General features: G+C 43.6%; 2 protein-coding genes and 1 long non-coding RNA gene across 5 annotated transcripts; 2 read left to right on the top strand and 1 right to left on the bottom strand.

Moving 5' to 3' along the window:
- Positions 1-58,316: 58,316 nt before the first annotated feature.
- Positions 58,317-192,038, bottom strand: LOC121288495 (transmembrane protein 114). Its single transcript, XM_041207034.1, has 4 exons — positions 191,855-192,038; positions 191,555-191,635; positions 171,725-171,862; positions 58,317-59,954 (listed from the first exon to the last, which is right to left on the bottom strand). The coding sequence occupies exons 1-4, from the start codon at positions 192,036-192,038 to the stop codon at positions 59,725-59,727; spliced, it is 633 nt and encodes a 210-aa protein (XP_041062968.1). The 3' UTR covers positions 58,317-59,724.
- Positions 89,201-187,888, top strand: LOC121288496. Its single transcript, XR_005945367.1, has 3 exons — positions 89,201-89,286; positions 186,274-186,408; positions 187,762-187,888. It is a non-coding gene; the product is annotated as an uncharacterized LOC121288496 (long non-coding RNA).
- Positions 192,039-238,933: 46,895 nt separating the features above from the next.
- On the top strand, positions 238,934-288,009 carry mettl22 (methyltransferase like 22). Of its 3 annotated transcripts, none has more exons than XM_041205752.1 (12): positions 238,934-238,971; positions 239,658-239,764; positions 241,230-241,377; positions 243,000-243,368; positions 251,440-251,480; positions 251,590-251,734; positions 254,405-254,476; positions 266,163-266,216; positions 268,295-268,375; positions 272,130-272,232; positions 278,008-278,176; positions 286,713-288,009. In XM_041205752.1, the coding sequence occupies exons 3-12, from the start codon at positions 241,272-241,274 to the stop codon at positions 286,761-286,763; spliced, it is 1,191 nt and encodes a 396-aa protein (XP_041061686.1). In that variant the 5' UTR covers positions 238,934-238,971; positions 239,658-239,764; positions 241,230-241,271; the 3' UTR covers positions 286,764-288,009. The 3 variants fall into 3 exon arrangements, with proteins under 3 accessions (XP_041061686.1, XP_041061684.1, XP_041061685.1); XM_041205750.1 differs by lacking the exon at positions 238,934-238,971 and adding an exon at positions 239,063-239,094; XM_041205751.1 differs by lacking the exon at positions 238,934-238,971 and adding an exon at positions 239,105-239,283.
- The last annotated feature ends 349 nt before the right edge of the window (positions 288,010-288,358 follow it).

The raw sequence follows: 288,358 nt of genomic DNA, 5'->3' as shown, positions 1-288,358 counted from the left end.
GTGACCACTAATGAGATCTTGATGCTGCCGGGATTGCTGGAGCTACCGGCCGTCAGGTTGTCCGGCCTCTCCCGAGGACGGGACTCCTTCCCCAGTGAGGGTCAGAAGTCCCACCATCCAACAGTTTAGCCAGCCCACAGCATGTTATGACTGCAGGGCCAGTTTGCATGGAGTGAAGCAGACTTTCCTTTTGGGGGGACCACCTGCTCCCTCCCACCCCCACCCCCACCCCCATAATATAAAAACAATTTACCTGCTCATATAACATTGTCAATGTGGTCTCCTGAGATGGTTGGAGAGGAATTTTCCAGGTTGACTTCTTGACCATTTCTTTTTAGCCAGGAGATCACACGGCTGCTGGAGGTTGTGTCTAGTTACCATGCTCCAAGTTTCATGATTGTGGAACAGGATGGACAGCTGGACTTTACCTAAGCAGCATTTTTTTGCATGAAAGAAATAAATACTTGCATAATAAAGTGCCTTTCATCACCAATATATTTGAATTTAATCACTGTTTTAATATAGGAAATGTGACAGGTGACAGCTAGTTTGTGCAAGGTGTTTTTGATGATGTTGATTTATGGATTGACGTTTGCCAGGAGGCCAGGTTTCCATGCTATGCTTCAAAATAGTGTCATGGGACCTTTCATATTCACCTGAGACAGAGTTTCAGTTTAACTCCTCACCTGAAAGACTGCACCTCCAACAGTGCAGAACTCCCCCAGTGCTGCACTGAAGCACCAAATATTTGGAGTGTTGTGAAGAGGTTTCACTTATTCTATGAATGACTTGAGATAGTCAGCATATAGTTTTTCTAGAAACTATTTATTTACACTATTTACAAGGTTCGCAGTAAGTATGCAATTCTATGTCACAACCTATTCTATGTCATGCTCTCTGTGAGCCTCTTAGTCATCTGGCTCTTGATGTCATGCTTACTTCATCATTACTATCATGGTCTCATTTACATAATCATTAACCCATTATTCTACAGAAGTGTGGCTTAAACCCACAACCTTTTAACAAGGAGGTGAGAAGGCTATCATTGAGCAATGGGTCACTATGTCTGTATGATTATATTTAAGACAATGCCTTTCTAGTATTGTTCAATCTTGACACAATGCATACTTATTATATAATTAATAACTTCAGCAATGCTAGAATTGGAAAACTGAATTGCACACACATCTCAAATGATGTCACATTTTTAACTATGGCAGGTTCCTACACTCAGCTGGATCATTGGGAATGGAGACAGTGATTACTGCTGAGGGAGAAGAGGTCAGCAGGTGAATACATCTGGCTTGGACTTGCACATCTATTTGCATTGTAGCCAGTTGTTGTAATATACCTTTAAGGGATAGCAGCATGCCATCGCTTTAAGGGAAGTGTGTCATGTGATCCAACCTCAGTTTCACTTCAGCCTGGAGCAGGACACAGCAAATGCAAAATCTGCAGCTCCGATGTCCTCATGCGTTCTATCCATGTATATCTGTTCACATGTGCCTGCTCTTAATAAATGAACCCGCAAAGTGTCTGCACAATCCCATATGAGTAATTGATGGCTTTATATCATTATAACATACACCAGTCACTTAGCAATCTCTTATTCAACAGATGGTGGTGCAAAATTAATTTTTCTTTCTTTTTTTATATTGCTTTTCTTTATATCTAACAACTTCCAGCACTTCAAATTGACTGGAAATGCACAGATTACTCAGAAAATCACATCAATAAGAATCCTACAGCAAAAATTGCAGTTGCTTTTATTAATTCTTGGAAAAACCAGGCTCATTTACCAAACACACAACTCTCAGTAATTCTCAGATTGTAACTGTAACTCGGGAAGGCTTCTGACTAAGGTAAACTTTAAATCATTCAACAGCCTAAAGATGTGTTGGTTATTCACATGAAAATACACATCAATCATTCACAGGCCTACAACAGAAGAGGACTTGTCCAATTACAGTGTATTTTCTGAGTGAGACTTCATTTCACCAATAATGCGAGCCATGTTAGATTTGATGATTAGTGAAACTTACAGAAAAAGGTGTCACACTTCAAAGAGATTCAGAGCAGGCCAACGTGATGTCCCTTTACATGGCACCTAATTTAAATTAACAATTTTAGGAATTTCAGTTTGGTGGCACAATACTGAATGGGGAATATAGGTGGATCAAATTGCTGTTATTATATCCACATTCTAATGAAGTTATCTGGCCAGGATTTTCATTGGGTGGGCGGGTGTGGTGTGTGGGCCTGGGAGAGGCTGGGAAATGGACCGCTGCCTGCGATCGGCCCCCGACCTTGATTTCATGCTGGCTGGCCAATTAGCAGCCAGCCAGTGTGAAAGGCGTGCTGAGGAGATCTGACACAGATCTCAAGTTGCTTGCACTAATTATGGAACAAAGGTCAGCTTATCCAAAAGATACATCGGGTTGAATTTTTCGCTGATCGGCCAGGCACACGTCCGACCCTATCAGGAGTAAAATGGTGTGCAATGACGTCAGCCAAGGCTTCCAACGGTGATATATTTAAAAAAATTTTAAACATCACTTTTAATATGTCCCTGTTTATGTAACTGAGTCACATGTGGGGACATGTTTCTCTCATTTTTAAAATCTTAATTTTTGAATCCAAAAGTCTTCAGCTCCCTGAGGCAGCTCTGTGCCTTCAGGGAGCTTTCAGTGCGCACAACCCCACGCATGCGCTGACTTTAGCTCTCGCACTCCTCCCGTCCCCACCCCGGCAGTGCTGTGCTCCTCAAAGACAAATACAAAATTTCCCTGACATGTCCGCTCATGTGACAGTCACATGAGTTGGGACATGTCCATCACTTTCAGTGAAACCTTTATTAAAAATTTAAAAACCCTCATGAACCCTCATCCCGCCCGTGGATGAGGTTTCATGCTTTTTCTGAAGCCCACCAGGGCTCCCGGCCTGCTCACCAACCTTAAGGTTGGACGGGCAGGCCCATTAATTACGTTAAGTGTTTTGTCAATGGCCTCAATAGCGCACAGCTGATTCGGCTGCGCCCCCACTGACCTGAAAATTGAAATGACGCGGACTGACGTCGGGAGTTCCGCCTGATATCATTTTACGTGTCGGCGAGTGGGCCCCACCCCCGCTCACCGACCTAAAGATCCTGCCCTGGGTGGCTGCTTCCAATTCACAACTTTCGCACCTCCTCAGCACACAGATCTGGTCTCAGGACATTTTGCCCACACAGCCACCCCAACTCAGTTAAGCATCTTTCCTTAAATATATATCTTCCCCCTTCATCTCAGATTCCCTAAACACTCTTTGAACTCAACTTATCAAAATATAAAAATCTTTCATGTTTTCCTATTCTGCCTCCACTTTCGGGCCAAAAAAATTTAATATACTTTCCCTTTTGAAATTCAGCTGCTGAAAAACCAAGTATCCACTCAGCTCATAATGCAAATTTTAAATCCAACCTGTTTACTTGTAAATCCAACCTCATGCATTACACACGCACGAACCTAACACCTTTACCCTTTTATCTCTCAGTTCTCATAGGCAAGCTGCCTTTAATAATCTCCCCCAGGTTAATTAATCATGGACACACACACAGCCTTCTTTACAGAATACCACCAGATTCCCAAAAGTATTAAAAAACTAACAACCATCATCATACTGTGGACATGTTAATGGTAGTGACATAGTTGGAGCATGTATAAATACAGAGATCAGGGAAGCATGTGCCAAAACATATTTAGTTATATTTTCACACAGATGAGGGGAAGCAGAACAGCTCAATTAGTAAAATACTGAATTTCTGGAATGTATTCAGGACAGTTTTACAAGGCAATAAAGCAATACATTTATCTATGTAGTGTGCATTTTTTAGGCTCTATGCAGCCACCTGTGAAATGGGATCTAAGATGCACAAGCATTTCTGATGGGAACTCAAGAACATAAGAAATGGGATCTGGTTCAGCCATTCAGCCCCTCGAGCCTGATTCAACATTCCATCAGGTCATAGACAATCTAATTGTGCTTTAACTCCACTTTCCAGCCTGCCCACCCATAACCCTTGACTACTTTTAGATCGAGAATCTGGCTGACTCAGCCTTGAATTTATTCAATAACTCAACTTCTACTATTCTCTGGGGTATTGAATTCCTCCTCATCTCTGCCTTAATTGGATGGCCCCTTATTTTAAAACCATGGCCCTTAGTTCTAGATTCCTCCACGAGGGGAAACAACCTCTCAGCATCTGCCCTGTCAAGACCCCTCAGAATCTTATATGTCTGAATAAGTTAATGTCTCATTCTTCTAAACGCCAATGAGTATAAGCCCTAACTGCCCAACCTTACCTCATAAAACAGCTCCTTTGTCCCACAATTCAACCTGATGAACTTTCTCTGAATTGACTCCAATGTAAATATATCCCTCCTTAAACAACTTTATGCTGTCCTCCAGGTGTGGTCTCACCAATGTCCTGTTATGACAATCAGGTGAGGAAGGGTGGAATGGTTCCCCTCTTTACCCACTCCTCGTTTGACCGCAACAGGTTTTTTCAAGCATATGTTTGCCAATTCTTTGAGTGTTTAACAGTTTATGAGCCTTGGCTATAAAAGACACTGACAAACAGGTTTTCCTGAGCTGCTTAAAAAGAAAAGAGAGTATAATTTGTACTTAACCCAATCTAAAAAAATAATTAAAATGCTGCAACTTTTAGATGCAGAAAGATACACACACAAACACGCACACATATATGTACACACTCAATGTTCGCACACACACAAATAAATTATAGGGAGGATAGCTTAAGCAATTTAGAGTCCATTAAAGTTGAAGGGTACATAGTTGTTGGAAGCTGATGACTTGGCTGATTTCAGCAGTACTTCTGGGTTCAGCATCAAAATAGTTTAAAGATGTAGACAGGTGATTTATCTATTCTTCTGGAAGCAGTGGCTATTGGGTTGAGTTCTTTTTCTGTCTGCAGCACCCAGAAGGTCAAAATCAGCAGACAGGATTCAAAATTTACAAGTTGGATAGTGAGAGAGACAGAGAGGGATCCCAGTCAGGGTTTTGCTCCTTCAGGATCTCAGTTGTTTGCCCCAGTCTGTGGAGAAAACAGTTGCTTAAACACACAATGGGTTGACTTGTCACATGATCTCCTTACTCCAACAACCCAGTGACCCAAATATGGTCAAGCTGATGTATTCTAGTTGTAACTTGATTAGGTCATGACTGGGAATTCTTCTTCAGCCAGAGTCCCATTGTCCAAGCGATTATGCCTAATGGATTGTCCCCGCCCAGTTGTCTGGATGCTTTGCTAATGGGATAAGAAATGGCCCCTGTTCATGCTCCTTCAAGTCAGTTGTTCCTGGTGAGGCTTTGCAGACAGGCTTATTCCACTAAATGGTCTTGGAATGTAGAAGGTTCAGTGTTGCAAATGTGTAGCCATATTCGACTGTGATTTTAAGTCATTGTAATGTAGCTTTAGTCTTTCTGAACATTAAATTAGTGGTTTCCAGCCAATAAATTCAAAAAATCAGTTTTTGATATAAAGCATGGTTTCACAACACCTATACAGTTTAAACTTAAATCAAACAAGTCAACTCTGATTGGTCATAGTATAAAAAAGCACATCCCTTCGGCTATTCACAACAGGCAAAGTACTGACCGGACTCAACTAGCCTATGCTTGCAAAACTCAGAACATAGCATCCAACATTTGATGTGATTCTGCAATTGGACAACACTTACTAAACAATCCCCATTGTGCTAAGAATTACACCAACAACCAATTTTAAAAAATCATGGTGTTAGGGATTGGCTAACTGACAGGAAACAGAAAGTTGGGATTAATGGAATTAAGATTATCAGTTGGGCTCACAGTGTAGCTTAATTACGCATGCTGGAAGCTACATATATTCACACACAGGGCCCTTTCCTTTGCAAGCAAAAAGAACATGTCCCTGCATTGCGTTTTTTTTCAACTAAACAAAAGTTTAGGGGACAGAAATTCTCTTGTTCATCCCCAATGTCTCTACAAAACAGAGTCTAGTTGCCAATCAGCACCCTCTTATCATGTAGTATAAATTATTGTTCCCTTTGAGATTCAGTATTCATGCAATTCTATCGTGATGATTGTAAGATGAAAAGCTTTGACAGCATGCCTCTTTTTCAGCAATACTCAAGTATTGTACTACCAAGTGAATATTTGCATAACTATACAGTTATAATAAGACTTCCCTTCATTTATGCTCCACCCCCCTTGCAATGAGGGCCAACATTCCATTTGCCTTCCCAATTATTTGATGTATCTGCAAGCTAACATTTTTTTGATTCATGTACGAGAACACCCCAATCCCTCTGTACCATTGCATTGTGCAATCTCTCTCCATTTAAATAATATTCTCCTTTTATATTCTTCCTACCAAAGTGGACAACCTCACAGTTTCCCAACATTGTACTTCATCTGTCAATTTTTTGCCCATTCATTTAACCTAGATATATCTCTTTGCAGACTCTTTGAGTCCTCCTCACAACTTGCCTACCTATTTATCTTTGCATCGTCAGCAAATTTGGCGATAATACTTAGTTCCTTCATTCAAGTCGGTCATATAGATCATAAATAGTTAAGGCCCTAGCACTAATTCCTGTGGCACCCCTCTAGTTACAGTTTGCTAACCTGAAAATGACCCATTAATCCTAACTTTCTGTTTCCTGTCACTTAGCCAATTCCCAACACCATTACTTTTTTTTTAATTTGTTCACAGGATGTGGAAGTCATTGGCAAGGCCAGCATTTATTGCCCATGCCTAACTGCCTCTGGGAAGGTGGTAGTTAACCACCATCTTGAACCATTGCAGTCCATGTGGATTCACCCACAGTGCTGTTAGGAAGGGAGACCCAGGATTTAGATCCAGTTACAGTAAAGGAACAGCAATATAGTTCCAAGTCAGGATGGTGTGTGACATGGAGGAAACTTGCAGGCAGTGGTGTTCTCTTACACCTGCTGCCCTTCTCCTTCTAGCTGGTTGAAGTCACAAGTTTGGAAGATGCATTGAAGAAGTCTTGATGAGTTGCTGCAGTGCACCCTGTAGATGGTACACACTGCTGCCACTGTGCATCAGTAGTGGAGGGAGTGAATGTTTAGGGTGGTGGATAGCCTGACAATCAAGCAGGTTATTTTGTTCTGGATGGTGTCAATCTTCTTGAGTGTTGTTGGAGCTGCACTCATGCAGCAAGTGGAGAATATTCCATTACATTCCTGACTTGCACCTTGTAGATGGTGGGCAGGCTTTGGGGAGTCCGGAGGTAAGCTACTCTCTGCAGAATTCCCAGCCTCTGGCCTGCTCTTGTGGCCACAGTATTTATTTGCTGGTCCAATTCATTTTCTGGAAGCCCCAGGATGTTGATAGTGGAGGGTTCAGCAATGGTAATACCATCCATATCTACTCTGTCCAGCACCCTCATGATTTTGAACACCTCTAAAAGGTCTCCTCCTAGCCTTCTCCTCTCCAAGGAGATCAGTCCCAACTTCTCCAATCTATTTTCATTTCTGAAGCTTCTCATCCCTGGAACCATTTTTGCAAACCTTTCCTGCACTTTCTCCAATGTGTTCATACCCCTCCTAAAGTGTGGTGCCTAGAACTATACACAATACTCCAGCTGAGGTCTAAATAGTGCCTTATACAAGTTCATAATGGGATTCATAGCCTCCTTGCTCTTGTACTCTATGTCCCTATTCATAAAGCCTAGCATACTGTATGCTTTATTAACTGCTCTCTCTATCTGTCCTGCCACCTTTAATGACCTATGCAAGTCACAATATAGATCATAAATAGTTAAGGCCCTAGCACTAATTTCTGTGGCACCCCTCTAGTTACAGTTTGCTAACCTGAAAATGACTCATTAATCCCAAACCTTTAGAGTTCTACCCCTTATTTTATATTGTTTCTCCATGTTCTTCCTACCAAAATTAATCATCTCACACTTCTCTGCATTGAACTTCATCTGCCATCTATCTGCCAGTCTTGTTTCTTTTTTAATCATGTACACAGGCCATCGACATTGTAGCTGAGCTAACTTTATTGATATCACATTTTCCTAATATTAACACATATCTGCAGTATCTGCACTCTCTCAACGCAGGCTCCAACATGTGCTTTCTGACCTTCATGCCCAGGTCAGGTGACTCTATACATAGTACAGGGTACCGTATAGTATCTAAGACTGGCGTCCACAACCACAATCATCTATTATCATGATACTACCCACTTCAACAACTTATCTCTGTCCTTTTGAAGTTCAACACTGCCCTCCTCAGTTTACAATTTCCAAGTTTCATATCATCCGCAACTTTGAAATTGTCCCCAGCACACCAAGGTCTAGATCATTAATATATATCAGGATAAGCAAAGGTCCTAATACTATACTCCACTACAAACTTAAGATAAAAGCAAAATCCCGCAGATGCTAGAAATATGAAACAAAAATAGAAAATGTTGGGAAAAAATCAGCAGGTCTGACAGCATCTGTGGAGAGAGAAAAACAGAGCAGATGCTTTGAGTCCGTATGACTCATCTTCAGAGCACAACAAACTTTCCTCCATCCCGAAAAATTTCTATTAACCTTTACTCGCTGTTTCCTATTACTCAGCCAATTTTGTATCCAAATTGTTACTGTCCCTTTTATTCTATGAGATTTAGCTTTTGTCACAAGTCTGTTGTGTGGCACCTTTTGAGGGAATATACCTTGACTGTGCCCAAACCATTTCTTCTTTGAAGGTAGCCCATTGTTCAGCTACAGTTTTTCCCACCAACGTTTGATTCCTGTCTGTCCAGCCCAGCTCTGTTCTTGCCCCATTGAAGTCAGCTCTCCCCTAGTTAATTATTCTTACTCTGGATTACCCATTGTCCTTTTCTACCCATGATCCTAAATCTTACGATATAATGATCACTGTTTCCTAAATGTTCACCCACTGAAACCTGATCTACTTGGCCCACCTCATTTGCAAGAGCCAGGTCTAGCAGTGTCTCTTTTCTTATTGGACTGAACACAAACTGCTAGAAAATTCTCCTGAACACAATCTAGGAATTCTTGCCCCTCTCTGCCCTTTATATTACCATTATCCCAGTCTATATTCAGGGAATTAAAGTTCCCCATTATAACTACTGTATAATGTTTGCATGTCTCTGTAATTTCCCTACAGGTTTGTTCCTCTACTTCCTTCCCATTAGTTAGTGGTCGATAGATTACACCGAGCAATGTAATGGCACACCTTTTGTTCCTTAGCTCTAGCCAAATTGATTCTGTGCTTGAACCCTCTGGGGCATCTTTTTCCTCCAGCACTGCAATGCTCTCTTAATCAATGCAACCACCCATCCTCTTTTACTTCCTTTCCTATCTTTCCTGAACACCTTGTATCCAGGAATATTTAACACTAAGCCTACCCTTCCTTGAGCCAAGTCTCTGTTATTGCCACATCATATTCCCACATGCCACTCTGCGCCTGTAACTCCCCAATCTTATTTACAATACTCCATGCATTCACATACATGCACAGTAGCCTTGATTCAGACTTCATTACTTTTCCCCTTACTCCGATTCAATCTATATACTTACTATTCTCTATACTAGTGCTATCTGTCCCTCCCAGTATTTTGTGCGCTGTGGTATTACTCTCTAATATTCTCTCCTGGTTCCCACACCTCTGCAGAGTTAGTTTAAAGCCCCCCTAACAGCACTAGTAAAACCCCCCTAAGGAAATCAGCCCTGGCTCTGTACAGGCGCAACCTGCCCAGCTTGTAGAGGTGCCATCTTCCCCAGAGCAATTCCCAGTGTCTCAGGAATCTAAAACCCTTCCTCCTGCACCATCTTTCCAGCCATGCATTAATCTGCCTTATCCTCCTATTTCTGTACTCACTTGCATCTGGTACTGAGATTAATACTTTTGAGGCCCTGCTTGCTAATTTTCTACCTAGTTCCCTGAATTCTGTCTGTAGGACCATGTCTCCCTTCCTGCCTAAGTCGTTGGTACCAACGTGGACCATGACCTCAGGCTGTTCACCCTCCCCCAGAAGAATGTCCTGAAGCCACTTGGTGACATCCTTGACCCTGGCACCAGGGAGGCAACAAACCATTATGGAGTCATGTCTACGGCCACAGAAATACCTGTCCGTTCCCCTAACGAATCCCCTATCACTACTGTTCTTCCTTTCTTCTCCCTCCCCTCCTGTACAGCTGAGCCGCTCGTAGTGCCACAAACTTGACTCTGAGTGCCCTCCTCCAAGGAACTAACTAACCCTCACCAGTATCCAAAACGGATAACTGATTAGTGAGTGGGACCCTAGGGGACTTCTGCACTATCTGCCTGGTTCTCTTGGAAACATAGAAACATAGAAACATAGATGCTAGGAGCAGGAGCAGGCCATTCAGCCCTTTGAGCGTGCTCCGCCATTCATTATGATCATGGCTGATCATCCAACTCAATAGCTTGCTCCAGCTTTCTCCCCATACCCTTTGATCCCTTTCGCACCAAGAGCTATATCCAACTCCTTCTTGAAAGCATACAATGTTTTGGTCTCAACTACTTTCTGTGGTAACGAATTCCACAGGCTCACCACTCTCTGGGTGAAGAAATTTCTCCTCATCTCAGTCCTAAATGGTCTACCCCATATCATCAGACTGTGACCCCTGGTTCTGATTCCCCCACCATCGGGAACATCCTTCCTGCATCTACCCTGTTTAGTCCTATTAGAATTTTATAGGTTTGTATAAGATCCCCCCTCATTCTTCTGAACTCCAGCGAATATAATCCTAATCGACTCAATCTCTCCTAATATGTCAGTCCCGCCATCCCAGGAATCAGTCGGGTAAACCTTCGCTGCACTCCCTCTATAACAAGTACATCCTTCCTCAGATGAGGAGACCAAAACTGCACACAATATTCCAGGTGTGGTCTCACCAAGGCCCTGTACTATTGCAGCAAGACATCCCTGTTCCTGTACTCGAATCCTCTGGCTATGAAGGCCAACATTTGCCTTCTTTACCACCTGCAGCACCTGCATGCTTACCTTCAGCGACTGGTGTACAAGGACACCCAGGTCTCGTTGCACGTTCACCTCTTTCAATTTATAGCCGTTCAGATAATAATCTGCCTTCCTGTTTTTGCTGCCAAAGTGGATAACTTAACATTTATCCACATTATATTGCATCTGTCATACATTTGCCCACTCACTCAGCTTGTCCAAATCACACTGAAGCATCTCTGCATCCTCCTCACAGCTCACTCTCCCACTCAGCTTTGTGTCATCTGTAAATTTGGAGACATTACATTTAATTCTCTCATCTAAATCAATAATATATATTACAAATAACTGGGGACCCAGCACCGATTTATAATGGACTACCTAGCGGTTACCCATTCCTTTCTTGCCTCCATGTTCCTAACTTGCAGTGTGATGGGCTCTCTGAACATGCTGTCCACGTAGCTCTGGATGAGCCACAGTAACTCCAGCCACCACTCGAGCTCCGAAGTCCAGAGCTCAAGTTTCTGCAGAAGGCAGCACTTCCTGCACCTACAGTCGTCTAGGTCACCTGCAGGGTCCATGACTTCCCACATTCCACACAACCAGGCTCCCCTGCCATGTCTTAATTTTACTTCCCTTATGTTAACATTATTTTACTTTGGTTTATTTATAGTACTTTACATTACTGGCCCTGACTTCCCCTTATTGCTAATGTTTCTCATTGAAATCCAAGTAGCTACTTCTTTAAAAATAACATGCTTTTCTAATTTGCAGCTATTTAAAGACACTTCCTAACAGCAGTTTCTTACCAACCAATGAACTTAGAGTTTTCCTGTGATGTAACTGTTCGATTTTCTTCTTCAAACTTCAAAGCTCTAAAGTTGAGGTGGACACCCTGATCTGCTTCATTTCAGATGCTCCTGTTCCCAATTTAGAATAATTCCGATGTATACCACACCTCTTTCCCACATGAGCTTAATTTGCTACTCACTCAGTCTCTGTCTCACTCTGGCATAGTTGCCTGTCCCCTTATTGACCATGCCGTTTGAAAAGCCTCTCTCTTTTATAGATGAGTCACCAGTTAGTTTAGCTTCCTACTATGGTAATTAACACCACTTGAACCAACTGCTTTCAGGCAATTGACAGATAACTGCCACGGTTCTCTACTTAACAAGCTAGCCTAACTTACTTATGTCAGATCTAGATTCTTAATCTATTATTAAACCTGAAAAGGACCTACCAGAACTTAACAGGTGAGCCTAATTCGCTACTCACTTGGTCTCCATCTCAGTCCCGCATAGTTGCCTGTCTCCTCGTGCACCCCTTTCTGACAAGGGCTTGTTGGAGATGGTCATTGCCTGACACTTGTGTGACGTGAATGTTACTTGCCACTTCCCAGCCCAAGCCTAAATATTGTCCAGGTTTTGCTACATATGGGCATGGACTGCTTTAGTATCGGAGATATCGCAAATGGTGCTGAACATTGCGCAATCATCAATGAACATCCCTACTTCTGCCCTTATTATGGAGGGAAAGTCATTGATGAAATGGTTGGGCCTAGAACATGACCTTGCGACTGAGATGATTGACCCTCAACACCCACAATTATTTTCCTTTGTGCTAGGTATGACTTCTTATCGTGTGTACTAACCTTTTATGTTGCACCTTAGCAAGTGCCTTTTGGACATCCAGATACACTACATCATTTGACTTTTGGCCTCTCTCCAAATTTTCCTGTCCTGCCTGCCACGATGCCCGCCGCTGGTGGGACTGGAAAATCCCACCCTAAGTCCTATGAGCCCTGGACCAGGTAAGCTTTGGGGAGGGGGGTCTCGGAGTGGAGAGGGGAGGTGATGCCTGGGAAGGTGGGTAGAATGGCATAGGAGTATTGGTGGGGGGGCCAGGTTGAGAGGAAGCACCTGCAGGGGCCAGATCTTTTGGGGGTGGGGGAGCTTCCGATGTTGAAAGGAGACTGCTGTTGGAGGCAAACCCCCCCCCAACCCATCCCCCCACCCCCCAACCCCCCCAACCCCCCACCCACCCTGGCCCCCCACCATCCTCCCCCACACCCCCATCCCCCCCCACCACCCCACCAACCTCCCCCCACCCCCCATACCATCAGCCAAGGCCTGGCCAGAATCAATTTTCAGGCTCCTTCTCTGCTGCTGAACCCCTCCCAGCAGCATTAAAATTGATGCTGAGTGGGAAACAGTTCTTAAATGGTCATTACTTGGCTGCTTAAGGGCCTCAACTGGGGAAAGGGCAGGGGGCCAACCTAGGCCTCACCTGTCCCACTGTAAAATTGTGGCAAGGTTGTGGCAGATGGGAGCCCATTGAGAAAGCCATCCAAAGAATTTTAAAGCCTCATGCTGCCTACAAAGCTGCCAGTGGGGGGAATGTAAAATTCTGCCTCGGGAATTATGGAAGATTACAACCAATGCGTCCACTATTTCTGCAGCCCATCTTTTATGACCTTAAGATAAAGACCATCGGGTCCAGGGGACTTGTCAGCCCTTAATCCCATTAGTTTACCTAGTACTTTTTCTCTAGTGATTGTTTTAAGTTTCCCTTCCCTTTTTTCCCTTGATTTTATACTAATCTTGGAATGCTTTATGGCAGAGGGAGGTGATGCTGTAGTGGGATTGTCAATGGACTAGTAATCCAGAGACCCAGGGTAATGTTCTGGGGACCCAGGTTTGAATCCCACTGCATCAGATGGTGGATTTTGAATTCAATTAAAAAATAAAATCTGGAATTTAAGTCTAATGATGACCATTGAAAGCATTGTCAATTATTGTAAAAACCCATCTGGTTCACTAATTCCTTTTAGGGAAGGAAATCTGCCATCCTTACTTGGCTGGCCGACATGTGACTCCAGACCCACAGCCATGTGGTTGACTCTTAAATGCCCTCTGAACAAGAGCAATTAGGGATGGGCAATGCCAGCGATGCTTACATCCCATGAATGAATTTTTTAAAAATCTCTTACTGTGAAGTTAGATACAAAATACTTCCCAGAACGAAAAAGCAGTAAAAACTGGGAACTAGGAATGCTGTTCTGAATTGGTCTTATATACCTTAAAATGGAACACCAGTAAAACCTCGGAAATAAAAGCACGGGTTGTGCAGAACACCATCTTGCTAAAGTGGTTTGCACATGGAGAAGCCCTCCCACCTCACCTGGCCCACAAGAAAACATAAAGAAAAATTTGAAACTCACATTCGCAGCTATTTTTGGTCCAGTATCTGGCTCCCTGCAGGATTTTCCTGACGGAGGAGCCAACACTGTTCCCAACACTGATTTCCCCCTTTTAGGCCTCTGGTTGATATTGTAGAAAGGATTCTGATAATGCCCTCGAACTGGATCTCCATATTTATAACAGGACCCTGAATCCTTCCTGCAGGTACTCTGCTGGCCTGCTCAAAAGAATTAACATGGGGACATGGCAGGAAGGAAGGAAGATCGATGAGGGGAATTGACATCCTGTTTATTTTGACTGCCCCTCCGCCACCCAGTTTCCACCAGCTGGGGCCAGCAAAAATCAGGGCCTGTGCCTTTAGACTGGAGAATTACATAAGTCACACCATTATCTAAGAAGAGAGGGAAAGAGGAACTACAACCAGTCTATAATCAATTTAACATCAATAATGCTGTCCACTGGACTTCCTGGCCAGCTTTTAAATACAACTTTACAGCTGACTGCATCTCTGCTGCACTCAGTGCAAACTCAAATTGGTGTGAGGCAGCCTCCTGGAAAGGTGTTCATACTAATTAGCTTTTGCTTGCTTAGGTATCAGATCATGATCTGGCTCCTGAGTCCTTCTGTCATTTTCACAACATTTCACATAAACCACATTGCCTTGATGCAGAAGTGTCAGTAAAATTGTGCATCTGAAATGATAATGATGTTGCAAATTCACTGCAACCTATAACTTGGAAAGAGCAATGAATTAGCATAGCAGAGCAAAACTGCAATGAAGGAGAGACCAACAGACTAGCTACAATTTACTTGGAGCGAGTTAGGTTACGAGCAGCAGGGCTTTGGATGCATTCAGTTTTAAGAGGGTGAAAGCTGGGACTCTGGCCAAGAAACCATTGGTTGAGGCTGGAGATGCCAAAGGCATGGATGAGGATTTCAGCAGTTGACAGGCTGAGATAGGGTGGAGAAGGGAAATGTTACAGAGGTGGAAATCGATATTCTGGGTGATAGAGAAAGTATAGGGACAAAGGTTCAACTCAAGGTCAATTAGAATACCAAGGTTGTGAGCAGTCCAGTTCAGCCTTAGAGATTTGCCAGAGAGAGAGTTCGTGGCTAGAGAATGGAGTTAATGACTGGGTCCGAAGACAATGGCAACGATCTTCTCAATATTAAGTTGGAGGAAATTTCTGTTCATCAAACACTAGGTCTGGACAAACAGCATGACAAATCAGAGACAGTGGGAGGGGTCTAGAGAGTTGGAGGTGTGGCATCCTGATTGACCCTGAGCTCATTATTTTGCCCCAATATTTTGCAACCTTAATTTATTACTGAAATCCTAGTTCATACTAATGTGTCCTCCAGACTTGACTCTTCCAATGTTCTCCATCCCGACCATCATTCCACTAACTTCCTTTAAATCTAACTTGTAAAAACCTGCCATGTGTATCCTGCCCTGAGAAGCCAGGCGGATCTCTTTGGGAGATTGAATTTGGGCCAAAACATTGTATGTTTTCAAGAAGGAGTTGGATACAGCTCTTGGGGCAAAAGGAATCAAAGGATATGGGGAGAAAGCAGGTGCAGGCTATTGAGTTGGAAGATCAGCCATGGTCATAATGAATGGCAGAGCAGGCTCGAAGGGCCGAATGGCCTACTCCTGCTCCTATTTTCTATGTATGTTTCTATGTATGAATTGGCTTTAATCTAGCCGCCAGGGGTGAAGGCCTCAAGTGCTGGCCTAACCATCATATTAAGATGATGCATTCTGCAAAATGGATGTGAATCTGGTGATTAGGGCATTACTCTGATTTTAACCTGTGACAACCCTGTTCTCTACAGGTACTGGAAATTCTAAATTTCATTTAGGTAAATATTTCAGTTTTTAAATGATGGGGTGACACAAGAGATCATCCAAGAGCTTGAAATATAGGCAGAGGGGTGACTTTAACTGCCAAAGATTTCTGGCAGGAAATTGCTGCTTTCAGTTAGATACCTGCCTACCCACATTGACATGAGGTCATGGCAATTTTAATCACTGGACCTCATTAACAGCCCATTCCCTACTTGGAATGGTGAGTAAATGCACAAGAAACAACTGCTAACCTCCAGAAAACTGAATGGCCCTTGACTTCCATGACACTCAGGTAAGTGTGGCAAAGGCCAGATTCTGGGAGGAGGGGGGCATAGATAGTTTTGTCTTCCTTTTATTATACCTGCATGCAGTGACTATAGCAATGGTGAAATTGGAGGCCCAATGCTGAGTCTCTAAGGATAATTAATCACAGTGCAATCAACTGGTGTTACGAATGTGGCTACAAATAAATTACTAACTTACAAAACAATTCAACTCTGTAGCTAATACAACCTTGCCATTCTGACTTCTATGGTGCCAATCCACTGTCATACAGTTGTGTTGTACACTGATGAAACTACAGCCTATCCATAGGTTCCATATGATGTTGCATTATGTTTGAACTAAATAAATGTGCAAATAGTATTTTTTAAAATTCTAATTATTGTTTGAGGTGTGAGAGAAACAGGCAGCTTAAGTGGGAAAATGTAACTAATAAATAAGAAACTCCAACAGTAAAAAAAAAAAGTGTAACAGCAAAATCCTGAGATAGATCATTTCTAGAAGCACTTGGATTGGGTTTCTATAAAGACCCTTTATGGTAAGGGTAGGGGTGTGGGGCCTGGCCCACTGTCTTAAATGGAGTTCTCCAATTGTCCACACTGAAGAGCCAGAGATTCAGACCTGAAAGAGCAGCTTAAAAGAAATCGAAACTATCAGGCTGACTGTTCCATTTTTTTTTTAAGCTGGTCCTTCAGGTCAGGTTCACTTGTTGCTGCGCTGCTGCTTCACAACTTCAGGCAGTTTTGTGGTTCTGATTTTTTTTTTGAAAAGCCTGCCAGCCAACCACAAAGCTACCCAAAGTTGATAAACCGCGGCACAGCAACTGTCATGACAGTGCTCTCAGTTAAAAAATGGCAAGTGAAATCCCTATAATTTTAGAACCAATTGGATGCTGTGTGCATGGGTTGTGGGGTGTGGATGCTGTCGGTTCAGGTTGGGGGGTAGTTTGGGTGTTGAGGGGAGGTTGGAGGGGGTGGGGAGAGTGGTGTTGCGGGGGTGGAGTTGAGGGTGGAGAGGTCACTTTTAAGGTTTACTACCACAAAGTTAAATACTGTACACTTCTTAAAATTCTCTTTTGAATTTAAACCAGCATATAAATAGCCTTCTACATTTTTTATTATGCCCTAAAGTAGACACAATTCTGATGATATTCGATGGTTGACTTACCAGTGGTTTAGGAGTCTTGGGCCTCATCAAAATAAACATAAGAAACTAGAAACCGGGATTGATGCAAAACAGTGTTGACTCACTATTGCCTGTTTTATTACTCTTACAAAGTCTGGGAATGAAATCCCCATTTTTCTCAAGGAGATTGTTTAAAGAAAGGTTTAGCAAATCTCTGCTCTAACCTAGGTTCATCCCACCCTGCACTATCCTGTTTAAAATCTAGCTGAAGGTGGTCACACTGTGGGACTAAAATGTCTCTGGGGATGAGGATTCCCAATCATCCATTGTAACTTTGGCAAAAAAAATCCATTGAAATCTCAGAGAAACAGTCTAAAGGGCTTTTACCAAAAAGGATCTTTATAGAAACTCAGTCCAATCCTACGACTTAAGTGCTTCTAGAAATGATTTCTCTTGGGATTTTTCTTTCACACTTTTTTTTAATGTTGGAGTTTCTTATTTATTAGTTACATTCTTCCACTTAGTTTGCCTGTTTCTCTCACACCTCAAACAACAATTAGATTTTTAAAAACACTATTTGTATGTTTATTTAGCTTAACCGTAATGCAACATCATATGGAACCTATGGATAGGCTGTAATTTCACCAACATACAACACAACTGTATGACAGTGGATTGGCACCATATAAGTCAGAATGGCAAGGTTGTATTCATTACAGAGTTGAATTGTTTTGTAAGTTTGTAATTTATTTATAGCCACACTCCTAACACCAGTTGATTGCCCTGTGATTAATTATCCTCAGAGACTCAGCTTTAGGCTTCCAACTTCACCATTGCTACAGTCACTGTGCCTACTGCATGCAGGTGTAATGAAAGGAAGACAAAACCTACATTTATACAATGTTCCAAATCACTTTACAGCCAATTAAGTACTTTTGAGTTGTAGTCACTGGTATAATGTAGGCAATGTTATCAAATGGCAGAGCAGGCCAAAGGCATACACCTGCTCCTAATACATATGTTCATGTATCATTCTGGCTGAGATAGGGATGAGCTGGGCAAGATAGCCTTTGTCATCAATAATTATCTTGTGAACAGAGGGTGGACTCATGAATGGAGTTCTATTTATCTTGTTGCTAATGTAAGTTTACGATGAGAAGGCTTTGTGGGGCAAAATTGCCAGGACAAGAGTGTATAATTGGCTCATAGTGAATTAGTAACCTGTTTTACACTGCACATGAGTCTTTTCCATTGACTTCAGTTGTGTTCCTTTGTCTATTTATCTATTATCCCACTCTATCTTGGTGCTTTTTATTCGTTTTTTGAGATATTGAAATATTGTGATAAAGTTGTATTGCATAGTAGATATTGAAAATATATTGTAATGCGAAGTAGCAATCAGCAGAGTCTCCAGGCTTTCTGATCAAGAAAACACAGGTACAATTGTGAACCATTCAGCCTTTGTCCTCTGGCCTCTTAAAAGTTGTGTCACACAGACACACCCAAGGGCTCCAATGTTCCTCACTGACAGTGAAAACCTATGTGATTAAATCTTTCCACTTTGTTGCTCATTTGATCTTTCCACCCTGTGAGATTACTGATAAAATAGAATCCAATTACACCTTTCTATGAAATAATTATATTGAATAATATCATGCAACCAGGCAGAAGAAGGTTGTCTTCTCCTTCTACAGAATAGAAAAGATCTTGTGCAGTTTACCTGGGTTGCAAGTATTGAATCTTTCCTCAAATACCCCAATTTACTGTCACCATCTCTATATGGTACAATGCGCAGAACGTGTTAATGAGGGCTGAGGCAGTCACCGAAATCATTGTTATCATTTGCAGTGTGATAAATATCTAATGGGATATTTTCCTGTCAAATTAACAACATTGCGTGACGATGTTAAAGTAAAATTATTCTCTGGTTTGTTTAATGGTCACAGTGGGATCACCTATAGGGTGCACATAAACTAATACTGCATTATATCATTGCTGCTTTAATATTGATGACCCACGCTGCATATAGATCAGATGATATTTGTAACCAGATGCTGACAATGGCCTTTATCATCTTACTAGGACCTTTCTGTGATTGTTTGGTGAATTGACTTGTGCATCATGAAAGGGGAAAAGATATCATGCATGATTGAGGGGAAGGATTAATGTGGGTGGGGGGTAATAAGGGGCCCAGAAACAGGAAAAGCACCAGGGCCCTACATTTCTCTCCCTGGCCCTGGGGAAGGTGGTCTGGGGTGTGTTGTGGTAGTGAAAGAGGAGACTCCAATCAGGGAGGCTTGGAAAACCCATGGGGCCCAGGGAATACCTAAGCTCCTCCTGCCCAACAAAAGGAATGTAAGATGCTTACCTGGAGAACCTCTTCACTTCCCAGTTTTCTTCACAGCTTCACTGGAGAGAAATCTCATGTGAAGTTAAAATCATTTGTCAAGGCCTGATGATGTCTTTGGACCCAATTAATATATTTGAATTAGGAACCAGCCAACCAGCCAACTTTAGCTATTTGCCTAAAAACATTATATAACCTGGGCAATGTGGACGCTTGCGTCAATAAAGTGGGTCTCTTTAACTGTCTACCCTCACTGCTGATCAAAACAGTTGACTCTATTCTAAGAGGTGTCACTGTCTTCTGGAACAAAGTGTCTAGGTATTTCTCCCCCTCCTTTCTGTTGTGCAGTGTCTGCAGTTTGGCTTCCAGATCAATAATCCTGATCCGGAATTCCTCTAGCTGCTTACACTTCCTGCAGATGTGTTTGTCCTGGATCGCCTTGGCATCCAAAATCTCCCCCAATCCACAGCTGCAAAATAACACCTGTCCTGCCAGTCTCTGAGGAGTGGGTGGAGAGGAAGTGCTGCAAAAAAGGAGGAAGTTATACCAAGGAAATGTTGGAAGTTAGGGACTAAATTAATAAATAGGACGACAGAGTGGTAGTCTCAAGAGCCATGTGGTAATTGGTACAGAGATAGACAGGTCAGGAAGGTCAATGTGCGGCTAAAAGGTGTTGAACACCTTGAACAGCTGTATGTTGGAAATTTTGGAGAATTACGGGTGAACAATCAAACCTCTTTGGATCTTGAAATGACAGGTTTTCCGAGATAAACAAGAGAACTTTGAAGTACCATGAAAAGGATTTATGGCTTTCTTCTGCTTTTAATGTTTGAGTGTTATATATGAGGAATACTTCTGCAAGGGAATAAGTAACCAGGATGACAACAACCATGAGTGAAAACATATAAGCTTGGTGGTGAATGCAATAAACATGGATAGCGAGATTTATTAAAGACAAAGATTAATACATCTACTCTTCAAAGGAATTAAGAATAGCTTAATAGCTTTTGTCAAGGCCTGATGATGTCTTTGGACCCAATTAATATATTTGAATTAGGAACCAGCCAACTTTAGCTATCTGCCTAAAAACATTACATAACATGTGGACACTTGCATCAGAAGATTTTTTTGAGGAAAGTATCTTTGTAATAAACAACAATGACTGTTTATGTAAGCTTCTTTTCAAAGGATTTAAGAACAAATATGTCATTAAGTCTTATTTGTAAGTGTACCTTTGATGTAGCCAAAATAAGGTGTAAAAGGTAGTATGGTATTCAACAGTCCTTCTGAGGTATCAAAAGATATAATGGTAGAAACAGTAAAGCTACTCTCTGTGCATGGTTTAATCATCTATGCCGTATAGGCGAATGAAATCTTTTTACTGCACCATCAAATGTCCCTTGTTTACTCTAAGTGTATCATTGTGAACCATAGAAGGAAGGAAACCAAGTTGATAGATGAGAAGGGAGATTCCCTTTTCATGGGATACTGGCACAGTTACTGCGAATGGAAGGAGCTGGGAAAGCCTCCACCCGAACTGGAATAGAACCTGGTCCAAGTGGAAAAGATAAACAGGGCTACGGATGGAACTTTGAACTCATAAGACTCAGGAAAGATCTGGTGAAAATAGCATAAACCTGAAGATAACCAAGAGACAAGAAGGAACAGTAGCATAGTGGCTATGTTACTGAACTGGTAATCAGAAGCCTGCGCTGATGACCCAGAAGCACATAGTTCATAATCCTACCCTGGGAAATTTGAAGGCCCAAAGTTAATAAATAAATCTGGAGTAAAAAGCTAGCATCAGTAATGGTGACCGTTTAACTGCCAGATTGTTATCAAAACCCCTCTAGTTCACTTATGTCCTTTATGGAAGGAAATCTGCCACCCTTACCTGATCTGGCCAATGTATAACTCCAGACCTACATCTCTGTATAATTGCCTCTTAACTGCCTGCTGAAATGCCAAGTAAGTAGTTCAGCTGAGAGTATTTAGGGAGGCCAATAAGCGTATAACATTTAGTTTTATTTGTGGGTGGTACTAGCAACTAGTAAGCACAGTAAATTGCAGTATATATAGGAATTATTCTAAATTAATTAAGAAAGTAACTAAATAACATACACATCAATGGCGGGACAGGTGTTATGTTGCAGCTGTGGATTGTGGGAGCTTTTGGACGCCAAGGCGATCCAGGACAAACACACCTGCAGGAAGTGTAAGCAGCTAGAGGAATTCCAGATCAGGATTATTGATCTGGAAGCCAAACTGCAGACACTGTGCAACATATGGGAGAGGGAGAAATACCTGGACACTTTGTTCCAGAAGACAGTTACACCTTTTAGAATAGAGTCGTCTGTTTTGATCAGCAATGAGGGACAGGAGAATGTGACCGTGACTGAGACAGGTAAAGGGACCAAGCAGACAAGAGTGATGGAGCCTCAGTCTTTGAAATTGTCAAACAGGTTTGAGGTGCTCAAAACTGGTGTGGATGAAAGCAAGGTCTGCAAGGTGGATGAGCAGGCTGGCCATGGCACCATGTTACAGGAAGCCGTTCAAGTGGGGGGAGCAAACACAAATGTAGTAGTAGTAAGGGACAATGTAGTGAGGGGGATTGACACTGTTCTCTGCAATAAAGAACGAGAGTCCAGACGGCTGTGTTGCCTGTTCGGTGCGAGGATCTGGGACATCTGCTGAGGGCAGGAGAAGAGCTTGGAGTTGGAGGGGGAGGATCCAGTTGTCGTAGTCCATGTGGGTACCAATGACATAGGCAGGACAAGAAAAATGTTCTGCATATTAAGTATGAGGAACTAGGTATCAAACTAAGAAGCAGAGCCTCAAAAGGAATAATCTTTGGATTATTATCTGAGCCACGTGCAAATTGGCATAGGGCAAATAAGATTACAGAGACCGATGCACGGTTCAAAGACTGGTGTGGGAGAAGTGGATTCTGGTTCGTGGGGCATCAGTATTGGGGAAAGTGGGGGCCATACCACTGGGACGGCCTACACCTGAACCATGCGGGGACCAGTGTTCTAGCAAGCCACATAACTAGGGAGGTAGAGAGGGCTTTAACCTAAACAAGGAGGGTGAGGGATCAAGTTTTGGTAGATGCTGCAAATCATGGGGAAGAGTCAAAACAGGAGAGCATAATAGTAATATGGGAAATGAGGGTCAGAGAATTGCAGGAAGGGAAAGAGAGAGAAAACCTAAGAATATCCCAACAGTCAAGACCAGATGTTACAAAGATAACAAAAAGGCAAAACTAAAGGCTCTGTATCTGAATGCACATAGCGTTCATAACAAAGTAAATGTATCAATCGATAGTACACATTGAAGTAAATAAATATGCTCTGATGGACATCACAGGGATGTGGTTGCAGGATGACAAGGATTGGGTCCTGAATATTGACGGCTATTTGACATTCAAGAAGAATAGGAAGCCAGGTAAAGGTGGAGGGGTAGCACTGTTAATCAAAGATGGCATTTGTGCAATAGTTAAATATGACCTTGGTTCAGAAGATCAGGATGTAGAATGAATTTAGGCAGGGAAAAGAAGTCCCCCTAATAGTAACCACAATGTAGGAACAAGTATACAAGAAGAAATATTTGGTGCTTGTGATAAGCGGACAGCAATAATCACGGGTGATTTGAATCTCCTTATAAACGGGAAACATCACATTGGCAGTAGTAGCCTGGATGAGGAGTTCATAGAATGTTTTCAAGGCAATTTCTTAGAGCAGGACCTTCTGGAACCAACCAGAGAGCAGGTTATATTAGACTTGGTATTATGTTATGTGACAGGATTAATTAATGACCTCAGGGTAAAGGCACCCCTAGGTAGCAGCAATCGTAATATGATTGAATTTTACATCCAGTTTGAAAAAGAAAAGAGTGGGTCTAAGACTAGTATTTTAAACTGAAATAAGAGCAACTATGTGGGCATGAAAACTGAGCTAGCTGAAGTGAACTGTGATACCAGGCAAGAGGATAGATCAATAGAGGGGCAGTGGGAGACATTTAAGGGGATATTTCAGAATATTCAGAATAAGTATATACTTTCTATAAAGAGATATTCTAAGGGGAGGATCCACCATCCTTGATTAACTAAAGAAGTTAAGAAAAGCATCAAACTTAAGGAAAAAGCATATAATTGTGCAAAGATGAGTGGCAGGTCAGACGATTGGTCAGAATATAAAGAACAGCAGGGAATGACTAAAAGATTAATCAGAAGAAAACTTAGAGTATGAGAGGAAGTTAGCTAGAAATGTAAAAACGGATAGCAAGCGTTTCTTCAAGTATTTAAAAAGGAGAAGAGGAAGTAAAGTGAATGTTGGTCCTCTAGAGAGTGACAGTGCAGAGTTAATAATAGATAATAAGGAAATGGCAGATGAAATGAAGAAATATTTTGCTTCTGGCTTCGTGACAGAGGATAAAAAAAACATTCCAGTACTAGCCATAAGCCAATAGGTGGAAGGGAGAGGAGAATTTGGTGAAATTACAATCACTTGGGAAGCGTTACTGAGTAAACTGATGGAGCTGTGGCTGACAAACCTCCAGGTCCTGATGGACTTCATCCTAGGGCGGAATTTTTCCAAATTTGCACCAAGTGCAGTAGCAGGTGGGCAAAGTGACGTCCTACCCACCGACGGTGATGGTGATTTTTCACACCATATCTTCCCAGACTGGCCTCATTATTTATGCACTCCCAAGAAACATGCCATTTCTATGGCAGGCAGGCTCTCATTCACCCTCCCACCTTTGCATCACGCCAGCCGCCATGTTTAAAAGGCAGCCGCCAGCACACCGCTCATCACTACCAGCTCACCACTACTGCACAGGAGACATGGCCAGCAAAGGAAAAAGGACCACAGCCACCCAGTCTAATGACAGATCCCTCAAGAACAGCTGGATGTCGTGGAGGCCCGCCAGGATGTCCTGTACCCCCACTCTGGCTGCAGCAATGTGACTAATCCAGCTTGGGAGGCAGTGGCAGCGGTGGTCAGCGCCAATGCCTTTCAGAAGAGGACAGCCACCTAGTGCCGCAAGAGGATGAATGATCTCCTCCATTCCACCAAGGTAAGTCACTCTTTTCATCACTCTCAACTCACACGTTCACAAAGCCAGCTCACATCCACAGGGCCCACACTCACTGCCGTTTCAAGGGACTTCACCATTCACTCTCTCACACTCACCGTCATTGTCCTCATCCCATCCATGGGACCGCTCAACACCCACACATGCTAGGCGTACTTATCATCTGGCCTGGCAGGCATCCTGCTTACACTTTCTCCATCTCTATCCTTGCAGGACAAGCTGGCACACAACAAGAGAGTGAGGTCACAGACTGATGGAGGAATGCCAGAAATCAAGGTGCTCATGGACTTTGAAAACAGAGCCATCCAGCTGGTTGGCCACAATCTGGACCAGCCCTGTGTTGATGATGTGATCGGCGCTGCTGTACCAAGCGAGCAATGCAATATCCATCAGACAACCATGATGTAAGTGATGCGTCCTCTTTCACATGCATTAATTATCTCTCCTTGCTTTCGGAGGCACATCTGCCAAACAGCTGTAAGATTCCATGACCCAGGGCCTCCAATCAAGCCCCAAAGAAACTTCCCAAGGGGAATCTGAAGGCATCCTCCTCGAAGTCTCGACACAGCACTCACCCACACCCTCCACCAGTGCAGAGACACACACCTCAGTGTGACCTAGTTTAGAATAGACATGGGATCACAATCTGGTGAGCACATCACACTGTTTGATCCACAGCAGGCGACAGCAGGGACTTCCCAGGTGTCCAACACTCGGAGGATTGCTGGAGGCCAGGAATTTGCTGAGACTGAGTCAGATGACGAGCCTCTGGACTCAGTCATGTCTCAGTTGCTGGAGCTGCAAAGGCAGGCTCAGGAACATCAGGAAGGGATGTCTGCTGCACTCCTCAGATTGTAAAGCACAATGGAGGAGTCCGTCCGCCTTCAGGCTGAGGTGATAGCGTCGGCATGGCAACGCACCCAGGCCAACACTGGTAGGATGGTGGCCGCCATGGAGACCTTGGTCCAAGACATCACTCCTGCATTGCTGTGCGGGCTCAACTCCGTCACTGATGCGATAGTTGGTCTCCAACAGTGTGTACGCAAGAGTGGTGCGGGGCAACTTGGTCTCACTGCAGCTACCCCTTCCCCTCAAGGAGTCAGCCAGGGGCCCACAGGCACCCAAATGGAGGAGGATCACCTGATGCACACTCCGGGCCCATCCACCCAGGTGACTCCGGGAGTGACTGGCCCATCCAAATCCCATCTTCCTGTGACTTCAACAGCTCCAGCTTTACAGGCCGAGGAGGGTGCCACTGCCACACAGCAGGACCCCGAATGCAGGCCAGGGCCCTCCAAGTCTTGGCCCTCCAGAGGACACCCGCCAAGATCATCACAGTCAGGGCGTCACAGTCAGCAGGCTGCCTCCACCTCTGCTGTGGATATCTGGGGAGCACTCAGACATAGAGGCAGGGTTAGGAAAGTTAAGGAGAGTTAGTTGTACAGCCTGGGCACGGGTGTTAATCACTTGTGCATTCTGTTCACTATTGTCAATAAACTCTCAAGAATGTCTCCCTGCCTGTGGCTCCTTGTTCTGATGTGCAATGTTCTTGTCACTCAGATGTGAAACCTTTCTGCACAAGATAAAAGGCAGGTATCTCAGTCCAGGGTCTCTTCCCTGTGCTTTGTGCAGCCTTCAGGCCACAGTGATGGTCCAGCCTCACACTCCCTGGAAACATTACTGATGCCTGCATCACGGCAGTCCTGGTCATTGCTGCCAGAATGTAGTGGGCAGGCACCACAGAGTTCTCTCATTCTCTCGGTGTGCTCTCAGCACCTTTAAGAAGGTGTTGGCTTCCATCTCTTCAGCATCTGTGAGAATTGATGCTGTGCTCCAGCTCCTGAAGGGCTCAGGTGCTGAAGGTGGACAGAGCATCAGATGCTTCTAAAGTTTCATGGCTGCATCTCTATGATATGACCCTGATCAAGGAGCACAAACAAGCTGCCCTCAGCCAGACAGGAGTCAGACATTCTCAGGGGCTATTGGAAGATTTATGGAGTGTCCTCACTGCATGTTGTCGTCATCCTCCTGCGATCAAGCAACTATTAGGGCCTCCATTGCAGCTCCATGACAGGAGCATTCTCACAGAGAGTATTCGCGTTGTAATAAGCCAGACTGGAGTCAAATGTTCACAAATGCGCTGTGAGGATCTATGGGGTCACTTCACTGCATGTCATCATCATCCTCCACAAATGAGGGCCTCCCAAGCATGCCTGCCTCATCCAGCCAGTGTGAGGGCCTCATCCCATCATTATCGCCTCCGAGGACCTCCTAACCCTCATCCCCATCAGTGTCCTCCTCATCGGAGGAGATGTGCAGCTCTCCACCTTCTCCTCAGCCAGCTCCTCTTCCTGTTTGAGCATCAGATTGTAAAGGGCACAGCAGACAATGCATGACACACTCTGCAAACTGTATTGCAGGACTCCACCAGACCAGTCCAGGCACTGGAACCTAATCTTCAACATCCTAATGGTCTGTTCCACCAAGTTGCGAGTTGCAGCATGAGCCTCATTATAGTGTCACTCTGCTGCCATCTGAGGTCACTGCATAGGTGTCATCAGCCACGGCCTCTGCGGGTAGCCCTTGTCCCCAAGGAGCCATCCCTGCAACTTCTGTGGACCCAGGAAGACTCCAGGGATCAATGACCGACTGAGAATGTAGGCATCACGCACACCGCTGGAAACTGTGCGCACACCTGCAGGATGTGTTTCTGGTGGTCGCATATCAGCTACACATTCAGTGAGTAGAATCCCTTGCGGTTAATGAAGTCCACTGAGTGCAGCAATGGAGAACTGAGCACCACATGAGTTTAGTCAATCGCACCCTGCACCTGTGGGAATCCTAAGATCCAGGAGAATCCAATGGCCTTTGCATCCTGGCTGTCCCAGTCCTGGGCGAAATGCACAAAGTTGTGTGCCATGGAGAAGATGGCATCCGTGACGTCATGGATACATTTGTGGTGGTGGATTGTGAAAACCCACAGAGGTCGCCTGCGGAGCCCTGAAAGGAGCCACTGGCATAGAAATTGAGCACCACGGTCACTTTCACAGCCACTGGCAGTGGATGCCCTCCATGTCCCCTTGGCACCAAGTCCTGCTGTAAGTGGCAGATTCAAGAGATCAGGTCCCTTGACATGAGCAGTCATCAGAAACACTGGTTCTCAGTCATCTGCAGGAATGACAGGCAGTGTCTATAGACCCTGGGTGTCGCTAGGCGCTGACCAACCATGGCTCACTGTCACTTCTGGGCAGCATGTGCAGGAGCTCCAGCAGCCCCTTCTTCCTGAGGTTGCTGCTCCTGCCTTTGCACGCCCAGGAGCCTCAGTCACTCTCTCCTCCATCTTCTTCACTCTCTGTCTGCCATCAGGCATATTGCTAGGTCACCAGGGTCCATGCTGCTGATGTGGCCCTCCTGCAGCATGAAAGAAAGAGAGAGAGAGACGTGGTTATCATGGCTGTACTTAGCACCTTTCCTGGCCCTGTGTGACTGCCCCTAATGCTTCCTGGAGAGTGCTGGCCACCCCTTGGATGGCCACAGATGAATGCGCTGCATGGCTGCCCTGTCAGCCTGCGATATGGGAGATACTGGTCCAAAGTCGGGTGCTGAGATTGCAAGGGGCTGTGAGTGCCTCCAGCAGTGACTGCTACATGGCCAGTGTTGTCGAGGTGATTGTACAATGGCTGCGGTCCAACTGCCCCGTGGTCCGGTAAAGTGGTCACGGACTTGCAGTCTGTGCCGGGGGACCGTGGGTAGGGAGGCAGGGGCGGGGGGTGTGGGTGGGTAAAGTCTGGACCACTTTGTGGCACTTTTGTGCCTCCGCTTTGCTTGCGTGAGTGGTCAGCCCAGGAGCCCGACCCCAATCATATCACTGTGGCCATGTCTGAACTGTCTGAGTTGCAGAGGAATGGTCAGTTTATTCAGGTGTCCCGACTGTGTGGCCACTTCCCTCGCCTACCCTGCGCGCCCCCCCCAACCCCCCTCCACCCACCCGCCACTTCAATTGCTTGTGCAGTGGATCCAATGCCAGGGCACCAGTTGCCCCCACATGCCCCTGACAACAACAACAGACAGCCACGAGGCTGGGCAGCAGGTGCCCCCAGACACACAGCCTGCCCCCAACAACAGTCACCTCCGTGGCAGGACAGCAGTTGCCCCAGACATAACCCCCCAGAAAACAGTTAACGTTTCATGTCCATATGACCCTTCATCAGATGAAGAGTCATACAGACTCGAAACATTAACTGTGTTCCTCTCCGCAGATGCTGTCAGACCTGTTGAGTTCTTCCAAGTATTTTTGTTTTTGTTCTAGATTTCCAGCGTCCACAGTATTTTGCTTTTATTACCCCTAAAAAACAGTTGCCTCCAAGGCTGAGCAGCAGTTGCCCCTGGGCAGCCCCCTGAAAGCAGACGCCTCCGAGGCAGGGCGGCACTTCACCCAGGCTCCCTGGCACCCCTGAAACCTGCAAAGCAACAGGCAACCCTGGCGAGCTGTGGAAAACGATGCTGCTCACTCACCTCAGTTCCCCCAAAGTGAAGCCACCAAGTCCATGACGCTGTGTGCTGTTGTGAAACACGTTGACGTGCTTTCCCGCCGATGTGGACGGATGATCTGGCGGGGGTCCTAGGGCCTTGCCGGATGGCCTTTTAACGAGATGCTGATGTATTACAATGTGCTCCCCGACGACTGTTGGCGAGAAATGCGGCCCGTCACCGGCAGGCTGAGCGGACGATTGCGACCCACCTTCCCATCGTCGTGAGACCGATCACCCCATATTATCAGTGCACAGCAGCCAGCGGGAACAGAAAATTCCACCCCTAGGGTCTTAAAACAGGTGGCTAATGAAGTTGTTGGTGTTAATTTTCTAAAATTCACTAGGTTCTGGAAAGGTTCCATCAGACTGGAAAGTAGCAAATATAACCCTTCTGTTCAAGAAGGGAGGGAGGCAGAAAACAAGAAACTTTCAGCCAGTTAGCCGGATGTCTTTTGTGGGGAAGGTGCTAGAATCAAGTATTAAGAAGGTTATAGCTGGGCACTTGGAGAAACTCAATCTCATTGGGAAGAGTCAGTGTGGTTTTGTGAAAGGGAAATAATGTTTAACCAATTTATTTGGATCTCTTTGAAGGGGTAACTTGTGCTATGGATAAAAGGGAGCCTGTAGATGTACTGTACTTGGATTTCCAGAGGCATTAGATAAGGAGCCACACCAAAGGTCATTGTGGAAAATAAAAGCTCATGGTGTCAGGGAAAACATATTAGCATGGATAGAAGTTTGGCTGGCTGGCAGGAAACAAAGAGTATGCATAAATGGATCATTCTCTGATTGGCAGGATGTAACGAACAGAGTCCCGCAGGGATCTAAGCTGGGGCCTCAACTTTTTGCAATTTATATCAATGACATAGAAGGGGGTAACAAAGGTACTGTAACTAAATTTGCAGATGACACAAAGATAAGTAGAAAGAAAGTAGGTTGTGCAGAGGAAATAAGGAGGTTGCAGACGGATATTGATAGATTGAGTGAGTGGGCAAAAATCTGGCAGATGAAGCATAATGTGGGGAAATGTGACGTTGTTCACTTTGGCAGGAAGAATAAAAAAACTGTATTACTTAAATGGAGAATGACTGCAGAATTCCGAGGTGCAGAGTAATGTAAATGTTCTAGTGCATGAGTCACAGGAGTTAGTATGCAGGTACAACAAGTAATTAAGAAGGCTAATGGAATGCTATCCTTTATTATGAGAGGAATTAAACATAAAAGTAAGGAGTTATGCTTCAGTTATACAGGGCATTGGTGAGACTGCACCTCGAATACTGTGTGCAGTTTTGGCCTCCTTATTTATCAAAGGACATTAATGTATTAGTTGAGAGGAGGTTTATTAGATTGACACCTGGAATGAGTGGGTTCTCTTATGAGGATAGGATAGACAGGCTGGGCTTCCTTCCGCTGGAGTTTAGAAAAATGAGGTTTGACTTGATGGAAGTATATAAGATCATGAACGGTCTTGACAAGGTGGAAGTGGAAATGACGTTTCCTCTTGTGGGTGGGTCTAGAACTAGGGGGCACTGTTTTAAAATTAGGGGACGCCCTTTTAGGACAGAGATGAGGAGAAATTGTTTCTCTCAGAGGGTTGTGCAACTTTGGAATCCTTTGCCTCAGAAGGTGGTGGAGGCAGGGTCATTGAATATCTTTAAGATGGAAGCAGATAGATTCTTGTTAGGCAAGGGAATCAAAGATTATAGGGAGTAGATGGGAATGTGGAACTGGTAATATGAACAGTTCAGCCATGATCTTATTGAATGGCGGAGCAGGCTGAACGGGCCTTCTGCTCCTATTTTGAATGTTTGTATGTTCGCTGGCAATTCCCACATCCTTTAATGAATAAATAAAAGTAAAAGTCAGAACAGGGTAAAGAATAGAGTAGCATAAATGGGTGGGGTACAGGTTCAGTTTTAAACATAAGCAAAAATGATTGTTAAAAATAAAGTGAGTGGAACAATTAATGAAAACAGTGTTAATTGCCTGTACAGCAATGTGCAAAGCATCCAAAACAAAATTGGCAATTAGAGACAATAATTCACAATGAGGTGTGAGGAGCATGTTGCAGTCAGAATAATCGAGATGTGGTTTAATAAGGAATAGTACAGGCAATTAAATATTGTAGAATATAATGCATTTAGAAAGATTAGGTGGGATAGCTTCACTAATTAGACAAAGCATAATGGTAATAGGAATAGAGACACAAGTAACATTGAGAAAGAAACAGAATACATTAGGATTAAGAAAAATGATATGAAGGGATCAATTATGATAATAGGGGTAATCTACAGAACTCTGAATCATGGACAGGAAGTGCAGAAACAATATGTAGGCAGATCTATGAAATGAGTTAAAAAAAACATTAGAATAACAATCATGGGAGATTTCAATTATTCCCAAATAAATCGGCAAGAAGAGGTGAATCAGCAGGAGATGGGAATGGAGTTTTTATAATGTGTCCATACTCCATTCTTACCCAATATGTAAAAACCCAACAAGAGTGGAATTACTGCTGTATCTAGCAATGGGAAATGAAGCAGGGCAGATGAACCAAGTACACATTGTGAAAAATCTAAGCAATAGGCATCAAACTATCATCAAGTTTAGGATAACAATTGAGGAAGACGTAAGTAAGACAAATACCAAATAGATTGGAAAAATATGTTTGGGGGAATGAGAATGAAGCTAGGGAAGGTAAAGAGGAAGAAAAGATAGACAAATAAATAGGATAGCAGTTCTAAAAAAAATGATCAGTGGAGTTCAGGAGAAATATAATCCTCTGAAAAAACAAGAACAATCGAGTCAACAATCATATACTATTGCTGAATAAAGTTGTGTACAATTGAAACTAAAGAAAATGCTAAGTATTATGTTCATAGACAATAAAGGTAAGGACAACAAAAGGGAATATGGAGAGGTTAGGAAAGAAGTTACAAGGGCAATTAAGAAATCAAGATTAAGTTACCAAAGAATACAAAAAACATAAACTGTTCTACAGACACATGAATAACAAAATAGAAACCAGGATAGTAATAGGTTCCATAAAGGATGTACAAGATAAACACATAGCTAAAGACAACAAAATGGCAGAGTTATTGAATACTTACATTGCCTCAGTATTTACCAGGAAAACTAAGAAGGTGGGGATGACATTAGAAGGAAAGATCAAAAAAGATATTTAAAAGATCATTTAAGATAGAAAGAGGGAGATACTTGATAAACTAATCAAATTTAGAGAGGATAAAACCCCTGCTCCAGATGGATTGTATTTCCACATTTTAAAGCAATTAGGGAAGAGATGGCGGGGCCATTATTACATAAATATAAAACAAGATACCAGAAGGAAATAGGATCAAACAGCAAACAGCAAATGTGATTTCTACATTTAAAAAAGGAAATCAAACAAGTCCAGGAACAATAGGCCAGTTAGATTATTGTGATGGGAAGAAAAACAATGGAAATTTTACTCAAAGATTCAGAGAAAAATATTTAGAAACCAATAAGATAACAAAAAATTAGTTAGAATGAATTTCAATTGGAAAGGTCGTGTTTGGCTAAGCTTATGGAATACTGTGGAGAAGCAACTGAAACAATAGGGTAATGTAATAGATGTAATATATCTGGATTTTCAAAAGGACTTCAATAAGGAACAGTTGAACACTAACAATACAACAGTGAATGTTACTAAGGCCAGGAGCCATGTAGCAGAATGGATAGTTAGCTGGTTACCAAACAGAATGCAGACAGTAGAGGTTAAGGGCAGCTGCTCAGATTGACGGAAAGAGGGGCTTTGTGCTCCCAGGAGGGATCGGTGTTAGGACAACCATTGTCCACAATTTGCATTAATGGTTTGGACTTGAAAATACATGGATGCCACCAAATTGGGAAGTGGAGTTTATACAAAAGAGCAATGTGATGCAATACAGGAAGACGTGGGCCCAATCTTCCAGCATCAGATTGCCATTGTGCTCAAAAATTCCCCTGACTTGACACTGCTAAGCATTTCTCCTAGGGTCTTCCTAAACTGGCTTTCACAGAAATGCGCAGCGTAGCATCCCTTGGGGAATTTGGTCAGAGCAGAGTGGAGTCGGAGGAAGACAGGATCCATCCCCTTTTTACAGCACTAGCTGCACATGGTAAGTTTAAGGGCACAGTCTGAATGTTAGTGAATGGTTGAGTGAATGGATGAATGAATAGGTGAAAGGTTGAGTGTTTGAGTGAATGAATGATTAGGTGAATAGGGTAGATAGGTGGGTAAGGTGAGGAAGTGGGCAGGTGAATAATTGGATAGGTGGGTGAGGTGGTTGAGGTGTATAAGTGGGTGAAGTGAATAGAAGGATAGGTGGGTAGGGTGGGTAGGTGGGTGAGGTGGCAGGTGGGTGAGGTGGGTGAGTGGGTAAGTGGGTAGGTGGGTGAGGTAGATGAGGTGGTAGGTGGATAAGTGGTTGAGGTTTTAATTGGGTAAGGTGGTAGTTAGGTAGGTGGGTGAAGTGGGAGGGGGCTATCGGATCTGGTCAGAGGTTAGTTGTGTTGGGTTGGGAGGGCAATTGGGTCAGCGGAGTAGGCAGGTTGGGTCAGAAGGTCTGCAAGGTGGTTGGGAGATAGTTGGATAGGATCAAGTGAGTAGTAAGGTCAAGAGAGGGGGCAGTCATGTAGTTGGGGGGATGTAAGGTTGGGGGTGTATTTGGGTTGGATTGGGGGTTAGTCGGGTGGTCGAGGAGTGATCAGCTCAGGTTAGTCAGGTAGTCGGAGGGGGTAGTCGGATCCGGGAGTTGTCAGATGGTCTGGAAGGTAGTCGGGTTAGGGCTTAGGAGGGTGGTCAGTGGAGGTAGTCAGGTCAGTTGAGTTTGTCAGGTGTTCAGAGGGGGTAGTCAGGTTGGGGATTAGCCAGGTGGTCAGTGGAGGTATTCGGGTCGGGAGGGATTGTCTGGAGGTCAGAAGGGGTCGTCGGGTTCATGGGTTGTCGGGTGGTTGGGAGGGTAGTGGGGTCCAGGGCGCTAGTGGGATGGTCGAGGGCTGGTGGGGGTAGTCAATTAGTCAGGGGTTAGGGGGTCCACTATGCTTTCCAACTTCAACAATAGCCAATAGATAAGGGAATTTAGAATGTATTGAGATGTCAGGTCATGAGTGCTAAAGGAATGATGCAGTTAACAGAAAATTCACTTTTTGACCTGCCCACGAGTTCCAGGTCTTCCACTGCATTTGAGGTGATGGATTAACAGTTGAGAGGTCCCCTTTTACTGCCTTTTTAAGAAGAAAGTAGACAAAGTTAAGGCCCTTTGCTATCATATAGAATCCATGTCAGGTATCTTAACAAAATCTATGAGTCTGGTCTGGGATTAATTTGTTACAATGCCAGAGCAGACCCCAATTTTCATGCGATCCCAGACGAGACCCCCAAATTTCATTACGATCCGGTTAAGGACCAGTAAGTTTTTTTGTTAAAGTAGGCAAAATTTGAAATCCCAGTTACTCACTAAGAGAATAAAGTCACAAGGATTTTAAACAAACGGCAGAAATTTTATTATACAAAATTCAGCAAAGCAAACAGGAAGCAATATTTATCTTACACTCTAACATCCAGAATTAACAGAAAAATTAAGGTCGGATAGACCACAGACTGCTCATTAAGGGCAGGATTTTCCCTTCATTGGGCGGGCACGGCAGGCGGGTACAGGAGCAGCCACGAAATGGACCACCACCCGCGATCGGGCCCTGACCACGATTTCATGCTGGCGGGCCAGTTAAGCCTCGCCCAGTGTGAAACACAGCTCCACGCTGGACGGGAAGGGCTATGCAGGGGCGGGGGCCGGTCAAACCCTGTGCCCAATGGCGACCCAGCAGCCGGTTTAAAAGCGGAACAGGCAGCCACTGGAAGGCTGCCACATAAGACGTTCCCTGAGCCAACACGATAGACCCAGGTACAACTGGACATGGCAGGCGGGAGGGCAGGTCAAGTGGGCACTCGGTGCCCCCGCTTCTATGATAGATGCCCCCGCTGCCCTTCTGGAGGAAGTGTCTGCCAGGAGGGACACACTTGCCCCCAGGGATGGGGACAAGAGGCTACCGCACCTCACCAAGAGGGCATGGGAAGAGGTGGTACCGCTGGTCAGCGGCTGTGACATGGTGTGGCACACCTGGATGCAGTGCTGGAAGCGCTTAAATGACCTGCTGCGTTCAGGAAGGGTGAGCACCAAGTTGGCATGGGTCAGTGTGCAGATGTGTTAAGGTGTGGCCAGGGTGCCTGGTATGCACAATGACAGTGTGATGACTTTAACTAATGACATGTCCTTCTTGTCCACTTTAGATTCGCCAGCAGGCGTACACCCTCCGGACCACGAAGGGCCCCCCTGACACCAGAAGATCACCAGCTGCTATTTGCACCTGATGACACCCACTCTCTGAAGCAGGCACCAGCACAGATTCCAGCACCTTGGTGGGCATTAGAGTGGCGGCTAGTATCTCGATGCACATTGGCAAGGGCACTTCACACTCCTTTGAGGTGCAGGCGGAGGCAAATAGTGCCCAGGGTGACGACAGTCCTGGACTGCCGAGGACGAGGACAGTGCTCAGTCAAAGGCTGGTGATAAGCCTCTGGAGTTGTCCATTAGGCAGCAGATGCTGGTTGTCCAGGGAGATGTGTGGGCGGTCTGACGGAGATCCATGAGGGTCTGCGTGCCATGGTCTCCATGGTGGAGGGGTCCATGTGGAGCATGAGCACTGCATTGACCGTCATGGCCTAGCACACTGCCACATCCATTGAGAGAGTGGCGACTTTCAGGGAGAGGCAGCCTCAGGGACCGAATCAAGGGTTCCTGGCGTTGTGCTTGGACCTGCAAATCCTCACATAGGCACTGACCTCAGGCGGTCAGTGTCAGTGTGGGAGATGGGTGAGGCACCTAGTGTCCCAGCTAAGTGCCTGCCTATCAATGGTGAGTAAGGTGGTCCACAGCGACCTCACATTGGCACACAAGCTGCCTGTTGTCTCTGCAGGCTCCTCTCAGGGCACTCTGGATGACAGCAGCAGCTCCTCTGCCACTCTGCCAGTGACTGTGGCATCTGATGAGGTTGCGATGACTGGGGAGATGCCAGCAGTGGCATTGTCCGTTCCCCCCCAGGCGGGGCCAGCATAGGCTCCAAAGGCCAGAGGGCAACCGCCAAGGTCATCAAGGCCAACAAGACAGCAGAGTCAGCAGACTGTCTCCAATGCCGGTGCCAGCGAAGAGGGAGCACCAAGACGCAGCACTCACAAACATAAGTTAAAGGCAACATGAACACAAGAGGGACAGGTCACGGGTGATTTCATGTTCATTTTTGTTAACTTATACGAGTCAGATGTTGAATACCAGTGTTGGATTGTCTAATCTTTAATCTGTCTAGCAAATATTGGTGATGAGTCGAGGAAGTTCAATAACAAAATTAATTCTTGAGGAATTGGCACATTCTCATCTTTTACTTGCAAGGGTAAATGATTGAATGCGTCTGCATTTACAATTTGACTTCCAAGCCTATGGATGAAAATATATTCATACGCTGCCAAGATCAATACCCATCTTTGCACTCCTGCTGAGGCTATAGGGTATAGCCTTGGCTTCACTGAATAATCCTAATAATGGCTAGTGGTCCAATATGACAGTAAAGTGATGACCATGTACATGTTGGTGAAACTTCTAAACACCAAAATGATTGCAAGGCCTTCTTTATCTATTTAAAAGTACCCTTTTTCTGCTGTATTGAGTGTTTTTGATACATATCCTATAGGTTGTTCTGATTCATCATTCATTCGATGGGAAAGCACTGCTCCCACTCCATAGGGAGATGCATCACAAGTGAATACCAACTCTTTTTTGGGGTCAAAATGTATTAAAAGTGTAGATGATTGTAACAACAGTTTCACTTTTGCGAAAGCTTCTTCCTGTGGTGTTTGCCAAGACCATTACTGCTTTTTCTAGAGCAAGTACCACAGTGGTGCCAAGTCTGACCACAAATTAGGCAAGAAGTGTCCATAGTAATTGAATATTCCTAAGTATGATTTCAGTTTGGATGTATTCTTTGGCACTGGGACTTCTCTAATGGCTTTCACTTTTTCTTCAGCTGGATGTAGGCCTTGTGAATCTATCTTGTGACCTTGGTAAGTTCCTCTTTCGCTCGGAATATGCACCTTTCTTTTTTCAACCTCATTCTAACCTGCGAAAACGTTTCAAAACTTCTTTCAAGTTCATCAAATGTTCCTTTTCAGTGAGTCCAGTCACAAGAATGTCATCTAAATAAACTACAACGTGGGGCAGTCCCTTTAGTAAACTTTCCATGGTTCTTTGGAATATGGTGCAAGCTGAAGATATGCCAAAAGGTAAACAGGTGTATTGGTACAATCCCTTGTGCGTATTAAAGGTGACAAGCTTCCAGGAGGTCTTCTATAATTCCAATTGTTGATAAGCATGACTCATACCAAGCTTGGTGCAGGCAGTTCCACCTGCCTGTTTGGCGTACAAGTCTTCAATTTTTGGTATGGGGTGGCTGTCCAACTTAGCCACTTTATTGACTGTAAATTTATAGTCCCCACAAATATGGATGCTTTGGTCAGGTTTGAGAACTGATACAGTTGAAGCTGCTCACTCTGAAAATTGTACTGGTTGTATCACTCACAGTTTTTCCAATCTGTCCAGTTTGGCGCCTACATTATCCCACATTGCATAAGGTACTGGTCTTGCCTGCATGAATCTTGGTGTTACCTCTGCATCTACATAAATTTTTGCTTGTAGCCCCTCAATCTTTCCAAATTTGTCTTTGAAACTGATGCATATTTTTGTAGTAGCTCCTTTAGCCCATTTGTTTTCAGTTGGAAGATTTCAGTCCATTCCAATTTAATTTCTTTCAGCCAGTTTCATCCAAGGAGACCAGGTCCCTCGCCTACCACCATCAAGGATAATCTCACTGTTTTATCTCCGTAGTGTTCTGTGACTTTACATATGCCCTTGACTTTATGTCTTCTCCCATGTAAGTTTTCAAATTGGCACCAGTTTCTTCCAAGTTTAGTTTATGTTCCCCTTGATTAAGGTATTTAAAAGTATTCTCACTTATCACTGTAGTGGCTGCTCCAGTATCCACTTCCATTTTGATAGGCCTCTCGTTCACTCTCATGGTTACATAGATAGGTTCTGTTCTACCTTTACATGATATAATGAATAAATATCTGAATCTTTTTCTTCAGGCTTTTCAACGCTGTTGGTCTCATTGGGCTTTTGCTTTTGTCTGAAAGTTTGATTCTATATTTACAATGTCTCATGAGGTATCCATTTTGATTACAGAAAAAAATTCAATCTTTTTAAACTGTGATTCATTAAGAGGTTGTCTGCATCCATGTCTGTTACCATTATGCCATGTTTTTGCTGCTAAATTATCTCTTTTAATTTGTCTGCTGGCGATGGCTGCTTCCTGCTTCTGAGTAGAGCTTTACACTTTCACGCTCTTTTTGGCTGAGGCTCCCCGCCCAAAGTGGAGGACGGCGCCATTTTGTGCTCCCTGTACGGCTGTCAAGCCTCGCACTGCACCTTCTATTGCCAGAATGATTTCCAATGCCTTCTGAAAATCTAAATTTGTTTCAGACAGTAATCTCTTCTGAATTGCATCTTCATTTATACCGCACACCAAACAATCCCTAAGCATATCATTGATAAATGTACCTAACTCGCAATATTCAGTTAATTGTTTCAGACTTGCCGCATAATAAGCAACTGTCTCCCCAGAGGCTCTATTCCTTGAGTTAAATTTGAACCGTTGCTTCATCACTGACGGCTTGGGCTGGTAATGATTCTTTACAAGGTTCACTAAGTCATCAAAACTGTTTGAGTCTGGGGCACTGGACGCCAACAACTTTTGAATTAATCCAGCTGTCTTCCCCCCACATGCTGATAAAAGGATTGCGCGCTTCTTCTCCTCCCCTGCGAGAAGAACGCGAGGCTCTCAACATAGTCAGGCCACTCGTCCAAGATTGGATCAAAAGGCTCAGTTCTTGCAAATTGCAGCGTGCTCTAAGGGGATTGCTTTGACATTCAGGAAGGAAATTTTTTCTTTACTTACAACTACCATGAGATTTTGGTTCTTTTGGTTTCCTTCATTCTTTCTTGCTTTTTATATCATCCTTTCAGGTCTTTTCTTGCTTTTTACTCTCGTCACCAGTTTGGTAATCCAGTGCCCTGGTTTGTTGGAGCTAAAGGATCCAGGTTGCACGCTAGTTTTGGGGTGGCCAAGTTGGTACCAAAGACAGAGAAGAACAGTAGATCATTCTTAGAAGAAACACATTCTGTTTATTTACAAAAAGAACTCAGCAGCTACACTTGTGTGCTTACAACTCAAAACTCTGTCTTTACTCTTCAGGCTCTAACTCAAGGCTCTCTACAGAGGTAGCCCACGCTACTCTGCTATTGGGTACCAAGATCATGTGATCTTACATTACAACATTTGTCTTCAAGGTATATTACACATCAGATTACTACAACCAGAAATGTTTCTGTTAAGATTATTGAATTGTCAGAATGACATAAATGGTGTTTTTGTCCTCATGGCCTGATTATGCTTCACCTTTTTATTTCATTGGTGTGGGGAACACCAGTATGTAAGGCTGGACTTAGGTGGCTCTGAACTTTATTGCACATACACGGAATGTTCTTTGTGTTCAATTGAAAGGGTCTTTTCAGACATCCAGGATGGAGGCGGCAGCCCTGGCTTGCCTTTGAAGCTGATCTTTGGTAACCTAGCTGAAGGAGTTTTGGATTAAGGCATCCCTGGTGTCCCTGCCTCTCTGGGGGTTATCGAGGTCTGCCTCCATGGCCTCAGTGTTCTCCTCACCGTGCTCATCTTCGGACTCACTACTGGACTCATCATCTGTGGCCTGTGCAGCTGCGTCAAGATCCTCTTCCTCCACCTTTCCAGTGCCAGATTGTGGAGAGCACAGCATGCACCCATGATCAGTGACACCCGGTCTGCGGATTATTGTAGTGCTCCCCCAAACGGTCCAGGCATCTGAAGCGCATCTTCAGAAGATCTATGGTCCTCTTTACCAGCGCCCTTGTGCAGGTTTGACTCATATTGTAAACTTCTCTGCTTCTGTTCTTAGGTGGTGGAGAGCCATCATGAGCCACCTCTTCGATGGATAGCTCTTGTTAACCAGCAGCCATCCATCCAGTCGGGCTGAAGCACTGAAGAGCCTCAGCACCTGGGAGTGTCTGAGGATGTACACATCATGGGAGCTGCCAGGGTACCTTGCAAAGACTTGCAAAATCAGCATCCTGTGATCACACACTCTCTGGACGTTCATGGAGTGGAAGCCCTTCCTGTTGACGAAGGCACCCAGCTCATCCGCTGGTGCCATGATGGCCACATGTGTGCAGTTGATGGCATCCAGGATGCGGGGGAACACTGCAATCACTGCAAAGCCTCTGGCTCACTTAGCCTGACTTGCCTCATCCATACAGTAAAGAATGAAGGTCAATACGTCTTCTGTCACCAGCTTGATGCAACTGTGAACAGCTGATTGGGAGACTCCACACAGATCCCCCACTGAGCCCTGGAAAGAGCCGGAAGCATAGAATTTGAGGGCTACTGTGACCTTCAGAGCCACTGGTATGGGGTGTCCACCCACACAGTCAGAGCTGGTCTCAGGCCCAATCATCTGGCAAATGGAAGCCTTGCTCTCCCTTGAGAGGTGGAGCCTCCTTCAGTATTGCACTTCAGACACATTGAGGTAGCCGTTGCCTGTAAACCCTGGCAGCAAGATAGTGGCATCTTCTGTGGCCCCTTCCTCCTTGGACTACCTACTAGCCCTGTGCCCCTTGTGCCTGCACCTCTCCGCCCACAGGTCCCTCCCCTGGAAGCTGCATAGGGACACCCGGACTCCTCTCCCTTCTCCCCCTTTCTTTGTCCTCAGAGGAGGTGCCTCCAGTGGAGATGACAATGCCCATTTCCAGGGTGAGGGAAGGCTGTCTGATACCTGCAAGGGTCCACACTGTCTGAACCCTGAGGGGGCCTGGCAGACAGCGCTGAGTCCTGAAATGAGGCCTGGAAATGCTAAGAATGAAGCCCCAAACAGAAATGAAGCTGTCAAATACCAATAAGAAACCAGCTGCAAACTATCTCCAAAGCTCCTCACTATTCACACTGACAATGCTGCTGACCCTCTTTATCCCGCCCTTGGATGAGGTTTGTGAAAATGTCAGCTGGCCACCTGCCTGTTTTGTCCGTGCGACGAGCAGAAAATCACATGGGAAGGAAAATTCACAGTCCGTTGAACTGTTAAGGGCCTTAAGTGGTGCTTAATTAATGGTGGGCGCCGCTCCAGCACCCACGCATGCCTGACGAGTGAAATATCACATGAACGCGCGTTGATGTCGGGACACTCACCCGATGTCACCGCACACTATTTTATTCCCCATCAGGTCGGGTGCGTGCCTGACCATGGACCAAAAAATTCTGCCCTAAATGTTAGACACAACCAAGACAGATTCCATGAATTTCCTTAGCAACCCATCCAGACATCAGCAAGTCACAAACTTTCTTCAAAATCTTCCTCATGAGGAATTTCAGCACCGCTCTTTTGAGGATCTGGCCTCTAATTTCCCTCAACAGCAGTTCCTACTCAGATGTCCCCAATATCTCAGTTGCTCAATCTCTTCTCCCAAGATGGCATCCCACTGGATTCATAAGACTGCACCGCAGTTTCTAGTTACTAACCAGCCAGGCCTGTGGATTAACAAATCTCCTGCTTGTGGTACTGATGCTGGATAAATGGAGCCCCATGCTATGCTACCACAGTCACTCAGAGAAAAGGCAAAAAACACTGAAGAATTTCATTTATATGAAGCTGGGACATCCAAAAGTGCTTTGTAGACAATGAATTACTTCTGAAGTGTAGTTATTGTTGTAATAGAGGAAACAGGGCAGCCAATTTGCACACAGCAAGAGCCAACAAATTGACTAGATAATCTGATATATAAATGCTGGTTGAGAGATAAATATTGGCCAGTACACCAGTGAGAATTCTCCTGCTTTTCTTTGAAATAATACCTTGGGATCCTTTACATCCACCTGAGAGGACAGATAGGGCTTCAGGCCTCATCCAAAAGACAGCATCCCTGAATGTGCAACACTTCTTAGCACTCTGCACTGGAATGTCAGCTTAAGTTTTGTGCTCATGTTTCTAGAGTGAGAACTGAACCCAGAACCCTTTGACTCAGGAAGTGAGAGCACTACGTGGTCAGATCATCACATGATTAAACCTCCAAGAATGCCTCCAGCCAGAGTTGGCAACTCTAATGTGCAGCTTGTTTGAGAGTCATGAACTGCAAATCTGTTTCTTGGCTCTCCAACATTCTTGGCTGTTGAAGGTCTGTACAGGTAATACAAAATTCCAAATCTTTTAACAATAAATTACCTCATGTTAAAATGAAAATACCACAGTATCAGTACTGTGTGTGCAGTTCTTTTAACAAAGTTATCAATTGAAAGAATAACTTGATTCAAACTGTTCATACTCCTTTCCATAAAACCATAGACTCTGCTCACAAAGGCAATTAACTTCAATCACCATGGTAACAGTGAGACTTGGAAAATCTGATCAAACCCTCCTTCATATTTATATATATCAACTCGGTATATAGGCCAGGCCCACCTGAAGTTATTCCATTTGCTAAAGCTAATCAGATCTGCCAATCTGTACGCAGCCATCCGACTGTCTCGGGAGGTGGTGGACTGTGCCCAGGGTGTATGTCACTTCTGCATTGAACATCATCAGTTGTGGCTATTGAGATAGATTCGTCAGTGGCAGTCCCTTCCGCAGCTATCACAGATGAATAGCATTGGCCTGAGGTCGGCTGATGTATTTCCTTCCGACGGGCTCTCTTTTCCACCATCCGGTCACTTCTTTTATCCTCTGCTTTTTCCATGCTCTTCCTGACTGCTTGTCTCCAGGCACGCCAGTCAGCAGCAATAACATCTCATATGTCAATTTCAATCCTGGTCAACTTAGAGTCTCGCCTGCAGATATCGTTGTATCGCAGACATGAGTGACTTGTTGGTCTCATGCCTATAGCAAGCTCACCGTAGATCATGTCTTTGGGGATGCGGCCATCATCCATTCGGCTCACATGACTCAGCCAACAGAATTGCCGCTGACTCAAGACAGCAAACATGCTGGGATCCCAGCGCACTGGTGTACTTCCACATTCGGCACTTTGTCTTGCCAGGAGATGCCTAATATTCATCTGAGGCAGCGGAGGTGGAAGCTGTTCAACTGCTTTTCTTGGCTTGCATAAGTTGTTTATGCTTCGCTACTGTAAAGGAGGGTGCTGAGAACACAAAACAAAAACAGAATTACCTGGAAAAACTCAGCAGGTCTGGCAGCATCGCCAAAGAAGAAAAGAGTTGACGTTTCGAGTCCTTATGACCCTTCAACAGAACTGAGTGAATATTAGGAGAAGGGTGAAATATAAGCTGGTTTAAGGTGGGGGAGGGGTGGGGGGAGAGAAGTGGGGGGTGGGGTGTGGTTGTAGGGACAAGCAAGCAGTGATAGGAGCAGATAATCAAAATATGTCACAGACAGAAAAACAAAAAGGTGTTGAAGGTGGTGATATTATCTAAACGAATGTGCTAATTAAGAATGGATGGCAGGACACTCAAGGTACAGCTCTAGTGGGGGTGGGGCGGAAAGACTAACAGGGCATAAAAGATATAGATTTAAAAATAATGGAAATAGGTGGGGAAAGAAAAATCTATATAAATTATTGGAAAAACAAAAGGAAGGGGGAAGAAACAGAAAGGGGGTGGGGATGGAGGAGGGATCGCGAGCAGTAGCACTGAGCACTACCTGTGCGGGCGGGGGGAGGAGGGAGAGCCGGGCCTCATGCGCATGAGCGAAGAGTGCTTCAATCTCCCTGAGGCAGCTCCGTGCCTCAGAGAGATTGAAATGCTTTTGAAAAAAATTAATAGTGGCATTAGAAATTTAATGAAACATGTCCCCTCATGTGACTGTGTCACACGAGATGGGACATATTTTTAATGGCAAAAGAAAGTTTTTACTTAATTTGTATTAGTTTTAGGACACCTCATCTCCGCTCATGGATGAGGTTTACTAAAAAATGTAAAGGCAGCTTGGCCTTTTCGCCTGCCTGCCAACCGTAAGGTTGGACACACAGAGTAAAATTCAACTTAATTACTTTGTTAATGGTCTTAATAGGCCTTTCAGTTATCGGCAGGCACGCAGCCGACTCCGGTGCGCACCCACCGAACAGAATATCGCAATGGTGCACAGTGACATCAGGACACACGCCCGACATCACCATGTGTCATTTTACTTTCTGGTGTGTCTGTCATGCACCTGTATGCCGAATGAAAAATTCTGGCCATAGGAATTTTGGCTGGTATTTGAAGCTTCATCTTTTGCTTTTCACCACATCAAATCTGATTCTTTTTTAGCATTCTCTCATCACACCCTGTCAATAACAATGAGAATTAAGATTCAAATGTTCCAAATGACAACTGATGCTATAAATTCTTTGATGCTCATCGTCTGAAGTAGGAATCATTGCGACTGGGGTGTGTAAATTTCCTGGGTTCCTCTGTCATATATTCAGCAGGACAGCTGAATCTCTGTTTACATATGTTGACAGGGTTCACCTTACTTGCACCAAAATTGGACAGCAGCATAGTGGTAATGTTACTGGATCAATAACCCAGAAGCCCAGGCGAATGCATGAATTCAAACCCCGTCATGGTAACTGGAGGAATTTAAGTTCACTTAATAAATCTAAAATAAAATGTTAGTCTCATTAATAATGATCATGAAACTACTGAGTTGCTGTAAAAACCCTAACTAATGACTCACTAATGCCCATCAGGGGAGGAAATCTGGCATCTTTACCCAACCTGGCCTAGATATGACTCCAGATCCACAACAATATAATTGACTTGGAACTTCCCTCTGAACTGGTCTAGCAAGCCTCTCAGTTGTATCAAAGCACTACAGGAAAAAAAGAGCACTCCTGGTGTAATTACACTATATGGACAATGTGATTCACCCCCTTCTTCTCAAGGCCAGTTAGGGATGGGCAATAAGTGCTGGCCTTGCCAGCAACAATCACAAGTTACAAACAATTGGGGGGACAAAGTTACCTTGGTGGAGCAGGAGGAGCTGTGGGAAATTAATTTTCCTTGTAAATGTGCCAAGAAACAGCTACTAGGCTAATGGAGTAACATTATCAATCTCTGCTAACTCATGAAAGCATTCTCCAGCCTGTCAGGCTTTCCTGTGGAAACAAGGTAATTTTATGCTTTTGGTAATTTTCAAACTATAATGATGAAACCACAAGGGTGAACCACTCTGCAGTCATAGCATGTGGTTAATATGCTATTAAAACATGAACAAATTGCACATCAGCAATAGCACAAAGCAACACACCTGCAATTGTTTCTACCAATTTGTGGACTTTCTGGATTTCAATGATTTCAAAGATTGTCGTTGGCTTTTTGGACATGCCCATCAATTCTGTAGCATACATAAATCAAATGACTTCTCATTCCCTCAAAATGTGAAAATGGAATGTTACCTATCAAAGTTGCTTTCTTGTGCTTTCCTAATGCACTCACTGGGACTTGGTCATTCCAGAAAGGTGCTCCCTGTACCTGGTTTAAAGTCAGCAGGTGACATATGTCAGTTAAAGCACTTGGCAAGTCCGAAACCGGCATTAGCAGATGCAAATCAAAGTGAGCCAGTGTCAAAATTAGCTCCAAAGTGTTGAAAGATTTCTCCCAATACAAGCACAGTGACAGTACAAATGTCAGCATTAATAAACTAAAAATAGTAGATTCACAAAACAAAATGTTCCAAACATGAAAATATTAAAATACGCCCAATTTTTTTAAGAATAACAACAAATAAACATTGTGCCAAAATCAAATGTGGTCTTCAAGTGAAATGGATTTAGAGGATTGAGCATACTGAACAGAAGCGGCAAGATGTGATTCAGCTACCATTTTAAAGTCACTAGAAATTTCTATGACCATCATCTCGCACAAATTGTTCACAAACTCAATATTCTATACTATCCCAGCCAAAGCTGATAACCCCATATGCTATCCATCACAAAGACCATCTACTTCCACCTTGGTAATATTGTTCATCTCTGCCCTAGCCTTAGCCCATCTGCACCGAAATCATTATTCAGGCCTTTGTCACAGTTGGACTTGACTATTCCAATGCTGTCCTGGCAAGTTTCCCCTTCTCCTGATCCACAACAATGTGTTGACCCTTAACTGCTCCCTGAAATGATTTAGTAAGTCACTTCTTTGTGTGTGGAGGTGGACAATAAATGCTGGCCTTTCCAACAATCCTCATATCCTATGAATTAAAAAAATCCTCCTTTTTAATATCTCTTTGTTCTACTTATTTTCCTCTCTTCCCTTTACCCACCACACACTCCCCACCCTACATTGCATTGACACCCTCTTAACTGGAGTCCAAGCTATAGACATAGACCCCTGACATGACAGTTAGATAGTAATGACCATGATACATGCTAAAGAGGTACTTCTTTACAATTCGTCTGAGGTTGGCAAAGTTGACCAATGAAAGCCTTGCGTGTAAAATTGAAAGTGCACATTCGCCTTGAAGCTGGGGATCTAATGATTTGTCTATTGTGGCTGCTGGACCCCCAGAATACCCCTGTGTGATCTAACAAGCTGTTTGACATATTTGGCTTGCTTTTAAGGGGAAAAAATGGTCTCTTTCCCAAACCAGTGTCTGACATTGTGTTTATTACCAGAAAGTGTATAGTTGTTCATTGGTGATACCATTATGTTTACTTTCGTCTGTCTTCTTGCTTCCAAATACAAAAAAAGCATTTATTCCTCTATTTTGACTTCAATTTGACTCAGGCATTGACATTTTTTTTGAAAGAAAGGTCATCATATACATTTAATCATACCGCTGCTGAGCTGGTGATTGATTTTCTAGACTCACACAGATGAAATCAGATTTATAATCCATCAACTCCAAACCATACATAGGGCTGAATAATACAGTCATTTGCCAATGGCGGGTTCTGTACCTGGAAGTCGGAGGTGTTCTGACTTCCAGGCCCACTGTTGTTGTGAGCTCAATAATACAGTAATTGCCGACAGTTAGTGGCAAGGGCAGGTTACACACCATCATCCAGCCCAATGAGTGCTGGAGGGCAAGATGTCCAGTCTCTGGGGCTGCAAACTGTGACCCAGAACAAGGCAGCAGCCAGCACTTTAAAGGGCCCCCTGGCACGGGACAGTGTCAGGTGACCTATCAGATGATCAATTGAGTGCATCTACTATACTTGGTGAAGATTTGTGCATTTTCCAGTCTGAACAGGTAAGTCAATTTAAATTTTAGCTAAAATAAAAGCAAAATACCGTGGAGCTGGAAATCTGAAACAAAAGCAGAAAATGATGGAAAAGCTCAGCAGATCTGGCAGCTTCTGTGGAGAGAAGAACAGGGTTAACGTTTCGAGTCCATATTGCCCTTCTTCAGAGTTGAAGAGAGGTAGGAATGTGATGATTTTATTGTGTTGAAGAGAGGGGGTGAAGCAGGTAGAACAAAATAGGTCAGGGACAGGTGGGAACTCAGGAAAGATTTGACAAAGACGTCATGGACACAAGGCAAAGGGAGTGCTAATGATAGTGTAAAGACTAAGGAAGGTGCTAATAGTGGCATAAAAGTCAGATAGCGGAAAGTGTTAATAGCAGAACAAGGAGCAGCACTCTCTGGAAGTGAAACATAAGAACATAACAACTTCATCTTCCAATTAGGCACTTTACAGCCTTCTCGCCTTAACATTGTGTTCAATGTTCTCAAACCTGAACTCTGCCCCTTCATTTTGAAATTTCTTTTCCCAAACACCTCCCTCCACAAGGCTAATCTGTAACCTGTTCTTATGTTTTGCTTTCAGAGAGTGCTGTCCCTTGTTCTGCTGTTAAAATGTTTGGCTCTCTGACCTTTATGCCATTATTAGCACCTGTCTTAGTCTTTAACATGATCATTACCACTCCAATTGTCTTGTGTCTATGATGTCTTTGTCAAATTGCTCCTGGGCTCCCGTCTCTCCCTGACCTATTTTACTGCTCCAACCCCCTCTCTTCCACAGTATAAAACCCATTCCAACCCCCTCTCTTCCACAGTATAAAACCCATTCCAACCCCCTCTCTTCCACAGTATAAAACCCATTCCAACCCCCTCTCTTCCACAGTATAAAACCCATTCCAACCCCCTCTCTTCCACAGTATAAAACCCATTACATTTCTACCTCTCTTCAGCTCTGAAAAAGAGTCATACAGCCTCGAAACATTAACTCCGTTTCTCTCTCCACAGGTGCTGCCAGACTTGCTGACATTTTCCAGCATTCTCTGTTTTTATTTTAAATTTTAGCTAATCTCTGCCAACCGTATCAATCTTTATAGGTAGCAGAAGTTTTAAAAATCAGCAAGCCTCCCACCTTTTGTCATCAAGAGTTGTACATTTATTACATATTTCCATGTCTGCATCATCGGAGCAAAGGCAGAGGCATTCTAGAAGGGGCAAAGCTGCCCCAAGATTCAGTCCCTTGCCCCTTGGTGCCCAACGGGGGCAGTACATGATAGACGTGACCAGATCATGCCAAGCGCTGAAAAGAGGAGGAAGCCCAGGCAGACCTATGCTGCATGGGATGAGGTGGCCAACCAGGTCAACAGGGTTAACGTGGTGAGGAGGACTCAGTCCCAGTGCCACAAAAGGCTCAATGGCCTCATGAGGTCAGTTGCAGGTAGTGTAGGGGTGGTGGTGTGCGTCAGTTTCACCTCTGACTTCTGAGCAGTTCGAATCACTTCCACTCCCTGGGTTCTAGACCTTGGACTTATTTGGGTGTTGTGACAAAGTGCATCAGACAATTGGTTTTGGTGCAAAAAAATTCATTGAAGTCACAAATGAATTTATAACATTAGGATTACACTGAGATTATACAGACTAACAAAGTACACTTAGTTAAGAATGGGGAACACACGGCATAACAAGGGAAAATCATGCTACTAATCCCCTTACCCTTGTCCCACCCTCAAAACCTAACTAAGTTGAACTAGGAGAGGTCAGGGATCATGCTCACCAACCAGGGTTCCTTGACAGTTCGAAATCTAGCCAGGTAAGCCGGTTGCAGTTTTGGGGTACGCTCTTTGTGTCCTTTGGGGCCTGCCGTCCCCATGTGGTCCTGGTCTGTGGAATCTGTGAAGGTTCTTCAGTTGGGTGGAGGGCGCGGTTGTGGGTTGTCGATCTTCGTGGAGGGCTGTGGTTGCGGCCTTGTTGTCTTCAGTTGAGCCTGCCACCCCATGCCCCTTGCCATGATGTTGCCCTGCGGGCCTGCAAATCTCCAGGTCTTCTTGCTTAAATTTTGTTTCAACCATTTCAAAACTGCCCACCCGCCTGCTAGCTGGTTTCTCTCTCTCTCCTTCATAACTGTCTGGGCCAGTTATACGGTCTTTCGAATTTCTTATCAGAATCCAAATCAAAGTTAGTTCTTTGTCTGAATTTAGTGGGCTTCCCCAGGTGATTGTTGTCTCGTTGTTTTTAATGGGCTCGCATGATGTTTATCATTGTCCTCCTGCCCCCGTAACTAGTCTTGAACTGAAAGCCATTGTATGTGTGGGGTATTGATGGGTTCGCATAATTGCATTGATTGTTGTCTTCCTGCCTTAGTAGTTAGTAGCAATTATTTATGCAAGATTTTGATGGGCTTTAGTTTTGTGTAACATGAAGTCTTTCTCTGGTTTGATTGTTTTAAAGGGAAGAATGCGTATTCTGTCTCCTCCCGTTGTCTGGTTTCAGGCAAAAAAAAACACACTGTGTTCAACAAGCCTGGGCATGTCCAGTTCCAGGCCTTCATGGGCCTAGCCTCCTGTCTGCAGGGTTTTACACTTAACTCAGCAGTTTAAAAGTCCAAAAGTCATATCCTTGTTGATGATATGAAAAATGTGGGAATTTTGAGAACACTTCAGTAGCTAAACCTCTGGCTTGGAGCTGCATACATTTGTCTGTACCTCCACTGAGGTTTCCTGGGTTCCTCCTGACCCTCAGCGTCTGGTGCTGTTTTGTCCCTTTCCTGGGGATCCACAACATCCTGAGCCTCACTGTGTTCCCTTCTTCCTCTCACCCTTCTCCTCCTCCTCCTAATCCTCTCCTCCTCCAACTGAGACAACAATCCCTATCTGTCTTTGACACTTTTCATCCCTCACTCCTTGGTAATGGACAGGAAGATATTCCATCGAAAGAGCCCTCTGAATCAGAGGAGACCTCTGCTCATGAAAAAGTATCCAAAAGGTTCTTCTGCTCACTCAAGTGAGCACTTCCTGCAGTCAATAGACTTGGAACTGCAAAGCTGAGACTCTGGTCACAGCTGCAGTTTTGAAAGCCACCCAAACAAGCTTGCCCTTAAAAAAGCCGATTCCCCACCTGTCGTAAATCTCACCTTGAAGGCTTACTATTGCCTCCTGACTGTATTATTGTGGTGAGATGGGTAGTTAATCAGCTAATTGCCTTTTAACTTGATATTTAAATAACATAGGTGGGTTCCTGACTTTTTGACCCGCCCGCTTGTCGCGTTATCAGAAACCGGCACGATGAAACAGTAAACGGTACGTGACACCATCACGCCCCATAATACATAATGCGAGGCAGGGATCACTCCCAATGGCAGAGCATATTATTCAGCCCATAGTGTGGTTAGCTGACAATTAGAATAAGAAGCTGAAAATAATAAATAAGCCTAGTTTTAGAAGGGCACACTTCTAAACTTCTGCACAGTTAATATTAGCTTCAATTTTTGAAGAAGCATTTTGTAAATTTCATGAATGGATAACTGATGTTCTTTCCTTTGTGAAATTATCATAGCACATTATACTTTGACTGTTGAATCTACGTCAGCCTTTATAATTTCAGTCATGAGCGGAATTTTCCCATCCCACCCACAGCAGCTTTTATGGTGGGCGGGAGCGGAGAATTCAGCGGCAGGCAAAAGGTTGGAAATTCGTCGGTTTAAAAACAGCTTGCAACTCTCACGATGGTTGGTTAATGGTGGGTCCGTTATCCCATTGACTGGTGGCGTGAATGCCATTTGCATTCATTAACATCTCATGAATGCTCATTAAAACAGCTGCTCACCGGAATCTTGCCAGGCCTTCCGATCTTGGCCAGCGGGAAATTACGCTGGCCTCAAATCCGTTTGAAAAGGGGGCATGCACAGGTCGGACCTCAGCTCGCTGGTAATCTCAAGGTGAGTGGAACATAGATCGCCTGCCTGCCATAACACTGCGCTGGTCTTGTTGTAATGAACACCACACTGCTAGCACTGTAGAGATGGTCTGCCCCTGCTCTTTGTCTACATTGTCCCGAGCAACACCACTGTGGTGTGGCACCCTTGCAGACCTCCACTTTCAGAAACTAGCCCTTCAGCCAGGGGTGGGCTGTGAGGCCTGGGTGGAGTTGATGAACACAATGCGGGGGGGAGGCGGCAAAGGGGAAGGAAGGCTGTGGAATGGCAGTGAGGGGGAAGGACGAACATGAGGGGGCCTTCCTGGGGTCACCCTCTAACTTATTGCTGCAGGAGTGACCATGAGTCTGCTTAGAAAGAAAGGAGGAAGACCTCCTTGTGATGAAAGACACTGAAAGCCAATAGCTTAATCAGCACTATTAAGGGGCTACTCAGAACTCAGTGGCTTCACGTCACAGTTGCTGCATCTCTTGGGAATGTAGAAATTGGGAATGCAGGCAATAGTGAAGGAGGTACAGCTGTAACATATATGGCATTCCATCAATGAAGGCCTGTCACCAGTTCACCAAATTTGACACTCCTAATGAGCAAAAGGGCAACCACTTCCAGCAGACACAAGGGAACATCACCACCTGGAAGTTCCCCTCCAAGACACTCACCATCCTGACTTAGAACTATATCGCCGTTCCTTCACTGTCACTGGGTCAAAATCCTGGAACTCCCTCCCTAACAGCACTGTGGACTGCAGTGGCTCAAGAACAGAGCTCACCACCAGCTTCTCAAGGGCAATTAGGGATGGGCAATAAATGCCGGCCTAGCCAGTGACGCCCTCATCCCATAAATGAACATTTTAAAACTGATTGGTCATTAATATGCCACATCAGAGATTGGAATACAGAGCTAGGTTGGGTCACTCAACTCAATTTAACTTTAGCATCCCACACAGGGCTCAAGCTGTTACATATCTGCAATTCCACCTTGCTCACCTTGATGTGTGTGCTAGTGTCTCAGGGACAAGGCAGAATCAGCCACCATGCAAGTAGGGCAGGAAAAACCATGGACCCTTACAGTTTACATATGTTTCATCTCCTGAGCTTCACTTTCTTGCCCCTTGAATCATTAATGTCTTCAATGTTTCTTTTTGAGAGAGAAGACAAAAACACATATGGATCCAGGCTCAATGTTGCCTTTCTCAGGGTCCTAACGCAATGGAAGAGGCAAAGGAGGGAGAGGCGACTCTGCACGCAGCTTCAGCAGGAGGGACATGGTCAAGTGGAGCCACAGCATGAACAGAGGGTCAGGAGGAGAGACCCAGACAATGGGGGTAACTCGTCAAACCTAGAAGAGTCACCTATTTACAAATGAGTGAGAGGCAATGCTGTGCACGTCTGTGCTTGTCCTGAGCTCTGGTACATCACATATGCCACATTCTTCGTGAAGACCTGACGCCACGTGGAGTTGGAGGGTTACCCCTGCCAGTGGCTTTGAAGGTGACTGTAGCACTCAATTTCTTTGCCTCTGGTTCTTCCCAATGATCAACAGGGGACCTGTGTGGCATATCTCAGTCCGCAACACGTCGATGCATAAAGGAGGTCACAGATGCCCTTTACAAGAAGGCCCATCATTATGTCAGGCTTGCTCTGGACGAAGGTAGCCAAGCTACGAGATTCATCTGCTTCACCGCCATCTAATGATGCAAACACTGCTGCGACTGACACGTGGAAATGCCAAGGGATTCCCTCCTCCCGTGCATGTCTTGTCTTCTGCCACTACCACTGAGGAGACACGAATGCCGCTAGAATGTCAATGCTGATGAGCTGCCCTCACTCAGTGGTGTTCCTTGAGGAAGAAGGGTTAGAAATGCTTACATCACACATTCCAATAAAGATTTAAACACATCTCCCTGACATCACGCAAGAGTTGCAGAGACTAGTTCAACTGAGGTAGACATCACAGGAATGTGAATCTCACAGTGAGACACTATCACTGAGTGGGAGCATGGGTAAACCTCGCAATAAGAGGATTCCAAAGTACAAAATCACAACACCTTCTGTTGCCCATGACATTCACATAACCAACAAATGTATCACCAAAGTGCAATTTCTTTACATGTATAGCACACCCATGACCCAAAAGTGACGTCAGTTTTTCTTAGTTATCCTAACTCTACCGCTACGCTTGGGTGCGGCCCCAACATCCACAGCAGAGGTGGAGGCAGCCTGCTGACTTCTACGTCCTGATGTCTGTGATGACCTTGCTGGACATCCTCTGCTGACCCGAGGCCTGAAGGGCCCCGGCCTGATAAGGGTCACCTGCTCAGGGGCAAGAATGCCCTCAGTGGCCTGAGAAGCTGGAGAGGATGGAGTCACAGGCAGAGGGAGCTGTGAGTGGCTGCACACCCTTGAACTGACCTGAGAGGAGGCCCCCCAGGGTGTCCGGCTGATGCTCATCCTCCCTGTGGGTGCCTGAGGGCCCCACCCTGAGCCCTACAAGAGATGGTGCACCTGGAGGGCGGTCAAGGTGCCTCATCTCCATGTTGCCTACACCCTGATGCTGCCCACCAGGGTCTGTGTCCATGGAGTGCAGGGCCGAGTACAAATCCAGCAAAACCTGCTGGACAAGGTCTCCATGGTGGACACCAGCTTTCCCATAGTGACTTCGAGGCACTTGCATGTAGGATCCACGTCATCAGAGTAGAACATGGACGGACTCTGGTCCGCTGAGTGACTGTCGAATCTCTGCCTGATGTTCCACCACCTGTCGATGCATTTCCAGCATTGAGTTGGCGGTCACTTCCAGAGGCTCAGCATCTGACTTGGATTGAGTGGGTGGCTGGTCTCCAGCAGCCCTCCGAGTGCTGATGATCTGGACTGCCCCTGCCTCCAACTGCTGCGGGGCGGTGTCAATGAGGTGTACCCCAGAAACTGAGCCTGAGCCTAAAACATAGCTGTGCCCCATGGGGTGTGAGTCCCTTTGAGCTGGTGGAGAGTGCATGTGAGTGCCGGTACGGTTCTCCCGGAGATTCCTCTTCGGACGTGGCCGGGGGGCTCGGACTGGTGCTGGATGGGCTTGGGAACCTCAATCTGCTGGTGCCCAGAAAATAGAAAATATCGTTTCAGTTGATGAGCATGAGCTATGTAAGACTGCATGTGACTCGCTGTGATTGTTAGGATTTGATGAAGTGATAGAGCTGTGATCCACACTGGGGGTTGGTGGGAGAGGCCGATCTCCCCTTCTCCACAGGAATGATCCCTGTCCTCCCTAGCCAGCTCGGCTGCAGCCTCCTCAAACTCAGATGATATCGGCCATCCCTCCACCGGTCTGCAATCTCTCACGCCTGTTGTGTGTCAGCTTGGCCTGTACGAAGAAGAAAGAAAGGCGTGTGATGAGAAGGGATGGAGCAGAGGTTGGGTGAGATGCACGTCCCTGTGTGTGGTGATCCCACCCCAGAAGGGCCAGAGGATGGAGTGTGAGCAACATGATAGATGGGATGGTGGTGATGTGAAAGCCTCAGTGAGAGAATGAGTGTTGATATGTATCCCCCACTAATGGTTGTGTGAGGTGGCTGAAGAGAGTGGCTGTTTGAGTGCATGATGCCATGATGAGAGTTTGATATTGGAGGGAGCTGAAGGATGACTTACCCTGGCAGAGTGGATGAGATCATTCTTCCTCCTCCTGCACTGGATGGCGTTTCAGGTGCAGGTTCCAGCAGCGCTGAACAGCTCTGCGATGGCCTCCCAGGCAGGAGAGGTGAGGCTGCTGAGCTTCCTGCAGTCATCCCTGGGATACAGGACTTGCCTGTGTGCCTGTACTCCTCTGATCAAGACCTAGGGGGCCTGGTGGGCGAAGCAAGGTGCTGCTTTCTTTTTGAGGCTCTCGGCCTTCTTCTTCTGGCTGCAAGACATGTTCGCAAGACAGGTGGGCTGGAGAGAGTGAGATTATGTGTTGGGCTGACTTTTAAATGTGACGCCCGGACCTTTGACCCCCGCCGCTGACAGCGGGCAGACGAATCAGCTCCCAACCCGCCAGGTGATTCAGCCCAATACTCACTGTACGTAATTAATGACCCTCCAAGCGCAGAATTGGGCCCAAGTTCCCGTTATTCCGGCCAGCGGGGTGGGCACCACCAAAACTACCCATCACCGCATTTAGCCTGATAAATGAAAAATTCCACACATAAAGTGTGGGTGCAGTAAAGATTCACCTACTTCTATACTATTGGTCTCTGGTTGATGAGTAAAAGAGATTTGTAACCTCCTGCTTCTTCCTGATATATCCATCATTTTGATCCCCAGCCTCAGAGCCATGTGTATGAATTGGTGTCATGATCTTAACTTTCTACTGACTGGTATTTCCGTAAAATAAATATTTAATCCTTCAGATGAAACCAAAAGCCAAACACCAAGAGAGTTGAATCTGCATGTTTTGAACCTTGCCTTGATTTCTCTGTCACCATTTTCTTCAATGGATATTGAACAGAAAATTGTGCAAATTTAGCTTCTTGGAGTGGAGCATCGCTTGACAGGTAGCATGCTTTGTAGTCATGGCGATCTCAATTTGCAAATGATTAATTTTAATGTCTGTAAGCTAGTGAGTGCAATGAATTGGACACACTGCCTTCTGCCAGTAATTCTGATATTATGCATAACATTTTATTTTCATTATTTGATTTGCTTCTAAAAGAACTTGAGTGCTGAAACTTTTTAAATATTTAAATTTTTACTTGGTAATACAAAAGTGGCTTATTTAAATCTGTGCTTTTGCCCTGCACCTATTATTTTGCTGAAATGCCAAGATAAATGGTAGCACGTTGTACCATTTGAACTTAAGGAAAGTTTTGAGAGAAAATAATTGCATCAAGTGAAATTGGCATAACCTGACTAACATCAATAATGTTAATTGTGCCTCCCTATTGCTCATGTCAACATCTTGCTATATCATTGATAAGGGATTAAATGCTTTGCTCTGATATATTTTTAGTAATGTCTGAATAGAGTATGTGCACAGTCTGGCTCACAAGATTAAAAACCAACAAGCTGCAGTTCAGTGATAACACCCCACACAGTTACCCACCTCCTGTGTAATTCCATCTTTGCAACTTGCAGGGATATGTGTGAATTGATTTCAGTGGAGCTTCTTTTACTTTTTAATTGTGTCATACCATGAGCAGCATGTTTTTCTTTTGTCTCTCACTCAACCTCAGCAAAATTACTATTCCTATATTTTTAACAATATTGCTATTTATTTTGTATTGATGGTGAGCATTAATTGTAGCCTAACAAACATGACGTAAAGTAGAAATAATTAGGCTATTGCTGGCTAATTTATTGGACATCATCGGACATATCAAAATATCACTCTACCACCACTAGCAATACCATGAATGACAAAGATTGTTTTGATTCCAATAATCAAAAGCTCACTCAATAAATATACCAAGGGACAAGAGAACATTCCTGCCGTATAACTCCCTTTGTGAAGAAAATTGTGTTAATTATTTAGAGTTTTAATTAACAAAAGGTTTTCAAAAAATGGTAATTGTTTAATGTTTTTGCTGAAATTGCGGCCAAAGGAATTTCATACCTGGAGCTTCCACCTAATGTTAGCCCATCTGCAAATTTGCAATGATCTTACAACATGGTTAATATCACTACTTTAGGAATTGAGTTGTGAAGGCCACGCTGTAAACGGGCACCACAATTGCTCCAGCCTGTAGGTTAATATTTCTGAAGGTTTTGACATCCCGAGGGCTGGCTCGCACCCAACCGGATTGGGCATAAAATAGAGCACGATGACCTCGAGCGAGCATCCCGACGTCAGCGCACACTTGCGCAATATTTTGGTTAGCAGGCACGCACAAGAGTCGGCACCATGCCCACCAACAGTTAAGAGGCCTATTAAGGCCACTAATTTATTAATTAAGAGAGATTTTTTGCTACCCGCCCAACGTTAAAGTTGGTGGGTGGATGAATCAGCCAGGCACCCTTTGCATTTTCGAGGAAACCTCATCCATGGGCGGGATGAGGTTGCCAGCATTAATTGTTAAAAAAATGTTCTGACATAATTTTTATTATGTTCATGTTAGTGAGTGCTATGTAGGAAAGATTTTTCAGAATTTCCAAATCTTTATTTTTGATTTAAAAATTCTTCAGCTCCCTGAGGCAGCTCTCTGCCTTCAGGGAGCTTCCATTGCGCGCTCCCCCTTGTTGGTGGGTGTGGTGCCAACTCTTGTGCGCACGCGCCGACCGAAATATCGCGCAAGTGTGCAATGACGTCAGGATGCTCGCTCGAGGTCATCCTGCTCTATTTTACACCCAAATGGGTTGGGTGCGCGCCAGCCCTCACCTCCACAGACTTAATTGGCCAGGCAGCATGAAATCACGGTCGGGGGTTGATCGCGGGTGGAGGACCATTTCCCGGCCATTCCCAGGCCCGCTCACTGCGCCCGCCCGACGCAACGACCCAAAAATCCTGCCCAATAAATTCATAGAAGCTTTTGTTCTTTTGAACTCTGAAACATTAATAACAATTGGAAAAGTATTTATCATCAGCAAGGCAATAGGTGATCACAAAATATTTTTTCTTTAATATTTTGTACATTAGGTGCATTTGTACCAGTTTTAATTACAGTGCTTTAAAGATCAAGTGACAAGGTGGTAACTTCTATGTTCCTGGAAACGTTCAACCAGATAATAGTTATTCTTTTTCTTGCTATTCCCAATCTACCTGCTGTATTTTAAAGGTCAAGTGTTTTAACTTTTTCTTTTGTGGGCTTATTAAAATTTATTTGGGAATTGGCTCATCCAAAGGTTCACCCCGTTAATCCAGTTAGTTGATGAAGCACCCAGGTTAGGTGACCAGCATTTGCTAAGTTTGCCAAGCTCAGCTAGGGCAGAGATGGGGAACTACAGTTGGCCTCAGCTGTATGAGTAAGAGAGCACAAAATCAGCTCAAACTGCCAGTCCTTTTGTTCTTCAGCAAATCCTGCTGCGAATGTAAACGTGCAGACATGCATGCAGTTCAGGGTAGCGGGCTGTTCTTTTGTGGGTGAATAGTCGGGCAATGTTGTCATGGCTCACAAATAAATAATAAATACTTGGGCAAGGTGTTGGACAGTAACAGGTGTGCATGGAACCACCTCTGTGCAAAGCATTAATGCCGTCAGGAAGGGAGAGGAAAAACAATTGCATAATTAAAATATATAAAGTATTAAACCCCTGGCATTTTTACACCACATTATTGCTCATTTTGTGGTACCTTTTAGAATTAATTAGTTGTTTGCCACTAAGGTTCCTGACAGTTTATTCTGCAGTGCTACCACTCATCTGCTTTAAGTCTGTACTCAAAAGGAATGAGCATTCAAAATGGTGGTGCTATAATTGGAACCTACTTTACCAATCTATGTTCTCAATGTGCACAGCTCCCTATAGGACATGTAGCATCATGTGATTAGCCCACTAATCTTTTTGGAAACTGATGTAGTTTATTTAACATTAATCTGTGACATTTGCTGTAACTCTAGATAATAGAAATAAAGTAACACACAAGAAATACATTTGCTCTGCAAAAACGGAAACACTTGCCATTTGACCTGTAATTCTGGGAGCTCTCCCTTCACTGCTATAGTATATTCATACAGTCAACACACACAAATCACCAACAACATTTCTTTGTTACATTTTTCTCTGAAAGTTACATTAGTAAAGATATTTTGATCCTACAAACAATTAAACAACATAAACTAAACAGTGACAAAGAACACTGTTTTCATTAAGTATTTCAGCTACTAATATTTAGTTTCACATTTTCAGCATTGATAGCATCTTAAATAATATTAACTTTATGAGAAATACATATTTGAGCAGTTCCCCAGATTATTGAAATCATTCTATGCTTCTATATCAATGTAATTTACAGAAACCTAACACATCACAGCTCTTGTTGCAATTAAGCTAAGTACATGTTAGCTCTTCATGTTACTTCTTCCTGCCTCCTTTTCATACCTGTCAATTTTGCAGCTAATATGAACGCGACACCTGTAAAGACCTCAGCAATGAAGGAGATCCATGCCAATGCCAAGGACCATCCAAATCTGATGTTAATATCTTCCAGAATCTTCTTTCCAGACAGACAAACAGCTTCTTTAAACGCTGCTGCAGAATATCCGATATATACACTGACCCCGCCAAGTGTTACCAGCGCTGAGTTAAACAGAAGATGGGACTTTAGTTAGTAGATACTGGTATACAGGTCATGTTCTTTCAGACTATTTCATTTCATAGCCATGCTTTTTTTTTCCAATATTAGACATCTAACAGCTAGGAATTTAATGTACTGCTGAATAAGTTAAATAATGTAGCAAGACAAATTATTCTTGTGAATCAATTGCCTGAGAAAGAGAATTCTGTTTGTTGCTAACACAATCACAATATATGTGTTTTTATACACACTGGGGCCCATTTTCATCTTTGGCTTCCATCAGGATGGAAGTGGGCAACATGATTTAGGAGCTCACCCAATGTAACTGGCAAGAAGCCTGAACCCGTCTTCCTAGTTGGCCTCATTACAATATCGGTGAGATGCCTGTTCCGGACAGGTCAGAGGGGGCATTAAAATGGAGGTAGGGGGAGAAAATCCCAGAGAGGCAGGAAAAACGCTTTGTGGTCAGAAGTATTCACACTCCACCTGGCCCGCAAAAATGATTAGCAAAATTATTTATTGAGATGCACCTATTCAAACAGGTAACGTATTGAGCCCTTTTACCATTGGACACACATAGGAAGACAATTTTACAATTGTTAGAAACAGGAGTGGAAAGTAGCTAGCATAACATCAATCTTTAAAAAGGTGCATAGCAACAACCCAGGGAACAACAGCGATGTGAGGATAAAGCATTACAAGGAAGAGGATATAAAACATGTTATGGAAAGAGGGAGTTGGTATGAGATGTAAGGAAAGGAAGTCTCACCTGATAAAGAGATCTTTGAGGAAACATTAGACTTTATTACAAACATATATACATGTGAACATACAAATTAGGAGCAGGAGTAGGCCCCATGAGCCAGCTCCACCATCAATATGATCATGACTGATCTGTTTGTAACCTCAATGCCACATTCCCAGCTATCCCTGACAACCTTTCACCCCCTCATCAAGAATCTATCTAGTTCTGCCTTAAAAATATTTAAAGCTCTGCTTCCACTGCCTTTGTGGAAGAGAGTTCCAAAGACTCACTGCCCTCTGAGAGAAAAAAATTCTCCTCATCTCTGTCTTGATAGGCAGCCCCTTATTTTTAAACAGTGACCCCTAGTCCTAGAGTCTCCCACAAGAGCAGATTCTCTCACAAGATTTGTAAATCAAAATCTGTGGATGTGCTATTTGATACCATGCCAACAAGGTACTATTCATAGTGACTTCTTGCCATTTTGGATATGATGTCAATCACAATCACATTTTGCTTTCTTTGCTTTGTCCCATTTTTAAGCTTGCCTTTTATTCCAACCCTTCCTACTTCGCAGTGTTTTACCTTGTTGGCATGGTATCTGTGCTGGGATCCCTTCAGTTCATAGTAAATGACTTGGAGCTGGAGATAGGAGCTGTCTATAGCAACAGATTAAGCTGGGGACCGTGCAAACAGAGAGGAGCAAATTAATGTAAAGAGGCATGGAGAATTTGAATGTTGAACTGATGAGTCTCAAATGCATTTAACGTGGATAAATTCAAGGTAATGAGATGAGGGTGTTATAGACTTGGGGCAGAATATTACGCTTGGCGGAATATTACGCTCGGCATGTGGGCATGCGCCTGACACGCCTGAGGGTAAAATGATGCATGATGACACCGGGCGTGTGTCCTGATGTCATCGCACATTTACGCGATATTTCAGTCGGCGGGCACGCACCAGAGTTGTCTGCGTACCCACCAATAATTAAGAGGCCTATTAAGGCCATTAACAAGCTAATTAAATTCAAATTTACAATGCCCACACAGGCGAAAAGGCCAAGCGGCCTTTACAATTTTTAGGAAACCTCATCCAAGAGCAAATAAGCATTAAACAAAAACTTTATTATGGAATTAAAAACATGTCACATCTCATGGAACAGAGTCTTTACTAATTTTTTTAAAAAGAGCTTCAATTTCCCTGAAGCAGCTCCGTGCCTCAGGGAGATTGAAGCGCTCTTTCTCGCGCATACACCAACTGCAAGTTAGGCCCGGCTCTCCCTCCTCCCCCTGCCTGCCCAGGCAGTGCTCAGCGCTGCCTCTCGCGATCCACGCAGGGCGGGCCTTAATTGGCTCCCCCGTGTGATATCGCAGTGCGGAGCCGACCGCGGGCAGTAGTCGGCTGCCCGACCAGCCCCACCTGCCCCCACTAAGCACCCCCGCCAAGGGCAAAATCCTGTCCTTGATTTTCTAGACAGGTTTGTTATAAGAAACGGTGAACGTTATTTACAGGGCTTCAGCAGCAGTGATATGCTTCCATCAACGTTGCATTGTTACCGAGGGTTTTGGCCAAAAAGTGGCTTTTCACAAGACTTACCAACTAATCAAAGGTCTTGGACTCTGGGGCGTTGGGTGCCATTAGACTAGGAATTAGGCCATATGTTTTACTGTCACACGTCAATAAGCGGATTGCTTGACTCTTCTCCTCCCCCGAAAAGTCATTGGCCAAAAAGAAGACGCAAGGGGTTCCATGTAATGTGACCAGTCATTGATCAAATGGTTTGCTACGGCCAAACTTTGGCATACTGGAGAGAGATAACTTCGACCAATATGATGAAGGCTGTACTTAGAATGACATGCAACGTACGATTATTTACATCTGCTAATTTCTGCAGCTTTCCTTGGTGTCATCGACTAGTCGTGTTTTGCCTCATCGCCAGTTGTTACGTTCCTTCTATTAGGTTGCTTTGCTCAGCGAACACGATTGCACGCCTGCCTAATGATGAGTGAGTTAGTAATCAAGATGATGCAGGCGAAGAGACCATTTTAAGATGAAGCACATGCTGTTTATTAACATAAGTAATGGAGCATTAACACTAGTGTCTTCTCAAATCAAAATCAAACCCTACTCTAAAACTACTGATTAACAATGTAGCCCGCGCTACACAGCAATCGGGTAATACAATCACGTGGTCAATCTGCTTACATTCTCTTAAAGGTGTATTGCACCTCAGACGACCACAGTCTACCACAGAGTTTAGTCTCATCCTTCATTTTGACTTCACAGTTGGCCAGACCTCTCTCAGGCGAAATCTCAACTTGGTTCAGTTCAGGGGTTGAGCTACTCGTGGCTTCATCACCCACTTGCATTTTGGAAAGTTCCATGACATTTCCTTCTAATGCCTCTTTTGCTTCACTCAGCTGACTCTTCAGCTCTTCTGTCTTCTTCTTGTATCTTTTGGTTTCCTCCTGGAACCTTAAACATTGCTGCGTCTTCTCTGCCAACTCAGTTTGTTCAGAGCGATGTTAAATTCATCCTGCTTCTCTTCATCATTTTCCAGAGGTACAAACTTTGACCTGAGGGATTCTTGAAGTGTGTGAAGGTCTTTCACAGAATCACAGAATCACACAGTGCTTAAGATGCCCTTCGGCCCATCGAGTCTGCACTGACACGTGAGAAACACCTGACCTACCTACCTAATCCCATTTACCAACACTTGGCCCATAGCCTTGAACGTTATGACATGCCAAGTGCTCATCCAGGTACTTTTTAAAGGATGTGAGGCAACCCGCCTCCACCACCCTCCCAGGCAGTGCATTCCAGACCGTCACCACCCTCTGGGTAAAAAGGTTTTTCCTCACATTCCCCCTAAATCTCCTGCCCCTCACCTTGAACTTATGTCCCCTCGTGACTGACCCTTCAACTAAGGGGAACAGCTGCTTCCTATCCACCCTGTCTATGCCCCTCATAATCTTGTACACCTCAATCAGGTCACCCCTCAGTCTTCTCTGCTCCAACGAAAACAACCCAAGTCTATCCAACCTCTCTCTTTCCACAGGATTTCCTTTTCTTTGCGAAGCTTACTTGTTTCATCTTGAATTCTGTAATTCAGCAGAGTCTCCTTGAGCTTCTTCTGCTGTTCTTCCATGCTGCCCTAAGACAGTCTTCATTTCCTCAGGTTGCTGAATGACTACACACTCCTTTTGCATCCTGTTACAGTCCTTTGACTCTCCACACTCTTTCTGAAGTACCTTGCCTTGTTCCTTTTCCAACTCAGGAACTCTTCTATCTTCCTTTTGAAATCTCACTGGCCAATAAAGGGTAATTTCCCTCAATCAATTTTGACCTAGAAGGCTTTGTCCTTTAACTTTCACTACAATCACAGGGAGCTGAGCAGTTTGGTGCTTATAATAAACAGGTACAGTGGTAATAACTTTTAATTGTATGACTTCACCTGTATACGTTTTCAATTCGGCTGAAGTCTGCTCCATATTCAATCGTTGAGTACCCCTGTTTAAATATTTGAATGTGTGCTCCCCCACTACTGTGGTTGATGCACCGGTATCCACATCCATAATTAAAGACTTTCCATTGACCTGAACAGTAACAGTGATTGGCTCTGTTTTCACATTAAATAGGGAATAAACATCAGAATTAGTGGTTTCTGGTTCTTCCACATTATGTATTTCGATCAGTTTACTTTACTGTCTGGGAGTTTGTTTCGATTTTGCTTTATATTGTTTCAGTATGTGCCCTCTTTTATGATAGTAGTGGCACTCCACCTCTTTAAGACGGCAAGTTTCAGAGATATGGGGCAGAATTTTCCAGTCGGCGTGCGGGGCCGGGCCTGACACACTGACGTGTAATATGATGCGTGATGACATCAGGCATGCATCCTGATGTCATCGCGCTCAGTGGCGATGTTTCATTTGGCGGGCGCATGCCAGAGTCAGCTGCACGCCCGCCAATATGTAAACAGCCTATTAAGGCCATTAAGGAACTGATTAAGGTAATTGCGAATGCTGACCGACCAACCTTAAGATTGGCAGGCAGGCGAAAAGGCCAAGCAGCCTTCGCGGGATGAGGTTTCCCAAACCATTTATCAAATAAATAAATAACATTTTCATAAATTTAAAAACATGTCCCAACTCATGTGGCACAGTCACATCAGGGGTCATGTTCAAATAAGTTTTAACACCTTTTATTTAATTATTTTATTATCAATTCAATCTCCCTGAGGCAGCTCCGTGCCTCAGGGAGATTGAAGTGCTCTTTCGTGTGCATGTGCACAAGAGCGCTGGCCCTGACTCTCCCTCCTGCACCCACCCACTCAGCCCACCCACCAGATGAAAAATCGTGCCCATGGTTACTTCCACCTTGATAACAATTCATTTTCAGATTTGCTACTGAGCTGTCTCCTGTATATTTTTTAAATGATCAGGTAGCAAGGACTGTCTCCCGCTTTGCAACTGATTCCCTGGTTTTTGTGCCACGCCCAGAAGTCTGTTCCCACCCCAACTGGAAAACGGCACATTTTGTACACCCTGTAAGGCTTGGGAATCCTGCTCGGCGCTTTCCATTGTAAGCATTATTTCCAATGGTCCTTTAAAATCAATATTTACTTCATCTAATAACCGTTGTTGAATGGCATCATTGTGCACATCGCAGACCAACCAATCCCTTAACATCACTTAGGGTCTCCTCAAAGTCACAATGTTCAGTTAGCTGTTTCAACTTTGCTACGTATGTTGCTGTGGTTCCCTCCGGGGCTCTTACTCTCAAATTAAATTTGAACCTCTGCATGATTACTGAGGGTTTGGGTTGAAAGTGACCCTTTACGAGGCCTACCAATTCACTGAAGGTCTTCGAATCGGGAGCGTTCGAGGCCACCAAGCTCTGGATTATAAATTTTACTCTCACAGACGCTTGGGAGAAATGCTTCCCTTTTTACCTCCACCATTATTTTGTTTGCTTGGAAAAAGAAACCAAGGCATTCAATACATTGACTCCAATTCTCTGTGGATGAGTTGAAGGGTACGATTCTGCCAAAAGGTTGCATACCTGGTGAGTATAGTTTCCCTTTCTTCTGTTTAAAACAAGATAGTTACATTCACTAGATGAGAAACAGCACCGGAACCAATCTATCCTTGTCACCAGTTGTTACAGATTTGATTTTCCAGACAGGTTTCTCATAAGAAACAGTGAACTTTATTTACAGGGCTTCAGCAGCAGTTACATGCTTCCATCAAGTACCACAACTCCATAGACACAAACTCCACCCGTAAGGCTCCCCGCACTTAGGGCTGATTCGCTCACACTGTCACATGATCCTACATAGAATAATAAGTCCTAAAGCTACAGTTATTACATAGGGAATGGAAATATAAATTAAATGGCTCCAGGCTACAGTAAACTGCACAGGACGGGGGACACTGAAGGATGGTACACAGTTCAATGAATCCTAACATCAGTAAGGAGGGCTAAGATCTTGGGAACATGTACTGCGAATGCTGGAAATCTGAAATAGAAACATAGGGCAGAATATTGAGCTCGGAGGGGGGTGGGGGAGTGCACATGCCTGACTCAGTTGAGAGTAAAATGACATGCGATGACCTCAGGCGAGCGTCCTAATGTCATCATGTAGTCCCACGATATTTTGTGCAGTGGGCGCGGGCCGGAGTCAGCAGCACACCCTCCAACAATTAACAGGCCTGTTAAGGCTACTAAAAAGTCATTAAATTCAAATTTACGCTGCCCGTCCAACCTTATGTTTGGTAGGCAGGTGAAAACACCAAGCGGTCTTTGCACTTTTTAGGAAACATCATCCATGGGCATGATGAGGTTTCCTAAAGCAAATAAAAATCGGATAAAAGTTATACATTTGAATTAATAACATGTTCCTGCTCATGTGACAGAGTCACATAAGGTGACATGTTTTATGACATTTTTATTTTCTTCATTAGTTTTTTAAACAGCACTTCATCTCCCTGAGGCAGCTTCGTGTTGCCGCTCGCATTCCACGCTTGGCGGGCTTTAATTGGCCTGCCTGCGTAAAATCGCGATGCGGTGCTGATCGCAGGTGGCGGTCGGCTTCCTGACTGCCCCCACTGATCACCCCCACCAAGGGCAAAATTCTGCCCATAAAATGCTGAAAATACTCAGCAGGTCAGGCAGCAGCTGTGGAGAGAGAAACAGAGTTAACATTTCAGGGTCTGTCAGAACTAGAGAAAGTTGGAGATGTAGCAAGTTTAAGTAATTACAAAGACAATGGAAAAGGGGAGGGAAGGAAAGCCTGTGATAGGATGAAAGGCAGGAGTGATTAAATGACAAAAGGGGGCGGTAATGGGACAAGTAAAGAAACAAAAGCTTGGTCCAGCGGAGGTGTAAATGGCAATAGCAGAAATCATTACCAATAGGTGCTGCCTGAAAAAATGGAAGCAGTGATCTGAAAATGTTAAAATCAGTGTTTAATCTGGGGGCAGGATTTTCGGTACCCCCATCCTGATAGGTGGGCTGGGCAGGAGTGCCAGGAAAATAGCAGCGACCCATGACAGGATGGATCCCCAGTGCATTCCAGCCCCCAAGTAAGTTTCTCAGCAGTGGGACCAGATGCAGATCAGCTGCCCACCTCTGGTTGGAGGAGAGCCAATTTAAATAATGAAGGCCCCTATTCGGAGTGGATTTAGAGGACTTACGAGCATCCAGCTTCATGGAGACAGCCTCCCAGCAACATTCCAACGGGCCATCAGAGCTGGAGGTTCCTTGACCCATTTAGGGGACCACTTGAAAGAAAGGCCACCCCATTAGCCAAACACTCCCCCAAGGGCTTTCCCCTCCATTCCCCAGGTGCTTCCACTCTCATCCATATTTTTAAATTATGCTGACCCTTCCAAGGGTACCTCCATTTTGATGCGCCTTTGTATTCTCCAAGCAGCGTCAGCAGTGCCCATCTCTGCCAATGGAGCTGCCAAGGCTTCAGAGCTGCTCTGATTGGGCCAGCAGCATCTGCATCCCACCTGTTGCCCTTGCAGCTAGCTCAGATATGGCCAGTTAGGAGGCCACCTCTGGGAATATCACTATCAGTCTGGCTCCCAGCAAGTGCAAGCTCGAGTCTCCCATTTGATCCTGACATCAGGGTCCTGAAGCACATGGGAAATCCTGCGCTGGGAGGCTGTAGAGTATCTCATCTAAAGATGAGTTGCTGTTCCTCGAGCTTCCATTGAGCTTTTACAGAATGATATAGGAGGTCAAGGACAGAGTGGGGGCTGGACAGAGAATTGAAATGACAAGATTGGAACATATAGCCAGGGCACAAATCTCAGAACGTGTTAACTGAGTCTGCACCTTACCTTGTTGAAAAGGTTAGCCAGATAGTATTATTCCCATTTGCAGCCGAATTTGCTCCAATTTACTAAGTCCTTATCATACTAATTAATCTCAATTTTGCTCTTAACAATTGATTCTGTTGGTAAGGAATACTAATAGTTCTGTAGTTTCTAGGGGAAATTTGTTATTTTATTGAAAATGAGTATTATTATCTTCACTTGTTTGATATCTAATGGGATCTCTTCAGCTTTCAGCCACGTTCTCAGAATGACTGTTGGCATCTCATGAATCTTGGCCCTAATATTTCTCAGTATACTGGGATAAGTACTATCTGTTCCTAAGGATTGGTTAGTTTTGAGTCCCTTAAGCTGCTCTATATTCTTCTCTATATTCTTGTTGATGAAAAAGAACAAAATTAGTCCAACATGATTGAGGAATATTGCACAATTTTTATAGTAAAATATCTATAATACAATTAGCAATGAGTTAAGATAAAAAATCTTACATATAGGCAGACTTAATGGAACACTTTACAATCATGCCTTTTCCACTATGTCTATCATCATACCAATTGTTTACATTTCGAGGTCTTTATTATACAAATCCCTGATTGACTCCTCCTAGCTTTGTCTCCGGGATAAGTAGCATTGTCTTCCAAGAGCTATCCAGCTGCGATCTGTAAATATTGAACTGGTTGCCTGGTACTTCCTCCAGCTTTCTCTCCCATTCGAAACAACTGGAGTCCAGAGATGGCCTTTCCCCTCTTCTCATTTGTCATCACCTAGTGTTAATGTTGGAATTGTGCCACAATAGAGTACATGCTTTAAGTTGGGCATTAAGACCAGTTGTCCCTAGCTGGGGAAGTATTAAGGCTTCATTACAAGAGTATAAAAAGGTGTTCACACACAGGGTTGGGAGGAATTGGACAAGTCGGCAAATTTTCTCTGCAAGCCTGAAATGAAACCCATCTTCAGGTGCAGGCTGGCTTCAGACTCATTCTTTCCTCAGCATACGATTATTAAAATAAGCGTGGTAGCAGAGGATGAACATTAAACCCTGGTGATTGGTTGCTGAAGAAGAAGTTTTTTGTCTCTATCCTCTGAGGAGGGAGAAAAAAAGAAGCAGACCACTCTTGACGACCTCCATTACAGAATAGCTGAAGGATGATGAAAAATCTCAGGCTTTGACTATCCAAATGTTTTTTTGTTTCAGAGGCAGAGCCACTTCAGCGATGGGAAAATGAAGTCAGGGTATGGACCCAGCCACATTATAAGAAGGATGTGATTACATTGGAGAGGGTGCAGAGGAGATTCACCAGGATGTTGCCTGGGATGAAACATTTAAGTTATGAAGAGAGGTTGGATAGACTTGGGTTGTTTTCATTGGAGCAGTGTAGGCTGAGGGCCATGATTATGAAGATTTTTATCAAGATTATGAGGGGTATGGGCAGGGTGGATAGGGAGCAGCTGTCCCCTTGGTTGAAGGGTCAGTCACAAGGGGACATAAGTTCAAGGTGAGGGTCAGGAGGTTTAGGGGGGATGTGAGGAAAAACTTTTTTACCCAGAGGGTGGTGATGGTCTGGAATGCTCTGCCTGGGAGGGTGATGCAGGAGGGTTGCCTCACATCCTTTAAAAAGTACCTGGATGAACACTTGGCACGTCATAACATTCAAGGCTATAGGCCAAGTGCTGGTAAATGGGATTAGGTAGATAGGTCAGGTGTTTCTCACGTGTTGATGCAGACTCGATGGGCTGAAGAGCCTCTTCTGCACTGTGATTCTGTGATTCTGATTCTGTGATTACCCTGGAGGGAGCAAAGTGAGGCCTTAGTGTTGTCATTTCCAGCAAAAGGTAAGATTAGAAATAAAGTATTTTCAGAATTGGACACAGATGACTTGGATACCAAAGAGGGAGTAACTCTTCTATTACAGTTTTTAGATGAATTTTACAAAAAGGATCATTTGTTGGAAGTATATGAAGTATGCTCAAATTTTGATAGAATTAAGAAAAACAGATGATCAGTCCATTGAGGAGTATGTTATGGACTTTTAGTGGTATAAGAGACTGAAAAAGTTTAACCTTGAAATCTTAGAGTCAATGTTGCCTTTCTAATTGCTGGACAGTGCACGTATTTCTCATATCAATGGAGTAACTCACCATCTGACTCCCCTAAGCCTGTCCACCATCTACAAGGCACGTCGGGAGTGTGATGGAATACTCCCCACTTGCTTGGGTGAGTGTAGTTTCAACAACATTCAAGAAGCTTGACATCATACAGGACAAAGCAGCCTGTTTGATTGGCACCCCATACACAAACATTCACTCCCTCAGAATCACAGAATCACACAGTGCAGAAGAGGCCCTTCGGCCCATCGAGTCTGCGCTGACATGTGAGAAACACCTGACCTACCTACCTAATCCCATTTACCAGCACTTGGCCCATAGCCCTTGAATGTTATGACGCGCTAAGTGCTCATCCAGGTACTTTTTAAAGGATGTGAGGCAACCCGCCTCCACCACCCTCCCAGGCAGCGCATTCCAGACCGTCACCACCCTCTGGGTAAAAAGGTTTTCCTCACATCCCCCCTAAACCTTCTGCACTTCACCTTGAACTTGTGTCCCCTCATGACTGACCATTCAACTAAGAGGAACAGCTGCTCCCTATCCATCCTGTCCATGCCCCTCATAATCTTGTACACCTCGTTCAGGTCACCCTTCAGTCTTCTCTGCTCCAACGAAAACAACCCAAGTCTATCCAACCTCTCTTCATAACTTAAATGTTTCATCCCAGGCAACATTCTGGTGAATCTCCTCTGCACCCCCTCCAGTGCAATCACATCCTTCCTATAATGTGGCGACCAGAACTGCACACAGTACTCCAGCTGTGGCCTCACCAAAGTTCTACACAACTCCAACATGATCTCCCTACTTTTGTAATCTATGCCTCGATTGATAAAGGCAAGTGTCCCATATGCCTTTTTCACCACCCCACTAACATGCCCCTCCACCTTCAGAGATCTATGGACACACACGCCAAGGTCCCTTTGTTCCTCAGAACTTCCTGGTGTCATGCTATTCATTGAATACTTCCTTGTCAAATTACTCCTTCCAAAGTGTATCACCTCACACTTTTTAGGGTTTAAATTCCATCTGTCACTTATCTGCCCATTTGATCATCCCTCTATATCTTCCTGTAGCCCAAGACACTCAACCTCACTGTTATTTATCATCTGCAAACTTACTAATCCTACCCCCCATATAGTCATCTATGTCATTTATATAAATGATGAATAATAGGGGACCCAGCACAGATCCCTGTGGTATACCATTCGACACTGGATTCCAGTCACTTAAGCATCCTTCTGTCATCACTCTCTGTCTCCTACAACTAAGCCAATTTTCAATCCACCTTATCAAATTACCCTGTATCCTATGTGCATTTGCCTTCTTTATAAGTCTCCCATGTGGGACTTTGTCAAAGGCTTTGCTGAAATCCATATAAACTATATCAACTGCACTACCCTCATCTACACACCTGGTCACCTCCTCAAAAAATTTAATCAAATTTGTTAGGTATGACCTCTCTCTGACCAAGCCATGCTGACTATCCCTGATCAAATCTTGCCTCTCCAAGTGGAGATAGATTCTCTCCTTCAGAATTTTCTCCAATAGTTTCCCTACCACAGACACAAGACTCCACCCTCCAGCACCCATGCACAGTGGCAGCAGTGTGTACCATCTACAAGATAGACTGCAGGAACTCATCAAGGCTCCTTGGACAGCAACTTCCAAATCCATGACCATTGCCATCTAGAAGGACAAGGGCAGCAGACACAGTGGGAACACCACCACCTGGAAGTTTCCCTCCAAGCCACTCTCACCATCCTGACTTGAAAATATATCAACATACCTCCACTGTCGCTAGTTCAAAATCCTGGAACTCCCTTCCTAACAGCACTGTGGGTGTATCTACACCACAGGTACTGCAGTGGTTCATCACCTTCTCAAGGGCAATTAGGGATGGGGAAAAATGCTGGCCCAGCCAGCAATGCCCACATCCTGTCAATTAATTTTTAAAAAGACTTTAGGTTTTGACAGGGGTTCAATTTCATGGAAAGGACTTGCACCTAGACCAAATGGCTGCTGCCCTGAAAAAGATTTTGGGAAAGCTGTCATTTCCAGCTGCTTTCCTGTCAAAAACAGACATCTCTGCTGTAAAGCAAAGGTTGGAAGACTCCATGGTTATCGAAGTTCAAGATCACCAAAATATTAGACACAGAATTCAGTACAACAATAGGGTTGTTGTCGGGCAGCCTGAAGGTCACACTTTTAGCCGATTTGAGAATCGAGAAAAAGTGGGTCCAGAGGGGCAATCATAGATGCTTCAACCAAGAAATGCATAGGGAATAATTCATCTGTGTTGTCGGTGTGATTGTAAATATCATTACGCAATGAATTGTTTTCAGCCAAAGAATCATTTTTGAAGTAATGTATAAAACAGATAATTCTGATGCTGAGAATGATGACAGCAACTGCCATGAAAGAATTATGTTGTGTTGGTCACTGGGAATTTGAATCCGGTGAAGAGTGTTTTGGTGGCTGATTCATTCAACTGCGCTGTACTGAATAGTGGTTGCACTTCCACGGTGTTGTGGAGTGGATTGGCTTAATTGCTACATGGAATGTCTCGATGAAGCAGACTGATAGAAGATTAAGGAGTATTGAAGCACTACCTGCTTTAGGTAGGGGATGATAACGCGTTAATGTCTTTCAGAAAAGTAGTCCTCCTGTACAAGATATCAGGGGTCAGTATCTTCATCAGCACTGAAATAATCTCTAGTGAGAGACCTCTATTGTTGAGCAAATCTTTGATTGAAAAAATGGACAGATGAAATTAGACATGGAGAATGACAAAGTAATTGGCCAGTATTTTCCCATCGGCGATTTGGAGGCGGGGCCCGCTCGCCGACGGGAAAATGACATGGGATGACATCAGGAGCAACCCCAACCTGGTCCTTTTAAATTTTTAGGAAGGTGATAGGACAGCGAAATCAGCTGTCCACCCGCCGACCTGTCAATGGCCAACTGAGGCCATTGACAGGATAATTAAGATTGTTAAAGACCCTGCCCATCCAACCTTAAGGCTGGCGGGCAGGCCAGGAGCCCCAGTGGGCTTCTGATAAAACATGAAAACTCATTCACTGGCGGGATGAGGTTTCATGTTTCTTTTTAAAAGCTTTAATAAACTTTATGTGATATTTATTAACAAGTCCCATCTCGTGTGACATTGTCACATGAGGGGGACATGTTAATAATATTTTTATTTTTCTATTTTTTAGGTTTCGTACACTGTCACTAATCTCCCTGAGACAGCAATTAGTCTCAGGGAGCAGTGCGCTCTTTTGTGCGCATGGGTGAAAGAGCGCACTTTGACAGCTGGGGATTCTCCCCCCCCCCCCGCCGCACAGAAAGCGTATAGTGCTTCCTGTCGGGCAGGCCGCTGGGAGGGCCTTAATTGGCCCGCCCACTTAAAATGGCGGTGGGCCCCGTTTCGGCCTGCCTGCCAGCCAAGGGCAAAATTCTGCCCATTGTGTTTTGGGAAAACCATAGATCTGTGTTTTATGCAATCAGGCCATTACTGCCTGCCATTGAGAAGCCAGATATTTCTCGTTGGGGAGTCCAGGCAGTATTGTTAATTTCTGGGGATGAAAGTTTGGTGGACAATGAAAAGATTATCTGGAAGTTGCACAAATTATTTGTACATCCAAAATTCTGGAACAGTCCTGGCAGATTGGAGGGTGGCAAATGTAACCCCACTATTTAAAAAAGGAGGGAGGGAGAAAACAGTGAATTACAGACTGGTTAGCCTAACGCCAGTAGTAGGGAAATTGCTAGAGTCTATTATAAAGGATATGATAATAGGGCACTTAGAAAATATCAACAAGATTAGATGAAGTCAACATGGATTTATGAAAGGGGATTTATGTTTGATAAACCTACTGGGAGTTTTTTGAGAACACAACTAGCAGAGTAGAAAGGAAAGAACTAGTGGACGTTGTGTATTTGGATTTTCAGAAAGCTTTTGATAAAGTCCCACATAAGAGGTTAGTGCGTAAAATTAAAGTACACAGGATTAGGGTTAATGAATTGGCATGGATTGAGAATTGGTTTTCAGACAGGAAACAGAGTAGGAATCAATGGATCTTTTTCAGAGTGGCAGGTGGTGACTAGTGGGGTCCCGCAGGGATCAGTGCTTGAGACCCAGCCATTCACAATATATATCAATGATTTGGGTGAGGGAACCAAATATAATATTCCCAAGTTTGCTGACAATGTGAGGAGGGTATTAAAAGGCTTCAAGGCGATTTAGACAAGTTGAGTGAGTGGGCAAATATATGGCAAATGCAGTATAATGCGAATAACTGTGAAATTATCCACTTCAGTTGGAAAAATGGATTGGCAGAGTATACCCAAGTGTCCTTGTAAACAAATTACTGAAAGCAAGCATGCAGGTACAACAAGCAATTAAGAAGGCAAATGGCATGTTGGCCTTCATTGTGAGAGGACTTGAATACAGGAGAAGAATGTCTAGCTGCAGCTGTACGGCGCCTTGGTGAGACCACACCTGGAGTACTGTGTGCAGTTTTGGTCTCCTTACCGAAGAAAGGGTATACTTGCCATTGAGGGAGTGCAGCAATGGTTCACCATAGAGTCCTGAGATGGCAGGATTGTCGTATGAGGAGAGATTGGGTCGACAAGGCCTGTATTCACTGGTGCTTAGGAGAATGAGAGAAGATCTCATTGAAATGTATAAAATTCTGACAGGGATATACAGATTGGATGCAGGGATGATATTTCAGGGGTCACAGTCTCAGGATACAGGCTAGACCATTTAAGACTGAGATAAGGAGCAACTTCTTCAGTCAGAGGGTGGTGAACCTATGGAATTCTCTACCACAGAAGGCTGTGGAGGCCAAGTCACTGAATATATTTAAGAAGGAAATAGATAAATTTCTGAGCTCCAAAGGCATCAATGGGTATGGGGAGAGCACAGGAGTACGGTGTTGAGATGGACCATCAGCCATGATCATATTCAATGACAGAGCAGGCTCAAAGAGCCGAAAGACCGGCTTCTACTTCTATTTTCTATGTTTCTATCCAGCGTCACAGAAATTGAAAGCTGAGTGATGCTGGAGTAGCTGATAAAGAATATGACACCCTTTTGAGTGAGTTACGGCTCAATGTGACATTTGTTAAATACTGAAGGACACCACCATGTCCTGTTGTAAATCTGCCACCAACTAAGGAATTTAATGTCATGGAAATGGACTTAAAAGTATGGGACAAGGATCGGGGTGTGGTTTTTTTTGCTATATTTTCTAGATATGGCAACTCGATTTGGCCTGTCTATAGTAATAAATGGCAAGAACAAATTGACCATCGTAGACAAAATGATGGAGAAATGGGTGGGTACTGAATTAGGAACACTGATGAAATTCCTGATAGATAATGGTGGAGAATTTGCAAATGATAAATTTCAGGACATGTGTAAAAATCTGAATATCATGAACACTGCGGCTGAGAACCCGTTCAGCAATGGTTTGTGTGAAAGGTGTGATGAAATGCTGTATAAGATACCGGTTGACCAACTGGATTGCAAGTTGCAAACGGCACTGGAATAGGCAGTACATGCAAAAAATTATTCACAAATGGTCAAGGGGTATAGTCCATGCCAGTTGATGTATGGCAGGAATCTGAAGTTGCCTTCAGTGCTATCAGATACTCCCCCTGTTCTTGAACTACCATTAGCTCTTTTTAGCTGTTCACTTGAATGCCTTGCATGCAGGCAGCAAAGCTTTTATCCAGAGGACTGGAAAATCGCTAATGTAACACCCCTGTTTAAGAAGGGAACGAGGCAAAAGACGGGAAATTACAGGCCGATTAGCCTGACCTTGGTTGTTGGTAAGATTTTAGTTTCCATTATTAAGGATGAGATTTCAGAATACTTGGAAGTACATGGTAAAATAGGGCAAAGTCAGCATGGTTTCGTCAAGGGGAGGTCATGCCTGACAAATCTGTTAGAATTCTTTGAGGATGTAACAAGTAAGTTAGACAAAGGAGAGCCAATGGATGTTATCTACTTGGACTTCCAGAAGGCCTTTGACAAGGTGCCGCACAGGAGGCTGCTCAGTAAGCTAAGAGCCCATGGTGTTAGAGGCAAGGTACTAGCATGGAAAGAAGATTGGCTGTCTGGCAGGAGGCAGAGAGGATAAGGGGGTCCTTCTCAGGATGGCGGCCGGTGACTAGTGGAGTCCCGCATGGGTCAGTGTTGGGACCACAACTTTTCACTTTATACATTAGTGATCTAGATGAAGGAACTGAGGGCATCCTGGCTAAGTTTGCAGATGATACAAAGATAGGTGGAGGGACAGGTAGTATTGAGGAGGCGGGGAGGCTGCAGAAGGATTTGGACAGGTTAGGAGAATGGGTAAAGAAGTGGCAGATGGAATACAACATGGGGAAGTGTGAGGTCATGCACTTTGATAGGAAGAATAGAGGCATAGACTATTTTCTAAATGGGGAGAGAATTCAGAAGTCTGGAATGCAAAGGGATTTGGGAGGATCCAGGATTCTCTTAAGGTTAACTTGCAGGTTGAGTCGGTAGTTAGGAAGGCAAATGCAATGTTGGCATTTATTTTCAGAGGACTAGAATATAAAAGCAGGGATGTGCTGCGGAGGTTTTATAAGGCTCTGGTCAGACCACATTTAGAATATTGTGAGCAATTTTGTGCCCCGTATCTCAGGAAGGATGTGCTAGCCCTGGAGAGGGTCCAGAGGAGGTTCACGAGAATGATCCGAGGAGTGAAAGGCTTAACATATGAGGAACGTTTGAGGACTCTGAGTCTATACTCGATGGAGTTTAGAAGGATGAGGGGGGATCTGATTGAAACTTACAGAATACTGAAAGGCCTGGATAGAGTGGACGTGGGGAAGATGTTTCCATTAGTATGAGAGACTAGGACCCACGGGCACAGCCTCAGAGTAAAGACATGAGGAGAAACTTCTTTAGCCAGAGAATGGTGAATCTATGGAATTCATTGCCACAGAAGACTATGGAGGCCAGGTCATTGAATGTATTTAAGACCGAGATAGATAGGTTCTTGATTGGTAAGGGGATCAAAGGTTACGGGGAGAAGGCAGCAGAATGGGGTTGAGAAACTTATCAGCCATGATTGAATGGCGGAGCAGACTTGATGGGCCGATTGGCCTAATTTCTTCTCCTATGTCTTATGATCTTAAGGCTGAGATTTCAGAAAGAATTAGGAGAGCACTGCAACACCAAAGGACCATCTCAAGTAGAATTTACTTCATGCGATCTTGTTTATTATAAGAGAGAGGCAAAGGAAATGGAAAGGTTCAGGGAAAATTCAGATGTGAATGGAAAACTGATTATTATTCAACACAGGAATCAAACAATAAAACACCATTCCTCACAGGACATCAGAACGTATTATGAATTTGCGAATACTGACAATATGATAGACAATGAAGCACCATGTGTATTGTTGGACAGAGCCAGAGGAACAAGATATAATGGAGTTCGATATCAGTAAAAAATCTGGTTGTGATTAACAGGAAGGGTCTATTTTGTCCAGAGATCAGCTGTCCTCAGTGGGCTCCCAGGCATTGTATTGTCCAGAAGAATCAGATAACTGGAAGAATGCAACAGTATGGCAGGAAACTCTACTGGAAAATATAAGAATTTGTTGAATGTCCAGGATGATGGACAAGCAGTAAAGGCCATAGACTGAGAGCACAAAATACAAGAATCTAAAATAAGGAAGTGTAGCCCAAGTTACTGTAATGGGTCAGGTGATGAATCCCAGGTGAGGAAATGTTCACGTGCGGTGGGCAGGCTTGGAAAGATTTTGACAGGCAAATAGGGGTCATAGCTTGACTAGAGAACGTGGTGGACTGGAGAATGCTGAATCATTGACAACAAAGCAGAAGCAGGAGTCCCCATGACTGAGGCTTTTGTAACGGCTGACAAGTAGGGGGATGAAGTTAAACAGAGGGATTTGGACAGTTGGACGGAGTTTGGTGTATATTCAAAAGTCCCAAATAGGGGTCAGCCAGCATTTTCATATAAAGTGGATCTGTGCAGAAAAGCTCCCATCAGATAGAATTTATAAGACCAAGGCTAGGTAGTGGCCCGGGGATTTGAAAAATGCTTAGCAAATTCAAGAAGTCAGTGTACAGCAGGAAAGGGAATTGTGAATTTTTTTTTTGGCCGCTTTGGCAATGCTTTCGTGAGAATATAAGTCCACAGATATAAGAGCTGCATTTCTGCTGGGGATCACCTCCAGGGGGAAGTGTTTCTCAATCCATCTAAGGAGGTGCCAGAAATAGAGGGAAAACTTTGGAAGTTGAATACGTGGGTATATGGTTTAAACGATTCTTCCAATGTTGTTAAAGTTGGATTGTCTCCAACTGATGGCAGATCCTGCCATGTTTTATTGGTACCACGGTGGGAAACTTGCAGGCATCTTCATGATGCATGTTGATGACTTCCTATGGGGTGGCACAAGTTAGGATTAGAACAGGCTTTAAGGTCGGAAGGCAGGCTAATGGGGCCTTTAAATATATTAGATTAGAAATAAAACATCATAGGTTTAAGGTTACTTTACACCAGCAATCGTATTTAGAAAGTGTTAGCCCTATCGTAGCCAGTCGAGCTAGGTCTTCACAAAGATGCAGATACTTCCAAAGATGAGACTTGATTGGTCAATTAAATTGGCTGGCCGCACAGATGAGGCTGAATGCAAGCTTTGAAGTTCTTGAACTGAGTACTATAATGAAACATTCCATGGTCCAGGACATCTTCCAGGCAAACAAAACACTTAAAGAAGTTAAAGACAGAGAAATGTTTACTGAAGTTTCCATCTTTTGGTGACCACAAGAACATAAAATTGATTTTGTTCAGTGATGCCTCTTATGCAAACTTTGTTGATGGGTTTTCAAGTGCAGTGGATTTCATAATATTTCTTGTGGAGGGAAATGGGAAATGTTGCCCGTTGACTTGGGAAGCCAAGGACATAAGGTAAGTAGTAAAGAGCACCCTGGCTGCAGAGACTCCCTCATTAGCAGAGGTAGTTGACATGGCAATCTTTTTATCTAAAACATTAGGGGAAATACTACATGGGGAAATGACAAAGAAAGTGTCCCAATAGAATGTTACATTGACAATCAATCCCTTTGGGATAACATATACTCCAAAAAGAATGAGAGTGAAAAAAGATCACGAATTGATATCACAAATCTAAAATGGTGGTGAGAAAGGTTTGAAACAAGCCATCACTTAACATTCCTTGAATAGTTAACAGACAGTTCCACCAAAAGGAACACTTGTAGTGAAAACTATTGGGAGTATTAGAAGAGGGAAGACTCAGAATTGAAGTTTTGAAAATGTGTGACTTATGTCCCGGTCTTCAGTTTTACCTTTGTCCTGAAAAGAAAATGCATTTTCTTTTCCTCAAAAGGAAGGGAATCTGTTAATGTCTGAATTGTGATGCAATAGAGTACATGCTTTAAATTGATAACTGTTGTCCTCAACTGGGGAAGTATTAAGGCTTCATTACAAGAGTCTAATAAGGTATTCGTACTGGGGATTGGGGAGAATTGGAAGCTAGAGTCTGTGACTTTCCTCTGCAGGCTTGGAAATAAACCTGTCTTAAGGTACAGACTGGCTTCAAACCCATTCGTTCTTCAGCAAACGATTATTAAAATTAACACCTAGCACTGCCTTTTGCTGCTTGTGCCCCAACCCAGCCATTGATACAGCCAACCAACGCCCCCCTCCCCTCCCTACACTGGCCCCACCCCAAAAAAAGCTCATAGCTCTATCCTCCATCCTTAAAAACAGCTCCCAGTTTGAGGCTTTGCTCATAGTGCAAATGCAGGAACAGAAATCCACAAAGGGCATTCCACTGCTGAGTTAGGAATCCTCCTTTTCTTTTTGAGGATAGCTCCTTCCTGTTGCCTCATATTGCTCCTGCCCCCGAGGACTCTGGTAGTTCCTGTGTTCTATGCTGCCAACATCTTCCCCAAGTAAAGCCTGATAGTTATATTCCCAGCTGTGCCTTGGGGACCAGCTTTATGTTATTACAGTTGCCAACCATCAGCGTTCAGAGCAGGCAACCTACTTTTTGATCCTCATTAAATATGAGTGACTCCTAAAAACAGTGGGCAGAATTTTGCCCTTGATGGGCGGGCGGGCCCCACCGGCTCAGCGGCAGGCGGGCAGCCGAACACCACCACCAAAACGGGCCCTGCCACCATCTTGAGTGGGTGGGCCAATTAAGGCCCGCCCAGCGATCTGCCCTAAGGGAAGCGCTATGCACTTCCTGTGCGGGGGGAGAGATTCCCCAACTGTCAAAGTGCGCTGTTTCGCACATGCGGATGAAAGACCACACATCACCCTGAGACTAAGTGCTGTCTCAGGGAGAGCGCTGAAAGTTTTATAAACTTAAAAAATAGAAAGATAAAAAAATTATTAACATGTCCTCCTCATGTGACAATGTCACACAAGATGGAACATGTTAATAAATATCACATAAAGTTTATTAAAGTTTTTTAAAACAGACCACCGGGGGATGAGGTTTCATGTTTTTTCAGAAGCCCGCTGGGGCTCCTGGCCTGCCCGCCAGCCTTAAGGGTGGACGGGCAGGGCCTTTAATTGGCTTATTATCCTGTCAATGGCCTCAATTGGCCATTGACAGGTCAGCAGGCGGACAGCTGATTTCGCTGTCCAGCCGCCTTCCCGAATATTTAAATAGGGCAGGATGATGTCGGGGGGCATCCCGTGTCAGCGAGCAGGCTCCGCCCCCAAATCACCAACAGAAATATTCTGGCCAGTGTTTTTGGCTCTGGCTGACCAATAAGGAATCAAAACGTGTTTCTTCACGGAAAAGGTAAATTCCTTTATTTTATGGAATGAAAGCCACTATATTACCCACCATAATATAGGTACAGTGAATGGTGGGGTTTGCAAGTATATACAGACTGCTAAAGGAAAATCTGCACCGAAACCAATTCGCCCATCATTCCTGTGTTTGTGGATTCACATTGGCTCCCAATCTGACAGCATCTTGATTTTTAAATTCTCATCCATGATTTCAAATTCCTCCATGGCCTCACCCTTCCCTATCTCCATAACTTCCTCCAACCTTCCAAGGTCTCTTGGTTCCTCTAATTCTGACTTCTTACGCATTCCCAATTTTTCCATCAATCCATCAATGCTAGACAAACCTTTTGGATGCCTCAACACTAATCCCTGAAATTCCTATCCTAAACCTCAACCAATATTTTTCTTAGTCTTAGGTTGAACGAGACTATTTCCACATGCACTGTCATAGCCCAAGGTGAGCTTTCAACCATCAATCCACACAGTCCGTAACACTGCCTATTTCCTTTGTAACATTGCCCAACTCAACTCTTCTGCTGCTGAACCAACATCCATGCCTATTGCTACCTCCAGAATTGTCCCAGATTTGCACTGTGTGGTAGCGGGCAGGTAAAATGACATTTTACCTGCTGGTCGCAATGGTGGATTTTCACACCGTATCATTCCAAACCTGCCACATTAATTATGCATTCCCGGGATAAGCACCATTTCCTTTAATTATGCATTCCCAGGAAACATGCCATTTCCATGGCAGGTGGGCTCTCATTCGCTCACCACGCCATCACCTTGCTGCTTCATCATACCAGGAACTACATTTAAAGTACAGTTGCGCTTGCTGCTTCCTGCCCAGGACTGCAGCAAAGAAGACATGGCCCCGAAAGACAAGAAGACTCCAACCATAGAGCACCCTTGGATTCTGTGGAGGCCGCTGTGATGTCCTCTACCCCTGCTCTGGCCGGAGGAGGGGCAGCTACATTACCACTCCAGCTTGGTAGGCGATAGCACTAATCATCACTGTCAATGTTGCACAGAAGAGGCTGGCCATAGAATGCAGATAGAGGATGAATAATCTCATCCATGCAGCCAGGGTATAGATCTTTTATGTTTTTGATTATCAGGTTTGTTTTGTCCGGCTACCACTAGCTGTGTTCGTGATATTAACATATTACTTAGTGCTTGAAACAATACAGGAAGAGAGACCATTTGACTGAACAAACACAGGTAGTTTATTAGTACAAAGAACAGAGCACTAACACCATGGCCAGGATTTTGTCCTCATCGGGCGGGGGTGAGTGGGAGCTGTTGGGAAGCCAACCGCCGCCCATGATTGGGGCCCAACCATGATTTCATGCTGGGAAGGGCAATTAAGGCCCGGATAACGTGAAACGCTTGCTGCAACGCTCAGTGCTGCCTATGTGGTGGGGGAGGGGGGGCCGGTGGTGGGGAGTGGGCATGTTGGTGGGGGGGGGGAGGGGAAGGAGGGCAAGCGCACAAGCTCACGGGTATTCACAGAAAAAGTTCCCTGAGACAGGACTGAAGCAGGGAGATGAAGATTTTGAAAAATTAAAAGTAAAGAATTTTAAAATATTAAAACACATGTTCCATCTTGTGATTCTGTAATGAGCAGGGACATGTTATTAGTGAAATTTAAACATTTTTATTTAATTTTTAATTGCTGTTGGAAACCTCGTCCTGCCCGTGGATGAGGCTTCCTTAAAAAATCCAAAGGCCGCTTGGCTTTTTCACCTGCCTGCCAAATGTAAGGTTGGATGGGCAGTGAAAAATTGAACTTAATTATTACTTTACTGGCCTCAATAGGCCTTTTAATTATCAGCAGGCACACTGCCGACATCTACATGTGCCCACCAACCGAAATATGGTGCGAGTGCGCAATAACATTGGGACACTCGCCCGACATCATCACACATTATTTTACGTTTATTTGGGTCGGGCATGCACCCGCTCAACGAGGGAAAAATTCTGGCCCAAGTGCACTTCTTCAATCAACTCCAACTTCAGACTTCCAGTTACCCAAGAAGCCCCTGCTGTGAAGCAATTCATCAATACAGTCACATTTTCAACTAACTACATTTTCTTAAAGGTACATAGTACTCCACTTTACCACAGCAACCATCTTAGCACTCTAAATTCACGCGATCAAGCCCATCACACATTCACTGGCATCTCACTCACTGCCAGCTCAAGAGACATCACCATCCATTCTCTCACACATACCTTCACATCTTCAACTGGCCTCATCTCCTCTGGAGACTGCCTCCTCAGCCCTCAGCAACTTGAGGCACTTTCACAGATCAACATGTGCCCCATGGGATACCCTCTTTCCCCAGTACAGCTCTCATTCTGCAGCCTCTTCCCTTACTTGAGGCCACTTCTCCCCCTTCCCCAAGCATGACTTTTCCCTGCATTCATTGAAAAGCCACCCACATATGATTAGCCTGGTAGGTAGAGACCGACCCTTGAGCCCCACTAAAGTCACGTGGTGCTGTCTGTGAAGCCTGGTGCTGATGACTGCAACTGAAGCAAGGTAGGGAAACAAACCTTCAAGTCCTGGGCGAAGTGCAGCCCGCCAAGTGCATGCTGTTGTGAAACACGTCGGTGTGTTTTCCTGCAACATGGGTGGACTAGCTAGTGGGGAGGATGAGTCCGGTGGGCTGGCCTTATGCTGATTTATTACAATGAGGTTCCCGACGTCTGATGGTGGGAAACATGGTCTGCCATCAGCAGGCGGAGCAGACAATTGCAAACTGGCTTCACAACATTGTGAAACCGATTTTTGGCCTTTTTTTAAATTCATTCACGGGATATGGGCTTCACTGGCTGGGCCTAGTTGCCCTTGAGAAGGTGGTGGTGAGCTACCTTCTTGAACCGCTGCAGTCCATGTGGTATAGGTACACCCACGGTGCTGTTAGGAAGGGAGTTCCAGGATTTTGACCCGGTGACAGTGAAGGAATAGCGATATATTTCCAAAGTCAGGATGGTGAGTGACTTGGTGGTAGTGGTCGTGGGTTTGGAAGGTGCTGTCTAAGGAGCCTTGGTGACTTCCTGCAGTGCATCTTGTAGATGTTACACGCTGCTGCTACTGTGCATCAGTGGTGGAGAGAGTGAATGTTTGTTGATATGGTGCCAATTAAGCTTTGCCATGGAAGATGTCCAGTTTCTTCAGTATTGTAGGAGCTACACTCATCCAGGAAAGTGTGGAGTATTCCATCACATTCCTGACTTGTGCCTTGTAGATGATGAAAAGGCTTTGGGGAGTCAGGAGGCAAGTTACTCATTGCATGATTCCTAGCCTCTGACCTGCTCTTGTAGCCACAGTATTTATGTGGCTAGTCCAGTTCCATTTCTGGTCAATGGTAACCATCAGGATGTTGATAGTGGGGGATTCAGCGATGGTAATGCCATTGAACATCAAGGGGTGATGGTTGGATTCTCTCTTGTTGGAGATGGTCATTGCCTGACATTTGTGTGGTGTGAATGTTACTTGCCACTTGTCAGCCCAAGTCTGGATATTGTCCAGGTCTTGCTGCATTTGGACATGGACTGCTTCAGTATCTGAGGAGTTGTGAATGGTGCTGAACATTGTGCGGTCATTAGAAAACATCCCCACTTCTGACTTTATGGTGGAGTGAAGGACAGCTGAAGATGGCTGGGCCTAGGATACTACCCTGAGGAATTCCTGTAGTGATGTCCTGGAGCTGAGATGACTGACCTCCAACAACATTTGTGCTAGGTATGAGTCCAAGGTATGACTTCTCTCCATATTGCCTCCTCACAGCAAAAAACACGCCTCATGCCAACGGCATGGAAAATCCCAGCCTTGATTATTCTAGCACTTTCCTGTACTCTAACCTCTGTAAACTTTGGGCGGGATTTTACGCAGGCACTTTTGATATTGATTCAGAGTGAAATAAATTCCATTGAACTTATTGAGCAATATGAACCAAACTTCATTCCAATTATGGTACATGAGTAGCAAGGTAATGGAAGTCAAAAGAGAACTGAACACTTCAGTTCAAAGGTAATGTGAACTATCAGGCCTAACATTACACAGACAAAATGGGCTTGTTTTTAACGCTCAAGTCCACAAGCAGCGAATCAAGCTTTCTCGCTGACTTCTCAACTAAATGGCTAGGATGTCAGCAGGAAGCAGCCGTCCAGCTATTTTGATTGGGCAGCATGAGGTCTCAATGGTCCCCAGCACAAAGTAAATGCTCTCCGAAGGCAGGACAGGCCCAAAGTTTCCTTGTGTGCCCAGAGGAACACTTCTGGCCCATAAAGAAAGTAAAAAGAATCTGCCATTATTTAATTGAATGGTAGAGCAGGCTTGAAGGGTTGAATGACCTACTCCAGTTCCTAACAGATGGAAGATAGGCATGAAAGCCCTAAGGAAATGAACATTTTTATTCAGGTCCAGAACGTTGATGTGAATAATGAGATATAGTCGACAGCTTTTTCCTCATTCCTAGATACTTTCAAACTTTATAATGAAATAACTTAATTATCAGAATTATAATAGTGATGTTTTATTTTATTGCACGCAATAGATAAATAGAATTAAGATGTAATATGTATATTATTCCTAGTAATTTTACTTTTGTTAAGAATGGAGAGATGTTACATAGAGTGAAGAATCTCATTTTCTCTCAATGTTTTGATCAGAATCATTGTTTGCAGCAATTGACATTCTTGGTTCTTTTTTATTAACTTGCATTTGCCTGGAGAAGGCTGCTTGAATATTAATTCCCTGAGTGCTTGAGAGGTTTGGAAGGAAATATCACACAAAGAAGCCTGAGGCAAATGGGAAACAGTTCAGTCTCTGTGTGTACTCTTTTAGGACTTTTTTTAAAGAATGAATTCAGATTATTTTAGGTTATGTTCAACATTAGTTTACTCCAAAATTAGTCCAAAAAATTAGTCCAAATCCAAACTTCTCCTCCATTGAAACTGCAGTACAATAAGGTGACAATAGCATTAAACCAGGTCTTTTTCCAACTGAACCCATTGTACAAAACTGCTGGCCAGTCACGATGTGGTTTCTGCATCAAAGCCATGCAGTTTTCACATTGTCTTGATACAGAAATTGGAGTTTCTTGTTCCCAATTTCAAAGCGATTCAATTTTTCTAACCATTGCGAGACTGCTTTGACACTGCTTGATCGCACACATGTTATAGAAAGTTGCAATCAGTGGGGAGCTATGTTGTAAAATGGCTTTTATATTTTGGTTCAATGCAAAAACGTAACATACCTACTGAACTCTCATCCTGATATTTGTAACTCTCTTTTTGTTAATCTGTAAAATAAGTTTACTACAGAGAGCAAAAATGACAGTTTCTGAGATAAATGCCAGCACCAATTATGTGAGGCACGACCAGCAATGCAGGACTTGCAGACAGTGGGTGCAAGTTGAAAATCAACCAGGTCCTCCTGCAACAGGGCATCCAAGTTTCCATCAACTGATTTGTGGCCGAAATGTAATATTGCACCATCAGCGTTCAAAGCCTCATTTCAACGTGGCATTATAGCTTTTTTTAAAAATCTGCGTGAGTCCTGTGACTGTAGCTGGGTCCCCCACCACATAGTTTACGTGCTTTTTTTGGGTTTATGTGGCTTTTCGCCAAAATTGCTTTGACTTGAGTGAACCCAATGGCCAGTTGGACATGAAACACAGCTTTCTCTAGGTGTGCTAGGGTGTACAGCAAGTGGGCTACAGAGCTGTTTGTACCGGACACAAAGCATCCATGAACAGAGAGTTTGCATTCAGTCACTGTGGCCAGGCTTTTACTAGGTCTTGGGTGACGGGCAGGGAGGCAGGAAAAATTGTCTAGGAAGGCATTGGGGGCATGCCCACATCTTCTAGCCAGCAGTGAGAAAGGTGGCAGATTGGCTGCCCATCTGGAGCTCAATCCAGCCAATTAAGGGCCACCTCCTGTCAGCATTTTATCTGCCAAAGGGAAAATTGCACAGTGAAACCTGGTGGCCTCCAAGTGAGTTCTGAGGGGGTGGGCGTTTTCCTTTTTTGGGCACTTAATGACTCACAGGGGTCTAGCTCACCCCACTCCCTCCCCTTCCCACCATCCCAAAAGATAATGGTCAGCCCCGAATACTGAGAATAACCACCCCGCCCCCACCCCCCACACCATGATCACAGGGCCTGCTGCCTGACCCTGGCATCCTCCAGCCTCATTTAACGCTCTTTAGTCATTGAGATTCCCCCTTCCCAGCTGCAGCCTCACTGCTGGCCACCTCTAGCTGCCAGGCCTCTGATTGGGCTGGGAATGTGCTTCCCTGGGCCCCACCACCAGCTTAAATGGGGTTGCCTCCTGCTTTCCGCCCCAGCAGCAGGACGCCAGCCAAGCCTGTAAAATTTCAGTCTGTGCCTGAATACTGTACATATGTCAATGGCCATTATCTAACAAGCAGTCATGATGCCTTCATTGTGCAGCTGGCCACAGTGTACTCTTTATTTGAAGGAGAAAGAAGCTGATGCATGCCTGTTAGGGAAACAGAACTGCCATTTGTACCAACAGCTGCTGATCCCACAGGGAAACCATCTAACAGTCTGGATGTTTGCTGTATCTTTGGGTGGTGTCTTCACCTCCGAAACAACTATACCATACAGCTTAGACACAATTAAAAAGTAGGTGCAAAAGGATAATGGCTTTGCACAATGCTTCAATTGATAGCTCTCAGAAGATTCTGGAATATTTGGCTTCTGTTTTTAATCACAGTTGATGGGCCCATCAGAAATGGGTACAAAAATTACTATTGACTTACTATTAGTATTAGTATTAACTTACCTTATATTACTTCACCTGAGAGATCACCATAAGAGATTTATGAGAGTGCATCAACTCTTGTTGACAGTCTTCCTTTGGGCTCTTGTGCTTTCACTTGTGAGTGACCTTCTTAATCTGTGTTAGTGGCCTATTAATATTAGAGGAAGGAACAACTATTGCAACATTCAAGTAGCCTACCCTAAGTTTTCAACGCAGGGAGCTCCTGCCATGCATGGGTCAACAAAATCCCCTTTTTATCCAACTAGTAATCAAGGCTCTCAGCCAAGTCTCTGGCACTTACACTATATCAGTTATTTCCCACCAAAACAAATGTTGTTGTAAAAGTAGACTTGTTTTCCTAGAACTAGTCCAAAATACCCACTTGGGGGCTATCATCTCCATGTGGTTTTATAGGCAGATAAACCCCCTACAGTCTGAGGTGAACACTCTATTTCATCTTGGACTAATTAAAGCAAAGCTCTAGAGACAATGAGTGAATCACTTTAAATTAATTGTCTTCATGACTTCAATTATCTTAGAACTTCAGGATAATTTCTCTTCAGTATTTCCTGTTGCTCCATTTGCTGATTGACATGACTTCTATTTTCATTGTTTGAAGTGGCTCAAGGCTGGTTTGAATAGCAAGATAATTTTGAATATCAGACCAAGAAATGGAGCATGTTCCTGTGATAGATGACTCAACAGCCTCACTTTATCTGAGCTGCATTATTACATTGTTTAGCCAATGTTGTTGGAAACAGCACCTGTATTAAAACTATTTCCTTAACTGTAACTGATGCAAGGGCAAAACCAGTAACATAGGGCAGGATTTCTCGCTGAGTGGGCAGGCACGTGCCAGAACCACTCGAGCATAAAATGACGCGCGATGATGTCAGGCGAGCATTCTGACGTCATCCCGCACTCGCATGATATTTCGGTCAGTGGGCAGGCGTGGGAGTCGGCAGTGCGCCCGCTGACAATTAATAGGCCTATTAAGGCCATTAAAGTAATAATTAAATGCACTTTTTCGTGGCCCATCCAACTTTACAGTTGACGGGCAGGCAAATCGGTCAGGTGGCCTTTGGATTTTTTTATGAAACCTCATCCACAGGAGGGATGAGGTTTCTAACAGGAATTAAAAATAAAATGATGTTTGAATCTCATTTATAGCATGTCCCTGCTCATGTGACAGAGTCACATGAAGGGCATGTTTTTTTTCACATTTTTCAACTCATTATTTTTGTTTTTAAAAATCTTCAGTTCCCTGAGGCAGCTCTATGCTTTCAGGGAGCTTTCAGTGTGCGCATCCGCACACGCGCAAACTTCCGCACTCGCTCTCCTCCCGCCCCCGCCCCAGCCCCAGCGGTGCTCCGCGATGCAGCATGTGATTCGGGCGGGCGGGCCGTTAATTGTCCAGCCCGCGTGAATGTGCGATCAGGGTTTGAACGCGGGGCGGTGATTGGTTCTGCGACCGCTCTGGGGCCTGCCCGCCGCGACTGACCAAGGTAGAAACTCCCGTCCCTAAGTTGCATTGCAATGAAGGGGATATTTTTTTTAAAACTTAGCTTAAGCAAAATAAATGGCTTGTACACCAAATAATGGGCATTGATTGATTTTTCTACAGAAGTTTCTTCAGATGCCACGTAATACAAATCCTGTGGGAAGATGTCTTGTTGAACGAGTTATTAACCCGCAGATAGCACAAATGCATTGGATTGGGATGTAATTACAAACCTTTACCTGAGCAAATAATAAAACTAAAAGCTTCAGGCTTGGTCTCTCAAGGCTTTGAAATAACAAGTGCTGGATATATTCATACAAAGCTGTTTTGCCCTCTATTTTAAGCAGTGTTAACCTATTTTAAAATAAACATGATTGCATTTGTTTTGATGTAGCAGGAAAGGGAATTTTTTTTGCTTGCTCTAACACTTGCACACTGTAATCTCAAGTCAAAATTGAGATAGATGAAAGGTTAGGAAAGATAATGTTTTGAATATTTTTCCACCCAACTACTACCAATGGGACACGGTGGTCTGGTGGTTAAAGGTAATTTCAGCAGTTTAAAACAAGGCTTTACATCCCAACAGAGGGATGTAACAATTGTGAGACATTGGGCTAGAATGTGCATTCAACATAATAGTGAAGTTAATGTCGCTCACCAGTGTTTAGATCCAAATTGTACAGCAAGTTCAAGCAAAGGGCAGATTCATGCATATCTTAATTTGCTATTCCAGTTGTGCTGCTCCACTATTATCTATGCAGAAAGAGTTTCTCACTGTCTGTCTCACTATTGAAATTCATTGAGTGGCGTGAAGTTCCTGTACTTGCACAATAGATACTAGCTAAACTCCCCACAGAAAATTAAGTCATCATTTCAACTCCAAGTATCCTTTTTCTTATTCTTTCACGGGATGTGGGCGTCACTGGCAACGTCAGCATTTATTGCCCATCCCTAATTGCCCTTGAGAGGGTGGTGGTGAGCTGCCTTCTTGAACCTCTGCAATCCATGTGATGTAGGTACACCCACAGTGCTGTTAGGAAGGGACCTCCAGGATTTTGACCCAACAACAGTGACTGAACAGAGATATCATTTCAAGTCATGATGGCGTGTGGCCTGGAGGGGAAGTTGCAGGTGGTGATGTTCCCATGTGTCTGCTCCTTTGTCCTTCTAGGTGGTAGAGGTCACTGTTTGGAAGGTGCTGACGAAGGAGCATTGGTGAAAAGCTGCAGCGCATCTTGTAGATGGTATACACTGTTGCCACCGTGTATCCATGGTGGAGAGAGTGAATGTTGAAGGTGGTGGATGGGATGCCAATCAAGCAGGCTGCTTTGTCCTGGATGGAGTCAAGCTTCTTTAGTGTTATTGCAGCTGCACTCAGGCAAGAGGAGAGTGTTCCATCCTGACTTGTGCCTTGTAAGTGGTGGACAGGCTTTGTAGAGTCAGGAGGTGAGTTACTCACTGCAGAATTCCAAGCTGCTGACCTGGCCTTCAGCCATTTCTTTATCACATAGAGTGAATTAAATTGGCTGAAGACTGGCATCTGTGTTGCTGGGGACCTCAGAAGGAAGCCAAGTTCAAGTCCACTTGGCATTTCTGGCTGAAGATTGTTGCAAATGCTTCAGCCTTGTCTTTTGTACTGATTTGTAGGGCTCCCCCACTTTTTGAGGATGGGGATATTTGTGATAAGTATTAATGACTGTCAATCAGCCTCTCTTCTGAAAATTAACTATTACAAATGTGAAGTCTCATACCTTCAGGTTTTAATTGTCATTGGAGATTTTAAAGATGTATTAAAAAATTTGCAGAATAAAAGCAAAATACTGCGGATGCTGGAGATCTGGGGCAGAATTTTGCTCTTGGTGGCCGACCGCTGCCTGCATTCGGGCCCCAACCGCGATTTCACATTACAGGCGCTCAGTGCTGCTGGGGTGGGGACAGGTGGAGGGCAAGCTTGGAAGTTCGTGGGTGTGCACAGTGAAAGCCCCCTGAGGCACAGAACTGTCTCAGGGGGCTGAAGATTTTTAACCATAAAAGTAAAGATATTTGAAATCATGAAAACGTCCCTTCATGCAACTGCCACATGAGCAGGGACATGTTAAATAGGAGTGTAAAAAGTTATAATTTTTTTAATCGCTGGTTGAAACTTCATCCTGCTCATGGATGAGGTTTTGCCAAAAATGCCAAGGTCGCTTGGCCTTTTTGCCCACTCACCAAAGAACAGTTGGACAGGCAGTGAAAAATTCCACTCAATTAATTGATTAAGGGCCTTAACAGGCCATTTAATTGTCAGCAAGTGCGCTGCCGACTCCCGCACACGCCTGCCGACCGAAATATTGATCATTTGGGTCGGACGCCGCAGGCCCAATGAGAGAAATATTCTGCCCCTCAAATAAAAGCAGGATGTTGGAAAAACTCAAGTCTGACAGCATCTGTGGAGAGAAACAGAGTTAACGTTTTGAGAGTTTCTTCTTTGAGCTCCAAAGAAGTCCTATTGGACTCAAAATATCACTCTGTTCCTCCCTGCACAGATGCTGCCAGACCTACTGAGAATTTCCAGCACCTCTTTTTTAATTTTGCATGTTTACTTTTTTTAACGTTTGTCTTTTCTTTCTTTCTCTTAATCCAATTTTTCATTTCTTCTTCCTGTACCTGATTTGACATTGTTATCACCCACTCTACACTTACAAACTGACTGGTTAAGGAGATATACAGTTGCTTGCCCTGTTTCCTTTGCTATAGTATTATCAGATTGCACTATCAACGTCCTGGGGGTTACCCTTAACCATAAACTGAACTGGACTACCCATATAAATACTGTGGCTACAAGAGCAGGTCAGAAGCTAGGAATCCTGTGGTGAGTAACTCACCTCCTGACTCCCCAGTGCTGTCCACCCATCTGCAAGGCACAAGTCAGGAGTGTGATGAAATACTCACCACTTGCCTGAGTGAGTGCAGCTCCATTAACACTCAAGAAGCTTGACAACATCCAGGCCAAAGCCGCCTGCTTGATTGGCACCCCTTCCTCAAACATTCACTCCCTCCACCACCTAACAAAGGTATCAGTGTGTACGATCTCCAAGATGCACTGCAGAAACTCTCCAAGGGTCCTTCAGCAGCACCTCCCAAACCCATGACCACTAAACCCATTACCATCTAAAAGGGCAAGGGCAGCAGGCACATGGGAACACCACCTCCTGGGAGTTTTCCTCCAAGCCATTCACCATCCTGATTTGGAAATAAATCGGTGTTCCTTCACTGTCGCTGGGTCAAAATCCTGAAGCTCCCTTCCTAACAGCACTGTGGGTGTACCTACACCACAGGAACTGCAGCTGTTCAAGAAGTCAGCTCAGCACCACCTTCTCAAGGGCATTTAGGGATGGGCAATAAATACTGGCCCAGCCAACAACGCCCACATCCCACAAATGAATAATAAATCTGTCAGCAACTGCCACATGAAATTTTAAAAACTCAACATGCATGGTCAACTTTAGCTAAAAGTAGAAACCTGCTATAGCAATATGTTAAATATTAATTCAAACCTGTTCATATGACAAACTGCCATTTTCTTTTGGCAAATATGAGGTATCCACAAAAAGAGACCCCACAATTCATCAGTATGCTATCCCAGCAGTTAGTTGGAACTTTGCCTGCTGATGTTCTGCAGTTTTAACTGCTGTAGAGCTTGTGGGATTAGCAGGCAAGTACAAACACCACTTCAGGCACATCTCTTAGTCTCACTTGCACCATGATGAGAGTAGGTTGTGGTTGTCCAGGCCTAAACATTCGCCCTTGCTCTGACCCCTGCAAAAGCTCCAATCTAATTAGACAAAATAGTTCTTTCAAGGATCCATGCTAGTCATCAATCGGGTCCACACATATCCTTGTGGAAGCAGGTAGATCTCCACTCAGTGGCATTCTGGCTGCCAATCAAACACCAGGTCCTATTTGAGGAATAAGAGCAAGAAATCCCAGCTTTGAGTGTTCCCATCCACATCATGTGCATCAGTTGCCTTGTAAGAGGCAGAAGTTGCATCTGAAGTCAATACAGTAACTCTCAGATCACCACCATTTCACAGGTTATGCCAATGATCTCTCCCTGGAGCTATGGGCATTATTTCAGGTCCATAATAATCATTGGTTAGGCAAGATTACATCAATTGTAAACAAAATGTAGGTTCTATTATTATTTGTTAGCTTGCAACCTTCAAGTCATTTTCATCTTAATTCGAGGAAAGATTGTTTGAAGATTGCTCTTCCTCTTCAGTCCTTGAATCTGAACCCAATCTAGTCATGTAAGAGAACAAAGTTCTTTAGTTGCAGTTTAGTGGGGAGAGTGAGTCATATTTCAATTCAGTGTGTGCATGGCCATGACACACAAAACAAAATGAATTCATGATTATCACAAAAAAGTCAAAATTGTGAACTGAAGGGAACATTGTCAAATCAAACCAATAGTTTTAAAATTAGGTTGACAAGAGTTGATCCTTTTACTTTTCAAAAATAATTGCCAAGGACTTTTTTGAAATCTCCCACTCAAATCTACTTTCTCCCTGCTACCACAGGCAGCTGAACTTTCATCTCTCAAACTTCAGAGGACCTCCAGTATTTTTTAAATATTAATTTTATTATCCTATTAATAGGGGTTTGACTGCTCGGTTTATTTAATTTGCATGACTGAGCTATCAGTTTATTTTTCAACTTGCACTAAAGAGATTTGATTTTTTTTTTTGCAATCTTCTCGCTTATTTTTGCGAAGGTGTTGACTCATGGGGCAGGATTTTCCGCACCCGCCCGCTGCTGGGATTTTTCGGTCCCCCCGCAAGTCAATGGACTTCTAGCTGGGGCGCGGCCTTGCCCGCAGCGGGTCCCACCCGCAATGGGGCCGGGAAATCCCAGGCATGATGTTTGTCCTTTTTATCAGGTGATACCAGCACACTCGTACAATGCCCAAATGCACATTTATGTCAATAAAAACAAAGTGTCAGCAGATGAGTTGGCAACAAGCAACATCACAACTGAACCTAACTTGGGGATGGAATTTCATCTTCACTGTTTGGACAGTAATCTGCCAGGCCTATTGCTTGTTCTTTGTAGGACCTTCCTGATATCTGTGGTATTCAATGGTCGAAATATGACATCACACCCCTCCCCTGCTAAATAGCCTAGGTTTAATTTTAAGATTATGCCACTTTGTTCTGGAGGAAATAGTTTCGCTGTACCTCCCCTATCAGATCCCACTTTCATTCAGAACCTCAATTAGATCAGCTTTTCAGCTTCCATATTGAAGGGAGTACAAGCCATGTTTAGGCAGCCTCTCCCAGTAATTTAGGCTGGGATTTTCCACTCCGGGCTTCAGTCCCATGGCAGGGGCTGGAAACGGGAGTATTTCCTTCCACTGAGCCCAGCAGGAAATCAAGCCAAATCTCATAACGCTGGGCTCATTAATTATGCAGTGGGGGGTGGGGAGGGGGTGGTCTTCCCAACCTTATTGGTGGCGGGACAAGCCTGCATCCCGCCATCATATCCGGGCACTATATTTAAAAGGAACCCAGACAGCTGCAGCTCTATCTCACTCTAAACTACGGTCCAGGAAATGGCTCAGGGAAAACCCTGGCAGCATTGGCACAAAGAGTCAGTGATGCATCCATGGGAGTCCTGCTGAATACAATGGAAGGTGGAGGCCCACCCGACTCTTACCATGGGAGGCAGTTGCCAGAGTGGTGAAAGCGAACAATACACCAGAGGACAGCCCTGCAATGCAGGAAAAGGATGAACAACCTCCTCTGCAGCACCAGGATAAGTGAACCCTCTACTGCTCAAATTTCCCTCGCAGTGGTAACTGGGACGAGGGGAGTGGGTGTTGGTCTGATGTAGAGGGAACCAACAAACACAGCTGATGCCATGCCTCCTCGTGCCTTATCCTTCTATCTGAATGAGCTCACCACTCTGGAGGGTGCTGCCAAAGAACCCCAGTGGACTAACTGCCGTGCATCTTTCACATGACATGACATAGAGGAGCCAGTGGGTTACTGCTGTCGACTGGCAGCGTATATACGCTACCTGCATCCCAAGTGCTCTCAAACCATCTTCTCTCCTTGTTGTGCACCAACTTGACCTGCACAAGTGCAAGAGAGGGGAGACGGGAGGGGGCATGGCTAACTCAGGCAGTTCACGCCATACGAAGATAGGGCTGCCGAGCTGGCAGGGAAGGATCAGGACCAGGTATGTGGAGACAGTGAGTTAAGTGTCCGGCCTCCATCTAGTAAGGAACAATGTTTAATGACTACCTAGAAACCCAAGGGTCATGCGTGGTGCCTTGTTGGAGGCAGCCCATGCAGTCACTCACTCTCTCCTCGCAATTGCAGGTGCCAGCAGGGACAGGGTGAAGCCAGTCCCTGAACCTGACTCCACCAGCAGCTCCAGCCGCAGAGGAGCGAGAATGATGAGATTGCAATGGCGAGATTGCACCTGTAGAGCTGACACAGCAGCCATCTGCACCCTCCACCAGCCCAGAGACACACCTCGGTGGGTACAAGAACTAGTTCAGGCAGGGTCTCGGAATCTGGCAGTCACCACAGACACATTTCTGCAGCAGGAGGAGGCAGGGGTAGCCAAGCTGACTGGCACTTGGGATTGCTGGGGAAGAAGCCCCTGCAAAGTCCTAGTCCGATGATTGATAGCCTCTCGGAATGGTCCTGGACAAGATACTTGAGATGCAGCAGGAGGTGGGGGAACATCAGGCAGAGGTGTTGGAGGCATTCAACAGAGTGGCACGTGAGGCACAGGTGTCTGTCCGCCTGCTGTCTGAAGTTATATCGACATGCGTGCGCTTTGAGGTCTATATGGGGAGGGTAGCAGATGCCGTGGAGACCCCTGTCCAATAGAATGCCCAGTTTCTGATGGAGATGTGTGCAGAGCGACACTCCACTGCAGTATCCATGGGTGGAGTTTCGCTGGGGCTACGTAAGAGGGTAATAGGGCACCTCAACCTCCATTCAGGTGCCCCTCATCCTCAGAGTCAGGGAGGGGCCCTCAGACACCCAAAGAGAAGAGAAGCAGCAGGTAAACTCCCTGGGGCTCCACTCAGGGCTCTTGGAGGTTGTGCGGCCCTTTAAAATCCCCTTTTGTCTGTGACCCCCATCAGCTTCAGCCTCTGACCGCAGAGGGTGCACCTGCAAGAGACCCAAAGTAAGCCAGGGCCCTCCAGGCCTCAATATGCCTGCCAAAGCCAAGGTCAACAGGCTGCCTCCATCCCTGCTGCAAATGTCAGGATAGCACCTAGACGCAGTGGCAGGCAAAAAAAAATTAAGAAGTCCTGATGTCACATGTGGTTGCAAGGGTTCACCGATCATTGTTCAATTTTGTAAATAAATAGTCACTTGTATTTTTAGAAGGCCTGTGTTTCCCAGTTGATAAGCCTGTGCTCACCCACTATATACAGCCAGACAACCCACACTGGGTCTGTGTCCCCCAGAAGCATGTGTGCACAGGGAGGCATCGATCTTTGCCAGGGCCCTTGCCAGCCATATGCAATAAGCCTCCTGTGCATGCTGTCCCTTTGCCATTCATACCCTCCTAGATTCCCAAGCCTTTGCTTTGGCAGTACTACATGCTGGGGCTCCCCTTCAGTTGTTCAGTTGAGCTAACCTGCAGCTCCGCCCACCCAATGACCCAACTCCCGTCCAGCCTCTTGATATCTCCACCATGAGGTACAGGATAGTTGAGCGGCCATGGTGCTAGTGACATTTGAGGTGCTGTCCAATACTTTTCACCCTACCCCCATTGCCCACACCCTTTCCCTTCCCCTGCAGCCACCACCCCCACCCCATCCCAGCCAACTCATAACCATTGACCCTCCTGGTGTTACCTTTAACCTCACCACAGTCACATAGAACCACTCCACCACCACCCTCCCCACCCCACCACCATAAATCACCCTTTGTCCAGTGCAGGTTAACATTACCGTCCCTCTCATTCCCACTAACTGTTGAGATGTCCCCTCCACAGTCCTACCAACCCCCAGAATCCACACTTATTTCTGTCTACTCTCCAACAACCCTTAGCGCCCCTTCACCCACCATTGCAGGACCCTCGCCCTCCCACCCTACAGGATCCCAATGCCCCCTTTAACCCTCATCATCCCTTCATATCACGTATTCCCTCAGTTTGCACCACCCCAGGACTCAGCAGTTGACAGAGCAGATCCCTTCCTCCACATGCCTCCACTGCCCATTCACCACCCCCCTTCACTGCCTGTTCACACAAACCATCCCACTGCCTGTTCACACACTTCACACCCCCACACTGCCCATTCACACTTGCACACTGCCCCATCACGCCACTGCCCATACTCCTCTGCGGCTCTTTCCATTCTCCTGCTCCATAAACCACTTCACCCATCCCAGACCCCCGGAGCTTTTCATTCTTTCCCCCACTTACAACACCCAATATTCCCCACCCTTTCTAGGCCTCTGCACCTGCCCCACCTCTTCTTCCCTTTCCTCCCCATCTTGCCCCCACAACAGGAAGACCATTGCTATGCCACACAACCTGATGCTGCCACACACCTGCTGGAGAGTCCACCCGAGTGATGGCCTACCTAATAGATGGTCCACGTGGTGCTCAAGAAACCACCAGCTTCAGAGTACTCCATCTTTTCCAGCGTCCGATATCTATCCCAAGCCTCCAAACCAGCAAGTGCACACCATGTTGATCCGGACATGTTCCAGATCACCGTGGATATCCCAACTGCAGGGGGAGGGGGGAAATGATTGGACAAGGGGAAGGAGAATTTCCAGTCAGGGATAATTTGGATCCCATCAATGGGATGCAAAAGGGCTCCTGTGGCAGGATTGGCTACACACCATTATCCTGCCACAACAGTTGGGACCGTAAGTTCGTGTCATCAAATCCCACTGTCGGGAAACTGATTTTTCACGGTCCCACAGGATTGTCCACCCCCGCCCACCACAATGCCTGCTGGTGGGAGGGAGGGGGGTACAATTCCACCCTTAAGGCAGAATATTTTGTCCCGCGGGCAGGCACGCGCTCGGCCCAAACAGGAGTAAAATAGTGCGCGATGACATCGGGTGAGCATTCCAACGTCATCGGGCAATCGTGCAATATTTCGTTCGATGGGCACGTGGGTGCGGGAACGGTGCCCGCCATTAATTAAGCAGCTACTTAAGGCCATTAACAATCCAATTGACTGATTTTACCTTCCCTGTGCAATTATCTACTCATCGCACGGACAAAACAGGCAGGTGGCTAGCTGGCATTTTCACAAACCTCATCCAAGGGTGGAATAAAAAGGGTCAGCAGCATTGTCAGTGTGAATAGTGAGGAGTTTTGGAGATAGTTTACAGCTGGTTGCTTATTGGCACTTGGCAGCTTCATCTCTGTTCGGGGCTTCATTCTTAGCATTTCCAAGCTTCATTTCAGGACTCATTGCTGTCTGCCAGGCCCCCTCCGGATTCAGACCATGTGGACCATTCCAGGTATCAGACAGCCTTCCCTTACCCTGGTAATGGGGATTGTGGTCTCCGCTAAAGGCACCTCCTCTGAGGAGGAAGAGAGGGGCGGAAGGTGGAGGAGGCTAGGTGTCCCAATGTAGCTTCCAGGAGAGGGGCCTGTGGAAGGAGAGGTACAGGCACTAGGGGCATAGGGCCAGCAGATAGTCCAACGGAAGGGGCCACAGCAGATGCCACTATCCTGTTGCCAGGGTTTGGAGACAGTGAAGCAGCTACCTCAAAATGTCTGAGGTGCAATGCTGAAGGAGACCCTGCCTCTCAAATGAGACCATTACCTCCATTTGCTAGATGATTGGGCCTGAGATCAGCTCCGACTGTATGGGCGGACACCCCAGTGGCTCTGAAGGTCACAGTGATCCTCAACTTTTATGCCTCCAGCTCTTTCCAGGGGTCGGTGGGGGATCTGTGTAGAATCGCCCAATCAGCTGTCCACGCTTGTGTCAAGCTGGTGATAAAGGCCCTGTTCAGGTGGGTACTGACCTTTATTCTTTACCGTACAGATGAGCCCAGCCAGGCTGAGTGAGCCAGAGGCTTTGCAGGTGTTGCTGGGTTCCCCCGTGTCTAGGGTGCAATAGACTATACACATGTTGCCATCAAGGCGCCAGCAGGTGAGCCCGATGCCATCGTCAACAGGAAGGGCTTCCCCTCCATGAACGTGCAGATAGTGTGTGACCACAGGATGCTGATTGTGCAAATCTGCGCAAGGTACCCAGGCAGCTCCCATGATGCTTGCATCCTCAGACACTCCCAGGTGCCGAGGCTCTTCAGTGCTCCAGCCTGGCTGGATGGATGGCTGCTGGGGTGACAAGGGCTATCCGTTGAAGAGGTGGCCCATAACACCTCTCCGCCATCCAAGAACAGAGGCAGAGCAGTGTTACTATACAAGTCATGCCTCCACAAGGACAGTGGTAGAGAGGACCATCGGTCTTCTCAAGATGAGCTTCCGATGCCTGGACCGTTCAGGAGGAGCACCACAGTACCCCCCATAGCGGGTGTCACTGATAGTGGTTGCATGCTGTGCTCTCCCACAATCTGGCATGGGCAAGGGGGGACCCGTTGGCGGAAGAAGATCTTGACACAGCTGCACAGGCCACAGAGGATGAGTCCAGTACTGAGTCAGAAGAGGAGCCCGGTGAGGAGAACCCTGAGGGCATGGAGGCAGACCTCAGTAACCTCCAGGGAGGTAGGGATGCCTTGATCCAATGCTCTTTCAGCTAGGCTACCAAAGATCAGCTTCAAGCACACCCAGGGCTGCCTCCTCCATCACGGATGTCTGAAATGACCCTTTCGTTTGAACACAGAACACTCAGTGCTTGTGCAATTAAGTTCAGAGCCACCTATGTCTAGCATTACATACTAGTGTTCCCTGCACCAATGAAATAAAAAGGTGAAGCATACTCAGGCCATGAAGACAAAAACATAATTTATGTCATTCTGACAATTCAATAATGTTAACAGGAACGGTTCTGGTATTCAACATCAGACCAGTATACATAAAGTTAATAAAAATGAACATAAAATCACATGTCCTTCTTGTGCTCATGGTGCCTTTAACTTAGGTTTGTGAGTGCTATGTCTTGGTGCTCCCACCTTGCTGGCACCGGCATTGGAGACAGCCTGCTGACTCTGCTGTCTTGTTGGCCTTGATGACCTTGGCAGTTGTCCTCTGGCCAGTGGATCCTGTGCTGGCATCGCCTGGGAGGGAGCGGCCAGTGCCACGGCTGGCATCTCCCCAGTCGCTGCAGCCTCATCAGATGCCACAGTCACTGGCAGAGAGGTGGAGGAGCTGCTGCCATCATCCAAAGCGCCCTGAGGAGCCCGCACAGTCAACAGTTCATGCGCCAACATAAGGTCATTGTGGACCTCCCTGCTCATCATTGATGGACAGGCATCTAGCTGGGACACTGGGTGCCTCATCCATATCCCGCACTGACACTGACCACCTGAGGCCAGTGCCTGTGTGAGGGCTTGCAGGCCCCAGCACAACCCCAGGAACCCCTCATTCTGCCCCTGGAGCTGCCCCTCCCATGAGAATCGCCACTCTCAATGGAGGAGGCAGTGCGCTTGGCCATGACAGTCAATGCAGTGCTCACACTCCGCATGGACTCCTACATAATGGAGTCCATGGCACGCATACCCTCATGGATCTCCGCCAGATCCTCCCACATATCTGACTGGACATCCAGCATCTGGCATCTCCAGTACATGGACGACTCCAGAGGTTCATCATCATCCTTTGATTGAGCATCATCCTGGTCCCCAGCAGTCCTCTGACTGCCGACGCCCAGGACACACTCTGCCTCTGCCTGCACCTCAAGCGATTGTGAAGTGCCCTTGTCAATATGCACTGGTATACTAACTGCCACTCTAATGCCCACTGAGATGCTAGTATCTGCGCTGGGGCCTGCTTCAGAGAGTAAGTGTGACAAAGGTGCAAATGATGCCTGGTGCCAGGGGTGGCCCTTTGGGGTCCTGAGATCAAATGTCTGCTGGTAAAGCTTAAAGTGAGAAGGTCTCGTCATTAGTTAAAGTCATCACTCTGTCACTGTGCATGCCAGGCACCCTGATGAGAGAACAGAGATCTGCATCATGGTGCCATCGTCTTCTAATGATTAACAGGGACACCAGGTTCGAGGCTCACGTCAGTGAAGAGATTACACTAGAATGGTTGCACAAGCCAAAAATCTCACCTCTGTGCACTGCACTCATACCTTCATCAGGCACCTCCACCTCTCCACGCCCGGTTGCATGTGGGCCATGCCGGCTCTCAAGCTCCAGGGCATCTTGCTGATACCACAAAAGTATTAGGAGGCTAGTGGGGCCTCCGCCAGTCCACGATCTTTCTATATTGTTGTGGGCTGTCTTCTCCCGAAACAACAGAGGAGGATTGATTAGTCCACTCTGTACCTGCAGAGCCATTGCAGCCTGGCCAACCCCAGCTAAGGAGAACATCCGGCATGATTGACAGTTGGCACCCAGACTCTAGCACCCCTGAGGTCCATGGGGGAACAGCCAGACCTTAACACATCTGCACACTGACCCATGCCATCACGATACTCACCCTTCCTGAGTTCAGCAAGTCATTGAAGCATTTCCGGCACTGCACCCGGGAGTGTCGCACCATGTCACAGCTGCTGACCAGTGCTGCCATCTCCTCCCATGCCCTCTTGGTGAGGTGCAGTAGCCTCCCCCTCCCATCTCTGGGAACATGCAGGTCCCTCCTGGCAGTCACCTCCTCCAGGAGGATGACGAGGCATTCATCAGAGAAGCAGGCGGCCAAGTGACCACCCGACATGCCCTCCTGCCTGCCATGTCCAGCTGCACTCAGGTCCATCTCAGGGAACGTCCTCCATGGCAACCTTCCAGGAACTGCCTGGTCCACTTTTAAACTGGCACCTGTGTCGCCATTGGACCCAGTGGCAGACAGGCCCTGGCACCCACATGGCTCTTCCTATCCAGTGTGGAGCCGCATTTCACACTGGGCAGGCCTTAATTGGTCCGCTAGCGTGAAATCGTGGTTGGAGCCGGATTGCAGGCGGCCGTCTGTTTCGTGGCTGCTCCCAGGCCTGCCTGCCACACTGCCCGCTGAAGGGAAAATCTTGCCCTTAATCTTTGGTATAATTCTGGGCAATCTGCAGTGGACCTGTTCCAAGGCCGGTATATCTTTCCTGAGGTTTGGTATCTAAGTCTGAACACAGTATTCCAGATGAATTCTGGTTGAAGCACTGTACAAATGAAGCTTCAGTTACTCAATTTTAAATTCTAATCTTCTTGAGATAAAGACCAAGTTTCCATCAGCCTATTTTTTCTTACTTTTTGGACTTGTGTACTTGTTTTTAATGATTCACATATAAGGAACATTTAAGTTCTGTTGCTCCATCTCAGCTCCTAGTCTCTTATCAGCAAGAAAATGTTTTCTCAGAACCAAAGTGGAGGACTTCACAGTTCCCTATATTTAACTCAATGTGTCATTATTTTACCTAAAAGCATAGTTAGACTATGTCCTTTTATAAAACAAAAACAGAATTACCTGGAAAAACTCAGCAGGTCTGGCAGCATCGGTGGAGAAGAAAAGAGTTGACGTTTCGAGTCCTCATGACCCTTCGACAGAACTAGGTGAATCCCAGGAAGGGGTGAAATATAAGCTGGTTTAAGGTTGGGGAGGGGGTGGGGGGGGAGGGGGTTGTGTGGGGGGAGAGAGGTGGAGGGGGGTGGTGTGGTTGTAGGGACAAATAAGCAGTGATAGAAGCAGATCATCAAAAGATGTCACAGACAACAGAACAAAAGAACACATAGGTGTCGAAGTTGGTGATATTATCTAAACGAATGTGTTAATTAAGAATGGATGGTAGGGCACTCAAGGTATAGCTCTATTGGGGGTGGGGGGAGTATAAAAGATTTAAAAATATTTAAAAATAATGGAAATAGGTGGGAAAAAGAAAAATCTATATAATTTATTGGAAAAAAACAAAAGGAAGGAGGAAGAAACAGAAAGGGGGTGGGGATGGAGGAGGGAGGTCAAGACCTAAAGTTGTTGAATTCAATATTCAGTCCGGAAGGCTGTAAAGTGCCTAGTCTGAAGATGAGGTGTTATTCCTCCAGTTTGCGTTGGGCTTCACTGGAACAATGCAGCAAGCCAAGGACAGACATGTGGGCAAGAGAGCAGGGTGGAGTGTTGAAACGGCAAGCGACAGGGAGGTTTGGGTCATTCTTGCGTACAGACCGCAGGTGTTCTGCAAAGCGGTCGCCCAGTTTACGTTTGGTCTCTCCAATGTAGAGGAGACCGCATTGGGAGCAACGAATGCAATAGACTAATTTGGGGGAAATGCAAGTGAAATGTTGCTTCACTTGAAAGGAGTGTTTGGGCCCTTGGACGGTGAGGAGAGAGGAAGTGAAGGGGCAGGTGTTGCATCTTTTGCGTGGGCATGGGGTGGTGCCATAGGTGGGGGTTGGGGAGTAGGGGGTGATGGAGGAGTGGACCAGGGTGTCCCGGAGGGAACGATCCCTACGGAATGCCGACAGTGGGGGTGAAGGGAAGATGTGTTTGGTGGTGGCATCGTGCTGGAGTTGGCGGAAATGGCGGAGGATGATCCTTTGAATGCGGAGGCTGGTGGGGTGATAAGTGAGGACAAGGGGGACCCTATCATGTTTCTGGGAGGGAGAAGAAGGCGTGAGGGCGGATGCGCGGGAGATGGGCCAGACACGGTTGAGGGCCCTGTCAACGACCATGGGTGGAAAACCTCGGTTAAGGAAGAAGGAGGACATGTCAGAGGAACTGTTTTTGAAGGTAGCATCATCAGAACAGATGCGACAGAGGCGAAGGAACTGAGAGAATGGGATGGAGTCCTTACAGGAAGCGGGGTGTGAGGAGCTGTAGTCAAGGTAGCTGTGGGAGTCGGTAGGCTTGTAATGGATATTGGTGGACAGTCTATCACCAGAGATTGAGACAGCGAGGTCAAGGAACGGAAGGGAAGTGTCAGAGATGGACCACATGAAAATGATGGAGGGGTGGAGATTGGAAGCAAAATTATTAAATTTTTCCAAGTCCCGACAAGAGCACGAAGCAGCACCAAAGTAATCATCGATGTACCGGAGAAAGAGTTGTGGGAGGGGGCCGGAGTAGGACTGGAACAAGGAATGTTCCACATACCCCATAAGGAGACAGGCATAGCTGGGGCCCATGCGGGTACCCATAGCCACACCTTTTATTTGGAGGAAGTGAGAGGAGTTGAAGGAGAAATTGTTCAGTGTGAGAACAAGTTCAGCCAGCTGGAGGAGAGTGGTGGTGGATGGGGATTGTTCGGGCCTCTGTTCGAGGAAGAAGCTAAGGGCCCTCAGACCATCCTGGTGGGGGATGGAGGTGTAGAGGGATTGGACGTCCATGGTGAAGAGGAAGCAGTTGGGGCCAGGGAACTGGAAATTGTTGATGTGACGTAAGGTGTCAGAGGAATCACGGATGTAGGTGGGAAGGGACTGGACAAGGGGAGAGAGAAGGGAGTCAAGATAATGATATGTCCTTTTATAACCTCCCACTCATACAACTTGCTGTCTATCCTAACCTAGTGTTATCTGCAAACTTAGATAAAGAAATAGAGAGTTTTATATCCAAGTCATTATCATAAATGCTGAAAAGGTGAGCCCCCCAGTGCAGATTCCTAGAGAATATCAGTTGTCACATCAGCTGCCAGTCAAAGAATAAATCCTTTATTCCAAATCTCTCACTGGGATTTTCCAGTCTAACCCACAGCAACTCCACTGTGGGCAGGAACAGAAAATCTCAGCTTCTGTCCCCTACCTCCCAACCGATTACTGACTCTGTTGCATGCTTACCTTCAATTTCATACGCTTCCATTTGGTTTATAATCTGAACATTATATAGTACCTACCCGAAGTCCATTTGACAACATCCCTACCCGCAATGTTAGTAACCTCCTCAAAAAATTCAACTAAGTCAGTCAAGTTCCTCAGTGGGATAAAAATTCATCTTGGGCAGTGTCGCATTGGCCACTCACATTACACCCTGTCTCATGTTCAATGCCATTGACTTCAGTAGAGCTGAATATAGGCTAGAGCATAGAACAGGTGGTAGATGGAAAACTGCCCGCTCTTTGCTACAGCCCAAGATGAATTTTTACTCTGATAATAGATTGCATTCACTTGCCACATAATTGATGTCCAACTGACGGATCTATACTTCTCTTTTGATAACATGTGGTGAAAACCATTAGTTTCTGGAGATTTGTCTCCAGAATAGATTACCAGATCTATTACTCAGACAGGTTCATTCATTGGATAAAAATATTGGCACAGAATTCTCTGCAATGGTGATACTGGCAATGGACACCAATGTTAGGCCACTGTGTTCCCCCATCTAGTGTATTTTATAATAAAATAATTACAGTATGTCACAGGAAACAAAATAGCCCACTATTTGGAACAGTGTGGCCAATGTCTGACATACATCCAAGGTGCAGAATGGAATAACAGGTTATTTTTGCTTTGTTGATTTTAGTGGAAGAAAATTAAGTGAGTTCTATCAAAGGAGAACAATCAAACCACTCCACCACCGCCCCCCCCCACCCCCAAACACCCAACCCTGCTCTCCCCTCCAAAATGGACGCACATGCCTTAGCCAAGCTGTTTCATACACAGCTACAACACAGGCATCTACCCTGACAATGTGGGAAACTGTCCAGATATGTCCTGCCCACAGAAAGTAGGACGAAGTAGGACAAATCCAATCCAGCCAATTACTGCACCACAAGATGGCAGGGACAGTCCAGGAGACAACTTGCCAGAGGCTGAGGTCATCCCCCTGGGGTGGAGAGAGATGAGTATTGCAAGGGCCCAGCAATAAAAGAAGAACCTCCTTGTCACATACGAACAGTTGTATCAGGCAGTCTAAATGCTGCCAAAGCATTTCAGCACCACGGCTGAAAGTGTGGCTCATTTCACTTCAGTTTGTGTAGTGGTTTCAGCACTCTGCAACTTAACTTGGGGGTTATGATGACCTCCAGGAATGCTTCAGCCAGGTCATCACAATAAGAATCCATGTTCATTGTGTTTGCAGCTTTGGTGGAAACTCAAATGGCTGTTGTAAAGACCCTAGGTACAAAATTAACAGAGACAGGCATCAGCCTTGGTGAGGCAGATTATCCACCTTGGATAGACTGATGGAGCAAATGAGTAGGGGCTTCCAAGGTGTTGCTTATGTTCTGCAATCTGCTTTCCTGCACATCAGTAAAAGTGAGCCCCAACCCCATTGGAGTGACAGTGACACATCTGCTGCCCTTTCTGAGGATGTCAGCATGTTTGCTTCCTTATTACCCTCTCAACCAATTGCAACCAGCAGAAAGCCAGCTGAGTCAGACTGCATCAGCAACAATCAAAGTGCTACTGCTGGACCCTCAGAAACTCGGACACCAAGAAGTCACGAGCCACAAGCAACTCAAGAGTACCACAAGAGCAATAGCAGCCTTCCACCATCTCTGCTGAAACCATGTGGGGAGTAATTAGAACCATAGAAAAGTTACAGCACAGAAGGAGGTCATTAGGCCCATCTTGTCCATGCCAGCCCGAGGACTCCCAGGTGCCTTCCTGTACCCGGCCCGTAGCCTTGCAGCTTACAGCACTTAAGGTGCAGATCCAGGTACTTTTTAAAAGAGTTTAGAGTTTCTGCCTCTACCACCAACTTGGGCAGCGAATTCCAGACACCCACTACCCTCTGCGCAAAAAAGTTCTTCCTCATGTCCTCCCTACACCTTCTGCCACTTATCTTGAATCTATGTCCCCTGGTTCTAGAATTCTCCACCAAGGGAAACAATTTTATCCTGTCCACTCTATTCCCCTCATAATTTTGTACACCTCAATCAAGTCACCTTTCAGCCTTCTTTGTTCTCAGGAAAATGACCCCAACCTATCTAATCTCTCCTCGTAGCTACAGTTTTCTAACCCTGGCAACATTCTTGTAAACCTCCTCTGCCCTCTCGCCAGAGCTATTACGTCTTTCCTGTAATGTGGTGACCAGAACTGCACACAATACTCCAGTTTGGCCTCACCAGTGTTCTATACAATTCTAACATTATATCCTTACTTTTATATTCTATACCTCTGCCAATGAAGGAGAGCATTCTTTACAACCTTGACTACTTGAACTGCTGCCTTCAGGGACCTGTGTACTTGTACGCCAAGATCTCTCACTTCATCTAACCCTCTTAGTATATTCCCATTTATTGTGTAATCCCTGTAACTGTTTAATTGAGTTTGTAAATCTTTTAAGAAAGACACCCAGAGATATTGATCACTATCGGGTGAAAAAATCATTCAGTACCACATGGTGTTTGGAATTAAAATCAACACATTCATTTCATTTGTAAAATTAGTTCATAATTTGTTCTCATTACGGCTTCTTGTTCTGCATTTCGGAAAGTCAATAATATAGAAGTTGGGTGAATAGTTTCGATGTTCTTTAGTGTGGATTCAGGGGATGATAAAGGGCATCAAAGATGCTTAATGCTGAGGGGATATTTGAGACTAGTCTGATAACAGGATTGTGCAGGTCACCAGAAGTGTTACTCTTTCATCTGCTCCCTGGCCTGTCTAACTCCAGCGTGTTCTCCTGTCACCACTTCTTGTGGTTCTCCCTTCTCTTCATCCAATTCTTTCCTGACTGAGAAAACGGACAAGGAGATTGATGGAAATGAAATGAACAGCTGCAGGGCATCCTGAAGGAGGAGGGTGATACGGCAGAGGTCATGGTACATGTTAGTACCAATGACATAGGTAGAAAGAGGGATGAGGTCTTGCATCAAGAATTCAGGGAGTTAGGCAGTAGACTAAAAAGCAAGACCTCTCAGGTTGTAATCTCAGGATTACTCCCAGTGCCACGTGCTAGTGGGCTCATAAATAGGAGAATAGCACAGATAAATACGTGGCTGAAGAGTTGGTACAGGAGGGAGGGTTTTAGATTCCTGGATCACTGGAACCATTTCTGGGGAAGGTGGAACCTGTACAAGCAGGACAATCTACATCTGAACCAGAGCGGGTCTAACATCCTTGCGGGCGGGTTTGCTAGTGCTGTTGGGAGGAGTTTAAACTAATTTGGCAGGGGGAGGGGACACAGAATGTTAGCGGAATAGGGACACATCATAATACAATAAAACAATCAACTCAGAGAGAGTACAGCTGCATTAAGTTTCAAGGGAGTAAGGCAGGGCTGGATGGCCTCTATTTTAATGCCAGGAGTATTACAAGTAAAACGGATGAGTTAAGGTTGAGGATTGACACGTGGAATTGTGATATAGTAGCCATCACTGAGATGTGGTTGAGGGAGGAGCAGGATTGACAGCTCAACGTTCTGGGCCAAAGAATATTCAGGCGAGACGGGGAGGGGGTAAAAGAGGAGGCGTTGCATTATTAGTTGAGTCAGTTACTTCAGTAAGGAGAGATGATATCTTGGAGGGGGCATCGAATGAAGCTTTGTGGGTAAAGCTTAGGAATAAAAAAGGGGCAGCCACATTGTTAGGTGTTTATTATAGACCCCCAGATAGTCAGCAGGAAATTGAGGAGCAAATATGTGCACAATTTGCGGAGGTGTGTAAAAACAATAACAATAGGGTAATTATATTAGGTGATTTCAGCTTTCCCAACATTAATTGGGATAGACATAGTGTTAAGGGCTTGGATGGAGTGGATTTCTTGAAATGTGTACAGGAGAACTTTTTAGGTCAATATGTAGAGGGTCCAACAAGGGGTGGTGCAATGCTGGACCTAATTCTGGGGAATGAAGCCAGACAGGTGGCTGAGGTGGTGTTGGAGAGCATTTTAGTGATAGTGACCACAACATGGTACAATTTAAGCTTGTTATGGACAAAGATATAGACAAGTTGCAAAAGAATGTTTTGGACTTGGGGAGAGCGGATTTTTGTAAAATAAGACAGGATCTGGCTAAGGTAGACTGGGAACCGCTACTTGTGGGGAAATCTACAGAGGAGCAATGGGGGGCATGTGGGATGACCAGAAATATTCAGGTTACGATGAGAAGGAAAAGAGAGGCTTTTAGCAGGTACATGGGAAGCAAATTAGCGGAGGCATTAGTGGAGTACAGAAAGTGCAGGGTGGAGCTTAAGAAAGCAATTAGCAGAACAAAGAGGGGATATGAGAAAGCTCTGGCTGGTAAAAGTAGGGAAAATCCCAAGATATTCTATAAATATATCAATGGGAAGAGGATAACCAAGGAAAGAGTAGGGCCCATTAGGGACCAAGGGGGCAAACTATGGGAGGAGCCAGATGACATCAGTAGAGCACTGAATGAATACTTCACACCCGTCTTCACCCAAGAGAATGAGGATGAAGGTATGGAACTCGGGAAAGAGATTGCGAGGTTCTTAAGCAAATTGATATAGGGAGTGACAAGCTATTGGAGGTGTTGGCAGGCTTAAATGTGGACAAATCTCCAGGGTCCGGATGATTTGTGTTCCAGATTGCCTAGGGAGGAGATCACAGGGGCTCTGACCCAAATTTTTAATTCCTCTCTGGCCACGGGGGAGCTGCCAGAGGACTGGAGAACAGCTAATGTGGTTCCTCTATTTAAGAAGGGTCGTAGAGATAAGCCAGGGAACTACAGACCTATGTCATGTCAGTGCTAGGGAAACTATTGGAGAAAATTCTGAAGGAGAGAATCTGTCTCCACTTGGACAGGTAAGGTTTGATCAGGGATAATCAGCATGGCTTTGTCAGAGGGAGGTCATGCCTGATAAATTTGATTGAATTTTTTGAGGAGGTGACCAGGTATGTGGATGAGGGTAGTGCAATTGATGTGGTTTATATGGATTTCAGCAAAGCCTTTGACAAGGTCCTACATGGGAGACTTATAAAGAAGGCAAATTCACATGGGATACAGGGTAAGTTGATAAGGTGGATTCAAAATTGGATTAGTTGTAGGAGACAGAGGGTGATGACAGAAGGATGCTTTAGTGACTGGAAGCCAGCGTCCAGTGACCTTCCACAGGGCTCTGTGCTGGGTCCCGTATTTTTCGTCATTTATATAAACGACATAGATGACTATATGGGGGGTAGAATTAGTAAGTTTGCGGATGACACAAAGATTAACTAGGTGGTTAACAGTGAGGTTGAGTGTCTTGGGCTACAGGAAGATATAGATGGGATGGTCAAATGGGCAGACAAGTGGCAGATGGAATTTAAACCCTGAAAAATGTGAGGTGATACACTTTGGAAGGAGTAATTTGACAAGGAAGTATTCAATGAATGACATGACACTAAGAAGTTCTGAGGAACAAAGCGACCTTGGCTTGTGTGTCCACAGATCTCTGAAGGCGGAAAGGCATGTTAGTGGGGTGGTGAAAAAGACAGATGGGACACTTGCCTTTATCAATCAAGGCGTAGATTACAAAAGTAGGGAGATCATGTTGGAGTTGTATAGAACCTTGGTGAGGCCACGACTGGAGTACTGTGTGCAGTTCTGGTCGCCACTCTATAGGAAGGATGTGATTGTACTGGAGAGGGTGCAGAGGAAATTCACCAGAATGTTGCTTGGGATGAAACATTTAAGTTATGAAGAGAGGTTGGATCAACTTGGGTTGTTTTTTGTTGGAGCAGAGTAGACTGAGAGGCAACTTGATCGAGGAGTACAAGATTATGAGGGGCATGGACAAGGTGGATAGGGAGCAGCTGTTCCCCTTAGTTGAGGGGTCAGTCACGAGGAGACAAAAGTTCAAGGTGAGGGGCCGGAGGTTTGGGGGGATGTGAGGTAAAATTTTTTTACCCAGAGGGTGGTGACGGTCTGGAATGTGCTGCCTGGGAGGGTGGTGGAGGAGGGTTGCCTCACATCCTTTAAAAAGTACCTGGATGAGCACTTGGTACGTCATAACATACAAGGCTATGGGCCAAGTGCTGGTAAATGGGATTAGGTAGATAGGTCAGGTGTTTCTCACATGTCAGTGCAGACTCGATGGGCCGAAGGGCCTCTTCTGCACTCTGTGATTGTGTGAAAATCGGGGGAGATGTATATCTGATCTGATGTCACCCCTTTCACATTATTACACAAAGGCAAAATTGCCCCCAGACCATTGAGCAAGCGAAAGTATCTAAAATGCAAGCATTTCTGCCTGTCCTTAATATTAGAATGAGGCTTTGTGGTACTTATTTTTATTCAAACTCTGACAGCCATGTCTCAGGCTCAATGATTTTATTGTCAGTGATTTGCTGCTAATTAGAAGAACTTCAAAGCTTAATGGTCTTCTCAATAATGAAAGTCATGATGAACTCCATTACGAGGAGCTATACAAAAAGGTGGCTGTCAATTGCTTGAATAGTCAGTTTATTGCCATTACAATGGACTGTTCAGAAATCAGTCAGCCATTATGTGACGAGTAAGTCAGGGTGAATTTAATCATGAATTTGAAATAATGAGGCAAATGGCATGGCCAAGAAGTAAATGCCAATTAGTGGAAAAGTTCCAACTGAATACTTTCTACAAGATCTGCTGTATGTGAATTTCTCCATGTGGGGTGTAAATTTTATTGAAAACTTTCCTGTGAAACTTGGGGCGGAGGATGCCCCATTGTGGTGTCTGTTTCACCTGTAGGTAGCATTGTGATAGAAAATTTCAATGTTAACCCTACATTTATCACACAAATGGGTCTTACTTTGCTTATAATCATGACTTTTTTTTGTCTCCAGTAATTTTGTAGCCTCTTTTTGTGAGTTGTCATCAGTAACAACTCTGATTTGCACAAAGAAAATACCCTTCCTCTCTGTTTTTTACATTTAACTTTTCAATGTGATAGTCATAAACTTTATGCACTGTCCATTCCTACATCAAAATAGCTAAATCAGTAAATATTATTGTCTCCTCCAGTGTACAGAAAAGGGCCCCTGATGTGGTTATTAGTTTATCACCTTACACATATGTGATTTATTCCCTACTATTTGACAGGCTGCATTGTTTTAAAATTCAAATCCTTTAAATTACTTTAACAACTGCTGCCTGAAGTTGGGGATCATTTGAACTTTACTGGAGCTGACCAATAGGATCACTAAACATACCCTGATTGGGCAGGCAAACCGTTAACTTTGAGGCCAGCAGAATTTAAAGTTGTATTAACTCTCCACTGTCAGATGATCTTTTCCTCCCCTTGCTACATTGCTTAAAAGTTGCTTTTCTACCAATGAAATACTTTTGAAGTGTAGCCACTTTTATAATGCGGAAAACGAGGCAACCAATTTATACACAGCAAGATCCCACAAACAGCTATGTGATAACTGACCATAAAATCTCTTCTAGTGATGTTGGTTGAGGGATAAATATTGTTCAGAAATCACCCCCCCTCTTCAAAATAGTCCTGTGGCATTTTTTTAAATACACAACTAAGAAAGCTGATGGCTTCAGATTAACAACTCGCCTGAAAGACAGCACCTCCTGCAATGCTATGCTGAGAGACGCCAGCCTAGATTTTGTGCTCAAGTCTCAAGAGTAGAACTCGAATTCATAACATTTCAATTCAAAGGCAAGAATTCTAACATTAATCCAAGACGGACCATCGTTCACACTCTGTCGAAGGAGAAATTTACGTTAAAGGTACCTGCTACGTTTGGAAATTAATTTTCACAATTTGGCCAGAGCAAGGCAAGTCACAAAAGCAGAAAAGAAAAAGACCTGAGATTGACATTCATTTCATTGGTGGTGGCTAGTATTTCCATATTTTTTACTGCAGCAAACGAACACCAAGGTGGGATATAGACAAGCAGTATTGGATTGGTCACCATTATAAGTCCCAGCAATTTTCCAACAGGCACAAGATTCTTGCTACCTGTATGGTTGGGGCCAAGGCCTGCAGGGTAGATAAGCAAACTAATCAAACCACCATGCAACAGATGGTCATTCAAGTAGGTAACTCTTTCGAGTACAAACCCGTTTCCATCTGTTTCAAATGAAGTTACATTGTTTCATAGTTTGCCATTGTGAGATTTGAACTCTTGGTAATCTTTTAAATGAAAACCAAATCAACAAAATTGGGATAAATCAGGCACAGCCCCTAATTCAGGTCAGCTGTAAAACCAAGGACAAAAATTTAAAGGAACCTTACAAACTTTAAATCAAAATGTGATTAAAGGGGTCAACAAAACACCCCAGTCCCCGCGGTGCCAACCGAGCACGGAAGGCCTCGAGAGTGCCAGCAGACACCGCGTGCTCCTTCTCCAGGGACATCCGGCAGCAAACGTAGCCACGGAAGAGGGACAAACAATCGGGCGGGACTCCCCCGTCGATCGCCCGCTGCCTCGACCTGTTAATGGCCAACTTGGCCAGGCCCAGAAGCAGGTTCACGAGGAGGTCCTCCTCCTTCCCGACCCCCTTCCGCACCGGGTGCCCATAGATCAGGAGCGTGGGGCTGAAGTGCAAACAAACCATCAATAAAAGGTTTTTCAAATAACTAAAAAGGGAGTGCAGCCTACAACACCCTATGTATACATGGTCCACGGACTCCACAAGACCGCAAAAACGGCACGTGTCCTGAGAGTCCGTGAACCTATGCATCCTCTTATTATAGGGGACTGCTGCATGCAACACCCTCCAACCCAGGTCCCCGAAAGAAAGGGGGAGGACACCTCCGTAGAGGGCCTCCCATCGGGGGCCTCCGCCGCCGGACGGCAACAAGGCACACCAGGGCGTGTCCGGTCGACGGACAAGGGCAAGAAAATGGAAGGTGTGCAGCAGCAGTCCGTACAAAAAGCCCTTCTTGCCGTGCCAAAAGGCACGGAGGGCATGTACCCGAGGCGGCTCATATTGCGGGGCACCAGCACCCGAGGGAGGGTTCGGGGCTTGGGGCCAATGTGGAATTCCATCCGAACAGGGGAACGTTCAGACGGAAGACCACCGCGCACCTGGGCCACCTCAAGACCCAAAATAACGTCGGGTCCGAGCACGACCGTTCTCAGGTCTTGGATGGCATCGGCTGCGACCTGGACACTCACAGATGCGCGTCGCGCCAACTCCTGCGGGAGCATCCAGCCCAGTCCTCCGCCACCCAGCACGTCCCCGATCCTGGTCACCCCTGTGGCCACAGCCCTCCTCTCCGCCAACCACTGAAAAGGACGGAGGGGCAGATTCCTGAGCAGCGGCTCTCTGACGATAGCCGCTACTCCTGACGGGGGAGAGCTGCGTCGCGAGGTGACCATTTTCCAGACTTTGGTCAGGTCCTGGTAAAAGACGGGCAACGCCTGCAAGGAGCCACCGAGGCCCAGCTGTTCTATAAACAGGAGCTGCACGTCATAATTCAGGCCGTGCACCTGACGGAAGAAATACGTCGTCAGGGCACGCCATCTAGGAGGAGGCTCGACGTAGAGGTATCGCTGCGGGGTCTGAAGGCGGAAAGTCGCCACCTGTGTGCGTAGGCACACTAGTGCCTGACCACCCTCCCTAAGCGGGAGACTCAGAACCTCGGCAGCGACCCAGTGCAATCTTTTGTCCCAGAAGAAGTCGACTAACAATCTCTGGATTCTTGTGACAAAGTCCGGGGGAGGGGTCAAAGTGACCAGCCGATACCACAACATGGCGGCGATCTGCTGGTTTATGACCAGAACTCGACCTCGGTAAGATAGCACTCGGAGCAGTCCTGTCCAGCGCCGCAGGCGAGCGGTGACTTTCGTCTCCAGTTCCTGCCAGTTTGCCGGCCAGGATTCCTCAGCGGGGCAGAGATGGACCCCCAAGTAGAGGAGGCTGGTCCTGCTCCAGGTGAAAGGCCTGAGCTCCTCGGGTAGGGGATCCATCTGCCACTGACCGACCAGGAGTCCAGAACATTTACCCCAGTTGATCCTGGCAGAAGAAGCGGCAGAGTAGACCTTCTGGCACTTGCGCATCCTCCGCAGGTCAGCCGGGTCACTAAACATAAGGAGCACATCATCGGCGTAAGCCGAAAGGACCACCCCGATGCCCGGCCCGCGCAGAACCAATCCCGACAACCTCCTCCGCAAGAGGCGCAGGAAAGGCTCCACGCAAATAGAATACAACTGGCCAGACAGGGGGCAGCCCTGACGTACCCCTCTCCCAAAGCGAAGGGGCGCCGTCAGGGACCCGTTAACCTTCAATGCAACACCTGCCCCTTCACTTCCTCTCTCCTCACCGTCCAAGGGCCCAAACACTCCTTTCAAGTGAAGCAGCATTTCAATTGCATTTCCCCCAACTTAGTCTACTGCATTTGTTGCTCCCAATGCGGTCTCCTCTACATTGGAGAGACCAAACATAAACTGGGCGACCGCTTTGCAGAACACCTGCGGTCTGTCCGCAAGAATGACCCAAACCTCCCTGTTGCTTGCCATTTTAACACTCCACCCTGCTCTCTTGCCCACATGTCTGTCCTTGGCTTGCTGCATTGTTCCAGTGAAGCCCAACGCAAACTGGAGGAACAGCACATCATCTTCCAACTAGGCACTTTACAGCCATCCGGACTGAATATTGAATTCAACAACTTTAGATCTTGAACTCCCTCCTCCATCCCCACCCCCTTTCTGTTTCTTCCCCCTTCCTTTTGTTTTTTCCAATAATTTATATAGATTTTTCTTTTCCCACCTATTTCCATTATTTTTAAATCTTTTATGCACTGCTAGTCTTTCCACCCCACCCCCACTAGAGCTGTAACTCTTTCGAGTACAAACCCATTTTTATCTGTTTCAGATGAAGTTACATTGTTTCATAGTTTGCCATTGTGAGATTGGAACTCTTGATAATCTTTTAAATGAAAACCAAAATCAACAAAATTGGGATAAATCAGGCACAGCCCCTAATTCAGGTCAGCTGTAAAACCAAGAACAAAGTTTAAAGGAAACTTACAAACTTTAAATCAAAATGTGATTAAAGGGGTCAACAAAACACCCCAGTCCCCGCGGTGCCCACCGAGCACGGAAGGCCTCGAGAGTGCCAGCAGACACCGCGTGCTCCTTCTCCAGGGACATCCGGCAGCGAACGTAGCCGCGGAAGAGGGACAAACAATCGGGCGGGACTCCCCCGTCGATCGCCCGCTGCCTGGACCTGTTAATGGCCAATTTGGCCAGGCCCAGGAGCAGGTTCACGAGGAGGTCCTCCTCCTTCCCGACCCCCTTCCGCACCGGGTGCCCATAGATCAGGAGCGTGGGGCTGAAGTGCAAACAAAACATCAATAAAAGGTTTTTCAAATAACTAAAAAGGGAGTGCAGCCTACAACACCCTATGTATACATGGTCCACGGACTCCACAAGACCGCAAAAAGGGCACGTGTCCTGAGAGTCCGTGAACCAATGCATCCTCTTATTATAAGGGACTGCTGCATGCAACACCCTCCAACCCAGGTCCCCGATAGAAAGGGGGAGGACACCTCCGTAGAGGGCCTCCCATCGGGGGCCTCCGCCGCCGGACGGCAACAAGGCACGCCAGGGCGTGTCCGGTCAACGGACAAGGGCAAGAAAATGGAAGGTGTGCAGCAGCAGTCCATACAAAAAGCTCCTCTTTGCCGTGCCAAAAGGCACAGAGGGCATGTCCCCGAGGCGGCTCATATTGTGGGGCACCAGCACCCGAGGGAGGGTTCGGGGCTTGGGGCCAATGTGGAATTCCGTCCGAACAGGGGAACGCTCAGACGGAAGACCACCGCGCACCTGGGCCGCCTCAAGACCCAAAAAAAACGTCGGGTCCGAGCACTACCGTTCTCAGGTCTTGGATGGCATCGGCTGCGACCTGGACACTCACAGACGCGCGTCGCGCCAACTCCTGCGGGAGCATCCAGCCCAGTCCTCCGCCACCCAGCACGTCCCCGATCCTGGTCACCCCTGCGGCCACAGCCCTCCTCTCCGCCAACCACTGAAAAGGACGGAGGGGCGGATTCCTGAGCAGTGGCTCTCTGACGATAGCCGCTACTCCTGACGGGGGAGAGCTGCGTCGCGAGGCGACCACTTTCCAGACTTTGATCAGGTCCTGGTAAAAGACGGGCAACGCCTGCAAGGAGCCACCGAGGCCCAGCTGTTCTATAAACAGGAGCTGCACGTCATAATTCAGGCCGTGCACCTGACGGAAGAAATACGTCGTCAGGGCACACCATCTAGGAGGAGGCTCGACGTAGAGGTATCGCTGCGGGGTCTGAAGGCAGAAAGTCGCCACCTGTGTGCGTAGGCACACTAGCGCCTGACCACCCTCCCTAAGCGGGAGACTCAGAACCTCGGCAGCGACCCAGTGCAATCTTTTGTCCCAGAAGAAGTCGACTAACAATCTCTGGATTCTTGTGACAAAGTCCGGGGGAGGGGTCAAAGTGACCAACCGATACCACAACATGGCGGCGATCAGCTGGTTTATGACCAGAACTCGACCTCGGTAAGATAGCACTCGTAGCAGTCCTGTCCAGCGCCGCAGGCGAGCGGTGTCTTTCATCTCCAGTTCCTGCCAGTTTGCCGGCCAGGATTCCTCAGCGGGGCAGAGATGGACCCCCAAGTAGAGGAGGCTGGTCCTGCTTCAGGTGAAAGGCCTGAGCTCCTCGGGTAGGGGATCCATCTGCCACTGACCGACCAGGAGTCCAGAACATTTACCCCAGTTGATCCTGGCAGAAGAAGCGGCAGAGTAGACCTCCTGGCACCCGCGCATCCTGCGTAGGTCAGCCGGGTCACTAAACATAAGGAGCATGTCATCGGCGTAAGCCGAAAGGACCACCCCGATGCCCGGCCCACACAGAACCAATCCCGACAACCTCCTCCGCAAGAGGCGCAGGAAAGGCTCCACGCAAATAGAATACAACTGGCCAGACAGGGGGCAGCCCTGACGTACCCCTCTCCCAAAGCGAAGGGGCGCCGTCAGGGACCCGTTAACCTTCAATGCAACACCTGCCCCTTCACTTCCTCTCTCCTCACCGTCCAAGGGCCCAAACACTCCTTTCAAGTGAAGCAGCATTTCAATTGCATTTCCCCCAACTTAGTCTACTGCATTTGTTGCTCCCAATGCGGTCTCCTCTACATTGGAGAGACCAAACGTAAACTGGGCGACCGCTTTGCAGAACACCTGCGGTCTGTCCGCAAGAATGACCCAAACCTCCCTGTTGCTTGCCATTTTAACACTCCACCCTGCTCTCTTGCCCACATGTCTGTCCTTGGCTTGCTGCATTGTTCCAGTGAAGCCCAACGCAAACTGGAGGAACAGCACATCATCTTCCAACTAGGCACTTTACAGCCATCCGGACTGAATATTGAATTCAACAACTTTAGATCTTGAACTCCCTCCTCCATCCCCACCCCCTTTCTGTTTCTTCCCCCTTCCTTTTGTTTTTTCCAATAATTTATATAGATTTTTCTTTTCCCACCTATTTCCATTATTTTTAAATCTTTTATGCACTGCTAGTCTTTCCACCCCACCCCCACTAGAGCTGTAACTCTTTCGAGTACAAACCCATTTCCATCTGTTTCAGATGAAGTTACATTGTTTCATAGTTTGCCATTGTGAGATTGGAACTCTTGATAATCTTTTAAATGAAAACCAAATCAACAAAATTGGGAAAAATCAGGCACAGCCCCTAATTCAGGTCAGCTGTAAAACCAAGAACAAAGTTTTAAAGGAAACTTACAAACTTTAAATCAAAATGTGATTAAAGGGGTCAACAAAACACCCCAGTCCCCGCGGTGCCCACCGAGCACGGAAGGCCTCGAGAGTGCCAGCAGACACCGCGTGCTCCTTCTCCAGGGACATCCGGCAGCGAACGTAGCCACGGAAGAGGGACAAACAATCGGGCGGGACTCCCCCGTCGATCGCCCGCTGCCTGGACCTGTTAATGGCCAACTTGGCCAGGCCCAGGAGCAGGTTCACGAGGAGGTCCTCCTCCTTCCCGACCCCCTTCCGCACCGGGTGCCCATAGATCAGGAGCGTGGGGCTGAAGTGCAAACAAAACATCAATAAAAGGTTTTTCAAATAACTAAAAAGGGAGTGCAGCCTACAACACCCTATGTATACATGGTCCACGGACTCCACAAGACCGCAAAAAGGGCATGTGTCCTGAGAGTCCGCGAACCAATGCATCCTCTTATTATAAGGGACTGCTGCATGCAACACCCTCCAACCCAGGTCTCCGATAGAAAGGGGGAGGACACCTCCGTAGAGGGCCTCCCATCGGGGGCCTCCCCCGCCGGACGGCAACAAGGCACGCCAGGGCGTGTCCGGTCGACGGACAAGGGCGAGAAAATGGAAGGTGTGCAGCAGCAGTCCGTACAAAAAGCTCCTCTTTGCCGTGCCAAAAGGCACAGAGGGCATGTCCCCGAGGCGGCTCATATTGCGGGGCACCAGCACCCGAGGGAGGGTTCGGGGCTTGGGGCCAATGTGGAATTCCGTCCGAACAGGGGAACGCTCAGACGGAAGACCACCGCGCACCTGGGCCGCCTCAAGACCCAAAATAACGTCGGGTCCGAGCACGACCGTTCTCAGGTCTTGGATGGCATCGGCTGCGACCTGGACACTCACAGACGCGCGTCGCGCCAACTCCTGCGGGAGCATCCAGCCCAGTCCTCCGCCACCCAGCACGTCCCCGATTCTGGTCACCCCTGCGGCCACAGCCCTCCTCTCCGCCAACCACTGAAAAGGACGGAGGGGCGGATTCCTGAGCAGCGGCTCTCTGACGATAGCCGCTACTCCTGACGGGGGAGAGCTGCGTCGCGAGGCGACCACTTTCCAGACTTTGATCAGGTCCTGGTAAAAGACGGGCAACGCCTGCAAGGAGCCACCGAGGCCCAGCTGTTCTATAAACAGGAGCTGCACGTCATAATTCAGGCCGTGCACCTGACGGAAGAAATACGTCATCAGGGCACACCATCTAGGAGGAGGCTCAACGTAGAGGTATCGCTGCAGGGTCTGAAGGCGGAAAGTCGCCACCTGTGTGCGTAGGCACACTAGCGCCTGACCACCCTCCCTAAGCGGGAGACTCAGAACCTCGGCAGCGACCCAGTGCAATCTTTTGTCCCAGAAGAAGTCGACTAACAATCTCTGGATTCTTGTGACAAAGTCCGGGGGAGGGGTCAAAGTGACCAGCCGATACCACAACATGGCGGCGATCAGCTGGTTTATGACCAGAACTCGACCTCGGTAAGATAGCACTCGGAGCAGTCCTGTCCAGCGCCGCAGGCGAGCGGTGACTTTCGTCTCCAGTTCCTGCCAGTTTGCCGGCCAGGATTCCTCAGCGGGGCAGAGATGGACCCCCAGGTAGAGGAGGCTGGTCCTGCTCCAGGTGAAAGGCCTGAGCTCCTCGGGTAGGGGATCCATCTGCCACTGACCGACCAGGAGTCCAGAACATTTACCCCAGTTGATCCTGGCAGAAGAAGCGGCAGAGTAGACCTCCTGGCACTCGCGCATCCTCCGCAGGTCAGCCGGGTCACTAAACATAAGGAGCACGTCATCGGCGTAAGCCGAAAGGACCACCCCGATGCCCGGCCCGCGCAGAACCAATCCCGACAACCTCCTCCGCAAGAGGCGCAGGAAAGGCTCCACGCAGATAGAATACAACTGGCCAGACAGGGGGCAGCCCTGACGTACCCCTCTCCCAAAGCGAAGGGGCGCCGTCAGGGACCCGTTAACCTTCAATGCAACACCTGCCCCTTCACTTCCTCTCTCCTCACCGTCCAAGGGCCCAAACACTCCTTTCAAGTGAAGCAGCATTTCAATTGCATTTCCCCCAACTTAGTCTACTGCATTTGTTGCTCCCAATGCGGTCTCCTCTACATTGGAGAGACCAAACGTAAACTGGGCGACCGCTTTGCAGAACACCTGCGGTCTGTCCGCAAGAATGACCCAAACCTCCCTGTTGCTTGCCATTTTAACACTCCACCCTGCTCTCTTGCCCACATGTCTGTCCTTGGCTTGCTGCATTGTTCCAGTGAAGCCCAACACAAACTGGAGGAACAGCACATCATCTTCCAACTAGGCACTTTACAGCCATCCGGACTGAATATTGAATTCAACAACTTTAGATCTTGAACTCCCTCCTCCATCCCCACCCCCTTTCTGTTTCTTCCCCCTTCCTTTTGTTTTTTCCAATAATTTATATAGATTTTTCTTTTCCCACCTATTTCCATTATTTTTAAATCTTTTATGCACTGCTAGTCTTTCCACCCCACCCCCACTAGAGCTGTAACTCTTTCGAGTACAAACCCATTTCCATCTGTTTCAGATGAAGTTACATTGTTTCATAGTTTGCCATTGTGAGATTGGAACTCTTGATAATCTTTTAAATGAAAACCAAATCAACAAAATTGGGATAAATCAGGCACAGCCCCTAATTCAGGTCAGCTGTAAAACCAAGAACAAAGTTTTAAAGGAAACTTACAAACTTTAAATCAAAATGTGATTAAAGGGGTCAACAAAACACCCCAGTCCCCGCGGTGCCCACCGAGCACGGAAGGCCTCGAGAGTGCCAGCAGACACCGCGTGCTCCTTCTCCAGGGACATCCGGCAGCGAACGTAGCCGCGGAAGAGGGACAAACAATCGGGCGGGACTCCCCCGTCGATCGCCCGCTGCCTGGACCTGTTAATGGCCAACTTGGCCAGGCCCAGGAGCAGGTTCACGAGGAGGTCCTCCTCCTTCCCGACCCCCTTCCGCACCGGGTGCCCATAGATCAGGAGCGTGGGGCTGAAGTGCAAACAAAACATCAATAAAAGGTTTTTCAAATAACTAAAAAGGGAGTGCAGCCTACAACACCCTATGTATACATGGTCCACGGACTCCACAAGACCGCAAAAAGGGCACGTGTCCTGAGAGTCCGCGAACCAATGCATCCTCTTATTATAAGGGACTGCTGCATGCAACACCCTCCAACCCAGGTCTCCGATAGAAAGGGGGAGGACACCTCCGTAGAGGGCCTCCCATCGGGGGCTTCCGCCGCCGGACGGCAACAAGGCACGCCAGGGCGTGTCCGGTCGACGGACAAGGGCGAGAAAATGGAAGGTGTGCAGCAGCAGTCCGTACAAAAAGCTCCTCTTTGCCGTGCCAAAAGGCACAGAGGGCATGTCCCCGAGGCGGCTCATATTGCGGGGCACCAGCACCCGAGGGAGGGTTCGGGGCTTGGGGCCAATGTGGAATTCCGTCCGAACAGGGGAACGCTCAGACGGAAGACCACCGCGCACCTGGGCCGCCTCAAGACCCAAAATAACGTCGGGTCCGAGCACGACCGTTCTCAGGTCTTGGATGGCATCGGCTGCGACCTGGACACTCACAGACGCGCGTCGCGCCAACTCCTGCGGGAGCATCCAGCCCAGTCCTCCGCCACCCAGCACGTCCCCGATTCTGGTCACCCCTGCGGCCACAGCCCTCCTCTCCGCCAACCACTGAAAAGGACGGAGGGGCGGATTCCTGAGCAGCGGCTCTCTGACGATAGCCGCTACTCCTGACGGGGGAGAGCTGCGTCGCGAGGCGACCACTTTCCAGACTTTGATCAGGTCCTGGTAAAAGACGGGCAACGCCTGCAAGGAGCCACCGAGGCCCAGCTGTTCTATAAACAGGAGCTGCACGTCATAATTCAGGCCGTGCACCTGACGGAAGAAATACGTCATCAGGGCACACCATCTAGGAGGAGGCTCAACGTAGAGGTATCGCTGCAGGGTCTGAAGGCGGAAAGTCGCCACCTGTGTGCGTAGGCACACTAGCGCCTGACCACCCTCCCTAAGCGGGAGACTCAGAACCTCGGCAGCGACCCAGTGCAATCTTTTGTCCCAGAAGAAGTCGACTAACAATCTCTGGATTCTTGTGACAAAGTCCGGGGGAGGGGTCAAAGTGACCAGCCGATACCACAACATGGCGGCGATCAGCTGGTTTATGACCAGAACTCGACCTCGGTAAGATAGCACTCGGAGCAGTCCTGTCCAGCGCCGCAGGCGAGCGGTGACTTTCGTCTCCAGTTCCTGCCAGTTTGCCGGCCAGGATTCCTCAGCGGGGCAGAGATGGACCCCCAGGTAGAGGAGGCTGGTCCTGCTCCAGGTGAAAGGCCTGAGCTCCTCGGGTAGGGGATCCATCTGCCACTGACCGACCAGGAGTCCAGAACATTTACCCCAGTTGATCCTGGCAGAAGAAGCGGCAGAGTAGACCTCCTGGCACTCGCGCATCCTCCGCAGGTCAGCCGGGTCACTAAACATAAGGAGCACGTCATCGGCGTAAGCCGAAAGGACCACCCCGATGCCCGGCCCGCGCAGAACCAATCCCGACAACCTCCTCCGCAAGAGGCGCAGGAAAGGCTCCACGCAGATAGAATACAACTGGCCAGACAGGGGGCAGCCCTGACGTACCCCTCTCCCAAAGCGAAGGGGCGCCGTCAGGGACCCGTTAACCTTCAATGCAACACCTGCCCCTTCACTTCCTCTCTCCTCACCGTCCAAGGGCCCAAACACTCCTTTCAAGTGAAGCAGCATTTCAATTGCATTTCCCCCAACTTAGTCTACTGCATTTGTTGCTCCCAATGCGGTCTCCTCTACATTGGAGAGACCAAACGTAAACTGGGCGACCGCTTTGCAGAACACCTGCGGTCTGTCCGCAAGAATGACCCAAACCTCCCTGTTGCTTGCCATTTTAACACTCCACCCTGCTCTCTTGCCCACATGTCTGTCCTTGGCTTGCTGCATTGTTCCAGTGAAGCCCAACACAAACTGGAGGAACAGCACATCATCTTCCAACTAGGCACTTTACAGCCATCCGGACTGAATATTGAATTCAACAACTTTAGATCTTGAACTCCCTCCTCCATCCCCACCCCCTTTCTGTTTCTTCCCCCTTCCTTTTGTTTTTTCCAATAATTTATATAGATTTTTCTTTTCCCACCTATTTCCATTATTTTTAAATCTTTTATGCACTGCTAGTCTTTCCACCCCACCCCCACTAGAGCTGTAACTCTTTCGAGTACAAACCCATTTCCATCTGTTTCAGATGAAGTTACATTGTTTCATAGTTTGCCATTGTGAGATTGGAACTCTTGATCTTGAGGTTACAAGCCCAGTACCATAACCACTTGGCTATTTAGGCAGGTTAGTGAAAAGGAATGTGATAAGTGCTCAGATGGAGTATCGTCAAGGAGACAGATACCGTTTTCTGCAGCCACGACTGGGAGTTCCGAAGGTTGAGTTGCCTGTTGAATGCCAGGGTTAAAAATATCACCTTGCAGCTGGAGAATAACTTGGAGTGGTCGGGGGAGGAACCATTTGTTCTGGTTGACATAAGGACTAATGACATTGGTAGAACTAGAGTTAAGATTCTGCTGATGGGGTTTGAGGAGTCCAAATTAATAAGCAGAAACTCAACGGTAATTATCTCTAATTATTGCCTGAGCCACTTGTAAATTAGCACCAGGTCAAACAGATCAGAGAATTGAATGCAAGTCTTAATGAGTGGTGTGGAAGATGGGGGTTACAATTCATAAGGCTCTGGTACTGGGGAAAGAGGGATGTGTTCCACTGGGATGGGCTCTACTTTAGTTAGGCTAGGACCAATGTTTGATACACATTCAAGGTGCAGAGTGGAACAAAAGGTAATTTTTGCTCCAATGATTTCAGTGGAAGAAAATCAGGTGAGCACTATAAAGGGTGACTAGTCTAACACCCGCCCACTTCCAATCCTAAATAGACATGTTTGAGAGCAATGGATCTGCTCAGATAACATTGGGACAGGTCAAAGTTAGTATAGGTAGAACAGCCAGATTTAATTTGATTGAGTTTTCACTGAAACTGTATAAATAAATACATCAGAGTTAAGAAGGGACCTGCATACATAGTGTTGTCTCTCAAACTGTGTACAATCCCTAGCCATTATTCAGTATCAGTTACAACCCATGTTTAGTGCACACGCCCAATAAATATTAATATAAAAATAGTCTAATTCAGAGGAAATCACAGCATGATTAGCTATCAAAATACTTAATAATTCTTAATACTTAATTGAGGTTTACAATATTAAGGAAGTCTTGCTACAATTGGACAGGGCTTTAGTGAGACTACAACTGAATTAATGTCTACCATTTTTGCTCTCCATACTTAAGGGAGAGGATATACTTGCCTTAGAGTGAATTCAACAAAAATTCACAAGGTTTGATTCCTGGGATAAAAAGGTGGCCCTCCAAGAAGAGATAGAGTAGCTTAGGCCTTTACTCTCCGAAGTTTAGAAGAATGATAGATAATGCCATTGAAACATACAAGTTTGAAAGGACTTGACAGGGTAGATCTTGAGGATCTGTTTCCTTTCGTTTGAAAGTCTAGAACTAGAGGTCAGAGTCTCAGGATAAGTGATCGACCATTTAGAGCTGAGAGAAGGAGAAATTTCTTCACTCAGAGGGTTGTGATTTTTTTGGAATTCTTCACTCCAGTGGGCTGCGCATGCTCTGTCATTGAGTATGTTCAAGACTGAGATTGATTCTCTTATAGATGTGAAAAATCTATCTGTCGATTTGGGAATTGAGAGGCTGAAGATCACCATGCTCTTATTGAATTGCAGAGCAGGCAGAGGGAGATGTATATCCTACAACTTATGATAATATAGGAGAATATTTCCAAACTGCAAATTAGAGTAACACTCTTTAAAAAATTGACCTTTAAATTATTCTAATCTTTGCTTCTCTCTTTAAAAACAATTGTGTTCTGATAGACAATATAATGTGCCTTTCATTTTCAGCAGACAATGTATAAGTGCTGTGTCCTTCCTCTCAACTGAATTAAGATAGGCTTGCATTGTTTTCTTCATGTCAGCTTCAAAGTATAAATAAAACACTGAAATGGAGTTTAGAAAGTCAGAAGTTGTTCTAGCATTATTCTCTGTAAGATTATAAACAAAAAAGCTTCATAAGCAACACAAGCATCATTATCGTTTAAAACTTCATAGTTAACTAAACCTCTGGCTGGAATTTTCCAGCCTTGTCCAGGAGGGACCCGCCACAGGAGATTGAACAGCCCAGCCAAAAGTCCATTTCAGTGGGAGCAGACAATCCCGGCAGTGGGCAGGGCTGGAAAATCCCACTCAATGGCATTACCATTGGGTGGGATTTTTCCTGCATTGCACTAAGTCCAGGAGAGGGCGTGAAAACCGGCGTTTTTCCTGCTGCCGCAATGGCAGGTTTTCACATCATATTGTCCATATCCCACCTCGTTAATTATGCATGCACGGGAAACACACCAGATTGCAGATTGTCAAAGGGAGATGGTTACGTTTTCTCTTGGTTGTTGCCCGGAGTTGTGTGGCAGGAATGTTATTTGCCCAAGTAAGCCCAAATCTGAATGTTGTCCAGGTCTTGCTGCATGCTGGCTTCACTTTGAGGAGTTGCTAATGGAACTGGAATTAGATGCAATAAAATCCAAGTTTAGATGATGTTCCAAAATTTTTCCACAATCTATTGGAAATAATTAGTTGGTAAAATAGGAAAATAGGTGTGGCTAGCACTGTTCCCTTCACCTCTGGTAGTTTGTAAACAGTCTAGACTAATAGAAATACAAATCTGCCTTCTTGCATAGTGATTGAGTGCAAGTGAAATGTGTTTTGGATGTTTTAACTCAGTTCCCAACAGACTGTAGCTAAGGCTGATAACAGCTGCAATATCTCACCTCCAGGCTGCAGCTTAAGTTCAATCAAGCATTAGATCTGTAGGAAGATAAATTTTGATGTATAATTACCGATTTCTGCCTACCCAATATAAAACTTTTGGGGCCTGCCATTAACTTACATCCTAGGGTACAGCACAGAGACATAAAATAACCAGAATAGCAGTGCTGAATGTGTAATTACATAAATTATATGTAATGATATAATAGGCTATTCAAATGGATACGACAAAGCTGCTTGAACGGCCAGCCATGTCTTGCATATCAACAGAAGTGTACTGTATACTAACTCTGGCCTGTTACCTGTATTTGTATCTTATTACCTAGTTTCTGGTATGTTATCCTTTTGTGCTCATCACTGTGAAGGATGTCAATATTGAAGACTGGATTGCTCTCCTACTTCTATCACCAAGTGACAATTACTCCTATGTCAAGATTGTGCTAAAACTACTGAGGAGTTCTCATGCCCTTCTGCCCCAACAAATACTCACAAACCCAACTTCAGCAAAACATCCTTTAGCCTCTCCGACCCCTCCACCCACCCCCTGTATTCCTTGATCCCGTCATGCTCTGGTACATATCTGTTCATTAGCCAGTGAACATTTTGAAGTGGATGTGCCTTTGGCCCATGTGGGCCTCACCTATCCCCATCTTGAGGCCACTTACACTGTTCAACATATAGCACCACACAACCCCCCCCACCCACCGCCCCCACCCCCAAACCCTGCTCCTTCCCGCGGACATGTGTCTGAGTGCAATCTTCCCCACACATAACCCCCAAGACAGGCCTAGCCCTGCAGCCCCTTCTCCTGCCTGAGGCTGGCTGCCCCCCCTCCCCCAGTGGGGCCCTAGCCCTGAAGACCATTAAAAGCCACCCCCCTGCCTTACCACTGGTCTGGTAGGCAGAGACATACCTGTGACAACCCCCTGAAAGCAATGTGGTGCTGCCTGCAAAACCTGGCACTGATTCCTGTGAGTGCTGCACGATGCAAGGCCGGCGAACTAACTTTAAAATGACGAGCAAAGTGCAGGTCGCCGATGTGGCCTGATGATCCACCATGGGGGGATGATTACGGCGAGCAGGGCTTACGATGAGATGGAAAAGTGTTAAAATGATGTACTCGATGTGCCATTGACAGGCAGAGCAGACAATCACCGAAGTAACACCAACTTTTGGCATGCTCGTGATATTTTCCACTCCTGCCTGCCATGATACACATCATGAATGGGGGTGGAAAATCCTGGCCTATGTGTCTGTCATTAACATTTCTCCAGGTTTTCACTAAGCAAAATGTTTATTTCTGCTCTAATATAAATTCCATTTCATCTAACAGATATTTCCATTCAGCATGCTGGAATTGAATGCTTTGGAATTTTAAAGTAATTTTTACATCATTTACGCGTAACTGCTTTTGTACTGTTTTAATCTACTAAACAAATTCAGCATTGAATGTACTTTCATAATAGGTGGTGCCACATTTTCTTAACAATCAACTGCAAGAGGAATCATATAATTGTTTAATCTAATCTCCTTAGTCCAAAGGACAGATAGCTACAAATGATGCGAGTACGCCTTTGATATCTAAAGCTAGTTATTCAACGAATATCACATAGGTTGCCTTCCAACAGATTTCACATTGTGAATGCCTTACTCATAACATTATATTGTGATTTTCTCTGTAATAATCTTGGAAGACTTTCTTACTATCAAGGGAGAGTTGAGGTTGTTGGAGACAAAAAAACGAAACACCGCCGGCTAAAATTATGTTTTACTTGAAAGAACAGATTTCAATTTGTAATGTAGCTCACCAGGTAGTTCAAAATCATACAAATACTGGCAAACCTATTGTATATTTCCAGCATTTCTGTTTTTAACCCCGTTTTTAAAGTGTAATTAGGCATTTGAGCATGATGGTACACTTCAACACCAAAGTAAAAGAGACAAACCTATCTTGGCAAAATGATCAATTCTAAAGCTTATTTGAAATCTTATTATTATGAGCAATCAAATAAATAGCCCATTGTCTCAGCTCACAATTCTAGGCCAGTCAATTACCAGTAATAAAGAAATATTCTTTCCAGTGTTGAGGCATCGGTGCAGAAGAAATGAATCTTTTTTGTCCTGAATCACTTTGAAAATAAATGTTTCATATCGAAATTCTAATATAATGTTCTGTACATACCTAAACTGTATATCTTTATGTAGAACAACATGTATGAAAATAATCCTCAGCACACTCTTCATACTTCAGTAAAATAATATAAATCTGTAACATTGTCACCATGAGCAACATCAAAAGCTTTAATAATCGTGCTTATTCAGTACAATAAAAGGAAACACACTTTGAGGCACAACATTACATGGCCTATTCTATTACATTGTAAATGTCAAACTCAGTCACTATATCAAATTCACCTCAGCAAATCCAAGCGCATTAAAACAACTAGAAATAATGAAATAATGGAAGAGTTTAATTCACAACATTTTGAAACAACTACAGAGTACCTGAAGTACTTATGTTGTACCAGAATAATTTTCACACTGTGAATGTGTCTGTGCTCAGAAACCTGTGATGACTGCATACTTCAAACAGGATGCCATATTCTGCTACCAGGCCCAGAATTCAGAAACACTGTTGCAACTCAAAGGCTACGCTTGTGCCACAGTTTATAAACTGAAGAGATAAATGCCCAAGTTGCAAGAGATCACTGCAGAGTGCAAAGGACATGAAGAGGTTGCGGTTTCACCTCAGAGGGAGTTCAGTCTTCATGAGGCTTCAGTCTTAAGATGCCATTGAGCAGGATCACTTTTCCTGTAATAATAGTTGAGCGAAGAGAGTAAAAAGAGTTTTGTTTCTAGCAGGTGTTTGATGATAGTGGGAGTTCGGGAGACATTTTTCAGTTGGTCAAAAGGAGGACAGTTCTGCCAGCTCTCCTCCTATACGTACAGTGCAATGTGTGGTCCATTATGAAACCTCAGTGTATCCAAGGGCAGCACATCTGCACTAAAAAGTTGGAAAGTTATCTCTGCAGTGTAGGATAAGTATGCTTAAGCAGCAGTTGAGCACACTCTGCAGTATTAGAGAGAATGAGAGGTTCATGGTTCACACTTTCCAACATATCCTGATTTACTGGGAGAAAACAAGTAGTTATACAGTCAGAGCAGGAGTGTGATGTCAGTGAGAAACCCAGAAGAAGTTTCAGTGCACCTGTTTTTTACATTTTAACAGGCCACCTCAACAATAACAACTGCAGCTTATATTTATATAGCACCTTTAACTGAATGAAACATCCCAAGGTGCTTCACCATTGCACTATAAAACCAAGTGTGACACCAAGTCACATAAGGAGATATTTGGTCAGATGACCAAAAGCTTGATCAAAGTGGTGTGTTTTAAGGAGTGTCTTAAAGGAGAAAAGAGAGGTAGAGAGGTGGGAAGGTGTAGGGAGAGAGTTCCAGTGTTTGGGGCCGAGGCAACTAAAGCACGGCTACCAATAGTAGAGCAATTATGATTATAATTATAATTCCTGATCTTAATGACTCCACCATTGATGGCCATGTCTTCAGCTGCCCAGACCTTAAGTTCTGGAATTTTCTCTCCAACTCTTTGGGGAGAATTCTGTCCCCGTCTGGGGGGTTGAATGGGAGTGGGCGCGGGCAGCAGTGTAGCTGATCGCCGCCCGCGATCGGCTGCATGCCGCCATTTTACGTGAGTGGGCCAATTAAGGCCCGCCCAGCATGACGCGCACCCGGAGGCACTGAGCACTCCCTGTGCGGGTGGGGGAAGGAGGCTGAATCAGGACCTGCGCACTTTCACACATGCGCACATAAGAGCACAGAAATCTCCCTGAGGCACAGAGCTGATATTTGCCTGATATTTGATATCATAAAGAAAAAAAAAATTAAGACATGAGCTGGGACATGTCAATGAATTTTATTTAAAATTTTTATTAAACTTTAAAAACCTTCATGAAACCTCATCCCGCCCATGGATGACGTTTCATGATAAATGCGAAGGCCGCCTGGGCTCTTCGCCTGCTCGCCAACCTTAAGGTTGGATGGACAGCTCAGTTAATTAGCTTAATTGGTGTTTAAATGTCCTTAATAGGCCTTTGACAGTTCAGGCGCGCAGCCGACTCCAGTGCGCACCTGCCGAATTCAAGATCTGAACGATGCACGGTGATATCGGGACGCACGTCCAATGTCATTGTGTGTCATTTTACATGTCAGCCAGCTAGCACCCCCCCCCCTCCCCCCCCCCAATGACCCAAAGATTCTGGCCTTTAACTCTCTTTCTTCCTTTCAGATCTTTCAGATGCTCCTTACACCTAAAAGTTTGACAAGTTTTTGGTAATTTGCCCTAAAATCGCCTTAAGTGGCTCAATGCCTAATTTTGCTTTATAATGCCCGTGTGAAGCCCCTTGCGGCATTTTATTATGTTAGAGATGTGATATAAAAATAAGTTGGTGTTTTTGGTGTGAACGATGTATATAAAAAAGTAAAACAGCACTCAGGGTGAAGGAGAAAGACAAATTGTGGAGAATTAAGGTCTTGTGGAGATATTAAATAAATATTTTGCAGCGCTTTTAAAAATGAGTGTTGGTGTATTAGGAAAGCTTCTGAAACAATCGACAAAAATAACTGTGGAATGGGAATTAGTTCTGAAAAGATTAGTTTGGGAAGCTGGATCAGTTGCCAGGCTGTGTTGGCATTAAAAGTTCCCCTCCAAGTCACACATCTTTCTTTTTTCATTCATTCACGGGATGTGGGCTTCGCTGGCTTGGGCTAGTATTTATTGCCCATCCTTGAGAAGATGGTGGTGAACTGCCTTGAACCATCGAATCCATGTGGTGTAGGCACACCTACAGTACTGTTAGGAAGGGAGTCCTAGGATTTTGATCCAGCAACAGTGAAGGAAAGGCAATATATTTCCAAGTTGGGATGGTGAGTGACTTGGAGGGGAACTTCCATGTGCTGGTGTTCACATCTATCTGCTGCCCCTGCCCTTCTAGATGGTAGTAGTTGTGGGTTTGGAAGGTGCTGTCGAAGGAGCCTTGGTGAAAAGCTGCAGTGCATCTTGTAGATGGTACACACTGCTGCTACTGTGCATTGGTGGTGGAGAGAGTGAATGCTTGAGGATGTGGTGCCAATCAAGTGGGCTGCTTTGTCCTGGATGGTGTCAAGCTTCTTGAGTGTTGTAGGAGTTGCACTCATCCAGGCAAGTGGAGGGTACTCCATCACACTCCTGACTTGTGCCTTGTAGATGGTAGACAGGCTTTGGGGAGTCAGGAGGTGAGTTACTCATCGTTCAAATCCTAGCCTCTGACCTACTCTTGTAGTCACAATATTTATATGGCTAGTCCAGTTCAGTTTCTGGTCAATGGTAACCTCCAGGATGTTGATAGTGGGGGATTCAGTGATGGTAATGCCATTGAACATCAAAGGGCAATGGTTGGATTGTCTCTTGTTGGACATGGTCATGGCCTGACACTTGTGTGGCACGAATGTTATTTGCCATTTGTCAGCCCAAACCTGGATATTGTCCAGGTCTTGCTGCATTTGGACATGGCCTGCTTCAGTATCTGAGGAGTCGCGAATGGTGCTGAACATTGTGCAAACATCAGCGAACATCCCCACTTCTGATCTTATGGAAGGAAGGTCATTGATGAAACAGCTGAAGATGGTTGGGCCGAGGACACCACCCTGAGGAACTCCTGCAGTGATGTCCTGGAGCTGAGATGACTGACATCCAACAACCACAACCATCTTCCTTTGTGCTAGGTATGACTCCAACCAGTGGAGAGTTTTCCCCCCTGAGTCCCATTGACTCCAGTTTTGCTCGGCTCCTTGATGCCACACTCAGTCAAATGCACCTTTATGTCAAGGGCAGTCATTCTCACCTCACCTCGGGAGTTCAACCCGTTTGTCCGTGTTTGAACCAAGGCTGTAATGAAGTTAGGAGCTGAGTGACCCTGGGCATCAGTGAGCAGGTTATTGCTAAGCAAATTCCACTTAATAGCACTGTTGATGACCCCTTCCATTACTTTACTAACGATCGAGAGTAGACTGATGGGGTGGTAATTGGCCAGTTGGATTTGTCCTGCTTTTTGTGTACAGGACATACCTGGGCAATTTTCCACATTGCTGGGTAGATGATAGTGTTGTCGCTGCACTGAAATAGCTTGGCTAGCGGTGCAGCAAGTTCTGGAGCACAGGCCTTCAGTACTATTGCCGGAATACTGTCAGGGCCCATAGCCTTTGCAATAACCAAGGCCATCAGCCATTTATTGCTGTCACATGGAGTGAATTGAATTGGCTGAAGACTGGGCATCTGTGATGCTGGGGACCTCCAGAGGAGGCCGAGAAGGATCATCCACCTGGTACTTCTGGCTGAAGGTTGTAGCAAATGCTTCAGTCTTATCTTTTGCACTGATGTGCTGGACTGCTCCATCATTAAGGATGGGGATATTTGTGGACCCTCCTCTTCCAGTGAGTTAATTGTCCACCACCATTCACGACTGGATGTGACAGGACTGCAGAGCTTAGATCTGATCCGTTGGTTGTGGGATCGCTTAGCTCTGTCTATCACTTGCTGCTTAAGCTATTTGGCATGTAAGTAGTCCTGTGTTATAGCTTCACCAAGTTGACCCCTCATTTTTAGGTATACCTGGTGCTGCTCCTGGCATGCCCTCCTGCACTCTTTATTGAACCAGGGTTGATCCCCCGGCTTGATGGTAATAGTAGATTGGGGGATATGCCGGGCTATGAGGTTACAGATTGTGTTCGAGTACAAATCTGTTGCTGCTGCTGAGGGCCCACAGCACCTCATGGATGCCCTGTCTTGAGTTGCTAGATCTGTTTAAAACCATCCCATTTAGCACGGTGGAAGTGCCACACAACACGATGGAGGGTATCCTCATTGTGAAGGCGGGACTTAGTCTCCACAATGACTGTGCGGTGGTCACTCCTACTGATACTGTCATGGACATGGCAGGTTGGTGAGGATGAGGTCAAATATGCTTTTCTCTCACCACCTGCCGCAGACCCAGTCTAGCAGCTATGTCCTTTAGGACTCAGCCGGCTTGGTCAGTCATGGTGCTACCAAGCCACTCTTGGTGATGGATATTGAAGTCCCTCACTCAGAGTACATTCTGTGCCCTTGCCACCTTCAGTGCTTCCTCCAAGTGATGTTCAACATGGAGGAGCACTGATTCATCAGCTGAGGGAGGGCGGTACGTGGTAATCAGCAGGAGGTTTCCTTGCCCAAGTTTGAGTTGATGCCATCAGACTTCATGAAGTCCAAAGTCGATGTTGAGGACTCTGACTTGGAACTGGGTCATTATTCCTTCACTGTCACTGGGTCAAAAATCTGGAACTCCCTTTCTAACAGCACATAGGTGTTACTATGTCAGATGGACTGCAGCAGTTCAAGAAGGCAGCTTATCCTCACTTTCTCAAGGGCAATTATGGATGGGCAACAAATGCAGGCTAAGCCAGCGATGCTCACATCCTATGAAAAAATAAAACAAGGCATAGCTTGCTAAAATAAGTCAAAAAGAATATAGCAAAGTGTCTGGCTATAATTTTTCAATTCTCCTCAAATATGCACACAATGGGACTGAATAGTAGTTAATGCAACAGCTCTTCGCAATCAGGGGGAGAAAGAGGAAACATTGTAGACAAAATCTTAGAATCAATTCTTTGAAATAAAGTGTGTGAGCATTTAGAAATGCCTTCCCACCTCGCTGCCGATTGAGGCCTTTGTGTGGGCAATTAATGCCTATTTAAGGGCCTCATTCCGCCACTGAAGGGAGTTCACCTTGTGGTGTGCCCAGCAAGCAAACCCTAGCATATTTGCTTGCTGGCTCTTGCAGCAAAGGCACTTGTTCAAAGGCACTCAGCACCTGATCAAGGGGCCAGGCAATAGGAAGGGGGAGCCTGATAAGAACCACCCCCTTCCCGTACTGCTGACTCCTCCACACGCCTCGCCCCACGAACCACACCCTGCAAAACTCCTCCCACCATTACTCCATCGTTCATCTGTGGCCTGGGTTCTGTACCTTAAGTGGGAGTCATTCCGGCAGCAGCCACTGCTTCCTCTGTGGCACTGCTGTTCAAAAGAGCTGCCGGCTTCTGATTGGCTGGAACCTCGTGGTAGGTGGGACTTCTGCCCCCCAGGATCCTGATTCTAAGGAAAGGCTGGCTGGTGGGGTGTCAACTGCCTGATTGACACATAATACTTCCAGGCCTTCCTGAAAAGAGGCGACACAGGGCTCTCTCCAGTTCTGCAGCCATCGATCAAGCCCCCCCAGCGTGGCACAAGATTCTGCCTGTCAACCCTGTCCTATACCATGACTGAAAGGCATTCCACTTCTTCAACTTCCAGATGGTATGTGACCATAGGCAGAGAATCATTTAGATACCCCAGTATCATAGAGACAGTAATGAAGCTTTCATTCTGGAGCAGTCCGCTGTGCAAGCTGAATTTGAACCACCATGGCTGCTGGACAACAAGAGCTATCCACTGATAATGTGGCTGATGACTGCAGTGCACACATGCAGCCTCCACATGAAGGAAGTCATGCTGCCAGAAAAATGCGAGAGCAGACCACTGGCCTGCTGAAATGATGATCTTGCTGCCTGGATCTCCCTGGAGGAGCCCTGCAGTAATCAGCAGAATGGATGTCACAATTCATCATGGTTTCTTGGAGCAATATGTTATGGAACCAACAAGGGGTAAAGCTATTTTAGATCTAGTGTCGAGCAATGAGGCAGGGTTGATTTGTAATGTCATAGTAAAAAATCCACTGGGAAATAGTGATCATAATACAAGTTAATTCCGCATTAAGTCTGAAAACAGCATACTTCAATTACAAACAAGAATCTTTAACAAAGCCAATTGCATAGGAATGAGGAGAGATCTATCTTTGGCTTACTAAGAAGGTTAAGGATAGTATTAGATTAAAAGAAGATACTTGTAATTTTGCAAAGAACAATAGCAAGTTTAAGGATTGCAAGTGATTTAGAAACGAGCAAAGGGCCACCAAAAAGTTGACAAAAAGGGTAAAAACAGAATATTGGAGTAAACTAGCCTGGAATATAATAGCAGATTGTAAGAGCTCTTACAAGTGTATGAATAAGAAGACAGTAGGTAAACTAAACATTGGTTTCTTAGAAGCAAAAACAGGAGAAATTATCATGGGGAATGAGGAAATGGCAGAGACATCAAACACATATTTTGTGTCTGTATTCACAGCAGGAGGCACAAGTTTCATACCAGGAATAGAGGGTAACCTAGGACTAATAAGAATTAGGAAATGAGGATAATTAATATCAGCAGAGAAGAAGTACTGGAAAAACTCAATGGACTATAATCCAACAAATCCCCGTGACCTAATGGACTACATCCTAGTGTTCTAAAATTGATAGCTGAGGAGATAGTGGATGCACTGGCTATAATTTTCCAAAATTCCCTACATTCTGATATGATCCCAGCTGATTTGGAGTTAGCAAATATAACACCACTATTCAAGAAAAGGAGGGAGAGAAGAATAGGGAACTATAAGCTAGTTAGCCTGACATCCATCATCAGGAAAGTGCTGGAATCTATTATTAAGGAAGTCTTAATGCACTTACAAACGCATAATATGATTAGAAGTTCTTGTAAAACTGCATCCAGGTCCTTTAGTGCTTGAATCCTGGTGTTGACCTCCATGACTACCTACTCACACTGGTTTTTGAGGGTGCATCTGGAGGCTGTCTTGGCCCCATGTGGATATAAGACATTCTCCTACATTCCGGCTCCTCCACTAAATCCTCCAGTGAAGTGTGCAAAAACCTTGGAGGATGCTCTCACCAACATTGTGCTATTATTTTGTGTTTAATTGGTCAGTACCACCTCCTGGCAACTGCCAGGACCTGCTCCAGCCACAATGCATCACTCCCTTAAGCAGTGCAGGCTAATTCGAGTAGTGTTTGCCTCTCACAATATTTACCTCCTGATGAACAAACAGCAGTTAGCACTGCTGGAGGCTAAAATCGTTTAAAACAGCACAAAATTAGAATGCTGTTGTTGAACAGATACGGGTGAATCGCAAATTACAATTCCTCTATTCATTTTCCAGGCTATTGAATTTAGCCCCCATAGAACACTAAAGGTAAGTGTTTTCTTTCAGGACACAGTAAACTAGGTTTATACTTTTTTCCCCTAGCTGGAACACACATTCATTGGTATTCCTGGGGTTAAGGTCTTTCAAATATTAAAGGTGGGTATCTGGTACAAAAAGGTGGCAGCCCTGACTGAAAGTGCGAATTTTATTGCAGTACCTTGCTGCAGTGTTTGTGATCAGTTGAGGGTCTGGGGGCTGGGCCAAAAAAAACAAACAAGGTTGTTGAAAACTGAGAGTCTTTGGTTACAAGCATAATTACAAAGTCTGAACTGCTTTCACTGGTTTTCAAAATATAGTTATTGAAAGACAGCCAATTCCCAATATGCTTGATTTCCATAATAGCACTTGCAAAGGCATGAAATATCCTTCTTTCTGTTGATTGAAGAAAATAAAGATTTCAGTCTCATATAGCACTCTCAGTCACATTGGGTGACTGCCAGTACTCAGTTGTAATGTTGAAAAAAATCACTCCATGGCATTTAAAACTTTATATCATTGGGTTGGAAAACAACTCACCAAATTAGTCCTGCTCCACTGGAGCACCTTCCTTTTGGGAAGCACAGTGACAAAGGACAAAAATGTGGTCCACACTATCTGGCGGAGCTACCATATCAGGAGAAGGAGCTCGATGAGGACAAGGTGGAGAGGGGAATAACTTCTTAAAAACAATTGCAGCTTCAGAATTTTGTATTTGGACCACAAAAACATCAAGTATGAAGATAAATAATTTACCAAATAAACACCAGCATGTTCTCATGTATAACTCCCTACCCCAATGGAGCAACAAGAAATTCAAATATGTCAATGGAGAGCTCATATGTAAACTTATAATGCTGCCCTCCCTCCCCCATCCTATCTAACTACATAAGAATACAAACAACCAGAACACCAAGGTTCACTTCATGGTCAGCCTACATTGAATGAGTGAAGCAAATTCACTGCCTACCTGATGGCATCAGCAGGAAGCCCAAGAGATTTTGGTAGTCAGGCCTTACTTGCATGCAGAAGACAAGCTGCTAGTGCCAATAACATTACTTATAGACAACTTATCGGTTGGTTAGGTGGAAAATCTGGCAGTGCAGTCACAGGAGAGAGCAGGAATCATCAGTCAATATAAGAAGGAGCGTATTTCTAGCATCAGGGAAATTTTTTGAACATATCCAACAGCAGGGGGAATTAACTAAATAAGGCCCAAAACTCCCAAAAGAAAGAATTACAGTATGATGCATCATTCCAGTTATGCCTTACCGTGGTTCAGCATCCACTTAATAGCTTGTTAATTGGCCATTTTCTCACCTGTTTGATGCATGATTTGTAAACAAGTTGAAGGAGTAACGACGGCTGCACTGATCAACACAGGAATTGTTTTGGGGAGTTCCTGATATCATCCACTGACCACTGACTGAATATTTATATTAGACTCCAGCCTGTTTTTGCCACTGATGCTGGCCATCTACAGCTGATCAAAAATTAGAACAGGCAGTTTTGCTTTGGTAAGTTACCATTTTCTTTCACCATTTTTGTCATGTACTGCCCCACTTACACCTAAAAGCAAAATAGTAGTGAGACAAAAACCACCCTCAGACTTATTATTAAACGTGAATGTCTTAATTCTTATTCTACGCACCAATTTTCAGCTGACTGCTGGAAGCCTAGTCAATCATCAGAACATTAAAGCCATACTTGACACTGTCTTCACTATATGTTCACATGTGCATGAAGCAGGAGATGTTGGACACAGAACAGAGGCAGAAATCCTGACTGATATTCCTTCCCAAAACAGCAAGGAAAGACTTGTATTTATATAACAGCATTCATAGCCTCAGAACTACCCAAAGTGCTTTACAGCCAATGAAGTCCTATTGAACAGTCGCCATTGTAGGAAAACAAGAAACATGGAAGCCAAATTATGCACAGCAAGTTACCACAACCAGCAAAGACCATATAATTTATTCTAGAGATATTGGTTGAGGGATGCATATTGACAAGGACACTGGGGAGAACTCCCTGCTCTTATTCAAAACTGCATCATGAGATATTTTACTTCCACGTGCTTTAATGTTTCATGTAAAGGACGGCGCCTCCAGCAGTATAGCACCCCCTCAGTAATATAGGGCGGAATCATCTGGTCCTGTTGGTGGTGGGCATCATGGCAGGCAGGGGCAGAGAATTCGGCATGAGGGGCAGAAGGGCAGAAATCGGTTTCACACCAGCGTGACAGTACAGCGGGATCATCCGATGGTGTCCGCCATAGCCGAACACCAATCCCGCTGGAGACCAGTGTGAACACAATTTGCATCCTGCTAATGGGATGCAAAGTAAGGCCTGACTGGAATCGTCCCCTTATGCCCAATTGTTACGCTGGCAGGAAAACACACCAGCCCAGAACACGTCTGGACAAGCGTGACTTGCAGAATTCAGGACTTACCTTTAGGGCCTTGCTCAGATTGCAGACATCCAAGGAGAAGAAGATGCTGGAGGCCTACGGCTACCAGACCCTGGAGGACCACGTGCATTGCCTGCTAGACAGATCCTCATGCACATGGCTCCACTACGAAGCAGCTCACAGAGGGTGAGAGGTCTTCATTGATGCTTCAGCTCTGCTTCAGAACACCACTTTCTTGGCCATGGGCTGCTCTGGACGATTGGCAAAGTTGGGGAGTGGAAGGTTTCTGGGGAGGTGGGGCGTGTTGGGGGAGGGTAGTGCGGGGGGGGGGGATGGGAGAAGAAGGTCCAGATTTGAGTTGGAGAGGAAGGTGTACTAGAGTGGGTGAGGCTGGTGGTGGGAGGGAGGGAGGAGCAAAGACGTCAAGGGGTGAGATTGGGGGGCGGCGGGGGGGGCGGGAGGTGGTCGAAGGTGCCAGGGGAGAAGAGGGAGTATTGTGGGAGGAGAGCGTAATGGGGGAGAATGCTGCAAGTGGGGCGGTAGGTATAAGGAGGGAGGAAAGTGGGGGAGATCGGAGAGAGGAAGGCGGCCAGGGAAGGCATCCGGAGGAGAAGGGAGTTTGGAGAAGGGAAGGTGTCTGCAGGGTGGGCAGAACAGAGTTCAGAGGGGGGAAGGTAAGTCCGGGGAGAGGATAGAGTTCAGAGAGGGAAGGTGTCCGGGGGGAGAAGAGAGAATAAGGGTGGAAGAGGGAGGGGCGGATGTCCAAGTGAATGTGCAAGGGAGGGGTCTGTAGGGTCAATGACTGCCTCCTGGGGACTGAACAGAGGATGAGCATGGTAGGAGGGAATAGTGAGTGTGAGAGGGGCAGAGGGATCTGGTAGAGTGGGACAGTGAGGTTGCATTGGTAACGGCAGAAGGGGCAGGGAGGGTGGTTGGTGTCGATACGAAGATAGACATGGACCCTGGGGGTGGGAAGGAGGATGTCGCGGAGGTCAATGTGAATGGGGGTGGGGGTTCTCCAGGAGGTAGGGAATATGCATGTTCACTGGACACCCTGAAATGCCAAGGGTTCGGGTTGGTAGATGATGGTGGGGATGTGGAAGGTGATGCCTGGGGGTTAATGGGGGAAAGGATATGGGTGACTGGGGAAGGGAAAAGGACAGGAAAGCTGATCAAAAACTTGACTACGACCATGGTTTTTAAATCGAAAGTGAGCGGAGCTTCATGTTAGATGGGCGCAGGTGCTGCATAGGAGTGTGCTTAGTGGGCGGGCAGAGCTGCAGGTCAGCTCAGATGGACAACTGAAAGAGAACCCTAGCAGGCAGCATTGAAAATGCTCCGGACAGTGAGGTGAGTGTGACGGATGAAGGCTCCACATGCACGGGAGAATGCTTGCACGAGGCTCCGAAAGGTCCTGCCACACACACACTTCTACCTCCAGAATCGTTCCTGGTCCAGCTTCATGCAGCTGAACTGCTAGTGGGGATGGAGAAGCAGGGGGGGAAACTTGCAAAGCCTTTAAATGAAGCTGAAATACAACATTGCACATTATTCAGCGAAAGTGAATATATTTTCAGGTTATAAAGTGACAAAATGTGTTCATCCATACAACTACTTGTGATCAGAATTTCTTAACTTTTCTAGGCTTGCCACTTCTTCTAGGTGCTGCCGTGACATCCGCAGCAGAGGTGGAGACAGCCTGTGCAATGTTTGGCGCTGTTGTCTCTGGTGACTTCAGCGTGCGACCTCTGAAGAGCTGAGGCCTTGAGGGCCCCGATTTGCTTTGGCTGTCCACCTGTAGGCCAGCTGCTCCCTCTGCGATGACAAAGGACGATGTTGAGGCCATTGGCAAAAGGGACTTGGAGGGAGCAGACGGCCTCTGAGATTCTTGAGTGGGTGACCCAGGGGCGTCAAGCTGCTGCTCCTCCTCCCTCAGGTGCCCAAGGGTCCCGGCTTGACTCCTTTAGGGGAAGGAGCGCCTGGAGGAACATCAAGGTGTCATGCTTCCCCCTTGCATTGCCACTGCAGGAACTCACACATGGTTACCATGAAGGAGTGCAGGTCTGTGCACATCTCCGCATTCTGCTAGACCAGAGTCTCCATGGTGTCCACCGTCTTTTCCATGGAGACCTCCATATGCGCACATGTTGGCACCACTTCATCAGAGAGCAGGCAGACTCACACCCCTGGCTCACGTATGACTCTGTTGAGGGCTTCCAACAGCTCGATGTGATGCTCCCCCGCTTTCTGCTGGCTCTCCACAATGAGTTGGAAGGCCAAATCCAGAGGCTCGGACCTCTCAGATGCCTTTTTCCCAGCAGTCCTCCAAGTGCCGGGGAGCTCAGCTGAACCTGCCTCCTGCTGCTGCGGCCACGTGTCCATGAGTGACCACCAGATTGTGAACCTGAGCCTACTCTAGATCTATATCCCACTGAGGTGTTTGTCTCTGCACTATTGGAGGGTGTGGGTAAGCGCTGTGATGGGTCTTCCAGGCTGCTTATTTCCAGCTCTTCAATGGAGGAGGTGTCCTTTTGGCTGGAGGTGAGAACATGGATGGAGTTGAGGGACTGGGTGGCTGTGGGCATCGGTCGCTTGGCAGAGCTCCCTGTGAACCAAAGTAGAGATAGTTAGTGCATGGCAGCAAAGTCAAAAACAGGAGAGAGAGTACTCACAGCTGTGTTGGGAGAGGGATGATCTGGTGCAGGATCCTCACCTGGGTGTTTGCCACCTACCTCACCATCGCTATAGGCATGGTCCATGTCCTCACCAGACAGTGCGATGGCATGCTCCTGAAAGTACGTGAGGGGCCTAATCTGGACCACTCTACCCCTGATCTGGGACCTCTCCCTATGAGCCAGCTTCTCCTGCATGAAAACAGGTGGAGAGAGTGTGAACAGGATGCACGACATTGCGTGGAATTTTTGTGTGGTGAGCGGAGCCATGGATGGGATGAGGACGCGAGCTCCAGAGGATATGAGCCTGATGGAGATGTGAGGGTGTGTGTGAGAGTTAGTGGTGTTGTCCCTTAAGGTGTGGGATCCCTGAAGATGTGTGATGAGTTTATGAGTGTGTGAGTTGAGAGTGATGAGATGGTTGACTTACCCTGGTGCAACGGATGAGACCATTCATTCTCATCCTGCACTGAATGGCTGACCTCCTCTGTGCTCCGGTGATGTTGACCTCTGCCGCCATCTCCTCCCAGGCTAGATTAGTGACTCTGATGAATCTCCTGTGGCCAGAGTGGGTGTAGAGGACATCGCGGTGGCCTTACACTGCATCTAGCAGACGTCCCAGAAAGGTGTCACTAAATTTGGGGTCTGTCTTTTTCCTGGTTTTTTGAGGCCATCAGTCACCTGGATCAGTCCTGGTCTATAGAGATGAAGTAGGTTGCACTCTTTGCATTCTAAATATGGTGCCTGGAGCAAGGAAGTGCTGAGGTCATGGCATAGCGGGCAAATCTGAGCCTGCCCGCCAGCGATCCGACGTGTTTCCCATAAATGCATTGCTAATGAGACACCACACGCTGGGAACAGAAACTGCCATTGCAGCTGGTGGGTAAAACATCTTTTTTCAAATCCACTGCCACACTTAACGGCAAATCTGGGATGATTCTGCCCACGATCTAGTATCAGCCAAGATTTTAATCTCAGGTCTCTGGAGTGGGAATTAAATCAACCACCTTCTGATTCAGAGACAAGAGAGAATCCATTGAGCCATGGCTGACACTATTTAACTGATGTAATAGTGAATGCTCTTCTGGGGTCAGGATTAAGACAGAGGCCAGGAATTTTCTTGGAGCTGGTTTTCCATCAAAGTTCCAGCAGCATATTGCAGTGGAGCGTGAGAAACTCTGAGGAAGTTTCTGGCCTGCATAAAGGGAGCTTAACTTCAACTGCTTGTTCAAAACCTCATCCTACACTGTTTGGTGATCCCTTCCCTCACTTTCATGAGCACAAAAAAAACATTTTTTTAAATAAGCTGTGTACATAAATATATTTCATCCTAAGACGCTAAGTTTTTATGAAAATTAAATATTCTCATAATGTCTATTATGGATTCACCAACTTTCATGCTAACTCAGCTGTTTCAGTGGTTAACATTGTCACCTTTCTCACTCGCATGATAACCTAAATTCTATCAATATCAACTGATATCTCTCCATTCAAGGCATTCTAGAAACTGCTGCCATCAGATATCAAGGATGCAACTTTTTCCGGTCCTGTATCATCAGCAGAGTCTCACACTGTGGGTGGATTATCAGCAAATGGCAAATGCATTGCTTGCAATTGATACAGGATCATTGTGGCAGAAGGCTTTTGGGCAGTGATTGTTGGGCATATCTGTATATTTTAAACCTTTTGCTAATAATTTCTGCATCTTTACCTGAGTGAGTTTCAGCAATAAAACTAACTCTTTACTTGTTAACTTAAGGAACCTGGCTGGCTTATTTCTTGCATCGCACTATACACAGTTAAATATTTATATTGAATTGACAATATCACTTCCCTTTTAAATTCAAACTCTGTCATAACCAACTCAGGAGTGCAACAAAAAGAGGAATCAGTTCACCTCTGCTAATCTGGTTGTAACAGTAGTTTGTAGGTTAGCATCGATGGTCTTCAGCTATTGAAGACAAGGATCAGTATCTTCTGCATGACGTCTGTGTGTTCTCAGGGGCTGGGGTGCTGTTACTAATCTCCTATTAGTCTGTTTGGAAAAAAAGACTTGCAATAATATTAAATTAAATAAATGAAAACATATCTGCAAAGGCCAATTGACTGACCCATAATGCTGGAATGCAAATGAAATTCTATACCCTGTTATCCTGTTCATTTGGCATAACGTTAGCACAAAAGCCAGGGAAACCCCCAGGAAATGATATTGGCCGCGATTTTTCACTCCCACCAGTGGCAGGATTCATCGTGGGTGGAGCAGGAGAATTTGGAGCGCGGTCAACGTCAGTTGGAAGGAATTCCAGGAAAAGATTTGAGGAAATCTTTCTCACATGTTGCTCCACTCTTCATCTAACCCTATCCATTCTTTCGGTGATGATCTCATTATTCATCCTCTTATGGACAGGGTTGGGAGAGAACTGAAACCCTTGTACCCTTCCCTTTACTGTCCATAATCAGTGTGGCTTTAGAGCGGATGATGTGTGTGTTTCTTAGCCCCCGGTAGTATGTGGTCAATTTAAATAAAAGCAGCAAACACTCACGCATGCACACGCGTGTGCGCACGACTAACACACAGACGAAAGATTCAGTTCAGGAGAATAATGCACTTTTACAAGTTCACGTGTTTGGCTTGTCGTAGGAAAAATAATCATTACGGACCCAGCGAATGCAATATTTTCACTCCAAATGGGTAGTTTAGGTGGTTTCAGTGACTGTAGACAATTGTAGGATTCCATCGAAGAGATGTATGTTCAGCATGTTGCCAAATTAGTCACATGTAGTTTCTTCTTACCAAGAGATCAATTTTCTTTACAGATGGTCTTGGAATAGGAATCAAGCTGGAAGACCTTTTAGATGTAACAGTATCCAGGTTTAAAAAGGCCTGGGTCTGCTGTCGTTTCTGCTGCTGCTGTCTTGCAGCTGGTGGTCTGTATAGAATGACTGCCTAGTTTCTCTCTGGTTCTTGGAATAATAAAGGACTTGGTATCAGAAGCCAGTTTCGGTTACATGATGACAAGCTTCAGTGCTTTCCATTGTCCACATCATGGGTTGGAGCCAGAGTGATTATTACATAATGGAGGAATGATTGGTAACCCATCAACATACCAGCTATGATTAGCTCATTGGGAGACTTTATTTGATAATCCATCCTCATGACTTCGACATGTCTGGAAGTTATTGTTTGTTAAATCTCTTCCATTGAGCTAATAAGGATGGTTCCTTTACACCAGAGAACACCATTTGCATTTGAGAACTTTCCAGAGGCATTTTCAGACAGCAGTTAATCCTTTGCCTGTACAGAAACTGCAAAAGTCACCTGACCCCTGACAGCTATTTTAACAGTAGTATTAGTGTCCATTTTCAAATAAAAGACCAGTCCCAGAAATTATATGCTTAGTGGTCTACTTTTAAAGTTATGAGTAGAGCATGCCCTCACTTTCCTTCAGACTGAACACCTTAACACATACAATATGCAGTTCTGCTGCAATGCAGTGTGTTGAATCATGATATCTTTATTTCCCTTTTGGTCTTCAATGGAGTAATGAAACTCCTACATTATTCAATTCTTCCAAGACACAACAAGTAGATTTTCATTTGCCACCCACTAGGCTTAAAATTGGTATTGTGGATCCATAGCCCATTATAGAAAGCAGGCAATTTTCAATTCCATTGATTTCTATTGAAATGAGAATTGGCTGATTTGTTTACCATGTGGTTAGCAGGTGTATTAGTCTCCAGCATTAAACCAATTTCCTGGTCATTAACCCTATAAAGCCCATATCTGCCCAAAATTTGAATACAGCTTCCATCCCTTGGATGCTCTTCTAAAACTTTTGTCTCATTCTTGGATAGGATATAAGTAATGTTTACCAATTGATATGCTGTCTCTCTCAGCTCTGGCCCCAAACGCATTTTTCTCCATCACACTCATTGTGTTTCACTTGTTCAACCTCAATCTTACTGATGCTAAGGACACTACTTCTCTGAAGCTTCTACAATTATCCCTTTTATGTTCCAAATACACTATGGCCAGAATTTTATGTCTTGTGAGTGGGCGCGCGCATGACCCAATCGGGCGTAAAATAGTGCGCGATGACGTCGGATGAGCATCCCGAGGTCATCGCGATATTTCACTCGGGCGCAAGCAGGGGCCTGAGCCCTGCCCGTCATTAATTAACAGATCACTTAAGGCCATTAATAATCCAATTGATGGCAATTTTTCATTGCTCTTGCGATTTCGTGCTCGTCGCATGGGCAAAACAGGCAGGTGGCCATCTGACATTTTCAAAAACCTTATCCAAGGGCGGGATAAAAAGGGTCAGTAGCATTGCCAGTGAATAGTGAGGAGTTTGGTACATAGTTTGGAACTGGTGATTTATTGGTACTTGGCAGCTTCATCTCTGTTCAGGGCTTCATTCTTAGCATTTCCAGGCTTCATTTCAGGAATTATTGGTAACTGCAAGGCACCCGGAGAATACAGACTGTGTGGACTCTTCCAGGTACCAGACAGCCTTCCGTTACCCTGATAATGGGGATTGTGGTCCCCGCTCGTGGCACCTCCTCTGAGGAGGGAGAGAGAGACAGAAGGGAGAGGAGGCCAGTTGTCCCTATGTAGCTTCCAGGGGAGGGACCTGTGGGAGGTGAGGCACAGGCACAAGGGGCGCAGGGCCAGCAGGTAGTCCAAGGCAGAAGGGGCCGCAGAAGACGCAACTATTCTGCTGTTGGGGTTTACAGGCAATGATGCAGCTACCTCAAAAATCCAAGGTGCGATGCCAAAGGAAACTCCCCCTCTCAAGGGAAACCGTGGCCTCCATTTGCCAGATGATTGAGCCTGAGATCAGCTCCAACTGTGGGGGTGGACACCCCATGCCAGTGGCTCTGAACATCACAGCAGCCTCTGGCTCTTTCCAGGGCTCAGTGGGGAATCTCTGTGGAGTCTCCCAATCAACTGTCCACAGTTGCGTGAAGCTGATGACAGAATCTCGGTTCAGATGGATACTAAGCTTTATTCTTTAATGTACAGATGAGGCCAGCCAGGCTGAGCGAGCCAGAGGCTTTGCAGCGATTGCCGGGTTCCCCTGCGTCCAGGGTGCCATTGACTGCACACATGGCCATCAAGGCGCTAGCGGCTCAGCCAGGTGCTTTCGTCAACAGGGAGGGATTCCACTCCATGAATGTGCAGATAGTGTGTGACCACAGGACGCAGATCCTGCAAGTCTGTGCAAGGTACCCAGGCAGCTCACATGATGCTTTTATCCTGAGACACTCCCAGGTGCCAAAGCTCTTCAGTGCTCCATCCCGACTGCATGGATGGCTGCTGGGTGACAAGGGTTATCCATTGAAGAGGTGGCTCATGATGCCTCTCCGCCATCCATGAACAGAGGCAGAGAAGCGTAACAATACAAGTCAATCCTGCACAATGGCGGTGATAGAGAAGACCATAGGTCTTCTGAAGATGCACTTCTGCCGCCTAGACTGTTCAGGGGGAGAACTAAAATAACTCCAGAGCAGGTGTCGTTGATCATGGTTGCATGCTGTGCTCTCCACAATCTGGCACTGGCAAGGGGGGTGCCCACTGGAGGAAGGGGATCTTGACGCAGCTGCAAAGGCCACAGATAATAAGTCCAGTAGTGAGTCAGAAGAGAAGCACGGTGAGGAGAACCCTGAGGGCATGGAGGCAGACCTTGATAACCTCCAGGGAGGCAGGGATGCCTTGATCCAATGCTCTTTCAGCTAGGCTACCAAAGATCTGCTTCTACCTCTTGCCCAGGCTGCCACCTCCGTCCCGGATGTCTGAAAGGACCCTTTCATTTGAACACAAAAAACACTCAGTGCCTGTGCAATAAAGTCAGAACCAGTATTACATACTAGCGTACCCTGCACCAATAAAATAAAAAGGTGAAGCATACTCAGGCCATGACGCCAAAAACAAAATTTATCTCCTTTTAATAATTCTAAATTATTTACATAATCTTCCCTGGTCTTCATGCCCAGATCAGTATAGATAAAGTACACATAAATGAAAATTAGATTACCCCTGACCTGTCCCTCTCATGCTCATGGTGCCTTTAGCTTATGTTTGCGAGTGCTACGTCTTGGTGCACCCCACCCCCTTGCTGGCACCAGCATTGGAGCCAGCCTGCTGACTCTGGTGTCTTGTTGGCCTTGATGACCTTGGCAGTCGTCCTCCAGCCAGTGGAGCCTGTGCTGGCCCCGCCTGGGAGGGAGCGGCCAGTGCCACAGCTGGCATCTCCCCAGTCTTCGCAGCCTCATCAGATGCCACGGTCACTGGCAGAGAGGCAGAGGTGCTGCTACCGTCATCCAGAGCATCCTGAGAGGAGCCTGCAGAGACAACAAACAGCTAATGCGTTACTGTGAGGTCGCCCTGGACCTCCCTGCTCATCATTGATTTTATGGGCACCTAGCTGGGATAGTGGGTGCCTCATCCATCTCCCACACTGACACTGACACCTGAGCACAGTGCCTGTGTGAGGGCTTGCAGGTCCACTCACAACCCCAAGAACCCCTCATTCTGTCCTTGGAGCTGCCCCTTCATGAGCGCCGCCACTCTATCACTGGAGGAGGCATTGCGTTCAGTCATGAGGGTCAACTGATGCTCCACATGGACTCCTCCATAATAGAGACCATGGCACGCACACCCTCATGGATCTCCACCAGATCCTCCCGCACATCTCACTGGACGTCCAACATCTGCCATTTAATGACCAAGTCCAGAGGCTCATCATCAGCCTTCAACGCAGCATTGTCCTGGTCTCCAGCTGTCCTCCAACTGCCGGCACCCTGGGCACTCTCTGCCTCCACCTGCACCTTAAGCGAGTGTGAAATACCCTCACCAATGTGCACTGAGATACTAGCCGCCGAACTGACACCCACCGAGGTGCTGGTATCTGCGTTGCTGCCTGCTTCAAAGAGTGGGTGTGATGCAGGTGCAACAGAAGCTCAGTGGTCCTCCGGCATCAGGGGTAGCCCTTCAGGGTACGCAGAGTGAAAGCCTGCTGGCGAATCTAAGGGAGAACAAGGACATATCAGTAGTTAAAGTCACCACACTGTCACTATGCATGCCAGGCACCCAGGTGAGACAACGGAGATCTGTATCATGCTGTCAATGTCTTTCAATGATCAATGGGGACTCCAGGTTTGAGCTCACATCATTGAAGACACTACACTAGAATGGTTACACAATCCGAAACTCTCACCTCTGTGCACTGCACTCTTACCTTCATCTGGCACACCCACCTCTCCACACCCGCATGCACATGAAGAGTGCTGGCTCTCAAGCTCCAGGGCACCTTGCTCAAGATGATCTTTGAGCAAGATGGAGGTTGTGCTGCCCTCTGCCTGTACGTGCCCTCTCTGCCTGGTTATGACTTGTCTTTTCCTGAAAGGGCAGAGAAGCATTGATTAGTCCACTCTCTACCTGCAGCGCCATTGCAGCCTGGCCAACCCCACCTGAGGAACACCTCGCCAGGCACATCTGAGTCAAGCCACAAGGTCCTCCGTCCAAGCAGCTGGGGCTTATCCCCTTGGCCAGCTCTGGTGTTATTGACAGTTGGCACTCAAAGTCTAACGTCCTTGAGATCCACAGGAGGACAGCCACACTTTAACACTTCTGCACACTGACCCATGCCAACACGGCACTCATCCTTCTTGAGCGCAGCAGATCATTGAACCGCTTCTGGCACTGCACCCATGTGCACCACACCACATCATGGCTGCTCAACATTGCTGCCACCTCCCACCATGCCCTCTTTGTGAGGTGCGGTGACCTCCTCCTCCCATCTCTGGGGACAAGGGTATCCCTCCAGGCAGCCACCTCCTCCAGGAGGACGTCGAGGCACTCATTGGAAAAGCAGGGGGCCGAGTGCCCACCTGACCTGCCCTCCCACCTGCCATGTCCAGTCTCACTTGACTCCATTGAGAACGCTGAACATGCATCCTTCCATGGCAGTCTTCCAGGGGCTGCCTGGGCCATTTTTAAACCAGCTGCCCGGGTCACCATTGGACCCAGCGGCTGACAGGACCCCGCCCCTGCCTGCCCCTTCCCAACCAGTGCTGGCCTTAATTGGTCCCGCCAGCATGAAATTGCAGTTGGGGGGGCGACAGGCTGTTTCCCGGCCACTCCTTGGCCTGTCCACGGCGCCTGTCCGATGACCTCAAAATCCTGCCCTGTGCTACTGTCTAACTTGTACCTGCACTGCATTTAAATTAAAACTCATTGCATTGTCTCACCCACCCTAATTAATTCTTTTCCAAGATCTCAGTGGTGTAGGACTCCTTACCCCTCGAACCTCATGCTTTTAAAACCCAAGTTTGGAACTCGGTGACTAAGTAACGGCAACATATTCTTTTTAACCCAGCTGGTTTCTTGTAGCATGGGCCTCAATCCTTCACTTTGTTTTTCCATTAAGAAAAAGCAAAGAACATCATACAGATCCAAACTTACTTAATTAGTGTCGTTGTTTGCAAAAGTACTCTTTAGGCAAACCTAGGCAAAGAAAGATGTGGCACCAGTTCCTAACAGTGCTCAGGTTTAGAGAAGCAGAAAGTATTTAAAATACAAATATTTCAGACTAAATGGTAAACAAATACACTTTTATTCTGTCTGGAATCCCATTGATTCCACTTGCTAAATTTCACAGATTATAAAATCTGCATTTAGTTACTTATTTAATTCAAACTTGGTAAGTTATTCATTGAGGTATACCTGTAAAGAACTGGATACATGTAGTTGTTCTATAATCTAAATCTTCAATTTGAAAATGCTAACACATGTTTGTGTTACTCCAGGTTATTCTATAGCTAGTCACTATGGTAACCCTCTGATTAACTCTCAGTTGTGTCCGAGGGGAAATAAAAGCAAACTAGCGCAATTTGACAGATGCCTGTGGTCTGGAGCAGAGGAAAGGATAATGCATAAATTTAAACTGAGATAAAATAAAAGCACCAGAATGTTTGTTTTGTTCTTTTGTTTGTCACACTACAAAATTCTGTGTCAGATTGTGAACTACAGAAGAATAGTGGATAATGTACAAGGACAGTGATCAAATGAACCTTGGGCAATGATTAATTTCCTTTTTTCAGGAAAATTCCTTCTTCCAGCACAAGCAAACATAGTAGTGTGAAATCTTTGCTATATCACAGAGTCAGCAGGGTCAGACTGGTGCATATTTGTACCCACTGGAATAGAGGACACCTGACCAGCAGAACTGCTGGGATTTAAAAGCTCCCTCATGGGTCAACCTATAATAAAGGAGCACCATTTGAAAATAAAGGGTCTCCCATTTAAGATTGGGATGAGGAGGAATTTCTTCTCTCAGAGAATTGTTAGTCTTTGGAATTCTCTTCTCCAGGAAGCCGTGGAGGCTGGATCATTGAGTATATTTGAGGCTGAGTTCGACAGGTTTTTGACTGACAAGAGAGTCAAGGATTATAGGGACAGGCAGGAAAGTGGAGTTAAGACTACCATCTGATCAGCCGCGATCTTATTGAATGGTGGAGTAGGCCTAAGTGACCAAATGGCCTACTCCTGCTCCTCTTTCTTATAATCTTATTAGTAGCAATTTGAAAATGGCATTTTCTGGAGTAAGAAATGTTGGTGCAATCAGTTATAGGGAGCAGATGCCTTTACAGAACTGTTGCTAAAAACTGTATTAAACAGGAGAATGGCCCTACTCAGCATCTAAGAGTGCAGAGGTGATGGCAAGTATAGCAGCGTGTATCATTGTGGCCACAACCACCTAGAGGATGGGTTGCAAGTAAGGAAAAGTTTCAGAGATCTCACTTGATTAGTTAAGGTAAGAGTGTCAGCATTTCCAAACTGAAGATTTAGATTATAAAATAGCTACATGCATCCAGTTCTTTGCAGGTATACCTAAATGAATAACTTAGCAACTGCAAATTTAAAAATATGCGCATTCTATATAAACTATGTGAAATTTAGCAAAAGGAACCATGGGCTTCCAGATGGACTAAAAGTGTATTTGCTTCTCATTTAGTCTGAAATGTTTGTATTTTAAATAATTTCTGTTTATCTAAACCTGAGCACTATAAGAAATTGGTAGTATATCTTTCTTTGTCTGGTTTGCCTGAAGAGTCTTTTTGCAAATAAACAACACTAATTGAGCAAGTTTGGATCTTTATGATGTTCTTTATTTTATTCTGAATAACTGGGAAAAGTCCACAAAGGTTTTGCTTTCACTTCCCAGTATTTTAGAGCAGACTGATTGCTTATCATGCATGCCCAAGGTACACTTTGCAGAAGCAAATTAGCTCTTTAGTTCTTTTCACATTCACTTCCCCAACAAGCTTCACTACCAAAGATAGACCATGCAGCAAAAAGAGGACAGAACTAGACAGCCATCACAGCAGCAGAAATAGCACAGATGCATACAAGAATATCTCATGAAATTACATGATGTAATGATACTCTCCAAAGACTAACTCCCATCTATGTTATGGTCCCTTCTCTTGGAATTATAGATTATAGTTGGTGACTCCCCCCAGTTGGGTTCTTCACCAGATTTTCTGTTTCTCCCACCACCCATTCGTGCCATACAAGTGCCAGGCAATGACCATCTCCAACAAGAGATGGAAGGATCCCCCATGAAAATGAATGGCATTAATCTTTAACTTCAGGCAAATTCCATTCAAATTTATTGCCTCTCCTTGACATTTAAGTACATTGCAATTGTGAGGTCCCTACCATCAACATGCTGGGGGTTACCATTGACCAGAAACTTAACTGGACCAGCCATATAAATACTGTGGCTACAAGAGAAATAGGAATTCTGTGGTGAATAACTCACCTCCTGACTCCCCAATGCCTGTCCACCCTCTTACAAGGCACAAGGTGTGTGATGAAATACTCTCCACTGGCCTGGATGAGTGCAGCTCCAACAAGACTCAAGAAGCTCATTCAGGACAAAGTAGCCTGCTTAATTGGCACCCCATCCACCATCTTAAATATTCACTCCCTCTACCAAAGGCAGACAGTGGAAGCAATGTGCACCATATACAATATGCACTGAAACTCACCAAGACTCATTCGACAGCACATTCCAAACCTACAACCTCTACCATCTAGAAGGACAAAAGCAGCAGATGCATAGGAACACTACTGCCTGCTAGTTTCCTTTCAAGTCACTCACCATCCTGATTTGGAACTATATTGTTGTTCCTTCAGTGTCACTGGGTCAAAATCAAGCAAAGCCCTTACTAACAGCATTATCAGTATGCCAACACACCTTGGACTGCAGAAGTTCAAGAAGGCGGCTCACCCCTTCTCAAGAGCAATTAGGGATGGGCAATAAATGTTGACTTTGTCAGTGACACTCATCCTAAGAGCAGATATAAGAAAACATTCTGGGCACCAGTCACCACTTATTTAAATACTCCCCAATATCTAAAGAAATACTTCTAGCTGGTGTTCATTTTGAAGGAGAATGAAAAGGAAATGAAACCTGAGGAATATGGAATGTAAGGCTGTTGGTTAAAAGTCTGATTTCAATAAATTTGAATGGAATTTGCCTGAAGTTAAAGATTAATGCCATTCATTTTCATGGGGGATCCTTCCAATTGTCAGCTAAAACTTCCTCCGATGCCATGGGGGTGTTACCCATTTCAGCGCTCACACACAGAGGGCAACGTCTGCGGAAAGAAGAAGGTGGGGCTAACATTTCAAGTCGATGACCCTTCGTCAGAATCCAGGAAGTGGGGAAAGAAACAGATTTCAGTTCATGAAGGATGTGATTCATTTGTAAAGAAAATGTTCAAAAAAAAATTTAACAGAAGTAACTAATGAAATATACCACCAGCTCAGCAAGAGAAAGTTTGGAAAGTTATCGGAAATGATTCCTCACACTATCAACTAGACCACATAAAGGAGAAACACATTCGCCAGTTGTCAATAATGAGGCATGTAAACTTGTTTGGAATTACTTTGTCAAAATTGTTTATTCCATTTCTTGTTGAAAGACAGATCAATGCTATTTACAAAGCCAAGCATTTAATCAAACACATTGTTTTATTGTTGCATACCCCATGGTGCTATTCATACATTTACATAGATTTATCTCTTCATGATGCTCCTTGTGGGAAGTGCTCAGCATGTAGCAAATGGAAATGGTCAAACTGGGCTCTCACAGCTTAGTCATTACAGCTCCAAGTCTTTCCCCTGGCTGTATGAGCTCAGCTACTGTCTCAGAAATAAGCAACTGTAAGTGAATTTTTAATTGAGTGGAAGCTGGAAATGTATCCGTGTAGAGTTTTATAAGTGGATTATGTTCCCTACAGATATCTGGGATGTGCACTGTTCCAGAGAACCGTGGGACAGAATTTTATGGCCCCATCACAGGAGGAATCGTAACATGTGGTGAGCCATTCAAAAGTTCATTGACTTCGGCGGGACGGGAAATTCCCGCCGGCGGGAGGACCCGTAAAATTCCGCCCAAGAATTTTTGCAGTTGCATTCAGTTTCCTATATGTAGACTCTTCATATAAACTCCTCCATACAGGTATTTGGTTGTGTACATGTACACAATTTAATGCAGGTCTCATGTGGCACCGAGTTAAGCTGTATCCCAGAAAACATTTTCAAGTCCATAAGTTTGGAGCTTCTTCTTAATCAATAGCCCCGGTCATATTGATGTTAACTGCTGGGGCCCGTTTAAATGTCACATCCCCATCGGCAATGGATGTCAAGGAGGGTACAGAGCAGTTGCCAAAAGGCGGAAAGGGATTCTTGTGGGAGGGAAGTTAAGGAAATTCCAAATCAGGGGAGGCTGCAACTTTGCTTTACAGGCCAGCAAGAGCACTCCTCTTTTCCCTGGCCTCACAAAGGGAAGTTTTCAACTAACCTGAAGGGTGTCTTCTGCCCTCAGACCAGTCACAGGCCTGCTTCTCCCTTGTTGACAAACCACAGCAGTCTCTCCACTCAGATCCTCAATGGAACAGTGCACATCTTAGACCTTTCAATGCATAGTGAACATGTTCCACTTACAAAGCGCAACACAATTACATTTCCAGTTTCTGTACAATTAAAAATCCACTTGCAGCTTCTCATGAGAAGTATAAACTTGTTAGTAATTATGTGATCAAAATTGTTTATTCAGTTTCTTATAGGAAAACTGATCAGTGCTATTTAGAAAGCCAAGCATTTAATTAAATGTAATGCTTTATAGATTCCTATCCCATGGTGCTATTCATACATGTATACAGATTTATCCTTGACTGCATTGGGATCCAATGGATGCAGTAGGACCCAGAATTATAATTCTCTCCTGCTTTAGGTTGCCACCTCATCTGCCTATAAAACCCTCAGGTTAATATTGCAAATGGTTGCAATTAGAGTGAGTACGTAACCTATTCATTTTAACTGCCTACCCGACCAACTGTTAATCTGCTTACACCACGTGATTTTGCACATCTGCCTTCATTCAAATAGTGTTGTTGAGCTTCCATTTCATACTGGACATGTCAATTCTCAAATAGGTTCTGCCATTCAGTGCAATCATGGCTGATCTGCAACTAACTCCATATACCTGCCTTTGCCCCTAATCCCTTAATACCTTTGAGTAACAAAAATCTATGAATCTCAGTTTCAAAATCAACAATTGATCTAGCATCAATTGCTGTTTGTAGAAGAGAGTTTCAAATTTATAGCACTCTTCGTGCGTAGAAGTGTTTCCTTATTTCATTCCTTTAAGGTCTGGCTTTAATTATTTGATGATATCCTAATCCTGGACTCCACAACCAGAGGAAATAGTTTCTCTAGCAACCCAGTCTGTTCCCCTTAATACCTTGAAAATTTCCATCAAATCACCCTTCACCTGCTAACTTCTAAGAAATGCAACTCTGGTTTGTGTAATCTCTCCTCCTAATTTAAACCTTGAAGTCTAGGTATCTTTCTAGTAAATCTAGGCTGCATGCCCTCCAAGGCCAATATAACCTAAGATATGCTGCCCAGAACTGCTCACACTGTTCCAGATGTGGTCCAACCAGGACTTTTTGTAGCTAAAACATACACTGCTCCACAAAAATTGCTTCTAATCGGCACTTGAGTGCTAAATATACATACTAAATATACTTATAAGCAGACTTGTATTGTTAGCACAGCACCAACTTTGTGCCTGTTTTTCACTCTTCCTCGAAATAACCCAAAATAAGTTCAAATGCACAGCTGATAATAGTTTTGCTGTGCAATTCATGGCCAGTGCTTAGCATGGTAACATTTTCCCTGTTATTTAATCAGAGAAACTAGAATTCAATCGAGGACAGGTGAGATCACAGGAATAGGCTATCAACTGCTTGAGCCTGTTCCACCATTCAATAAAACATGCATCTGAATTCTATTTATCTGCCTTGGTATCATATCTCTTAATTCCCATCCCTAAATCTCTTGGATTCACTTTTGAAAATTAAATTCACCAAACCTTAACAGATTTTGAGGAAAGAAACATAGGATTTCCATGACCTTTTCTGTGAAGAAGTGCTTCCTGATATATCACTACTGAATGATCTAGCTGTACTTTTCAGGTTATGCTCCATGTTCTGGAATCTGTCCATATCTTCCCTAATGTGGTAATCTGATGTGTAATATACCTTTAAGAAGAATGTTATAATGGAAGATCACACGATTTTAGTATTCAATAGCAGAGTAGCACAGGCTAGCTCTGTGGTTAGTTAGTAGTTAGAGTAGTGTAGAGATAGAGTTTGAAGTGTAAGTACATGTTTAGTTGCTGCTGAGTACCTTCGTAAATAAACAAAGTTTCTATTGATGAAGTGTCTGCTACTCAACTGTATCATTAGTACCAAATCAGCCACCCCTTACAACAAGTGTGCAAACAGGATCCAACAAACTGGTGACTAGGATCCAACAAACTGGCGATGAGGATTAAACAAGTTAAACAAATTCAAGCAAGAGAAATGAAATCGGCACTACACTTTGCACAGCAATTATAAATAGAAGTCCCGTTCAAATCGTCGAACTAACTCCCTCACTGCCTGTCACAATTCAGATGAATTGATCCTTTCGATTCAGCAATGGACGATTATTCCCACTACATTGAGCCTCTCTCGTTCTTTTTCCAAGCAAATGAGATTTCGGGGGAAGAGAAGAGGTGGTCGATCCTCTTAAGTATATGTAGGAATAAGACTTATGGCTTGATTCAAGGCTTGACAGCACCCAATGCCCCAGATTCGGGAAATTTTGAGGAATTAATGGACCTGGTGAAGGGCCATTACCAACCAAAGCCCTCAGTAATGATGCAAAGATTCAAGTTTAATTGAAGAATTAGAGACACGGGGGAGACAGCTGCAAGCTATGTGGCAAGCCTGAAGCAATTAATGGAGCATTGTGAACTTGGTACATCCTTAAACGATATGCTTAGAGACCATTTAGTGTGCGGTGTGAATGAGGACATGATTCAGAAGCGACTGTTATCCAAAACAAATTTGAGTTTTAAGAAGGCACTGGAGATTGCAATGGCAATGGAAAGTGCAGTTAGAGATTCGAAAGCCATGCAGGGCACGCAAAATGGCGTCGTCCTCCATACCAGGAGGAAGCCCCGGTCAAAAATGGCGCGAAAATGCAATACTCTACTGAGAGGTGGGAAACAACCCCCACTAGCAAGAAGATGAAAAAAAATGACCCCACAGCAAAAACAAGGGGTAATATCAATAGAGGTGGAAACAAACAATCCTTTAACAATTGGTACTTTAAAATAATAGAATGTCTTTATTGTCATAAAAACGGTCACATTATGAGACAGTGTAAGGAAAGAGTCAAGCAGACTTTTAAACAAAAGAAAAAAACAGTAAAATCTACAATGTAGAAGAGCCTGAAACAACAGATTCAGATATTTATTCAATGTGTAACTTGAAGGTTGGAAGAACAGAACCATTCTATGTAACAGTGAAAATGAATGGTAGATCTGTTCAAATGGAAGTGCACACAGGAGCTTCCACTACTGAAGGAACATATCTACAAATATCTGAGTAATGGGGAACATCAATTAAAATTGGAAGAAACAACTGCCCAGTTAAAAACATACACAGGTGAAGACATCCAAGTCAAAGGCATAACTAGTGTAACTGTTAATTATGGGAGCCAATCAGTAAAGCTATCCTTAGTGGTAGTAGCAAGTGACGGGCCAAGCCTCCTAGAGGAAACTGGCTAAAGGAGATCAAGTTGGAATGGGCTGAAATTTTCCAATTGAGAGCAAGTGAGTTACCAGAGCTACTACAAAAGTACACCACAGTCTTCAGCGATGCACTCGGGAAGATCCAGGGGCTGCAGGCAAAAATTCATGTGGATCAAGTACCTAACGATTTGAGAGAAAAGGTCAACACTGAATTGGACAGACTAGAGAAACTAGGCATTATACAACCTGTGCAGTTCTCAGAAAGGGCAGCGCCCATAGTCTCCATCCTTAAACCCAACCAAGAGCTTCCAAATTTGTGGACACTACAAATTGACAGTTAATAAAGTAGCTAAGCTAGACAGACAATTCATTCCAAAAATTGAAGACCTGTATGACAAGCTGGCGGGTGGAACCACCTACATGAAGCTTGATATGAGTCATGCTTATCAACAATTAGAGTTAGATAAAGCCTCCCAGGAATTCGTCACAATTAATACCCACAAAGGGGCCTACCAGTACACTCAATTGCCTTTCGGTGTCTCCTCAGCTTGCGCCATCTTTCTGAGAACAATGGAAAGCTTACTGCAGGGACTGCCCCAGGTTGTAGTCTATTTAGATGATGTTTTGGTGACAGGGTTCACTGAAAAAGAGCACATGGCAAACTTAGAAGAAGTCTTAAAATGTTTCTTACAGGCTGGATGGTGTTTAGAAAAAGAAAAGTGCACATTCCAAGCAAGAGAGGTAATCTATTTGTGTCACCGGGTAGATTCACAGGGCCTCCATCCGGTTGAGGAGAAAGTGAGAGCCATAAGAGAGGCACCTGCACCAAAGAACACCTCAGAGCTCAGTTCATTCCTAGGAATGATAAATTATTATGGACTGTTCTTACCAAATTTGTCTACAGAACTAACACCCCTACATTATCGACTCAAAAAAAACCAACATTGGTCTTTGAATGCACCCCAGAACGAAGCTTTCAAGAAGGTCAAACAATTGTTGCACTCGTCCAACCTATTAGTACATTATGACCAGAGGAACAATTTGGTGTTGACTTGTAACACATCCCCCTATGGAGTGGGAGCAGTGTTCTCCCATCAGATGGATGATGGCACAGAATGGCATATTGGTTACATATCAAGAATGCTGACCAAAGCAGAAAAGGGTTACCTGCAGACAGAAAAAGAAGGCCTGTCAATCATCTTTGGTGTTAAGAAATTTCACCAGCGCGTACAGGGCCGTCATTTTATTATCGTTTCAGACCACAAGCCATTGCTAGGTTTGTTCAGCGAAGACAGGGCTATACCACCCATAGCCTCAGCAAGAATACAATGATGGGCTTTAATCCTGGCAGCATACGAGTATGCTTTCGTACATAGGTCTGATAGTCGAATTGCAAACACCAGTGCACTTACTCATTTGCCCTTACAAGAATAGGATGTGTAAGTCCCAGTTCTACAAGAACTTATTTTGTTGTTACATTTCTTAGATTCATCACTGGTATGTGCTTGACGGATCAGAGACTGGACAAGTAGGGACCCAGTCATATCACAAGTACGAGGACAAGTACTTCATGGTTGGTCACAAGAGCCTGTATCTGGTGAAATGAAACTGTACTTTAGCAGAAGACATTAACTAAACATCCGGGATGGTATCTTAATGTGGGGAGCACGAGTGATAGTACCTTCAAAGGTTAGAGAGCCATTACTAATTGCACTACACAGCACACATCCAGGAATATGCCAAATGAAGACCATAGCACACAGCTACCTGTTGTAGCCTGGTATGGATGGTGAAATAGTGCATTTAGTGAAGAATTGTGTGCAATGTCGGCAACTACAAAAGTTACCTTCAACAGCTCCATTACACCCTTGGAAATGGTCAGGAAGACCATGGGTGCGGTTACACATTGATTATGTTGGGCCTTTCATGGGAACAATGTTTCTGCTCATTGTTGATGTTCACTCAAAATGGATGGGCATATATGAGGTGAAATCACCAATGTCTTCTGCTACAATTGAGAGGTTATGTCAAAGTTTTGCCATTAATGAACTACCAGAAGTAGTAGTTTCTGATAACGGCACAGCATTTACGAGTGCTGAGTTTCAGCTGTTTATCAGCTTCAAAGATATCACTTATGTAAAAACTTCACGGTACCACCCTTCCTCAAATGGACTGACCAAAAGGGCGGTTCAAACATTCAAGGCTGGCATGAAGAAAGTAACTGGACATTCCTTAACAACCAAGCTAGCACGCTTTCTTTCTCATTATAGGACCACCCCTCACACAAGAACAGGTATCACACCTGCAGAGTTATTGATGAAATGCTGTCTCAGGACGTGATTGAGCTTAATAATGCCAAATTTATGGGAGGTGGGAGGGGAAGGTGGAAAGGAGTCAGGGAAGTCAGAAAACTAAACACAACTGGCATAATTGCAAAAGGAAATTTACCGTGGGAGAAACAGTATACCTGAAGAACTTTGGAGAGGACCAACGTGGTTACTGGGTGAAATATATGCAGTGACTGAACCTCTATCTTACCACGAAAAGATGGAAGGCCAAGTCATACAGAGACATGTGGATCATCTAAGGAAGAGAGAAACAAATCACAGGAAATAATTCCACCAGTGTTCACGACCGGGTCAACGCTCCCTGTTGAGAGAACTCAACCTAGTACAGATGCACCTGAAGTATCTGTTGTTCCTTCAAGAGTGGATGATAAAGATCTGCAGGAGGCCACCAAAGCACCTGATGTTCAGACATCCCTGGAAAAGGAGGTTTCTGACGAGGCATCTGAAGTTGTAGAGCTGATATGCTCTACATACATAAGGAAACCCCCAGAAAGACTGAATTTGTAAATTACTTATCAGTGTAAATCATTTGCTATTTTGAGAAGATTGTAATTGTAAATATAAAATGGATTTCTGAGTAAAGGGGAAGGGATGTGGTAATCTGATGTGTAATATACCTTTAAGAAGACTGTTATAATGGAAGATCGCATGATCTTAGTATCCAATAGCAGAATAGCGTGGGCTATCTCTGTATTAGTAGTCTGCAGTCAGTAGTTAGTAGTTAGAGCAGTGTAGAAATAGAGTTTGAGGTGTAAGCACATGTTTAGTTGTTGCTGAGTACCTTTGTAAATAAACATAAAGTGTCAGCTACTCAACTCTATCATTAGTGTCAAATCGGCCACCTCTTACGACAAGGGTGCGAACAAGATCCAACAAACTGTTGACCAGGATCCAACACCTAACATAACTAATCATCTTAAGCACCTCAATTAGGTCACCCTTAATCTCAAATATGCAAGGGAATACAAGCCTAGTCCATGCAACCTGCCCTCATAAAAACCCCAAGAAGCCCCACCTGAATCTGTACCCTCGCCTAGGCCCATAGATGCTTCCTGAGGTGCAGTGTTCAGAATTGTATACAGTAATCCAGCTGCAGACTAAACAGAGCTCTAGGTATTCTAAAAGCAACTGCTCTTAACATTAAGATGACATTTGACTGAGTATCATAGCCAAGAGTCCAAGTAAAACGGAGGTCACTGGGATCAAGCAGAAAGTCTCCAATGGTTGGAATCATATCTGATACAAATTGTGGATGTTGGAGACCAACCATTGCAGCCCCAGAACACCTGTACGGCAGAGTAAGTCACCAAAAGACATAGATTTAAAATAATTGGCTTAAAAGCCAGGGGAGGATGAGGAGATGTTTTTTTAACTCTGCAAATTGTTATGATCTGGAATGCATTGCCTAAATGGGTGGTAGGAGTGGATTCAGTTTTGACGTTCAAAAGGTTTCTTCCTTCACTGGAAAAAATATGCCCAGTTATGGGGATAGACCAGGAGAGTGGGACCAATTTGTAGCCCTTACAGAGAGCTGGTACAAGCACAATGGGTTTGAACAGCCTCCTTCTGTTCTGTATGATTCAATTAACTTAATTTTACCAAATAGCACTTCTGCCAGAAGGAAGCATAAAGAAGTCATTGTATTTGCCATTATCTTTCATTCATTGATATCAATGAGCAAAATTTTGTGAGGAATTCACCTGCAATTTTCCAATATAAACTTCCAACAGACAAGATTCCCTGCCAGAAGCACACATTTGTAAAATTATTTCTTAAAACGGCATGAAGCACTTCCAGATGGATACTAAGATATGAAGTCCTTAGGACAGGGGAGGTGGGATGGGATTGGGGGTGGGAAGCAGGGTGAGGGAAAGACTTGAGACTATTGTTCCTCTTCACCCTCCGCATCCAAAAATTGGGAGAGCTGTCTCACAGACTAGTCAAGCAACAGCCTGATATAGTCATACTCAAGGAATCATACCTGGCAGATCACCATCACCATCCCTGGCTATGTCTTGTCCTACCGGCAGGACAGACCCAGCAAAGGTAGCGGCACAGTGATATAAAGTCAGGAGGAAGTCCTCAACATCGACTTCGGACCCCATGAAGTCTCATGGCATCAGGTCAAACATGGGCAAGGAAACCTCCTGCTGATTACCACGTACCGTACTCCCTCAGCTGATGAATCAGTGCTCCTCCATGTTGAACATCACTTGGAGGAAGCACTGAGGGTGGCAAGGGCACAGAATGTACTATGGGTGGGGGACTTCAATGTCCATCACCAAGAGTGGCTCAGTATCACCACTACTGACTGAGCCATAAAAGTCATAGCTGCTAGACTGGGTCTGCGGCAGGTGGTGAGGGGACCAACAAAAGGGAAAAACATACTTGACCTCATTCTCACCAACCTGCCTGCCACAGATGCATCTGCCCATGACAGTATCGGTAGGAGTGACCACCGCACACAGTCCTTGTGGAGACAGTCACGCCTTCACATGGAGGATAACCTCCATCATGTTGTGTGGCACTACCCCAGCACAAAGGAAGATGGTTGTGGTTATTGGAGGTCAATCATCTCAGCACCAGGACATCACTGCAGGAGTTCCTCAGTGTAGTGTCCTCGGCCCTACCATCTTCAGCTGCTTCATTAATGACCTTCCATCATAAGGTCAGAAGTGGGGATGTTCGCTGATGATTGCACAATGTTCAGTATCTGAGGAGTATCCTCAGATACTGAAACAGTCTATGGCCAAATGCAGCAAGACCTGGACAATATCCAGGCTTCCGCTGACAAGTGGCAAGTAACATTCGCGCCACACAAGTGTCAGGCAATGACCATCTCCAACAAGAGAGAATCTGACCATCGCCCCTTGATGCTCAATGGCATTACCATCACTGAATCCCCCACTATCAACATCCTGGGAGTTACCATTGACCAGAAACTAAACTGAACTAGCCATATAAATACTGCAGCCACAAGAGCAGGTCAGAGGCTTGGAATCCTGCAATGAGTAGCTCACCTCCTGACTCCCAAAGCCTGTCCACCATCTACAAGGCACAAGTCAGAAATGTGATGGAATCTCTCCACTTGCCTATATAAGTGCAGCTCCCACAACACTCAAGAAGCTTGACACTATCCAGAACAAAGTAATCCACTTGATTGGCACCACATCCACAAACATTCACTCCCTCCACCAATGATGCACAGTAGCAACAGCATGTACCATCTACAGGATGCACTGCAGAAATTCACCAAGGCTCCTCCGACAGCACCTTCCAAACCCATGATCACTTCCTCTAGAAGGGCAAGGGTAGCAGAGAGATGGGAACACCACCACCTGCAAGTTCCCCTCCAAGTCACTCACCATCCTGACTTGGAAATATATCACCATTCCTTCACTGTCACTAGGTCAAAATCCTGGAACTCCCTTCCTAAAAGCAGCTGTTCAAGAAGGCAGCTCAGCACCAACTTCTCAAGGGCAACTAGGGATGGGCAATAACTGCTGGCCCAGCCAGCGAAGCCCATATCCCGTGAATGAACAAAAAAAAAGCTCAATATGCAGATGAGCCAGGTACCTGGGTGTCGTCATATGACCAGGAGCCACAGCCTCTTTGCACTGTAGCACCCTAGACAACAGGATGGGGCTGGAGATTGCTCTACTGCTTGTACTGATTTGGTTGTAAATAATTCCACTACTGATCATCAAGTAAACAGAATCCACAAACCTCATTTGTGTTACATACAGCACAAGGATATCACTAACCTTTGCCTTTTGTATTGATCATATGAGCTACTTCTTCAGTGGCTGCAGCATGGCTGGTGGAAGGCTATTGACCTCCAGCTGAGGGGTGTGCAGATTATCTTGAAGGGCAGCCTTCAATAATTCTAGATCTTGAACACCCAGCTTCAGCCTGCACCACTTCAGCCTGGGCTGCAGCCATCTGGATTGGCTGGCTGACAGGCCAACCACAAAGGCACTGACAAGAGTAGCTGAATTTCAAGCAAAAATGGTGTCATCCTGAAAGAGTTCAGCAGGTTTGTCCTCCATGGAGCCATTGCTACTCTCCCAGGGTCTCACCTCAGCAATCTATGGATCTGTCAGAACAATCAGTGGGTTGCTGTGATGCCCTGGAAGCTCCTTTGAACAGGGTGTCCAGAGTCACAAGGGCAGAAGTCTGAGCTGCCACTACAGCACTCAGACCAGTTGTGGAAGCTGTTTGAGTTGCTGAAGAAGCTGTGACATCAAGGTGAACTCCACAGATGTGCTGATGGTGATGACCATCTGTCCCATAAAGATGGACTTAAAGCCCTGCATAAAGCCTTGTGCCGAATTGGTATTAGACTCCTCCATGTTCTTTGTGTGCAGGCTTTTTGGAAGACTTTCTAGTGCACCAAGCATTTGGTTATGTATACCCATCAGCCTTCTTCAATACAAAAACAGAATTACCTGGAAAAACTCAGCAGGTCTGGCAGCATCAGCGGAGAAGAAAAGAGTTGACGTTTCAAGTCCTCATGACCCTTCAACAGTTCTGTCGAAGGGTCATGAGGACTCGAAACGTCAACTGTTTTCTTCGCCGCCGATGCTGCCAGACCTGCTGAGTTTTTCCAGGTAATTCTGTTTTTGTTTTGGATTTCCAGCATCCGCAGTTTTTTTGTTTTTAGCCTTCTTCAATAACCTGGCTCAGTGAAATCATCATCTGACTTCTCTACAGCAAAACTAGTGTGCAACCTCACCCTCCAATGAGCTGGCACCTGCTCTCTCCTTTCCCTCTACCTTGGCTCCTGCACACTTGTATCCAGCGCCTCATGTGATGCAGATCCCTCCTCTATCCTAAGCTCTAAGATCTAGGCAGTGTCAGTCTCTAGGCTGGTGGCTGCAACTGCAAGATTGAGTGAAGGATCCTCCTCACCTTCACTATCTTCTTCCTCTTTCTCCTCTAACTTGCATTTCTGAAATGAAAAATGGACAAGGGTTGGGTTTTGGTGAGGGGAGAGGAGAAATTAAGAAGTATTGTATTTACACCCTCTGCAGCTAGTGAATCAGAAGAGATTCAGGAATGAGGGAGAAGTGGATATGACAGAAGGAAGATTAGGTATGTAGAGACTCTCAGTATGAATCCCTCCATCCACGTCAGTGGCCAGGGTCTCAATGATGGCTCTTCCAATGATGGTCAGCACTCAATTCTCCTTGGGTGATAAAACATTCAAGTTGACTCGTTATCTTCCAGTTCTTTGCTGTTTCCTGCTGTTGTGTACATCCTTTTCTTGAAAAGAATAGAGAAGTGCATGAATATGTGTCCTGCAATACATTTTGGTGATGTGCCCGTCTTAGTTGAATTCCTACCAGTGTAGAAAAGCTGTGGATTATGAGTGCAAGGCTTGCAACAGTGCTAATTATGTGAGGGTGAGGTAAAAAATATGAACTGAATGACTGAATACTAATTGATAGAGGTTGTTGGTTGGTAGACAATGGGGGTATAGTGACTCAAGCAGTGAATAAGGCTAGTGATGCAGTTGGTAGGATATACCATTTCAAGATCAACTCATTCAGCTTGACAATTTGTGCCTGATCATTAAACTTCTTCCTGCACTGCATTTGTGTTCTTGGAGCAAAACTCTTGACATTGACCTCCACTGCTTTTCCTTCTCATTGCCTCCTCAGTATATGTCTGGAGGGCATTCTGCCCCCTACTTCACAGCAAAGACAAGGTGCCTCACCTTCTTTCCAGCTCTTACATCACAATCTCTAGTGCATTGTCAGAAAAACTTGGAGCTTGTGTTTAATAGGTGGATATCCATTTACCGAATCAGGCAGCAGAAGATATTCTATGAATCACAACTGTTTTATTGTTAAACTATAGTTCAGTACAAATACCAGTTTCCACTCTTCTCTTCTGGATCCTTTCCCTGTCCAGAAGCAACAGCCCCCTAATGGGGAAAAACCCAGCTCTTAAGTACAGGCTTCAATGAGCATCACCAGCTCTCAATTCACTCTGAAGCTTGTCCTGGTCTAGTCGTAAAGGGACCTACATTTCTAACATTGTCAGCCTGTTCTCTCATGTGTTCAGCCATTTCTCCAAGTATCACAGCCCAGAGTCACTTTTCAAAAACGTGCCATCACTCCTTGCTGCCACAATGATGTACAAGGTGCCTGCGATGTTTGAGTAGCACTGTGGCCACTAAGGATATTAGGACCCCTGTAGATGCCTGCAACATGAGCTAATGAGCAGTACAGGGAGCACTGGCTGCACACAGAAATCATTTAATTTCAGACAGATGGAAGGATGACTGAATCAGAAATGAAAACGTCTTACTAGCACAGTGAGAGATGTGGCTCTGAATTCAACAACCTTAGGGGGAATTTCATTCTGCTCCAATATGTGCCACACCTGACTGGCCATGTTGATATTCACTTGAATATCCACGTGATCAGTCAGCCTGAGTGAAGGAAGACCATTTTGTGTAATCCATATGGAAATGCAGCAAAATATCATTCAATACCAAAATGGCATTGGTGAGTTTTAGAAGAAAATAGGATTCTTTCAGCCAATATTCCTAGCTCTTCTTATTAGTATAGCTTCAGGTGTCAGGATCAAATTAGTGCTGGGAGTTGGGAATTGCATTTTAATGATATTTTAAAGGAGGGTTAGGGTTAAACTAAAGAGCTTTCTTACAATTGGGGAATAACATTTCTGATAGTCTTCAAGGAAGCTCAGAAGTCATCTCAACCCATTAGCCAAGGATGAAAGGGCAGGGCAACTAATCAATGAGCAAAAATATGGAGGTAAAAGCCACAAGGTAGGGACTTAAGTCTGCAGTTAAGTGACTGAGCAGTTCAGCTCTAAACCCACTTGGTGATCAGCGGTGAAGTGGAGGAAGTGCCACATGAGAGGAGGGTTCCCCTCGGACCCCCTTTGTGTTCTATCCTATAGGTTTGCAGCGCAGGATGCCTACAAAAGGGTAGAGCCATTTTTCAGGCAATCTATCATCCACTAAGTCCCACTCACCCATCAGCCATCTGCTCGCTGACCTACATTGGCTCCCAATCCCTCACAGCGTCTCCAAGTTAAAATTCTCATCTATGTCTTTAAATCCCTTTGTGGCCTCACCCTTGCCATTTCCTGTAACTCCCTCCAACCCTGCAATCATCCAAGGGCTCTGCATTTCTCCAAAACTGGCCTCTTGTTAATCCCCAAGTCTCTTCATCCCATCATTGATGACCATATGTTCAGAAGATAAGGCCCTAACCATTGCAATTCCACTGCAAACCTTTCTACCTCTCTACTTCTCTCTCTTCCTTTAAGAACATGCTTAAGGCATTTCTTTGACCAAAATTCTAGTTACATGTCCTGATATCTTCTCTCAGCTTGGAGACAACCTTTATCTTATTATCCTTTTGTGATGCAACTTGTGCTGTTTTACTACTTTAAAGGTGCTAAATAAATGCATGTTGTTATTGTGGTGATGGGAATGGCAGCGACAAATGGACCACAAGAGAAATCTTTATTGGGTACCTTGTGGCAACCATAACAAATTGTTCAAATCCCCAGTTTGTTCATTGTTAGCATTATTCATAATTTACAGATGATTTCAAGCTCTGTGGTCAGGTTAGTTTTTCAAGGAAAATGAAGGGCCCTATACAGAGCAAATATGTGGACAAAGGGTTGCCAGATGGATTTTATTCTGTTCTGAATGTAACATTATCCGCATTGTCTTGGAAATATAAAATGTGTCCACAATGAACATCTTTGATGAACCACAATTCCTATCAGTTAAGCTTTGGGAAAACTGAAGCCAACATTTTCAGCATCTGCCACATTAGGTTGAACCAGACAATCTGTAACATCAGCATCCTACTTGACCCCAAGCTCCATCAGAAAGACTGATCACTTTGTAACACTGCCCAATTCTGCCTCCACTTTAGTCTATCTGCCCCTGAAATTCTCACACGTTCTTAATTTGTCAGCTCCAAACTTGACCATTTCAATTGTCTTCTAGCCTCCGATTTTCCACACTGTTAATTTAAACTCATTCAAAACTCCCCTGCCCTTAATCTGTTGAACGCCCATCATGCCTATCCTTATGACCTACATTGGTTCCCATTTTAAATTTTTCATCTGCAACTTGAAATCCTTTCATGACCTTGCTCTTTTCTATCTCTGTAAAATCCTCCAGTGCTACAAAACCCTTGTCCCCCAAACCCTCTTTCTCATACTCTGTCAACTTTATCGTGCAAAGCTGAGAATGACACTGAGCAGCAGACCCAGGGTGCACTGCAGATTCCAGTGTCGTTCCCTGGTTAGGGCACTTATGCTTACTTGCACCTTTTAAATTCAGCTTTCTATTTGTCACAATAACCAGAAGTTATCCTCCAGGAGTTAGTGATTTCTCAAAATCCTGGAATTCCCTCTCCAGCAGCACTGTGGGTGTACCTACACCAAATGGACTACAGCAATTCAAGAAGGCAGCTCAGCACCACCTACTCAAAGGCAATTAGGGATGGGCAATAAGTGCTGGCCTAGCCAGTGATGCCCACATCCCATGAACGAATAGAAAAACACTGTGCAATACTTAACTGGTCCTGGTATTTGTCAATTATATACTTGCTCTCTAATTCTCCATTGCAAATTATACTATATATTATGCTTTGCTACTATACCTATAACTCATCTACAATGGTGCATTGGGCGTATTCCTAAGCAATATACCATCAAAAGAATATCGATGCACAGAAGGCGATTCATAAAATGGCATAAAGGATGATTCAGAAACTCAACAAGTTAGACATGTGTTCCCTGGAAAGTAAGTTGAAACAGTTGTCCAGATGCAGCAATATATGGGGTAACAGAAATGTAAGCAGACTACCAAACTTGCAATGAAGAATTAGAGGGCAAGTATATACTTAACAAGTACCAGGACCAGTTCAGTATTGAAAAGTTTCTTTTTATTCATTCATGGGATGTGGGCTTCGCTGGCTAGGTCAGCACTTATTGACCATCCCTAATTGCCTTTGAGAAGGTGGTGGTGAGCTGCCTTCTTGAACTGCTGTAGCCCATAGGTACACCCACAGTGCTGTTAGGGAGGGAGTCCCAGGATTTTGACCCTGTGACAGTGAAGGAACAGCAATATATTTCCAAGTCAGGATGGTGTGTGGTTTGGAGGGGAACTTGCAGGTGGTGGTGTTCCCATTGTCTGCTGCCTAGTCCTTCTAGATATTAACAGTCGTGGGTTTGGAAGGTGCTGTCGAAGGAGCCTTGATGAGTTCCCTGCAGTGCATCTTGTAGATGGTACACACTGGTGCCACAGTGGTGGAGGGAGTGAATGTTTGTGGATGGGGTGCCAATCAAGCAGGCTGCTTTGTCCTAGATGGTTTCAAGCTTCTTGAATGTTGTTGGAACTGCATTCCTCCATGCAAGTGGAGAGTATTCCATCACACTCCTGACTTGTGGCTTGTAAATGGTGGACATGCTTTGGGGAATTAGCAGGTGAGTTACTCATCACAGAACTCCTAATTTCTGACCTGCTCTTGTAGCCAAAGCATTTATATGGCTGGTCCAGTTCAGTTTCTGATCAATGGTAACCCCCAGGATGTTGATAGTGGGGGATACAGTGATGGTAATGCCATTGAACGTCGAGAGGCAATGGTTAGATTCTCTCTTGTTGGAGGTGGTCATTGCCTGGCAGTTGTGTGGTGCAAATGTTACCTGCTACTTGTCAGCCCAAGCCTGCATATTGTACAGGTCTTGCTTCATTTGGACATAGACTGCTTCAGTATCTGAGGAGTCGCAAATGGTGCTGAACATTGTGCAATCATCAGCAAACATCCCCATGTCTGACCTTATGATGGAAGGGAGGTCATTGATGAAGCAGCTGAAGATAGTTGGCCTGAGGACACTACACTGAGGAACTCCTGCAGTGATGTCTTGGGACTGAGTTGATTGACCTCCAACAATCACAACCACCTTCCTTTGTGCTAGGTGTTACTCCAACCAGCAGAGAGTTTTCCCCCTGATTCCCATTGATTCCAGTTTTGCTAGGGCTCCTTGATGTCATACTCAGCCAAATGCTACCTTGATGTCAAGGGCAGTCACTCTCACCTTACCTTAAGGTACAGAAAAAGGCCATTCTGCCCAGTAGGTCCATGCGGATCTTTATGTTGCTCTTTCATAATCTTAACGATCTCTATCATGTCATGCCTCAGTCTTTTATTTTCCGGAGAAATGTGAGCCAGCCTGTTCAATCTTTCCTTACAGGTGAAACCTCTTGGTTCTGTTCTCATTCTAATAGACTGAGATTCCTATCCTGCAGATACCACGTCATCTGTGAAATGCAGCTGCTCAGAGTTCAATTATTAAGATTGATTCTCATTCCAGATATTCCATTCCAGTACATTCCAGATCCTAACCACCCTCCACAGAAAAACTTTTTCCTCATGTCGCCATTGCTTTTTTTGCCAATTACCTTAAATCTGTGCCCTCTTGAAGCATAGGTGAGTGCCATGTCATCGAGGATGACCAAAGTGAAGACTTAGCTGGGGGTAAAAGTGGCAAAATTGGAGGGGAGGCAGTAGTAGAGCAAATCAACATCCATAAGCAAATGATGGATAATGGATCATCAAGGGATGGGCAATTGGAAATTGGAAAATGCAGTTTTAAGAGACTGAAGCAGAGTTTTCTCCAGAGGCACACAAAGAAGGAACTGGGTTGGAAGTAGCTAAAGGGATGTGGGTGGTGAGGAATACTACGCAGTGGTCAAAGTTACTTTTGTCAGTGCTCGAGACCACAGGAATAGAAAGCCCACTCAAGATGGTGAGGCTGAAAGGGAACCCATACATATGAATAGGAGAGCTTATATGAAGGGAGTAATTTAGGGATGGTAAGAGAGTAGTCAATTCAGAGGAGCGAAGGCAAAGGGAGCTGGATGGAGCTGATTAGAATCTGAAATTAGCAAGGATGAGGAGTCACCCTGTGCAGAGCCAGAAGAGGATATCTCAGGGACAATAACAGGGCGGGCTTGAGATGATGGGGTGGGGGAGCAGGGATCAGTGAATCAAATAAGCTAAGAAAAGGAAAAGAGGCTTGATTTTTAAGTTAGTCTTACCTCCAAATAGAAAAAGAGTTCCGGTCAATAGCAGTAACGCATAGGCTCGTGCTAAAATGCTAATAAATCCAGCCATTCCTCCAAAAATCATCAGGATGATACTGAGTGGAAGCAGAACTACAAATGTTCCATGCATATCTGTAAGAGAAGCAAAAATCAAATCTTTTTCATCCAACTGAAAAATCCTAAGGCAAGGTGCTTTTCTGCAAAATTGGAAATATCCAAGTTATTGTGGATCAGATCAGGACCTGTATCTCCATGAGTATATACCAAGTCATATTAGATTTTGTGGCAAATATGTTTAAAATCAACCCTTTGAATGATCTGTTAGATAGTTACCCACATAATGGGAATGGCAGAATTGGAATCACAGACACAGAAGAAGGCACATCGAGTCTGTGCCGGCTCTTTCAAAGAGCAATCCAGTTAGGCCCACTCCCCTGCTCTTTTCCCACAATGCTGCAATTTGTTTCTCCTTCGAGTATTTATCCAATTCCATTTGAAGGCTGCTATTCAATTTGTATTCCTGGACTTTCAATTGTTGAACTTGGCATGCTGATGTTTCTGAATCCAACCTTTCTGTGTGTATTGTTTCATTTCCCTCTACCATATAAATTTGTGATTTTCCAGACCAGAATGAAATAGTTACTGCTTTTCAGTGTTTTCTTTTATCTCTCAGTAATATGTTTTCCACTTCTGATAACACACTTGAGCATGCAGATGGGAAACTACTTGGTTCGCAGACTGCACACAACAACCGAACCAGCAAGACTTGGAGGAAGAGGAGCAAAAGCATGGAGAAGCAAAATATTTACTAGAATAGTGAAGGCGTAGATAGGCTAAGGTTTAAAAATGATTGAAGATAAAGAGAATGGACAATAAAAAAAATGTCAAACACATTAGAGAGAATGAAGTCCTAATGAGCAGTGATGTAAGAAACAAAAACAGGAAGAAACCCATAAAAGACCAGTAAAAGTAATGAACTGTAGATTTAGAGCAGAACTATGAGAATGCATTTTATAGCAATGTGCAATGACTAGAATCTTTGAGTATAACACTAGAGTCAGGTCCCAGTCAGACTCTGGTATGTGTTAAAACTAAGCTGGATGAGACCTTTAGGAATCTGTGTCTCAGTATTAGGCTTGACAGTGGGTAAAGTATAGCTCTCGTGAGAGACTGTCATCTCTGTCATGAGCTTATAATAATTGTTTTCTTCAGACATTGATTCATTTTCTTCTTCCTTAATAGTTAAAATTGCAAAAGCCACACAGGGGCCAGATTTTCCTTGCAGCCTTCAGGAATCCCCCGGCAAGTTCAAATGTGGGTCAGATATAGAGAACAGTCACCCATCTGTGATTTTTTCCCCCGAATGGCCAGAGGACCAGCTCGCCCTCCAATTTAGGAGGGTGAGTTCTTGAAGCTGGAGGGTAAACAGGATGCCCTCCAGCTTGGAAGTAACAGTAGTATGTCTTTCAAAGTAAGTGAGCGAGAGGGTGCCCCAAGATGAAGAAGCCCTCTCTCCAACTTCTTTCTAAAACTGAAAAAATACAAATTAAACACCCAGGCCACCAGTGTGGAAGGGGATCTCAAATCGAAGGTAGTGCCACTCCGTATGGCAGGATCAGAGTAAAGTCATAAACTGCGTTCTAACATTGCTACCCGATATTGAGCAGTACCCTGGAAAGTAATGGAACGGGTGAGTCTTGAAGGCATAAATCACTGATGGGCACAAATGTGTGAGGATTAAAAATGCTATTTCACAAGGTGGTGATGTTCCAGTGGTGAAGCAGAATGTCTACAGTTTGGGGCAGAACCTGGATCTGTCAGATTTTTGTTTCATCAAAGATGCTGAAGAGGCCAGGAGAAGTGTGTTTATTCTGCTCACCCCAGATGGATGGAACAAATCATTAATTGAGTTTCACATCTTAGGTCATTCTACTCCAGGCTTCAGCCAGATATGCCCTGGATTGACACAGTTGGGCTTGCGTTTGCTGAGAGCTAACACTGAGGTCCAACTCTGGGGCCTGGTGAAGGCTCCGGTAGTACAAAATCAAGACCTGAATTTTCAAAACAGCGGCAGAAAGTAGGAGTCAGTGAGAATTCTCAGCCAAACATACATAATAAGGCCAGCCCAGACATCCATTACTCTTGTAGAAACAGCTGTGACCCAGAGAAAAAGTTGCTTGATTGATAGCTCTAGCTTTCTGATCTCTACAATCAGTTTCACAATGTTTATTTACCATAAGGTGAAGTGGTTTCAAGGGCTTAATGTTTCTGTTATTGATACATTAAAGGGTCTGGTTGATTGATACTTATATTGCCCTATAGTGAAATGGCTTTTTAAAAAAATATAGTGGAAAGTAATGAATGAATAGCTTTTTAAAGCTTTTTTTTAAAACACTCTACTGTCACTATAGGGTTCTATTGTTCTCTACAGTGTATCGTGGGTCAAGAGACATAGAAGTGCCATAAACAAAAACAAAAAGTGCTGGAAAAACTCAGCAGGTCTGACAGCATCGGTGGAGAGAAAGAGAGTTAATGTTTTGAGTCTGTACGACTCTTCTTCAGAACTAAAGAAAAGTAAAAATATGGTGAAATATATATTGGTTAATGGGGGTAGGACAGGTGAAGCTGGATAGAAGGCCAGTGATAGGTGAAGGCAAAGGAGAGATCGCAAAAGATATCATAAACAAAAGGTCGAAGGGGTGTTGATGAAACACCTTCGATCTGTTCCGCAGGCATGACCCAGACCTTCCTGTCGCTTGCCATTTAAATACACCACCCTGCTCTCATGCCCACATGTCCATCCTTGGCCTGCTGCAATGTTCCAGTGAAGCTCAACGGAAACTGGAGGAATAGCACCCCATCTTCCGATTAGGCACTTTACAGCCTTCCGGACTTACCATTGAGTTCAACAATTTCAGTCCATGAGCTCTCTCCTCCATCCTGACCCCTTTTTGATACCCCTTTTTCCAAATATTTATTTTTTAATTTATATACATATATATAATATTTACCCACCTATTTTTAGTATTTCTTAAATTTATTTCCATTTTTATTCATTGTTTTATCCCCACCTTTTAGCCTTTTTAAATCATTTTTCTCACACCATCCCCTCCCCCCACCCCACCCCCACTAGGGCCATCTGTCACTTGCTTATCCTGCTTTCTACTCTTAATGTCACCATTCACATCTCCTTTAGCCACTATCACCACCATCAACGCCCCTTCGACCTTTTGTTTATGATATCTTTTACAATCTCTCCTTTGCCTCCACCTATCACTGGCCTTCTATCCAGCTTCACCTGTTCCACCCCCCTTAAACAGTATATATTTCACCATATTTTTACTTCTCTTTAGTCTGAAGAAGAGTCATACGGACTTGAAACGTTAACTCTGTCTTTCCAGAGATGCTGTCAGACCTGCTGAGTTCTTCTAGCACTTTTTGTTTTTGTTTCAGATTTCCAGCGTCTGCAGTATTTTGCCTTTATCATAGAAGTGCCATAGCTTGGTATAGGGAGCATGAGGAGCCATAGAGGTGGGTGGAGGGGCATAGTTGGCATAGGGGGGCATGAGGGGCCATGGTGGTGTTGAGTGAAGGTCCTTACCTTGGCATAGGGGGCATAAGGAAGACCTTTTAAACTCACTCATGCAGACTGAAGTTCACGACTCCTCTGAGGGGCCGTGAACCACGGCTCTTTAAAAGCCTGGCCCAACTCCATCAAAATTGCAAAAGAGTAGGAGATTCCTATCCCCGCAATGGAGCCGGCCTGATCGGGACTGTCGGTGTGTGGGCTTTTGACACGAACCAGCCCGCACCTTTTAAAGGCACTCCCAAAAATCAGACAGCCCAAGAATAGGTTCGGGAATCCCAGGAGCAGAATCCGCCCGCAATTTTTAAAGGGCTTCCGAATGACCTTGACTCGGTGAAAAATCCAGCCCCAAATGTTGAAACATAGCCCTGCAGCCACTGAGGAAATTTTTTTTACATACTTTCACTTTATCAATTTGTTCAATTTGGACTTCCCACCCTCTTCCCTCCAAGCAGCACTGTGTCTTTGGGATGGGGCCTCAGTTTCACCACCATAAATGCAAGGCCTAACTCCAACTAATTTGATTACCTTGTCCCTGGGATTTGGGATCCCACCCACTGTACATACACTACAACAACAGCAGCATTAAATGTTGTCCCTATGATGTTGCAAAGAATTCATATGAATGAGATGAGTCAAAAGGCTTTTTCTCATGCTATGACCATGTATACTTTTACTATGTTCATGAATGTAACATTAGTCAAAAACTTGCATGCTTCAGAAGCTGAGATGTCTTATTAAGGAGAATTAGTCATAATTCATGTAATCTTTCAAAAGAAAATAGTTAAGACATGGGTTTTAATTGGACTTCTTACCAAAGTTTAAATAAATTTGGATTTTCCAGTGGGTCTCAGTGGGAATTTCATCATAAGTTGTTTTGTTGGTTCCCTGTGGGCAGGCTACAGCTCTCTCAGTGCTGGACAGCCTCCTGTGGGCCCACCAATGTCAGGAGCTCAACTGCTGTCTTTAATTGGACAGCAAGCATAAGGTCATTAATTGGCCCATCCTACAAAAGTTGGTCCCAAACAGAAAATCCATCTTCAGTGTAACAGTTCTCCAATTACTAATAACTCTGAATTGCACCCCAAAACTCAGTACGCACAGAGCTCAGGGGAAATTAGTCACAACAGGTCTGCTTATTTATGGGAAGCTGGTGCCTACTGGGATTTGAGTCAGATTTTACATAGCAATGGATTTAGGCAGGAGAAGACCTTCTATCCATCATCCACTATCCACAGTATTATCTCAGTGCATGTTGTCATAAAAGTATAACAATTCACATAATATTATTGTGATTTATTATAAAAGTAGGTTAATAGTGGGGTTTGGATAGTTTCTGTGTGTGTGTGTGTGTGAAATTTAATTGAATTGGATACCGCTGGTCTGTAGGCTTTGACTCATCAACAGAAGCTAGGTTTGAAATGCTAAATATGTAAACGTGGCTGAAGTCTTAGAATGTGAGGTGGGGAAAATTTGCATTTTTGGATAAATCAGGGCAGTTTGAATTTCAAAGATATGGTAGGATGTTTACACCTAGCCAGAGAAGCTAGGTCAGGCAGTGTGTTTATTTTTCCCAAAGGTTACTGACAATATTAGCACCATAAAAAGATTTATATTATAAGAAAGGTAAAGTTCCAAAGTCATATGGGAATAATGGAATTTACATTTAAAGGGAGAAGCATGTAAAAAGGAGAATGATGCTATGAGTCAGGGAAGGCTTTGTAAGATCTAACAGAAGTGTGAGAAGCCCCCAGTATTTGTGCATTAAGCCTGCTGTCTACAGAAACCAAAGCTGGGAAAATCCACTTTGAATTCTACTATCCAGACTATAGTGTTGACTTGCCTCGATCTGTTTAAAATCCTATTTTTTACTGTTGCATTAACGGGGGTGTAACTGGAAACCAGATTAATTAGGGGTTTTAGGAGTTATTGTGGCGGTAATTTGTAGACCTCTGTATGTGTTTGAAATCTTTTCTTTCATTAATAAATGTTTAATTTAGTTTTCTTTAAAAAATCTCTAAAGTCTTGCTGGATTTATTACTACTGAATTCAGAGCACACATCACGAAATAAACACAAATTGCAAAACCGTTGTGATAGCTGGGTTCGAGTTTCCCTTGTGGATTCGATCTGCCTGTGACACATCATCTGCCGCATCATAACTATTTCTAATATTCTTGAGAAGAACTTATCTAGTTGCATCTTGAAGCCCATTAAGATTTCTTGCTCGACAACCTGTGCTGATAATCTGTTCCATTCTTGGTTCAAAAAAAAAGTTCCTTCCATATTTGCTACTTTCTTTTGATGTTCTTAATTTGTAAAAGTGACCTCTAGAGGGAGCTACCTTGGTGGGGCTTGTGGTGTAATAAGAAGTTGAACGACCTGGAAACTTCTATGCAACCTTTAAAAACATAAGGCAGCCTGGACTATTCAGCAGCAGACTGGAAGACAATTGGCTAAGAGAGAAACAGCACTTCCTCTTTTGTTCTACTCCCACATAACTTCACTGCAATCTTTTTATTACAGTTGTATAAAATTTATGAGCAATTAATCACTGACTTTATCTCATCATTTTTTTGGGATGTGAGGAGGAATGTTTATTGCCCATTCCTGGTTATCCTGATACAACTGAATGGCTTTGCTGGGCCACTTCAGAAGGCAGGTAAGAGATAAGTGGTGTGGCACTGGAGTCACTCATGCCCAGTCTAGGTAAGAATGGCCGGTTTCCATCTCTAAAGGAAATTACTGAATGAGTTAGGTTTTTATGATAATATGACATCTTCATCATTACAGTTTTACTGACACCAGCTTATTATTACTCACGTATTTTTTCAAACTGAACTCCAATTGTCAAACTGCCACCATTAATATGTGTAAGACATATTGTTTAAAGGGCTTTTACTTTTTGAAATGTTGGGTGTATTAATATCATCTGGATATTATAAATAGGCCAAATTAATTTAATTGGAATTATGCTTTTTTGTTGAGTTAAGAAGAACACAGGAACAGGATCAGGCATTAAGTCCCTTAAGGCATTTCCATCACTCAATTAGATCATGGCTGAACTGTACTTACGTTTACTTGCTTTTGACCCATTTCCCTTGATACTGTTATTAATACTGTTTTGTCATGATATATAGACAATGGCTGCAGTCCTGTCTATGTATGAATAATGAATTTGAAACACAGGTTTCAATAATAACTTATAGGTAGGTTCTGAGTTGGGTGAGGGAGGTGTGAAAGTGGGCACAAAATTCTGATGATCTTTTGGCAAGTCAGAATGTTCAATATAAACAGAGATCAATATCTCTGTAAGTAGCACTGCTGCCTCAGAGCTAGAAACTCCAGGTTCAAGTCCCACCCCAGGATTTGTTAGCCATGAAAGGAGTGCACATGAAACAGTTCAACATGTTGATAATCAGTCTGATAATCCTTCCAACAATTCTATTCCCCAAAGGAGATAAAGGTGTCTGTGAAGATATGAAACAAACAAACAAGTGATGGGCACCCACATGATACAATCTCAATTCAATTATTTAAAGGACCAATTCAAAGATGGAACTTGCAAGAAGGTTTTGTAAAGAGATGACAATCGTAGCAAGATGAACTCAGGACATTCAAAGGTTGTGGCCTGCTTTAACAACTGGGGCAGTAAGGACGAGGTGGAGCTAATCTCCCACTGCAATGGGAAGAGGACACCTACTACTGCCAGGTATAGTTAGAGGTAGCTGAGGTGGTGAGCAGTAGGAACATTATGGCCTGTACCTAGATCCAGTGCAGGAAGAAGCAGCTCAAGAAAGGTTATTGCAGTTAGTACTGGGGATCAGTGGTCTATCAGCATACTTGGCCATCGGAGATGGGAGATGGGAAGTTCCCAACCAACTGGTGACGAAATTAAATATCGACCAAATGTCATACAAAACTGAGTCATGTTGACTTGATTCCAGAAGCAAGTGAAAGAAGAAGCTACAGATGTCTGCCAATAACTGACACGAAAATTTCAACCTTTGGAACCACTGTTATTCTGTGAGATCAAGGAAGTTCAGCCTCTGCCTGTACACTCCTTTATGCAGGCACTGCATCCTGCTTGACCCCTCTGCCCCTTCCCTCTCTGCTCATCCCCTCTCTGCTGCTGCACCCTGTCTGCTGATCACCTGCAGGCTTCTCCACATCATGCTGTTGCTGCTGCTGATTACTTTGAATAGAGTAAAGGGTTAACTCGAATAATAGCTACTGGGCATGTGCGTAAGGACCTATGGCATAGTGATGTCACTCACAGAGAGAAGATGTGTGAGAAGCACCTTAGAGAGGAGCTGTAGCTATCTTTCAATGTTCTGTAACCTTGTATATAATTAGTTATATAATTAAAAAAGTTTTGAAGGAAAAACCATTGCCTCCAGCAAGATCTCTTCAAGAGCAAGAAGACCAATGTCTCCCAAGATAAACCCAACAGTAACAGATGGTGGCAGCAGTGAAGACACCCACAGAGGAACAGTAAGAAATGGTGGGAAACTGCCTGAAGGGAAGCCCAGCAGCAATGGAAAGTATTGGGTGAAGGACTTCGAGACCAACCCAGCAACTACACTGGAGAAGGAAAACACAAGGACATCCCAGCGACTAGCAAGGCAAGTGGCAACCTCAACCCAGGGTGAGAAATGACTTCTACCCTACGTCTCCCAGAACAGTTCCAAAACATAGAGGCATAGAGGGCCCCAGGCAGGCTGTGCAATGGCAAAACTGGAGAAGACGTTTCACCCAGTACTACAACCCTTCAGGTCTTGCGAGTAAGAGGAACAAAGGTTAGCACTATGTGATATGCTGTCGGGTAGCATCACAGGCAACATACTGGCCAGACAGGGGGTGAACGAAGAGATAGCCTCCTAAGAGGATGTCATCAGAGCATTTGACTCATACTTTAGTCTCCATCGAATCATTGTAATAGCGAGGACAAAATTTAATCGACACGGTATAAAACAGAGTGGAGGAATCAATCCATTCATCAATAATCTCGACTGTTTGCCTGACAATTGTGAGTATGGAACATTAAAAGACAACCTGATCAGAGATTGAATAGTCGTAGGTGTTTTTGATGAAAACCTCTCTGACTTATTATAATCTTGGGAAGATTTAACGCTAAGTAAAACTGTACAACTGGCCAGACAGGCTGAAGAGTGGAGGCAAAATAAAGTCTTTGGAAGAGGTGCGAGGGAAATACCGCATGAACAGCCCGATGAAGACATTCAGTTTGTAGGCTGTAAAGCTGAAAGTACATCATGGTAGCAACCAGGGAAGCACGCTGCAAAGGCAGCAAGTCATTTTCCAATGTCTGCGCTGTAGTGGGAAGAAGGTCCACAGGCACGAACAATGCCATGCCCGAATCGCACAGTGCCATGGGGGTGTGGCAAGATTGGTTATTTTAAAACAGTATGTCATTCAAGAAAGCCTGTGCTTACAAACAAAAGGAAAAATCTGCTAAAGGAAGCTCTATCCAAGAGATACAGGAACCAGACAAACAGGAAATCTCCTCCCTAAAAGAAAATAAAAGCCAATAGTGAACGTTAACATTGAGGTTAATGGACATCATACAGAATTCAGATTGGATACGGAGGCTGGCGTCTGTTTTGTCTGACAGAGTTCAATGGCTGCAAAAACATTACTCTGCAACCTTCATCAGTTCAACTCCAAGGTTGAATCAAGGAATCAAGCTATATCTTAAAGGTCAATTTGATGCAACACTAAAGTACAAAGATAAGAAAATCTCTGAGACACTATATGTTATTCAAAATCAGGAATGCTCTCTGTTGAGCAGGAAAGCTTGCATAGGTCTAAACCTAATCCTTAAAGTTGGTGAAGTCAATAACAAGAACAAGACAACCCATTTAGAAGAGAATATCCAAAACTCTTCAGAGGCCTGGGGTAATTGAAAACTGTGTACAACATCACGCTCAAAATAGATGCAAAACCCATTTGCAAACTCACACCCAGGAAGGTTCCACACCCACTTCTGAAACTGGTCAGGAATGAGATAGAGGCGATGCTTCATAAGAGGTTATTTCACCAGTCACTAAACCACCCAGGTGGTGCTCTGGTTGGTATTAGTTCCAAAACCAAATGGCTCCATCTGATTCTGTATTGACCTGATGCAACAGAACAAGGCAGTGAAATGAGAAATAGATCCAAGGCATCGGTAGATGATAACCGAGCCAAACTCACAAAGAGTACAATCTTTATCAAGCTGTAAGCAAACAGCAGATTCTGGCAGTTGCCACTGGATCAGGAGTCAAAACTCCTAACCGTGTTTATAACACCCTTTGGGTGTCACTGTTTGAACCATCTGTCTTTTGGAATCATGTCTGCAGCAGAAATTTTCCAAAGGACATTGTCCAACATATTAGAAGGTACGGAAGGCGTCATATGCCACATGGATGATATTTTAATCCATGGCTCAACAAAGGAAGAACATGGTAAAAGGGTAACAGAAGTATTAAGAACACTGTAAGATGTAGGCTTACTCTTCAGCAAGAAATGTGAGTTTTCCAAACCCACAATAAAATTCCTAGGCCATATCATACAGACAACAGGAATCACTGCAGACAAGCAGAAGAGAAAAGCCATAAAAAATTCCTGCCACTCGGGAATATCACCAAACTACAAAGGTTTATATGGGTATGGCGAAACAACTGGGAAAATTCCTACCTCACTTAGCTCAAGTAAATGAACCTCTAAGACAACTTTTAACACAATACCAGCCGTAATGCTGGACAGAGCATCAGCAGCAATCGTTTGAAAAAAATCAAAACAATATTAACATCTTCAGAGACCCTATGTCACTGCGATACCAAACTTCCAACCATGGTAGCAGCAGATGCATCAGCAACAGGTCCAGAGTGATGGGACAAGAAGACCCATCTATTGTGCATCAAAGTCCTTAGCCAAGATCAAAAAGCGCTATCCTGTCATAGAAAATAAAGCCCTTGTAGCATCTTGGACATGTGAGAAATTTTCTGATTACATCTTGGGCCCACAGTTTAAGATCAAAACTGATCACAAACCACTTGGTATCCTTATTGAACACGAAAGAAATTGCAAAGATGCCGCCCCGAATCCAGAGATTCAAATCGAGGCTCATTCAATACGATGCTACTGCAGAATATGTGCAGGGTAAATACCAAACTATGGCCGACACACTGTCATAGATACCCACCAGCTACCCAATGCAGGGAGATAAAACTTTCATTGAATAAGTTGAGGCCTTGAAGAGCTTAGCTGCTAGATACTTATCAGCAAGAGCGAAAGTTGCAAGAATTTCGAGAACTCAAAGGCAAGGTGAAGAACATATGCAGATTCGCACATACTGTCTTGATGGATGGCCACAGTACAGTCTGAGTAACCCCATTCTTTAGCAGTACTTTGAACAACATCACCACGTTAGCATCACATAGAGGACCTCTTGGTCTATGATGAGCGATGGGTGGTACCATGAGCTCTCCGCTTGGAAGCCCTCCAGAAGATTCAACAAGGACAACCTGGTATTGCCAAGTGTGGGGCCAGGGCACAAAGGTCCGAATGGTAGCCAGGAATTTCACGCTGTATTGAAGACATGGTCTCCAACTGTGTCCACAGGCAGAATGAGGTTTCCTCAAAGTTTTATTAAATAAATAAAAAAAATTCCTGAACTTTAAAAACATGTCCCATCTCATGTGACTGGAGAGGAAATGTTTAAATAACTTTTTTAATGCTTTATTTAATTTTTTAATGCTTTATTTAATTATTTTAATATCAACTTAATCTCCCTGAGGCAGCTCCATGCCTCAGGGAGTTTACTGCGCTCTTTTGTGCACATGCACGAAACAGCACAGGCCCCAACTCTCCCTCCTCCCCCCGCCCACACAGATAGCGCTGAGCTTAATTGGCCCACGCCTGCCCCCACCCGCTCCCACCCAGCCCGTCTGACATAGGTAAGATGCTGCCCAATAGGTTTCTGTTTAAGTTTCTTCCCCATGGCAACCAGATCACATGGCTTTCTCCAGGCAGAGGTGTTAAGTATTACCACTATCCCCTTTTCCAGTATACTGTGTTTCACCTTAAGTTAAAGGAGACTTTTAAAACTTGTAAAGTCCAGCATTCATAACACATTGCCCTTGCCTTTTCAACAACATGAGGTTCAATTTTGCTGACAATTGTATTGTGAGGTATTTTATTAAGCACCCTATAAATCAGAGTACAATGGAGATCCCAAGAGATTTTGGGGTCCAGACACATAGATCATTAAAATATCAAGGGCAGGTTCAAAAAATAATTCAAAAAAGGCTAATGGAATGCTGACCTTTATATCTCGAAGATTAGAATAAAAGGGGTCATGCAATGAAAAGCATTGACTAGACCACACCTGCTTCAGCCCTGGGAAAATCTTCTACTCTATGTCATATATGTAATAAAACAAATGAAGCTGGCTGAAGGGTAGGAAATAATGAATATTCATTAGAAGAGTCATGTCAGAATGGGGTGCCTCAGGGCTCAATGCTGGGCCCATACATGGCTGTTTCCAAGTTTCAGACATGACCAAAAATTTGGAAATTCAATGCAAATGGTCAGATTTGCAAATTATATTAAAGTGGAAGGGGCAGTGGAATTGGAAACTACTCGGTGGACTGAACAAGGTGTGTAAATTGGAAGAACAATGGCAGATAAGATTTAATGTAGACAAGTGTGAAATGCTGCATGTGACTATTTTGTGTTAATCGAGATGGCGGATGTTAGTGATGGGAATCATGCCAGAATCAGATAGTCCCAGGTCAATTGTAGCATGGGCCAGATGTCGAGTGACAGTGCCCTGATTCAGTCCTGACAATCTTATTTTTAGAGGAGTTCTGAATCCTGGTTCTCATAAGTAAGTCAATTTGTGCTGAATTATAGGAAGTTACATATTGTTTACCCACAGCAGCTAGGAACTAGGTTAAGGTTGTTCAACTGCTTTCACTCAGCAACCTTGCTATTCGCAAAAACAAGGGATTTGAGCCCAGTTCCCAAAGGTGAAAGGAAACAGGTTTTTGCACTAAAGCTGAAAGCATATTCTCATGTCCTTTAACTATCTATTATCACAGCTTTAATATCCAAGTTTATTACTTGGTGCCACGTCTTATGTTCATAACTTCAGAAACCTTCTTTATATCTCCTTTCACATTTTACCTTGCTCAGAAAAATTGCCTTAGGTTATTTAATTTGTTCTCATAGCCCAGCAATCTAATGCAACTATTATATTGATTCCTTGAGTGCATGGTCTAGAATGGCCTAATTTTTATCATAATTTTGTTCAAAGTGGTTTGCAACATTCATGGCAGTTATACTGGCCATGGTCTGCAAATTCATTGAGTGGGCACCAATAGTGTACATACATATGCCGCTTGTCAACTGCTGCAGTTAGCAATCCAAGAAAGAAAATTTACTTTGACATTTCAAATTTCTGATGATGAAATGCCAGGTTTTAAAGGTTTCTTTGTTCTGCCCTCTGCCCTTTCGAATGCATCAACATCTCTCACATTATTGTAAGTGCAGTGATACCAATGTCCTGCTTGTCACAGCTGTCTATCACATTACAGGTAAATACTTGTGAGGTATTATTGGTCATGGTACAGTCACAAGTTGCACTGAGACTCACTATTTGGTTGAAAGATGAAAAAAATCCAGTTCTTGCTCCACAGTAATCTGTGAATCATAACATTGTTTAGCTGACAGGAAAACAGGAAATACATTACTTACTTTGACACAAAGAAGTAGTATGAATTTCCATCATTCTTTTGTTATAAATGTCCTGTTAAACATGTATAATTTTAATAAATATGAAAATTGCATTCCCAATACATTTGGCATACTGCATTTCAGCTTTAGGGCATTTTTAAATTCTATGACAATGAATGTTATTCATTTGGGCCTTTATTTTGAGCTCACTTGAACAGAAATTACTAGTCAAGGACATTCCTTGTATATAACCAAACTTCAAATGATTTCAGCATCATTATGGGGCATATTATTTATCATTCTAGTAATGTCACTGTTTTGTGTCAGTCAAGTTTCATATTATTCAGTTAGATGTCACTCAGTGAGTGGAACTTCACAAGGCCTGATACCATCAATGGGCCTCAGATACAATGGGAGACATATCAGAAATTCACAGGTGCCTTGCCAGTTAATTTTCCATCCATGATTTTAATGGGAGGAAATTCATTAGCAAGCCACCCACAATTTTTCAGTAACCTGTCGGCTGTGTGAGGCCTTACCAGTGACATGGGACATAGAAAACTCTGCCTATTGCGTTTTCAAAGAAAGGAACAATTATGATCATTTTTGGTCTAGACGACATCTATAGCAACATTACTATCATTTACCAATGAGGCTGGAGCAGGTGAAAAAAGAGACCCATTTATCTGAGTTGAGAATCGATGTTTATAATTTTATGTCTTTAGCAGAATCTGTACTAGGAAATAATCAAAATCTGATGTCACGTCTCTACAACTACAATTGCTGGAAGGTAGGAGAGAAGGGTTCCAGGCTGCTGCTTTTTTTCCCTTCCTCCTCCCTGTGGGGAGCCTAGCCTTGCTTATACTACATCTCCATAATGACGGCATGGTAAAAGATGGGAATTTTGGGAATCCTCTTTTATTTGCCGTGATGCCTCCTGAAAATATATTTTGTATATGTTGCAGAGATATTACATTTCCAAGCATTATAAGGAGACACTAAGATTTTAAGTAAACTTAAGTGCCTCCAAGCTTCATTGGAATTTTTCTGAGATTATATTGTGACATCCCACGTATGCATCAAAGTGTGTGCAATGCTCAATTGACAAGATCCCAGCCTGCCCCATAGCTTCCAAACTTAATTCTGGCCAAATCACTCTGCAAACGCTTGAAGCAAATATGGCATTTATGCACTTGAGTTCGTTTTTTGTTTTGTTACAGCTATATCCAGCCCCCCCACACTCAGAATGAAACAACCATTGATCAGATGGAGACATGCAAAAACATGGCACACAAGTAGCAGAGTGGACTGCAGATAAATTAAATGAAACAGCAGGACCCTGGACTGATTGGCAGGTACTAAAGTTATTTTCAGAAGGAGACTATAAAGGCCATATAATTACATTCAAATTTTGGTGGGTTTTCCAAGTAAAATTAGGACTTTTTGAGGTGTGGCAGCAAATGGAGCAGAACTTCTACCAGTTTCCCATCTCAGAACCGATACCTGCATTTCAAATAATGACTTGGCCCTTTTTGCAATTCATTCACTAAGAACCCACCTAGCTCGTTATAATATATGTTAATGAAAGCCAGAGGATTTAAACTCACAATGCATTGAGGGAAATTAGAATGAGAGATATAAGGCATAGTTGTTGCCCACAGTTGTTACAGGAGAAAATTAGGAGTTTCTCAGCATAAAGAATGTGAAGAGTATCAGGAATGATTATTGTGGTGAGATTAACTTTTTAAAACATTTTTTTTATTTCAGCATACACAGCTTTGGATTTGCTTCTGACTAGTTCTGGTGATCTGAGATTAGCAGGAGATTCTGTGAGGGCTTCTGAGGAGCAGATACAGACAATATCATGAAGGTGTAGGAGTAGCATAGGGTGGAACAAAGGAGAGTCAGGCCTTTAAGGAAGATGTACCCCAAAGAATAACTAAGGGACAAAGGTCCCATGAAGATCTTAGTGAGGAAACCTTTGTATATTAGAAAAATGCACTTCACCAAAGAGGCATTAGGGAGCTCTGTCACCTACTGCATGAAAACCTGCAGGCACTCAACCTTCATAGCACATTTTAGGCATTCATGAGAATTCTCTGTAAATTAACCAGGTTTCAGTATGATTAAGAGAATACAAGGTGGACTTTGAGCAAGGAGGACCAAATGATGAAATTAGGCTTCACAAGGCTGAAGTCAAGATAAAGGACAAGGTACAGCTGACATTTTGCAAGGCTAGGCCTTATGCACAGCTAGAAGCAGTAAGTAAAGAGCTGAATAGATTAAAAAGAAATGGTCAAACACAAGAAACCGTGGAATGAGTACATGACAATTTCTTTGAAGTGGAAGGGAAAGAGCACCTTGTTTTGTTTGATAACTATAGCAAGTGGATAAATGTTGAGTCTATGCCCAATACCACAAGTGCCAAAACTATTGAGGTTTCAAGATGTTGGTTTGCATTTTATGGGTTGCCAGAGGTGATGGTGTGAGATATGGTCTACAAATTACATCAGAAGAGTTTGAAATATTTCTGAGTAAGAATAGTGTCAAACATACTCTGATACCACCATTTCACCCAGCATAAAATGGTGCCACAGAAAGAAGTGTACAGATTGTGAACAGGTCTTTGCAGAAGTATTTGCTAGTAGCAAGCTAGGCCTTAATTTCCATGTTTCTCTTCAACGAGATAATTTTCTTTTCTCTTACAGAATAACAGCTCAGTCTACAATAGGTTGCTCGCCTTGCAAGTTACTGTTTAAACACAGTCCACGGAACAGGGTTTAGTTTGCTTAAATAAAAGCAAAATACTGCGGATGCTGGAAACCTCTAACAATGATTAAAATCTTAAGGAATGAGATTCCATGCTTGTAAAAGTTAACTTTCAGTGGCAAAGACTTTGTTTGACAATAATTAAGACTTGTCATAGTGTCAAAAATGTATTCAATGGAATAAACAAGCCCTATTTTTTCTGGTGCGTTTGGTATGTACATATAACATAAGTACAGCAAATTTATGCCCACCTATGTATTTCAAACCCAAGTCTCTCAGTGCAAAACTGTCATTGCAAAGCTTCTAGAGGAACAGGGTAAATTGAGCAGCAGCTTCTTAATTTCTATGTTTATTTTGTATGTGCAATTGCTGATAGTTTTTGTCCAATTTACACTTAATAATGATGAGCGCTGTCAGTTTCACCATTATTTCCACAGCAAAATCCAACTCAACATTTTTCATTAAGTCAACTTAGTAGTCAAATCAAATAGTCTTATAGTTCCATTCCCTCCTTACTTTATTGTCAATTACAGAAAATTCCTGCATTCTTCAAACATTTCAGTGATTCTCAACATAAAACTTATATTAAAGAAATAATGGACAATGTGTAAGACTTGAAAGAAATTTAAAAATTACTGTTCATTCCTGTCTTGAGTCTGCAGCAAATATTATTTGGATTTTGTGAGCACTTGACCAAGGAGATAACCATTTGCGATATTCACTCTTATAATACATTTTTTTCAGCATGAGACTGTGTGAAACATAAAGCTTGATTAGGCACATACATTTCCTAGTCACAGCTATTTCTACATGTGTAACTCTGTAATATGGTCACTCTGATACCAGCTTCCTTAAAGAGAAATTTCATATTTTTGGTGTGCAAAATTTTTATCATAACCAATTTAACCTTCTAACTGATAAATCATGAAGTTGTAAGTTGGTTATAATAATTGATGACAGTGCAGATCAGGAAGCCATGCTCCATGGGATATAGTGTGATGGAGTTTAAAATTATGTCAGGAAGATATAATAATTTTCATAATGTTATTGGAATTCATTGTAAATGAGAGTGATAGTGGGGTCAGTGTCTGAGAGTCTTTGTGTGTGCGTGTGTGTGGGACTTAACTGAATTAAAGGCAACTGGTCTGAAGGCTTTGATGTAACAGAAGATAGCTAGGTTTGAAATGTTAAGTAGGTAACATAGATGTAAAGGGAACATTTGCATTTTTTAATAAACCAGAGTAGATTGAATTCAAAAGACAGAGGTGAAATATTTCACCTGGCCAGGAGAAGTTAAGAAACAATGTGTTTATTTTCCCCAAAGATTAGGGGTAAAATTGGTACTTTGATGGATTTTCATTATTAGAGGTAAAAGTCCAAAGACATAGTGAAACAATGGAAATTTGCATTCAAAGGGAAAATATGTATAAAGGGGAGAAAGCTGTGTGCAAGGGAAAGAATTCTAAAATCTAACAGGTGTGAAAAGCCTCCAGCATCTAAGCCTCAAGCTGCTGTCTACAACCAACTGAAGGTGAAAAATTCAACTGTTTAGGGTATTGTGTGTTACTTTGCCTGGGTCTTCTAAAAATCAATGTGTCTCATTGTTGCCTTAATGGAGGTAAAACTGGTGTTTAGATTAATTAGAGGATTTAGAAATTATTATAGTAGTAATTTGTAGATCTATGTATGTGCTTAAAATAATTTCTTCTATTGATAAAGTTTTAATTTAGTTTTGTAAGAAACCTATAAGACCTGGTGGCTGCCTTTTTACTGAATTCAAAGCCCACATCTCGAAATAAGTACAAATTGCAAATAGTTGTGGCAGCTGCTTCAAGTTTCCCTCTGTATTTGGGCAGCTTGGCATTTACCATCCGCCTGCCATAACAATTATGATTTTAAAAGTCGTTGAAATAACATTAGCCACAGAAGAAAACATTACACAATCAACCTAAATACTTAAGCATAATAATGTTGCCAATTTTATTCATTTATTATCTTATTTTAGGTCTAATTTAGACTTCAACATTTTTGAATGGCAGGCCATGGTGACCAAAGTCCAGGACACCATAAGCTGAAAAGAATAAAAGCTGGGTAAACCAGGAAATGATGGCTGTATAATGCCCAACTTGGGCTTTAAAAGTTATTAGGAGAAAGAAACTGGGAGGAAGGTAAGGATCCCACAGATTTGGGAAATAATGACTCCATGCAATGAGTCTGAATGTAGGAAGGAGGATGAGTGTGCTTGGCCAAATAAATAGAATAGAGAAAGGAAGCTTGTGACAGAAATTGAAGGCTAGAGATCATCTATCAAAGAGATCATCTATTGTATGGAAAGATTTCAGCTGTATTCTCTGAGTAAGTGTGAAGGAGCTTATCCAGAAATTGCATTCAAGTCAGACAGGTTTGGGACTATAAAGCATTAAGGGTTATTGAGAGAGAAAATATACTTAAAAATGCACTTAAAATATTTGTGCAGCACTCTATTGGCTATTGGTTACAACTTCTTTGGATACCAGCATGTTGCGTACACCTGATTTTTGAGATATTAGCAATTCTTTAAAGATGAATAAAGACTGAAAATGCACAATCCACAACATATCAATATTGCCTGGGACCTACTGATATTTGTTTGATCTCAGTTTGTCATTCAGTTAATGACCACAAATGGATTGTCTATATTAAATATCTTACATATCTCATATGCTCCACTGAAACCTGTTATATAAGCATTTCCTATAGGAAGTCAAATGTTAAAATGGCACAGTTAACCTGTATTACCTGTCATAGGAGGAGGTAGTACTATAATGGTCATTTAAATGCTAAATGGCAACATTGAGTTGTAAGAAATACCTTTCAGATGGTGCTGTATGATCTTTACCCCAGAAATCATTCAAATTGCCATTTTCCCCCCTCAGTACTTAAATTTAATCACACTGCTCCTTTGAGTGGTTCTTGGTACTGCAGTTACTTTTAAACCAGGTAGCAAACTTCAATTCCCATAACAAAAACAGAATTACCTGGAAAAACTCAGCAGGTCTGGCAGCATCGGCGGAGAAGAAAAGAGTTGACGTTTCGAGTCCTCATGACCCTTCGACAGAACTACTAGCTGAGCCCAAATTCATCATGCATAGGTTCTCCATGATAGCCAGGTAGGTGGCTCTGGTGTACGAGGCTTACTCCCCGGAGTAGTCTGCTGGGAGTAGTGTGCATTCTGTGCCCTCGCAAGTTGCCCAGTGACCACTATTAAAGAATTGTAATCGCTTCTGGATTCACTCTGTGTGATTGAAAAGCCTTCTGTACCGTTTACAGTAACACCATCCATCCACATGTTACCCTTCCCAAGCTAAACAAATCCTGTTTACCTAACTTTTTACTTATGCCCGAACTTAGCCCACATAATTTTCCACATTTTTTTCACGATAGACTTTTGGCAATGTCTTCAGTTTCCTTAATAACCCTTCAAATATGCTTATGCCCATTTGGGCTGTCAGACATTCCTACCACTTTTCCCCAGCCTTGTACATCTTTTCGAGGGAATTTAATTTCTAACTCAACATCCAATGGAAGTGATATGTTACGGTGAATACCTTTCACTATTCCTTGTATTGAAATCGATGATTTGGTAATATGCTCTGCACATAGCGGCCGATGGCTGCAACAGATCAGATGCTTCACACTTCGTTCTAAATGATCATTAATGAACTGGAGATGAGAACCCATTACCAGACTTACTTAGAAGTTGTCTTTGTGAGGCTGTGAAGTTTGTGTCCCCTTGCCAGAATGGATTAATTAAGTGGAAACATTTACTTTGAACTGTAAACAAAAACACAAAACACACGGTAAACAGAAACATTATAAGCAACATTATTGAAATAGAGCAGGTTACACAAGAAAAAGATCAATATTATCTTACAGTAGTTGACAGTTTGACGAACTATTGCAAATATCTCTTGGATTTAAAAGAAATGCTGTTAATATATTAAATAGGAAAACATATATTTCTCCAGAATTTAAGCTATCAAACTGTCTTACATTTGCAAGTTCTCCAAAGCCCAGAATGGGAGCTGAGCTGGTCGGAGGAATTGGAGAATGTTTCCAGTTTGGAGGCATCGATAATGTACCAGAAATCTGTCCCAATTGCGACCACTAGAAATACGAAGCTCATCGCACCGGTCAAAGCAACGGACACGGAGAGCATGCCAAATGTTAACTTCATCCTGGGGAATGAAGAGTCAGCAGAATGTCCAAATCCGCAGTTACTCCGAGAAGGCGGCCAGTCCAGAAAACCTACAATGACACCACTTCTTAGTCATGCTTGTTTCGAGGAGACAATAGCGACCTTGCAGTGCTGAGTGCTTTGTTTTCTCTCTCTCTCTCTGCTTCTGTTATTCGCCGAGGCGTGAGGATGAAATGTGTATGTCAGACGTAAACTCTGTGAAACTGCCGCTGTGATTAATGTCTATTCCTCGAGAGCAAAGCTGGACAATCTAGCAGCCCATTTGTCTTCATTGTTATTAGTGAAGAGCCCATATCGTTGGCTCAAAAAGCCTTTAAACTCCCCAAAACAGTGAAGTTTTCAGTTTGCTAGGCAGCTGTGTGTCTGTGTGTGAGAGAGAAGAGGGGGCTGAGGAGTCGCGGGCTGCTTTTAATGTAATGTTTTACAGCAGGCACTGCACACCTGAGATCTACTTGAAATGCTCCTGCGGTCTTCCAGTGAAAAGATAACATGGTAATCCAATTCCACAGTAAATGTAAAAAGAGGGAGAAACGCGGCAGATCTGAAATAAACAGAGAAAACAGGGAGAAAAAGAAACAGCTTAATGTTTGGATTGAAAAACATTGGTTAGAAGTTAGAATGGGGATATGCTTGGAGTTAAATTGTGATCAGAAGCGAAACAGATGCAATCTCATTTAAACAAATTGAATCCTCTTTATTCTGAGGATTGGTATGCATCACAATAGTGTTTTTTTTAAATAGGAATACTTTTAACCCTATAAGTAAGTATTTCACATTTATTTTGGTACTTCTATTTTGCAAACTGCATTCAGAATTTTAAAAGCAGTTGCTAAATCTCAGCACTCCCTTTTAAGGCAGTTTATCTCCAAATGCCCTCATTAATAAATACAAAACACATCGACTTCTTACTCAGATAAAAAATAAACACAATTCCTTAAGGGAGGTTCACAAGTCACTAAAATTGTTGGCGCTGATCACTGTTGGTTAGAACTGGGTAATTAGAGTTCTGCTAACACTTTACAGTCAGAGAATGCTGAAATACACTGGAAACAGACAGTCCCAATCTGCAAAGTAGAGGACCTGTCACACAGTGGCAGCAGTGTGTATCATCTCCAGAGTGCACTGCAGCAACTCCTCATAGGACAAACTGCAAGCCTCCTTACACAGCATCTTCCAAACCTGCAATCTCTACCATCTAGAAGGACTAGGGCAATAGATCCATGTGAATGCCATTACCTGCAGGTTTCCCTCCAAGCCACTCACCTCCTGACTTGAAACTATATCGTCGTTCCTTCTCTGCGGCTGGGTCAAAATCCTGGAATTCCTTAACAGCACTGTGCGTGTACCTACACCAGATGGACTGCAGCAATTCAAGAAGACAGCTCACCACCATATTCACAAGGACAAGTAGGGATGGGCAACAAATGCTGACCTAGCCAGTGATACTCACAATGCATGAACACATAAAAAATGATTAATACCAAGTACAAGACAATTACAACCAAGTGCAGGAAATATTGAATCAAAACATCCCAAATCATAACTGCTCCAAATATTAGGAAACCAATTTGTACAACAGGCTTCTATTTAATTCATAATTTACATCCTTGATGAAACTACACCTGGAATACTGTGTACAATTTTGGTCTTACCTAAGAGAGTTTGTCCTATGAGGAGTTAAGTGTAGTAGTCCTATATTTCCTTGAGTTTAGAAGAATGAGAAATGATCACATAAAAACATATAACATTCCTAAGGGGATCAACAAGACGGGAGGATGTTTCCCCTGCCTGGGGAGTCTAGAACTAGAGTCATGGCCTCAGAGAAGAGGGTTGGCCATTTAGGACTGAGATGAAGAGAAATTTCTTAATTCAAAGACCCATGATCCTTTGGAATTCTTTGCTTCAGATATCTGTGGATAATCAGTCATTGAGCATATTCAAGTCAGGGGGTGACAGATCTTTGGATACTAAGGGAATCAAGGGATAGAAGGATAGTGCAGGACAGTGTGCCCAAGAAAGAAGATCAGCCATGATTTTTTTTGCAAAAGTATACTTTATTCATAAAATATCTAAAATAATATTTGCAAAACATTTCAAAATGGTCATTACAGAAAGTGCAATGATATTCAAGTTTTCTACATAGATCCTGTTGCACTCTGAGGTGCATCAGTACAACTGTGATACATGTAATATTTATTGTAGACATTCAATGTGAGTCATACAGCCCAAGGGGGTCTACCCAATTCCCAGCCCCTCGTTGCATATGGCTATCAGTCTTGATCTTATCAATTTTCCAGGTTCAAATCCTACTCCAGGGCATGAGCACAAAAATCAAGTCTGACACTCCAGTGCAGAACTGAGGGACTATTTCAGTCCGAGGTGATGTCTTTCAGATAAGACGTTAAACTGAGGCCCATTCTGGCTGTTCAGCTGGGTGAAAAAGATTCCATGACACTATTTCCAAGAAGAGCACGGAAGTTATCCCTGTGTCCAGGCCACTATTTATCCCTCAAACAGCATTACAAAATGCAGATTATCTGGTCATTAACACATTACTATTTGTGGGAATTTGCTGTGTGCATATTTGCTGCTTTGTTTCCTACATTATAACAATGACCACACTTCAAAAAATACTTAATCGGCTTTGAGACTTTGAGACATCTGGTGGTCTTGAAAAGCATCATGAAAATGTCATGAAAGTTCACCCATTCTAATCTGTCTCTCTTTGAACTTACGGCACTCCGTTCTCTCAGGTCCAACCCCAACATTGTCATCAAACCTGCTGACAAGGGTGGTGTTGTTGTTGTCTGGCGCACTGACCTCTACCTCGCGGAGGCTGAGCGTCAACTCACAGACACTTCCTGGTACCTCTCCCTGGACCATGACCCCACCACTGAACATCAAACCATTGTTTCCAGGACTGTCACTGACCTCATCTCCTCTGGAGATCTTCCTCCCACAGCTTCCAACCTGATAGTCACCCAACCTCAGATGGCCTGCTTCTATCTCCTACCCAAAATCCACAAACAGAACTGTCCCGGCAGACCGATCGTGTCAGCCTGTTCCTGCCCCACAGAACTCATTTCTCGTTATCTTGACTCCCTTCTCTCTCCCCTTGTCCGGTCCCTTCCCACCTACATCCGTGATTTCTCTAACACCTTACAGCACATCAACAATTTCCAGTTCCCTGGCCCCAACCGCTTCCTCTTCACCATGGACGTTCAATCCCTCTACACCTCCTTCCCCCACCAGGAGGGTCTGAGGGGCCTTAGCTTCTTCCTCGAACAGAGACCCGAACAATCCTCATCCACCACTGCTCTCCTGCTTCTGGCTGAACTTGTTCTCACACTGAACAATTTCGCCTTCAACTCCTCTCACTTCCTCCAAATAAAAGGTGTGGCTATGGGTACCCGCATGGGCCCCAGCTATGCCTATCTCTTTATGGGGTATGTGGAACATTCCTTGTTCCAGTCCTACTCTGGCCCCCTTCCACAACTCTTTCTCCGGTACATCAATGATTACTTCGATGCTGCTTCATGCTCTCGTCTGGACTTGGAAAAATTTTTTAATTTTGCTTCCAATCTCCACCCCTCCATCATTTTCACATGGTCCATCTCTGACACTTCCCTTCCCTTCCTTGACCTCTCTGTCTCAATTTCTGGTGATAGACTGTCCACCAATATCCATTACAAGCCTACCGATTCCCACAGCTACCTTGACCACAGCTCCTCACACCTGTAAGGACTCCATCCCATTCTCTCAGTTCCTTCACCTCCGTCGCATCTGTTCTGATGATGCTACCTTCAAAAACAGTTCCTCTGACATGTCCTCCTTCTTCCTTAACCGAGATTTTCCACCCACGGTCGTTGACAGGGCCCTCAACCATGTCCGGCCCATCTCCCGCGCATCTGCCCTCATGCCTTCTCCTCCCTCCCAGAAACATGATAGGGTCCCCCTTGTCCTCACTTACCACCTCACCAGCCTCCGCATTCAAAGGATCATCCTCCGCCATTTCCGCCAACTCCAGCATGATGCCACCACCAAACACATTTTCCCTTCACCCCCTGGTGGCATTCCGTAGGGATCGTTCCCTCCGGGACACCCTGGTCCACTCCTCCATCACCCCCTACTCCTCAACCCCTACCCATGGCACCTACCCATGCCCACGTAAAAGATGCAACACCTGCCCCTTCACTTCCTCTCTCCTCACCGTCCAAGGGCCCAAACACTCCTTTCAAGTGAAGCAGCATTTCACTTGCATTTCCCCCAACTTAGTCTACTGCATTCGTTGCTCCCAATGCGCTCTCCTCTACATTGGAGAGACCAAATGTAAACTGGGCGACCGCTTTGCAGAACACCTGCGGTCTGTCTGCAAGAAAGACCCAAACCTCCCTGTCGCTTGCCATTTTAACACTCCACCCTGCTCTCTTGCCCACATGTCTGTCCTTGGCTTGCTGCATTGTTCCAGTGAAGCCCAGCGCAAACTGGAGGAACAGCACCTCATCTTCCGACTAGGCACTTTACAACCTTCCGGACTGAATATTGAATTCAACAACTTTAGATCTTGAACTCCCTCCTCCATCCCCACCCCCTTTCCGTTTCTTCCCCCTTCCTTTTGTTTTTTCCAATAATTTATATAGATTTTTCTTTTCCCACCTATTTCCATTATTTTTAAATCTTTTATGCCCTGCTAGTCTTTCCACCCCACCCCAACTAAAGCTGTACCTTGAGTGCCCTATCATCCATTCTTATTTAGCACATTCGTTTAGATAATATCACCACATTCAACACCTCTTTGTTCCTTTGTCTGTGACATCTTTTGATTATCTGCTTGCTTGTCCCTACAACCACACCACCCCCACCCCCCCACCTTAAACCAGCTTATATTTCACCCCTCTCCTAATATTCACTCAGTTCTGTTGAAGGGTCATGAGGACTCAAAACATCAACTCTTTTCTTCTCCGCCGATGCTGCCAGACCTGCCGAGTTTTTCCAGGTAATTCTGTTTTTGTTTTGGATTTCCAGCATCCGCAGTTTTTTGTTTTTATCATTGTATAGAGTCACCTTATTTAATTATTCTGACAAAGACATGTTTGGTCCTGCTGCAGCTCATTAAAAACATATATAAAATCACATCAACATCACTCAATGACTTTTTTGTTTCCTACTTTGAGATTTGAACATATTTGTAATTTAAATTCAATTGTATTTGTTGTTACCTACATTTTTGTGAAAACAACCCAATTGTTTGCCAAAAACAAGTCTTCTAAACATAAAAAATTCTCTCCATTGTCTTTGCATTGATCATTCTATGATACCTGTCTTGGAATTTCATTAAATCTAGACATTTCTGACATGTAAAATTATTCTGCATTAAATTAAAAAGAAATAAATAGGCTTAATGGTAGAGTCACTCAGCTGAGCAATATTGTCACAGTATAATTACTATGTGACTACAACAAACATATTCCCAGCAGCCATATGGCTTTCCTTTCAAAAGTGACATATTATTGGCACCAGCTCAACACATGAAAGAATTTCTTTCTCTTCCACCTAGTGGCAGTATGCCATATTGTCCTCATAAATAAAACCCCATGCACTTGTGTAATTAAACTGGAGCAAGCAAATACTATTCATCATTGCATTGTAAAATATGTCACAGTGAAAAACTGACATATAATTACATATTATGTGTAATATTATATTGTACATAACAACAACACAACCATTATTTTGCACGCTATTTATAAATATTTCAACTAAACCTAGTCGGGCTTCAACCTCCAAGTCACTGTTATGTAAATGGATTAAACTAGTTCACCACAGGGAAAGTTGGCTATAATTCCTGTGCCTGTTCGTTATTCATTTGCATCTGCCTTGTCCAGGAGGATGCTGCCTTCAGTTAAATATCCTAGTGTTTCTCCCAGTCAAGACTCAAATGCATACTGGCTGCTTTGACAATGCTTTGACAATTTGACTGGATCTTAACAAAGAGTCAACAATATTCAAAAAGAAAGAGCGGGGGTAAAAATTAGCAAGAGAAAATAGAAAACAAACAAAATGTGTAAGTATTTTCAAAATGTACTCAATAGATAAGTTTTAATAAAATTTCAACATGGCATGGTTGTAGTAATTGTAATTACATATCAGTTTTTCACTGTGACATATTTTACAATGCAATAATGAATAGTATTTGCTTGCTCCAGTTTGATTACACAACAAGTGCATGGGGTTTTATTTATTAGGACAATATGGCATACTGCCACAAGGTGGAAGAGAAAGAAATTCTTTCATATGTTGAGCTGGGGCCAATAATATATGTCACTTTTGAAAGGAAAGCCATATGGCTGCTGGGAATATGTTTGTTGTAGTCACATAATAATTATACTGTGACAATATTGCTCAGCTGTGTGACTCTACCATTAAGCCTATTTATTTCTTTTTAATTTAATGCAGAATAATTTTATATGTCAGAAATGTCTAGATTTAATGAAATTCCAAGACAGGTATCATAGAATGATCAATGCAAACACAATGGAGAGAATCTTTTTATGCTTAGAAGGTTTGTTTTTGGTAAACAATTGGGTTGTTTTCACAAAAATCTAAGTAGCAACAAATACAATTGAATTTAAATTACAAATATATCCAACAATACCTTCCATAGAAAAATAACAAAATCACTAAAATTGATGTGGGTATACAGAGTTTGTTTTCAGCATAAACTACTTACTGTATTTAACAAACTTTACATTCTTGTTATGAAAGTATAATCATTTTCATAATATTATTGTGATTTATTATAAAAATAGGCTAATAGTGGGGTTTGGATAGTTTGTGTGTGTGTGTGAGATTTAATTGAATTGAAGACAGCTTATCTGGAGATTTGGAAGTATCAAAAGAAGTTAGGTAAAGAGGGGTTTGAAATGTTAAATATGTAAACATGGCTGAAGCCTTAGAATGTAAGATGTGAGGAGAATTTGCATTTTTAGATAAATCGGGCAGTTTGAATTTCAAAGAGATAGTAGGATGTTTACACCTAGCCAGATAAGCTAGGCCAAGCAGTGTGTTTATTTTTCCTAAAGATTAGTGACAATATTAGCATGGTGAAAAGTCTTATAGGATGGGAAAGCACATTTTCAAAGACATATGAGATAATGGAATTTACGGATAAAAAAGAGAGAAAATGCATATAAGGGAGAAGCACTGTGACATCTAGCAGAAGCTTGCGAAACAGTCTCAGAAAAGCTTCTAGCCATGTTTGCATGAGTGCTGCATCCAGCCCTTAAAGGTGATAACTGTGTTGGCCTGTCTTTCTAACTTTAAATCTATTTTGGACTGTTACAAGGAGGTATATTTGGGAGTCAGGTTAGGTAGGAATCTTAGTATTTATTATAGTAGTAAGTAACTGGAATCTTATGTATGTGTTTGACATCTCTTCTTTTATTAATAAATATTTTAATTTAAAACTTAAAAATGCTAAAGGTCTTAGTGGGCTCATTATTTCTGATTTCAGTGCTCAGTCTTCACATAATACATACAAATTGCAAAACCGTTGTGACTGCAGAACCAAGTTTTCCTCATGGATTTGGTTCCACCTGGCACACATCACCTGCCAAGTCATAACATTGAATTATTATTACAATTATTGCAACTATATGCATACACATTGTTAAAGCTTTCCAAAGAAATGCAACAATTCATTGAAGCAATGTAAGATGGTATAGAACAAGAAGGCTATTAAGCTTATTCCTTCCAATACATCTCAGTTAGAACCAACCTTTCTGATTTAGTTAATCTCTTGTGGAAGGTGAAAATTTTAGTAGATTTTACCACATCCTCAAGGATAATTGGGCAGAAACTTCATATTAATCAGATTGTTTATTTAATTCTTGTTTATGGGCGCTTGCTGTGCACACATTGGCTGACATGTTTATTTACTTGATAACAATAATTCATTCGTTGCCCGTGAAGCACTTTGGGATACACTGAGGACAGGAAAGGCACTATATAAATGCAATATTTTCTTTACCATTTGAATGCCTTTGAAATTGTGTAAATACTGTTGGTTTTCTGATAATTCAAGCTCCCTATTGGCCTGCATGCTTCCATGTTACAATACAGAAACTCTACACATTATGTATTTCAGGGTGAGTCAAAAGATTCTGAATGGAACTGCTAAGATTCTGGATTCTTTTTTGTTCAGGGTAGGCTAATTATGCAGCGATTTACACTTCAATAACAGTGAGCATTAATAGCCTCATCATTATTCCTACAGCAAAATCCAGGCCAATGTCTTTATTTTATTTGCAACTTTGGTCTATATGTTCTTCTTATTACAGTTGCTTAGTTTGCATTGTCAAAAAGTAATTGACATGAGCATTGGCTGAATGGTTTCATTGGCAATCAAAAGAGGGATGTAGAGGGAACAAGATATGTTAAAGCTTTGGGGTGCTAAGGTACTTTTTTTGTGACTTTTCAGATATAGGAGTTAAGGAATTCACCAAAGGTGCTGCAATATCAACTGTTCCCTTCCTGTCGTAATGTGTTCTGCTGCCCCTTCTTGTGGTTCTCCTTTACCTTCATCTAATTCTTCCCCATCCAATGATGCCTCTTCTTTGTTCTGTGACTGCTCTAAATTCTCTTTCTGTTGACTGGGCGTTCCGAATGCAGCAAATTGCAAAGACATGGCCCACTTTGTCTGGACCAAATTGTAAAGAGCACCCAGAACATTGAAGGCACTTGAAACTTTGCTTCAAAAATGCCAGTGGTATGCTCTATGGTGTCCTTGGTGGTACCAAAGTTCTCCTGTACTCATGTTACTCAGGAGTGGAGAGCTTGTGGAGGAATGTCATCAGCCAGATGTGTAGAGGGAATCCTGTGTCCCTTCAAGCTAGAACATGAAGCAATTCCCCAAGCTCTCTCAATCTGGCTGTTGGCATCCAATCTGAAGGCAAGGTACTGGTTTAGTCTTTCAAGGAGGGCATTGGTGACCTGCATGATGCAGTTTTGCACTGCAGACTCAGGTATGCTTTTTATGTCCTCTGTAGAAGCCTGGAAGAAACCTGTAGCAAAAAGGATGGTGATGATTTTGAGAAACATCTTCAAAGCATGGGCCCCTGGTCCAGCAGTAGGTCCTGCTGCAACAGGTCACAGAAGTCAGCAACAGGCTGCGTGTTGAAACAGCCTAATCTTGCACTGTTCCTCAGAAAATCAAAACACTGATTCTCAACCTGTACAGCCTGTGGACTGGGTAACGCCTTCGATGAGCAGCATCCCTCAATCGCTGTCTACAAATAGGCCCAATTGCTGCTTTTTCCTGGTTATTGAGGCTGTTGTTGCCGTTCTTTCTCCAAATATTCATCCAACCAAAAGACTGAAGCAGAAACAGCACCCATGATAAACAAGGAGTGCTTAACAAGGGTAGACAAGTCAAAAAAAAAACATAAAGAATCAAACTGGAAGCTCAGAACTGCCTAGGAAATGCAATACTCAGAATGGCACAAAGATTCAAATAATGAGTGCCTACAACTCCCAGTCAAGTCAGTCATATTGAATAGCCAATCCCAAAAGTTTTACTCAGCAAGTGTGCTGCTGGGTGAGACTTCTGACCCACCCACCCAAAATTGTATTGAAGTCCAGTGGATGTTATATGACCCAGATTTGTATTTACTTCTAGCTACTTTCTGAATCTGCGGTTAAAATGGCAATCAGTGGGTTTAAGTCAATTTTCAGGATTTTAAGCACTCACAAGCCCAGCTTCTGCCAAGCAGCATTTTTTAAAATATCAGGACCTTGGTTTTGACTTACTCTGAATGGTACAGGAGATTGACTGTTATTTAATAAAAGGCGGCTGTGGAGATAAATCTTGCACAGTATACCAGTTATATTTGAAGGGAAAAAAATATTATCAATAGTCACTATTTTTCTTGCATAGCTAAATTCAGTTTTATCTAATCTATGAAAACTGTAAATTGACTAATTGAAAGAGACTACCCTGGTTGTCTTGGTATTATACTGTCTTTGCTCCAGCTGCTATCATTCAGCTTATGGAGAGGGAATTGGCTATTTTCTATGCACAATTAGATGAATAATGAATATCAAGGGTAATGGCCTAAGGCTAATTACTTGTTTCCATCCTTGTCATCAATCTAAAATATTATTTGCTACAAAATGTGCTAGAAGCTCCATTTGTTTCCTTTTATAAACTCCCAAATCTATATCTTGAGAAATGCTTCAGAACTTGCATGTCTTTGCACAATTGGATTGAGAGCCCTATCCAGTCAGAACAAAACACATTAAAAGCATGTAGATTAAAGATGTAGTTTTAATTGAAATATTAGTAACACTGCACATTATATTTTCGAAGATGCATTGTTGCATAAGGACAGAAGCATTATACTGTTACAAATATCTAGTTCATGGTTCATGTTAATATTTTGGAGTTTTTTAGTTCTGGGAAGATTAAGGTTGTAAAGGTTAGGTAATTAAAATGCTGGGCTTTAGAGATTGCTAGAACACCTAAAGAAATAGCAGTTCAAAAGTGGCCCATGTTTATTTAATAAAGTCAGAATAGAAGAGATGGGGTCATAAAACAGCAGGTTAGCTTACTTAGCTGGGAAGCTGGAGATGTGACGTCTGCAATCCTTGCAGTTAGGGCAGTCTAGGAAGATGTTTTTGTTTTGAGAGATAGAGCTAAATTGGTTTAAAGCATTTAGTGAACCCTGAAAGGTTGTAAAACCCATTTCTTTCATTAGTTCAAAGAAAAAATTTAAATGTAGGGTACTTAATCCAAAGGTCAGTTTGAGGACATCCCAAAGCAAGCTACGTTGTCATGGAGATGGGTGGAGCTTAGGAAAGTTCTCTGGTTTCAACTTATCTGAGTGTTGTGCTGAGAGAGTTAGTTGCAGTTGAGGCCTTGTGTGGTTTACAGCTCACTGAAAGATGATAGCCAGAGTAAATGACTGTTAGATAGAGCTGCACTGTAAGCAGATTAAAAAAACAACTTCATCATTCACCATGTGGAATGCAGCTGAGGATTAATTTCAGTTTATATTTAGTAGGGAACAGAAGCTGGAACATTGTCTAGTTTGAAACTAGTAGAAAAATCTACAGTAGCTTCTGCAGAGTCTTGTGAAAAAGAAGGTAATCAGCTGAGTTAGCTTGGAATTATTAGAAAAGTAACCAGAACATATGCTTGAAGCATCCAGAGTCAAGAGATGGCAACTCTTGAGGATAGCTGGAGCTGCTGTTGGAAGTTTAGGGCCCTAGCTAAACCCTTAAGGAAGTGTGGGAGATTTCAATGCAACCACAAGATGACCACACATGGAAATTCAGGGGCTATATAATTAACTTACCATCCCTAGAAAGAATATTGTGCCACTTTTAGGCTTTAAGTTATAATTGCTGTACATTCCTGATTAATTAGAGACTTATTTTTGCTGATATTATGGAAACGTCAACTAATTTACATATTCATTGGAAGTGCATTGATGGAGCTTGGAATTTCAGAGTCCAGTCTTTAAATAGTCAAGAATAGCTCACGATGGCAGCAACAGGCTAGGGGAGCAATAGATAATGTTACGACCACGTGAGGAGGGGTAAAAATTGACTCCCGTAACTTACCACTCCAATATTTGTGCCACACAAGTGCCAGACAATGATCATCTCCAACAAGAGACAATCTAACCATTGCCCCTTGACATTCAATGGCATTACCATCGCTGAATCCCCCACTATCAACATCCTAGGAAGTTACCATTGACTAAAAACTGAACCGGACTAACTATATAAATACTATGGCTACAAGAGCAGGTCAGGGGCTAGGAATCCTGCGGTAAGTAACTCAGCTTCTGACTCCCCAAAGCCTGTTCACCATCTACAAGGCACAAGTCAGGAGTGTGGTAGAACACTCTCCACTTGCCTGGATGGAGTGCAGCTCCAGTAACACTCAAGAAGCTCGACACCATCCAGAACAAAGCAGTCCACTTGATTCGTACCCCATCCTCAACATTCACCCTCTCCATCACTGGCATGCAGTGGCAGCAGTGTGTACCATCTACAAGATGCACTGCAGGAACTCACCAAGCCTCATTTGACAGCACCTTCCAAACCCACGACCACTACCACCTAGAAGGACAAGGGCAGCAGACACATGGGAACACCACCACCTGGAGTTCTGCTCCAAGCCATGTACCATCCTGACATGGAAATATATCACTATTCCTTCACTATCGCTGGGTCAAAATCCTGAAACTCCCTCCCTAACAGCACCGTGGACGTACCTACAGCAGACGGACTGCAGCGGTTCAAGGCGGAGGCTCACCACCACCTTCTCAAGGGCAATTAGGGATGGGCAATAAATGTGGGCCTAGCCAGCAACACCCACATCCCATGAATGAATAAACGAATGATCATAACAGATTTGTTTGTGAATTTAGGACATTGAAGGAATTTTCTGAAGGCCAGCGCTTAACTGTTTATGTACTGATTGCAAGCTAGTGAGCCTCCTGAGCTTTCTTGATATTTTTTAACAAAAGGGGTTAGTTTTTATTGAGTTAGAAACTCACACATTACACAATAGCAAAATTTTTTAAAAAGTAAACCCAAGCTCCTCGCACTTTTTGCAACTCATATTCACACACACACGCACACACAAGCATGCAAAAAATTACAAGTTATTCTGGAGTTAGTCACATTCTTGACCAAATTAAAAGTCAATGCTGAAAGATGTCAAAGAATAAATACAGCAAATGCAAGTTACTTCAGGAAAGAGTACAATTTGTTAAGCGCTGAACCGTACAATGGCCATTGGGAGAAGATCACAACGGATCTGCTCGTCGTTAGTGTTCAACAAGCAGTATTTATACAGTACAATTACGTGGCTACAGCATATTCACACAGTGATCCTATTAAGTTGAGTGATCCTATTAACTTGAGTGATCTTAATAACTTGCCCTTCTTTATTCTCTTATAATTATATCTATGTTAGCTAATTGATTTTGCTTACCCGTACAGTTCCTTGATCATCCCTTATCTCTTCTAACAATGTACTATTCATTCCATGAGACAACATCTGTTTGTGTTTATTGCATCACGTATCCTTTTTATCTATTATTTGCCTAATCTTTGATCTCAGGTCATTTCACGTGTCCAGGCTTGTTCTTCTTATTTTTCTGTTCTTGCTTTCCTTTATAATTTAACCCTTTTGGTAATTTTTCTTTCTCAGTCCCCACTTTTGTGCTTTGTGGCACAATCCCCTTAGTCCCTTCCCAGAAGTGCCATTTCCCTTCTATACTTGTCCTTTTCCCACTTGTTGATCCTCCTTCTAAGCTGGCAGGCTAAGATAATCAGGATTACAATTATCAAGGCCTGGATAATAACCAGGATATGGAAGAGAATTCTCAGCCATGGGTGTACATTTACATTCATAACCTAATTCCAAATTTGTGACACAACAGAGTTCTCCTTTAATAGTTCATTAGCCATGTCTTGATCAGTCCGAATCTTCTGTTCGATGGTTTTCCATTTGTGAATTATGTTGCGTGTTTCTTTTATCAGTTGCTCCCAATCAGCTCCGATCGGAGGGAGTGTAGGCAAAACAGGAGGTGCAATCTCACGTATTGTTGCATTAATTTGTAGGTTAGTGTCCTTTGTATAGGTTCCAGGGTGTCAGTTCTGAAGACTACCTGCTCTTTAGGGTTTTTAATTATTAAATTATAGTCTGGCAAGGTGCAGACCTTGTCACGTATAGTGTAAGTTAGGTTAGTGGTTACACCATAATAGTGGGTTGTGTTGTGTGTTTTTCCGAAATATGAGCCATTATGTTTAGTTGGGTTGACTTATATCAAATAATTATTCCAATGGTTTAAACCGCATGTCCCTTTATTTCTGGTGGCGTAGTCTGGACACAACCAGATATCGTCCGTCTGATGACATTGTTCCCGTTGCAATCCTTTCATTGAATTATTCATTATCACTGGCCACTTTGGGGCTTCTGGGGCTGTCAACCACACCCTTTCCTTTACCCAGCCCATTTTTCGACCCGATATAGCCGGGATCTCAACATATCATCTTTGGTTTTAGGTATGTGTAGAACCATACCAGGATTATTGTTTCCACCTTTTTTGTTGTTGCTGCTCTTAAGGTGGGGCATGCGAGTGACTAGAGAGACATCTCGAGCATCAACATTTGCTAGGGATGACCCTAGCACCAATTTTCGTAAAGTCTCTTCTCCTATCCAATCTGGCATCTGGTGATTTTTAAGCTGCAACAAGTTTTTATCTACTTGGGCCAGGACCCAAGACCCATATAAGGTGCATACAGCATCCCTTGTTTCATTCTTTTCTCACCCTCTTCTCTGTCAATCAGGGCATTTATCGTGTTAGTTACTGGTTTCAGGCATTTCAAACCTTCCTGGATAAGGACGGTCAGCTGTTCACTAGTCTGGGCTGTGTCTTCCTGATCATTATACCCTTCCTGGGCTATCTGCTTCATGTGGGCCTTTAGTTTGTCAATTTCTGTTTGTAGAGTTCCTATAGCTAAGTTATTTATTGTGGCAGTTCCTGCCGCATAACCTATTCCGGCAATTTCCAAGCTCCCTCTCCTTTCTCGTCTTTTTTTCCCGTATCCGCCTTTTGGGTTGTTTCTGGGTAGGGTTTACAGTAGTATGGTCACCAATTGCTCCTTTTCAACTCCTAGTTTCAACCCTGTTTGGCTAACTTCCTCTCTTAACAGTTTGGTGTGCAGGTTTCTCAGCCCATTAGTGCACCATTCTAGCATATTTTGACTTGTCAGATTTACTGTTACTTTCACATGGGTGTATCCTGGCGCAATAATCACTCCTTCCTTTTCTGGGATTATTACTAGCCCTATGTTTAGTGGTATTACTTATGGCCCATTCTTGGGATGCCTGGGCAACTATTGTTTTAGTAAGCTCTTGAGGTGGGGTTTGGGGTACCAGCTGTTTTGGGTATCGTTGTGCTGGTTGAGAGGGGTAATGAGGTCGTAAGGCCAGACCTAATAGCCCATCTTATTATCCGGTCTGTACAGCTCAAGACATATCCTCCTCCCACCTGTCCCCGAATCTGATTATTTATACTGCAATCGATCCTCTTATTCATGCCAGTTGTTTGACATGGCCCACAAGAGTTTGGCTTTAAATTTATTTCTGTCCCGTTACAAGTATAATATCCTCTGCTTTGTCTTTCACACTGATAGCTATTGGTTAGGGCAAAGCCCGAAGTGGGGCTTGCGTTTTTTAGGAGTATACAGTTTGCAATCATTTCCCTGTTCCTACTGTAGATGATTATTATTGATTATAGCGGTAGCTCTATAATTATTATCAATGTCTCGCTTTTCTACTACTAGCCTACCGGTGCTCCTTTTTCCTACACCTATAGCTATTTCGGGTCCCTCACAAAGTATATTAAATTATAACTTCCGCTCATGTCTATTATTGTTACTATTGGGATTTTTCTGTTTGCCGCACTTAAGGATCAAGATAGGATCTTATCCTTTGCAAGCTGTGGACATGACTCTTTCCCCTTTTATCACTCCTTCGTCTCCTGGCCTTTCTTCATCACACAACATTCCTGCATTATTAGTAAACATAGTTATATTAATCTTAATGGCCTTAACTTGTATTGAGAGACAAAGAACCTCGCTCATTTCCATATATAGTCCTGATTCTAAACATTTAGCGCTAAAATTTCCTTTCCCACAGTACATCAGTACTGGTATGTGGGTATCATCATTATAATAGATCTTATTATCCCTGCAAGAACCATCATTACCGGTTTTAGACATTAGCAATACAGCCTGATTATTATTAGAGTAATTCATTTTCTCTTGACGTGTTCGTATACAGTTATACAATCAGATTTTACCTTACATCTATCATTTCCACAAGAGAAATAGCAAATTCCTTGTGGTTCAACACTTGACAAATTTTTTTGAGTTTGTTCAAACATTATTGTGTGGCAATGGTACATGGTAAGACACCACGGAATGGCATCTGGGTGATTGCACTGTACCTGATCCTTAAAGTCTAATTCAATAGTGTATGTTCCGTTTCCTCCGCACGGCCAGGTGGTGGCGACTATGGAGCCTCCACAGAGGGCCACAAAGACCAGGATCAAGCTCAGTCCTTTATACATCTTCGGGCGCCAGGATCCTTTTACAGTGGGAGGCGTGAATCCAAGTGGTTCTTCCTTCGCACTTTACCGCTGTTCTGGTGGTCAGTAGGATCTGATAAGGCCCTTCCCATCTGGGTTTATGGGAATCCTTTCTTTTGTGAACCTTCACAAGGATCCACTCGCCTGGTTTTAGCATATGGCACTGGAAGTCTCCTGGTTTCTTTTGTGATTTTTTACCTGTGCATGAATAGATCTCAATTATTTGGTTAATGCTTGACAATACCGTATCCATTTATCATCTGCCTCATGTAGATCAAAGGGTTAGGTTAGCCAGGTAGGGTTAAAGACTCCCCTCATAGGGCTGCCCATTATTATTTCATGTGGGCTCAATTTCACCTGAGTGTGGTATAGAACGCATACTCTTTAGAGCTATGGGCAAAACTTCTGGCCATTTTAAGCCAGTTTCCTCACAAAGTTTGGCCAATTTATTCTTTAGTGTGCCTTTGTTTCTTTCCACTATTCCAGATGCTTGTGGGTGGTGGGGGCAATGCAAGTTTTTGTTTAATACCCAAATCCTTACATATCTCTTGCATAATCTTTCCTGTAAAGTGTGTTCCTCTGTCAATATCTATACTTTCTGGTAGGCCAAATCTGCAGATTATTTCCTTAAGCAGTATTTTCGCTACTGTCATAGCATCTGCCTTACGTGCAGGGAAAGCTTCAATCCATTTAGAGAAGGTATCTATTATAACTAGCACATACTCATATCCTAATGCCATAGGTAACTGAATAAAATCAATTTGTATATTCACAAAAGGTCCACAGGGGCCTACTTTAACAGCAGACGGAGTAGGTTCGCTCCTGCCAATGTTGTGTTTTTGGAAAATGGCACACCTTTGGCAGAGGTTAGCTGATATTTGCGCAAAACCAGGGGCGTACCATATGTTTTGGATGGTCTCAGTCATCCCTCCTTTGCTCACGTGTGTCACACCATGAGCAATTTTTGCTAAATAAGGTAACGTTTGTCTGGAGGCCAGAGGTCTGCCATCTGTGGATCAGCAAAGATCATCCGAATCTTTGTGACATCCCTTAAGGATCCATGACATATGTTCTTTGTAAGGGACAGATTCTTGTTGGGTCAGAAGTTCCAATAGTAAACTAGGGAGTTTGTTTTCTGTCCTGTTTGGGAGACAAAATGCCTCAGGAAGTGAGACAGTAACAGCACTTTTAGCAGCAAGGTCAGTGCACTCATTATCCTTGGAGATGTTGTCTTTGCTTCCTGTATGGGGCTGACGTTTAATAACTGCAACCTTGGAGGGAAGTTGGATAGTGGTTAGTAAGTCTTGCTCTAGCTTACCATGTCGAATAGGGGTATCCAAGGGTAGTTAAGTGCTGCTTCACTTCCCAGGATCTCCTAGCATTGAGCTTTTTCTGTGCTCAAAGGGGCGCTCTGCCCCATATGTGGATATTTGTTTTTCCAATGTCCTGTTTCTCCACAGTTAAAGCAAGCACCTCTTCCAGGGGTTGCCTGCATTCCCACCACACACACACACACCCCAACAACCCCCCGCCCCCCCCACCCCCACCACCACCACCACATCCCCTCCGTCCTCTCCCTCTGCCCCTTCCTCTTTCCCCAAAATTGTTTCCCTGCAATTTGCCAAGTTGCAGAGCAATCAATCTTTTCTCCAATTGTTCTTTCCTTTGTTTTAGGTAGCTTTGGCAGTGTGAGGCAACAGCTACCAGCTCTGTGAGGGGTTTGGTTTGCCACCCTATACCGATGCTCTTGAGTTGATTTTGGATTTTGGGCAATAGCCCTCCCACAAAGGCAGCTACAACCACCTCTGGGGCCATATCTCTGGGTTTGGTGATCCCAGAGTAAGATTCAAAGATTCTAATCCTTCGCTTTAAAAATTCTGCAGGAGATTCATTCTTTACCTGCTTACAATTTTGGATTTTGGACCGATCAGCCCTTTTGGGGCATACTACACATACTGCATCAATCAGTCATCCCTTAAAGTCGTCCAGAGCTTCAGTGCGACCTGGATCATCTTCGGCCCACTGGGCTGCTTGAAGCAGCCTTTTCTGTACCTCACTGGGTACTATCACTCTCAGCAATTGCAGCATATCCAACCAATTGGGATTATAACACTGCATTACTGTTAGAAATTCTTTAGTAAATTTCTCTGGCTATTCTCTAATAGGGGGAAAATCCTTAGCTAAATTTCTCAAATCCCTTGGGGTCCATAGGGCATGGACTGTTACTAGTTTCCCATTTGCACCAGGCAGCTCTCTAAGAGGAGCTTGCATGTGCATTACTGGTTCTGCCTTTGCTCGTTGACCTCTAGTTTTTACTGGGAAAAAGTTTCATCGCCAGGTGAGGGGTTTTCAAATATGTCTTTAGCCTTTTGTTTGGTAGGCCCCTCTTAATTGAGGACAATTAATCTATCAGATCTGATTTTTTAGAGGAACTATCTTCCTCAGTTGTTCCTGATGGGAGTAGAGGATACAAGGGTGCTGTTGGCACTCTGGCACTAATAGTCTTGTTAGCGTCCTTTAAAGTTTTTACTTCTCTCAGGAGCTTATTATGCAAGCCTTAGAGTCCTCTAACTCTGAAGTTTGCCTGTCTTTTACTGGCTTCTTGGTACCAATCATAATAAGCATATCACTGGTCTTGTTTAACTTTACCGCCTCCACCCTCCAGCGCTTTTCTTACAGGTACTAATTTATCCATATCCCAAGTGCCTTCCATTGGGAATCTCTAGTTATCCAATTCCATTTTTTTCAAAAATTTGCAAGTATTTTTACCATAATATTGAAACATATAATAAGCGGCGTTCCCTTTGGCAGGACCGGAACATCCCCTTTAGATCCGCCCATAGTGCACTTCAGCCTTTTTCTCTAGATCTAGAAACCTATATACCTAAGTCGACTTTTACCTTTAGACATTATTGTCCTACCTTTACCCTTTGGGCCCTTTTCCTGCAGCAACCTGCAATACCTTCAAGATCGGATGATGTTGCCCCTTCTCCGGGAGTCCCCTTCAAGGCTTTCAGCTGTTGCAGTCTCCTTTTGACGCCTCGCCTTCGAACTAGCTTCCCTTCAGAGTGGCATAGTCATCCGAGTCACGGCACCAAGTTTACCGTCAAAGAATAAATACAGCAAATGCAGGTTACTTCAGGAAAGAGTACAATTTATTAAGCGCTTAACTGTACAATGGCCATTGGGAGCAGATCACAACGGATCTGCTCGTCGTTACAGTGTTCAACAAGCAGTATTTATACAGTACAATTACGTGGCTCCAGCTTATTCACACAGTGATCCTATTAACTTGAGTGATCCTATTAACTTGAGTGATCTTATTAACTTGCCCTTCTTTATTCTCTTTTAATTATATCTATGTTAGCTAATTGATTTTGTTTACGCATACAGTTCCTTGATCATCCCTTATCTCTTCTAACAATGTACTATTCATTCCATGAGACAACATTTGTTTGTGTTTATTGCGTCACGTATCCTTTTTATCTACTCTTTGCCTAACCATTGATCTCAGGTCATTTCACGTGTCCAGGCTTGTTCTTCGTATTTTTCTGTTCTTGCTTTCCTTTATAATTTAACCCTTTAGGTGATTTTTCTTTCTCATAGGTAAGAGAATGGAAGATCACAGCTTGAATCCTTGGCTGTGGCAGGGATTTTTCATGGTTCCTTTAAAATCCCAGAGTTGAATTGAAGTGCATATAATTGTACTGGCTGGAAAAAATTTCCTTTTAATCTGTAAACCCTCTTTACCAGAAATCAATCAGTTTTTTTTCCTGATGTTCTTTCCAATGGAAATTTACTATCTCTTGTGATGGATTTTTAGACTGTTAAGAGATAGGACTTTACTTAAGAGTGGGAGATTCCTTACTTCTCCATTAGCAGCTTCTCCAGGCTACCTCACTTCTCAACTGTATATACAGATTTCAAAATGGTCATTTGGGCCATGTGACCTTCTTCCACATGGATTTCATAAAGGCTTGTTTAACTGGTGTCTGAATCTGGCTTTTGTTCTAAGTCTTATAATGTTCCAGTCATTAGCTTCTGAAGGAATCATTATCCCTTTTGATGACACCCTTCCAAGTAACTATTGTCTTGGTAGACTTTCAGTCTCTGCTGGAAAGGTAAGCTCATAAAGATGCAAAATACATGTCCATCCCTTTCAATAGTTCCTTTTTGAAGTGGACTTTGAGACCCCCAGATGTGAAATTCCATGAGCACCATTTCAGGGCATGTCTGTAGTGCAATCTATATAGTAACTATTCAGAAGTGGTGCACTTACACTTCCTGACTTCAGGTGACTTGTGGCAGCTGTCTTTGGTCAGTGTCTTTTCTTGTCTTTAAAAAATATCTGCCTCTTTAAATAGTTCAATATGCTTTTGGTTAGCTGCTGAAACGCAGGACCAGGCAGAGACTCCCAGAGAAAAGAGCAAAACATTGCAAGGAGGCAGAAAAGAGTAAAAATTTCAACCAACTGACATTCAATAGATCCTGGATAAGATGCAGCAAAGGAGGAGAAGAGTGCTGAGTTCCTTTTGGAGAAAACTGCAGAAAAATGTTTCACAGTCCATGTGGAGGAAAATGACAATGGCACCAAGTGCTACATCTCTAACTTCTGCAGACCAGTGTCAAAAAAGGTTCAATGACCTTATAAGAGCAAACAATATTACATAGCAGTCACCACCCTTTTGCTTATTTGACCATTATGAGCACCAACACACTGTCTACACTTAAAATTAATAGCTGAACAAATAAGTCTTCACACTACACACTGGTTAAGGAGGTCACCAACAATACAAGAGGAAAGTGAAGTGGTGCTCCAGTGGGGCAAAAGAGGCAGCAAGGGATCTTAAAAGGGCAGAAGAGCCCCAAAGAAGGAAGATGCTGCAGAGTCCAAGACCTACAAAGGTAAGTGCTGAGACCAAATTACAAGGAGAAGAGGCCTCTACTTGCGTACAGTGGGGTCACTACCACTGCTGCCTCAGGTTTACTGTTATTTCTCACTCAATACTGGTGGATAAAGGGAAATATGGCAAAGAAATAGGCCAAGAAGCCAAGTCCATTGGCTCTGCCAGCATTTTGAGGTGTGGAGGGGTGGCCAGATGGTGTGGGTGAGAAGGTTGGGTAAAGGAGGCGACAGTAGGCCTCACTGCCATTCGGCCACCTGATATAGAGCAGGGTGCTGGAGAAAAATCCTTATCCAATCATTCTGTAATTATTTTGAGTTGTTTGTTTCAGTTCGCCTGCCCCTTTCAGTTCAATCTCAGCACTTAATATGAGCATTTTGCAATGAAATTAGAACCCTAGAATGTGTTCCGTGTAAGATTCTTCAGCAAAGCATCATGCCATGCCACGAATATTATGCTACTATCCATGAGTCCGAAGGAAATCACCAGTTTCAGTGTAGCCCAAAGTTGTTCTCTCCCCTCCGATGATGTTGAGGGTTATCTCATTGAGTAGAGACAGTAGCTTGTATTATTTGCCTACATGGTAGTGTTGTCATCAAATATAGGGAAGCAGAATGATAATTTTGAGATATTAAGATTACACAGAGCACTCAAAGGACTGAATTTTGTTAGAAGTTGAGAAGTCCAAAAACGGGAGTTGACCCCATGCTGATGGGCAACAGGACACTGGTGGTAGCCAATTAACAAGCCATCAGGACCACCATTCAATTGAGGATGGTGGCCCACCTCCCAGAGTTGCCTGCCCAATCAGAGAGCTGGTAGCTTGGCAGCCTTGGCAGCACCACCAGGGCTGCAGCATGAGGAAGAGAGCACCTCCATCATGAGGCACCCTCGAAGTGAAGATAAGTGTGTCTGAGCAAGCTGGGACTAGGCAGGCAGGGCTCAGTGATCTGGGTAGGGGAAGGGGTGTGTGCAGTTCATATTCCAGCAGCAGTACCTTAGCTACAGGGTGATCATTGCCACCAAGGGGCCCCCTATAGGCCATGAAGCAGCCATTAAGGAAGGCCTCTCCCTGAGAACCCTCTGGAATGTCATCAATGTTTATACAGCGATCCTCTCACATGGCAGTGGGGCCTTTCGATGTACGCAAAATGCCGGGGGGGGCAGCAAGTGGCCCATAATTGGGCACTTAAGTGGCTTAATTGGCTGCCATGCAAGCATCAGGCTGGTAAAATTCAACCCATAATGTGTAGTGCTCCCACTTCAGTGCATAACTTCAAATTGAACAAGCGACATCCTTCAGATTGCTTCCATTCATTCCTTGTATGAATCAGCATACACACTTTGCACTTTCTAATTGCAAATATCAACAGGTATACTTAGCATGTTCTCGTTCTCTCATGCCTGTTGTTAGGAACGGTACCAAGGAACCAGGAAAGACTTATGTTATGATCCCAGCTGATGTTACTACTGGACAATGCAAATCCAAAGATGGAACCCAGCTTGATAGATCCTAACCTTTATTTTTTGTTTAAATACGTGGCGAGTGGCTACTGAACAAAGTCACAGGAGTCAGCTGATGAATTTTTAACAAAAACACTAAACATTTATTAAACAAGAAAAATTAACTATATTACAATATTTCTTCACCCACAACTACAGCTTTATAGATACATACAGATTTGTAAGGTAACACAAGTTACAAAAGCTATCTTATACTCTAATGTTCACAGTAAGCACACAGTCCATGTAAACCAATAGGCAACATGTGGTCAGACACTCTGAAACCAAGTGACAGATGCCGTCCCAAACAGATGCTATGGATCTCTCATCAACTCTCTCCAGACGCTTGTCACACTGTGTGCCAACTGATCTCATTGAATTCTGTCTTTCACACAAGAGCTTCCAATCTCCACTTTCGAAGAACTCACTCTGGAATCTTCTCCCAAACAACATTTTCTCTCAGGCCTTCCATAAGGTTCCACCTCCAGGGTTTCTAACTCTCTGTTTGATGTTCCTCCCCTGCATTCAAGCTTCCTTCCACGTACTCTCTCTCACTGACTCAGCCATGCCAACAGAACACCACTACTTCGCACGCCCAAAGTAAAGAGTTACAGACCTTCAGCTGTCTCTTTGGACCTTCTGGCTTCTTGCTTTAAATCTGCTCCTTGCAGCTTTCTTCCCTTTAAGCCTGAAGCCTTCCCCTTTGCTCCTTACTTTCCACAGAACAAGACCTTTTCCAGATTTCTGTCCTTCCTTTGACTAAACTATCCTCTTGGCACCTTTCCTGTTCCACTCCCCTGGATTTGGGACATTTCAGTTCTTTTGTGAAATCTGCTCTCTCCCTCTCTGCAATTCCCTTTCCCAATATCCAGCCTCTCTCGAGTCCTGGCTTCAACTTCAATTTGGGACTTGCTATGCTGCTTCCAACTGAACACAAACTGCTTTCAACTGAACTGAAACTACTTTGCTGTCTCTGTGGGGCCTCTTGTTGCTAGGCAACAGCACGGCTTTTTTTCTACATTGCTTGTATTAACTCCCCTTCAAGAGTCATAAAATCTTAAGTAAAATGCAGGCATCTTTAAAAAGTGAAACTAAAACTCAACTTCTCCTTTTCTTAACACGCAAATACAGAAATACAAATCAAACCTAAACGTTAAAGCTAAATCCCATTCCTAACACCCACAAATACAAATATAACTTACTTAAACTCTCTCTATTTCCTAACACTTATTAAAGAATGACTCCGTTTTGTAACAAAATTTTGCTTGTCCAGAATCTGCCGACCACTGTAGTGTAAAGGCTTAGACAGTCGACATCATCAATGATGTAAGGTCACATGACAATAGAAAATGCTGAGAGATAGCACTGTGTGAAGCCTCATCCTGTATATAGTTAGAAGATTGCTTAATAGAAGGTAAATTTTACTAATAGCCTTGCCTCCAGCAGTCTCTATCGATTCTAACCAAGGACAGCCTAAGCCCAGAACCACAATGATGATAACAGAACCAGAGAGTTCTACAAAATGTCCAAAAAAAATCAGCTCAAATATTTAAGGTCCACTCATGCCAGTGGAAGAGTCATAGGGAAAGTTGTTTTTGTTCTTTGCAAAATTGTGACCCAGTGTTAGATATATCTATCTGTTTCACAACAATGCATATCTTTTCAGTATACCTAGGGGAAGTGGTGGCATAGTGGTATTGTTACTAGTCTTGTATTCTAGTGACTCAGGATAATGCTCTGGGGACCTGTGTTCAAATTCCCACCATAGCAGATAGTGAAGTTTAAATTCAACAAAAAAATCTGGAATTGAAAGTCTGATGATGACCATGAAACCTTTGCTGATTGTTGTTAGAAACCTATCAGGTCACTAATGCTTCTTACCTGGTCTGGCCTACATGTAACTCCAGACCCACAGCAATGTGGTTGACTCTTAAATGCCCTCTGAGCAAGGGCAATAAATGCTGGCCAACCAGCAACACCCACATCCCATGAGCAAATCAAAATAAAACATGTAAGGAAACAAGAAAACTTTTGTTGAGACTTGAAACTTTCATTCACTAAAATTGGGTCTGTGGGTTGATGAGCTTAAGGATAGTTTCTGCAAAGTAAGAATAATGTTCACTGAATACAGAATCAGTCACTGAGGAGATAATTATGTAGCATTGTCACAAGAAGGAAGTCTCAGCATCAAATCACCCTGCAACTTAGCTCAGAAATTATAATGTGAAGCTTCTGCAGCCATCACATCGTCGTGTGTGTTGTCTATGAGTATCAATTTTTCTAATAAATCTAAATAGGATGGCAAATTTCTTTTCCATGGTGTGGCTGGAGATTGCATAAGCTTTACACCCTCCTGGAGGTACTGCTGCACCACCAGCTGCTTCCAGCGCAGCCCATGCAGTGCACTCCCTCGAGAATGGTACTCGCATGGGTAAAAAAACAACTGAATTGGCGCTCTCCTTACATCATACAGTCCAATTGGTTGATGTGCTACTGGGCTTCCTACTTTGGTCCACGCAACTCCATTGAATGAATTTATGCCTCACTCTGTAATTGTCACAAAAACTAGACTACAGCTTCCCCAACTACTTACGGGCATATTGAACTTTTTAAGGAAGACCTGTGTTTTTTAAAGAAATACAAGTAAAGACACTGATCAAAAGATGGCTGATCCTGTAAAGGGATGTCTTTCTGGAAAATTCCTATGTGGATTATACTGACAGACCTGTCCTGAGAACACGGAATCTGGCACTTGAAGAAGTATCAAGGCCCAAATAGAGAGGCTTGAAAGAAAGCTATGAAAAAATGCAAACAACTGGGCTTTGGTAGGAAGATTCAAAAGGCAGACTATTATTTAAATGGAGAGATATTCCAAAAAAATGCAGCACAGAGGGATCTAGGTGTTCTAGTGCATGAAACACAAAAGGTTAGCATGCAGGTGCAGCTGGTAATTAAGAAGGCAAATGGAATTTTGGTCTGTATTGCGAGGGGGTTGGAGTTTAAAAATGGGGAAGCCTTGTTACAACTGTACAGAGGCCGCACCTGGAGCACTGTGTACAGTTTTGGTCCCCGTATTCAAGAAAGGATACACTGGCATTGGAGGCAGTTTAAAAGAGATTCACTAGGCTGATTGTTGGGATGAAGGGGTTGACTTTTCAAGAACGGTTAAACAGGTTAGACCTTTATTGATTATAATTTAGAAGAATGAGGGGGTGATCTTATTGAAACGTACAAGATTCTGAGGGGACTTGACAAAGTAAATGTTGAGAAGATGTTTCCACCATTGGGGGAATCTCAAACTAGGGGACATAGTTACAGAATAAGGGGAAGCTCATTTAAAACTGAGATGCGAAGGATTTTCTTCTCTCAGCAAGTAGCGAATGTCTGGAATTCTCAGAGTTGTGGAGGATGGATCACGGAAAGTCTTTAAAGAGGAGCTACATAGATTTTTAAAATATAGGAGAGTTGAGGGCTATGAGGAGCTGGCACAAAAGAGGAGTTGAGGCCTGGGGCAGATCAGCCATGATCTTATTGAATGACAGGACAGGCTTGAGGGGCCAAATGGCCTACCCCTGCTCCTTTTTCTTATGTTCTTATGTTAATCTCCTGTATTTGTGGAGACAATGAACTGTTTCCTACATATCATCAGATATCCCAAACACCGTCTCCTGTTGATTGATATATCAGAATGTGTAAAAAAGAAGTTCTGAGATGAAAGAAAAATGGACTGTGGACGCAAGACACATCTATTTCCCCCCTCCTGGGAATCAACAGAGAAAATGGGTTAAAAATTGGCAGAAGACCAGTGAGAGCAGAAGATTAAAGAAGCAAGAAGTAACATCAGTCTTCAGTCTTCCCTGCAGAGACAGGAAGGGAATCTCTCTCTCTCTCTCTCTTGCGCGAGGCAAGTTGTTTAGCAGGCAACAAGCAGAAAGAAACAGGAAAGCCTGCGGAGACCACCAGATCATCTCTCCCTCTGGGTACAAGCCAACAAGTGTCTCCAACAGACTGCAAAACCAACAAGGACAGCTCCAACGTTCTACCGAAATCATTTAACTTAACAGCCACAACTTACTACCAGCTATGCCTCATGGACAAGCCAAGGACCATTTTGTATTTTCTTTAAACTTTTATTTGGACTCTTAACTTTCTTATTCCTGACACATTTGTGCGTGGATTGTGTCTTTATTATTTTTCCTCGGGTTTTAGTAACTAATAAATTTATTCTTTCTTTGACTCAAGAATGCCTAGTTAAACTGGCTCCTTATAAAAAGTAAATATATTTTGATTGGGAAAATATATCCATGGAGAAAGAATTTTAAACAAACCTTTATTGTGACCACCCGATTGGATTGAAAAAAAAGGGAGCCATCTTGTTGCCTCTTACCTGGTTGTAACACAATAATCAAGCACTGAGCTGAAAGGTTAGCCTAGCACCAGCTCTTACTTAAAGGGATAGACACCTAGGTAAGGTAATTTTGAAGAACTTCAGCTATTGCAAAGTCTGTGAAGTACTCCGAGGTGTTCTGGGGGCTTGTTGTGGTGAGTTCCTGGATTTGCCAAGGAGTGTTGCTGCCTCCTCAGAGGGATGGCAGGAGAGTAGATGACCTGTTGACACAAAGTAATAGAGGCTGCAGTGACAATGCTTCTGGGTCTGCAACATAACAGGGAGATGTAGCAGAAGCTGCAGAGAGGGCAAGCTCTGTCTATGTCCTTTGTCAAGTTGGAGCTGGACTCCTCTATGCTCCTTGACAATGATAGGAGATTGTCTGGCAAGTCAGTCAATGCACCTTGGTGTGCATGCCCATCAATGCTTTCCTGGCATGCTGCACCATCAGAGTCCTCATCTGAGCCTCCTGTAGCAGAACTCACTTGTGACCTCGCCTTCTATGAAGCTGGCAAACAAACCATCATTATCCCCACCCTAGCTGCAGCCTATTTGTGCCTTGTTACTCACCACATGCGGATCCTGACTTTATGCTAGTTTCTAGTGTACATGCAATGCCTGTATCTGAGCTGGTGGCTGCAAGTATCAAGTCAGGTGACGGGATCTCTTCCTAAGTGTTGCACTGTTGCTCGCTCTCCTTTTGCGGCTGCTGTGATTGGGCAGATGGCACTCTGAAAGCAGAAAATCAGAAGTGGAAGGTTGAGGTGAGGGAAGCAGGGTGGGGTGGGAAGCAGGAAAGTCCAAGGCCACACCATCAGCAGCTTGCTCATCATGCCAGATCTCAGGATGAGGGTGAGCTAGGATTTGAGAAGAGGCATAAGGCAGGAACAACCTGCCAGTACAATATTTTCAGTGATGCTAGCTGTCATAGGCTCTGTGACAGCCAGCACCATGATACTGAGAGTCAACTCATGTGGAGGGATCAGGAGATATGGGTATCCTTTGTATCCTGTCAACTCTGCTCTGCTCTCTTCTGTTGTCCTACAAGTGAGAGGTCAAAATATCAGTGATGGTTTTGCATTGTGTTTGAATGATGTTCATGCCAGAGGTGAATACCTGGAGGGCAGCTGAGGTGAGTGTGAGGCTGGCTGCATTGGTAGATGAGGGGGTGAGGTGAGTATCAGGACATTAGGCGTGTGTCCTGATTGCCAAGGAACGCGAAGGGTGACTGATGCGGATGTGGTGCATTGTGCATTGTGAAAGGTTGGTGGTGTGGGGAGTGGGAGATGTCATGTGAAGCAGCATTCACTGACCTTGACCACCCGAATGAGATCTTCCCACTTCTTGTGGTGCTGCTACCATGTCCTCGGGCCCAAAATCTGGGAATTAGCCTCTCCTGCCCATGCCCCTCCACCCCCAGCCCCTCCCCGCAGACTTACATCGCTCCTCCTGCCCACCTCCACCACCAAGGTCTCTAGCTGCATCCGTGACTCTGGAACCCTTTTTCTGCCCTTCCATTTCCCATGTTTTAAATTGCAGCAATATTATTCAGTGCAACTTCCATTTAAGAGGGTCAGGTTTCCTTTAAGAGCTTCACATGCTATTAGCACAATACTGCTTGTCTCCCTGCAAGGTGCAGAGGTAGCCAGAAGCCTGGCAGATGCTTGACTTTACGCTACAATCATGATAATGAGATGGCAGCACCAAATTTACATGCTGCTCACTTTCAATGGACCAGACACAAGAACCTTGAGAATCGTGAACCCCATGCCAATAAAACAGGGTATGGCAATTTTTAATCCTCAGCACTGAGAAATTTCATTCCTGACAGAGACACCTATTACTTACTGATGGGATGCTTTGTGCCTGCTGACAAATGAGGTAGTGAATAAGTGTACTCACAATTTTGTTTTATTTATTCTGGTACGTACAATGAAGTACTTTTGAAGGGTTGTTGTTCTGCAGGCCAGTGCAGCAGCTATCCTGTACAAATAACATCCCATAGCCATGAGAGGAATGATTATTTTCAGTAATTTTAACTGAGGGAGAAATACTGTCTAGGCCACCTACAACTTGTGCATAAATAAGATTTGCATGTAGGTCACCTGAATTTGTAGATAAGCTAAGACGTGAGTCAGACTTGTTCTTCATCCCGGTTTGGCAGAGCTACCTAGCACAAGCTGCATTTTTTATAATATTTTTCCAGCTGAATTGTTGGCTGTTTCCTGATAAAACTCATTTGATATCAAAACCTCTGTAGTTTGAAGAGATCTTTTGAGGGCAGTTACAGGTGATCCACCTTTAAATAAAGATGAGCACGATATTCCCTTTGCTATTGAAAACATAATTTGTTCTCTAAAGCAAGCTTTAATTCATGGTCATGGTAACTCATTAAATTTAATTATGTACATTCTTACTGAATCACACATCAATTTATCTGTGTGATTATGAATAATGATCTAACTCTGTAAGGTTTCTTGAAGTAACATGTGGAATAATCCACTATAAAACATCTTCAAATATTCATTTGAGAAAATACACCTCAAGTGTCTCATTTCAAATTAAAACTCTTTAAGTGCAAGTAGCTGTTTAAACTCAGTGCAGGTGGTTGTTTTCCTAATAGGGGCAATGAGAGTAGCTTCTATGCTTTTGAAGATTAGGCACCAGAAATATAGCTGGTGAAGTCCCATGGGAATTCTCCCACTTGTTTCTAATAGCTTCAGTAGAAGACCCTGGAAACCCCGGGAAAAGAGGATCCTGAGATCTTGCCTGCTTCAGTGATTCAAGTGGACAATAAATATTCAAAAGCACTTTGTGAAGAGCAAGGATTCCGCTGGTGGCCTGGACAGCATTCCTCCCTCAGTTAAAATTACTGAAAAGAATCAACTGATCATTCCTCTCAGGCCTACGGGATGTTATCTGTCCAGGGTAGCTACTGCACTGGCCTTCATAACAACACAGAAGCATAGAAAATAGGAGCAGGAGTAGGCCATTCAGCCCTTCGAGCCTGCTCCACCATTCATTATGATCATGGCTGATCATCCAACTCAATAGCCTGCTCCCGCTTTCTCCCCAATAGAAACGCAGAAAATAGGAGCAGTATTAAACAACGATTACTAGCCTTCAAAAGTAATTCATTGTACGTAAAAAATAAAGTTGTAAAATATTGTACTGAGAAATGATGGCTATTTTCAAGTTATTATTCAGGTATATGAAGCCTGTAACTAACTTAAATCACTGTACTGCACCTTTTACCTGCAGATTTTGGGGCAGAATTTTCTGCCTACCAGGCTGGCAGGCCTGACCCAATCTCCAGCGGGCACGGGGGGGGGAAGGGGAATTCCTCAAAAGCAAGAGCGTGCTCTTTCATGCGTGCGCTCGAAAGAGCACACATCTCCCTGAGGCTAAGTGCTGCCTCAGGGAGTTCGCTGACACTTTAAAAAATGTTAAATATAGAAAAAAAAATCCTTAACATGTCACATGAGATGGGAGATGTTCATAAGTTACACTAAAGCTTTATTGAACTTTTTAAATCCCTACATGAAACTTCATCCTGCCAGTGGATGAGGTTTCATGTTTTTTCTATTGCCCGCCAGGGCTCCTGGCCTGCCCGCCAGCCTTAAGGTTGGACATGCAGGTCCTTTAATTGTTTCAATGATCCTGTCAATAGCCTCAATTGGCCATTGACAGGTCGGCGGGCCCGCAACTGATTTTGCTGCAGGCACGCCTTCCTGAAAATTTAAATGGGGCGGGATGACAGCAAAATTCAGCCCTCGAAGTTGCAATAAACTCTGTGGGATTATCAATAATACCAGTCCAACATTAAATGAAAATGACATGTCTTAATTCCCAACAGTAGGGTTTTAATTTAATCTTTTTCTGCCATTTTGTTAAGCAACATTTCAATATTTACTGTGAAAAATGTCACCTGGAATTTCCAAAGGGGCGCAGTTTTCTGGTAGGAAAAAAGTGGAAAACATGGAGAAATTGCATAGAGAGCTGATATTGCTATTTCGCTGAAGTTCCACTGATTTGCCAAAATGTAAGGCCTTTGTTTTGAATTTAGTTTTCTCTTTGTTGGAACATTTAAGTTATCCATGTGTACAAGATTTTGAGGGGCATGGACGGGGTGGATAGGGAGCTGCTGTTCCCCTTAGTTGAAGGGTCAGTCACAAGGGGACAAAAGTTCAAGGTGAAGGGCAGGAGGTTTAGGGGGGATGTGAGGAAAAACATTTTTACCCAGAGGGTGGTGACGGTCTGGAATGCGCTGCCTGGGAGGGTGGTGGAGGCGGGTTGCCTCACATCCTTTAAGAGGTACCTGGATGAGCACTTGGCACATCATAACATTCAAGGCTATGGGCCAAGTGCTGGTAAATGGGATTAGGTAGGTAGGTCAGATGTTTCTCATGTGTCATTGCAGACTCAATGGGCCGAAGGGCCTCTTCTGCACTCTGTAATTCTGTGAAAGACTTATCTAATGCAATTCCGGTGAACCCAACCCCAATACCCCGTTCAACAACAGTCCCACACTTTACCTTCCCACTGTTACTAACCATCATAGTATCCTCTTGGCCAGATTGCTGATGTAAAAACCACCACAAAGCAAACATTGCAAACTAGTTTATAAATCAAACCACCCAATATTCCATACCTGTCTTTGTGCATTCCCTTAGTGTTTGTCTTCCCTGTGCCTTCGCCTATATGCATTGCTATCCCAGTGGCTGCAGCATGGCTGTTGGAAAGTTGCTGGCTTTCAGTGGGGTAGTTGGAGAATGGCCTTGCAGAACAATCTCGTGCAGCTCTGGCCCTGGAAGGTACCTTCTTGACATGGGCAATAGTCTAGGTTGGCTGGCTGACAGGCAATAACATGGGCACTGGCAGAGTGGCAGTGCTTGGAGAATGAATGCTGTCAATCTCAGAGAAGACAGTAGGTTTCTGCTCCACAGAGCTACTGCCACTCCCCTGGGGTGGTACCTCAACAATCCTAGTAAACTGTTGAAAGTGAGATTGCTGGACTGCTGTGAGAACTTGAAAGTCCCTTTGAACACTGGTGTCTATAGCTAGGGTGGCAGCAGTCTGAACTTGAATGATGACAAGTATGACCTTCCACTGCAACAGCCAGCTGTTGGGTGACTTCTGCTTGTGCTGCAGTGAAAACTGCGACACCAGCCATCAGACATGAATCATGGATAAGTCCACAGTGTGGTAATAGAGTTGGCCATTATCTCCACACTGGATAGGATGGGCACCAGGCTCTGTGTAAAGCCATGTGTAAGGTTGGTGCTGAGCGCTTCATTACTTCTTGACAATGGCCATTGGCTTTCTGACAAACTGACCAAAGTACCTAGCATTTCAGTGTTCATACCTATCAGCCTTGTTCAGTGGGCCAACCTGTTGAAGGTCCTCATCTGAGTTTTCTGCAACAGAACTTATGTATGTCCTCACTCGCAAGCAAGCTGATGCCTGTGCTCCCTTACTCCTGTCCCTTGACTGCAGGCCATTCATGCCCAGTGTCTCACCACATGCAGATCCCACCACTAAGCTACCATCTGAGTAGGCATAATGTCATTATCTGAGATGTGGCTGTGAGTCTGAGGTTGAGTGACAGTGGTTTTTTTTCATCATCAGTCTCCTCTTCTTCCATTTCTTGCTGCTGCATGATGTAGAGTAAAGGGTTAATGGCTATGTTAATGAGACAATGATGTTAATAATGGTGTAGGCATGACATCAAGAGTCAGATGACCAAGAGGCTCTAAAAGAGCAAGACACAGAATAGCCTGTGTCCAGAAGGGCATAAAGTCAGGAAAAGCTATATACTGACTACCTTCAAGTCACTTATGAAGGAAACAAAACCTCATCAAAGCATGCTGACAGATCAAAACATGGTGGCAGTGCAGGAGGCTGCAGTTTAAGGAACTGAGACCACAGATTGGTAACCCACGGGTGAAGACCTTGGAACAGCTCAACTTCATAATGAAGAAGAATAAAACTGGAATTTACTTTGGTAGAGAACAGTGAACTAGGCACAATGTCAACAGCCATTGAACAACCACTACCCCTTCCACAGCCCTTCCAATACATCAAGGGTCCACAGCAAGGACAATGATGGGAGTTCTGGAGGGGACAGTTTGAAAGGCACCATATAACTTCAGACTTACAAGGAAAGGCAAAACAAATCAGGTCACTACCGTTTTGTATGCAACTGGAGCCATAACTGATGAGGTCCTGGTGTGACAAGGAGTTGAGGAGACATCTGAGTCCGACAAGGAGGTTGTGAGGACCTTTGATAAGTACTTCAGTCCTAAGAGGAAGCTAGTCATTGAACAAGCCAGATTCAACCAGAGAAGCCAAAGGCCGGGTAAATCCATTGATTCATTTATTAAGGACTTATATTGACAGGCCAGTAGTTGTGGCTACAGAACATTAAAGCATGGGTTGATTCGCAATCGCATTGTGGTCAGCATGCTCGATGACACGCTGTCAGACTTTCTAAACCTAAAGAGGATTTAACCTTAGAGAAGGCCAAAGAGTTTGCAAGGCAGTTGGAGCTGTGACAACAGAATCGGTGTGTACTTTGGGGAGACTTCGAGGCTTTGGAGGGGTCGATCCAGTATGTCAGCCCAGAGCCGGGAGGCATGTCCACCGAAAAGCCCACGAGAAAGCTCACCAAATCCATCGAATGGACAGGGAGAACCCTTCCATCTATGTTAAAACGTTCCAGATACGGCACCAAAAGCCAGCATCGCTGTGAAGACCGCCCAGCAGGGGGAGCGGAATGCTTTGTCTGTGGCAAGCCCGGACATTTTAAAAAACTCTGCAGATCTAAAGCACAATTTAATGGGAGAAAGCTGGACCAAGCTTCCAACCATTTTTGAAGTCCAAACTGGAAGTACAGCATTCCAACAGGGCAATTTCCTAGGAGAAATCAAAGATTCCGATAAGCAGTTCTGGTCTATAGAGTTGGAAGTCCAAGGATACAGAACAGAATTTAAACTGGACACTGACTGGCAGCAGTCACAATCTCATCAGCAAATTGGGCTGACTTCAGGTCTGGCTTAAGGAAGTAGAAATCCAACCACCTGAAATAAAGCTACAAGGGCCGGGAGGCACAGACCTCAAAGTGAAGGGTCAGTTCATTACAACCCTTAGACATGAAGATAAAGAAATTAACTAAAATCTGTATATCTTCCAGAACTAGCAAATTTCTCTGCTTCACAGGTCTGCATGTTTACGACTTGGTATTCTACAAAAGGTCGATAAGGTAACAATAGAGGACAATGGAGCAATATTCAGGGATGCATTTCCAAAAGTTTTCCGAGGACTGGAAAAGCCCAAAACTGTATCAGAAATTGAAGTCCACCAAGCGAGCCGCTCTTCATTGCAGAAACACCATCCACTGGGCCATGGGAGGAGGTTGCAGATCTCTCACTTGTTTTTACAGGCAGGCTAGGAGAGGCAAAAATAGGAGACACTGAACAAGACAGTGACTATCTGCTACAGGAACTTCTAGACCTTGATTGGCTCTTTCTGAAAACAGTTGAGGAGAATAAAACTACCGCAGAAGCAGATGATCTATTGGAAGAAGAGGTCCAATATCTTAACACACTTAAACTCCACTGCCATTGCCCCTGAAGTCTTTGTTGTCTCTCTTGAGGAGAATCATCCTTTCATTGAAGAAGGTAATAAAGAGGTGAATTTATTTACTTATTCCACTGAGCCCATCGCTGACATGAATCAACAATCACATGCCGCCAGCAGAACACTATCCAGGGAGAATGAGATGCTTAACACCAAGTTGGATCATTCCAATAGTGGATGTCAGAGCTTATCAATTTTTATTAACGTAAGCTGCAGCTCACACTTGGATCCCACCAGCAAGTCATGGATACACTCAAATCTTCTGTCAGTAAAGAAGCAGATGCCCAAACTACAGAGCTTCTATATCTGAAGAGTACAATGGAGGAACTTCATATAGATTCAGGTGTGAAGGTTTATTCCATTGTCGATAATGGTGAAATCCTACTTTCTCATAATAACCCCGCAATCTCATTGTCTGCTGCGGAGCAGCCTTACGCTGAAGCCAGCATGGAAATGATACCACGAACTGCACGAATATCTTACCCTAGGAGTAGTAGGTAAAGTCTTCCTTGTATCCTGCAGTGTTTTCAGGATGCTCTTTGTTCTTCTTTTCGTCTACTAGATTCATTCATGTCGCAGGTATTGAATACTTCTCTTGCTGTCACAGCAGCGATGAATGATCCAGCTGTGAAGTTCTTCACAGAAGTTGAAAGTGCTTCTATTTCTCAAAGCAGCACATTCACCTTTCCCCAGTGTGCAATGGAGTTGAAATCTTCCTTTTCAAGGGATTGTGATTTTCTGAGTTCTGAAGATTTCTTTTTTGAATCAGTTTTTCCTTGATTGGTTTTCATTGCCTTTACATTTAGGTTGTCATAAGAGCCACAGCAAGCAGTCCTGAGAAGCTACTGTCCCACTCCACCAATGTGTTTGCCTTCCAAGGAGAAGATAATAGAACACATAAGTCTGAAATGCCCTCCAAGAGTGCTGAGAACATTGTTGGGGATTGACACCATTGGCAAGAGTAAGTTGGAGCAGGGGTGGGGGAAGGCAGGAGTTAGATGGAGACTATAAACAGTACATGAGGTTAACAGATGGTGGGGATGCAATGTAAATAGTTTAACAAAATAATGTAACAGTTTTCAGATTATGCGGCGGTGGGGAGATGTAAAGGGTTAATGGTTATGTTAATGGCACAATGAGGTTAATGATGATATATGAATGATATCAAGAGTCAGATGACCAGAAGAGCAAGACACAGAATAGCCTGCGTGCAGAAAACCCTGGACTTACCATGAGGTCTTTGTAAATACTTCTTAATAAAAAGTTTCAACAAAAGCTATATAATGACTATCTTCAAGTCACTTATAGAATAAAGGGATTCTCATCAAAGCACAGTGACAGCTCAAAACACATAACTGTCTGGCCAGGTTGCAGTTCCTGGATATCTGAAATAAGGAAGGCACAAGGCTAGGTTGCAATGACAGTTGCGGGGCCCGGGGGGGGGGGGGGGGGGGTAGTGTTGATGGGGCAGCTGCAAAGCAAGAGGTGGATGCTTACACCATCTGAAGCTTGCAGTTCTGAGCAGATTGTGGAATAAGGGGGAAGTGCTCCCACTACCTGCAGCTGTGGGCCACCTTGTCCCACAAAAGCGAAGGAAATATGACAGTGAGTGTGATGCATTTGTGTTTGAGCGATGTGACTGTCATGGTTGAATAACTGGCAGTGAAGTCAATCTGTGAGACATGGATGTGAGGCTTGTAGGGGGGTGTGAGGGTGAAGAGAAGCTAAGAATATTAAATCCGACTTATGATTCCTAGAAAATGATGGTTCATGAGTGAAGTGGGTGGTGGTGAATTGAGCAGTGAGTGAGACTAGTGGAGCAGTTGGCAGGATGTAGCATTTGAAGATGCATTTACTGGCCTTGATCACTTGTGTGAGGTCATTAACTTTTAGTAGCACTGCATCCAGGTCCTCATGGCTATACTACTGGCATTGCCCATGACATCTATCTGCTCCCACTGCTTTGGCAAATTTAATCTGTTTGGAGAGCCACCTGACCTCCTGTGGATTAAGCAATAGCTCTCCTCCTACCCACCTCCCAAGACCTCCAGGGCTGCATCAGAGAAACTTGGAATTTGCTCTTTGCTATCTTCATTCTAGTGTCTTTTCCATTTAAACTCACTTGGAAATGATTTCCAATACCTGCTCCAATCAAAATGTACCTCCCCTTTAAGAGATGCTAGCTGGCTTAAAGTAGTGCAAGCTGGTTTGAACTCATGGAGTTTACAGCCCCTGCTCAGGTGTGCAACCACTCAACAGCCTGTCTAGCACTGGCTACAGTTACAATCATTTAACTAAGCAGGCAGCATGAGATTTGCATGCTGCCTGCATCGAAAGCAACAGATGTGGGTTAATCATGCATCGTGATTCCCAAGCTTTTTTTCAGGGTTATCGACAGCCTACGTATCAGTCACCCATTTAAAATAACCATGAACCGCAGACTGACAGAAATTGTTTATATACTAGGACCCAGTAATACTTCATCCAAAACTTATCAACATATTGGACTAGAAATTTAATCATGAGGTGACTCTCTGGAGGCCTGCTGGTATTTCCCAGCAACGCGGTGTACCACCAGTCAATTCCTGCCTGGTCTGCATGGCATTGCAGCAGGCAAAGGGCACACATAAAGGTATCCCCTGAGCTTTAAATTGGCACCATTCTGACATCACAATCAACTGGTGTTACACCAGGATTCCAACTTTGGGCCACACAGATCCTGTGTACATATTTGTTCATTACACATCAAGGATCGAGCTTGAGGCTGCAAGATGGACCCTGCACCAGTGTTCCTTAAAGAACCAGGCACCCAAATTACAGGTAAGGTCATTTTGGCATTTTTTTTTTCTACTACAAGGTACTGGTACTCTAGAGGGTTCTTTTGAGTTGAGCTCCTGGATTTGGTGCAAAGTTTTGCAGCATCCTCACAGGGATGGCAGAGGAGTAGGTGACCTGTTCACACAAAGGCTGCAACTAGTTGGGGGGCAGCAGTGTCAATGCCTGTGTCTCTGCGGCACACGGGGAGACAGAGAAGAGGCTGTGGAGAGCCCAAGCTCTGTATGATGTCCTCTGTCAAGTTGGAGCTGGAATCCGCCATGATCCTTCACAGTGACAGGAGGCTGTCTGGCAAGGCAGCCAATGCATCCAGAACAAAAATAAAAATACCTGGAAAAACTCAGCAGTTCTGATAGCATCTGCGGAGGGGAACACAGTTAACGTTTCGAGTCCGTATGACTCTTCAACAGAACTAAGGAAAAATAGAATAGAGGTGAAATATAAGCTGGTTTAAGGGGGGTGGTGGGACAAGTAGAGCTGGATAAAGGGCCAGTGATAGGTGGAGATTGCCAAAAGATGTCATACGCAAAAGGACAAAGAGGTGTTGACACTAGTGATATTAGGTAAGAAATGTGCTGGTAGGTGACATTAAGGGTAGAAAGCAGGACGAGCAAGGTACAGATAGCCCTGGTGGGGGTGGGGGTGGGATGGGGGGAAGGGATCGAAATAGGCTAAAAGGTAGAGATAAAACATTGGATGGAAATACATTTAAAAATAATGGAAATAGGTGGGAAAAGAAAATCTATATAAATTGTTGGAAAAAAGGGGGATCGGAAAGGGGGTGGGCATGTAGGAGAGAGTTCATGCTCTAAAGTTGTTGAACTCAATATTCATTCCAGAAGGCTGTAAAGTACCTAGTCAGCAGATGAGGTGCTGTTCCTCCAGCATCCAGCATCTCAGTGTTGATACACATCAATGCCCTCCTGTCTGCCACCCCGTCAAAGTCCTCATTTGAGTAGCTGGCAGCAGAGTTCATCTGCAATCTCACCCTCTGGTGAGCTGACAAACTGTTATGATCTCCTTGAGGGAACCGTAAACTGAAACAACCAAATTTACTGAATGACCCCCAAATGAAGAAATGACCAACAAGATTCCACTTTTTGAAGCTTTTACTTTGACATGAGTCTGAACCCACATAAACTAAACATGATGATAATGGCTGTCCTCCGAGTTCAAAGAAGATGAAGAAAAAAGAAACAAAGATGAGTGTGCACAAAAACCTGCGCGAGAATGCTTTTAAAGCGGGAGAACCATTGCACAGGAGCAATCCCACTCCCTCAACCGCAGAAGCCTGAGTTCAGTGACACAGAGAACCTCTACAACTGAAAACTTCCTTGGCTGCAGTGGATGACCATGATGTCTTTTTTGCCTTGTCATGCTCTTCATGCTCCACAGCGCTATGCTGGACCGCCGTCTTGACCATTGAATCAATCAAGCAATTTCTTCTGCCCAGTCCACCGGAACAGTCTTCGCATGCTAGAGTTAGGCAAATCCCAAACTCACCGAGCGTTTGCGATCCGTCAGTTACCCTCACCTGATTTGGCCCACCTGTCGAAGCGGTTGCCCATGGGGTGGCAGTTGCCGCATGCAAGCAACTTCTTGGAGCTACAGGTAAGAGCTGGTTGTCAGGTGGGGACCAAAATGGTTGAATTACTCAGAGAATGACAAGTCTCCCCGTCAGAGTTACCACCCTTCCCTGAGCACCCCATACACTACTAAACTAAACATGAATTAACAGGTAAGTTACAGTCAGCACAAGTTGTAAATTACACACAAAATAGCAGATATAACAAAGACTATTTCATGAGAACCCCAGGGCAGATGGTGGTGTAGTGGTAATCTCACTAGCCTAGTAATCCTAGCTGTCCAGGCTAATACTCAGGGGACGTGGGTTCAAATCCCACCACAGTAGCTGGTGGAATTTGAATTCAATTAATAAAAAAAATCTGGAATGGAAAGCTAGTCTCAGTAATGGAAAACATGAAACTTTCATTTTTTTGTCATTAAAAACCCATTAGATTCATTCACCAATGTTCCCTCCCTTTAGGGAAGGAAAACTTCCATCCCTACCTGATATGACCACAGCAATGTGGTTGACTCTTAACTGCACTCTGAAATGGCCTAGGATAATGGGCAACAAATGCTGGCCTGGCCAATGATGCCTCCATCCCATGAAACAATAAATTAAAAAATGCACAAGCATTTGTATGACTGCCTGCACAAATATGGCACCACGTGCAAACTCTCAGTCTTTCCAACTCAACCTCCAGAATGTAGGATCTCAATGTTTTTTGTCCTTGAGTCACCTGCAACAATAACTACATCCAGATCTCCCAGAGATAATCGTCACCCAAACTGCACACTCCTGGAGAACCTCAATAGCTAACTTTGTGACAGTCTTGTTGGATCAGATTTCCCAGAGATTCCTTTATCTTACACTTTCAATAAACCTTGTTAAACAGGATGGTCGACTCTGGCAAAGCTGAAGCATAGCCATAGAATTCTCCAATTCACACCTTCTGCTCTAACGCTGTCTTCAGCTTTCTGTCCTTCTTAACTATGTGTTATGTGCACAGCTCCTTGTAAATGTATTTTCTCTATTCTTCCCTGCTGCAGTTCTTCTTTATCTCTGCCCACACAGCTTCTGTATCTCAGCTTCCTTTATGTTGGTACTGCTTCCAGATGTAGGGTCACCAGGTCACATGGACCCGTATTCCTTATTATTCATGTCAATTACATTTGATCTCTTTACAATATATGCAAACTCATAAAAGTTCTTTTCAAACGTTCTTAAAAACAAATACAGATTCCCTAGACATTTGAAATAAATTACAGATTTTCCTTACTGTGATACTTCCAGGTCAAATGTTGTCTCACAAACTATCCTTTCCTCTTGACCTGGCTGTAGCCCACTCCTGCCCAGATGAAGGCTGTTGTTTTGAGGAAAGTGGAGTGGGCTGTAAAGCAAGAGGTCCATGGTTACACTATCTGCAGCTTGCTCATAATGCCAGGTAACTTGATGTGGGAGTTGAGTAAGAGCATAAGACAGGAACTTACTATCATCTTCAATGTTCTCAGTTACGTGAATGCCAGGGGCCCTGTCGCAGCTGACCTCATGATGCTGCGTGCCATCTCCTCCATGTCCCCTCCTGCTAAGCACAGAGGCTGCCTGCAGCATTTGGGGGAGGACAGCAGCACAGCAGCCACTCCACCCAATACCAAAATCATTCAGAAGAGGTGGGTACACCAAAATTTCGTGTTGCCCACTTCAATCTGAATGGGCAGGTTATGAATTGCGACATCCGTGCCCAAAAAATAGGGTTATCCAATTCTAGCCCAAGGACCCCATCCTATTTTTACCAAACCCCAGGACCAGAACTTTTTACCCTCAGTGATTCTAAATCTTACAACCCACAGCTTTCTTCTCACCAGTTCACTGTCAGGCGCCCCTCTCCAGCCCAGTAAAGTTGCCTATGATTTTGCTGGATATCTTTGGTTTTGAAAAACAAAGAAATAAGATAAATACATGGCTAAAGTAGCATGTAATACATGTTACAATGCTACTTCTTTAGCTTTCTGGAAAATTAGTATTGTGGAACTTGATCCACTAAGTAGTCCCTCAAATCCCAGGATGCCTTGCAATAAGAGCATAAATACACTCATTCAATCACTGTAGACACAGTAGCCTTGATCGTACATTGTGTGTTTCACATTTTTGTTGTCATACTCCTGCAATGGGAAATAAGTGCATGATATGCTGTTATGTAATAACTGATACCTTTTAAAATCCCTGCTATTCTGTTAGCTAGCTCTGTAATAAATTGTAATTCATTTACAAGTCTGCACCTGCTCTCTAACTTCATCTGTTAGGTTGCCTTTGTTTTTAAATCTTGCACCACTGCTGGGGTTTGCACATTCCTTGAGACCCAAATAGATCTGTCCATTTAGCACCTCGATCCTTACTTATATGGCAATAAACTGGTGTTTGAGCATCAATTCTATTGGCTAACAGTATACCAATGAGCAATCAGTGAGTACCCCTGGGCAACACCTGCTGACTGAGAATATGCATTCCCATAAATAAGGGACCCAAAAGATTGGTGGATTTATCTCAGCTATCAATTTTGACTTGGAAACAACTAAATTCAGGTGTCAACCCTTGATTGTTTCCAATGTAATTTTGCTGAAAAGTTCTTTATTTTGGTAAGGAAGAGGATTTCTAGTTCTTCTTATGTCTGACTGGTTATTCACTGTAGCAAAGACCCCACCCCACCTCGGAATAATGTAAATTATGAGTGCTCAAGTTACCTGCACAAGTGAAAATCTGAAGCTATACACTACAGAAACAGTGCTTTAAATTGATCTGAAAATGTACTGTATTTTGTACAAAATATTGTACTGTATAATGCATTTCAATTATTTAACTTATAGAGACTATAGTGATAATTTAGATGGTCAATGTTCTTTCGCACTGAATATCGGAAAGTAATTTGTGCAATGCCTCATTCATTGAACTTTGCCTACCGTGTTAAAGTTGTAACAACTGATGTGAAGCTAGCTGATAAATGATGATGCCTAGGCGTAATACTGGTGTGTCATGATTATTTCAAATTTGCATTGTGCAGAAACAGAGCAGCGTTACCTTTTTAAATAGAATTTTTGCAACAGTTGGGATTTTAGTCAGGGGTTGTGGATATGAAGTCCTCACACTCTACCTCCACACCACCTCCATCCCAAAAAAAAGTTTGGAATCAATAGTTTTGCACCTAGCTGTTAGAAAGCAGCATAGCTCCTTCTCAATTCTTGACATGAAGCCCTGACTCCCACAAAAATTCTTGCAGCCCCAAAGTTTTACAAAACTTTTAACCAAGAAAGACGCAGGTGATTAATTCATTAAAGCTTATATTGTTGAGCAGTGTTGGGTATTTTATCCCAATTTCCATCCCTACTTTCATGAAAATGCTGAATACTGCTGGATGGGTTCCACAGACACTAAAACAGAATTACCTGGAAAAACTCAGCAGGTCTGGCAGCATCGGCGGAGAAGAAAAGAGTTGACGTTTCGAGTCCTCATGACCCTTCGACAGAACTTGAGTTCGAGTCCAAGAAAGAGTTGAAACATAAGCTGCTTTAAGGTGTGTGTGTGTGGGGGGGGTGGGGGGGGGGGGGCGCGGAGAGAGAGAGAAGGAGGGGGGGTGTGGTTGTAGGGACAAACAAGCAGTGATAGAAGACACTAGCAGTCTTCTGGTGCCTCAGTGTGCATCCATACAATATTCAAGCATTGGGAGAAGCTTCAAAGCCAAGCATAATCCTATCCTCACAAGGATATTCACGCACATGCATTTTCCCATTTTCGCACAGTGGTAAGTAGTAATTGGAAAGGTTCCGTAGCTCTCAGCAGGTAATGGGTGCTAAAATATAATAAACTGAAACTGAAAAGTACCAGACTGTAGGCTTCAACTTTATACCAACTTCATCTATGTATAGTTTCTGTACCAGTGTGACATTCTATTCGTGACTTGTGAAGTATTATGTACAAAATAAAATTTATTTGATTCATTCTGCTGTGCTTACGTGCAAACAAGCGGAACTTGATTTTTTAATAATGTGGTTTTGTTCAGAATAATATGCCTGAGTGGTCTGCAGCAGGATATGGAGCCACTACTGTAACCAAGTGATAAACTGGTCCTTCATTTGTGCCATTGCTGTATCCAATGATGAATCAATGTATGTTTATTTTCTTTTGGGAGGGGAGGATGAAGAATGCTGCCCTAAATAGTAGGAACTCTCGTGGCAAAAGTAAGTCTCATCACAGTAACACATACTGAGAATGAGACACTGAAAGGATGTTTCTTCTTACGGGAGACACTAGAACTACAGGGCACAGTTTAAAAATAAGGGGCTGCCATTTAAGATGGAGATTAGGAGAATTTTTTTCCCTTAGAAGGTTGTTAATCTGTGGAATTCTCTTTCCCAGAGAGCAGAGGGGGCAGGGTCAATGAATAATTTTAAGGCTGAGTTAGACAGATTATTGATTGACAAGTGGGTCAAAGGTTATCTAAGAAACCCGAAAGTTCACATACATGCTATGCACAAGTTGGCCCTTTACATTATCACATGTGCGCAGCTGTGCAAAAAAATTTTAGGGCCTGCACACTTAAACAAATCGCCTACACACTGCCAAAAATAAATGAGTGGGTATGTTGCTAGCAAGCCATCCAGTTTCATCAAATCAGGGCACCTAGGGATGGAAAATGGTCTTGTCAATGCCACCCAGGTCCTGAAGATGAATTTTAAAATCTTTAAAATCACCTTAAATGTCAAATTTTGCTTTTTAACACCCCATAAATGCTTTGGGATGTTTTATTCTGTTAAAGGTGCTATAAATATGCAAGTTGTTATTGTTGTTTCTGATCTTCCCATCAGATTGTAGTTCCCCACTGCTACCATGATTGTAGAAAAAGAAAACAATTGAAAATGAAGTTGGCTTTATCTGTGCCAATCAAAAGAAGTACTGGAAACTAGTCATCGATCATGTACTCTGTAGTTTAGAGGTGTAAAGTTACACGATTAGGGTGATGTGTGATTAGGTGAGTACGAGCCGGAAATAGACATTGCGATAAGGGATTTGCTGCAGCCATCTTACTTTCTATTGTTGGTATTCACAAAGTTTACTGCTGTGATCCCATTTGTTTTTGTTTCAACAATTTTGGCTATGTCACGTTTTCCTCCTACTTCCAAGTTTCCTTTAAATCAGATTTGGCTCATTTGCTCCAATGGATATAAATCTTGGATGCAGCCCCCAATTCTGTAACAGACAGAATGTATCTGTCTCCTACTGCCAATAATCAATATGTTTTCTATTGAAAGAGGTGTTTATTTTCTTACCCTTGGAGCATGTATTCCAAATAAGTAATTAAGCAGCAAGCTTTCACGAGTTTAAAATAAAAGTTATTTATTATCATGCACTTACCCCAAATAAGTACAACATCACACATTCAGGCCCAGATTTTCATCCCTGGGTCAGGTTCACAGAGTCAAGTGATTTCCTGCCTCGGCGAACCCGACCTTTAAAACTAGCCACCTTCAGGACGGATGTTTGGTTGGGTGGGGGTCAGCTGAAATATGAGTCGGGGCAGGTGACCGTGGAACGAGTGAGGAGGATGCTGGGTGTGGAGGCGGGCTGAACAAAAGGGAAAGACATGCTTAAGCTCATCCTCATCAACCTGTCTGTCGCAGATGTATCTGTCCATGACAGTATTGGTAGGAGTGAGCACCGCACAGTCCTCATGGAGATGAAGTTCCATTTTCATAATGAGAATAGCCCCCATCGTGCTGTGTGGCATTACCACAGTGCTAAACGAGATAAATTCTAGCAATACAAGGCTAGGCATCCATGAGGCACTGTGGACCATCAACAGCAGCAGAATTGTATACAACCACAATCTATAACCTCCTGGCCTGGCATAACCCCCATTCTTCCATTACCACCAAGCCAGGGATCAACCCTGGTTCAATGAAGAGTGCAAGAGGGCATGCCAGGAGCAGCACCAGTGTCAACCTGGTGAAGCTACAACTTAGGATGACTTGCATGCCAAACACATCAGTGCAAAAGACAAGGCTGAAGCATTTGCAACAATCTTCAGCCAGAAATGCCGAGTGGATGATCTATCTCGGCTTCCTCCGGAGGTCCCCAGCATCACAGATGCCAGTCTTCAACCAATTCAATTCACTCCAGATGATATCAAGAAACAGCTGAAGGCACTGGATACTGCAAAGGCTATGGGCCCTGACAACATTCCGGCAATAGTACTGAAGACATGTGCTCCAGAACTTGCCATGCCCCTAGCTAAACTGTTCCAGTACAGCTGAAACACTGGCATCTACCCAGCAATGTGAAAAATTGTCCAGGTATGTCCTGTACACAAAAAGTAGGGAAAATCCAACCTGCCCAATTACTGCCCCATTAGTATACATTCAATCATCAATAACGTGATGGAAGGGGTCATCAACAGTGCTATCAGGCAGCACCTGCTTAGCAATAACCTGCTCGCTGACGCTCAGTTTAGGTTCTGTCAGGATCACTCAACTCCTGACCTCATTACAGCCTTAGTTTAAACATGGACAAAAGAGCTGAGCTCCAGAAGTGAGAAGAGAGTGTTTGCCCTTGACATCAAGGCAGCATTTGACAGAGTGTGGCATCAAGGAGCCCTAACAAAACTGGAGTCAATGGGAATCTGGGGAAAACTCTCCACTGTTTGAAATCATACCTAGCACAAAGGAAGATGGTTGTGGTTGTTAGAGCTCAATCATCTCAGCTCCAGGGCATCACTGCAGGAGTTCCTCAGGCTAGTGTCCTAGGCCCAAACATCTTCAACTGCTTCATCAATGACCTTCCGTCCATCATAAGGTCAGAAGTGGGGGATGTTCGCTTATGATTGGACAATGTTCAGCACCACTTGTGACTCCTCAGTTACTGAAGCAGTCCATGTCCAAATGCCGCAAGACCTGGACAATATCCAGGTTTGGGCTGACAAGTGGCAAGTAACATTCGTGACAGGCAAGGACCATCTCCAATAAGAGACAATCTAACCATTGCCCCTTGAAATTTAATGGCATTACCATAGCTGAGTCCCCCACTATCAACATCCTGGGCATTACCACTAACCAGAAGCTTAACTGGACTAGCCATATAAATCCTGTGGCCACAAGAACAGGTCAGAGGCTGGGAATCCTGTGGTGATTAACTCACCTCTTGACTCAGGAGTATAGTGGAATATTCTCCACTTGCCTTGATCAGTGCAGCTCCAACAACACTCAAGAAACTCAACACCATCTAGGACAAAGCAGCCCATTTGATTGGCACCCCATCCACAAACATTCACTCCCTCCACCACCAATGCACAGTAGCAGCAGTGTGTAACAGCTACAAGATGCATTGCAGAAACTTACCAAGGCTTTTTAGACAGCACCTTCGAAACCCACCACCTTCGAAACCCACCACCACTACTACCACCTAGAAGGACAAGGACAGCAGATACATGGGGACACCACAATCTGGAAGTTCCCCTCCAAGCCACTCACCATCCTGGCTTGGAAATATATCGTCGTTCCTTCACTGTCGCTGGGTCAAAATCCTGGAACTCCCTCCCTAACAATATGTACTGCAGTGGTTCGAGAAGATGGCTCACCACTACCTTCAGGAGGGCAATTAGGGGTGGGCAATGCTGGCCTAGCCCCCCTGAAGCCCGCATCCCATGAATTATTTTTTTTTAAAAAGACTACAAAAAGACGGGAAACAATAAATGCTCCACCACATTTCCCTTTCCCCTTAAAGTTATGGGGGAAGACTGTCCAGCTGTATTTTTAATACAACGATATCTCCCTTTATAAATTGATTTCCGGGGCTCTTTCTCCAGTTGTTCAGCTCGAGCTGCGGTTGGAACCAGAGTGCGTGGATCCAGTTGTCCGGGGTGGGTGGGGGGGAAGATTAGGATGTCGGAGCGCTGGGGGATGGGGTGGGGGGAGGGAGTTCTGTAACTGAGCGGGTGAGGGCGGGGGTCGCGCGCGTGCGCGCTTTGACTCGGGGTGGATCGGTGTGAGTTTCAATGTCTCGGACACACATGAGTCGCTGTCCCATCCTCTCCGGTGTTGGTTAAAATGGCCGCGGTGCCTCACAGCCCCAGCCCCTGTCTCCCTCTCAGGTCAACATCCAGGGGGGAGGTGGCTGCTGGCGCTAAACCAACGCAACATGGAGTTACTGGACACTTCAGCATTTATTACGGGTACCGATGGCGCCTTCAGTTAATCCCCCGCCTAGACTGCAAATGCAGCAACAACTATATCTGTGCTGCGCCAGCAGACCGCTGCTTAAATCTTAAATGCTTAAAATGACCCAGGGCAATGCCTTATTATTGTAGACAAATTGCGGCACAATTCACTCACAGCCAGGATCGCCAGCCCTGGTTGGACATGGTCCTGGAGGTTTCATCTGCAATCGACTTCCCGATCCCGCCCTCTTCCCCCCCCCCCCCCACCCCGTCAAACAGCCCTGTCACCCTATCCCCAACGTTTTAGCAAGTAATAAACACAAAATCTTCAACAAAAAAAGGTCAGAAAAACGCATAACTTTAAAATCTGATTGTGATTTTCTCCCTAGTTGCTGGCAGCAGTGTCGACGACATTAATGATGGATTTCTGGAGACTCGATGTCAATCTTAGAGGGTGACAACCCTACTCACCGCCTCTATTGGAATCACAGCCTATGTAAGCACTACTCTTGACAAGTTGTAAAAATACCTGAGGCCTGGTCTGTAAATGCAATTATGAGGAGACCAGCAGGTGGACTCAGAGCACCTAGATAAAAGCAAAAAACTGCGGATGCTGGAAATCCAAAACAAAAATAAAAATACCTGGAAAAACTCAGCAGGTCTGGCAGCATCTGCGGAGAGGAACACAGTTAATGTTTCAAGTCTGTATGACTCTTCAACAGAAGATGCCAGACCTGCTGAGTTTTTCCAGGTATTTTTTTTTGTTTTTGACTCCGAGCACCTGTTGTGTAGCCCGTCTTGCCCTGCATCATTTAGCTCATCCTTTTTCGGAAAGTACAGATATGCAGGCTCTCAGTCCCATTGTGGCACTGTTATGACTAGGGGAAGAAAATTATTTTGTCAAAACAATAGCTAAATGGCTCCTCCTTGCTTAACTTAAAAAAGAGTTACGGAATAGGTCGAAAATTGTACAAAGAATCTTAAATGATCTGCATGTGGTCAGTATCCAACGACCTGGAACACCAGTTTTATACTAAAGGAGAGGGTGTAGATCAATAATGTACACACAAACATTAGGAAATTGTGTGGATGACTAATGATGTAAATTGTGCAGCATGAAATTGAAATGAAGCTTTCACCAATATCAAGTAGGAGCTAACCGGACCCATCAGTTCTCCAACCAGAAATGTATGCTATGCACTAAATAGACAGGAGTCTTTTGTTACAGATTCCCAATCCTCTTTCGTATTGGTTATGCCCAAAAAAACTGCAAATGATCAGAAGATCTAAGCTTCTGTGCTTCAGAGTTTTCATAGCCACCCTGTACAAGGAGCAAAATGGTTGCTCACCTGATGACTGGTGGAAATGGCAACTATTGGAAAGTTTAAAAGAACTGCATATGCAGTTGATTTCTTGGCATTCCTTTGGTGTTATTACACTTCAGGAAGCAGTTTTACAATATAGGAAGTGTTGCGAATTAGATTTTAGCAGGCATGATAATGAATTATACCTTAAACTAGCAATTCAAATTAACTGTTGTCAATATTTTTGAGTGGAAGGATTGAAACATTAAATAAAAAGTAGTATTTAATTTCTTTACTTATTATTAAATTAACAGTTAAACTTTGTGCTATCTGACTTTATTATTAAAGCCTCAATTACAAAACACCAGTGAAGCTCACTCCTTGATTGGTTAAAGAAAAATAGTTAAACCTGGGACTGGTTCATCCAATGTTAAAATATGCTCCTGAACGTGTAAGCTGCTGAAAGTATTCAATGTGTTTCTCACCTCATGCTTAGTAAATTTAATTATAACTTAATTGTAACCTTAGGAAAATAATGCTTTTAGCAGAACTTTTTTCAAAATATTGACTGGATATTTGGTGTTTATTTGTCATAAAATTAATTTTTGTTTTTTAGATTATTATATTGTATACACTATATTATTTCTGTATTTGCAGTATTTTGCCACTCTGCCATGCTGGTTCAGACAGAGGGAACGCATGGATTCCATCAGATTTAGGAGTGATACAGTGCTTTCTGATGTCCACATGTACACACCAAACATTAGGCACCTAATGGTGAGACTGAATGCAGTCGGACAACCAGGTACCGTCTGAGAATAATGTTCCATCATATTTGCCATTGCACTTGCATTTGACTGTTCTCATTACTTCTGGAATTTTATTGAGGCAGATGAAACAAATAGAAGATACCCCAATAAGAAAAGTAAAAAAGAAATTTCCAAAGATGATTTCCTCCTCTTCCGTCTGTTTCTAGTTAGAGACAATTTCTTTAACTGGAAAATAATAATAGATTTGTGTGACGATTTTGGTTTTTACTGCTAGATGTACATCTGGTTACAATGTCATTGATCACTTCATACCCCATACAAGTGTTTGGGGTATGAAGGTGTCTGCACAATATCTAGGTAAAAGTAGTGCAACCCAATGATCAAATAGAGAGTCCTTTTCATTGTATTCTGATTTACTGGAGTATATCACATTCCACTATTTATTTTCTCTTGGCAGTTGGATGGATATTAATTTAGACTGAGGCTCAAGCTATAAACCAGGAGACACACTTACCAATATTTGGTATAAACAGTATATTCACATCAGCTACAATGTTTAATAAACTCTTTAATGCCAAGCCAAAAAGGCTGTTTTTCCTGTACCAACTTTAAACAGAACATTGATCTTTGAAATACTGGGTTTACTTCTTACATCAAAGCTAGATCTACCTCATTGTCTCTTCTGGCTTTAAACTCACTGACAGCCAAGTTCAAACCTGCTCATGAAAGTTCCTGGCCGTTGAGCTGTCCATCAAAAGAATATTTGGGCCTGTGCTTCTTAGAGGCTTGGACCAGGCCTTCGCCACAGTCACGTTTGCCAATCAAAACCATTCTCCTGGGATGCCAGTAAACTAGGATGTTTGAAATTGAATGACATATTTTGATTCATTGACTTATATCAAATTGTCTGAATTAGCTGATAAGTGAAAAACTGTGTCATTGGGAGGAAGTTCTGTAATCAAGGACATCAAATTAAGACAGTTGATTAAAAAAAGGGGAAAATGTGAATATTTTTTTCTGCAATGAGTTGGTCTGATCTAGAATGCATTGCCTGAAAGAGTGGTGGAAGCAGTAATTTTCAAAAGGCAATTGAATATACTTAAACAGGGCTTTGGGATTAACTGGATAGCTCTTTCAAAGAGTGGAATGAGCTGAATGGCCTCCTGTTCTATATAATTCTATGGGTTCCTAACTTGGTGCTATGACACATCATAACCTGCCTGTACTCGGCCGAGGTGTCAAGCTGACCAAGAACATAATTATATCTAAATAAAGGTATTAAGAAAAGTTTCTAAAGTATAATGCATCTGAAGCGATTCCTTGTTCATCCCAGACTAATTTTTAAAAATTCTGTAACTGGTAAAAACTGTGGCCAGCAATAGATAGAGCAAGCTATAATCCAAATATTCCAACAGACAAAAATGTTCTGTCACCACTCTCATATAACAAGATTATTAAAATTTTTTTTATCAATTTAAGGAATTGAACTTGCATTTTTTCATCATTTCAGCAACTTTTGTAATCTGTGTGATATTGATGCAACAGATATATCATTGGTGGTGTTGCAAAAATGTACATTAGTGCTTTGGAATTGGTGAGAAGTTGCACATTAACTATTTAAAGACACCATAAATTATTTTTTTAATTCATTCTGCAGTTTTTGTGTCAAAGTTCAAAATCCTACGGAATATTAATGCCTGCAGCAAAGATGATTTAGGGGACCTGAGCAACGAAGGAAACAGAGTACACGTTGATGTAGATCATGCTTTAACTGGTCAGGTTGGTTGCAGCAATACTGTTGCAAATGAAAAGAAAGTTGACAAGAAAAAAAACACAGCACACGCTGAAATACTGCTAGATGACGACGGAGATCTGGACGTTACACGGAGACCTATTGACTACCTTAATTCTTGTGAAAAAAATCTATGGAGAGAGAAAGTGTACCCCACAATCATAAGTAAAGGAGAAGAGTTTTCCTGTGAGGAGTATGATGAGGACTGCAGTATTTGCAATGAGATCAGAATAGGTAAGTCAATAAAAATGCTCATATGCTGTGAGTGTATCATGTGACAGAACAGATTACATTTTTGAATTCTCAGAACTGCTACATGCTAATAAAATGGGCGGGCTTTGTCTTGTGAACCTAGTTAAGTCAAATTTTCTAATGTTTTGTAATCGATTATGTAAAATAATTGTCCTGCTTATGGTCTACAATCTAGTAGGGCAGACTGTGGTGCCTTTACCCTGGTTAGACCACATGTAGACTACTGTGAGCAGTTCTGGGCGCCACACCTTAGGAAGGACATACTGGCCTTGGAAGGTGTACAGTGTAGATTTACCAAAATGATACCTGGACTCTCAAGGGTTAAATTACAAGAAGAGATTACACAAGCTATGTTTGTATTCCCTGAAATTTAGAAGCTTAGGGGTGATTTGATAATGTTTTCAAGATATTGAAGGAACAGATATGGTGACTAGTGTCATAGTATTTCCACTACTATGATGGGTCTAGGACTGCAGGATGGCATAATCTTAAAAATTAGAACCTGACCCTTTAGGATTAAACTTAGGAAGCATTTCTATATACAAATGGTGATAGAAGTTTGGAACTCTTCCACAAATGGCAAATGATGCCAGGTTAGTTGTTTATTTTAAATCTGAGCTTAATAGATTTTTATTAGCCAAAGGTATTAATTAATATAAGACAAAGATGGGTGTATGGAGTTAGACTGTAGATCAACCATAAGTTCATTAAATAGCAGAACAGGCTCGTGTGACTAAATGGCCTACTTTTGTTCCTATGTTTGTTTGTTCAGCTTTTATACTGATGTTCAGATTTTATAAAAGTTCAACTGCAGAGCTGTTGTACATCTTACAATCATTTGACTGAGATGAGGAAAAATTTCTTCACTCAGAGGGTGGTCAACCTGTGGAATTCTCTACCACAGAAGGCTATGGAGGCTGGCTCACTGAGTATATTCAAGGAAGAAATTGATTAATTTTGGATATTAGGGGCATCAAGGGGTATGGAGAGAGTGCAGGAATATGGCGTTGAGATAGAGGATCAGCCATGATCATATTAAATGGCGGAGCAGGCTCGAAGGGCCGAATGGCCTACCCCTGCTCCTAGTTTCTATGTTTAGAATTATTTGAGCCAAAAATATGAAGCCCTCTGACACACTACCATTATAAATTCGGCACAAAGGCTGAAAATTAGCCAGAGGTATGGATGAAAAAAAATAGAGTACAATGAATAGGACAAATTTAATCATGATTTTCTGAACTGTGTTGCTTTATTTACTTTAGAAATTAGACATTTTAGTTATTGCGGGGGAAAAAATGACAACTTTGAGGAAGATTTTGAATGATTTGTGAAGAAGGGCCAATACAGCACCATGTAGTGGTATGACAGAACAGAGACAACTGTTCAAATTAACATTAGAAATCCTACTAAAACACTGTCTACTACATTACATATTAACACACTAGTCAGAGATAGATTATTTTATAAGGACAGAAGCATCATATAATGTAACACACACAATTTTGTTCCTAAAATGTGGGATTACAGTATAAGAATAAAGAAGTCTTACTACAGTTATAGTGGGTTTTGTTGAGACCACATCTGGAGTATTGTGTGCAGTTTTGGTCTTCACACTTGTTAAAGCATATACTTGCATTGGAGGTGGTACAGTGAAAGTTTACTAAATTTGTCCCTGGGATGAGGGGGTTGTCTATGATTAGAGGCTTAGTAAATTGGGCTTATATTCTCTGAAGTTTAGAAAAATGGAATATGATTTCATTGAAACCTACAAAATTCTGAAGGAGCTTAATAGGTTGGACACTGAGAGATTGTTTCTGCTGGTCAGAGAATCTAAAAAACAGGGGCGCAGTCTCAAGATAAGGGGCTGATCATTTAGGACTGATGAAAGAAAATTACTTCACTCAAAGGATGGTGAATCTTTGGAATTCTCTACCCTAGAGGGTTGTGGATACTCCATATTTAAGGATGGGATAGACAGATTTTTGGTCTCAGGGAATTAAGGAATATGGGGAGCGGGTGGGAAAATGGGGTTGAAGCCCAAGATCATCCATTATCGTACTGAATGGTGGAGCAGGCTTGACTGGCCATTTGGAATACTCCTGCCACTGTTTCTTGTGTTCTTTTGTTGCTTTAAGTTGGCCTGGTTTTATTATAGTGCAATTTTGTGACCAATGCTCAGGTAAGACTGACTTTCCTTTTCTAATTGTTTAAGGACATAAATAAATCTATCAATGAACCTGATATGTATATCCCACTATCTAAATCTTGCACACATGCATAATTACTGTCAACTCTTTCTACAATAAATTTTGATGTCTAAATTTATACTGGAAACTGCCTAGGTAAACTTATTATACTGTGATTACACCCTTTCCCCAGCAGATGCAGTGACACCACAGGAGAGAGCTTGCAGCTATAGTGTGGCAAGTTTATGTAGGCTGTTTTCATTACAAATATGGAACTGGACTTTTTTATGAAAATAAAAATTGAATATATAGTTTTAAAGTGGGGACTGAAGCACATCTGTGTATCTGGTCCAATTATCCCCTGCTGTCTTCATGTGGTCTTGACTGCCTCTGTGCCTGCCACGTGAGATCGAATAGTGTTAAGTAAAGAGTTGGAGGTAAAGCAGAGATCACTGTAATTGTTTAATCAGGTTGTTCAAGGTTGAAAAGTACTGCTTGATTTTAGCTATAGGTAAGAAGGAGGCACTGTAAATCGTTTGTGTGACTTCTGATCAGACTGGCAGATTGTAATACACTGCTAATGAATTTCCAATGGCATTGCTCTCGGCAAGTCAAAGAATGCACTATTTTACAATGGTGGTAAAAGGCAAGAATGCACCATTGACCCCTGCTAATTTCGCTGCAATTAGCCCACATTACATATTTCTGGTTCCTGGATTGCTGTTGGGAAGTCTGTGGGTAGGTGATGGTGAGGAGAGAGGGACTACGATGCAAGGTCTACCTTAGCCTAGTTTGTATGGTCATCTCTGTACTGCTTGCTAAACTAAAATTTAACATTTCCAAAAGTAGTCACGTTAATGTACACAACTTTGCCATCAATTGCATGTACTTTTTGGCTCTTTAACTTTTAGATGCCCCTCCAGACTGATCAACCTGGGCACGTTGGGATACCCAAGCACCCTTTGTACCCAGCATTGCAATGGTTCAAATGATGAAAAATACATTGATGAAATATTTCTGTTATTTCCATAGTTACAATATACCTCCCCAAGTATGGCGAGGCCCATTGTATATTCCCTGCCATTTCTAGCAGGTGAGAGCAAGAAACTGATGGAGAGCTCTCTAAGAATTTTCCATCATGTTTCATTGGGGAGCCAGTGTAACTCAAGTATAAAATCTAAGGTAAAGAATTACTTTTCTGTTAAAGTGTAGATATGTGCCACAGTGTAAAATTAATCAGTAAACAGTGAGAGAGTTAACTCAAAGGTTTATTGTTTTTCACTAATGTGGACATTAGAACTCTGACTTTGAAATGTGCTATAATGATTTAAGTACCTGCTGATGTTTTCTTGGAGAGTTCTCTTGTTGATTGCAATTTGAAGTATGATACAGAAATTTGCTTTAGATAGTGTGTAATGTTTACCTAAAGTTTGATGATGAGCAAGTGCAGCTACACAAAGGTTTTGTATGTGAGTAATAGTGGTGATATCTTGGGGAGTTGGGGGCTGTGGGAGAGTCGGGGGGCGGTGGTGGTTGGAGAACACATTAAGCTCTTGGGTGCTCTGAAATGCAATCATGGAGTGGCAGGTCGAGGATATTACCATAGTGAGAAGGGTGTCAGGGGTTTAAAGAAATGGGAGCAGGATATTACAGTCAGAAAGTATTGAGAAAGAGGAAACCTAGCTTTTGTGATCTACCATAACGGAGTACTTAGAAGCAGAATTGTGTGGCCCTGGACATGGGAATATTGGGGTGCAGAGTTTTTTTTGTCATTGAGGAAGAACAGGATGCAAATGTATTCAGGTTGGAAGCATTTTGACAGGAAAGGGATGCAGGATTCATCCTGACCCTAGCCCTCTCCCATAAGTTTGAAAACATTTTCAAAGCTGGTTTACTGTCTTATTTTAAAACAATTAGTGTGCTTACAATGTACTTGCCAACAGTATAAGCACCCCATGTACTTTGAACAAGTTAAGAAATAGCTTTCAGGTGAGTGCCACAATGGATGTTTGTGGCAAATCAAGTCACTTCCAAGAAAGTCCTGCGTTCTAAGCCCTGATCCGGAAGCAACTTTAAATTCTTTAAAAACTGGGTTAGATCCAGGAACATGCTGGACTGGCCTTTGTCAGGGTACAGTTGAATTGACAGTGGAGAGAGTTTGTCAGCTCTTGGAACAGTAGTAACTGGTGAGTAACAAATAATGAAAGGGCACTGGCTCCTGGTGTTGTTCAAGTGCAAAGAGAGGAATGGTTAGTGGTCAAATGTGTGAAAAAGGGCCAGACACCAGGAGCTAGGTCTTTGCTACCGAGGTGAGTAGCTCAAGTCAGGAAATTTACCAACTTGGCAGACCCCGCCTCAGTTCAAAGGGCCCCGTTAGATCCAATTTTAGCTCTCAGCCCCTGTCAGTGTGAAGTCAGTTGTAGGGAAGCTACTGGAATCTATTATCAAGAAGAGAGTCTGAGCATTTGATTACATATGAGCTGATCAAAGAGAGTCATCATGTAGTGAAGGGTAGGGCATGTCTGACTAATTCAGGAATTTTTTGAGGAGTCACTAATAAGGTGGATAGAGGAGTGCCTATGGATGTTGTCTATATGGACTTCCAGAAGACTTTTAATATAGTTCTGTACAAAAGGTTATTAACAAAAATAAGAACATATGGAATTGGAGGCAACTTTTGAACATGCTTTGATTATTAGTAGTGAAAACTCTTCTGGGCTCGAACATAGCAGCTGTAACAGTGGTCTGTAGTGGTGTTTTTCAGCTATTGTTACACTAAGACCATATACAGGATCTCTTCAGCTGAACTGGGGTCTATTTAAAGGGAGGGACCTGGGAGAGGACTGTTTAATAGAATAATCATTGCTTAGAAGAACTTGTTAGATTAGCTCTGTTTTGATGAAATGCTGCTTTATGTTACTTCAACAAGTACAGTGACTGATATTGATATTAACATTGATACAGTTCCGTTCTGTTTCAGGCAGTTGTCAATATGTATGCTAGGCTAGAGACTATTGTTAAGGAAATTGCTTCAGAGTCTTAGACTGATCTTCCATCAAAATACAGCCAGCGATTTGAACAACAGTTTTTGATCTACTGTTTTACAGTTGGAGAAATGGTACCTTATTATTTAAACTGTTAGATTTTTCAGCAGTAACTCCCTGAGGGATTCAGTAGCTGTCTCATCTTCATGTGGAAGTCTTGACTCCAGCAACAGCTGTTTCAGTATAGCCACAGAACTACATACCTCAATGTCCTGTGTATTGAATAACCTCTGATCTCATTCACCTCTCTCAGCACCAGGTCACGAATTCATTGCTGATTTCATGATGTCAACTTTATCAGCCTCTGACTTGAAATCCAGTTTTACCCAAGTGTTGCCTCCTCTCTACTCCCCATTCATTTCAAAGCATAGTTCTCTTGATCTAGCATGTGGGCAGACCACTTATGTGGCTTAATTTCCTGTTGCCCATTTGCTTGACACTCCAAATCTAAGGCCACCCATTCTATTTCTCCTTTTCTCTCTCTTTATCTCTTTTCTCATTACCCCTTCCCTCCAACGTGCCTCTTTTCTTTCTCATCCTTGGGTACTCTACCTTCTCAAATCACAGTTCTTCAATATCTTGTTTATACTCATATTGCCTTCAAAATAACCCTGCAGCTTCCCTCTCTGCCCCTTTGGCATCCACCAAAAGATTCACTGAGGCACTTGCAACTCTTCTAATGAGTAGCAACCCCAGTTGCCCCATTCTATTCTCTTCCCACCCTGTGTGCCTTCCCAGGGCTGATCTTGGAAACCTTCTTCCTGTGTCTTGCATTAACCCCATCTCTGTCCCTTTGGACTCTGTTGGTAGATTAGCTATCACTACTTCTCCTCATCTCCCTGCAGAATGTATGTTCATTTATCAATAAAGCCATGACCTTAATGGGGATGGTCAAATTGACAAATGATACTGACAGAGACATAGTTGACACCTTTCCCCTCACTTAAGCTTTCCCATCTGACTATACCTTCCACCACTTGCCCCTCTCAAACAGCTGCGTTGGTGGTTTAGGCTTAATCTCTAAATTGTCTATTGGTCTGATTCCCTACCCCTGTGGCAATTTTTCCTCCCTTGAGGATCTCACCATGTTCCACTGTCCAAGCCCCTCATTTAAAATCTCTGTTGTGTACCGCCCATCCAAATATCACTCCAAGTCTCTCATCCCTTCAAGACTGTTGTCATCACCCCTCTCTTCCACAAACCTACTCTTGACCCCTCTGTACCTGCAAATTACTGCCTCATTTGCAAACTTTATTTTCTGTCCAAAGTTCTTGACTAAGTTATCGCTTCCCAAATCTGTGACCATCTTTCCTACAATTCAGTGTTTAGATCCCTCCAGTCAGGTTTTCAGCCCGGGCACAGTACTGAAATGGCTCTTGTTGAGGTTACAAATGATATTCTTTGTGACTGTGATAAACTATCCCTTCTCATCTTTTTCAACCTATCTGCAGCCTTCAACACAGATGACTAGGCCATCCTCCTCCAACCTCACTTTTCCATTCTTCGTCTGTGGGACTGCACTAATTGCTTTAGTTCATACTTATCTATCTAATTGTAGCCAGAGAATTACCTGCAATGTCTCCGGTTCCCATTCTTGCATTGTTATCTCTGGAGTCCTCCAAGGATTTCTATTTGGCCCCCTTCTATTTTTCATCTACATGCTACCCCTTGTGATATCATTCAAACGTATGTCAACAACACTCAGCTCCATCTCATTGCCACCTCCTTGGACCTTCCCATTGTTTCTATTTTGTCATACTTCTTGTCTGGTATCCAATATTGGATGAGCAGAAATTTCCTCCAACTAAATATTGGGAAGATTAAAGCTATTGTTTTCAGTCCTTGCCACAAACTCTTCCTTGTCTACAGTTTCTACCCCTAGCAACTACGTGAGCAAGATTGATGTTGTGACCCTGAAGTGAGTTTTCAGTTACATATCCACATCATCACCAAGACTGCCTACTCCACCTTTGTTACATTGATCAGCTTGAACCCTGCTTCAGTTCATCTGCTGCTGAAATCCTCACTTGTTCCTTTGTTAGCTCTAACTTTGACTATTCAATACTGTCTTGGCTGGTCTTCCATCTTCCACCCTACGTAAACTTGAGCTCATCTAAAATTCTGCTGCCTGTAACTTATATTGCTTCAAATCTCATTTACCTATCACCCCTGTGTTTACTGACCTTCATTGGCTCCTCGTCTGAAAATGCCTCGATCTTATAGTTGTACTTCTTTTCAAATTCCTCATGACCTCACATCTCCCTGTCTCTGCAGCCTCCTTCTGCCCCACAAACCTTCAGGATCTCTGCACTCCTCCAATTCTAGCCTCTTGTGCATTCCTGATTTTAATCACATATCGTCCATGAGTTTTCCTGCCCCGGACTTGATCAAGGCAGAGGTGGGAAGGCAGCGGTGTCCCCACCTGCCATCCTCCTACCTGATTAAATGTGCCCCCACCACCAAACTCACTCGGAGGAGGGCATTAAATTCTGCCCCCAGGAAGCATTTTTTCACACAAATGATAATGGAAATGTGCAATTTTCTCCTCCAAAAGACTGTGGCATAGTATGACATTTATTTACATTTTGAAATAGAATGTTGTGACCCACTCAGTGATTCTAATACATAATAGATAAACATAGGAAAAGGCATTATGGTCTCCATCAATATTATAGCTGTCGCATTAAAACTGAAAGTATGATAGGCATTCTTGGTAAAGTTATCTAATGCTAGTCAGATGATGTAATTAGTTATATTTATGTTGTGAATCGCATATGAGGTTCATCTCATCAAATACAGTGCTGTATTGTTTCCTTTTTACAGAACACACTATGGATACAACATTGGAAGATGTTGGAAAGCAGGTACATATATATATATCTTAGAGTTGAAATTAAATATATATTTTTTATATACATATATATATATTATATTCTTTAACAATCATTTTTGATTGCAACCTTCTTGTTGTAGGTATGGCGTGGAGCCTTCCTCCTTGCTGATTACATTTTGAATAATAGCTACCTATTCAGAAGCTGCACAGTGCTGGAGCTGGGAGCAGGCACAGGACTGACCAGCATTGTCATGGCAACTGTTGCTAAGACTATTTTTTGCACAGGTAGGATGTAAACCTGGTTAGATAATAGATTAACATGGACCTGTACATATAGAATAACCATGATTAATGTAAGTTTTGAAATTGTACTGTCACTGTGTGCAAATGAGGTGAGAAACTGCTCTCAAATCAGTCTGTATACAGGGTAGTAGATGGTGTCGGAGCAGGATAGTTTCTAATATTGTTTTGAGCAGGAGTACGATTTATGGTTAATTGTGTTATGGGTTTTTGCACTTAAATAAAGATGCGTTGAAGCCATAACAAGATTCACTGATAGTGAAGCATGTATTCCAGGGGAATTAATGGGAATTAGGGAAGGACTAATTTTAAGTGCGGCAGAGAGGCAAATGGAGCCGAAAGAAATGAGGAAAAATATAAAGCATGATGGAGCTAGAGACAATACCGAACCTATACCTTAAGGAAAAGCACTGGTGGATAGCAATTGGAACACAGGCATGGTTGGAATAAGTAAACTGGTAGAATACATGAACACAGGGAATAATGGGTGCCTCAAAATTCTGTAAACCAAAGTCATGTTCTTGTGAACAAAACTGAAAAAAAGTCTTTGGAAAGCAATCAAAAATGTTAATGAAATTTTGACCTTTAGGAGGCTAAAATATAAAAAAGAAGGAAGTAATGCTTCAGTTGTAAAGAGCCTTGGTCAGATTATTTGGAGTACCGCGTTGCATTTTGACTCTGCACTTCAGAAAAAGTAAATTAACCTTGGAGGTGCAGCAGAATGATAACGGTGCTTAGAGGGTTAAATTATAAAGATAGGTTGCATAGGCTTTTATTCCTTTGATTTGGGGGGGTGATCTGATTGAAGTGTTTAAGATGATAAGAGGTTTTGACAGGGTGGCTGCAGAGAAATGATTTCCTCTGATGAGGAAATCTAGATCAATGGGACGTAATCTTAAAAATTAGAACCTGGCCATTCAAGTGCAAAACCAGTAAGCGTTTTTTCCTTATCGAGGGTAGTAGAACTCCTGAACTTGCTCCCAAAAGGCTGCAGTGCTTGTACAATAACAAGTTGTAAAACCAAGATACATTTTTGTTCAGCGTGGGTAAAAAGAGATAAGGAACAAAGGTAGGTAAATGGAGTTGAGGGGCATGTAAGTCATTATCTAAGTGAATGGTGGAGTATGCGCAAGGGGCTGAATTGCCTACTCCTGTTTCTAATGCTCTTATAAAGGGTAATAACTGGCTCCCTATGTGTTCTGTTACGACTGGGATGGGAGGAGTGCGCAAATTATCAAGCCCCACTACTCCGCAGGCCATACCATTAATTTAAATATTTAAATTTCTCACCCAAATGGCCAATTGTGTACCTATACTTCTAGTACCTAGAAGAAGAGACTCTGACCAGGCTTCTTTCAAAATACACAATGATTAATTTATTTTAAAACAATACCTTTAACAATTTGTAAGCACTGGTTAACACATAATTGTAATATACACACACAGTCTCTCTGCAGAGTTGGGCTTTGGAGGACGGGCGTTATAAAATGAAGGATAAAGTCTGCAGGGTCTCGACATTGTCGACCTGGAGTCCCCTCAAGCTGAAGACTGGCCGCTGGTCCCAGTGGATTTCTGGACGTTCTCACCAATAGGTCTCAGATTTGCAGGTCCAAATGCAGACTAGTTACACTCAGATGAGGGTTCTCCAGCTACAAGTTGATAGCCACACACAATTTAAGGCAAGGCAGAGATTAGGAGCCAATTAGAGACGCCTCCTTTCCTCAGCTTGTTCCCCAACAAAGCTGCCTTCAAAACAAGCAGGTTCACAACTTAAGTTTTTTTCCTCTCACCCATATGATTTCCAGCAAGTTACCAACCTCACTTTTCAGTTTTTTAAATCTCCATCAGTTAAAGTGGTTGCAGTTCAAAACAAACAACCAGATCTTCCTCAAGTACCACCAAGGTCCGGTGATTTCTTGGAACAGGCCTGCTTGCTGACAGTTCCATTGTGAACTTATGACCTTTTTTAAAAAAAACCCACTATGCCATGCCATGTCATGCCATGTCCTTCCATTTTGTAAAAGAAAAATTCAGCCTTGAGAGATATGATTCTAACAGTTCAAGCTTGGCTGCTAGATGGCATGTCTGGTGATGAAAGTTCAGAACCACAGCTGATTTGTTAATCTGATACTTGAACCAAGTAGGTCTACAGTTCTTCAGGGCACTGTTGATAAATTTGAACCAGCCTTAATTCCTAATGGAATCTGAGGGGGTACAAACCTGTTATTGGGACTGGGATTCTTCCCATTTACTCCAGGTACTCCTGACTAGATATTGTTTTAGTTCTACTTGTATTCTGTACTAGTAAAGTTCATTATGTTAGCTCACTAAATTCCAGCAGTTTACCTGAACACAATTGGGGTCCCTAGGCCTTGGTTTTGCCAAACTGTATCTAAGTTCTTTGAATTTGAGCAAGTGGGGTATGCCCCAATGCAAAGAGTGCTCTCCATGTTGAATAAGCAGAAATTTTACAGGTGTAGGCTTCCCAGTAACTTGGACCTAAGCGGAGTGATGTGTTTACCTGAGCTTCAGACACTCACTTAAGTTGTATTAAGCACACTTGTTATCATTCTTCAATTATCATTCGAAGTACTGTACCTTATGTATAAAAAATGTTCTTGCAGTGTTATGAGTATTTGCTTTTTATATTTCTAGATGTTGGTGAAGATCTAATGAACATGTGTGAAAGAAATATCATTGTAAACAAGCATATTTATGGGGCAGCAGGTAAGATGAGGTTAATGGTGCTTTGAAAGAAATATAATCAAATAATTGTATTTCACATGTCATTCCAACTGATTGAGACAGTAACTGGTAAAATAGTTATTTCCAAAGCAATAACATTAACAGGGATTATTGTGTCATGAAGATATAATAATTTTCATAATATAATTGGAATTTATTGTAAAGTACACTAATAGTGGGGTCTGTGTCTACGGACCTGTGTGTGTGTATGTGGCGGCGGTGGGGGGGGGGGCGCGGTTGCTGTTCAGGGTATCGTATTACTTCGCCTGGGTCTTTTAAAATCTGTGTGTTTTTACTGTTGCCTTAATGGAGGTGTAACTGGGATTAATCAAGGGAACTAGAAGTTATTATTGTCCTAATTTGTAAACCTATGTATGTGCTTAAAATCATTTTTTATTTAATAAATGTTTAATTTAGTTTTTTAAGAAAATATAAGACTTGGTGGACTTATTACTACTGAATTCAAGACACACATCTCGAAATATACAAATTGCAAAATAGTTGTGGCAATTGTTTCAAGTTTCCCTTTGGAATTTGAGCAACTCAGCATTTACCATCGGTTGTGCCACAACAATTGCTAAAGTATCGACCTTTGGTATAAGATTACATTTATACTACAACTGTAGCATCAATATGAAGTGGCTTAATTTTGCATCAGCTATAAATTTGTAGTGTTGTAGACTGTAAACCGACTTGGTTCAGGTATCAGATGAACAAATCAACCACAGTTGTGGTTCTGAATTTTCATCACCAGACATGCCATCTTGCAGCCAAGCTTGAACTGTTAGAATTATATCTCTCAAGACTGAATTTCACTTTTACAAAATGAAGGACCTGGCGTGATCTGGACATTTAGATGCTAACCTGGTATTTTTTTTAAAGGTCATAAGTGTGTCCGGAGTCTGGACCTGATCTGACTCTGGAAACGGGAGCAATACTCCCAAGATGGAGCAGTCTAACTCCACAGTCAGGTCTCGCCTTGACTCCAGAGATATGCTAACTTCTTAATATCCATTTAATTGAAGATTCTGTAGTTGCAGAGTAAATAAAGTCCAAAACCCTTTCCTCATTGTGAATACTGGTTTCCTGCCAACAATTGTACACTATGTGCTGTTGCCTCACATGTCATAAAGTATTTAAAATGCTGTTCCTGAAATTCCAAAAAAAAATCAAATTTTTTCAGTGAAATCAGCATTCCTACTCCTAATACAGACTACATTAATAGATCTGCTGGGTAATATAGAGTGAAAAGGTAATTGCTTACTTACTGCAGTTTAATAATTATAATATATTTAAGGCTACTGTCTTGGACAAGGAAAAACTTTATTTTGTTCAGAAAGAGAAAAATGTCGGCCTGATTTTCGTGAGTCAGGCTGTGTTGGGAGGCCTTTAAAAATGCTAGGTGGGCTGATTCTAGAATTCCTGCCCCTATTCCCATTTCCAGCAACTTTGGTTGGCACGGGATAAGGCTGCAGGTAGCCAGCCCGCACGCAGCATTTTCCCCCCCCCATTTGCCAGCTTCATTGTGAAAGTAGGCATTTCAAGCCACCTCTCTACCCCACTGCAATTTTGATGCAGTCGGCCCCTTCCAATAGTGGACGTGATTCACAGCACATCAGAGAATTTGTGAAACATGGGGCTCCCTAGCTCCGAGTGCAGAACCTAAAAAGTAGCCATTCAATATCACTATTGAAATATATTGCCTCTCTTACTTTCTTATAAAGGTGTAAGTCAACCACAGTCATTCATAATATTAATGTCAGAAATGTTTACCTACTTCAGACCTCTTAATCTTGTGCAAATAAACACAGTCTTGAAAAACCATATCAAGGAAAAAATAACAGCACATGGTAACAGATGTCAATCAGACAAAGCTTGCAGTCCTCTTTGCAGGCGTATTAGTATTGCCTGCTGAGTTAAGTGCAGTACTCATTCTTAGAGCTCAATCAAGCATTCGTAATGTGGCCATCTGGCTACTGTATCCACAAAGGCAGGCTGGCCAAACATCTGTTTTTCCACTTTTTGAGTGTAAACTGAGCAGTTTTTTTTGTCAAAGAAAGTTTTCAAAGCCTCTACTTATTTTCTCAGTTTCAGGATCATTGTTACTTCGCCATCCATTGCTGCCTCAGGCCTGCCTCCATTCCATCCCGCCTCCCTGAAACAAAAATATACAGGTGGGGGCCTCCTTAACGGAGACACATTTGCAGGGTAGGGAGCTTTCCCAAACTCACGCTTCCCGACTCCTTCACAAAAATCTAGCCCATAGTTAAGCCCTAGACCACAATGTTTAATAAGTCGGATGGCGTCTTAAAAATATATATTTATTTCCAAACTCACAATGAAATAAAATGTTGGGATGATTGGGACCCATGAGAAAAAGGAAATAGTCAAATTGCAAAAGGCTGCAAGAGAGACCCAAAAATGTTTCACAACTGTTGGGTAGATGGAAGGCCAGAGAAGAAGAGCAAATCATCACGGGATCAGTATAATGAATAGATTTTGCATAATTTTTCAAAAGGAAAGACACTAAACAAATTCCAGTGATAGTGGATGAAATTATGGATAGCAAATATGAAAGTTTTTAAAGAATTGGTTATGAAGAAGCTAGAACATTAATATACTCACAAGGCTACCAAGCTAGATTCTATAATATCAAAGGATTTTAAGGAGGAAATTGCTATGGCTGATCATTCTCAGAGCTTGATAATTACTGGAATAGTGCCCAAGTTCTGGATAATAGCAAATGTAGTGGTGATTTGCCCAAGAGCATGTCTTCTGCTCATTTTTCCATGCCCTGTGGTCCTGCACTTTCCTCTTCATTTGTTCATAAGAGCCTCCCATTTTCAACATCAGTGAACAATTGACTAGGGAAAAGAATACATGAGGTGGTTTCCCGTTGCCTTCCTTATGTTTGCTTTAAGGAAACACAGGTCCTGTTCCCAGTGGATCCTCTGCCTATCAGCAGCTATTGTCCTTCAAGGTTCTAACACTTCTGCCATCAAAATTTGCCAGTTCTGCTACACCATTGCTCGTAACTCTAATCACAGGACTATTACCTGGGCCTGGAGCGACTCACAAGAAGGCAGTGATGATCACCCCCTGAGGTCTCAAATGGCCCTACTACCCTAACATACATAGCAAATATAGTTCCAGTATTCCAATATGGAGTCATATTAGCAGGCTCTTATATCTATTGTGCAGAAAGCACCCAAAAGAACACTATTATTAAACAGAGTAGTCAAATTAGTTTTAAAAATAATAGATCTACTGGTGATAACTAAATTAGCAAATGCATCCATGGAACATAATTTGTGTGCTACTGAGACAATGGAATTGGTGTCTACCTAAGTTGTAACATTAAAATAATATATTTTGTGATGTACTGTGTTATCTTGGGGAAGTACTAGATACGATGAAACTTCATAGAACTTCATCATAGAAATGTTATCTTACTAAGTTTCTTAAGTTCAGTACAGCCGTTTGAGGGAGGAATATATTGGATGGCCTAAAAATATGATAATGCTGCACTTTTTTAATAAGTGTAAAACAAGGCCCAATATGGCAGGCAGTATGTGATCATGTGCATTTTGAGGAAAAAAATATCGCCCATCATATTGGTATCGGCATCAAATGATGGTGCAGCCTTATCCCTTTGCATATGGAAATAAATGGTCTAATTCTGTTTGATGCCCCTTTTACCAAAAAAGTCAGTTTAAATGCAGTCTAAGCAGCCCCTCCCTGCTCCAGTCACATAAGAGCTAACTGAGATCTACACTGGCGATACAATAAATTCAAATGATGTTTGTTGACGAGCTGCCAGGAGATGCTATGTAGGTATCTGAAATTCATCAATCTAATCTAAATAAGACTTGATGCCCAGTATAACATGGGTCTTACTCCTATCCAATCCGGCACAGGGATTGCTCCCTGCACATAGTTTGAGATGGCCAAATAATTTGCAAACTGAAGTGTTTAAATTGATCCATATTAAGTGAAACTGGTTCTAGGGTATATATCAGGTTACTTAATCAGATACAGAATATAGACAGCATACTTTATGCTAAAGTCAGGGAATGTATTAAAAAGCTAATAAAGTTGCAATGGCGAAGTTCATTTGTTTGTGATCTAATTGGAATGATTACGGTAAGAATAAATCAATCACCATGGGTTGTTAGATTTTCGACCTTCTATCATTTCCATGATGCAAATGGTCAAGCAGACTACAGAGAGGAGAAATGTGAGACTTGTCATTACATAATGATCAAATTGCTGGCAGTATGATGGAGTTTAAAATTTAGATTCACCATAGAGAAGTAGTGTACATGGACTTTTAATTGTAATAAGGCAGACTTTGAAGGGATGAGGAAGAAACCAGAAATGATGGATTGGCATACACTATTAGATGGGATTGATGCAAGAGGAAAGATGGAATATATTCGGAGACCTAATGAGAAACAAATATTATAATATTTGGTTTAATAATAGTAAGGAATAAAATTGTCTTACATTCAGTATTTAAATGTCAGACAGGGATGGCTACAAGAAAGACTAAAAGAGATCAAGAAATCGGTTGAGGAATCAAGAAGGGAAAAGGCTGTTTGATATTTGGTTATGTGCAACAAGATAGGCTACTAAGTTGTCTTACAGTAAAAAATCCAGTGGGGAAGAGTAACATAATATGATAGAATTTCATATTGAATTTGAGAGTGATTTGGTTAAGTCCGAAACTAGGATCTTAAGTTTAAGCAAAGGCAATTAATGTAGGTATGAGGTTGGCTAAGGTTAGATTTGGAAATTTGATCCAAAGATATTATCGTGGATAAGTATTACTGAACATTTAAAGAATAATTTGTGATTCTCAACGAACATACTTGCCCTTGAGAAGTCTCTCACCCTCCCTTGGAATAAAGCTCAAATGAAATCACATTTTCATCAGAATTGGGTTCTGGCTCGAAAAAGGCTTGTATTCAAGACTCTAGTACCTTCTATCCCCTATTCATTTTAAAATTCCTAGTTATGTTTTGTCTAGTAGGCTAGGATTTTTCGTAACATTTGCTGTAGCACTTGGGAAACTTTACAACTAGTAGACTTGTGACTTCTGGTGAGCTGTGGGTTTAGTGGAGTGTCCATTTTAATTATGCAGTCCCGGAAAGAATTGGATTTTGCAGGCTATTGAAAGACTATGCTTGTACATTAGGGATAGGCAATAAATGCTGGCCTACTAGTGCCGCCCACATCTTATGAAATAATAAAAGAAAAATGCAAATTTCTGTTACTGCATAGTTTTCCTCCTTGTACATACCTTAACTCTTCAATGGCTGTTTCTACAACCCGTGGGTTAGATAATTCTGCTTCCTGTACCTTGATTACTCTTATTTCTAAGGTGATTTTGAGTGGTGAACTGGTTTTTGACCCCTGAAAGGTATCAGGATTCACCTCCTGCACCTTGACTTCAGTGGGTTCTAAAGTGAGTAATTCTGCACAGACACACTTGTGGTTTTCACAAGTGCTGTTTGTCTTGGGGCGTATTGTCTTCCCTTTTCCACTTACCTCAGAGTGAGATTCTTCCCCAGTCTGCCCCATGTCCTCTGGGACACTACTGCCTTCAGGTGGCGATCCAGCTTCTGCTGCATTCCTTCCCTGCACTTTGATCAGTTGAGGCATCTCCCTCACTTTCTGCCTGCCTCCTTGGTAATTCTGTTGGTCCCTATTCAGATCCTGAAAGAAGGTTTCTGCTAATCATACCTTGGCTGCTTTTCCTTAAATGTTTGCAGCTTTTATCCCAGCACTTTTGCTCTCCTCTGGACCCTATTTTGGCCCTTTTAAATTCTACAGGCCTTACTCTGGCCTTTATAAATTTGCCTGCTTTAAATTCTATTGGCTGTCCTTTACCTCTTTAGTGCTTACTAGTTCAATTGTGTCCCCCTTGCCCCCCGCCCCCCACCGCCAAGGCATTGTAGGATCTTGGGGATTTCCTGAGCCCTGTGGAGCTGAGCAGCATTTTGCTTGTTCCCATTATTTTCTCCAGTCTCTGTAGACTGTTGTGAACCCTCTGAACACAAGATTGCACATCCAGCTAAGTCATTGTCTAGACATAGATCCACCCCTTGCATAAACTCGGTATCATCCTGACCGTCATTACTCCAGTGACCCAACTTACTCTGCAGGTAAATTTTATCTAAGGGAACCTTCAAGCATTTGCCAGGAGCCCCTTTTACCAACACAATGTTATTTGTTCTGCTTTCAGATGGCATCTCTACAACCTTTGCCACAAGTAGGGTTTGAAGGCAGGCAGTGTCCCTGAGGATAGTTATTTCTTTTCTCGAAGCCTGAGATACTAAAGGACTCATTTTCCCTTGGCGTAAAAAAAACACTGGTAGGTATCCTGGTCCTCCTCAGTTACAATTGAGCTCAAGTTCACTACCCTCATGACTACTAATTACAATGTCTCTTGTCTGTTTCTTGGCATGCCAGCAATTTTCTTTAATATGCCCAGCTTTCCCATACTAAAAACACATAGGGCAGCCTCCTGCTGGTTTGCAATTCATGTTCTTTCTTTTAAAAGTGGGAGACTGGTCTGCTTTTCTTTCCCTGCTCTCATTTTCTCTGGAGCTTGCTTCTGTTTCATCTTCCTCCACCCAACCTCTCCCTAGCTTGCAGGAGTTACTAAACCCAGGTATACTCTGAGTTAGAGGTTTGTGGGTCAGTTCATAGACTCTGCTATAATAGTTGTCTCTGGCTTTGGAAGCTTTGTTCCTCCACATAGGCTTTAAGATTTCACGAGAGGCAGTTTTTGAACTCCAACAAAATTACTTCACTCGCCAGTCAAATGCTAACTGTTTAATTCTCTTGAATGTGAGGAAAGTTTGAGTGAGTTTTTTATCAGAGTTCTGGAATTGTTGGTGGAATGCCTCCTGTATGAGTTTATAGGCACTTTGGATAGCAGCTGTTGTCTGTTCATAATTTACAGAACTATCAGCAGGCAACAAGGAAAAACCTTTTGGACTTTCCCCTTTAAGTGCCTTTGCATCAGGAAAGTCCAGACTTCTCCTGGCCACTTTAATCTGTCAGAAAACTTTTCAAATGAGGTGAAGAATGCACCTATATCATCCTCATCAAGTCTGGGTCCTAACATAGAGTACTTTTAAAACAAACTCAAAGCTCGTCTCCGAAGTAGGGTCATTTGAATCGCAGCAGCTGCTGCATTACATAAAGGCAATCTTTCCCAAGTCAATTCAATTTACCTTAAGTGCCTTTCCTTTTGGGCTTGAAATTCCTTTCCTAGCTTTTCCAGCTGGAAGGTTCATTCTTTTTCTCATTCCTCTCTCTTTTCCTTGACTCTTTCTCTCTTTTCCCTGACTCTTTCTTTCTTTTCCCTGTCTCTTTCTCTCTTTTCTGGGTCTCCCTATCTCCCTTTCATTCCTCCCTATCTTTTTCCTGGAATTCTAATTCTACCATCCACTCTTCGAGGCAAAGTTGCACCGAGGTAATCTGCTCTAACTTGGGCTCCGGGTCCTCTAACAGTACTGATTCTGGGTGAAGGAAAGGTGCTCAACAAGCGCTTTCAACACCCCAGGTCCCCGTGCCTTATGAAATATATTAAGTTCTACCTGTTTAACTATGGATCTTAGCTGTAGTATAGTGAGGGATGCTAATTTAGCCCAAGTTAAGTCTACCTGTTGCATGAATGCTTTTACATCAAAGTCAACCATATTACTTACTATTGTTAGTTTTCTGCTGTAATATCTTTTTTTATTTCAACAATTTTGGCTGTCACCTTGCCCTTCTACTTCTAGTTTTCCCTCAAAGTCAGATTAGACCCAATTATGCCAATGAATTTAAACCCTGGATGCAGCCCCCAATTCTGTCAGGCACAGAATGTATGTGTTCTCTTACTGCCCATAACAGTATGTTTTTTACAAAAAGTGCTATGTCTTTTCTTACCCTTGGAGAGCGTATTTCAATTAAATAGTTCAGCAAGCTTTCATGAGTTTAAAATAAAGCAGGGTATTTATTCTCTCACACTTACCCTGAATGAAGGCAACATTGCACACTCAATCTCATGCACACATGCACATACATACAAAGTTTGGATACACATAAAGGTTGTGCATTTTTACAGATTAAAGCTAATTCAGTCTCTGATATACAGTTTCCAGTCTCCCACGTCTCTGGTTTCTTGAATGGACTCAATGATTTAAAATTGAAGTGATGGTCTTGTAAAACCAAGGATTCACAACAGGTTGTGAGGTTTCTTGTCGTCAAATATCTAGGAGGTTGGTTCTCAGGTGAACTTTAAAACTAAAACCAGTTAAGTATTTTGGATGCTTTATGACTTGCAGCTAGTTTCAGAATCTGGTTCTCGAACTGGCTAATGACTGGTTCTGATGGATCTGCCAGGTCCTGGTTTTTTAAAGGTGCACTCCCTGAACCCAATGTCAATCATATGACCGCTGGGTTAACAATCCTGGTTTGAATGGGGGAGGCCAACATGACAGAATGGGAAGTTGATAATGGCCATTGGGTTTTCATCTTGCCTTTTGTCCATTATGAAACATGGAGACAGCCTGTCTTGAAATTCCATTGTCTTAATGTGGCCCATCCTTAGACAATGAGGTCGTTGAATTCCATAGGTGGTTGTGAGGTACCCTCACCTATTCCCATATTTAATTAGGTGTTCGCCAGATACTTGATACTGTCTGTAGTCCAAAAGTGACATGATTTGTGACAGCCAGCTTAACAGCTTACTTGTGTCCATGTGTCCAATTTTTAAAAGTATGACTGAATGTTCATAATATGACATGCCTTTATGACAAGAGTAATTCCATTGTCTGACATATGTGGCATCCTTACTTATGACAGGATTTTTGTATCCTTGACTACACTTATTGAAATCTATTGCTTTGGTTGTGGGAAAGCAAATTTTTTTTATTCGTTCTTGGGGTACTGACGTCGCTGGCTAGGCCAGCATTTATTGCCCATCCAAAATTGCCATTGAGAAGGTGGTAGTGAGTTGCCTTCTTGAATCACTGCAGTCCCTGTGGTGTAGGTGCACCGACAGTGCTGTTAGGGAGGGAGTCCAGGATTTTGACCCAGTGACAGTGAAGGAATGGCAATGTAGTTCCAAGTCAGGATCTTAATTGGCCTGGAGGGAAACTTGCAGGTGGTGGTGTTCCCATGTGTCTTCTGCCCTTGTCCTTCTAGATGGTAGCAGTCTTGGGTTTGGAAGGTGCTGTGTCTAAGGAGGCTTATTGAGTTCCAGCAGTGCATCACTGCTGCTGTTATGTGTCAGTGGTGGAAGGAGTGAATATTTATGGATGGGGTAGCAAACAAGTGGGCTGCATTGTCCTGGATGGTGTCCAGCTTCTTGAGTGTTGTTGGAGCTACATTCATTTAGGCAAGTGGATAGTATTCCATCACACCCCTGTGCCTTGTAGATGGTGGACAGGCTTTTGGGAGTCAGGAGGTGAGTTACTCGCTGCAGGATTCCTATCCTCTGACCTGCACTTGGAGCCACAGTATGTTTATGGATAGGCCAGTTCAGTTTCTGGTCAGCGGTAACCCGCAGGATGTTGATTGTGGGTGATTCGATGATGGTAATGTCATTGAATGTCAAGAGACAATGCTTAGATTCTCTCTTGTTGGAAATGATGATTGCCTGGCACTTGTGTGACACGAATGTTACTTGCCACTTGTCAGCCCAAGACTGGATATTGTCCAGGTCTTGCTGCATTTGGACATGGACTGCTTCAGTATCTGAGGAGTCACGAATGGTGCTGAACGTTATGCAATCATCACCGTACCTTCCCACTTCTGACCTTATAATGGAAGGAAGGTCATTAATAAAGCAGCTGAAGATGGTTGGGCCTAGGACTACTTTGAAGGCATGTCACAATTTCTTCAACTGTGATTTACGTTGATTCCGGAATTGCCATTGTTTCTGGAATTTTTTGTAGATTTTGTATATTTAACCTTGAAATCTTGCAAATGCTTAAGAAATGTTGCATTAACTGAACATTAGTTTTGTCTTGTGACAAGCACTATTTTGGAGGGAATGAAATGATGATCAATCCAGCACTCTATTCTGGTTATCTTGACAGCTTTGATACCTTGTTGCAGGACCAGAAGGTAATCACCAAGTGTTTAGAGTGTGAATGCAGCCACATTGTTTAAATTCGGTTAGAAAGTGAAAAAATGTCTTATTTACATCCCATCCATGCTACTGCATAGAACGCTGTTAGTATACTAGTTTTCCATTAGTCTTTCTGACACTTTAGCAACCTGAGATCCCATTCCATGTTTTTAAATTTAACTAGAAACTGATTTAATGTCACCTAGAATGATCAACTTACGATTCACAAACGAGTTTTTGCCTTGTCACATTATTAGTCATAATAGGGCCATAGATGTTAACCAGGTTAGTGAAGTACTTCTTTGTAAATGTGAGACACTCTTGAACTGGTTGTGAAACAGCTTGTTCATACATCATTATAAAATGTTGCTTGGTAGCTTCCTCCAAGGATTTATCCATGGCCCCCTCTATTTCTTATCAATGTGCTGCTCCTTGGCAACATCTTCCAAAAACAAAGTATTAATTTTCACATGTACACTGATGATACCAGCTCTACCTCACCATGTCCTCCCTCAGCTCCTCCACTGCTGCTAAATTATCAAACTGTATATCCAACATTCAGTACTGGATGAGCAGAAGTTTCCTTCAATTAAATATTGGGAAGACCAAAGCCATTATTTTCAGTCCCTGTTCAAACTCCGTTCACTAGCTACTGCCTCCATCCCTCTCACTCAGTCGTCTGAGATTAAACCAGTCTGTTTGCAACAAATGTCACATTTCACACCAGGATGAGCTTCCAATCTCATATGAGGAACTAATTCTTATGAGGGTGTACATCCAGGCTGCCATATTTACTGATGCGCTGGCGGTCAGGTGCCATGCAACAATGTATCAGTCCACCGTCACATGGAGAGTCGCAAGAAATACACTCGACGTAGCTCCAGAATTTTGAGTCTAAAAGTGTCATGATTTCGAACTTCTGGGAACAAGAAAACATAATTATGTCCTAGGACTGGGGTGCCATCATATTCATGTAGTGGGAGAGGTAATATGAAGATGAATGCAAGATGACTTTGTACTTGAGTTTAAAGTTTGCAGTGTTCACTTTTCAGAATATAGTAGGTGATTATAATTATTTGAGTGTGACTGAAATCCACATACATTTTGTAATTAAATTGCAAAGTGGCATTTAAAAAAATATAGTTAGGAAAGTTTGCCATTCACTTTACAAAATCTGAAGAACTAAGCAACTAGCATAAATTCTGTGGTGTATAGAATGTATTGGTGTGTTGACAACAAAAATCCCTTTAACATTAAAACAAGCCATTTAAAAGAAGAAAATTTGCAATATTTGATATTTGGGGATGAAGCTAAAGGATAATCTCCTCAATCTCATGCTTGAAGGGAGCAACATTTATAGCCCAAAGTGCAGTTTCCTGCTGGGACCGGTGATTGAGGAATTTACCCTAAATCGAATTGATGAGCCTGTTAAGATATTTTTAAGGGAAATATGTTCTGATTTGCATATATATATTTTCTTTTTTTCATTTTTCCTAAATTGAAACAAAATATTTTTTGTTGTGCATGGATCAACAGGAAGTGAAATTAAAGTGAGGGAACTGGACTGGCTGAGGGATGAATTATGCACAGGTAAGAGATTAACTCAATTGCAGTGTTATCTATCTAATTATACATTGCGCACATATCTCTTCAAGGAGTTAAGCAAAAGTACAGGTTGTAGTACTGTGGATTTGCTACTTATTTGTATTATGTTTTGCTGCAGTGAGGTGAGGTGTAGTTTGGTCCAGGATCCATACAAAGTTGCTTTACAAACTAGCAAACATCAAGGATTTGGGAGAATTTACGTTGCTTCTAGCCTAGATTGGAATCGCGATTATTTGCAAATGACAATATGAACGATTTATTATTTTATGTAATTCTCTAGATCTAGTTCTATGTCATACAGAAGTTATTGAGTATTTGATGTCTGGTGAGCCAAGAACTAGAAATGAGAACACTAGAAAGTTTGTTTGATTCCAACTCCATGTTGAATTAACTTATGTCAGCCACAGCAGCAATAGTAGTGTTATACAATTGACTCAAGTATCCCAATAAGGATAAACTAGGTAACTATAGATCAATTAGTCTTTCTTACTTTTAGAATCTGTAATTCAAGATAAAATTATTCAGCACTTCAAAATATATGGGTTAATCAACGACAGCCAGAATGATCCAAAATGCTCTATTAAAATTCGACACATATAGGTGACAACATACTCTCCAACAGCTTCTCTATCCAGTATTTGTGAAGCCACTTCAGTGTTCCTCAGAGTTCCATCATTGGACACTGCCTCTTCCTCCAACCACATACTGCACCTTGATGGCATTATTTGCAAGCTTGCCATGAACTTCCATATGTATCATCAATACCTAACTCTTAACGCCTTGTCATGATTCAAAAACTATTAGCCAACTATTCTACTGTCTGCTCGATCAGTTACGGGTGAGCTGTAACTTTCAACTGCTCAACATTGCTGGAGACACTTTGTTCAACTCTCACCAATCCCAACGTCCCTCTTATTCTGACCCTTGTCCTGCTTGTTTGCCTAGACTAAACCCCAGCATTGTTGGGTACAAACTTAATATCAGAACACACACTTAATCCATCCCAAAACATTGGTTTTCCCAACTCCTCATTCCACAAGCTTCAATGTATCCAAAACTTGGTGCCCTGAGCTTTTCCATAGACACTTGGACCCTCACTGAGATTCACTGACTTGAGCGATTTAAGTTCAAGATCCTCATCTCATTTTCTAGATCTTGCTTCACTTTGATTCTGCATTCTTCTTTAATTCTATGCATCAGCTCACATCCTATACTCTTTTAACTTCTTTTGCTTCCAGTTCATAAAAACTGTATACCTCTACCTTTGCAACGTCACCTTCCTCCTCCCCTAGTTTAGCTTACCTGCTCCTTAAACCTTAATTGTTTAGTCAGTTCTGGACATTATTACATTCACCACAAATTTCAGCGAATCTGAACCTCGACCACACTTTCACCACATTCTGCTTTCCCAATAATTCAGTTCATGCTGACCTACATTGCCTCCCAGTTCCCTAATGCTTCAAATTTAAAATTCTATTTAAATACTTACATGACCTTGCCCTTCCTTACCTCAATAACATGCAACCCTATAACCCTGCGCCCACTAAACTCTTTTACTGACTCCAGCTCTTTGTGCATCCCACAATCCTGCCCTCTGATTGGCAGCTATTCATTCTGGAATTCTCTCCCCTAAACCCTCGACTTCTCCACCACCCTTTCACCCTTTTAAGAACATCCTCTAAAACCGAACTTTTTGACCAAACTTTCCTCTGGCTCATTTTTTTCCTGTGTTGTGATATTTTCTACATGAACAAAACTATATAAAGGCAAGTTATTGCTGCTGTGACTATGTCTCTAATTCTTGTGTGAATGCTACAGGAGGGCTATTCCTTAAACTTTCCAGCTCATTAACCTTACTATCGCTTTGACCTTGTCTTTAGTTTCTTTTGCCTGCTGGTTAATTAAATTAATAACATAATTGTTAATGCATTACTTATTGGCCCACTAATGTTGCCAATAATAATTGCCATATTCCTGTTTGATTTTCCTTTCAATTTCTGTTTTTTTAAATATTTTTTAAATTAGTAATTGCTAGATACATTATTCTATCTTTTTTGTTCCAGACACTAAAAACCTATATTGTTGGTCAGAAGAAGAAATAGCTAATTTATATGATCATACCGATGTGCTCCTTGCTGCAGATGGTAGGAGGTTTTTATATATATATATATATATATGATATATCTTTATACATATCTTTCTTACATTAAAACATCAACACTGCAGAATTGTTTTCAACTTTTAAGTACTATAATGTCTTTTTGAATGTCTTGAAATAAACCAGTATCTTTCTATATGTAGAAGGGTGAAGTTTTTCTAACATGATATTTGTGACTTTGTTTCTATCACATTGGTCAAAATTTTCCAGCCCCTCACGTCAGCAGGATCTTCCGGTCCTGGTAATGTGAATGGAGATTTCAGTGGCTTGCAGGCCCCGCCGCGGTGGGAGGCTAGAAGATTCTGGCCATTGTAGCTGTTTATCATCCATGTTAAGTTAGCTGGAGGACCAGATGCCATAACTTATTCTTTTATTACTGTTATACGCTGCCTGGAAAGCTGAGCCAAACGCCAGCTGGGGTTCTTTTTCTAACACTTTTTAGTTTTACTTTTATTCTATTTATTACCTAAAGGCAATATTTTAACCATTAATGTGTAATTTACTAACTTAAATTTATCTAGATGCAATAATCTGAAATTTCCTCCCTAAATCTCTCCATCTCCATCACCCCCTTTAAGACCATCCTTAAAGCTCATTAGTTTGACCAAACTTTTAGTCAACCTTCCAAACAGACTGGATCTTGATGGAATAATAGTGGCTGGTTAAATCAACCCAGCAAGTTCAAAGGATTAAGAGGCACACTGTGAGTGGTAAATCTCCAGAATTTACTGTTTGATTCTGTGATTGATTTGCACAAATAGTACCTCACCCTTAGCCTCCCCATTACTTTTAAGAATGTACTGGACTTATACATTAATTGTCCATTAAACCTGCCACAGAAAGTCAGGGTTGGAACTTACAACGTAAGTACCTATTTAACTATGTGAGAATTGTTAATGCAATGCCAATCAACCTCTGGCCCTCATTGGAACTGTATTATTTTTAAAAATATGTATGTCAAAAAAGTGATGTTTAGTGTTGACATTCGGAGGCAGAGCATTGATATTTACACTGACACGCAAAACTGTGCATTCTGGATTGTTACTTGAGGACAATCTCTGGCCCTGAAAGAGAACAATTTAAACAGTTCAGTCTCATTCTTTCATATATTAAGTTGTTGTTAGAGATTAAAAATGCCACAGTGCCCAATAAAATCCAGCCTTGAGCCAGAGTGTTCATAATTACCCTGACACTCAAAACCATAGTGGTCTGGATTGTTACCTGAGGATAATCTCAAGAAAACAGTCAACTGTGATGATTATACTGAAAAGTTAATGCCTGACAAAGTACCATTCTACAAATGGCTGCAGTGAACAGAATGGGCCTGATTTTGCAGTCAGTGGCGAATGAACGACACTAGCCATTAGTCACACTTATACTTGCCGACAAACTCTTTATGGCTTTTGCACTGGAACTTTGTGATTAGAAAGCAATTTGGCCACAGCTTCCTCTACAGGGCCTGGGACCTCTGAGAGTGGGCCAAGCAACTGTGTGATTAACCAGTCAGATTGAAGAATCATTAATGAGCGGTGTAGAATCTGAACCAGGAAGTATCAATGACAAATTTTGCACACAAACTAAAGAGAGAGAAAAAAATGGAATGGGCAATTCTTTCTGCTGTGGGTATGTATCGCCTAAGTACAGCAACTTCACACCATTCAATATGTTTCAATATCGAGTATCTCGGTGAAATACTGCTGGAGGAGCAATTGGATGGTAATTTTTTGATTTCCGCATTTAGCTGCTCGTGAAGTCAGCAGAAGTTGCTGTCCAATTTAATATTTCATAACTGTGAACGCTGGTAGTCTTACCATTATTTTATTATTTGAATATTGCAAGCAGTGTCTAATTTATCAAGGAAGCAACAGTAATTACTTTTTGTTACACACAGCTGAGCTTTAGCAGCAAATGACACATTGTAGATTAGATTGTATAATGCTCCTGTCCTTCTAAACAGCATACCCTCTAATTTAACTTTGAGTTATTGCAGGAGATCCACTGGAATTCTATAAATGGACAAACTGAAATATGCCCTGCTATGCTGTTCCTGCCTTATCCAGTTTGGCCAAGGATAGCTGAACAAGTCAATTACTCAAACCCAAGTTCACCTCAGGAGCCAAACAATATAATCATTGTACTGTCTCCTTCTTCATTTAGGTCTTCCATTCAGTACCCCCCATCTAATTTTCTTCCAGGTTCCACAGTTCTCTGTCTTTGGCACTATTGCATAAATCTGCCATTTAGCTCCTCCATCTCAGGTATGGCCTCCCAAATTGTCATTCTGTCACTTTCTAGGAGTACCCACAATCCATACTGAACACATATTCTGCCCAGCACAATCTTCTAAGCTGAAATATGTTTTATTGTTGCACTTTAGTCTTAATCACTTTGTCCTTATTTCACCAGTCTGTCCTCCCTGAAGTCTCCTACTATCTCCTGTTCACTAAAATTCTAATTTGTGTTGCCTGCAAAATTTGAAATTATGCTCCCTGTTCCAGTGTTCAGGTCATTAATGTATATCAAAAAGAGCATTGGTCCCATTACTGACCCCTGGGAGGCTCCACTGAATATTTTCCTCCTTCCTGATTAACAGCTATTCATCACTACTCCCTACTTTCTGTCTCTTAGCCAATTTTGTATCCATGCTGCAACTGCCTCTTTAATCCCATAGTGAAAATATGCTTTTTGCCAATTTTGGCTTGGTTCAAAAGGGCATCATTTGCCTTGTCCCGTTATAAAAATCACAACTTCAGACCAGTCTTTAGTGCTTTTTCTCCTGCCAATTATTTGTATTAATGTCTAATGGTTGCTCAGGATAAGGTCTCTTCTGTTTGTCAGTTGGTTGTCTATTCTATTTTTAACCGCTGTTTTTGTGTCTCAGCATTGTCTTTACAGGTCAGTTGTAGAAGTTTGAATTCAGTTTTTTCTTGTTTTCTTTATAAATATCTTTGATTACATGGAAGAATGGTCTGTGCCTGTAACAGGTTTCCATTTTTGCCCATTCAATTTTGAGTCTTTTTCAGCAAATAACAGTCATTAGCATTGTCTTTGTTGCTTTCCGTTGAGGCACATCATTATTTTTTAAAAGTACAAAGCTTATTTTGACCTCTCCAAAAGGGCATGCAAAGAGTAATTTAAGCTGGGAAGGAGTGCATCATTTTATGTATCTCGAGTGAGTCTTCAGAATAGAGACTGAAGAGATACTCATCCATTTCAGAATCTACCCAAAAAGATTCATATCACACAGAATTCATTTGAGTCATTCAAAGGGTCAATACTCGACATGAGCATCAGTTAAAGCAACCTCTGTGCTGTATATCTTAATGGCGAGGAAACCTTGGCAGTCTGTCTGCAATTTCGTGCATGTATTGTGCTGATTCAATACCCTTCAAAGCAAATGTACTGATCTAATCTCAAGCATCTTCTCATAATGCTTTAACTATCATCTTGGTGGAAGAGCACTGAACAAACAACACATATTCATGGCATAGGGACTTCAGCTTCTCTTATACCTTTAATTCTGAATTGGTTCACTTGTTGTACATCAGTATCTCATCTGGTCAACATATTGGATTGAAGCATCTGTAGTGGTTGTCAAGTAGCCTTAAACACCCGAAGTGGAGTCATTTTGGACTGTGTTGATTTTTAGTTTAAGCATCAAATATGTAGGTGAGGCACCCAGTTCCATTGGTTTTTAATTATATGTACACAGTATTAAAAAGTTCCACTTTTTATTACAGTATTCTATGACGATGATTTGACAGATGCATTTTTTCAGACAATCTACAGAATTTTGAGTAATTTGAAAAATCCAAGCACCACATATCTCTCCGTAGAGAAACGGTAAGTCTAAAAAGCAAATTTGCAAGAAATGATGAGCGTATGTTGTAAAAACTGCCTTTTGAGGGTTCAGGTAAAAATCTTGCAAAAAAAACTATCAAACCAATGTATAAGACTATTTATTGAACATTAAAAGTTACTATTAGCCAGCATTCTCACTTCTTGCTGAAAATAATGAAGTAGAGAAATGTAATTACATGAAATAGTAGACTTGGTTTCCTCCAGAGGGGAAAGCTGTTTAATAGAAGTATTTATCAATACTATTCAAATCAGTTAAGTCAGGGTGTCCAACCTTTTCGTGTAGTTGACTTCTGCTGCATTGCAACCAGTGAGTCGGCTGCTTCTGATTAAGGATGAGCTTACACTAACTGTGTATGTGAAACACAAACTGTTCCAATATCAAGATTATATTTTAAATGGGTCTTTAACTGTTCCTTCCTTCCTCCTTGAGAGTCAATGCATCATTGCACTATTGTTGAGCTTTCCTCATTTGTTCTTATGCGTCTTCCTCTCTCTGCTTTCATCAATGTCTCTATTCTTGTTCACTCTTTAACTCTTCCCCCCTTTCTTGTGCTTTTGTTTTTATTTTTGTCTTTTCTCCCTTAATGATGGATATTGTGTACGACAGCATTGGAACTTCTTGGAGCATGATGGAAAGGGATATCAGTAATGTTACTGGGGTTAAGGTTGAACTGTATATTAGTTGTAAGTTAACCATAGAGAGGATAGAATTACCAGCAATCTCACTCAACATTTAAGTGTTTGATCAGTCAGTTGCCCTAAAGTAGGCTATCCTTTTGCTACCACTCCACTATAGAGTGACAGATTAGTGAGGTGAGCATTAGTGCTAAAAACTTGGACCTCTGAAAAAACTCTGCCCCGTGAACTTGTGGACATTAAAAGGAAATCTCAAGCATAGGTATAACCACAGGCTTTCTCGCCAGGAGCACATTGGATTGTTGGCCAGTTTTCCACCTTAGTACTGGATTTTCAGTTCTGTACATCTCTAAGGCAGGTCCAACCAAAGGAGGAGTGCAGCACTGCTGGGATCAGGGGTACCATGTCAATCTGATGCATTCCAGCTGAAAAAAATCTATAACACTGCACGAACCTATCTGCAGATCAGATTTCTATTATGTTTCTATTATGCAAGAAGAAAAACATGAAGCTCCACAGACTAGTTAAGGTCAGGTTGCAAGCCAGATTTGGCTTGTGGGGTGTGGCTTGGACATTGCTGGACTAAGATTAATCTATTTTTTTGGAGTTATAAAATCAGTAATGTTGGTGCTTCGGAAAGGAATATTTTTCAGTTTATGGCATTGGATGTCAGTGTCAGGCACTTCCAGTTTAGGTGTAGTAAAGACCAAACCCAAATTGAAACTATTATTCCGTCCAATAATGTGCTTTAGCTCCAATTTCACCTTTTCTAAGGCTGCTGTTTTATTTACTTGGCTGACATGAGTAAAATGTATTGAAGTGATGCCTCTTCAGCCAGATGAACTTACAAGAGTGTATAGATTGCAATGCAATCGTTTGCAAAATGGTGCTTCAGATTTTAAATTCAAACAAGAACAAGCCTTTTATGCAGCAAGTATAACCTAGCCACACAAGGTAAAAATATAAAATAAGAGATCGCTAAGCAGTGTCGGTGTTTATCATCAATGGAAGTGTGGCACAAAAACCATACATAGTTCTAGAATCATCATATTACAACATTATGGATATAATTAATTAATGTCATGGGAAGTTTTTTGCGTATGAATTTGTACTCAGTAGGAGCTAATTTGAAGCCCCCACTCTCTCTCACTTGAGCCTCCTACACATGTCAAAAAGGAACTTTGAATCTTTCAGTTTGAACTGTATTTAAACTTGTGTGCCAGAGGTAAAAGGACATTGTTTTAATTCAGTAATCTAATCCACAAAATGGAAACCAATATATTTGTCACAATATTAATTGGGTTTTATTCTAAATTAACAATAAAGCAATTCAGTGCACCATAAGGTAAAAGGCAGGGAATTTATGGACAGTCCAGTCTACCATTAATATATTTTGTTGAATTTTATGTAATTAATCTTATGAGTACAGTCGGCACCTAATTCATGATTACTTCATTTATTTAAGGAAAAACTTCCTTATCATAAATAGACAGCATCTTGTTGCAGATTCAGCCTGAACAGTGTCCTTGATTGACATCCCTCTTCAGTTTTCTTCCCTTTCCTCCAGTGTTCCTGTCTTGTAGGTGATCATTCCAACTGGGTATTTATTTTATTTGATGCTAATCATCATTCTATATTTTGCCCAAATGGCCACTCTCCATGTAGGAACCTAGACACTGAACACTGGCTAGCTGTATGACCATTGGGAGCATCAAAGCAAAACTTGACACTATCTTTTCCATAAGTCTACATCGGAATTTTTCAGCAGGTATCACGACAGCAATATGGCACAATGGCTCTAGTGGATTTTCTTCTCCAGGTTCCTGGAGATCCTTTCTTATATCTGATTATAATGAGTTAGATATCCAAAATGATCTTTTGGTCTTTTTTCTAATCATGCTCCTCTGCCCTAGAGTGGAAGTGACTTTTGGGCCATTGCATTTGATCTCTACATGAAACATACAGCAGCTGCACTGTAAAATAAATGAGGCAGAAGAAACTCTAAGTTAAGTGCTGTCAGCTCTAGGTTGCAGCACAATTCTTAATTTTACTTCTGTTATTTGAGGTTTTCTTTTTGAGAGTAGTGTTGTATTTTTAGTAGTAAAGCTCAGTAGGAGCTTCACAAGCCTTTAAATTCTGAAACGAAAGTTGTGATTGCACAAGGTCCACGTGAACAACAATTTTGTGCTGTTGTGGAATCTGTCCTGCAATGCAAATGAACCAGTTTACACAGCAGTAGAAGAATTACTTGAACAAGTCTAAATATAAAGGCAGCATCAACGCAATACTAAGATAAGTAGTTGAATTGCTAATTGCAAATTGTTTTAAATGCATCTATTGGTATTTTTCCTGTTGTACCTGTGTTGCCAAAATGGACCACCTTGACCAGACTGAAGCTTTTCATATTCTGTGATTGATTGCTTAGAATGTTTATGAAAAAGTATAGCAGAGTGATTCTCTAAGGCAAGAGTGGATGGAATCTTACATAGTGTGCGGAGGCAGCTATGGTGGCAGGTAATGCAGTCCCCCCCTCCACAATGAAAGCCTGACGGCTATGGCCACAAATAATTTTAAAATTTCCTTACATCTTCAGAGAATGTCTTCACTTTGAGGTACCCTCACATTCTACCTGTCACGATTGCACCCATCTCTCCAGGTGGAGCTTGTGGACCCCTTGTCTTAAAAAAGGAATCAAAATGGATTGGCACAATAAGCTGTTCAGAATATTATAACTGATGTAATATGTCATGGACATGAGGGGGTTTTCTTTTAAAATAGCCTGATTTCTCCACTCATTACCCATCCATAAACAAAGGTGTGTTTGATTTTTGATTTCCCCCTTTTATGAGTGGTGGCTTATGTTCCCCAACCCTTCAATTAGGAGTGATCCAATCCTCTATTAATAACCCCACAGCATGCTCGAGATAAGGTAAAATAAGAGGGTTGGTTTATTTTACACATGCACACAAAACCCTGGAAAGGGGTTTCGCAAGGCCCGCTCCATTTTACAATAAAATAGAGATTAGGGAAAGAAAGGGGCTCAGGGCAGAGACCACAATAAAAATATCAATTGTGGTTTCACATGAGTCCAGAATCAGACTCCAATGAAGAATTATTTCGCTGAGTTTGGCTGGCAGAAGACTGTTGGTGTAAGATTCACTTTTCCAGTGATATTGATGTCCTAAGGTGAAGTAGGCACACGGAGATTGAATCAGTTCTGTCAGCGCTAGTACAAAATCTTCCCAGTAGAGTCAGGTTAGATGGGGACCAGTCATCCGTCCAGGCCAGAGTTTGCTCCTGTGCGGCCTGCCCGTCAGATGTTAAACAGCAGACTGAAGATGGAATCCGAAAGCTGTATAAGGAAAACAATTCAAACAGCTAAAGTCTCGGTCCTGTGACAGGGTGGTTTTGGATTGAGCTATTCAGCTAACGAGGCCTCTTGTTAAAACCCATTGTGTTTTGGGCAGGTAACTGTGGAACCAATAACATAATGTTGGAGATGAGTCACAAATAGCTCTGCCTTTGGCCATAGCTGGCTGCAGACATCTCATCTATCTTCTCTGCTGGCTTGACTGGAATGTTTTATAATGCATGGAATGTTACATTCCAGGGGTTTGATGTGTTAGCCTTTTTCCATGTTTAAACTGCTCAGAAACTTCCAGAATTACCATTATGTGGACAGTGATGGCCATTTTATCATTCCAGCCATTTGTCCATTAAAAAAAAGAATAACTTTATAAAGTAGCCAGGATGATATAGACATATATTTTCCTCCCTGTCTCCTGGACAGAACAAATAGCTTATAGAATTTAGCAAGAAAGCTGTTGCACCAATGTATCCAAATCATTTCAGTGGTTAAGGATTCCCAAGTTGCTGAAACAGAACTTTCCTTTCCCCTGGTTAGAGACTTCCACCTGCAAGCTTTACTGCCACATCAAACTGTAATTTACAAAAAGGCCATAGTACCAATACAGATCCATAGTACATGCAACCAGGAATGAGGAAAAAATGCCTGATTTCCCACAATCACCTGCCAAATAAGTGATGCAATATTGAATATGTTTACATCTTAAGTTATGACAAGCCTGTGATCCATTGCATCATCAGAAAACCATGTATCATAGGACTGTTCTTGAGTTGTCAACTGTTTCTTGAAGCTGCTTCCTAATTTGCTAGTTTTCTGGATTGACACTTTGACACAATGTAGCCTAGTGTGAAATGTGAGCAGTGATAAATATGGTTTTGGGATATCACTTCTTCCTGCAAAACTCAGCAAGCCAGATTTTTTGGGCAGTTTTTTTAGTAGTAAGAGCCTCATGAATAAGCCATAACAGGACCCATTCCAAAAAATCTATCCAGTTTCATTTTGGCCATGCAAGATACAATACCAGTGATTCATTGATACCTTGCTGATGAGTAATATTCAATAAAAGTTCTGTTTTTTCATAAGTCTGTTAATTATGAAAAGGAACCCAATGTTAGCCCTTTCCATCAAACATTGGAAAGGTCAAAACTTGGGCAAATCAAACTGAAATATCCTTAAAACTTATTTTGCCATCAATTAACCATATTCGAGGAAGGAATGCAATGATGGCCTCATTTCACTAATCTATTTTCTCATAGAAATGATTCTGTACCGGCTATTTGTTAGTTTAAAACTTGGATTTTGTGGGGCCTGAATGTCTGTCCAAACCCACCATTTTTGTAAAATTAGGACAAGTCAATGCTATTTTGACATAAGCAATAAATAACTTTTCCACAAAAATGGAGTGGAAGAACAATCACATTTAGGTATAATTTCAATGCATTTACTAACAATAGGGAACCTGGCCTATTGACATCATATATTGGAAAAACAATTTTCCCAGTGTGCAATCCCAAGACCTTAAAAGATTTTTTTTCCCAAAGGTGGCATCATATAAAGAAATCTCAGTAGCCAGATGCATCATATATGGACATTTGTGCATCTTGTTATTAAGGAGTGGAACTAGCCAAGTATTCTCACCATAAATTCTATGGATGTCTGATCTATTTTAACTATTATAAATCTTTAGAAATTTCTCTAGCAGTGAGTTTATAGCAAGAAAATTTGATAAAGCTTAATTGTAACTTTCTTTTCAGGCTAAATTTTACTTTGAGAAAAATGGACGTTACGTGTGATGCATATGATCATTTTCGACTGTGTTTGGCTGACTTGAAAAACATCAACGATGGGAAAACTAACTTTATTGTGGAACCCATCAAGCTTACTTTTCCACAGTTCCTTTTTTATGAGCGAGTGGAACAATTGGTAAGTACTATTAAACTTTGAGGGGGGAATGGAATAATTCAGTTCTGTGGAACTTAAATTATTGATGTTTTGATTATTGGCATTCTGATTATCTGTGGCAACTTTGTACAAGCTTTTTAGATTTCAAATTGGGAGAGCAACAGGACACTGCACAAGTGTGACAATTTATATTGCTGTTACAAGCTTAAGCTTATGATTTATCAATTTTTCAGGCTATCAGTTTAGGTTAGAGAATTGAATGAAGTGTGAAGGAGGAGAAAACAAAATATTGAGAAAAAGAGGAACCTTCCAATAAAATGGAACAAACAACTGGCAAATAGAGTCATAGAGTAACAACAGGAAATATTTAACTGGAGCTGAAAAGGGAACAGATCAAGTATATTTCATCAAGGTGGAAAAAATTTGAATTGAAGACTGACAGTCAATGGCAAAGTAGGGGGATAAAATCAAATTTGCAACAAAATAGAATCTTTTAGCACTTACAGGACGAATAATAAAGAAAGCTGGCACTATTATTAAAAAAAGAAAAATCATAAAAGAGATTAGGAAGGCTAAAAGGATGTAGGAGAGGAAATTAGCAGAAGTAAATGATAAGGAGGGACTTGGTACTAAATCACCAAGTTGTAGGATGGAAGCTCCTTCCTAACAACACTGGGTTTACCCATACCACATGAACCATACAGCGGTTCAAGAAAGCAGCTCATCACCATCTTCTCAAGGGCAATTAGAGATGAGTAATAAATGCTGGTCTAGCCAGTATTGCCCACACCCCCATGAACGAATTTTTTAAAAGGGAGAAATTAATTGGAGATTGCAGTGCAGTAGGAATACAACCTTAGGCCAGAATTTTCCCATTGGCGTGTGGGGGCGGACCCCACACACCGCAAAAAATGACGCATAGTGACATCGGGCGAGTGTCCCGACGTCACCGCGCACCATCGCGATGTTTAGGCGGGCGCGTGATGTTCTCCAATGCACACCCGCCATTAATTAATTAGTTAAGGCCCTTGAGGCAGCAATTGTCTGCAATTTTTCGGGACCCGTGTGATCTTCAGGATATCACACGGGCAGAACAGACAGGTGGGTGAGAGACATTTATATAAACCTCATTCACAGGCGGGATAAGGGGAATGAGTGGGGACACGAATGTTATCTTTCAGGTGTTTAAGTGTGAAAGTTACTGATACTTGCCTGTGTGAGCAGGAATACTTCAAAACTCTTCACAGCTGATTGGACAGGAGTAAAAGCCTTCAGATCAGGACAGAAAAGATCACTTTTGGGACCTGCAGCTTTCAGGAAGCCTTCCGTTAGCCTGGGAATGGGAGTTGGGCTCTCCACTGGAGGCACCTCCTCTGAGGAGGAAGGGAGAGCCAGAAGGGGGAGGAGGCCAGGAGTCCACATTCAGCCTCGAGGGGAGCCACCTTTGAGAGGACAGACGCAGGCACAAGGGGCACAGAGCCAACAGGAAATCCAAGGCAGAAGGGGCCGCAGAAAACACCACTATCCTGCTGCCAGGGTATACTGGCGGCGAAGCAGCTACCTCAATATGTCTGAGGTGCAGTGCCAAAGGAGGCGTTGCCCCTCACGGGAGACAGTCACCTCCATCTGTCAGATGATAGGCCCTGATATCTGTGCCAACTGTATGGGTGGGCACCCTATGCCAATGGTGCTAAAGGTTACAGCTGCCCTAAATTTCTATGCCTCCGGCTCTTTTCAGGGGTCAGTGGGTGATCTCTGCAGTGTGTCCCAATCAGCAATCCACACTTGTGTCAAGCAGGTGACAGACGCTTTGTTCAGGTGTGCATTGACTTTCGTCCACTACTGCTGGGACGAGGCCAGCCAGGCTGAGTGAGCCAGAGGCTTCGCAGCGATTGCTGGATTCCCCCGTGTCCAGGGTGCAATAGACTGTACACATGCGGCCATCAAGGCACCAGCAGGTGAGCCTGATGCCATCGTCAACAGGAAGGGCTCCCACTCCATGAACGTGCAGATAGTGTGTGACCACAAGCTGCAGATTCTGCAAGTCTGTGCAAGGTACCCAGGCAGCTCCCACAATACTTACATACTCAGACACAAGTGCTGAGGCTCTTCAGTGCTCCAGCAAGGCTAACCCTTTTCTTCTCCGCCGATGCTGCCAGACCTGCTGAGTTTTTCCAGGTAATTCTGTTTTTGTTTTAGATGGATGGCTGCTGGGTGACAAGGGCTATCCCCTCAAAAGATGGCTTATGACGCTTCTCTGCCACCCAAGAACAGAAGCTAAGCAGCAGTACAATAGGAGCTATGCCTCCACAAGGGCTGTGGTGGAGAGAGCCATCGGTCTTCTCAAGATGCATTTCCAATGCCTGGACCAGTCGGGGTGCACTCCAATACCCCCCAGATCATGTGTCGCTGATAGTGGTTGCATGCTACACTCTCCACAATCTGGCGCTGGAAAGGGGGGACACAGTGGATGAGGAAAATGTAGACACCGTTGCTCCAGATGCACACGATGAGTCCAGCAGTGAGTCCAAGGATGAGCATGTACAGGAGAACACTGAGGGGTTAGACACTGACCTGGGCAAACTCCATGGAGGCAGGGACACCCAGGAGGCTTTAATCCAAAGAACCTTCAGCTAGCCCATCACAGATGGACCAACACACGCCAGGACTGCAGGCTCCTTACTTGATACCTGAGTACTAAATCTGGCTGGATGGTAACATTAACTAAGGCCCTTGTCAATAAAGTTCAATGTCAAACAACTCACTCATAATATCATGGGTTCCCGTCCACTTGCAGAAATAAGGAATCACCCTGAGGCATGGCAACATATCAAAATTTATTGAGAGGACAAATGTAACTTCATAAACCATAAAAAATATGTTGGACATCACACAAAGCCTTCAATAAACTACTATGGGCCGACATAAAAACACCAGTGAGAAACCCGTGGTGTGCCTAAGATGCCTTACATTTATGCTTACAGGTGCTACGTCTAGGTACTGTCCTTTCGCTGGCATTGGCATCTGAGACAGCCTGCTCACTGTGCTGTCCTGTTGGTCTTGATGACCTTGACGGATGTCCTCTGGCCTGTGGAGTCTTTGATGGCCCTGCCTGGGAGGGAGTGGCCAGTCCCACAGCTGGCATCTCCCCAGTCGCCGCAGCCTCATCGGATGCCATGGTCACTGGCAGAGGGGCGGAGGAGCTGCTGCCCTCATCCTGAGTGCCCTGAGAGGAGCAGAGACGACAGGCAGCTGGTGCGCCGATGTGAGGTCGCTTCGGATCACCTTGCTCGCCATAGGTGGATGGATACTGAGCTGAGATACTTGGTGCCCAAACCATCTCCCACATGGCAATGACCAGCTGAGGTCAATTCAGCTGTGAGGGCTTGCAGGTTGGAGCACAACCCCAGGAGGCCCCGATTGTTCTCCTAGAGGAGCGTCTCCACGAGAGTCACCACTCTCTCCATGGAGGAAGCATGACACTCAGCCATAAGCTCACTGCATCATTGATGCTCCGCGGGGACTCCTCAAACACAGGCACTATGCCACACACAACCTCATGTATCTCTGCCAGATCTTCCCACGTACCCCGCTGCACTTCCAGCGTTTGCTGCCTCACGGATGACTCCAAAGGCACATCATCACCTCCACCGAGCATGTGCCTGGTCCCCAGCAGTCCTCCGACTGCCAGCATCCTGGGCACTCTCTGTCCGCTCCTCAAGCAAGTGTGAAGTGTCATCACCACCATGCCCCGAGACACTAGCCAAAGATCTAATTCCCACCGAGGTGCCAGTATCTGCGCTAGTACCTGCCTGGCAGAAATGGTGTGAGGCTGGTGAGTGGATTTCCTATGAGCCCTCAGGGGTGAGAGGTGGCCCCTCTGCCTCCTCCTTCCCACCCTGCTCTGGTGATGCTGAAAGTAAGAACAAGGACATTTGATTAGTTACAGTGCAAACAGTGTCAAGTTGCATGCCGCTCCCCTGGTTCATTATGCGCTCATCCTTCCATAATCAATGGTCAACCCATGTTGCTAACTTCAGTCACTGAGCATTCAGCAGTACCATGGCTTTTGGGACACACATGGTGACCTGAGTGCTTGCCAAACATACCTCCCTGTGGCACCCCAGCCTCACTGCCTCCGGTGGACCTGGGGGCATGGCATCTTTCCAGATCCATGGCCTGCTGCGCAAAAGGTCTCAGGATTGCCAACTGGGCCTGGCCTCCGCCAGTCCGCATCCGCTCTGTGGAATTGTGCGCAGCCTTCTCCTGAAAAGAGAAGAGCATTGATTAGTCCAGCCTGCATCTGAATTATCATCACATCCTTGCCACTCCAGCCATAGTAGGACACTGCAGGACTCCAGTTTTCCTTTACCCCGCAAATGCTGCACATGCACCCAAAGAAATCAGGGCTGACCCCCCTCCCTTTGCCCAAATGCTGCCTCCTTCACATGTGGCACCACAAGGTGTTACTTTGCAAAGCAAGGAGGCACAAGCATGTGGAGCACAAACGTCAGCAGATGGATTGGTGCCCTGCCACCTGGAAGCTCCCCTCCCAGCATGTTAACACCCTGACTTCGACATGCTTCCCAGTTCCAGCACTCTGCCTAGGTGCAGACCCTTGACTTTCACCCCCATTCTATACTCTGGGTGTCACTATCACACATGCTGCGGGTGCAGAACAAATCCTAGCTCAGCCCTCTCAGGACGAACTAGGCCTAGGCAATATCTGCTGGCACAATCAGGGAGGGTTACATGCCATGAAGGATTCAATGCCTTTACTGTATTCAGAGTTTTGGAGGGGTGCGGGGAGAAGGGTGATGGCTGTATTAAGTGACCTCAGCCAACATTGGTACTCATACTTCCCGAGCACAGGAGGTTGTTGAATCTTTTGCAGCACTGGAGCCATGTGCGCCACACCACATCATGGGAGCTCTCACTCTTGGTCACCTCCTCCCATGCACGTTTGGTCAGGTGGGGAGGCTTCTGCCTCCCATCCCTCAGAATCAGGCATTCCAGCTGCACTGCCACCTCCTCCAGGAGGGCAGCTAGGCACTTGTCAGAGAAACGAGAGGCACACTGCCCCATTGGCCTACCCTCCAGACTTGCGTGATGCACAGTAGCCCTCTGCTGTGCTCTTCTCCTGGCCATTGCGAGCAGCCTTGCAAAGGCTGTCAGGCCTTCATTCAAATAGGCCACCGGGTCGCTATTAGACCCGGCGGTCTGTGCATGCCCACCACCGCCTGCCCACTCCCGCTATCCTCGGATGGGTAAAATGGCAGCACGGACCCAGTCGTGGGCAGCGATTGGATCCATGCCTGCTCCTGCACTGCCTACCCAACGTGGGATTAATTCTCCCCTTCGAGTTTGTGTACTGAGAAGGGAGGCATTGCGTACTAAAACACAGATAATGCTGACCATACATAAGTCGTTGGTTATGCTGCAGTTAGAATATTCTGTCTAGCTTTGTATGTCCTATTTGAGAAAAATATAAAGGCCATGTAGAAAGCATGCTAGCTTGGAGCCCTTCAAATGAATGAAGAAAAAAAGTAGGGCACTTTTCATTAAAATGAAGATTAAATGGAGATCTGATGGTCAAAATTATGAGGGTCTTTGATTAAGTGAATCAAGAGCAACAATTCTACCTGGCAGGAAATGAAAGAACTTACATTTATATATTGCCTTCCATGGCCTCAGGGGGCCTCAAAGTGCTCACAGCCCAGTCCAGTTCTTTGTAACTATTGTTTTGGAGGGAAATGTGGCAGGCAATTTGCACAAAGCAAAGTTCCACAAACAGCAATGAAATAAACAAGTCAGTAACTAAAGTAAAGTAAAAATTTAAGATTATCATCACAAAACAATAACTACTGTTTGGATATGAAATGCCCCAGCAAAAACCGTATCAGGAGCAGAATCAATAATAGATTTTAGAAAGAAAAATGTATAAATAGTTGAAAAACTGAACAGAAGAAAAACATTAAATGATATGGGAAAAGGAATTAAGCGCATGGCTCCTTTTAGAGAGTTGACACAGGTGTGAAGAGTGGAATAGTGACCTCAGCAGTTTCTGTGATTCTTAGTGTCTTTCCTCATCATATTTTGAATTCTTTGTTTTTAAGTGTTTGGAATGAATGACTTTTGAAAACAAAAGGCAAATTATTATTGGGGAGTAATTAGTGTGTGCATGCTTGTGCTTGTATTGCGCAAGTGCCACACGTAGGTACAAAATGCCCCCCTCCTTCATTAATCTACAGAAACAGATGTCCTCCATTGCTTCTCAGAATTGTTCTAATTATAGCAACTAGTCTTGTGGCCTCAGCGGAACATTAAAACCTTATCAGTAGAGTATACCATATTGTACACATGGTTTAATATTCTTATCCTTGTAATTGTTTTCTTATTCATGTGATGTGGGCATCACTAGCTAGGCCAGCATTTATTGTCCATCCCTAATTGCCCTTGAGAAGGTGATGGTGAGCTGCCTTCTTGAATCGCTGCGGTCTATGTGGTGTAGGTACACCCACAGTGCTATTAGAGAGGGAGCTCCAGGATTTTAACCCAGTGACAGTGAAGGAACGGCAATATATTTTCTGGTCAGAATGGCGAGTGGCTTGAAGGGGAACTTCCAGGTGGCCATGTTCCCATGTGCCTGCTGCCCTTGTCCTTCTAGATGGTAGTGGCTGTGGGTTTCAAAAGTGCTGTCTAAGGAGCCTTGGTGAGTTCTTGCAGTGTATATTGTAGATGATACACACTGCTGCCACTCTGCATCGGTGGTTGAGGGATTGAATGTTTGTGAAAGGGGTGCCATTCCAGTGGGCTGCATTGTCCGGAATGGTGTCCAGCTTCTTGAACTGCACCCATCCAAGAGAGTATTCCATCACACTCCTGACTTGTGCCTTGTAGATAGTGGACAGGCTTTGGGGAGTCAGGAGGTGAGTTGCTTGCTGCAGGATCCTTAGCCCCTGACCTGCTCTTGTAGTCACAGTGTTTATATGGTTAGTCCGGTTCAGTTTCTGGTTAATGGTAACCCCCAGCTTGTTGATAGTGGGGGATTCAGCAATGGTAATGCCATTGAATGTCAAGGGACGATAGTTAGATTCTCTCTTATTGGTGATTGTCATTGCCTGGCACTTACATGGCATGAATGTTGCTTGCCACTTGTTATCCAAGCCTGGATATTGTCCAGGTCTTGCTGCATTTGGACATGGACTGCCTCAGTATCCTGAGAGTCATGAATGGTGCTGAACATTGTGCAATCATCAGTGAACATCACTTCTGACCTTATGATGGAAGGAAAGTCATTGATGAAGCAGCTGGTTGGGCCTAGGATATAAATATCATGGTACAAATATTGCTGTCAAAATTAATGAGGCTAATAGTAGTGGGTATTATTTATGTTGAAATTAAACAATAACTTTAGGCAAGGGCAGATGCGTGTTTAAACTCGCAAATTGAAAGTTCCTGTTGCAGATGCACTGCTAGATCACTAGCTTCACAAAAGCATTGCCTCAGTGTCCAGCTTCCCATTCAAATGCATTGAGTGGTGTAAAGTTCCAGTAGTTGTCTGACAGATATAAAGTAAATTAACCACAGAAAGTTGTAATTTCAAGTCTAAATACCCTTTTAATTACTGCCTCTCCAGCACTGAAAATAATATATTACAATGTGGAGTATCATTCCTTCAGGTATTGATTGTTGGAGATTTTTTTTAAAAGTAAAATTTAAGAAAATTGTTTTTCTTTTTCTTTCAGTCAATTTCTTTGCTTCTTTATTGTTCTTGTGTAACTATTCATTTTTTAAATATACATTTGATATTGAACTTCCCCATTCTATCTTACAATTACTACTTTGTCTCAACTTACAATAAGCAATGATAAAATCTGACAGAGGTTACAAAGAGAATAATTTACTCAATTCTAGGGATTTTGTTAATTTAGCATAAAATAGTTGTCAATTTCCATGATTGCTTCTAGATTAATAGAATTCTAAAACATCAGGCTATTTGAAATGCAGTTGTATGTGAGATGTGAATGCTAGGGTTCTTGAGGGGTGAGTTCCAATGATCTCATCTTTGTTTTTTATAAGTTCTGAGGAAAAAATTGAATATTAAAGCATTCTTAATAAGTACTTTTTGGTTTAAGTACTTTTAGGATTAAACCTATCTGAGTATTTTTCTAATATTCGCTTTTCGGTTCAGAAACATTGTGTTAGAAAACACAATAATATATGCAAGACCAAATGGCATGATTTTTGCAGAGGGGCAACGTGAAATGATAAACACATTCAGGCAGAAGAGGCCCAGCTATGAAAGCTGCCATTGCTTGAATTCCAATAGCCATCTTGAGGTAGTGTATTACCAGTACTCTTACATACATTTTACATAGCCAAAAGGGTTATGATATTTATACATGCTTGCAAGGAGATATCACAACTCGCATATGTCAAGTGTGATATATTTTATACAATACTAATTCTTCAGTTTGCTTGCCTTTTGTTTAAAAGGCATCGTGTATTTTCATTTTCAATAGCATATTGATTTTTTTTGTGGTTTTCCTTTCAGGAACTGTGGAAAATTATTGCTGAGCCACTTAGCAGCAATACACAGCAATGAAATGGTTATTGTAATTGAAGTGCATGCAGAGGAGTGTTGCTCATTGCTGTAGCTTATTGAAGACTTTAGCAGAAAAACCATGCCAACTGTTTATATGTTAAGCTGCAGGAACTGCCTTACATTGTTCAATACTGTATCGATAACCGTAGCATGGAAATTACTTTATACAATGTTCATGGATGAAAAAATGTGTTTATATCACTTTCCTCAGCTGTTTTAACAGGTACTGACGTGCATAATGAATATGTCAATGTCTCCAATGAAGTAGAGACAGAAGAATTTTATACTGTGAAAATACTTAACACATTGTATCAAATACCTCCCACTAATTTAATCAACATTATCCTGTTATTGTAAGAGGCCTTCCATCTCTAAAATAACAGAGAAGAATTTGAAATTAGCATATCATTATGAAACATTTCTCGCAGTAATATCCATGCTAAAATCTTTACAAATAAAATGTTTTTCCTTTTCACATTCTTACAATTCCCATTCTAAAAAAAACCACACAACTAAATATTGTATAAAAGGAAATGGGGAAATTATTTTAAACAAAATGGATTGCAGTTGCTGGTAAACTTTTAGCGTATTGAGTCCAAGCACTTAAGCATTTAATCAAACAACACAAAAGAAGGCCATTTAGCCCATTGTGCCGTGACAAGTCTTTGATAGAGTTATCCAATTATTCCCACATATCTACTCTTTCTCCATAGTGCTACAATTTTCCCTTTTCAATATATATCCAATTTACTTTTGAAAGTTACTATTGAGTCTGTTTCCAAACCCTTTCAGGCAGTGTATTCCAGATCATAATGACTCACTGCATAAAATAAATATAGCCCCTCCAGTTCTGTTGCTAAATACCTTAATTATGTGTCCTCTGGTTATCAAACTTCTTGTCAAACTGTATTTCAAACAGTTTCTCTCTATCTAAGCCTCTCATACTTCTGAAAAACCTTAATTAAATATTCCCTTAACATTCTGTGTTCTAAGGAGAACAATCCCAGTTTCCTCTAATCTCTGCAAAAAATCCCTCACCCCTGCTGCTAATCTAGTAAATGTCCTTTGAACCCTCAAAGGCCTTGACATTCTGATGCAACTGCAGCTAAACATTTAACTATTAACTGAATGCTAAATATAATTTATTGTGATTGAGACTACTTTAAACTGAGATGTACTCTACAAATATATTTAATGAATGCAGTGTGGTCCTATTTTGGTAATAAAGGATTTTTTTAAAAGGCAACAATTTGTATATGTCTGTTGCATTTTTTTTCTTACTGCTACTACACTTAATATCCTCTCTTCGGCTCATGGCACAGAGATCATTTATTTCAATGAAGTGGGAAATTTAACATGCCATGAATTGCTGCCATCTGTTTGAAACACATAATTCTAAATTTCTACTTTTAAATGCTCAGTATCTTTGTCAGTTTTTAGTTGCCATTTTAATGGAAATTTTTAACACTGTCTGAGGTAACTTTCCACAGTTTAATCTTTAATCTTGTATTTAAGAATAGTTATGTTCTTAAACACCCACTTTGACATTTTAAAAATGTAAACTAGTCACTAACTGAGTGTCATAAGCGGCAATT

This window comes from Carcharodon carcharias, chromosome 15 (genome assembly GCF_017639515.1).
Source record: "Carcharodon carcharias isolate sCarCar2 chromosome 15, sCarCar2.pri, whole genome shotgun sequence".
Taxonomy (NCBI): Eukaryota; Metazoa; Chordata; class Chondrichthyes; order Lamniformes; family Lamnidae; genus Carcharodon; species Carcharodon carcharias.
The sequence above is the reverse complement of the archived record's forward strand: the minus strand, read 5'-3'. Positions and strand labels throughout refer to the sequence as shown.

Excerpts from the sequence above, each read along its gene's own strand:
- LOC121288495 (XM_041207034.1), bottom strand. The coding sequence starts at position 192,038 with ATGAAGTTAACATTTGGCATGCTCTCCGTGTCCGTTGCTTTGACCGGT. Across the intron at positions 191,636-191,854 it reads GCTTTGGAGAACTTGCAAAT|TTCAAAGTAAATGTTTCCAC; the intron begins GTAAGACAGTTT and ends TTTTGTTTACAG. Across the intron at positions 59,955-171,724 it reads AACTCTTTTTCTATTTGGAG|CGCTGGTAACACTTGGCGGG; the intron begins GTAAGACTAACT and ends TGTTTAACTCAG.
- mettl22 (XM_041205752.1), top strand. The coding sequence starts at position 241,272 with ATGGATTCCATCAGATTTAGGAGTGATACAGTGCTTTCTGATGTCCAC. Across the intron at positions 243,369-251,439 it reads TTGCAATGAGATCAGAATAG|AACACACTATGGATACAACA; the intron begins GTAAGTCAATAA and ends TCCTTTTTACAG. Across the intron at positions 254,477-266,162 it reads GCATATTTATGGGGCAGCAG|GAAGTGAAATTAAAGTGAGG; the intron begins GTAAGATGAGGT and ends ATGGATCAACAG.